Raw genomic sequence first — 202818 nt, forward strand, 5'->3', positions numbered from 1 at the left:
ATCTGTGCACTAATTCCATTGTCTACTGCTGCTGCTGCTAAGTCGCTTCAGTCGTGTTTGACTTTGTGCCACCCCATAGACGGCAGCCCACCAGGCTCCGCCGTCCCTGGGATTCTCCAGGCAAGAATACTGGAGTGGGTTGACATTTCCTTCTCCAATGCATGAAAGTGAAAAGTGAAAGTGAAGTCGCTCAGTCGTGTCCGATTCTTAGCGACCCCACGGACTGCAGCCTACCAGCCTCCTCCGTCCATGGGATTTTCCAGGCAAGAGTACTGGAGTGGGGTGCCATTGCCTTCTCTGCCATTACCTTAAACCAAACATCATTTTAAAAACTTGGATTATTGTAATAGCTCTCCAAATAATCTCTCCACTTCTTTTCTTCCTTCCTTCCTTCCAATCCACTGAATCTCGTCATCTTGCTCGAAAGTTTGATGGATTCCCTTTGCACATAGAGTAAAAACCAAATTTTTAACATGACTTATAAAACCCTGAATGATATGTTCCATGCCTAACATTTTAGCTTTATCCATCAATATTCACTCCCTTACCCCGTTAATGTGGGAACTGTTTTCCCAGTGTGAGTATTTTGCATCAGTAATATGGTACACTTGAGAAGACTTTACCAAGATCTAAAGAATTAATTTGTTGTTCCATCATGCAGTCCTGTCCAACTCTTTGTGACCCCATGGACTATAGCACACCAGGCTTCCCTGTCCTTCACTATCTCCTGCAGTTAGATCAGACTCATATCCATTGAGTTGATGATGCCATCCAACCATCTCATCCTCTGTCACCCACTTCTCTTTTTGCCCTCAATCTTTCCTAGCATCACGGTCTTTTCCACTGAGTTGGCTCTTCAAGTCAGGTGGCCAAAGTATTGGAGCTTCAGCTTCAGCATCAGTCCTTCCAATGATTACTCGGGGTTGATTTCCTTTAGGATTGACTGGTTTGATCTCCTTGCAGTCCAAGGGACTCTCAAGAGTCTTCTCCAGCACCACAGTTAGAAAGCATCAATTCTTTGGCACTCAGCCTTCTTCATGGTCCAACTCTCACTTCCATACATGACTACTGGAAAAACAATAGGTTTGACTATATGGATCTTTGTTGGCAAAGTGATTAACAGATGTTTGAGAAGAGAATGACATAGGACAAAGAAGTTTGGCATATTCTCTGAAAGATGTGTTCTGACAAAAGTTTGCTATAATCCTGAAATGAAGATACAAATAAGAACAGAATAAAATTAACTTGTCCTAGTTATAGATCACTGTGTGTCCTAGAAGGAAGATTAAAAGAAAAAAGAACATGTCCTCATGGTATTACACCCCTTTATGGAAGATAAATTATGCATACATACATTGCTAGGCAGAATACAGTCAACTTCGTCACTACAGTCAGAGTCATCCATAAATCTTGAAAAGATAATAAGATGATGGAGACAACTGGATTTTGAAGGAAGCATGGGAAAGACATTGATAGAAAAGAATCAAGAAGATATATCAGATGTGAAAAAATAGACTGGTAGGAATGAATGTTTCAGGTAGAGGAGCAATAAGGAGTCTGCAGGAGAGAGGCATCCTTAGAAGACTAGCAGGTTTGGCCAAAGTGAGCCAACACCTGTTAAAGTTTAATATGAAAAAACAAAGGTGACTAATGCTAAATGTTAAATGTGTATGAGTTCCAAACTTTAATCTGAAAAGATAAATTGCTGAGCATCAGTCGAGTGGTTCTGAACTGGTGATGGAGTTGTGTTAAATCATCAATATCATGTAACTTAATTCTTTCTAGGAACAAAGGCACTTATATGACAGATGGTTACTGTTGCAAAGAGTTTAATCTACTGGAATCTTTTTAAAATGAGATATAATTGACATAACATTATATTAGTTCTAAGTGTGCTTTATAATGATTTGATATTTGTTTATATTGTAAAATGTAACAAATATATAATTATAAAATATTCTTCCATTCCAAGAAATTGGTATATCTTTCCATCTGTTTGTGTCTTCTTTGATTTATTTCATCAGCATCTTACAGTTTTTGGAGCACAGTTCTTTTGCCTTCTTCAGTTCAGTACAGTTTAGTTGCTCAGTCATGTCCAACTCTTTGCGACCCCATGGACTACAGCACACCAGGCATCCCTGTCCGTCACCAACTCCTGGAATCTACTCAAACTCATGTCCATTGAGTCAGTGATGCCATCCAACCATCTCATCCTCTGTCATCCCCTTCTCCTCCTGTCTTCAATCTTTCCTAGCATCAGGGTCTTTTCAAATGAGTCAGTTCTTCACATCAAGTGGCCAAAGTATTGGAGTTTCAGCTTCAGCATCAGTCCTTCCAATGAACACCCAGGACTGATTTTCTTTAGGATGGACTGGTTGGATGTCCTTGCAGTCCAAGGAACTCTCAAGAGTCTTCTCCAATACCACAGTTCAAAAGCATCAGTTCTTCAGCACTCAGCTTTCTTTATAGTCTAGCTCTCACATCCATACAAGACTACTGGAAAAACCAAAGCTTTGACTAGACAGACCTTTGTTGATAAAGTAATGTCTGTGCTTTTTAACATGCTGTCTAGGTTGATCATGGCTTTTCTTTCAAGGAGCAAGCATCTTTAATTTCATGGCTGCATCTGCAGTAATTTTGGAGCCCAAGAAAATAAATTCTGTCACTGTTTCCCCATCTATTTGCCATGAAGTGATGGGACCAGATTCCATGATCTTAGTTTTTTGAATGTTGAGTTTTAAGCCAACTTTTTCCACTCTCCTCTTTCACTTTTATCAAGAGGTTCATTAGTTCTTCTTCACTTTCTGCCATAAGGGTGGTGTCATCTGCATATCTGAGATTATTGATAGTTCTCCTGGCAATCATGATTCCAGCTTGTGCTTCCTCCAGCCCAGCGTTTCTCATGATGTATTCTGCATAGAAGTTAAATAAGCAGGGTGACAATATACAGCTTTGACGTACTCCTTTTCCTATTTGGAACCAGTCTGTTGTTCCATGTCCAGTTCTAACTGTTGCTTCCTGACCTGCATACAAGTTTCTCAAGAGGCAGGTTAGGTGGTCTGGTATTCCCATCTCTTTCAGAATTTTCCAGTTTCTTGTGATCCACACAGTCAAAGGCTTTGGCATAGTCAATAAAGCAGAAATAGATGTTTTTCTGGAGCTCTCTTGCTTTTTCCATGATCCAGCAGATGTTGGCAATTGATGTCTGCCTTTTCTAAAACCAGCTTGAACATCTGAAAGTTCACAGTTCACGTACTGTTGAAGCCTGGCTTGGAGAATTTTGAGCATTACTTCACTAGCGTGTGAGATGAGTGCAATTGTGCGGTAGTGTGAGCATTCTTTGGCATTGCTTTTATCCACCATCAAAACACAGGCATCTAAGTGACAAAAACCACCATACATTTGAATATTTTAATCAAATAACACTGACTATAGCGATGACAGAAAGTGTTTTTTAAAGGAAAATTAATCATGTAAAATAAGAAAACCAGGTTGGAAGTCTTAGGTTAAAATTATAATGCAAGTATGTGTTGGCTGTTTGATCTTGGGTTTAAGTCACTGAATACCTACTTTGTGCTGGCCACCATGATGGGCACTGGGAGTGCAAAAATGAAAAAGACACAATCTCTTCTCTGGAAAATTTTACTTAATTTTGAATCACCAAAAATATTAGAGAAATAACTTCCTCCACTTACTAGCATTGACGGATTAGGGTATGTGTACTTTCACTTAAGAATTTCACAATATTGAGTCATTTTATGACAAAATCACTCTGGTCTCATATGCTTTTGAAAAACACAGTTTATTTAAGAATATGAACAATGTAATGGATATATTTGGTTACTTAATAGTAATCATTTTAAGTATATTATACAGATACACATCATCAACATTTAGTGTTTTTCAGAGGGAATGATATAGATTCTGTTTTTATTGTTGTCTTTATAGTTAAATTATTGACAAAGTAATGAAACAAAGATATATTGTTCTATAAGTTTTTGCCCTCATATAGTAATTCCCAGCCTCTTTTATGTTGCACCAGCAGTTATAGTCAATATATCTCAACAACTTAAAAAGCCTACACTTTCAGAAAAAGTCTTATTTTGTAAGTATTTTGTCATTATGTTTATCATTTATTGTCAGTATTACACCTATGAAAAATTACAGTAGAAATTGCAAAGGTTTTAAAATAAGCAAAAACTAGTAGTTGAGAAATGTTATTATATGATTGACTATAAACTTTAGTACCTTAGTAACAATAAAACACAAAGATGTTTAATGAAAAATATTGCCACCAATAGGTTTATGTAAAATTCTACAGCATCAGGTAGAAAAAGCAGAGTAAACATATTGGCATGAGAGATCAGGTGATGTAGAAGTGAGGTCAGGGAGTACAAAAGGACACAGTTGGTCAAAAGAAAAGAGGAAGGAACAAGTCACACATTCCATAGTAAGCAGGGTCATTGGAAAATCAGACAATAAAAGGAATTGTGCATGTGAGAAGAAAGGATTAGAAAAAATTTTGTTTAAGGTGATGAATATATCAAAAGTCATGGGTTCCTGAAAGTCAGGGTCAGAAGGACATATGAGGGATAGCCAGTTATTGAAATTGTAATATTAATCCTGTGTCCCATGTAAGCTCTAGTAGGCTGAGGACTCCTGGCCCTTCCATAGCACTTGCAGTCCATGGTACTTGGATGCCTGAACATATGTTGTGGCTCAATGCTTCAAAAAAAAATTCTAGTTTGTTAGATATTCCTAATAATTTCAGTTTTATGTCTGAAATAAAATTTATTTTACTTTCTAATGTAAGAATGCCTTACTTAAAGTTAATGCAATCTATAAAAATTGGAATTTTAAAAATGAGAGATGAAATTATTCACTTTTAAATACTAGATTTAATTTTCTTAATTTTAAAATTATTCTTGCCTTTTCACATATTCATATTACCTGCTTAGCCATTTAGGCATCTGAAATTTTGAGTATTTATAAACAATCTTGATGTTTTACTCTGGTTGTGAAATGGTCAATCTGTAGAGCTTCGAGTTGTCTTTTTATTAGTGCCTCTGTCTCTTTATATCTCATCTTTTTTGCAGTGGTAGCTATTTGGGCTACTCAACCCAAGATCTGCAGCTTTCCATCACATTAAGTTTGAGAGCTTAAATGTGATATTCTGTGAATTTGAATCCTCAGGGTGTTCCCCTCTTTTAATTAGAGCTAGTTGGTTATCCTTTACTCCTAGAAACACTCCAGGATTGCTCTTACATTCAAATGAAACACACTGGGAGGACGTCTCATGAAGGACAAAGAAGGTTTGTTCTGGCAACTGGTTTTCACATTTTTGTAGCTGAGGAAAACAAGAGAGAAAGTAACCAATATGTGAGTGGGAAGTTCAGAGTCAACTTTACATCCCTGTGTTGAAAACTAAAACAGAATAATTATTCATAACTTGATATTTCTAGCAAGCCTGCTTACTGGATAGGGGATAGGAAGTGGGGAGGAAGTGAGCAGAGGGCCCAAGTAGGGGAATTTGATTTGATTCACTGATAGTATATTTTGAGAGACATAATGGCTTAGAATAAGTGGATCTTCATGCAGTAGTTCTGGATTCATACTTCTCTTTTTGCCATGTGGTATCTCTGAGAACTAGACACTTTGCTTTATGTTTCAAGTCTCAAGTTTTTATTGCAGCCAGTTTTCTAGTTCAACCCCTAACTTACCCATAGATATGTGAGTGATATAAATGAGTATTATTTTAAGTTATCAAGTGGTTCGTTACACAGTGTATCTGACCAATACAATGACTTCATAAGAGAGAATTACTGTGAGAATTAAATAAGATAGTACTTAACCTTTAGCACACAACTTGGTATATATAATAAAGCTCATTAGGAGTCAGCTTGTATTGTTGAGTAATTATATATGCCAAACACTGTTATATAAACTTAGAAATGTTTTGTTAAGGGAGATGCATCCAGAGTTTACATTAGTACCTTGCATGGCTATACTGCTCTTGTTGTTCAGTCACCAAGTCGTGTCCAACTCTGTGATTTAATGAACTGCAGCACGCCAGGCTTCCCTGTCCTTCACTATCTCCCTGAGTTTGCTCAGACTCATGTCCATTGAGTCAGTGATGCCATCCATTTTACCCTCTGTTGTCCCCTTCTTCTCCTGCCCTCTATCTTTTCTGGCATCAAGGTCTTTCCCAGGGTATCGGCTCTTCAAATCAGATGACCAAAGTATTAGAGCTTCAGCTTCAGCATCAATTCTTCTAATGAATATTCAGAGTTGATATCCTTTAGGATTGACTGATTTGATCACCTTGTTGTCCAAGGAACTCTCAAGAGTCTTCTCCAGCACCACAGTTCGAAAGCATCAATTCTTTTGTGTTCAGCCTTCTTTATGGTCCAACTCTCCCATCTGTACATGACTAATGGAAAGGCCTTAGCTTTGGCTATATGGACCTTTGTAGGCAAAGTGATGTTTCTTTTTTTTAACAGACTATCTGGGTTTGTCATAGCTTTTCTTCCAAGGTACAAGTGTCATTTAATTTCATAGCTGCAATCACCATCTACAGTGATTTTGGAGCCCAAGAAGATAAGTCTGTCACTGTTTTCATTTTATCCCCATCAATTTGCCATGAAGTCATGGGACCAATACCATGATCTTAGTTTTTTGAATGTTGAGTTTTAAGCCAGCTTTTTCACTCTTCTCTTTAACCTTCCTCAAGAGGCTGTTTAGTTCCTCTTTGCTTTCTGCCATTAGGGTGGTTGTCATCTGCATGTCTGAGGTTATTGATATTTCTCCTGGCAATCTTGATTCCATCCTGTGCTTCATTCAGCCCAGCATTTCACATGATGTACTCTGCATATAAGTTAAATAAGCAGGGTGACAATATAGAGCCTTGATGTACTTCTTTCCTTAGTTTGAACCAGTCCATTGTTCCATGGCTGGTTCTAACTGTTGCTTCTTGACCTGCATACAGGTTTCTCAGGAGGCAGGTCAGGTGGTCTGGTATTCCCATCTCTTTAAGAATACTCCACAGTTTGTTATGATCCACAGAGTCAAAGGCTTTAGCCTAGTCAATGAAGGCAAAAGATGATGTTTTCCTGGCATCCCCTTGCTTTTTATATGATCCAACAGATGTTGGCAATTTGATCTCTGGTTCCTCTGCCTTTTCTAAATCCAGCTTGTACATCTTCAAGTTCTCAGTTCACATATTGTTGAGCATTACCTTGCTGGCATGTGAAACAAGCACAATTGTGCAATAGTTTGAACATTCTTTGGCAGGGCCCTTCTTTGGGATTGGAATGAAAACTGACCTTTTCCAGTCCTATGGCCACTGTTGAGTTTTCCAAATTTGCTGGCATATTGAGTGCAGCACTTTCACAGCATCATCTTTTAGGATTTTAAATAGCTCTGCTGGAATCCTATCACCTCCACTGGCTTTGTTTGTAGTGATGCTTCCTAAGGCCTGCTTGACTTCATACTCCAGGATGTCTGGCTGTAGGTGAGTAATCACGCCATTGTGGTTATCTGGGTCGTTAAGATCTTTTTTTTGTACAATTCTTCTATGTATTCTTGCCACCTCTTCTTAGTATCTTCTGCTTCTGTTAGGCCCATACCTTTTCTGTCTTTTATTGTGTCCATCTTTGCATGAAATGTTCCCTTGGTATCTCTAATTTTCTTGAAGAGATCTCTAGTCTTTTCCATTCTATTGTTTTCCTCTATTTCTTTTCATTGTTCACTTATCATGACCAACATAACAGTTCTATTTACTAACTGAGGAAGACAGGGAAGTGAATCCTGTGATTAGAATGTAGGTTGTTATGCTGTCTCTATATCTTGGCATATGGAAATGTTTATGAACCCACCCCTTTAGCAGTTTCAGACTATAAAATGACTTTTCAGTTGCCCAAGATAATGATATTTTACAAGGAAATACTGCCTGGAAGAAAACAGCAGTTCCTACAGCCAAATAGAAAGGATTTTATATCATTCTATTCAGCAGTGCTTCTCAAACTTTAATGAGTCTATGTACCTATGAGTACCTATGTACCCAGGAGTACCTATGAGTCTCCTGGAGATTTGTTAAAATGCTTATTTTGATTCAGTTGTGAGGGAGTCTGAAAGTCTACATTTCTAACAAGCTCCCAGGTAATGCTGCACTGCTGGCAGAGACCAGACTTTCAGTAGGAAGGCTACACATGCCAATTTTACTCCCTTCCCTATTTCAGAAGCAAGGTATTAATTGTAACTGATTTTGTTTTATTTACAATATTACAAACAAAACTTCTTTGAAGTACCGCCAACCCCCAAATCTGCACAGATGAGTAGAGTCAATCATGACAATTAGGTGCATGTTTCTGTTACCTCCACAGAGTGCTCCTTACTGTTGGCATGCAGCAAGAAGTCTTTGTCTTTTGTGGGGCTCAGGTTTACCATTAACTTCCGATGACTGCCACCACCATCTTGCAATTAAAACACACAAATTATAAAGTTAAGAACTGTAACTCATTTTAATTTAAATGAATTTAACACCCAGGAAAAGAGACCAAGATGTAAAATGACTATTTCATTCACCAACACATCTATTAGAAATATTTGTACCCAGATAAAACTAAAGAGTCATTGGACAGTAAGGTGTAATTCTAAGGCCCTTTAGGAGAGAAGTTAGTTTTCTTATATGCTTTCTAATAGTAGAATTGAGACTCTAATGGGTATTGCTCTCAGTGTCAGCTTCCGTGTCTGCATAGAAAGCCACTGATAGTTGTCTCCCAATATCTAACTCCTCTAGAATATTTCCAAGCCTGCCTTATGTAGCAATATGTCTTAGTTCTGACCAACATGAGGTGAATGGTACAACTTCCAGGTTGTGTTCTTAAAGGAAATAAAACTCATAGTTTGTCTTCCTCTGTCCTTCTGATAAGATATTTCATGGTGGCAAGGAATCTTGAATCATGTAGATGCTACAGAGCCACAAAGATGAAAGGAGCTTGGTCCCTGGGCAACATGTTGAACTGCCATTATGCCCTAGCTAAAACAGAAATAAAATTTGTGTAACTTAAGACACTGTTATTCTGAATCTCTGTTAAATGCAGCCAGTTTGTCCTAATTATTAAACTGCAAAATGGATGAGATGGAATAAGTCCTTTTAAAATCTAAAATCCAATATTTTTTACCATGAACTGGGTAGGAGAGAACCTTCTGAGACACCTTCCTTTCCCATGGAACATGTTTGGATTTGTCTTTACCCCTAAATTTAAGAATTCTAGCCCCAGAGCTACCCAGCTTCCCAAATTACCTGTTTCACTTGAGGGGAATTGGGAATCATAGTAACGGAGTAACACCTTGTCTGAAAGAGAATGCATAAAATCCCTTTAGTGAGATATAATTTTATCAAATGATTTCGGTTTCAACATATATAACATCAGAAAACATCCTCTTATTATGTGTCAATAAAAGCAAAACTTTTGTGGCTTTGAGAAAGGTCTTAAAAATGTATAAATATGCTCTGAGGATTTCTCCAACAATGTTGGTATTAAAATATTTAAAATGTTGTTCATAGCATTGGTATACTCTTTTGCTAAAATTACACTCTATTCTATGCTATGCTATGCTAAGTCACTTCAGTCGTGTCCGACTCTGTGTGACCCCATAGACGGCAGCCCACCAGGCTCCCCCATCCCTGGGATTCTCCAGGCAAGAATACTGGAGTGGGTTGACATTTCCTTCTTCAGTGCATGAAAGTGAAAAGTGAAAGTGAAATCGCTCAGTCGTGTCCGACTCTTCGCGACCCCATGGACTGCAGCCCACCAGGCTCCTCCTTCCATGGGATTTTCCTGGCAAGAGTACTGGAATGGGGTGCCATTGCCTTCTCTGGAATTACACTCTAGTGGTATTGATAAAACTGGAAAGACCTAGTAGATATTAATAATTTAATGACAGTAAATATGTGTGGTACTTCCTTCCATATTTCACAACAGATGCGACTTCTCAATATCATCATTCTTCCTCGATGAACCCTGAATAAGCTTCTGAATCCTCCCCAATACAGTGATATTCAAGCATCTATTGCCAGTGCATTGGAGTAAGCACGTAGCATGAAATCTATTAGCCATATCTGAGTTAATCTATTGTTTACAGTTTGCTAAGTTTATTAACTTTTACTTTACTAGTCATCATTATATTATTATAGACAAAAGGAAATAGTCTACCTTTCTCTTGGTTGTCTATCAAGTCCTCCACATAGATCTCATAGCTTCCATCCTCCAAAACAAAAGTAATGAACTGATCGTTGTATGTACTCAGGGAAGCAGAATGTTCTGTAACAAGTAAAAATCTTGTCATTAAGAATTTAAAAATTTGTTTCCATGAAAAATCTTTTGGAAATTAAGAAACCTTCTAAATGTGTTGTGGTTTTTTTTTGTTTGTTTGTCTTTGCAATTTGAGTTGTACTTTGTCTATCACCGTTGAATAGATGAAAGTCTCAGGCACAAACTTAACATAGCTCAAAGGTTGAGCTACGTTATGGGATCGTAAGATGCTAACCATCTGCATGAAGGAGATCAAAGATGCTAGCCTCCTGTGTGAAGGCCGTGGGAGGCCATATTAGTGTGCTTAAGGGGAGGGTTTGATGGGGAGAAAGAAACCAGAAAAGTGATAGACGTTGCCTGAAGAAAACTCTGCTTCTTAATTTATATGATCTAGGGAACTGTGGACAACAGGGGACTGTATTTTGATAGACATGGATAAGTGAATACCCATCTATAAAGATGGAGTTACTTGGAGACTTTCAACAATCCTGGAGGATGCAAGTGTGAGCCTCATTTTGTCTTCTGGCTAAAAAAACTGCAACACTTAAATCAGTACTCTTAATTTTTTTAATATATCAGCACATGCAAAAAATGATATTTCTGCAGCATGCTGGGGTAAACTGGGTCAGATTTAGAGACTACATATATAGGCCCTAGAGGAAAAAAAATTATATTTTATTTATAGTGTAAAATTATGCTAAAGAAAATAATATATAAAACATTAAGAACTTTAAATATTGAATTTATTCACATGTGTGTGATATAATTTAAAACAATCAACAATTATTTAAAATTTTTGAGTTGAAATTGTATTTGAAAATATAATAGCTCTTCCTTTTCTTTCATTGTCAAAATGTTGAAATTTGGAGAGATAATGTGTTTTTTCCCCCCCCAAAAAGGATAATATATTTTTCTCAGGAATTATGTAGATGAAATTCCAATCCATAGCAAGCATTTCAAAACAATAGTATAGTTCTGACTATAGAGTGCACAAGTACTGTTACAGCAGATACCCTGTACTACTTTGGATACCACTTAAAAAGGACAGAAGTTTCTGATATACATGAAATTGTAGAGTTGGGGCTGCTTCTTGCACCAGCACTTGCGAGGGTCCCATGTCCTGCCTCTCTTCTCACCCTCACACACCCCTGTGACCAATCTTACCTTTGATACTTGGAAGGCCAGTTGCTGTAGTGTATGGGACCATCGTTTTACCCAAGGTGAAGCCCTGCTCCACAGACTGTTGAAGGTGGTTCAGCTGCTCACAGGCAACTAATGCCAGATGCTCTTTGTACTTCTCAGCTGCAGGACGGGGGTGGGGATAGGAGTGGACTGTCAGTCCTCACTCAGTGCAGACCCCTTCCCATCACCCCTTTGAGGACTTCCAGTCAAGGCTGCTTGCTCACAGTGATGACTGACCCCAGGGCTTTGGTCATGCTATGGTCTGAAGGGATCAATACTTTCTACATACTTTTATCCCAATAGGACACACTCATTGGAGTCCAGGCATTAAATAAAAGAAAAAACATTTAAAAATATTATAAAATATATTTATAATTTTGTATCCTCTATTTTTACTTAACATGATATAACCATTTCTTCCACACTATTAAAAACTTTATATGCCCTTCTGAAAATGACTAAAAAATAGTTTCTCATCCTTACTCTTTTCCAGAAGGAATTTGGGTGAGGAAGGAAATTACGTATCTTGATGTGATAAGTGAAGGCAAATCAACGCCCATCATTATGTTGAAAAATTATCAGGAAATGCATAGTTTCTCCTTACCTGTTGATGAATGCCTTTTGGTGGTTTCTTTCCTAAAGTAACAGACCTTTTTTTCTATTTTAAGGCCAGAGCGTAGCTGCATATAGTATATCTGACAAACTTCTTCAGCCTTCTGTTGGGATTCTAAGTAATTGAAAAAATCGTGATACCATTTCATTCCATCCTTCTTTATCCTTTTACAAACCCTGAGTGTAGCAGATCAAGAAAGCAACCACAGTCCACAGTATCTTATCACAAACCTTCGGGCCAGTTGTTTTTCAAAATTCAGAGTTTTTTTAGATTTTAAGATTGTCATGTAGAATACATATTGTCTATAACTAGCACACCCAGCAGGGACTAGGGGAGCACACCCAGCAGGGACTAGGGGAGCACCTCATAATAAAAAATTAATAACTTTATAGTGAGCACAGGAAAATATACATTAAGTGAAATAAATAAAGACATCATGTTGGTTTAGGTCAGGATTTAACTGTTAATGCTGCTGCTGCTGCTAAGTCGCTTCAGTCGTGTCCGACTCTGTGCGACCCCGTGGTCGGCAGCCCACAAGGCTCCCCCATCCCTGGGATTCTCCAGGCAAGAACTGGAAATGAATTCAGGCCATATTTTGCTATCAAATGAGTTATGAAAAGTTTTAGGTCTTTAGAAAAAATTTTGGTTTAAAAACTGACATAAGAGTGTGTGGCTCTACATCCAACATATATCAATCTTTGCCTAGCTGGCAGGGAGCTCTTTGGTTATATGAAATCTATAATCCTTTCTACTTATCTAGAATCTATTTTTAATAATTTTAGAGAGATGACTATAGTCTGTAAAGGTTATTAAGAATAGCTGACCCGTCTAGTCAAGGCTATGGTTTTTCCAGTGGTCATGTATGGATGTGAGAGTTGGACTGTGAAGAAAGCTGAGCACTGACGAATTGATGCTTTTGAACTGTGGTGTTGGAGAAAACTCTCAAGAGTCCTTTGGACTGCAAGGAGATCCAACTAGTCCATTCTAAAGGACATCAGTCCTGGGTGTTCTTTGGAAGGAATGATGCTAAAGCTGAAACTCCAATACTTTGGCCACTTCATGTGAAGAGTTGACTCATTGGAAAAGACTCTGGTGCTGGGAGGGATTGGGGGCAGGAGGAGAAGGGGATGACAGAGGATGAGATGGCTGGATGGCATCACCGACTGGACGGACATGAGTTTGAGTGAACTCCGGGAGTTGGTGATGGACAGGGAGGCCTGGCATGCTGCAATTCATGGGGTCACAAAGAGTCGGACACAACTGAGTGACTGAACTGAACTGAACTGAACTGACCCAGGTCAGGGAGCTTTTTGACTATGTTTTCTTCTAGGAGTTTCATGGTTTCAGGTCTTACATTTAAGTCTTTAATTCACTGTGAGTTAATTTTTGTGAGTGGTGTAGATAGGGATTGTTTCATGCTTTTACATGTTATAATCCAGTTTTCCCAGCACCATTTATTGAAGAGACTGTTTTTATTCCATTGAGTATTCTTGGCTTCCTTGTCAAATATTAGTGTGTCTACAGTGGGCCAAGCACTGTGCATAATTTTCATTTAAACCTTCACAAATAATATTACAAGGTAGGTATTATTCATTTCATTTTACAAATGATGATTTGAAGTTCTTAGCAGTCATGATATTTGCCAAAGTTCTGATGAGAAGTTGTGACTCAAGTGTGTCTAATATCAAAGCTATACCTCCATCTACTCCATCTAAGAAAATGCTATATTGCAATTTTAGAGACTAACAAAACACAAACTGAAATTAAATCAGTTGAAGTAAAAAAAATCAGTTATTCATTAATTCTTATTTAATTTATCCAAATAAAAATCAAAATTTCAAATTGCCACTTGAAAATCATTTTTAAAAAAGCCTTTAAAAGTCAAATAGAAAAGAAAGTGATAACACCTAGGTGATAAGATCTCGATTTTCAAAATTATAGCCAATGGGTGGTTCCGGTTCCACGGCGGAGACACGTGAAGGTCGGTGAGTTGGTGTGGAGTTCGTCTCCGCACGTGTGACCGCGGTGGGATGGATTCCTCCTCGTCTTGCTCCGCGGCGGGTTTGGGCTCGGTAGACCCGCAGCTGCTTTCGACCTTTCATTGAGGTGGAGACACAGAAGCAGCGCTTCCAGCAGCTGGTGCACCAGATGACGGAACTTTGTTGGGAAAAGTGCATGGACAAGCCTGGGCCAAAGTTGGACAGTCGGGCTGAGGCCTGTTTTTGAACTGCGTTGAGCGCTTCATTGACACAAGCCAATTCATCTTGAATCGACTGGAACAGACGCAGAAATCCAAGCCAGTCTTCTCAGAAAGCCTTTCTGACTGACCTCAGCATTACCTCTTTGGAAAAGGAAGGTAGTTCAAGAGATGAAGAGCAGTTGATGGGGTAGTTGAAGAAAAGGCTATGGGGGAGTTGGCCCCCACCTTTGTCACTCTTGGGACATCCTGTCATCTGAGAATGAACAAAGACCAATTTTTGGTGTGGGGGATTTGAGGGTCAGATGTATTTGGAGTTGTGTTTTTTTAATGCTAGTCTTGTGAAACAATTGACAGATGAATGAAAAACTCTACTAGATGCATATTACTGTTTGTGGGATGATGCTTTTCTTGTAGTCCCATTAACTGCTTCCTATAATTTTAATGGTGGAATTGCTCTATAATTTGATACTGGGACCGGATAGGTAATAATCTGTTATTTGTGTGGATTCCTTTCAGATTTTTGGGGAGATCAGTATACATCTTTGTGTCTCTCAGAAATGGCAGCAGTAGGGGAAGAGTAATTTGGTACTCAACTGTAGGCCTCCTTATCCAGTGTTTAATTATCAGTGCTGGAAAAAATATATTTCAACTTTCTAGATTCTCTGTCTCCCTTATACCATGATTCACTTAAATATCTATATGACATATGATCTCGAGCTAGTACAGGTTGCCTGAGAGTCTAGAGGCCTTTAGTTAAAGGAATCTAGCCAGCGAACGTAATTTTCATACTAAACTGCAACAAGGAAGAAGTTAACTTACCCTGTGTATCAGGGTTCAAAAAATTTTAATGATGTGCCTCAATGAAAAAAATTAAGATTTGGGCCAGTCAGAAACTAACAGCAGTATCAGGTCGAGGTGCATGCCTAATGTAAATCAGTGTAGTTTCCATTTACTGCATCTTTTAATGACTGAAATAAATGCTACAAGATTCAAAAAAAAATTATAGCCAGTGAATTATCAAGAAATTTATACAATATAGCCAAACTCAATAATTGACAGTAATTCAGAAAATGAAAATAATTACTTGTGATTTTCAGATATATCCTATGATCTTTTTTTAAATTCTGTAGATTTGCCTTCCTAATATGATTATCAAAATTAAGTGGAATAAACTTTTGTTAGTTACTGGTTTGACTTTTCTATATCTTGCCTCCAATTCGGATGAACATCTACCTTTAGGTGTCTTCAACTGTTTGAACAGGGTAAGGCCATTTAATCGTACTCATTTGCCCTGGAAATTCCTAATATTCCTTTATAACTTTAGATATGTCAACTGTGGTATTTTACATGTATTTAAGGCAAAGATAATTTACAAAGCTGTGCCAGAGTCAACCCTGAACTTGGCCTCCTGACAATAATTTAATACAATATGTTATAAATTGTATGTTTTGTGCTGATCTTAGCCTGTTAATAATAACCAATGTTGGATTTGGACTGGCCCTTAATGTTCTTATTATGATTGCAAAATGCCCTTCAGCAATAACCATCAGGAAATTGAAGAAATAAAGGTTAATTATTTGTTGTTGTTGTTTAGTCACTCAGTTGTGTCCGACTTTGTAACCCCATGGACTGCAGCACACCAGGCTTCCCTGTCCTTCACCATCTCCCAGAGTTTGTTCAAACTCAAGTCCATTGAGTCAGTGATGCCATTCAACCATCTCATCCTCTGTCATCCCCTTTTCTTCCTGCCTACAATCTTCCCCAGCATCAGGGCCTTTTTCAATGAGTCAGTTCTTCACATCAGGTGGCCAAAATCTTGGAGTTTCAGCTTCAGCATCAGTTCTTCCAATGAATATTCAGGGTTGATTTCCTTTAGGATTGACTGGTTTGATCTTCTTGCAGTCCAAGGGACTCTTAAGAGTCTCCTCCAACGTCACAGTTTAAAAGCATCAATTCTTTGGCACTCAGCCTTCCTTATGGTCTAATTCTCACATCCATACATGACTATTGGAAAACCCATAGCTCTGACTATAATTATAGGATTTGGAAATTACACTGCATATCTGGGACCACACAGAGAGGTCACAGGTAGAGAGAGTGCATGGGTCTGAGGTTCTGCTTTTTATTGGGATTGAGTGTGTGATCCTAGGATAGTGAGAGCTCACTGTTTATTGGTGAATTTAAAATATACAAGCAGGAATTTAAAGCATGGGAAGAATAGGAAAAAAAAAAAAAGCAAGTAGTCCAAACTGTCAGTTATGGAAATCAACCAAGATCTTCTGATCTTTATCTAGTTTTGTGACTGGCTGTGTATATTTGGGCTTCTCTGGTAGCTCAGTTGGTAAAGAATCTGCCTGCAATGCAGGAGACCCCGGTTTGATTCCTGGGTCAGAAAGATCCACTGGGGAAGGAATAGGCTACCCACACCAGTATTCTTGGGCTTCCCTTATGGCTCAGCTGATAAAGAATCTGCCTGCAATGTGGGAGACCTGGGTTCGATCACTGGGTTGGGAAGATCCAACAGAGAAGGGAAAGGCTACCCACTCCAGTATTCTGGCCTGGAAAATTCCATGGACTATATGTGTGTTTATTTGAGATGATCATTTTTGAAGTAGGTGCCTCAGCAATCAAAGCTTAAGTCAGGCACTTGCATTACAAAATAGAAAAGCAAAATCCAACTGTCATGGCTTACACTATATTGTATCACATTGTCTTTTCTGAGTTAAAAGGCATAAGATGATACTCTAAACATGTTCATTCCTTATAAGCTTATCTTAATGAGTAGTGTCCCATAGGGCCATGCCAGGTATGTCCAATATTGGAAGTGGACTCTGTGGGGAGTAGGATATGGGTCTTGGGCAGTTAGAAGTGAAGGTCATAGTACTGAGGAAATATTGTGGATGTGAAAGAGGATTAGGGGCTGAAGATAGTAGTGTAGCAAGTAGCATCAAGTGAGACAAAATCTAGATATAATTCCTTGGGAGCTGACTGTGTTTGAAGTAATACTTTCAGTTCAGTTCAGTCACTCAGTCATGTCCGACTCTTTGCAACCCCATGAATCACAGCACGCCAGGCCTCCCTGTCCATCACCAACTCCTGGAGTTCACTCAAACTCATGTCCGTCCAGTCAGTGATGCCATCCAGCCATCTCATCCTCTGTCGTCCCCTTCTCCTCCTGCCCCCAATCCCTCCCAGCATCAAGGTCTTTTCCAATGAGTCAACTCTTCCCATGAGGTGGCCAAAGTATTGGAGTTTCAGCTTCAGCATCATTCCTTCCAATGAACACCCAGGGCTGATCTCCTTTAGGATGGACTGGTTGGATCTCTTTGCAGTCCAAGGGACTCTCAAGAGTCTTCTCCAACACCACAGTTCAAAACCATCAATTCTTCGGCGCTTAGCTTTCTTCACAGTCCAACTTTCACATCCATACATGACCACTGGAAAAACTGTAGCCTTGACTAGACGGACCTTTGTTGGCAAAGTAATATCTCTGCTTTTGAATATGCTCTCTAGGTTGGTCATAACTTTCCTTCCAAGGAATAAGCGTCTTTTAATTTCATGGCTGCAATTGCCATCACCATCAGTGATTTTGGAGCCCAAAACAATAAAGTCTGCCACTGTTTCCCCATCTATTTGCCATGAAGTGATGGGACCAGATGCCATGATCTTTGTTTTCTGAATGTTGAGCTTTAAGTCAACTTTTTCACTCTCCTCTTTCATTTTCATCAAGAGGCTTTTTAGTTCCTCTTCACTTTCTGCCATAAGGGTGGTGTCATCTGCATGTCTGAGGATTTTGATATTTCTCCCGGCAATCTTGATTCCAGCTTGTGCTTCTTCCAGCCCAGCGTTTCTCATGATGTAGTCTGCATAGAAGTTAAATAAGCAGAGTGACAATATACGGCCTCGATGTACTCCTTTTCCTATTTGGAACCAGTCTGTTGTTCCATGTCCAGTTCTAACTGTTGCTTCCTGACCTGCATATAGGTTTCTCAAGAGGCAGGTCAGGTGGTCTGGTATTCCCATCTCTTTCAGAATTTTCCACAGTTTATTGTGATCCACACAGTCAAAGGCTTTGGCATAGTCAATAAAGCAGAAATAGATGTTTTTCTGGAGCTCTCTTGCTTTTTCCATGATCCAGCAGATGTTGGCAGTTTGATCTCTGGTTTCTCTGCCTTTTCTAAAACCAGCTTGAAACTCTGGAAGTTCGCATTTCACGTATTGCTGAAGCCTGGCTTGGAGAATTTTGAGCATTACTTTACTAGCATGTGAGATGAGTGCAATTGTGCAGTAGTTTGAACATTCTTTGACATTGCCTTTCTTTGGGACTGGAATGAAAACTGACCTTTGCCAGTCCTGTGGCCACTGCTGAGTTTTCCAAATTTGCTGGCATATTGAGTGCAGCACTTTCACAGCATCATCTTTCAGGATTTGAAATAGCTCAACTGGAATTCCATCACCTCCACTAGCTTTGTTCGTAGTGATGCTTTCTAAGGCCCACTTGACTTCACATTCCAGGATGGGAGAATTTGGAAGAAGGTATACTTTGATGTTTGGGGTAGCTGAAACTAGTATGAGGGTTGTGTTCTTGAGAGGAAAGCATAAAGCTGGCATGGCTATGAGAACTCTGTTGAAGAGAGTGTTCCATTAGGGTCAAAGCCTTTCAGACTTACTGTTGCCATTTCCTATGTCTCCATCCTGCTTGATATCCGAGGGCACTGTCTTTAAAGGCTTTTAAGTAAATTCTCATAACCTATAATTTTATCATAGCAACAGCATGATGAAATCCCTCAGGCATGTCATGGGAATGGGCCCAGAAATCTTTTTTTAATTCTGCTACAGAAAGAGCCAGACCATGGCTGACAGGAACTGCCGAAGTGAGTGACTTCATCTTTCTTTTTTCCCCCAAGCACTAATTTCACCAAAGGTCTCCCCTCACCGTTTACTATCTTTGACCTGTCTGTGATATTTGATCTGGGGACCACCACATCCTTTCTGAATCCTTCTTCCCTTACTGTTGTATCATCACTCCTCTTGGATTCTTTTTGTTTCCCTCTGATCACTCCATCTCTGTCTCTTTGTTGTTCTGCCTTCTCTGCTTGCTCCTAAAACGTTGGTCTTCCTAAAGGTTTTGTCCTTTGTCTTTCTTCTCAGTTTAGACTTTCAGGGCAATCTTGCTTGCTCCAATGACTTCAATCATCTTTTTATATGTTGATGATTCCCCAAACTGTAAGTAGACCTTTGGTCTCTCTCCCAAGCTTTGTATCTTTTGTTTTTTCTGCACAGAAATTTTGATGCCATGGGGCATTTTGACTTAAGTTCCCAAGAAAGGCAATGCCAAAGAATGCTCAAACTACCACACAATTGCACTCATCTCACACGCTAGTAAAGTAATGCTCAAAATTCTCCAAGCCAGGCTTCTGCAATACATGAACCGTGAACTTCCAGATGTTCAAGCTGGTTTTAGAAAAGGCAGAGGAACCAGAGACCAAATTGCCAACATCTGCTGGATCATGGAAAAAGCAAGAGAGTTCCAGAAAAACATCTATTTCTGCTTTATTGACTATGCCAAAGCCTTTGACTGTGTGGATCACAATAAACTGTGGACAATTCTGAAAGAGATGGGAATACCAGACCACCTGACCTGCCTCTTGAGAAACCTATATGCAGGTCAGGAAGCAACAGTTAGAGCTGAACATGGAACAACAGACTGGTTCCAAATAGGAAAAGGAGTATGTCAAGGCTGTATATTGTCACCCTGCTTATTTAACTTCTATGCAGACTACATCATGAGAAACGCTGGGCTGGAAGAAGCACAAGCTGGAATCAAGATTGCCGGGAGAAATATCAATATCCTCAGATATGCAGATGACACCACCCTTATGGCAGAAAGTAAAGAGGAACTAAAAAGCCTCTTGATGAAAGTGAAAGAGGAGAGTGAAAAAGTTGACTTAAAGCTCAACATTCAGAAAACAAAGATCATGGCATCTGGTCCCATCACTTCATGGCAAATAGATGGGGAAACGGTGGAAACAGTGTCAGACTTTGTTTTTTGGCACACCAAAATCACTGCAGATGGTGACTGCAGCCATGAAATTAAAAGACGCTTACTCCTTGGAAGAAAAGTTATGACCAACCTAGATAGCATATTGAAAAGCAGAGATATTACTTTACCGACAAAGGTCTGTCTAGTCAAGGCTATGGTTTTTCCAGTGGTCACGTATGGATGTGAGAGTTGGACTGTGAAGAAGGCTGAGCACTGAAGAATTGATGGTTTTGAACTGTGATGTTGGAGAAGACTCTTGAGAGTCCCTTGGACTGCAAGGAGATCCAACCAGTCCATTCTGAAGGAGATCAGCCCTGGGATTTCTTTGGAAGGACTGATGCTGAAGCTTAAACTCCAATACTTTGGCCACCTCATGTGAAGAGTTGACTCATTGGAAAAGACTCTGCTGCTGGGAGGGATTGGGGGCAGGAGGAGAAGGGGACGACAGAGGATGAGATGGCTGGATGGCATCACTGACTCAATGGACATGAGTTTGAGTGAACTCCGGGAATTGGTGATGGACAGGGAGGCCTGGTGTGTTGTGATTCATGGGGTCACAAAGAGTTGGACACGACTGAGCAACTGAACTGAAAGCATCCCTATTTCTATCTATGTAGAACCTCCTGAATTCTGGATATCTTGACCCAGATGACCTACACCTACCCCATTGCAAATACATTTACAATTAAAAAAAATAAACTTTATCTTTCTCTACCCCCAATATATTCCTGAAGAATTCCCCATCTTTAAAAATAGTACTGCTCTCTGCCATTATCTGCCCAACTTTAAAATCAGAAAGCTGAGAATTATCCATTTCCCCGCCTATCTCCATTCTTCAATTTATTCAGTTTGTTATTAAGCCTTATTGATTTCATTTTCTGAATGTATCTGAATTTTAGTTTTTCCTTTGCATTCTGTCATGTTAGGTCAGGCCCTCATCATCAGTCCCCTAAGATGAATGCAGTAGACCTCTGACCAGTCTCTGTTTCTTCTCTTTCCTCTTTACTCTATCTTCACTACCACCAACATGATCTATCCAAAGTAAAAATGTCTTATTATTTCCCAATTAAACATTTTCAGTCGTTCCCTGCTATCCACAGGATAAAGTTAAAGCCCCTTCACTGTAACAGAAGATTATCTTATAGACAGCTCCAAACTAAAGGGGGTGGTCCCTACTCTGTTCTGCCTCCAGCTATTGCCATGTAGGGATATGTGGGCCCAGTTGTTGCTAGATCTTCAAATTTCTCCTGAAAAGCCGTAATTCAGATTTTTATGCAAAATCTCCCAATTTTTATATGTTACCTCAATTGAAAAACAACAGTAACACTGTTCAGGCCAACTAAAATACTTCTGTTGGATGGATATGGGCCAAGGCTTGCTTATTGTGACTTCTGAATAGATCCATAACGACACTGGATTGTCAGGGCAGGGAAAGGATTAATGGGTATGAGGGAGAGGAGATAGTAGGGGAGAATGGGCTAACTCTAAGGAGTAGCTTCCTGGAAAGGAGATACATTTGGGGAGAGGCTTTCCTCTAGTTTCCTTCAGAACTCCTGAAGTTCTGTACTGTGTTGGCACTAGAGGTGAAATGCTCTGGTGCTGACCAGAACTCATGTGGGATCTGACTGTATGGATACTGGTAGAGGTTAAGTACTGAGTTTTGTGGCTTTTCCACTGTGTAAGATCCTGCTAGCCCAGGGGAGGAGAAGGTATTAAAATGGACTTTGTTGCTTGGGTACTCAGGGCAGTTTATTTACAAAATAAGGTGTGACATTTCTTGCACCTTCAGTTTTGAGAAGCAGTTCATATCTGTCAGATACCACACATTTATCTGTTGAAATTTTAGCCAAGAGTGTTTAAATAATGACAATTTTAGTATTAAACTGAACCAGTTATTATTGGAAGGGAAAAATCTGCTAAGGAATGATAAAAATAATGTAATGTGACTTGGGGATAATCTTAATCATTGTTTCTCTAAATGGCATGAATAAGCTGTTGGGTCCATTGCACCCTTAAATGATGGGTTACGTTTTCATTTTCCATTAATGCCAGTGACTCTGGTGTATATTCCCAGCCTGCTGCCTCATATCAGCATCTATAGACAGCCCACATCTTCTAGGGTACAAAGAAAATGCATTCTTTATTAAGAGGGAATTTGAGGGCACAGAGTCACTTCTAATGAGTCACTGTTCCTGAAAGGAGCATTTTGACTCAGACATAAATAAAACAACTAACTTAGCTGTGATTTCCTGGCGATTCAGAAACCACAGCAGATTGGTCTTCCTACTTATAAGAGAGGAGCATTAATGGGCCAGAGCCTCAGGGAAGACAGAAATGATATTCTGTCTGACATTGTTTTCTCTTCTAGCCTTACATGTTCAGGGAAATGAAGAGGAGCACAAAAGACAAAGATATGGAGTCCCACTACCATTTTTCATTCTCTTTTTTCTCTCAGTACACCAGAGCTCTGTTAATTCTCTTGTGTTACTGCTCTCAAATGAAAAACATGAGTGTAAATTTGCATAATTCTTTCCTAGGATAGATAATTTTAAGAATCAAAGATGTTAATAATTCTTTCATCTTGAAGATATGGCTACTTTTTGATTTTATCTGCCCTTCGACTTATTTCAGACACTTTGAGTTTGCCACTAGATAAACTTGAGCATCATTTGGTCAGTTCTGCTTTATTTGGTGCCTGGATTATTCAAATACCTTCACTTGTTATTCTCTCCCTTATCTGAAGTCAAGACCAAAAACTTGATATACCAGAGGTCTTAAAAAATGTTTGTTGAATAAAAGTCAGTCAGTTTAAATTTTTGTTAGGTGATCTGGGAAAAGTTTTGGGATTCGGTGGCAGTAGGTTTGGGTAGAGAAGGAATTGATATGACAGGCTGTAATTATATTTATCACTATTAGCAGGTTTAAATCACCTAAGCCACTCCTGTTCTGTGATATATCAAATAAACAAAAGTTGGCCCTTTATAGTCTGATTTTACAACCAAAGCCTTCTCTATTATACACTTATGAGCCATCTTAGTAGTTTTTAATAAGTTTGCATGTATAAACATTGGAATAATAAAGATTTGGTAACAGATAAACAATAGTGTGTAAAACAATCAGAAAGACTTAAGTCCTTACTTCTCAACTTGGGAGATTTTACCAAGGCTTTGCCTGCTGAGCATTTCATCTTTGCTGGAGAAATTTTGGTGGTTGAATACTTCATTTTGGGCTTCATTTTTCAGGCTTCTGTTGAATTAAAATATAATGTTAGTTCAATTGTCTCAACTTGAAAACAAACAGAAACAACTGTGGCTAACTCAATGTAAAATTGATAACAAAGCTACATAGAAAAATAATTCAGTAAAATTTGAATATAGTATTCTGTATATATATATATATATATATATATATATATATATATACACACACACACACACACATACTAGAACTATTGTCAGAGGGTGAAAAGAATTCCAATCTTAAACTTTACTTTGTGGGCTTGTTGTTAGTGGAAATATTGGTTTTGAAATTCTGAGACTTTTTTGCTATACTATGGAATAGAACAATGTATTGGTGTTATAGGATTTTCACTGCAGGGAAAAGGAGATATAAATATAAAATAAAAATAGAAAAGAAAATCCCTCTAGTGTTAAATTTGAATTATCAATATCAATGTGCCTGTATCTTAGTTTCTAACTACTTTTTCCACTGAAGGGAACCAGGATTCTAGATCTGGGTTGGGAAATAATAGAAGTGAATACTGAGTATGTCATTGTGCCAGAAAGCAGTGAATCATTCAAAAACTAGTGAGATTGTGTCAAAAGGACATAGGAGTCCCCTTGAAGGGTCTCCTGCTGCACAAATTTGGCATAGTTTGAGCATCAGAAAAAATGATGGTAATTGACCATAAAGCATTTTATTAAAAAAAAAAAAAGCTGCAAGTCCATAGCATTTCTTAAGAATGAATAAGATTTATTCATTATGGAAGGAATGATAGAATTAGAAAAATCACCATTTTGCAGCCCCCAATTTAATATTTGATTCAGGCAAGGATCATCAATGATGCTGTTCCTTAATTATCAAGCTGGGTCATAGTACCATTTTGAAGGAATATGGAGTTGTCTTGTAAATTGCCTAGGTCAAGAAGATTCCCTGGAGAAGGGAATGGCTACTCACTCCAGTATTCTTTCATAGAGAATTCCGTGGACAAAGAAGCCTAGTGGGCTACAGTCCGTGGGATCACAGAGTCAGACGTGACTGTGTAACTAACGTTTTCACTTTCACTTTCATGTGTTCTTTCAGTAGGGTACTGCAACCAGGCTTCATGGTCAAGGTAAGGCACTGTTGCTGTGGTTTGTGGAGGGAGCAAGATTGCTCCTCCAGTCTTAAACTTTCTCTAATATTACCTGAAGTTCTATAATAGTTAATACTTCTTTTAGTAAGCATTGCTTTCTTTGTGCTAGATTTTAAAGAAATTGAGTCCAAATTACCCCAAGAGTGGTTATTATTTAAATCTCTTATAAACTTCATTAGGACCAGTTCTTCTAGCAGAGTAAAGGAGGAACATTGAGTTCCTGGGTTAGAGGACTCATTGGAAAATAAACTTCCTGCACCTTTACTTTTGTCCCTTGCCAAGTCCCCAGTAGGTTGAAATTCCAAATTTTCTTGTTTAAATGGAACTAGAATCTTACATAAAGCCGTTCTATTTACAGCCTGTCTGATGAGCAAAATCCTTCAATGATAGCATAATTGAGATTCCCTATTCTGTCCCTAGAAATGAATGTATCATCCATGGGAGTAAATATTATCCTCAAAGAGCATGAGGGACTCACATCAATCCTTACCTTCTTCTTCTGATTCTGCCACCTTTATTGATCAAGAACAGTTGAAGATAAGAAGCAGAGAAACTTAGACATCATTTACTGAGCACCCCACCCTCCCAAATCTAGTTGAGTAGGCTAGGACTGAAAGGTTAAGTGCCTCGCCCAGGTTCACAGAAACAGAACCAGGACTAGAATCTAGTCTCGTGATTTCCATCTTTATGCTAGAACTTCCTGACCCTGGCTATTCTCTTCTCCCTCCAAATGTAGAAAGAAAGTAAGCAGAAATGAGAATTCAGCTTCAAATGCTCAAGCAATTGTCCAAATTCTTTTAAATAATAAATTTCAGAATATGATATTTAATTTCTAACCATAATGTGGGATAGTGCATTTTGGTAGCTTTATTGTGTTAAATTTTAAATTGTACAGAAAATAGTTCAAATAGTACCCTGCACACAGTAGGTGTTCAGGTAATATTTTACTGATAACATGAAGATTACATTGCAGGATTTGTTTTTCTCTTTTATCCAAGAATCCTTATGCCTAGAAAAAAGATCTCTTGGATGGACATTTTTAAAAGTTGTATTTTCAAATAAATCTGGGAAATATTTCAGTCTATATTCCACTTCTTGGACAGTCAGAATTCATATTAGCATAGTAAAGGTGCTAACATTCCCTCACTGTAGAATTTGGATACTTTTGTTTAACTAATTATTTTCAGTGATTATTTGATCTCAAATAATCTCCTCAACTCACTCTGTTAACATTCCCATGGTTAGTTTGAGAGAACACACTTGGAGGAACTCTGTTCTAAACCAGTATTAGCCTGCGGATTCAGGTAAGATAGATAAGAAAATGAAATATAACATTTAAAATGGAGTCATGGACACAGAAAAGGTCAACTGCTTTTTAAGGAGCATGCAATAAGTCAAAAACAGGAAATATTTTCTAATCTTTGTCTGAAAGACAAAACATTTTCTTTAAACAACCTACAAATCTTTTACCTTAAAAAATACAATCACTTAAAAAAATTTTACACTTAAAAATTTACTGTTTATTCTCTTATTTTAAAATCAGAAATATTAGAGTATGGCATTGTAAATGCTACTGGTTCTTTTGAGCTGCTCTTTCCAATAATATATGGCACATATTCTCGCATACTGGTTATGATACCCACCTAAGTTATAAATGTGAAGGGCTGGTCTCAAATGATGAGGCTTCCTGTTGTCCACACTTGGTAGTAGTTGATGCAGTTATATTCCAGCTCCAGTTATATATACACACTCTTGGATTAGGCAACGTTGGGTGACAGCATTAGATGAATGAGGCAATCCTAACAGAGCCAGTTGAATGGGTTAGAATGGGTGGGAATGCATTCTCATTCCCACAACTAAATCCTAAACAAAGCTTTTTTTAGATTATTTTAGCCATAGCACTTTCAATGAGTTATACTCAGTTAGTCATTAACTTTGATAAAACCTCTATCATTTGGACTCTACATACTGTTTGTTACTCACTGTAGAGCATATAAGGACCCAGATTATTTAATTGCCTTTCTCTTTCCTACAGAAAGTTGAGAACTTTTCAAGTAATCTTTTTCTGGTTATAAAAATGATATATGTACACTTAGAAAATGTGTAAATGACAGGAAAGCATGTATACTGTAGATCCTAACATTCTTTTTTTCAGTGAATAAGTACTATATATATATATTTTAATAAAAAGTAGAATCATACTGCTAATGTTATTTTGTAAGCTTTTTCATTATACAGTTAACACGCATCATAAGCATAAACATGACATTTCTACATGTCAGAATAATTCTTTTTACAGGAAGCATTACAAATTGTCATTTAACAGACCGATTCCTGCATGCTGTTTTCTATTTCTCAAGGATTTTCTGTTCCTTATTGGTTCCTATTTGGAGAACGAGTAGAGCTGCACACAGTTCTCAGGACTGAAGTCATAGGATGAGACATGCAGTGACTCTTTGCAGCGTCAGCGACCTTGTATGTATTAGACTATCCATATTGTGGCTATTGATAAAATTTCATCCTGTGTAATAGCTGAGTAATCATCTTCAGTTCAGTTCAGTTCAGTCGCTCAGTTGTGTCCAACTCTCTGCGACCCCATGAATCGCAGCACGCCAGGCCTCCTTGTCCATCACCAACTCCCGGAGTTCACTGAGACTCACGTCCATCGAGTCAGTGATGCCATCCAGCCATCTCATCCTTTGTTGTCCCCTTTTCCTCCTGTCCCCAATCCCTCCCAGCATCAGAGTCTTATCCAGTGAGTCAACTCTTCGCATGAGGTGGCCAAAGTACTAGAGTTTCAGCTTTAGCATCATTCCTTCCAAAGAACACCCAGGACTGATCTCCTTTAGAATGGACTGGTTGGATCTCCTTGCAGTCCAAGGGACTCTCAAGAGTCTTCTCCAACACCATACTTCAAAACCATCAATTCTTCGGCGCTCAGCTTTCTTCACAGTCCAACTCTCACATCCATACTAGAAAAACCATAGCCTTGACTAGATGGACCTTTGTTGGCAAAGTAATGTCTCTGCTTTTGAATATGCTCTCTAGGTTGGTCATAACTTTCCTTCCAAGGAGTAAGCATCTTTTAATTTCATGGCTGCAGTCACCATCTGCAGTGATTTTGGAGCCTCCCAAAATAAAGCCTGATACTGTTTCCACTGTTTCCCCATCTATTTGCCATGAAGTGATGGGACCAGATGCCATGATCTTCGTTTTCTGAATGTTGAGCTTTAAGTCAACTTTTTCACTCTCCTCTTTCACTTTCATCAAGAGGCTTTTTAGTTCCTCTTTACTTTCTGCCATAAGGGTGGTGTCATCTGCATATCTGAGGTTATTGATATTTCTCCCAGCAATCTTGATTCCAGCTTGTGCTTCTTCCAGCCCAGCATTTCTCATGATGTAGTCTGCATATAAGTTAAATAAGCAGGGTGACAATATAAAGCCTTGATGTACTCCTTTTCCTATTTGGAACCAGTCTGTTGTAAAGATATATAAGCCTGCATTTCTGCTAATAAAGCACCCTTGCTCCATCAGAGCTTGGGTCCCCGTGTCTGTCTTTCTTTCTCTCTCTCTCTCTCTCTCTCTCTCTCTTTCACTTTCTTATCGTCGACTCCGGACCACCAGGTTCCGGTCCATTAAAGGACCACAAGAACAAATATACATAATCATATAAATATACTATAAGCAATCTTGTATTGATTAATTCTTTGGCTGTTTCCAGTTTTTCCCTTTTCTTCTTTTCTGCTATAACCAGTGTTGTAACTGACAGGTCTATGTGTGTGTGTGTTTTTGTGTTGTGATTCTGGTAAGCCTTTGTAAGTTCATTGGTAGCATACATTCCTTGTAGCAAGATTTCTGGATCAAACTGTATAAGCATCTTATATTTTGATAGATATTATCCAACTGACTTCAAAAAGTTTGTACTGATTTATAATTTCAGCAATTCAAGTGTGTGCCCTTTCTCCATTGCCTTAGCATGAGGGGTCCAGTGGGGGTAGGGGAAGTCATCACCTTTAAAATGTTTGCTTTCTAAAGAGTGGGAAATAGCTCATGTTTTGAATTTTGTTTCTTTAATTATTTAGTGAGATTTAACATTTTTTTTTAAAAACATATTTGTTGTCAGTGTCTGTAAATTAATGACTTACGTGGACTCTTTGTAAATTAAGAGGTGAAATTGTTGTCTGTGAAAAAATTTCCCCAGTACCAATTATTACTTTATTAATTGCATTTAAATTTTTTTGACAAAAATTTTCAAGTATTATGTGGTAAATTTTTTAAAGATATTTAAAAACTTTATTTTTAATTGAAGGATAATTGCTTTACAGTGTTGCACTGGTTTCTAGCAAACATCAAGATAATCAACCATAGGTTTACTCATGTTTGATTGATTTTTTGCCAATTTATTTATTTTTTAATTGAAGGATAGTTGCTTTACAGAATTTTGTGGTTTTCTGTTAAACATCAACAAGAATCAGGCATAGGTACACCCATGTTACATGGTAAATTTTAATCAACTTTTCCTCCTATAACTTCTGGATTTTGTGTCCTGCTTTGAAGATGCCCCCTCCTCAAAGATTATAAATTAATTTATCATGCCACTTTCTAAAAGTTTTATTCTTTACTATTTAATATTTCAATCTTTAATCACTTATTACGTCTAGTATAAAGAGTAATTTAGGGATTTTTTTTTCCCCAAATGTTTATCCCAAACACCTTTGTAATCCAATTTAGATAAAGTGAGGCTTCATACGTTATGTGGGGAGTAGAATGCAGGGAGCTGCGAATATAATGGTAAGGAGTTTGAGTTTTACTCTGTAGCTAACAAGAATCTTTTTTAAGTTTTTTAAGCAAGTGAGAAATATCAAAGATGTGTTTTATGAATGTAATTTTATGGCTGTATGAAGGACTAGAAGAAAGGAAAGAACAGCAGTTAGGAAGCCAATTAAATAACCCAGGCAAAAAGCAGTGAGAATAGAGCTAGGGCAGTGTCAGTGAGACTAGTCAGGCAGGGATGAAGGTGATTAGTGCTTCAGGCATATTTCATAAGTCCTTGAATGTTGAATGAGAAAGGGCTCCAGAGATCCCTGGTCCTACTTCCATTGTCACATAGCTCTTTAGTGGCTGAGTCAGGATTAGAACCAAAGTTCATTCGCAGTTCAGTGTTGTATCTGCCACAGAGCCTCCATAGCTCTTTTTGGATGTGGGTATATCAGCTCTGGACAGGGGAAGGGAAGGCAAAGGGAAGTGAAATTGGTGCCAGTGGTCTGGTTAGGAAACTCATGTGAAGAGTTTCATTGACAGGAACAAGTAATGAGTAATATAGGGCAAATGGTATCTCAAATTTAAGGAACAATTATATGGAAATTTCAGCAGGGAGCTGGAGCTGGGTTGTGGGTTGAGAAGGCCAGACTTAGCCATGTGGATTTGTTCATTTGTGAAAGCATAACTGTTAATTATGTGGGAGCAAAGTGAGATTGGCTCAGCTGAGTGTGGAGCAGGAAGAGAAAGCTGTGTCTAGATGGAACTGTGGAGACTCTTACATTTAAGGGGTAAGAGAAGAAAAGGAGTTAGCAAAGAACATCAGAAAGAGAAGGAGAAAAAAAAAAAACAGGTCATATTATGAAGGCTAAGAAAGCAGATCCTCTCAAAAAGGAACATTTGATGAGCAGTGCAGAGAACTAGCAGATTAGAGGCCTTGGAGAGAGTCCTTTAAACATGGTAGGAAACTGTAGTTTACTGCACAGTGTGAAGAAGAAAGGAGAAAGACTTTTAAAAAAGTATAGTAATGAAAGGGAAATGCAGAGAGAATGGTATCTTGACAGCAGCATGGAGAAGGGAGGATGCTGCTAACTAGTCAGGTGAAAAGTCTAGGGCAAGTTACGTGATGTCTCTAAAGCCTCAGTTTCCTCATAATAACACTTTTTCTTATAATATTTTGAACTCATGGGATTTTTATGAGAATTATATAAGGAGGTACATTTTAAGCACTTAGCATAATAGCTAGAACATAGTAAAACTTAACACATTATTATTATTTTTTATTAGAATATTAAACTCCTAGGTGTATTTCAATGTAGAGAGAAAGTAGTGAATGAGAAAGAGAAAACTGATATAGTTTTCTATATCAAAACTATATAAATAGTTTTCTATATCAAAGTCCCAGAGGAGACAGAAGAGAGAGGGGGAAAGAATACTAGTGGAAGGTCAGCTTTGAAAAGGAGGAGGCATATTTCTTTGTGTAGGAGAGAAGGAAAAGTGAGAGAATGGGGGAGATGTGAAATGTCAGGTCTAGGAACATGAACTTGAGGATCTTGTAAAATGGCTTGATTCTTGTTCATAAAGTAGGTTGTGAGAAGCTTTACAGCGATTAAGGGGAATATAAATATGCTTAAAAGACTTAACTAGGGAATGAGATAATGCTGTTCATGGATATCAAGCTTCATTTTTGGAAGATGAAAAAAATTTTGGAGCTGGATTATGATGGTTGCTCACTAATGTCAGTGTATTTCATGTACACTTAAAATGATTAAAATGAAGATCAGATGTATTATATTTATTGTTACATTTTAGCACAATTTCTAAAGGTTTTAAAAATGGGAGTGGGAGAAGTAAAAATACAGACGCTTGTTTTATATTATAAACAGGTGAATTCCAGTGTTCTTATCTTGGAGGTGGATATGTTCTGATGATAATGGTGGTCAGGATGAGGCTTTGTGAGTGATCTGTGCATTGCAGGCGGGTTCTTTACCACTTGAGCCACCAGCAAAGCCCTGTAGAGGACTGCTGCTGCTAAGTCGCTTCAGTCATGTCCGACTCTGTGCGACCCCATAGACGGCAGCCCACTGGAAGGTTTGCCATTTCCTTCTCCAATGCATGAAAGTGAAAAGTGAAAGTGAAGTCACTCAGTCGTGCCCGACTCTTAGCGACCCCATGGACTGGAGCCTACCAGGCTCCTCCGTCCATGGGATTTTCTAGGCAAGAATACTGGAGTGGGGTGCCATTGCCTTCTCCGTGTAGAGGACTAAAGAATCATTAAAACAGGCAATGAAGTCAACTGAGGGTGATGATAGAGGAGGCAGCTCAAACAGAAAAGGATGTTGGGATCCCTGGTAAAAAGAATGGAAAGACATTAACATAAGTAGTTGGGCCCAGGGTTGAGGTTACCAAGGGCAGTGGAAAGTGAGAAATGTGCCGCTTCCTGTATTGGTGCTGGGAAATGGGCACACAATGAAAGAGAGTGGGTTTAAGAATAGTGGTGTCACCAGGGGAAAGCCATGTTTTAGACAACACAAGGAAAGAGAAGGAACTTTTTAAGAAAGAAGGAGAAAGAAGAGGGTAAGAGTGTACGTGTAGTGGAGAGGAACATTCCAGAGGAAATGACATACATTTAAATCACTAAACCCTGGAGAAGGAAATCGCCACCCATTCCAGTATTCTTGCCTGGAGAATTCCATGGACAGAGGAGCCTGGCTGGCCTCAGTCAATAGGGTCACTGAGAGTCGGATACGACTGAGTGACTAACACTAAATCACAAAAAAGTAAAATAAAAACCTGAAATGAGATTTTAATCAAGGAATAGTATCTTAAATAGAAATTCATTAGTTGGTAATTCATTTCTGAGCAACAACAACAACAAAAATGTATGCAATGTCATTTCCAAAGTTGCCATGTGTATGATTGCTTCTTTGGCTGGCTGAAGGCTCCAGATTGGATTGAAATCCAATCCAGAGTTGGATTTCATTCAAAGTGCAATGGGAAGCCAAAGAAGGGTTTTAAGTAATGTGGAATATGACTTAGTTTTTTAAAGAGTGCTCTGGCTGCCATGTGAGGAACAGATGGGGGGCAGGAAGAGAGAAGGAATGAAACCAGCAGGGAGTCTGCTTTAGTCTACATTCCACAAATACTGAGTGCCCATTAGTTGCCAGGGACTATGTATTCCATCAGCATTAACCCGTGGGACACTGCACAACAGTTTTCATTTTACTTTGTCATATAATCTACATTTGATCATATGGAAAATTGTTTATTGAATCAGTAAATGTCTCTTATATGTCAGGCGATGCTCTTTGATTAGCAATTTCTCTCTTCCAAAATATTGATACCCTTAAGAGTGTTAAGTTGGCTGCTGGTCTTTCTTTCCTCTTTGTGAATTTTACTTTTAAAATAAATGAATTTAATCAAATTGGAGTGAGGAGTCTTGTTAAAATGCAGAGTTTAAGAGAAATTTTTATTAAAAATATATGTTCATTATGGAAAATTTGGATGATACAGAAAATAGAAAGTTTAATCTTTGATGTCCTAGAAAGTAGTTAAATGCTTTGAAAAGAAATATAGCTAGTAATCATTATAGAGAAATCCCAACCTCTCTGAGGTCCCGAGTTCACAAGTAGTATGGATTTGTATCTGCACAGAGTGCTAGGAATAACGATAATAAATCAAACACTTTTTTAGTGCCCAGCTAGGTGCTAGGGATACAGTAGTGAATAAAGCAAACTTCTTCCTGTCCTCCTGGAGTTTATTCTTTTGGGGGGAGATATATTTTGAGAAAATAACCATACAAATAAATCATTTATGAATATGATAAATAAGAATTAGATTGATGAGGAAGTTTAAGGACTAGAATGGTACTAAGATAGTGTGGTCAGAGAAGGTGGCATTTAAGCTGTGCCCAAAGGGTGTGAAGAACATATGGCCCAGAGGGGACAGAGGATGACTTCTGGATAGAGAAAACTCCAGGGGCAAAGGCCCTGACAGAACTTGCAGTTTTTAGGGAACTAAGAGCGCCAGTGTGGCTGGAGCAGGTTGGGCAATTGGGAGAGTATAATGTAATGGGGTTGGAGAAGGAAGGAGGAAGAAACCAAGTAGGGCTGGGCCCTGGAGGCCAGGGGAAGGAGTTATATTTCATTCAAACTGCAATGGGAAGCCAAAGAAGGGTTTTAAGTAATGTGGAATATGACTTAGTTTTTTAAAGAGTACTCTGGCTGCCATGTGAGGAACAGATGGAGGGAAGGAAGAGAGAAGGAATGAGACCAGCAGGGAGTCTGCATTAGTTCAGACTCTTAATAATGATGGTGGTGGCAATGACACTAATGGTGATAACAGTTACAGTATCTTGGGCATCTTCTGTGGATCACATGTTTTACATACATTGTTTATAATAGTCACCATATCACCAGTATTTGATATTATTTCCTCCATTTTAGAAGTGAGGAAATAGAGACTCAGAGTGATTAACTGTCTTGCAAAAGGCCACATAGTCAGTAAGTAGCAAAGGCAGAATTTGAAATCAAGTCCATTTGGTTCTTTCTCTTATTCCATGGGAGCCATTGGTAGAATAAGGTGAAACTGAATTCCCTGGCCTTCGATTCTATTCACTGTGTTGTCAGGCTTGCATGTACTTGTTTGTGCAGAGGAACTCTGAGGGTATGGTGGAATTATACTAACCCATTGTTGGGTACCAGAAAATTATTGAAAGAAGTCAGCACCCCAAAATTGATCTTGGCTGGTAGGAGAGAGGGGAAATGGAAAATATGACTAAGCTTGGCAACACTGAATGCCTTAATTCTGAGAGATTTTACAGGGAAGCAGAAGGGAAAAGATAAGAGGGAAGTGTGCTCACACTGACCCTCTCCTCCATTGGTTGTGGTGGCTTTAATTTTTTCTTGGGGGAGAACTGATACAGAAGAAGGGGGCAACAATGAGATAGCACTCAAACTGAATCACTTCCTGTTCTCCTTTCCCCACCACTCTGAAAATTTCTACGTGCCGCCTAGGGAGAGGAAACACTCTATTAAGAAATCTGGCAAATCAGTCTATGACTCAAGCCAAATCTTTTATGAGTTTTCAGGGAAGGGATGATGTGAGTTTTCAGGGAAACTTTCTTTTATGTATTCAAGGTAAATAACAGCATTTGTAAAACACTCTATGCTTTCTTACAGTTCCTCTAGATGCATCTTATCCAATCATTTTTATACCCTGGTGTGACCCACCCTTTCAAACTTTCTGGTCTCACACACCCTCTTCCTCATTACCCTGTACATTTTAGACCCACTGGATGATTTACTGTTCCTCAAGTTACCATGCGCTTTCACACCTGCATGCCTTGTTCAAGTTATTCCTCTTGCTAAATTTGTCTCTTCCCCTTTACATGGGAAACTTCTACTTAACCTTTAGAGCTCAATTGAAATGATTCTGTCTACCAATCCAATGGAATTTATTGCTTCCTTCCTTACTTGCTTATCATATCCAACGTTGTTTCTCTTTGTTTCCTCCATTGGCTGTTAGCTCCTTGGGAACGAACATTATACCTTAGTCATCTTTTGTTTTCCAAGCAACTACTCATGAGCAGACACTCAATAAAATGTTGTATAATTTGTATAGGTCCTTGCAGAAACCCTACAAACTAGGCAAGGCAGGCATCACCAGCTGGACAGATGTGGAAGCCCTATCCAAATCCCAAAGATCACCACAGAGTGGTGTAGCAGGAACTGTGGGTTGAGCATTATGAAACTGGCACTACTGAATTTTGACCTATAAAAATAACACTTTTATATGACTCAACCTGATAGAACCCAGGTCTTCTTGTTCTTGGGTCAGTGCTTGTTCTAAAGCATTTAAAGAAGCTGACTTTGTTTAGTCTCTGGCTCTGTGGTTTTAGTGTGATCAACATTTTGAATTATTCAGTTCAATGTATTGTTTTATTCCCTTTGGTTTCCCCACCTCATGTCTCACATATGTGACAAATAGATTCAAGGAATTAGATCTGGTAGACAGAATGTCTGAAGAACTATGGACAGAGGTTCCTAACATCGTACAGGAGGTGGTGACTGAAACCATCCCAAAGAAAAAGAAATGGAAGAAGGGAAAGTGGTTGTCTGAGGAGGCCTTACATATAGCTGAGAAAAGAAGTGAAAAGCAAAGGAGAAAAGGAAAGATATACCCAATTGAATGCAGAGATCCATAGAATAGCAAGAAGAGATAAGAAAGCCTTCTTAAGTGAACAATGCAAATAAATAGAGGAAAACAATAGAATGAAAGAGACTAGAGATCTCTTTAATTAGAGATACTAAAGGAACATTTCATGCAAAGATGGGCACAATAAAGGACAGAAATGGTGAGGACCTAACAGAAGCAGAAGAGATTAAGAAGAGGTGCCAAGAATACACAGAAAAACTATACAGAAAAAATCTTAATGACCAGATAACCACAGTGGTTTGGTCACTCACCTAGAGCCAGACATCCTGGAGTATGAGGTCAAGTGGGCCACAGGAAGTTTTACTGTGAAAAAAAAAAAACTCGTGGAAGTGATGGGATTCCAGCTGAGCTGTTTAAAATCCTAAAAGATGATTCTTTTAAAGTGCTGCACTTGGGGGGCAGTCCTAAGATGGCAGAGGAATAGGACGAGGAGACCACTTTCTCCCCCACAAATTCATCAAAAGAACATTTGAACGCTGAGTAAATTCCACAAAACAACTTCTGAATGCCAGCAGAGGACATCAGGGACCTAGAAAAGCAGCCCATTGTCTTCGAAAGGAGGTAGGAAAAAATATAAAAGATAAAAAGAGAGACAAAAGAGGTAGGGATGGAGCTCTGTCCCGGGAAGAGAGTCTTAAAAAAAAGAGAAGTTTCCAAACACCAGGAAACACTCTCACTACTGAGTCTGTGGCGAGCCTTGGAACCACAGAGGGCAACATAAACAGGAGGAAAAATAAATAAATACTTAAAATCCACAGATTACATGCCCAATGGTAACTCCCCCAGTGGAGAAGCAGTGCAGACGCCTGCACCTGCCACTAGCAAGCAGGGGCTGGGCAGGGAGAAGCGGGCTACATTGCTTAGAGTAAGGGCCAGGCCTGAATGCCCCGAGGGCAATCTGAGGAAACTAACTTGGGAAAGCAAACCAGACTGTGGGATAGCTATCGTGCGAAAAGCCCTAACCTAAGACACCACCAGGCCCGCTCACAGAACAAAGGACTGATTAGAGCTATGTGAAAAGCCCTAACCTAAGACACTGTCAGGCCTGCTCACAGAACAAAGGACAGGCAGGCGAGGGCAGCCAGAGCCGGAAGGGGGCAATCATGGCCCCAGAGAGGCATTATCTACCAAACTGCAAACAGGCTTTGTTGCTAACCAAGACTTCTTGCACGGTCAACATCCGCCTGAGAAGGTGTGCCTGTTGTACACCCAGAAAGCCAAGCGGCAGGGATGAGGGAGGCAATAAGTCACAGCGACCGCGCTCGCCAAACACCTGGTCACCTGAGCTGCTCAGACCTGGGAAGGGCACAAAATGCAGGCCCAACCGAGTCTGCACCTCTGAGGACTACCCAAGTACCTGAACCTGAGTGGCTTAGACCTGGGAAGTACATACAACCCAGGGCTGGCCTCAGACGGTTCCCGGCAGAACAACCTAGAGCCTAAGCAGTGTAGACTGGAAAACCACACATGCTGTGAGTGGGGATAAACCCAGTGTGGCTGAGACACTGTGAGCACACACCAGTGTTATTTGTTTGCAGCGTCCCTCCCTCCCCACAGCATGACTGAACAAGCGAACCTAAAAAAGTGTCTACCACCACCCCCTTGTGTCAGGGAGGAAATTAGACACTGAAGAGACCAGCAAACAGAAGAAGCTAAAACAGAGGGAACCTCCTTGAAAGTGACAGGTGCAATGATTAAAACCCTAGTTAGTACTGACTACATAGGAAGGGGCCTATAGATCTTGAAAATTTATGCTGGGTTAAGGAATTATCGGAAAATGAATTGACCCCACACTGCCCATAACAACACCAGAGAAAGTCCTAGATATATTTTTACTATTTTTACTATCATTCTTTAATCTTTAAAAAAGTTTTTTTAATTTTTAAGTCCTCTATTACTCCTTTAATTTTCATTTTTGTAATCTACTATTACTTTGCAAAAAAACAAAAGAGAGAGACCCTATTTTTTAAAACAAACTTCATATATATATATATATTTTATAATTTTTGTGACTTTTTTTCTTTAATATTGTATTTTTGAAAATCTAAACTCTACTCTAGATTTTTAATCTTTGACTTTTGGTATTTGTTATCAATTTTGTACCTTTAAAAACCCAATCTTCAGTACCCATTTTCACTTGGGAGTGAGATTACTGGCTTGACTGCTCTCTCCCCCTTTGGACTCTCCTTTTTCTCCACCAGGTCACCTCTATCTCCTCCCTCCCCTTCTCTTCTCTACCCAACTCTGTGAATCTCTTTGTGTGTTCCAGATGGTGGAGAACACTTAGGGAACTGATTACTGGCTGGATCTGTCTCTCTCCTTTTGATCCCCACCCCCTTTATCCTCCTGGCCACCTCTGTCTCCTTCCTCCCTCTTCTCTTCTCTATATAACTCCATGAACATCTCTAAGCGGTCCAGACTGTGGAGCGCACATAAGGAAGTGATTACTGGCTAGCTTCCTCTCTCCTCTTTTGATTCCACCTCAAATGGCAACCCACTCCAGTGTTCTTGCCTGGAGAATCCCAGGGATGGGGGAGCCCAGTGGGCTGCCATCTATGGGGTCGCACAGAGTCAGACACGACAAGCAACTTAGCAGCATCTCATCCTGGTCACCTCTATCTCCCTCCTCCCTTTTCTCTTCTCCATGTAACTCTGTGAACCTCTCTGGGTATTCCTCACTGTGGAGAAACTTTTCATCTTTAACCTACATGTTTTATCAGCAGTGCTGTATACATGGAGAAGTCTTGAGGCTACTGTAAAAATAAGACTGAAAACCAGAAGCAGGAGGCTTAAGTCCAAATCCTGAGAACACCAGAGAACTCCTGACTCCAGGGAACATTAATTGACAGAAGCTCATCAAATACCTCCATACCTACACTGAAACCAAGCATCACCCAAGGGCCAACAAGTTCCAGAGCAAGACATGCCACACAAATTCTCCAGCAACACAGGAACATAGCCCTGAGCTTCAATATACAGGCTGCCCAAACATTTCATAACTCATTACTGGACAATTCACTGCACTCCAGAGAAAAGAAATCCAGCTCCACCCACCAGAACACTGACACAAGCTTCCCTAACCAGGAAACCTTGACAAACAACCCATACAATCCCACCCACAGCAAGGAAACTCCACAATAAAGAGAACTCCACAAACTGACAGAATACAGAAAGGCCACCCCAAACACAGCAATATAAACAAGATGAAGAGACAGAGGAATACCCAGCAGGTAAAGGAACAGGATAAATGCCCACCAAACCAAACAAAAGAGGAAGAGATAGGGAATCTACCTGATAAAGAATTCCAAGTAATGATAGTGAAAATGATCCAAAATCTTGAAAACAAAATGGAATCACAGATAAATAGCCTGGAGACAAGGATTGAGAAGATGCAAGAAAGGTTTAACAAGGACCTAGAAGAAATAAAAAAGAGTCAATATATAATGAATAATGCAGTAAATGATATAAAAAACACTCTTGAGAGAACAAATAGTAGAATAATGGAGGCAGAAGATAGGATTAGTGAGGTAGAAGATAGAATGGTAGAAATAAATGAATCAGAGAGGATAAAAGAAAAACGAATTATAAGAAATGAGGACAATCTCAGAGACCTCTGGGACAATGTTAAACTCCCCAACATTCGAATCATAGGAGTCCCAGAAGAAGAAGACAAAAAGAAAGACCATGAGAAAATACTTGAAGAGATAATAGTTGAAAACTTCCCTAAAATGGGGAAGGAAATAATCACCCAAGTCCAAGAAACCCAGAGAGTCCCAAACAGATAAACCCAAGGCAAAACACCCCAAGACACATATTAATCAAATTAACAAAGATCAAACACAAAGAACAAATATTAAAAGCAGCAAGGGAAAAACAACAAATAATACACAAGGGGATTCCCATAAGGATAACAGCTGATCTTTCAATAGAAACTCTTCAGGCCAGGAGGGAATGGCTGGACATACTTAAAGTGATGAAAGAAAAACAACCTACAGCCCAAATTATTGTACCCAGCAAGGATCTCATTCAAATATGAAGGAGAAATCAAAAGCTTTACAAACAAGCAAGCAAAAGCTGAGAGAATTCAGTACCACCAAACCAGCTCTCCAGCAAATGCTAAAGGATCTTCTCTAGACAGGAAACACAAAAAAGGGTGTATAAACTCGAACCCAAAACAATAAAGTCAATGGCAACCTTTTTCTCAAGCACACACGGAACCTTCTCCAGGATAGATCACATCCTGGGCCATAAATCTAGCCTTGGTAAATTCAAAAAAACTGAAATCATTCCAAGCATCTTTTCTGACCACGATGCAGTAAGATTAGATCTCAATTATAGGAGAAAAACTATTTAAAATTCCAACATATGGAGGCTGAACAACACGCTGCTGAATAACCAACAAATCACAGAAGAAATAAAAAAAAAATCAAAATATGCATGGAAACGAATGAAAATGAAAACACAACAACCCAAAACCTGTGGGACACTGTAAAACCAGTGCTAAGGGGAAGGTTCATAGCAATACAGGCATATCTCAAGAAACAAGAAAAAAGTCAAATAAATAACCTAACTCTATACCTAAAGCAACTAGAAAAGGAAGAAATGAAGAACCCCAGGGTTAGTAGAAGGAAAGAAATCTTAAAAATTAGGGCAGAAATAAATGCAAAAGAAACAAAAAGAGACCATAGCAAAAATCAACAAAGCCAAAAGCTGGTTCTTTGAGAGGATAAATAAAAGTGACAAACCATTAGCCAGACTCATCAAGAAACAAAGGAAAAAATCAAATCAATAAAATTAGAACTGGAAATGGAGAGATCACAACAGACAACACAGAAATACAAAGGATCATAAGAGACTACTATCAGCAATTATATGCCAATAAAATGGACAACGTGGAAGAAATGGACAAATTCTTAGAAAAGTACAACTTTCCAAAACTGAACCAGGAAGAAATAAAAAATCTTAACAGACCCATCACAGGCATGAAAATTGAAACTGTAATCAGAAATCTTCCAGCAAACAAAAGCCCAGGTCCAGATGGCCTCACAGCTGAATTCTACCAAAAATTTAGAGAAGAGCTAACACCTATCCTACTCAAACTCTTCCAGAAAATTGCAGAGGAAGGTAAACTTTCAAACTCATTCTATGAGGCCACCATCACCCTAATACCAAAACGTGACAAAGACGCCACAAAAAAAGAAAACTACAGGCCAATATCACTGATGAACATAGATGCAAAAATCCTTAACAAGATTCTAGCAATCAGAATCCAACAAAACATTAAAAAGATAATACATCCTGACCAAGTGGGCTTTATCCCACAAATCAATCATTCTTCAATACCCACAAATCAATCAATGTAATACACCACATTAACAAATTGAAAAATAAAAGCCATATGATTATCTCAATAGATGCAGAGAAAGCCTTTGACAAAATTCAACATCCATTTATGATAAAAACTCTCCAGAAAGCAGGAATAGAAGGAACATACCTCAACATAATAAAAGCTATATATGACAAACCCACAGCAAACATTATCCTCAATGGTGAAAAATTGAAAGCATTTCCCCTGAAGTCAGGAACAAGACAAGGGTGCCCACTTTCACCACTACTATTCAACATAGTTTTGGAAGTTTTGGCCACAGCAATCAGAGCAGAAAAAGAAATAAAAGGAATCCAAATTGGAAAAGAAGAAGTAAAACTCTCACTGTTTGCAGATGACATGATCCTGTACATAGAAAACCCTAAAGACTCCACCAGAAAATTACTAGAGCTAATCAATGAATATAGTAAAGTTGCAGGATATAAAATCAACACACAGAAATCCCTTGCATTCCTATACACTAATAATGAGAAAATAGAAAGAGAAGTTAAGGAAACAATTCCATTCACCATTGCAAAGAAAAGAATAAAGTACTTAGGAGTATATCTACCTAAAGAAACAAAAGACATATATATATATATAAAACTATAAAATGTTGGTGAAAGAAATCAAAGAGGACACTAATAGATGGAGAAATATACCGTGATCATGGATCAGAAGAATCAATATAGTGAAAATGAATATACTACTCAAAGCAATCTATAGATTCAATGCAATCCCTATCAACCTACCAACAGTATTTTTCACAGAGCTAGAACAAATGATTTCACAATTTGTATGGAAATACAAAAAACCACGAATAGCCAAAGCTATCTTGAGAAAGAAGAATGGAACTGGAGGAATCAACCTACCTGAATTCAGGCTCTCCTACAAAGCCACAGTCATCAAGACAGTATGGTACTGGCACAAAGACAGAAATATAGATCAATGGAACAAAATAGAAAGCCCAGAGTAAACCCATGCACCTATGGACACCTTATCTTTGACAAAGGAGACAAGAATATACAATGGAGAAAAGAAAATCTCTTTAACAAGTGGTGCTGGGAAAACTGGTCAACCACTTATAAAAGAATGGAACTAGAACACTTTCTAACACCATACACAAAAATAAACTCAAAATGGATTAAAGATCTAAACATAAGACCAAAAACTATAAAACTCCTAGAGGAGAACATAGGCAAAACACTCTCCGACATAAATCACAGCAGGATCCTCTATGACCCACCTCCCAGAATATTGGAAATAAAAGCAAAGGTTCTGCACAACAAAAGAAACTATAAGAAGGGTGAAAAGATAGCCTTCAGAATGGGAGAAAATAATAGCAAATGAAGCAACCGACAAAGAATTAATCTCAAAAATATACAAGCAATTCCTGCAGCTCAATTCCAGAAAAATAAACGACCCAATCAAAAAATGGGCCAAAGAACTAAACGGACATTTCTCCAAAGAAGACATACAGATGGCTAACAAACACATGAAAAGATGCTCAACATCACTCATTATCAGAGAAATGCAAATCAAAACCACAGTGAGGTACTATTTCACGCCTAGATATCCATCAGCAGATGAATGGATAAGAAAGCTGTGGTACATATACACAATGGAGTATTACTCAGCCATTAAAAAGAATACATTTTAATCAGTTCTAATGAGGTGGATGAAACTGGAGCCTATTATACAGAGTGAAGTAAGCCAGAAAGAAAAACACTAATACAGTATCAGATCAGATCAGATCAGATCAGTCACTGTATGATTCTGTATGATTAAGCCATTTTGGAAGAGGTTGCTGTATCATTTCAGTTCAGTTCAGTCGCTCAGTCGTGTCTGACTCTTTGCGACCCCATGAATCGCAGCACGCCAGGCCTCCCTGTCCATCACCAACTCCCGGAGTTCACTCAGACTCACGTCCATCGAGTCAGTGATGCCATCCAGCCATCTCATCCTCTGTCATCCCCTTCTCCTCCTGCCCCCAATACTAATGCATATATATGGAATTTAGAAATATGGTAACGATAACCCTGTATGCAAGACAGCAAAAGAGACACAGATGTATAGAACAGTCTTTTGGTCTCTATAGGAGAGGGCGAGGGTGAGATGATTTGGGAGAATGGCATTGAAACATGTATAATATAATATGTGAAACTAATCGTCAGTCCAGGTTCAATGCATGATACAGGATGCTTGGGGCTGGTGCACTGGGATGACCCAAAGGGATGGTATGGGGATGGAGGTGGGAGGGGGTTTCAGGATGGGGAACACGTGTACACCCATGGTGGATTCATTTTGATATATGGCAAAACCAATACAATATTGTAAAGTAATTTGCCTCCAATTAAATAAATTTATATTAAAAAAAAAAGTGCTGGATTCAATATATGCCAACAATTTGGAAAACTCAGCAGTGGCCACAGGACTAGAAAAGGTCAGTTTTCATTCCAGTCCCAAAGAAAGTCAATGAGAAAGAATATTCAAACTACCATATTCATTTCACATGCTAACAAGGTAATACTCATTTCACATTCTAGCAAGGTAATACTCAAAATCTTTCAAGCTAAGTTTCAACTGTACCTGAACTGAGAGCTTTCAGATGTACAAGCTGGATTTAGAGAAGGCAGAGGAACCAGAGATCAAATTGCCAATTGCCAATCTGTTGAATCATAGAAAAAACAAGGGAATTCTAGAAAAACATCTCCTCTGCTTCATTGACTGTGCTAATGACTTTGTCTGTGTAGATCACAACAAACTGTGGAAAATTCTTAAAGAGATGGGAATACTAGATCTTACCTACTTCCTGAAAAACCTGTATGCAGGTCAAGAAGCAACAGCTAGAACTGTACATAGAACAACAGACTGGTTCAAAATTGGGAAAGGAGTAGTACATCAAGGCAGTATATTGTCACCCTGCTTATTTAACTTATATGCAGAGTACTTCATGCGAAATAAATGCCAGGCTGGGTGACTCACAAGCTGGAATCAAGATTGCCAGGAGAAATATCAACAACCTTAGATTTGCAAATGTTACCACTCTAATGGCAGGAAGCAAAGAGGAACTAAAGAGCCTCCTAATGAGGGTGAAAGAAGAGAGTGGAAAAGCTGGCTTAAAGCTCAACATTCAAGAAACTAAGATCCTGGCATCTGGTCCCATCACTTCATGACAAATGGGGAAACAATGGAAACAGTGACAGACTTTATTTTTGGGGGCTCCAAACTCACTGTGGTTGGTACTGCAGGTATGAAGTTTAAGAGACACTTATTTCTGGGAAGGAAAGCTATGATAAACCTAGACAGTGTATTAAAAAGCAGAGACATTACTTTACTGACAAAGGTTCTTACAGTCAGACCTTATGTTTTTCCAGTAGTCATGAACAGATGTGAGATTTGGACCATAAACAAGGCTGAGTGCTTAAGGATTGATGCTTTTGAATTATGGTGCTGGAGAAGACTCTTGAGAGTCCCTTGGACAGCAGGGAGATCAAAGTATTCAATCCTAAAGAAAATCAACCCTGAATATTCTTTGGAAGGACTGATGCTGAAGCTGAAGCTCCACTACTTGGCCATCTGATGCGAAGAGCCAACTCATTGGAAAAGACCCTGATGCTGGGAAAGATTGAGGGCAGGAAGAGAAGCAGGTGACAGAGGATGAGCTGGCTAGATAGCATTACTGACTCAGTGGACAATGAGTTTGAGCAAACTCAGGGAGATTGTGAAGGACAGGAAAGCCTGGCATGCTACAGACTATAGAGTTGCAAAGAGTTGGACATGACCCACCAGCTGAACAACAACAACATGAAAAATCAGCCCCCACAAATCTTTGCAGCTTGAAATCATACTCAGTACCTGTGTGCTTCCAAAAGCCTGAAATATAGAATTAAATATAAAATGGTTGTAGGTTGCTAGTATCCCAAGTCATATTGGAAAGACAAACTCAAATCTTATCTTGATGAATCTTATGAACTGCATCCCAAGCTGCAAAACATTTAAACAAAAAAAATTTCCCAGATGAATTAGTTATTTGCAGCCAAGATTTGTTAAGCAAACAAGAATAGTAGGCACCATGTTGAGAGAGACAAAAGGGAACAGACAGCAGAAACCACCTTGCAAAGACTTTATGTATTAGGACAATCACAAATGACATATACAACAGCTGATTTTAATATGTTTAGGTAGTGTTCTAAAAAGATTGAAGACATGAACAAAGAACAAATGGATATGAAAAAGATCCAAATAGAATATCTAGCAATGAAAAACATATTGTTGAAATTATAGCTCCATGTATTGATTAAACAGATTAGACACAAATGAAGAGTCAATAAACTAGAAAATATACCTGAAAATATTCCTTGGAATATAGTCAAGGAATACTTAAAAGGGGCTAAGAAACTGAAAGAACAGGATGAAACAGTCTAATGTGTATCTAGTTGGAATTTTAAAAGGTGGTAGAATAAGAAAGAAGTGATATTTAAAGAAATAAAGGCTGAGAACTTTCCAGAATTATTGAGAGACTCAAATCCTGAGATCTAAAAATCCCAATGTGGGTTTAAAAAACAAAAGAAATAAATATACATCTTGACATATTAATTATGAAACTGCAGGACATTTTTAAAAAGAGAGAAGATTGTAATGTCAGCCACTAAAAACAATGAAACAATTTGGATTAGAAGAAAGGAATTTTTTATTGGATTTATGGATGAGTATGTAGTCTTAGAACTATGTAGTCCAGAATCCATGAAATTAGCATCAGATATTTCTAGAACCACTAAAACACATTTTTTAGTCCACTGAGTACCATTAAAAACTGCAGGACTGGTCTAAAACTCCTTGTTTTACAGATGAAGGAAGTGACACTCAAAGCCAGTCTTCTTCAAGGTCACACAGCTAGGAAGTGAGTACATGGTGGAGCCAGGACCAGAACTTAAGTCCCCAACTCACAGAGCCATAGCTATGACTGCTCTTTCCTCTATAACCTGATGCTGTTTCTTTAAAAAGTTAAGCAACAGCAGCAAAGAAAAACAAAATGAAGAAAGTACAGGGAAGACTTCCATTTTATCAGGTAACTTTTTGATGCTGTTGTTTTGTCTCACATAATTTAATAAATATTTGAATAACTTCTTCCACAGTACAATGTCCCATCTCTAGGAACCAAGGAAACTGCTCACTTTTTTGGATGGGGATAAAGGCATGCAGCCTTGCTTTGTTTTCTTCTAGCTTGTAGGACAATGTGAGGGAAGAGTGAGAAAAGTTTTAGAAGATGTGATTAAAACTGAGTCACAGAAAATGTTACTGGCATAACATTACATTAGTGACAGGGGAACAAGGAGTGGGAGCAAAATTCCAGCCTGGACAAAGGTTTTGCTGAAAAATACACAAGGTAAAAGCAGGTGTTAAACCACAGTGTGTGAATATACCTGAGTCACTAGGTCATAAAATCAGCTTTCAAAACTGAAGATAAAATCCTATCTGTTTTGCTTCAGTTCACTGTTTAGACTTGCCTTGCTTTGCTTTCTAAAAAGTTTATATCTAAGAACTATGAAGTAGCTTGTATATGATTCCTGCTGGTTATTGCCACATCGAAATAACTGTCCAGTGTTGTTGAATCTCCTTATTTCTTGAGGAAAGCCGGAAATCCAGATTTATGAGAAGTTTACTTAATTTAAATCCTGACAACAAATTCAGTATTTTACAGAAGCCTGGTAGACCATCAGTTTAGAGATATCTAAATATTTTCTGCTTCCACTCTCCTAATTCATTTATTTCAGCCACTGAAGTCTGGTTGCTGCCTACCCTCCCTTTTTAAGAGTTCTCCTTACCTCTTAAAGGGAGAATCCCCAAGATTCTATCAACCTGACTTACTCTTTTCTGTCATTTGTGGCTGACCTTACCCACTCCATGATTTCAGTACTACTCACCCCTGCATTCATCATGCCCAAATCTAGACCTTTATTAAACTTCCAGCATCCACATACCTAACCACCTATTGCACATCACCCCCAGGACTGTGGCTGTGCAAACTCAACTTGTCTACACCTGCACCTTTCCTGTATTCCCGCCACCATCCAGCCAGCTGCCCAGATTAGAAATCTCTGCTCTTCCCTCTCCTTCACCACCAGAGTCTAAAATCTTCCACCTTAGAAAAATCCCCACAATCCAGCCAAGCCTGTCTCTCCACTTCTCATGCCACAGCTTAGTGTTGTTTCACATCTCTCACCTTGACTATGAGGGTAGCCTGAACCATTTCTGGGGGATTTCAGAGCTAAGCAGTAAAAAGAGCAGATTTAGATATGTTGTGGGGAGGGGTGAAAAAATGAGAAGAAAAACTAGGATGGGAAGTAGCCACATAGCCACAGGTCAAGCTAGTTGAGATCATGAGGTATGACACTCTTCCTGGTAATGCATGCCAGAACTTCCACTCCCCTTAACATAAGTTCATTTTACCAAAGTAATGTTTTTTATAAGAAATTTAGGAAATAATGAATAAAATTTATAATTCTATTACTCAAGTGGAATTACTTTACATTCTGTTATCTATCTTAGAGTTTTTATATACGTATATTTTTAAATAGCCACCGTCTGTTACTATTTTATAATTGTTTTCATTTAGCAATATACTATGATAAGCTTTTTCTGATTATAAAATTAATCTATGTATCAGAAAACTTGTGAACATAAATATTACCAGAAATTGCACTGCCAAAAAAAAGTTTATACCTAGATCCACAAAGGAAGACAACTTGCAAGGTTAGACAATGAAGATATATCAAACTCTATTATTCCTGTTTATTTATAAAACGATAGTAATGTTATCTGTTCATATGTATGCTTGGAAGTGTTATTTCTGGATCTTGCCTAGTCTCTGCAAATACATGCTAACAAGTGTGAATGCCAACATGGATGGCAACAATTCAACCAAAACAATTGCTTAATCAAAGATAAGAATTTGCCCATTAATATCACCATTGACTCTGGGAATAGTGCCCAGATTCCAGAGCCTAACACGACTTATTATTTGTGAATTATTATAATTCCAAATCCTAACAAGGATAGGGTTCTTTGGGCAGCATCTGAAATTCTATCAGATGACTTGATGTTTGTTTTTTTTTTAAGAGAGACATCAGATTTTAGACAAGAAAAGCATTAGATTTTGAAGTCTAACCTCAAAGAATGCAATAGTTATCTTTCAGTTCCTAAAGTAGTAGCCATTGGGTGTGGTGCATTTATTAACTACATAAAACATTGATAAGAAGAGTTTCCTCCAGATACCACAAATATATATATATTTAAAGCCAGTGAAAGTGTACCTAACTTCCATTCCCAGTGCAAAGGGATGCCACTAGATACTTCTGGAATCGATCCTGGAGGTAGTAGACTTCATTTGAAGGCAGATTTGGAAAACTGAGGAATAACAAGAGGAGCTTCTGAAAGGGTGAGCCAGATATTTATAGTAGTGGGGAAATAAGGAATCTAATCTCTAAAATTTAAGACCAAAGGGGACTTCCACAGCAACAGTGTAGGCAAAAAAATAAAATTAAGGGCCAAGAAAAGGCAACCCAAAGCAGTAGTTGATATAGCAAATCTTTGCATTGGTGGAAGATAAATGTACCAGACCTGCTTTAAAAATAAAAACAGTTAAGGAAAAAGCTTCTTTAAGAATGGAAGTCAACTGCTATTTAGTATGTTCTAGCAATATTATGAAGATTAAATGTAAGTTCTAAAAATATGTTTTCCTTTGTCTGAACTTTCTACTTTCAAGCTTCTGACACTCAGCAAAAAATATGAATTGCTGCTCAGCATCCAGGAAGACAGTGAACTCTGAGAGATGGTGTTTTCAGTGTCATTTCAAGCTGGTTTTAGAAAAGGCAGAGGAACCAGAGATCAAATTGCCAACATCTGCTGGATCATCGAAAAAGCAAGCGAGTTGCAGAAAAACATCTATTTCTGCTTTATTGACTATGCCAAAGCCTTTGACTGTGTGGATCACAATAAACTGTGGAAAATTCTGAAAGAGATGGGAATACCAGACCACCTGACCTATAGAGAACCTATACACAGGTCAGGAAGCAACAGTTAGAACTGGACATGGAACAACATGGACTGGTTCCAAATAGGAAAAGGAGTACATCAAAGCTGTATATTGTCACCCTGCTTATTTAACTTATATACAGAGTACATCATGAGAAACACTGGGCTGGAAGAATCACAAGCTGGAATCAAGATTGCTAGGAGAAATATCAATACCTCAGATATGCAGATAACAGCACCCTTATGGCAGAAAGTGAAGAGGAACTCAAAAGCCTCTTGATGAAGGTGAAAATGGAGAGTGAAAAAGTTGACTTAAAGCTCAACATTCAGAAAACGAAGATCATGGCATCTGGTCCCATCACTTTATGGCAAATAGATGGGGAAACAGTGGAAACAGTGTCAGACTTTATTTTTTTGGGCTCCAAAATCACTGCAGATGGTGATTGTAGCCATGAAATTAAAAGACGCTTACTCCTTGAAAGGAAATTTATGACCAACCTAGACAGCATATTAAAAAGCAGAGACATTACTTTGCCAACAAAGGTCCGTCTAGTCAAGGCTATGGTTTTTCCAGTGGTCATGTATGGATGTGAAATTTGGACTGTGAAGAAAGCTGAGTGCCGAAGAATTGATGCTTTTTTTTTTTTTTTAGGTTGCCTGTTAAATTTTTTTTTAATTTTATTTTATTTTTAAACTTTACAAATTGTATTAGTTTTGCCAAATATCAAAATGAATCCGCCACAGGTATACATGTGTTCGCCATCCTGAACCCTCCTCCCTCCTCCCTCCCCATACCATCCCTCTGGGTCGTCCCAGTGCACTAGCCCCAAGCATCCAGTATCGTGCATCGAACCTGGACTGGCAACTCGTTTCATACATGATATTTTACATGTTTCAATGCCGTTCTTCCAAATCTTCCCACCCTCTCCCTCTGCAACAGAGTCCATAAGACTGTTCTATACATCAGTGTCTCTTTTGCTGTCTCATACAAGTTCATAGCAAAACAGGCATACCTCAAGAAACAAGAAAAAAGTCAAATAAATAACCTAACTCTACACCTAAAGCAACTAGAAAAGGAAGAAATGAAGAACTCCAGGATTAGTAGAAGGAAAGAAATCTTAAAAATTAGGGCAGAAATAAATGCAACAGAAACAAAAGAGACCATAGCAAAAATCAACAAAGCCAAAAGCTGGTTCTTTGAAAGGATAAATAAAATTGACAAACCATTAGCCAGACTCATCAAGAAACAAAGGGAGAAAAATCAAATCAATAAAATTAGAAATGAAAATGGAGAGATCACAACAGACAACACAGAAATACAAAGGATCATAAGAAACTACTATCAACAATTATATGCCAATAAAATGGACAACGTGGAAGAAATGGACAAATTCTTAGAAAAGTACAACTTTCCAAAACTGGACCAGGAAGAAATAGAAAATTTTAACAGACCCATCACAAGCACGGAAATTGAAACTGTAATCAAAAATCTTCCAGCAAACAAAAGCCCAGGTCCAGACGGCTTCACAGCTGAATTCTACCAAAAATTTAGAGAAGAGCTAACACCTATCCTGCTCAAACTCTTCCAGAAAATTGCAGAGGAAGGTAAACTCCCAAACTCATTCTATGAGGCCACCATCACCCTAATACCAAAACGTGACAAAGATCCCACAAAAAAAGAAAACTACAGGCCAATATCACTGATGAACATAGATGCAAAAATCCTTAACAAAATTCTAGCAATCAGAATCCAACAACACATTAAAAAGATCATACACCATGACCAAGAATTGATGCTTTTGAACTGTGGTGTTGGAAAAGACTCTTAGGCATCCCTTGGACTGCAAGGAGATCCAACCAGTCCATTCTAAAGGAGATCAGTCCTGGATGTTCATTGGAAGGACTGATGCTGAAGCTGAAACTCCAGTACTTTGGCCACCTCATGTGAAAGTTGACTCATTGGAAAAGACCCTGATGCTGGGAGGGATTGAGGGCAGGAGGAGAAGGGGACGACAGAGGATGAGATGGCTGGATGGCATCACCGACTCGATGGACATGAGTTTGAGTGAACTCCAGGAGTTGGTGACGGACAGGGAGGCCTGGTGTGCTGTGATTCATGAGGTCTCGAAGAGTTGGACACGACTGAGTGACTAAACTGAACTGAACTGAACCTAAGAAAATTTTGCCTTCCCCAGTGCCAATGAAGAGGTCTGGAAGAAAACTAAACCCCTAAGAGATGTGATTGCTGTCCCACTTCACAGCACAAGATACATCAGGAATACACATTCACACACAGAAGTGCATGCAGAACACCAGCTGAGAGCGAACAGGAGTAACTGACCAGCAGAAAAGAATATATAGATGCATTCAAAACTAGAGATCAAGCCCTGAGCCTTTGGAGTGGGAGCACTGAAGCCAAGACCCTAGACTACCAGAGAACTAACTCTGCTGCTGCTGTTAAGTCACTTCAGTCGTGTCCGACTCTGTGTGACCCCATAGACGGCAGCCCACCAGGCTCCCTTGTCCCTGGGATTCGCCAGGCAAAAACACTGGAGTGGGTTGCCATTTCCTTCTCCAATGCATGAAAGTGAAAAATGAAGTGAAGTCGCTCAGTCATGTCCGACTCTTAGCGACCCCATGGACTGCAGCCTACCAGACTCCTCTGTCCATGGGGTTTTCTAGGCAAGAGTACTGGAGTGGGGTGCCATTGCCTTCTCAAAGAACTAACTCTAGGGGGTATCAAATAATGAGAACTCACACAAAGGAAACCACTTGAATACAAGACCCGGCATCATCCAACCACCAATAGCACCCTGTGTAGGACACCTCATCTAAACAGCAGTTCAGTTCGGTTCAGTCGTTCAGTCATGTCTGACTCTTTGTGACCCCATGAATCGCAGCATGCCTGTCACAGCTCCCTGTCCATCACCAACTCCCGGAGTTCACTCAGACTCATGTCCATCGAGTCAGTGATGCCATCCAGCCATCTCATCCTCTGTCTTCCCCTTCTCCTCCTGCCCCCAATCCCTCCCAGCAGCAGAGTCTTTTCCAATGAGTCAACTCTTCGCATGAGGTGGCCAAAGTACTGGAGTTTCAGCTTTAGCATCATTCCTTCCAAAGAACACCCAGGACTGATCTCCTTTAGGATGGACTGGTTGGATCTCCTTGCAGTCCAAGGGACTCTCAAGAGTCTTCTTCAACACCACAGTTCAAAAGCATCAATTCGTCAGTGCTCAGCTTTCTTCACAGTCCAACTCTCACATCCATACATGACCACTGGAAAAACTATAGCCTTGACTAGATGGACCTTTGTTGGCAAAATAATGTCTCTACTTTTCAATATGCTATCTAGGTTGGTCATAACTTTCCTTCCAAGGAGTAAGCGTCTTTTAATCATTGCAGTCACCATCTGCAGTGATTTTGGAGCCCCCAAAAATAAAGTCTGACACATATTTCCCATGGAATGATGGGACCAGATGAGATGAGCAACCACATGTCCAAGGAGTGGTGGCTGCAGGAGGGCCTAGAGGAGTTATTCCACGTTCAAGGTCAGGAGGGGTGGCAGTGAGGAGATACCCCTCATCCAAGGTAAGGAGCAGCGGCTGCACTTTGCTGGAGCAGCCGTGAAGAGATACCCCACGTCCAAGGTAAGAGAAACCAAAGTAAGATGGTAGGTGTTGCAAGAGGGCATCAGAGGGCAGACACACTGAAACCATAATCACAGAAAACTAGTCAATCTAATCACACTAGGACCACAGCCTTGTCTAATGCAATGAAACTAAGCCATGCCTGTGGGGCCACCCAACACAGGTGGGTCATGGTGGAGAGGTCTGACAGAATGTGGTCCACTGGAGAAGGGAATGGCAAACCACTTCAGTATTCTTGCCTTGAGAACCCCATGAACAGTATGAAAAGGCAAAATGATAGGATACTGAAAGAGGAACTCCCCGGGTCAGTAGGGGCCCAATATGCTACTGGAGATCAGTGGAGAAATAACTCCAGAAAGAATGAAGGGACGGAGCCAAAGCAAAGACAATACCCAGTTGTGGATGTGACTAGTGATAGAAGCAAGGTCCGATGCTGTAAAGAGCAATATTGCGTAGGAACCTGGAATGTCAGGTCCATGAATCAAGGCAAATTGGAAGTGGTCAAACAGGAGATGGCAAGAGTGAATGTCGACATTCTAGGAATCAGTGAACTAAAATGGACTGGAATGGGTGAATTTAACTCAGATGACCATTATGTCTACTACTGAGGGCAGGAATCCCTCAGAAGAAATGGAGTAGCCATCATGGTCAACAAAAGAGTCTGAAATGCAGTACTTGGATGCAGTCTCAAAAAAGACAGAATGATCTCTGTTCATTTTCAAGGAAAACCATTCAATATCACAGTAATCCAAGTCTTTGCCCCAACCAGTAATGATGAAGAAGCTGAAGTTGAATGGTTCTATGAAGACTTACAAGACCTTTTAGAACTAACACCCCAAAAAGATGTCCTTTTCATTATAAGGGACTGGAATGCAAAAGTAGGAAGTCAAGAAACACCTGTTGTAACAGGCAGATTTGGCCTTGCAATATGGAATGAAGCAGGGCAAAGACTAATAGAGTTTTACCAAGAAAATGCACTGGTCATAGCAAACACCCTCTTCCAAAAACACAAGAGAAGACTCTACACATGGACATCACCAGATGGTCAACACCAAAATCAGATTGATCTAAACAGCAAACAAAACAAAAATACAAAGAAAATCATCAGCAGACAGGATTACCACCTCACTCAGCCTTGCCCATCAGAGGAAAAACAAACAAACAAACAAAAACTCAGCACAAATCTCACCCTATAAGAAGCTTACAGAAATCACTGGACCAAAGTTATAAGGCAGAAACCAAAAGGAAGAAGAATTCAACCTTGAAGCCTGGGAAAAGGAGACTTCAAACACAAGAAGTTAAAATAATAATAATAATGAAAAGGCAGAGAAATACTACACGAATGAAGCAACAAACTAGAAACACAGAAGTCCAAATAAATGAAGAGGAAATAGGCAAACTACCTGAAAAAGAATTCAGAATAATGATAGTAATGATAAAAAAACTTTGAAAGCAAAATGGAGAAAATACAAGAATCAATTAACAAAGACCTAGAAGAGTTAAAGAATATACATAGAGAGACAAACAACATGATTACTGAAATCAAAAATACTCTAGAAGGGATCAATACCAGAATATCTGAAGCAGAATGAATCAGTGAGCTGGAAGATAAAATGGTGGAAATAACTTCTGAAGAGCAGAAAAAGTAAAAAGAATGAAAAGAACTGAGGATAGTCTCGGGGACCTCTGGAACAATATCAAAAACACCAACATTCAAATAATAGGGGTCCCAGAAGAAGAAGAGAAAAAGAAAGGGAATGAGAAAATTTTTGAAGAGATTATAGTTGAAAATTTCACCAACATGGGAAAGGAAATAGCCAATCAAGTCCAAGAGGCACAAAGGGTCCCATACAGGATAAAACTATGGAGAAACACATCAACACATATGCTAATTAAGCTAACAAAGACTAAACACAAAGAAAGAATACTGAAAGCAGCAAGGGTTAAAAGCAATAAGTAATGTACAAGGGAAACCCCCTATGCTTAACAGCTGATCTTTCAGCAGAAACCCTGCAGGCCAGAAGGGAATGGCAGGATATATTTAAAGTACTGAAATGGAAAAATTTACAACCAAGATTACTGTACCTGGAAAGGGTCTCATTCAAAATTGATGGAGAAATCAAAAGTTTTTCAGACAAGCAAAAGTTAAGAGAATTCAGTACCACCAAACCAGCTTTACAACAAATGTTAAACAGACTTATATACTCAAGAAATACAAAAGAAGAAAAAAGATTTACAAAATCAACCCCAAACAATTAAGAAAATGGCAATAGGAACACATATATCAATAATTACTTTAAATGTAAATGGATTAAATGCTCCAACCAAAAGACACAGACTGGCTGAATGGATACAAAAACAAGACCCATACATATGCTGTCTACAAGAAACCCACTTCAGACCTAAAGACACATATAGACTGAAAGTGAGAGGATGGGAAAATAGATTCCATGCAAATGAGAAGTAAAAGAAAGCTGGAGTAGCAACCCTCATTTCAGACAAAATAAACCTTTAAATAAAGAATATTACAAGAGATAAGGAAGGACACTATGTAATGATCAAGAGATCGATCCAAGAGGAAGACATAACAATTGTAAATATCTATGCACCGTACGTAGGAGCACCTCAATACATAAGACAAACACTAACAGACATAAAAGGAGAAATTGACAATAACACAGTAATACTAGGAGATTTTAACACCCCACTCACACCAATGGACAGATCATCAAAACAGAAAATTAATAAGGAAACACAAGTCTAATGATACATTATGATTCATTAGATAAGATGGATCTCATTGATCTTCAGGACATTCCATCCGAATGCAGAAGAATACACTTTCTTCTCAAGTGCACATAGAACATTCTACAAGATAGACCACATCTTGGGTCACAAATCAAACCTCAGTAAATTTGAGAAAATTGAAATCATATCAAGCATCTTCTCTGACCACAATGCTATGAGACTAGATATCAATTACAAGAAAAAAAAAATGCAAGAAACACAAACACATGGAGATTAAACAATATGCCATAAATAACCAACAGGTTACTGAAGAAATCAAAAGGTAAATCAAACAATTTCTAGAAACAAATGACAATGAAAACATGACAACTTAAAACTTATGGGATGCAGCAAAAGCAGTTCTAAGAGGAAGTGTATAACAATACAATTCTACCTCAAGAAATAAGAAAAACATTGAACAGACAACCTAACTTTACACCCAAAACAACTGGAAAAAGAACCAAAAAAGCCCCAAAATTAGTAGAAGGAAAGAAATCATAAAGATCTGAGCAGAAATAAATGAAAAAGAAATAAAAAAATAATAGTAAAGAATAATAAAACTAAAAGCTGGTTCTTTGAGAAGATAAACAAAATTGACAAATCTTTAGCCAGATCATCAAGGAAAAAAGAGAGAAGAATCAAATCAACAAAATTAGAAATGAAACAGGAGAGATTACAACAGACAATGTAGAAATACAAAGGATTGTAAGAGACTATTATGAACAACTATACAGCGATAAAATGGATAACCTGGAAGAAATGGACAGATTCTTAGAAAAGTTCAATCTTTGAAGACTGAACCAAGGAGAAATAGAAATTGTGAACAACCCAATTACAAGCACTGAAATTGAATCTGTGCTCAAAAATCGCCCCGAAACCAAAAGCCCAGGAACAGATGGCCTCACAGAGGAATTCTGTCCGACATTTAGAGAGGAGCTAATGCCTGTCCTTCTAAAACTTTCAAAAAATTGCAGAGGAAGGAACACTTCCAAACTCATTCTACGAGGCCACCATCACCCTTATACTAAAACCAGACAAAGACAACACACAAAAAAGAAAACTACAGGCCAATATCACTGATGAACATGGGTGCAAAAATCCTCAACAAAATTTTAGCAAACAGAATTCAGCAACACATCAAAAAGCTCATACACCACGTTCAAGTTGGGTTTATTCCAGGGACGCAAGGATTTGTCAATATATGCAAATCAATCAATGTGATACACCATATCAACAAATTGAAAGATAAAACCATATGGTAATCTCAATAGATGCAGAAAAAGCCTTTGACAAAGCTCAGCACCCATTTATGATTAAAACTCTTCAAAAAATGGGCATAGAAGGAATCTACCTCAACATAGTAAAGGCCATATATGATAAGCCTACAGCAAACATTACTCTCAATGGTGAGAAACTGAAAGCATTCCCCCTAAGAACAGGAACAAGACAAGTGTGTCCACTCTCACCACTACTATTCAACATAGTTCTGGAAGTCCTAGCTATAGCAATCAGAGAAGAAAAAGAAAGAAAAGGAATCCAGATCAGAAGAGAAGTAAAGCTCTCACTCTTTGCAGATGACATGATACCGTATGTAGAAAACCCTAAAGATAGTATCAGAAAATTACTAGAGCTAAGCAGTGAATTTAGCAAAGTTGCAAGATACAAAATCAATACACAGAAATCACTTGCATTTCTGTATACTAACAATGGAAAATCAGAAAGAGAAATTAAGGAATCAATCCCATTCACCATTGCAACAAAAGGAATTAAATATCTAGGAATAAACTTACCTAAGGAGACAAAAGAACTGTATACAGAAAATTATAAGACACTGATGAAAGAAGTCAAAGATGATATAAACAGATGGAGAGATATTCCATGTTCCTGGGTAGGAAGAATCAATATTGTGAAAATGACTCTACTACCAAATGCAATCTACAGATTCAGTGTGACCCCTATCAAATTACCAATGGAATTTTTCACAGAACTAGAACAAAACATTTCACAATTCATATGGAAACACAGAAGACCCTGACTAGCCAAAGCAGTCTTGAGAAAGAAGAATGGAGCTGGAGGAATCAACCTTCCTGACTTCAGATTATACTACAAAGCTTCAGTCATGGAGACAGTATGGTACTGGCACAAAAACAGAAATATAGACCAATGCAACAAGATAGAAAGCCCAGAAATAAACCCATGCCCCTACGGGTACCTTATTTTTGACAAAGGAAGGGCGAATTTACAATGGGGCAAAGATAGCCTCTTCAAAAAATGGTGCTGGGAAAACTGGACAGCTACATGTCCAGAATGTAACTAAGAATGAAATTAGAACACTTCCTAACAACACTCACAAAGATAAACTCAAAATGGATTAAAGACCTAAATGTGAGACCAGGAACTATAAAACTCTTAGAGGAAAACATAGGCAGAGCACTTGATGACATAAATCAAAGCAAGGTCCTCTATGACCCACCTCCTAGAGTAATGGAAATAAAAGCAAAAGTAAACAAGTGGGACCTAATTAAACCTAAAAGCTTTTGCACAGCAAAGGAAACTATAAGCAAGGTAAAAAGACAACACTCAGAATGGGAGAAAATAATAGCAAATGAAGCAATTGACAAAGGATTAATTGCCAAAATAAGCAAGCAACTCATACAACTCAATACCAGAAAAACAAACAACCTAATCAAAAAGTGGGAAAAAGACCTAAACAGACATTTCTCCAAAGAAGACATACAGATGGCTAACAAACACATGAAAAGATGCTCAACATTGCTCATTATTAGAGAAATGCAAATCAAAACCACAATGAGATATCACCTCACACCAGTCAGAATGGCCATCATCAAAAAATCTACAAACAATAAATGCTGGAGAGTGTGTGGAGAAAAGGGAACTCTCTTACACTGTTTTTGGGAATGTAAATTGATACAGCCACTATGGAAGACAGTATGGAGATTCCTTAAAAAACTAGGAATAAATCTACCATATGACCCAGCAATCTCTGAGGAATATACCCTGAGGAATATACCTTGAGGAAACCAAAATTGAAAAAGACACATGTATCCCATTGTTCATTGCAGTACTATTTACAGTAGCTAGATCATGGATGCAACCTAGATGTCCATCGGCAGATGAATGAATAAAGAGGTTGTGGTACATATACACAATGGAATATTACTCAGCCATAAAAAGGAATACATTTGAGTCAGTTCTGATGAAGTGGATGAACCTAGAACCTATTATACAGAGTAAGTTGAGTCAGAAAGAGAAAGATAAATATATTCTAACGCACATATACGGAGTCTAGAAAAATGGTACTGAATAATTTATTTACTGCTGCTGCTGCTGCTAAGTTGCTTCAGTCGTGTCTGACTCTGTGTGACCGCAGAGATGGCAGCCCACCAGGCTCCCCTGTCCCTGGGATTCTCCAGGCAAGAACACTGGAGTGGGTTGCCATTTCCTTCTCCAATGCATGAAAGTGAAAAGTGAAAGTGAAGTCGCTCAGTCCTGTCTGACTCTTAGCGACCCCATGGACTGCGGCCCACCAGGCTCCTCCATCCATGGGATTTTCCAGGCAAGAGTGCTGGAGTGGGGTGCCATTGCCTTCTCCGGAAGAATTTATTTACAGGGCAGCAATGGAGAAACAGACATAGAGAATAGACTTATGGACATGGGGAGAGGGAAGGAGAGGGTGAGATGTATGAAAAGTGTAACATGGAAACTTACATTACCATATGTAAAATACATAGCCAACAGGAATTTACTGTGTGGCTCAGGAAACTCAAACAGGGGCTCTATATCAACCTAGATGGGTGGGATGGGGAGGGAGATGGGAGGGAGGTCCAAGAGGGAGGGGATATATGTATACCTATGGCAGATTCATGTTGAGGTTTGACAGAAAACAACAAAGTTCTGTAAAGCAATTATCCTTCAGTAAAAAAATAAATTAAAAATAAATAAATAAAAAGAAAAAAATAGTAAAATAAATAGACAACCAAAAAATTAAAAAACAAAGATTAAGAATTGTCCTTGTGCTCAATAAAGAGCCCAAACCAGCCAGTTTGTCAGCCTTTAAAGCTTTGATGTCACAAGTAGAGCCTCTATTTATTGGTTTATTAGTTTGCTTGTTATAGCTTAAATTCTATGTCATTTGAACTATGTTTTAATTAAGAAAACATTGAGGTGGATTATTAGCTCATAATAATTCAACAATACTTGACTAAATTTTCTTAAAGTATGTTGTGTTCAAGGTCTATAGAAACTCCATTTGTGATCGTGGGGATAAGAGAAATTATCCATTTTTTCCCACTATAGTGTAACTTTTTATTTTATTTTTAATTGGAGGATAATCACTTTACAATATTGTATTGGTTGCTGCCATATATCAACATGAATCAGTCATAAGTATATGTATATCCCCTCTTAACCTCCTTAAACTCCTTCTTGCCTCTCACCCCATCTGACCCCTCTAGGTTGCCACAGAGCACTGGATTTGAGCTCCCTGCATCATACAGCTATCTAATTTTACAAATAATAATTATATGTTCACGGTTCACATATTGCTGAAGCCTGACTTGGAGAATTTTGAGCATTACTTTACTAGCATGTGAGATGAGTGCAATTGTGCGGTAATTTGAGCATTCTTTGGCATTGTCTTTCTTTGGGATTGGAATGAAAACTGACCTTTTCCAGTCCTGTGGCCACTGCTGAGTTTTCCAAATTTGCTGGCATATTGAGTGCAGCACTTTCACAGCATCATCTTTCAGGATTTGAAATAGCTCAACTGGAATTCCATCACCTCCACTAGCTTTGTTTGTAGTGATGCTTTCTAAGGCCCACTTGACTTCACATTCCAGGATATCTGGCTCTAGGTGAGTAATCACACCATCGTCATTATCTGGGTCATGAAGATCTTTTTTGTACAGTTCTTCTGTGTATTTTTGCCACCTCTTCTTAATATCTTCTGCTTCTGTTAGGTCCATCCCATTTCTGTCCTTTATCAAGCCCATCTTTGCATGAAATGTTCCCTTGGTATCTCTAATTTTCTTGAAGAGATCTCTGCTGCTACCGCTAAGTCGCTTCAGTTGTGTCCGACTCTGTGCGACCCCATAGACGGCAGCCCACCAGGCTCCCCTGTCCCTGGGATTCTCCAGGCAAGAATACTGGAGTGGGTTGCCATTTCCTTCTCTAGTCTTTCCCATTCTGTTGTTTTCCTCTATTTCTTTGCATTGATTGCTGAGGAAGGCTTTCTTATCTCTTCTTGCTATTCTTTGGAACTCTGCATTCAGATGCTTATATCTTTCCTTTTCTCCTTTGCTTTTCACTTCTCTTCTTTTCACAGCTATTTGTAAGGCCTCCCCAGACAGCCATTTTGCTTTTTTGCATTTCTTTTCCATGGGGATGGTTTTGATCCCTGTCTCCAGTACAATGTCTCCAGTACAATGTCACGAACCTCAGTCCATAGTTCATCAGACACTCTATCAGATCTAGTGTCTTAAATCTATTTCTCACTTCCACTGTATAATCATAAGGGATTTGATTTAGGTCATACCTGAATGGTCTAGTGGTTTTCCCTACTTTCTTCAATTTAAGTCTGAATTTGGCAATAAGGAGTTCATGATCTGAGCCACACTCAGCTCTTGGTCTTGTTTTTGTTGACTGTATAGAGCTTCTCCATCTTTGGCTGCAAAGAATATAATCAATCCAATTTCGGTGTTGACCATCTGGTGATGTCCATGTGTAGAGTCTTCTCTTGTGTTGTTGGAAGAGGGTGTTTGCTATGACCAGTGCATTTTCAAGCTGGTTTTAGAAAAGGCAGAGGAACCAGAGACCAAATTGCCAACATCCACTGGATCATCAAAAAAGCAAGAGAGTTCCAGAAAAACATCTATTTCTGCTTTATTGACTATGCCAAAGCCTTTGACTGTGTGGATCACAATAAACTGTGGACAATTCTGAAAGACATGGGAATACCAGACCACCTGACCTGCCTCTTGAGAAACCTATATGCAGGTCAGGAAGCAACAGTTAGAGCTGATCATAGAACAACAGACTGGTTCCTAATAGGAAAAGGAGTATGTCAAGGCTGTATATTGTCACCCTGCTTATTTAACTTCTACGCAGAGTACATCATGAGAAATGCTGGGCTGGAAGAAGCACAAGCTGGAATCAAGATTGCTAGGAGAAATATCAATAACCTCAGATATGCAGATGACACCACCCTTATGGCAGGAAGTGAAGAGGAACTAAAAAGACTCTTGATGAAGGTGAAACAGGAGAGTGAAAAAGTTGGCTTAAAACTCAACATTCAGAAAACGAAGATCATGGCATCTGGTCCCATCACTTCATGGCAAATAGATGGGGAAACAGTGGAAACAGTGTCAGACTTTATTTTGGGGGGGCTCCAGAATCACTGCAGATGGTGACTGCAGCCATGAAATTAAAAGACGCTTACTCCTTGGAAGAAAAGTTATGACCAATCTAGATATCATATTGAAAAGCAGAGACATTACTTTGCCAACAATGGTCCATCTAGTCAAGGCTATGGTTTTTCCAGTGGTCATGTATGGATGTGAGAGTTGGACTGTGAAGAAAGCTGAGCGCCGAAGAATTGATGCTTTTAAACTGTGGTGTTGGAGAAGACTCTTGAGAGTCCCTTGGACTGCAAGGACATCCAACCAGTCCAGTCTAGAGATCAGCCCTGGGATTTCTTTGGAAGGAATGATGCTAAAGCTGAAACTCCAGTACTTTGGCCACCTCATGCGAAGAGTTGACTCATTGGAAAATACTCTGCTGCTGGGAGGGATTGGGGGCAGGAGGAGAAGGGGACAACAGAGGATGAGATGGCTGGATGGCATCACTGACTTGATGGACATGAGTCTGGGTGAACTCCGGGAGTTGGTGATGGACAGGGAGGCCTGGCGTGCTGCGATTCATGGGGTCAGAAAGAGTCGGACGACTGAGCCACTGAACTGAACTGAATGTATATCTCTCAGTGCTACTCTCTCAATTTGTCCCACTCTTTCCCTCCCTCCTGTGTCCACAAGTCTGTTCTCTATGTCTGCATCTCCACTGCTGCCCTGGAGATAGGTTCATCAGTACCATCATTCTAGGTTCCATATATATGTGCTAATAAACAGTATTTGTCTTTCCCTTTCTACTTAGTGCCCTCTGTATAATAGGCTCATTCACCTTGTTAGAACTGAGTCAAATGCATTCCATTTTATGGCTGAGCTTTTTTTTTTATTCCATTGTGTATATGTACCACAACTTATTTATCCATTCATCTGTCCATGGACATCTAGGTTGCTTCCGTGTCCTAGCTATTGTAAATAGTGCTTCAGTGAACATCTGGGTACATGTGTCTTCCTGACTATATTTTTCTGAAACCCAAATATAGTATAATGGTTTGTTTTAATGTTTTCCTAACTAATGTTTTCTTGCTATTGGTGTACAACAAAGGAATACTTAAACTCCAAAATATAGTCATAGGGAAGATATCTTTTTCTAAAGTGTGTTTGTCAACTAACTTAAGCATAGTTGCATTAATTACAAATAACATGTAATTATTACATATTAATATATAATATGACTCACATATTAAGTCAACTAACTTAATATGTAGTTAACTGTACATATTAACTTAAGTGTAATGTATAAATAAAAAGTTACATATTTCTAGAAAAAGTAAAAAAAAAAATGCATGCATTAAAGGACAACCACAATGCCTATAAGAATGAATACAGTGAAGAAGACAGAAAATACCAGTTATTTGCAAGGGTTTGGGAACTGTAATTCTTATACACGGGTGCTGAAAGTGTAAATTGCTACAACCACTTTGGAAAAAATATATATATCCGGTCCCACCACTTCATGGGAAATAGATGGGGAAACAGTGGAAACAGTGTCAGACTTTATTTTTCTGGGCTCCAAAATCACTGCAGATGGTGACTGCAGCCATGAAATTAAAACATGCTTGCTCCTTGGAAACAAAGCTATGATTGATCTAGACAGCATATTAAAAAGCAGAAACATTACCTTGCTGACAAAGGTCTGTCTAGACAAAGCTATAGTTTTTCCAGTAGTCATGTATGGATGTGAGAGTTTGATATAAAGAAAGCTGAGCTTCAAAGAATTGATGCTTCTGAACTGTGGTATTGGAGAAGACTCTTGAGAGTCCCTTGGACTGCAAGGGGATCCAACCAGTCCATTCTGAAGGAGATCAGCCCTGGGATTTCTTTGGAAGGAATGATGCTGAAGCTGAAACTCCAGTACTTTGGCCACCTCATGCGAAGACTTGACTCATTGGAAAAGACTCTGATGCTGGGAGGGATTGGGGACAGGAGGGGAAGGGGACGACAGAGGATGAGATGGCTGGATGGCATCACTGACTCGATGGACGTGAGTTTGAGTGAACTCCGGGAGTTGGTGATGGACAGGGAGACCTGGCGTGCTGCGATTCATGCGATCGCAGAGAGTCGGACACGACTGAGGGACTGATCTGATCTCATCTGATGTATATATATATACATATATATATACATGTATATATACATCAGATGAGATCAGATCATATATATATACATATATATATATATATGTATATATATACACATAAAACATATATATACCTTTGACCTGACTGCTGCTGCTGCTGCTAAGTCGCTTCAGTCGTGTCTGACTCTGTGCGACCCCAGAGATGGCAGCCCACCAGGCTCTCCCGTCCTTGGGACTCTCCAGGCAAGAACACTGGAGTGGGTTGCCATTTCCTTCTCCAATGCATGAAAGTGAAAAGTGAAAGAGAAGTCTCTCAGTCGTGTCTGACTCTGAGCGACCCCATAGACTGCAGCCTACCAGGCTCCTCCATCCATGAGATTTTCCAGGCAAGAGTACTGGAGTGGGTTGCCATTGCCTTCTCCATTGACCTGACAAGTTTGCTTAAAGGTAATATATCTAACAGAAAGACATAAAAGTATTTGCCAAAATATATGTAAGGGAATGTTCCTAGCAGTCCTAGTCATGTAACTCCAAGCTGGAAACAATGCAAATGTCCATCTACATCATAATGGATAAATTATGGCATGTTCATTTAGAAGAACTCTAACTAGTAATGAGAGTAAACAAGCTACTTCTATATGCAACACAGAGGCATCTCACAAGCATAATCTTGAGTGAATGAGGCCAGACAAAAAAAGGTAAATAATGTGTGAATTTATTTATAAATAGGTCAAAACCCCCACAGGCAAATTGAATGTATGTTAGAAAACCTAATAATGGCTTTTCTTGAGGTAGAGAGAAATGACTAGAAAAGGGAAAGAGGAGGCTTCTGGAATCCTTTACTCTTCTGTTTTTATGGTTGCATACGTTTGTGCAAGCTGGAATCAAGATTGCCAGGGGAAATATCAATAATCTCAGATATGCCGATGACACCACCCTTATGGCAGAAAGCAACTGAACTGAAGAGCCTCTTGATGAAAGTGAAAGAGCAGAGTGAAATAGTTGGCCTAAAACTCAACATTCAGAAAACTAAGATCATGGCATCCAGTCCCATCACTTCATGGGAAATAGATGGGGAAACAGTAATAGACTTTATTTTCTTGGGCTCCAAAATCACTGCAGATGGTGACTGCAGCCATGAAATTAAAACATGCTTGCTCCTTGGAAACAAAGCTATGATTGATCTAGACAGCATATTGAAAAGCAGAAACATTACCTTGCTGACAAAGGTCTGTCTAGACAAAGCTATAGTTTTTCCAGTAGTCATGTATGGATGTGAGAGTTTGATATAAAGAAAGCTGAGCTTCAAAGAATTGATGCTTCTGAACTGTGGTGTTGGAGAAGACTCTTGAGAGTCCCTTGCATTGCAAGGAGATCAAACCAATCAGTCCTAAAGGAAATCAGTCCTGAATATTCACTGAAAAGACTGATGCTGAAGCTGAAACTCCAAAACCTTGGCCACCTGACGTGAAGAACTGAGTCACTGGAAAAGACCCAGATGCTGGGAAATATTGAAGGCAGGAGGATAAGGGGACAACAGAGGGTGTGATGGTTGGATGGCATCACTGATTCAATGGACATAAATTTGAGCAAGCTCCAGGAGTTGGTTATGGACAGGGAAGCCTGGCATGCTGCAGTCCATGAGGTTGCAAAGAGTCAGACATGACTGAGCGACTGAACTGGACTGAAGTTTTTTCACTTTGTGATAACTCATTAAGCTGTATAGCCATGACTTGTACAATTTTCTGTGTGTATGTTATATGTTAATGAACTTTTTAAGTTAAAGGAAACAGAGACTGTCAGTGAATTCTAAAATATATGGATTCAAGTGTGGTGGTCAAAGAGATTGATAGAACTAAGTAAGCAATCTGTTTCATGGCTAAAAAAGAATTAAATGAACACCATTGTCTGTATTTAAGAATGAATTGAGCTGACTAGAAAATGGTTAGATGGGAAATGAACACATTCCTCTCTTTCCTTAATATGGTAGAAGTGCTTCTGATATACCTGATTAAAGACTTAGTTTTTGTTCTGAAAGAATTGAAAAATCACATTAAAGATGACTTTTGAGATATTTTTCAGACTGAGGCAGAATCCTCGGGATGACTTTGAAAAAATTTGGCTGCCATTCTCAGCAATGGGCAAGAAGTTCTTAAAAACCAAAAATGCTTGGAATTCTGCAAAAATGAAATGATGCTGAGACTTGCCTAGTATAAATGTTGTTTCTTATCTGACAAGTATCTTTTCTTCCACCAAAGAAGAAATTTAGATATGCAGAAACCTAAGCCATTCGTGGCAATACTGTTTCCATCTGCCAATAACAGGTCTAAGTATGGGCATGTGACACAGATCTTGCTAATGAGACAAAGGTGAGGCATGTCTGAGACTTCTGAGAAAACTTTTCTCCTTAGAAGTAAATGCTGTTTAACTTTCACTCACTTGGCTTCTGTGAGGATGTGATGCTCAGAGCTAGGCCAGCCATCCTCTCCCTTGAAGGGAGAGATCATGGACAGTCTAAGAATGGCAGAGCAGAAGGATAAGATGAGCTTGGGTCTTTCGGTGATGTCCTTGATTCTTTGTACTGACTCTGGGGCTGCCAACTTTGGAACCTCTTGTTAAGTGAGCACTAAGTGTCCTTATATAGTAAATTTATCTTTTATTCTAGTTAAAGCTTATCAAATGATACAAATGATCTTTATATATTTTTGGCCTAAATGTGATCTGCATTGGCTTTTTCTAAATCCTAAAAAGAAGTAGCTAACAACTAATGTATTCTGGACACTGAATTAATAATATCTCTAAATAAAGTTGGGTTGTTTAAACATTCTTCCTTATCCCCTGCTCAAAGCTCTTCTTAAAAATATTTTTTAATTGTAAAAATGGATAATGTAAAATTTACCATCTTGCCCATTTTAAGTATATTTCACTAGTGTTAACTGCATTCAAATTTTGTGCAGCAGACCTCTAGAACTTTTTCATCTTGCAAAACTAAAACTATAGTTTAGTTTTAAACTTAAAAAACTCATTTCACCTTCCCAAAGGCCATGGCAACATCGTTTTACCCTCTGTTTCTTGTGTTTGACTACTTTAGTACCTCATATAAGTGGGATCATATAGTACACAGTATTTGTGTTTGGCTTATTTCACTTAACATAATGTTCTCAAGATTCATCCCTGTTAAGAATGTGACAGGATTTCTTTCTTTTTTAAAGCTGAATGATATTTCATTGTATGTGTATACTATATTTTCTTTATCCATTCATTAGTGGACATTTGGATTGATTCCACCTCTTGGCTATTTTGAATAATATTATAATGAACATAGGTGTGCAGCTCTCTCTTCAACATCCCATTTTTGATTTTTCTGGATATGTACCCAAAAGTGGGAATGCTAGATCATATGGTGATTCTATTTTTAATTTTTTTGAGGAATCTTCATACCGTGTCCTATTGCAGCTAGTTTAAAATTTTAATATTCAAGTAATGTTATATTTTAAGCAAAATTTTAATAAAATAATATGAATATATAAAATGATATTTTAAAATCAATAAAAATATTATTTATCAGAAAACAGCATGATACACCAGAAACAGAATGGGTAAACTGAATTTTTTGTGTGTATCAGGAAAAAATTTTGAAATTTATAAGTAACCATTTCATGTCTGTTCTTTTTCTTCTTTCAAATTCAGATTGCCAATAATGGTACTGTTATTACTATTTTTACTACTAATTTTACAGATTGCCAATATAGTACTTTTATTGATATTTTACTCTTGTAAAACACCAGTTGAGCTTGTTTGCCATAATTTTTATGTATATTAATTTGTGTATGAAATTGATTATGAAAATCATATCTTATAATGATGCATTATCTCATTATGAGTGGACAAATAATGACAAAATGAAATGACTTATAAACACACTGAAGATCAAACTTCAGTTAGCATCCTACTTATACAGTGAACTGTTTAGCAGGTAGAACCATGCAGAGACTAGTAACCTCGAGGACTGTGGTTCACTGGTAGATCCAGATAACTTCTGTACCTATCATATGCAATACCTCTATTTGGTAAAGTAATGGACACCAGTTACACCATATCCTCCAATAATGTGTTCACTTCTTTGCAACCCCATGGACTGTAGCCTGCCAGGCTCCTCTGTCCATGGAATTTCCCAGGCAAGAATACTGGAGTGGGTTGCCATTTCCTACTCCAAACTAATATAGGAACCAAACAAAAGCTGTCAATTAATAAGAAATCAATATTTTCAAAGTTAAAAGAATTTAAACAATTGGACCACAGTGTAAATCAAACAAATGATTATATACTCATAACAAAATAAGATATTAAAAATAATTGTAAGAAGTATTTTGACATATATCATAGAATTCCAATGACAATACAAATATGAACTAATGATTTCATTTAATATATAATTTTCTTCCCTATATCTGATAACTGAACTGCTTTAATTTCAGTATTAAGATGAAATAATCCAATGTGTATCCCAGGGCCCAGATTTTCGGTAGCCTGATAATGTTCTCCACTAAAGAAATTGAGATTCTTTGGAGAATGGCTGATTTATTATTTCAAGTAAAAGAAATGCAGGATAAGCCTGAATAACTTTTGCCTGAAAGCAGTGATGCATATTTTAAAATTCCGAGAAAATTTTAAAAAGAGCCACCATGAAGGGGCTTCTGTGTGATAAATTGTGACCATGTGGCTCAGCACAACAAAAAATTGTAGCTAATCAAACCAAGTCTGAAAATGAGTTAATTATAATATCACCAAAATCATGAGTCCATAATGATGGACTAAAAGGCTGTTTTTAGATCAAATATTATCTCACATTACCTCCATTCAGAAGTTAATTATAAATATAGTCTCATAGTATGTGAAAGTGTTTCCTTGTACAAAGACTAAAGTTATTGCTAGCATAACTTTTATAGAAGTTTTCTCTTCTGTTTGGGATTTGAATATTGAACGGTAACAGAAACACTGGCCAACTTATTAAAAGCTCTGTAAACCTTTAGCTTTTCCACTGCTCTGTCATTCCCGTTATCCTAGATTGGCTGATACAGGTCAAAGCCACAGTGAAGTTCCCTCCCAGTGCTGGCATTCAGCTGGCATGCTCCAAATGGCTAGTACCTTTCTCACTATTATATCTGCTTATGTCATGCCAGCTGTTAAATGCTTTGTACCTCACCCTGTACAGATTATGAGATTTTCTTTCTCAAGCCAGTGGCCACCCAGTGACATACTGCATTGTGTATTAGATATTAAATTTTATTGTTAGAAGACATTTAAAAATCAAGAGTATAAACTCTTTCTACTCACAGATGTTAGAGTCCCTGCACATTGACCTGAACAGGCTAAGTTGCAATCCACATCCTGTATATTTAATTCCCATTAGAGTTTCAATAGAGTTACCTTGTTCAATGATCAGAAAATACAATTCAGAGGTCTGGAAACTTGTCCACCATGGGATGATAAACCTTGTCTCCCACCCTGCCTAATTCGTGTGTTGCAACCATTTCCCAAATTACTGACTTCATCATCCTTACATGGGAATCTAAGTAGGCTTACCTGGTAGCTGGGCTTAAAGTGAAAAGATTGTGCTAGATACTTCTCTTATTCTTCAAGATAGACCTAATCATTTTCCTTCTTTGGACAGAGTTGACCTCTTTCTGAGTATATCTAATGATGCAGGGCAGAAGAATGTAACTGGGCTCTCTTACTTTGCCAAGAAGGGGTGTTACATGGGATAGGTAAAGAAGTTATACAGATCTAACAGTGAACCACAATCCTTGAGGCTACTAGTCCCTGCATGGGTCTACCTAGATAGTAGGGAGAACCAACAAGTCTAAAAACAGATGCTCTTTTAGGAGCATTTGTCACAAATAACCAGAAAAAAAAATGGATGCTCTGAAAATTGGATTTGTACCCAATTTTTATACTTTTATGAATTAAAAAAATACAAGGATTTACAGATAGTATTTTTTTTTCCAACTGACATATCACAATGCAAATGACTTTAATGCTTCTAAATGCTGAGTCTACTCTCATGGACCTTTAGTACTGAGTAGAAATCTTTCCACGTGACATTTGAAAGGTAATGGTAATTAGACAGCCAGATGTCACATCCTAGGCATGGCACTCTCCAAACTTGTTTATTAAAACAGCTTATACTGTTTTATACCACATAGTGACAATTATGATTATGATTATGATTTCACAAGCCATATGGCACTTGAGTAAGTAAGTGAAGAAAAAACTGTGCCTGCTCTTTGATAAGTAATGCTACGTATACATTGATATAATATGAATCTTATAAAAGTCACATTGAAGAAAAAAAAAGAAGCTAAAAATAGCCACCAAATTATATTAAAATGAATGTTGGCACCTAGGTCTGTGGCTCAAACTTTTAAAAAAGACTAGAAGAAAAGAAATATTTACTCAAGAAAACAATCCTACTAATATTCATTGATTAGTATGAAGTAGCCATGCTGACTACTGATAAGCTATTTAAACACCTTTGCTAAAGAATGTAGACAATTGCTATATGATATATGTATAAATGGAGAAGGAAATGGCAACCCACTCTAGTGTTCTTGCCTGGAGAATCCCAGGGACGGGGGAGCCTGGTGGGCTGCCGTCTATGGGGTCGCACAGAGTTGGACACAACTGAAGCGACTTAGCAGCAGCATATGTATAAAAGATAATGGATAAGTAAAACCTCAGAAAGGAAAAATTTTGGACCTAGTAAATTCAGGTTAGAGGAAAGTTCGTGATTGGGTTTAATAAGCTCCCAAATGAAAGAACATGGGAGAAAGGCATATGATTTTCTTTTTAAAAAGAAAATATAAACTACTTAAAGTCTTCCCAGGTGGTGCCAGTGGTAAAGAATCCTCCTGACAATGAAAGAGACTCAAGAGACACAGGATCAATTCTTAGGTCAGGAAGATCTCCTGGAGGAGGACATGGCAACCCATTCCAGTATTCTTGCCTGGAGAATTACATGGACAGAGGAGCCTGGTGGGCTACAGTCCATGGGGCCACAAAGAGTCAGACACAACTGAGTGACTGAACACACAACACACACATAAACTACTTACATAGCATTTCTTAAACAGCAGCCAATGACAGAGCCAGCAGGCTAAGGAGTTAGAGTGGCTGGGATTTGAACACAGCAGATATGCAAAACTATGAAGTTCTTCAAGAAAATATCTAATCTTTGCTAGGAAATCCAAGAGAAGTAATGAGCAAAACATTCTTACACTTGCAAAAGGTCTCAGGTGTATTAGCACTTCTGGGGAAAATTGTAATGATGACCCAATTCATGATCTGTGCAAAGTGAGAGGGAACTAGATGTAGACTGCTATGCTGGTTAAAAGTGAAGCCAAGTTTATGGGTGGATGCTGTACTGGCTTTACTAATGGCAGTGACAATAGAAAATTACTTAAGAGAATAGTGGCTGACAGGAACCTTTTCCTTTAGATGGAAAATAAATGTAGTCCTAAAGAAAATAGCTGAAAGATTTTAATGTTATTTCATTAAAATTTTTGTTTGAAAATGACTGAAACCTTAAATAGAAGAAAATGGCTTCACAAAGATGATTAGAGATGCATTAAATGAAGTCATTTGGAATCTGTCTTCCCTGTTGGTTCTTTCTCCTTCCTGGAACTTGACTCTGGGTTTTAATTGCTGGTTTGAAATTTTCTGGTTGTGTCATCTTGGGTTAGTACAATCTTTCTAAATCTCACCTGTTTAATTTTATAAATGGAGAAGATAATATTTATTTCATAGAGATTCTATGAAGATTCAATGAGAGAATGTGGAATTAATGTCTCACATTTAATGAAATTTCAGTGATTATTAACAGTTACCTTTCATGACTGCTTCTTAATTGCTTTACCTTCAAAAGCATCTCAACACCTCTCTAAGGTAGAGTATCTTATTATTCTTTTGTTTTTGTTTTACATTTTACACAAGAGAAAATAATTCAGGCTTAGGAATGTTAAGATACAAAATCACACAGCTAGTCAATGACAGATGATGGAGTTGAGGCCTATCTTCTTCTAAAATTTTGTGGTTTTTTACTATTATGCTACACTGTAGTCTACACTTAAAGCAAAAAATGAACAGAAACAAAAATCTTCACAGTTATAGGATGATTTACCAATAATAGAAAGGACAGCATGTGAGCATGTCATGCCAGGAGTCTGCTACAGTGAGGAAGTGCCCCAAACTCCTTATACCACCTTTAACACCCCCAACAATGAACTTTGCCTGTCCTCTAAGACTGTGTACCCTTAAAGATTCCTTCTGTGTACAGATATCAACACCAGGGAAACCAGACAGAAAATGAAAAGAGATTAGAGGCTCTACTATGTCCCAAAGTCCTTGAACCAAATATTATTATATTTGGTTTGTTTGTTTGTTTTTAATGGAATTAAAATTATTTTCTGCTGTTCAAGATTATTTTTGGCCTTAATGTTTCTAAATGTCCCTGCTGCAAATTGAGATATAAAAGAAGAATTCTATCACTTGATTACCACCGTGTTTTCCAAAATTTCACGTTGTCGAATGAAAGATACAATGATTTTGGCACAGTCACACACTCATCTCAAAAACAGACCTCCTGCTGTCAGATTTAGTGGCATAAATTTCTCTGATGTAATATTTTTCTTCCCCAGTGCTATCCCCTCTGCAGTACTTCCATGTAATGATTTAACTTTGCACTCATATTCTCCAAAAAAGACCTCATGTTATCAGATTTATTGGTGTGAACAATTCTTGGTGCTTTTTTTTTTTTTTTCTTCCCTCATTGCTGCACTGCTATCCTCCTTCTCACCTCCCACAGTATTTGCTGAAATGATTTAATTCCTTCATGGAGCAGAAGCTTTTACAGTGACTCAGTACATTCCCTGAAGTTGGTTGAAAGCTGTTTCTTTAATCCTTTACAGACTGTGTCCAGGAGAGGTGGCTCCCATTTCTCAGTCTCTTCCTTTACTTTTTAGCACTGTTTCAATGTTTCAGTGAAAATTCCCCTCAGAATTCTTCCCTCTCTATAAATGGGAAAGGAAAAGAGGTATCTTTTGGCTTTAGATATTGTAAGTTAAACAGTGATGGGAAAGAGTAAAACATCTAGGTCAATACATTGCTGAGAAAATGAATTAGGCAGCCACCAGTTAAAGATTAGTAGGAAATCTAGGATCCTTTCAGAGAAGCATGTAGAAGAACATGTGAAATTTGAGTTGCAGAAAGTGATGCCTGTGAGAGTTCTTTACAATTTAAGGATACTACCCAGTAGTGTGATTCAGCTCAAGCACCCCAAACTCTAAGAAATAGAGAATTCTGAAGTTTTCTGAACACAGAGCTGTGCCTTTTCAGGGTCAAAATTAAAAGAAGAGCATTAAGTATTCAAAAGAGAAATATGAGAAGCAGTAGATAGGAATATAGAGAATAGCATAGGATGACATATAGCAATGACTCAAACAGAATAAATGAGGTGCTGAGGAGGGAGTGAGAGTCAAGTCCAGCCACACCTAGCCCTAGTTACTTCACTCTCAAGTCTCCAAAAACCCTCTAGAATCAACTTGTGTGCAGCCACAGTACTTAGGACTTTGTGCCATTTTTTATTTTAATTAAAATAGCCAGGAGGCACGTATTTATGCAAGGAAATATAAGGCAGAGAAGAGTGCAAGACAGCAAGAATTAAAGAGAAAAAAAAGCGATTTTCACTCTAAATGAATAGTATCAAAACTAATAAGCTTTTGAATTTACTCATTTAGAATGTCAATTCCTTATTTTTTCCACAAATTGTTTTTGAGAGGATGGCATCTTTAGTTCTTATATTTGTCCTTCTTTCTTAAAAACCAGTTGTAAACAATTGTGAGTAGGTTTGCCTTGGATAAGCATTTCAGGAGTAAGAAGTAGAATATCAACTTGCTTTATGAAGTTTTGTGGTGAGAAAGGGGAACATGTACTATAAAGACAACTTATTTTAGCAATTTATTAATAATTTTATAAATCACTCAAAAGAGAACAAAGTGGAATTCTAAGTTAGCAACAACTGTTATCAACTTTTAATTCTATTGGCAATAATAATAAATCAACCTAATTCTTTATTTTATAGAAATACAAAGCATTTCTCTGTGGTTCTCAAGATTTTACTTTGTAAGACCTTATTTAAATGTACCAGAATATTGGTTTCATTCTTACCTTGTGATCTTGTTTTGATTTCTCCTCTGAAAAGCTGCAGCTCTGTGTTCAGAGTGCTTGCAGGCTCTATTTGTTATGGAAAATTTGGCAGAGAACCAAATTGCTGTGGAAGGAAGAGCTGATTGGGTGACATTTTAACATTAAAAATAGCATGTAAACAACCAATAGTTAACAATCCTGTCAGCTAAAATTCATTGTCTTCTCCCCATTTCCATCTTAAGTTAATCCTGCAATTATGAATTTGATGTTCTGTGTTTTTATGCTTCCAATTTCCATCAAAATCAACTCATATGCAACCCTTTCATCATCCCCAAACTTGAGCAATGATCTTGAGCAACCCAAGTGTTGCATTTCTGAGGAATGAAAGAAGACTATATCCACTCTTGAGATAAAGCAGTGAAGGAAGAACACAAACAGACAGGAAGCTAGACAATCTGTGCTGATTAGGAATTGAGCTGTGTACAGTAAATGGGAGGGAGAGATGACAGGTATTAATAGCAACCAAGGGACTGTCATTATGTTCTGCCTTGGAAATTCTTACAAATACTAAGAATACAAAGAATGAACAGTGCGATTCTTTGACTTTGTTCCTACAAAATGCCCCTCTTTATCTATTGAAAGTGAAACTCGCTCAGTCATGTCCAACTCTTTGCGACTCCAGGGACTATACAGTTTATGGAATTCTCCAGGCCAGAATACTGGAGTGGATAGCTGTTCCCTTCTCTAGGAGATCTTCCCAACCCAGGGATCAAACAGAGGTCTCCTGCATTGCAGGTTGATTCTTTACCAGCTGAGCCACAAGGGAAGTCCCTCTTTATCTATTATCTATTGACGTTTATTTAAGAAGTGTCTCATAAGCAGGGTATAGTTGACTTTTGTTTTGTTCTGGTTTTAACCAGTTTGTCTTTGTACTAGACTGTAATTGCTGGTATGCTGCTGCTGCTGCTGCAGCAAAGTTGCTTCAGTGATGTCTGACTCCGTGTGACCCCATAGACGGCAGCCCACCAGGCTCCTCCATCCCTGGGATTCTCCAGGCAAGAACACTGGAGTGGGTTGCCATTTCCTTCTCCAATGCATGAAAGTGAAAAGTGAAAGTGAAGTCGCTCAGCTGTGTCCGACTCTTAGCGACCTCATGGACTGCAGCCCACCAGGCTCCTCCGTCCATGGGATTTTCCAGGCAAGAGTACTGGAGTGGGTTGCCATTGACTTCTCCAAGTTGCTGGTATATTTGCATTTATTTCTGAAATTTTGCTTTATTCTTTCTATATTTTGTCAATCTTTTTTATGCCTCATTTTCTTTCTATGTTTGCTTCTTTCGGATTAACAAAATTTTTAAATAATGAAAATTTCCCCTAGCATTCATGCTCTATAACTCTTGTCTCCTCAGTGGAGTAAGATTGCAAAATAAAAACCGCCAAAACTTCAGCTCTGCTTTTAAGTGGCTTTCTTTCTTTCTTTCTTTCTTTTTAAGCCTCTACCTAATGCAGCTGTGTAATTTGGCAAATGTTTTGAGGTGAAAATTCCTTGAATGTCAGGCTCAGTTCTTGCCAGCCCTTTTTTTCTCTGAATTCTTGACCCTTCAAACCTCCAATTTTGTCACTTCATCCCCACAAGACAACCAAAGACTTTGTTGATTTTCCTATTTCCCAGCAGTGGCCTTCTGCCCAGAAATCCAGATTGCCTGCTTCCTGGTACACAATGGAATTGTCAAATGTCCCTGGAAAAAAAGCAGCTGTAGCTTCAATTTCTGTCTTCCTGGAATCTTGATTCCTCATCCTCAATGCTTCTTTTCTTTCTCTTATGTTTATATGGATTTTTAATTTGTTTTTTGTTTGTGGGGCTTTTTCAGCCCTTCTGGTTAATCTTAATGACTATACTGGACTGCCACAAGGTACGCCTTCCATTCAAATTGAAATTTGAGTTCAGTGTAGATGAAAGCATGTCTTCAGAAGCCAGGAGGACTGCAGGTCTTTTGGGCTTTATTCAAGTGACAGTAGAATAATTTATTATCAAAACTAAAACTTTTGAGAGTGAAAAGTGTTATTAATAATTAGTCCAGAGTAACAGGTGAACATTGAGATATGGTCACCCCAGTTTTATGATTTATATAGTTGTTTCTCCTCTCCTGCTGCTGCTGCTGCTAAGTCGCTTCAGTCATGTCCCACTCTGCGCAACCCCATAGAAGGCAGCCCACCAGGCTCGCCCGTCCCTGGGATTCTCCAGGCAAGAACACTGGAGTGGGATGCCATTTCCTTCTCCAATGCATGAAAGTGAAAAGTGAAAGTGAAGTCGCTCAGCCGTGTCCGACTCTCTACGACCCCATGGATTGCAGCCTACCAGGCTCCTCCATCCATGGGATTTTCCAGGCAAGAGTACTGGAGTGGGGTGCCATTGCCTTCTCCTCTCCTATTCCTTCTCAAATACTAGCTGCCTTCTTTCAGGGTAGATGCAAGGTGACTGTCTGAAATTTTGCTGACCCACAGACACATGTAGATATGATGATGATGATGTTGTTCAGTTGCTAAATCGTGTCCAACTCTTTGCGACCCCATGAACAGCAACACATCAGGCTTTCCTATCCTTCATATCTCCCTGAGTTTTCTCAAACTCATGTCCGTTGAATCAGTGATGCCATTCAACCATGTCATCCTCTGTCACCCTCTTCTCCTCTGCCCTCAATCTTTCATAGCATCAGGGTCTTTTCCAACAAGCCAGATCTTCACATCAGGTGGCCAACGTATTGGAGCTTCAGCACTAGTCCTTCCAATGAATATTTAGAATTGATTTCCCTTAGGATTGGCTGGTTTGATCTCTTGCTGTCCAAGGGACTCTCAAGAATCTTCTCCAGCACCACAGTTCGAAAGCATCAATTCTTTGGCACTCAGCCTTCTTTATGGCCCAACTCTCACACCCATACATGACTACTGGAAAAATCATGTAGATGACATAATACTATACATTAAAAAATAAATAAATAAAGATGACACAAGAAAACTACTAGAGCTAATCAATGAAATGGTAAAATTGCAGTATACAAAATTAATGTGCAGAAATTTCATGCATTTCTGTACACTAACAACAAAAGATCAGAAAGAGAAATTAAAAAAACAATTTAATTTACCACTGTAAGAAAAAAATAAAATACTTAGGAGCAAAGTTACATAAGGAGACAAAAGACCTGTACTCAGAAAACTATTTCTTCTCAGGGAGAGAAATCAAAGATGACACAAACAGGTGGAGAGATATACCATGTTCTTAGATTGGAAGAATCAGTATTTTGAAAATGACTATGCTACCCAACGGAGAAGGCAATGGCACCCCATTCCAGTACTCTTGCTTGGAAAATCCCATGGACAGAGGAGCCTGGTGGGCTGCAGTCCATGGGATGGCTAACAGTCAGACATGACTGAACGACTTCACTTTCATTTTTCACTTTCATGCATTGGAGAAGGAAATGGCAACCCACTCCAGTGTTCTTGCCTGGAGAATCCCAGGGACAGTGGAGCCTGGTGGGCTGCCATCTATGGAGTCGCACAGAGTCGGACACGACTGAAGTGACTTAGCAGCAGCAGCAGCAGCAATGCTACCCAAAGCAATCTACAGATTCAGTGCAATCCCTATCAAATTACAATGGTATTTTCCACAGAATTAGAACAAAAAATTTTTTAATTTGTGCCGGGAGCCAGAACGGGAGTCCCCACCCATGACAAGTTCATGTGGGACAGTTCTGGTGGGCAAGGCGAGCCAGAACTTGAGGGGTGCCCCTCTGGGCCTGCCTGAGCATCTACCCCAAAATGACTTTCACCAACTCCTCTGACAGTCACGGGGGACTATCCCCGACCACCTTTTCTCTGAAGGAAATCAATTTAGAGCTCTAGTTAATTAGCCTCCTGGGCATAATAGGAGTGTTTCAATCCAAACCCCTCAGATGGCTCTCTAACTTGCCTGACAGGTTTACCCCGACTCCTACAGCTATGCATACGGTTGTTTACAGTCTCCCAACCGTGAGAGGCACGGGAAGCTTAAAATATTCAAATAGTATAGAGCCTCTCGGAGAGTTAGAAATTGTTAGACTAGTAGAAGATTTCATTGTTGAGCCAATGCTTGCTGCCAAGTTTCCACATCCCCTGTATTGTATCCTTGTAAGTGTATTAATTAATATAGTTGGTATGTAGAAAAAAATAAGTAGTGGCCTTGGTGTTAACAGCTTTAGACCCTCAAAGTAATAAATTCTTTCCTTTGTTGTAAACCCACTGCACTTTTGCCCTATAGGAATGCAACTTTATCTAACACCTTCGGAGGATGGCGCCAAACTTTAAAATAATTATTCTTAGAGAAAATAAGTCTTATGGTTGACAAACCTTTATCAGAGTCATAAAATGTTAACAGGCCTTCTGGCCAGAAGATGATGTAAATCACCTAAACCATTTGTATACGATAAGTTTGCAGAAAAGAAAGCCTGGTCTCAATAAGGATCAAAGACTACTGACTTTGCATGATTTCACACCCCCTATTATCCCAGCTCGGTGGCACAATTAATTATAAAAGGAGGAAAAAAGAAGTGTGGAACTTTTTAGAAAAGAAGTAACAAATATAATAATTTCACTCAATAAGGATCAACTGCAAGTCTTTTACAAAATAGTGATAATTGGCAAGTTGTCCTGATAGATTTCAGGGGTCAAATTTTGTTTCATTTGCCCTCAAGCCCCCACAGTAGTTAAAAGTTCAAAAATGTTAGATTGGCAGTTTGAGGATACCTGTGGAACTTTCCAACCCTATGTAGTTCCTACGCTCCCCTTTACCCTATGGGGGAGGGACGTGCTGTCTCAAATAGGAGATACTCAGAGAAGGGTTTTCTCAAGTTCTTAGTTATCAACAGGTGGTACAATTAACAATACTTTATATATTGTTATAAATACATAATATATTTGCCTAATTACAGTTTGCCTAATTAGGTATGGGTATAAATGAAATATAATAAAGGTATACCTAATTCTATTTATGGATCTATACTTAATTAATTTGTATATAAGTTAATATGTATACCATATATGCATATTATATATATACTGTATAATTAAATATATATTGCAGTAATATAATGTGTGTGTGGCTGATATTAATTGGTATAGATTGATGTGCTGTGATGATATATGTTCTATATACTGTATAATTATATATGTGTGACATGTATTATTGCAGTACCTTGGTTTGTGTTGGTTGGTATTAGCTGTGTGCGTGTTGTATTGCTGTAATATATATTAATATATTAATTATAAAGATTAATTCAAGTATATTGATTTATATATATTATATGTCAATAAGTTTATACTTGTTGCCAAATATAAATACATATATAAATACATTTTGCATTTAGATATATCTGTATACCAAAATGAAATAAGGAGGTTATACATTTATTATTTAAATTTATAGAGACCTAAACTAAACATTAGACCTAAATTAACATATCCCTAAATTTATGTTGCTAAAATGTAAATTTTAAAAATTAAATTGAAAACTGTTTGACAATTCCTTTGCCATAAAACCCCCATAGGTGTAATTGGGGTAACCAGACAAAAAATTGGTTTTATAGCAAAACGGCCCCCTAGAGTGGGTCCATCTTCCCGCTCAAACTAAAAATGTAGTGGCTTCTTATCCAGGATTGATAGCTACTTTGATATTAAAGGAAAAAAGCGGAACATTGAATTATTTGGTAAAGAGCCATCAGAAATTGTAATTCCATGTAATAAAGAACAACTTGATGCGCTTCTAATGTTTGATGAAAATTGGCAGATTGCTATAGGAAACTATTTTGGTCAAAATTTTTGCATCATTTACCTTCACATGTTTTGCTGAATTCTATATCCAGACATCCAGTTATTTTTCCTGTCAGATGTAAACAATCTCCTATTCCAAAGGCTCAGATAGTTTTTACTGATGGGTCAGCAAACGGTAAAGCCTCCATAGTTACTAAAAATCACCAAAAGGTTTTAGAAACACAGGAAACTTCAGCTCAAAGAACTGAAATAACAGCAGTCATAAAGGCTTTTGCTATGTTTGCAGATGAGGAATTTAACCTTTATTCTGATTCTCAGTATATTGTCAGGTTGTTTCCACACATTGAAACTGTGGTTTTTGTCTGAAAATAAACCTACCATATTTCATTTGTTAACTAAATTACAGCAACAAATTTGGAAAAGAAATAAAATGTTTTTCACTGGGCACATTCAGGCTCATTCCGGATTGCCCGGCCCTTTAAATGCCTTTAATGATTTGGCTAACTTGTTAACAGTACAAGAGCATTCCCTTTTTTCCACAATCTCTTCAGCATTAATTGTGTGTAGACTTTTTGATAATGGCCATTCTGACCAGTGTGAGGTGATATCTCATTGTGGTTTTGATTTGCATTTCTCTAATAATGAGCGATGTTGAGCATCTTTTCATGTGTTTGTTAGCCATCTGTATGTCTTCTTTGGAGAAATGTCTGTTTAGGTCTTTTCCCCACTTTTTGATTAGGTTGTTTGTTTTTCTGGTATTGAGTTGTATGAGTTGCTTGCTTATTTTGGCAATTAATCCTTTGTCAATTGCTTCATTTGCTATTATTTTCTTCCATTCTGAGAGTTGTCTTTTCACCTTGCTTATAGTTTCCTTTGCTGTGCAAAAGCTTTTAAGTTTAATTAGGTCCCACTTGTTTACTTTTGCTTTTATTTCCATTACTCTAGGAGGTGGGTCATAGAGGACCTTGCTTTGATTTATGTCATCAAGTGCTCTGCCTATGTTTTCCTCTAAGAGTTTTATAGTTTCTGGTCTCACATTTAGGTCTTTAATCCATTTTAAGTTTTGTTAGAAAGTGTTCTAATTTCATTCTTAGCTACATTCTGGACATGTAGCTGTCCAGTTTTCCCAGCACCATTTTTTGAAGAGGCTATCTTTGCCCCATTGTAAATTCGCCCTTCCTTTGTCAAAAATAAGGTACCCGTAGGGGCATGGGTTTATTTCTGGGCTTTCTATCTTGTTGCATTGGTCTATATTTCTGTTTTTGTGCCAGTACCATACGGTCTCCATGACTGAAGCTTTGTAGTATAATCTGAAGTCAGGAAGGTTGATTCCTCCAGCTCCATTCTTCTTTCTCAAGACTGCTTTGGCTAGTCAGGGTCTTCTGTGTTTCCATATGAATTGTGAAATGTTTTGTTCTAGTTCTGTGAAAAATTCCATTGGTAATTTGATAGGGGTCACACTGAATCTGTAGATTGCATTTGGTAGTAGAGTCATTTTCACAATATTGATTCTTCCTACCCAGGAACATGGAATATCTCTCCATCTGTTTATATCATCTTTGACTTCTTTCATCAGTGTCTTATAATTTTCTGTATACAGTTCTTTTGTCTCCTTAGGTAAGTTTATTCCTAGATATTTAATTCCTTTTGTTGCAATGGTGAATGGGATTGATTCCTTAATTTCTCTTTCTGATTTTCCATTGTTAGTATACAGAAATGCAAGTGATTTCTGTGTATTGATTTTGTATCTTGCAACTTTGCTAAATTCACTGCTTAGCTCTAGTACTTTTCTGATACTATCTTTAGGGTTTTCTACGTACAGTATCATGTCATCTGCAAAGAGTGAGAGCTTTACTTCTTTTCTGATCTGGATTCCTTTTCTTTCTTTTTCTTCTCTGATTGCTATAGCTAGGACTTCCAGAACTATGTTGAATAGTAGTGGTGAGAGTGGACACACTAGTCTTGTTCCTGTTCTTAGGGGGAATGCTTTCAGTTTCTCACCATTGAGAGTAATGTTTGCTGTAGGCTTATCATATATGGCCTTTACTATGTTGAGGTAGATTCCTTCTATGCCCATTTTTTGAAGAGTTTTAATCATAAATGGGTGCTGAGCTTTGTCAAAGGCTTTTTCTGCATCTATTGAGATTATCATATGGTTTTATCTTTCAATTTGTTGATATGGTGTATCACATTGATTGATTTGCATATATTGACAAATCCTTGCATCCCTGGAATAAACCCAACTTGATCGTGGTGTATGAGCTTTTTGATGAGTTGCTGAATTCTGTTTGCTAAAATTTTGTTGAGGATTTTTGCACCTATGTTCATCAGTGATATTGGCCTGTAGTTTTCTTTTTTGTGTGTTGTCTTTGTCTGGTTTTAGTATAAGGGTGATGGTGGCCTCGTAGAATGAGTTTGGAAGTGTTCCTTCCTCTGCAATTTTTTGAAAGAGTTTTAGAAGGACAGGCATTAGCTCCTCTCTAAATGTCAGACAGAATTCCTCTGTGAGGCCATCTGTTCCTGGGCTTTTGGTTTTGGGGCGATTTTTGAGCACAGATTCAATTTCAGTGCTTGTAATTGGGTTGTTCACAATTTCTATTTCTCCTTGGTTCAGTCTTCAAAGATTGAACTTTTCTAAGAATCTGTCCATTTCTTCCAGGTTATCCATTTTATCGCTGTATAGTTGTTCATAATAGTCTCTTACAATCCTTTGTATTTCTACATTGTCTGTTGTAACCTCCTCTTTCATTTCTAATTTTGTTGATTTTGATTTTTCTCTCTTTTTTCCTTGATGAGTCTGGCTAAAGGTTTGTCAATTTTGTTTATCTTCTCACAGAACCAGCTTTTAGTTTGATTACATCATGAGAAATGCTGGACTGGATGAAGCACAATTTGGAATCAAGATTGCTGGGAGAAATACCAATAAACTCAGATATGCAGATGACACCACCCTTGTGGCAGAAAGTGAAGAAGAACTAAAGAGCCTCTTGATGAAAGTGAAAGAGTAGAAGTGAAAAAGTTGGCTTAAAACTCAACATTCAGAAAACTAAGATCATGGCATCTGGTCTCATCACTTTATGTCAAATAGATGTGGAAATGGTGGAAACAGTGACAGACTTTATTTTTGGGGGGTTGGGGGGCAGGGCTCCAAAATCACTGCAGATAGTAACTGCAGCCATGAAATTAAAAGACGTTTGCCCCTTGGAAGAAATGTTATGACCAACTTAGACAGCAAATTAAAAAACAGAGATGTTACTTTGCCAACAAAGGTCCATCTAGTCAAAGCTATGGTTTTTCCAATAGTCTTGTATGCATGTGAGAGTTGGAGTATAAAGAAAGCCGAACACAGAAGAATCGATGCTTTTGAACTGTAGTGTTAGGGAAGACTCTTGAGAGTCCCTTGAACAGCAAGGAGATCCAACCAGTCCATCCTAAAGGAAATCAGTCCTGAATATTCATTGGCAGGACTGAAGCTGAAGCTGAAACTCCAATACTTTTGCTACATGGTGCGAAGAACTGACTCATTTGAAAAGACTCTGATGCTGGGAAAGACTGAAGGCAGGAGGAGAAGGGGACGACAGAGGATGAGATGGTTAGATGGCATCACCAACTCAATGGACATGACTTTGAGTAAACTCTGGGAGTTGGTTACTCAGAGAGGCCTGGCATGCTACAGTCCATGGGTTTGCAAAAAGTCGAACACAACTGAGTGACTGAACTGAACTGATTGTTTCTTTCATTTCTTTTTCATTTATTTCTGCTCGGATCTTTATGATTTCTTTCTTCCACTAATTTTGGGGCCTTTTTGTTCCTTTTATAGTTGTTTTAGGTGTAAAATTAGATTGTCTATTCAATGTTTTCCTTATTTCTTGAGGTAGGATTGTATTGCTATAAACTTCCCCCTTGGAACTGCTTTTGCTGCATCCCATAGGTTTTGAGTTGTCATGTTTTCATTGTCATGTGTTTCTAGAAATTGTTTGATTTCCCTTTTGATTTCTTCAGTAACTTGTTGGTGATTTAGAAGCATATTGTTTAATCTCCATGTGTTTGTGTTTCTTGCAGTTTTTTTCTTGTAATTGATATCTAGTTTCATAGTGTTGTGGTTGGAGAAGATGCTTGATATGATTTTAATTTTCTTAAATTTACTGAGGTTTGATTTGTGACCGATGATGTGGTGTACCCTGGAGAATATTTCATGTGCGCTTGAGAAGAAGGTGTATTTTTCTGCATTTGGATGGAATGTCCTGAAGATATCAATGAGATCCATCTCATGTAATGTATCATTTAAGACTTGTATTTCCTTATAATTTTCTGTTTAATGTAAAATCTCCTACTATTATTGTATTATTGTCAATTTCTCCTTTTATGTCTGTTAATGTTTGTCTTATGCATTGAGGTGCTTCTATGTTGGGTGCATAGATATTTACAATTGTTATGTCTTCCTCTTGGATTTATCCCTTGATCATTGTGTAGTGTCCTTCCTTATCTCTTGTAATCTTCTTTATTTTAAGGTTTATTTTGTCTGATAGGAGGATTGCTATTCCAGCTTTCTTTTGCTTCCCATTTGCATGGAATCTACTTTTTCATCCTCTCACTTTCAGTCTATATGTGTCTTTACATCTGAAGTGGTTTTCTTGTAGACAGCGTATATATGGGTCTTCTTTTTGTATCTGTTCAACCAGTTTGTATCTTCTGGTTGGAGCATTTAATCCATTTACATTTAAAGTAATTATTGATATGTATGTTCCTATTGCCATTTTCTTAATTGTTTGGGGTTGATTTTGTAAATTTTTTTCTTCTTTTGTATTTCTTGAGTATATAAGTCCGTTTAAGATTTGTTGTAAAGCTGGTTTGGTGGTACTGAATTCTGTTAACTCTTGCTTGTCTGAAAAGCTTTTGATTTTTCCATCAATTTTGAATGAGATCCTTGCTGAGTACAGTAATCTTGGTTGTAGATTTTTCCCTCTCAGTATGTTAAATATATCCTGCCCTTCCCTTCTGGCCTGCAGAGTTTCTGCTGAAAGATCACCTGTTAAACCTATGGGGTTTCCCTTGTATATTACTTGTTGCTTTTCCCTTTGAGAGAGTAACAGGCAGGAAGACCAGGAGTCTCCAAATGGAGGAAATAGGCTGCAAGTGTCAGACATTTTTAAATCTCTCTCTCTTAAGCAGCAGGAGGAAACAAACTACATGTCAGATTTTTTTCCCTTCTCTATACAATTTTTAAAAGAGGTTTCCTTTAATATTCTGTGTTGCCATAATGACACCTGATTCCACCTAAACTTAACTTTTCTCAAACCTTGAGCTAACCAATGCATGTTTCTTATGGAAATGTTTTTCTTAAGCTATGTTAATAAACTATGTATTTACCCCAAACTCTGTCTTCAAGTGGGTTTGACTAAGACTCAGAAACAACTTGACAAACCAATATGTTTTACTTATGCAAATGTTCTCTTAAGCTATGTTAATGAGGCTGTGTCTTTGTTTGGAAACTTGCCTTACTTCAAGATTCATGTCAATCATTTTATGGTCTGGGACAACTCACCTTGTGCCAATGTTATCTCAAAATGCATGTTGTGGGTGAGGGGCCTGATGCCAGTCTCTGAGTTTTGAGACATCTCCTTACTCTAATTAGCAGCCTGCTAGTAGCTATATAAAATCAAACTAAAGACTAGCAGGGGGCACTCTTTCTGCCCACTGCTGATGTCTATGTCAGAAGCTTTCTCCATCTCTTTTATACTTTAATAAAACTTTATTACACAAAAGCTCTGAGTGATCAAGCCTCATCACTGGCCCCAGATTGAATTCCTCTCCTCCAGAGGCCAAGAATCCTGGTGTCTTTCACTGCTCAGCCACAACTTTTCCCTTGGTGCTTTTAATATTCTTTCCTTGTGTTTAGTCTTTGTTAGTTTGATTAATATGTGTCTTGGTGTGTTTCTCCTTGGTTTTATCCTGTATGGGACTCTTTGTGCCTCTTGGACTTGACTGACTATTTCCTTTTCCATGTTGGTGAAATTTTCAACTATAATCTCTTCAAAAATCTTCTCATACTCTTTCTTTTTCTTTTCTTCTTCTGAGACCCCTAATGTTTGAATGTTGGTGTGTTTGATATTGTCCCAGAGGTCTCCAAGACTATCCTCAGTTCTTTTCATTCTTTTTACTTTATTCTGCTCTTCAGAAGTTATTTCCACCATTTTATTTTCCAGCTCACTGATTCGTTCTTCTGCTTCAGATATTCTGCTATTGATTCCTTCCAGAGTATTTTTATTTTCAGTAATTGTGTTGTTTGTCTCTTTATGTTTATTCTTTCATTCTTCTAGGTCTTTGTTAATTGATTCTTGCATTTTATCCATTTTGTTTTCAAGGTGTTTGATGATATTTACTATCATTATTCTGAATTTTTTTTCAGGTAGTTTTCCTATTTTCTCTTCATTTATTTGTACTTCTGTGTTTCTAGTTTGTTGCTTCATTTGTGTAGTATTTCTCTGCCTTTTCATTATTTTTTTTTTACTTATTGTGTTTGAGGTCTTCTTTTCCCAGGCTTCAAGGTTGAATTCTTTCTTCCTTTTGGTTTCTGCCCTCCTAAAGTTGGCCCAGTGGTTTGTGTAAGGTTCGTATAGGGTAAGATTTGTGCTGAGTTTATTTGTTTGTTTGTTTGATTTTCCTCTGATGGGCAAGACTTAGGGGTGGTAATCCTGTCTGCTGATGATTTTGTTTGTATTTTTGTTTTGTTTGTTGTTTAGATGAGGTGTCCTGCACAGGGTGCTATTGGTGGTTGGGTGATGCCAGGTCTTGTATTCAGGTGGTTTCCTTTGTGTGAGGTCTCACTATTTGATACTCCCTAGGGTTACTTCTCTGGTAGTCCAGGTTCTTGGAGTCAGTGCTCCCACTCCAAAGACTCAGGGCATGATCTCTGGGGCTGGGTGATCAACTTCCAAAATGTCACACTCACAGGACTAGTGACAGAAGGTCTCAGCTCCTTGCTGACTGTTGGCAGGATGCTCAGTTTCTCTCAGCACATGGATTTCTCCTCAAGGCTCCCTAAAGCCAGTGCTGTGGTTTCTTCTTAACCATGTTCAATAGTTGAGGAAGCAGCATAAACTGGCCAGCAATCCAGATGGAAGGGACTGGCAGCCTGACTCCTTCACTCAGTCAGAATCCCAAAGCAACTCTTAGAACCACACAGATTATGCAACACCTAAAAGGGAAAAGAAATTAACTGGAGATCTTCTGGATTCTGAGAGTGAGCCACGTGAGCTTTCTGTCGAGTTTGTGTTTGCTGTCCCATTTTCCAGGGTGCTTGCTGTCCCAGTTTCCAGAGTGCTTGGTTTCTTGTCACTTCCACTGTGCTGGGTTTTCTTTGCACTCAGCTTCCACCATGGCAGCTTTCACCAAGTTGGGCTACTGCTGTGTTTGGCCTCTGCCTTGAAGGGGCCAAACCAAGGTTGTTTCAACCAGGTTACATCCAGGAAACGGCACCAGATATGTCAGGGGAGTTTGTAATTTCCTTGGTTCTGTCTCTCCACAGCAAAGATTTGAAATGGCATATCAGGCAAATTGGAAGTGGTCAAACAAGAGATGGCAAGAGTGAATGTCGACATTCTAGGAATCAGCGAACTGAAATAGACTGGAATGGGTGAATTTAACTCAGATGACCATTATATCTACTACTGCAGGCAGAAATCCCTCAGAAGAAATGGAGTGGCCATCATGGTCAACAAAAGAGTCCGAAATGCAGTACTTGGATGCAATCTCAAAAACAACAGAATGATCTCTGTTCATTTCCAAGGCAAACCATTCAATATCACAGTAATCCAAGTCTATGCCCCAACCAGTAATGCTAAAGAAGCTGAAGTTGAATGGTTCTATGAAGACCTACAAGACCTTTTAGAACTAACACCCAAAAAAGATGTCCTTTTCATTATAGGGGACTGGAATGCAAAAGTAGGAAGTCAAGAAACACCTGGAGTAGCAGGCAAATTTGGCCTTGGAATACGGAATGAAGCAGGGCAAAGACTAATAGAGTTTTGCCAAGAAAATGCACTGGTCATAACAAACACCCTCTTCCAACAACACAAGAGAAGACTCTACATGGACATCACCAGATGGTCAACACTGAAATCAGATTGATTATATTCTTTGCAGCCAAAGATGGAGAAGCTCTATACAGTCAGCAAAAACAAGACCAGGAGCTGACTGTGGCTCAGATCATGAACTCCGTATTGCCAAATTCAGACTTAAATTGAAGAAAGTAGGGAAAACCACTAGACCATTCAGGTATGACCTAAATCAAATCCCTTATGATTATACAGTGGAAGTGAGAAATAGATTTAAGGGCCTAGATCTGATAGATAGAGTACCTGATGAACTATGGACTGAGGTTCATGACATTGTACAGGAGACAGGGATCAAGACCATTCCCATAGAAAAGAAATGCAAAAAAGCAAAATGGCTGTCTGGGGAGGCCTTACAAATAGCTGTGAAAAGAAGAGAAGCCAAAAGCAAAGGAGAAAAGGAAAGATATAAGCATCTGAATGCAGAGTTCCAAAGAATAGCAAGAAGAGATAAGAAAGCCTTCTTCAGCGATCAATGCAAAGAAATCAAGGAAAACAACAGAATGGGAAAGACTAGGAATCTCTTCAAGAAAATCAGAGATACCAAAGGAATATTTCATGCAAAGATGAGCTCGATAAAGGACAGAAATGGTATGGACCTAACAGAAGCAGAAGATATTAAGAAGAGATGGCAAGAATACACAGAAGAACTGTACAAAAAAGATCTTCATGACCCAGATAATCACGAGGGTGTGATCACTGACCTAGAGCCAGACATCCTGGAATGTGAAGTCAAGTGGGCCTTAGAAAGCATCACTACGAACAAAGCTAGTGGGGGTGATGGAATTCCAGTTGAGCTATTCCAAATCCTGAAAGATGATGCTGTGAAAGTGCTGCACTCAATATGCCAGCAAATTTGGTAAACTCAGCAGTGGCCACAGGACTGGAAAAGGTCAGTTTTCATTCCAGTCCCAAAGAAAGGCAATGCCAAAGAATGCTCAAACTACTGCACATTTGCACTCATCTCACACGCTAGTAAAGTAACGCTCAAAATTCTCCAAGCCAGGCTTCAGCAATATGTGAACCGTGAACTTCCTGATGTTCAAGCTGGTTTTAGAAAAGGCAGAGGAACCAGAGATCAAATTGCCAACATCTGCTGGATCATGGAAAAAGCAAGAGAGTTCCAGAAAAACATCTATTTCTGCTTTATTGACTATGCCAAAGCCTTTGACTGTGTGGATCACAATAAACTGTGGAAAATTCTGAAAGAGATGGGAATACCAGACCACCTGATCTGCCTCTTGAGAAATTTGTATGCAGTTCTTGAAGCAACAGTTAGAACTGGACATGGAACAACAGACTGGTTCCAAATAGGAAAAGGAGTTCATCAAGGCTGTATATTGTCACCCTGTTTATTTAACTTATATGCAGAGTACATCATGAGAAACGCTGGACTGGAAGAAACACAAACTGGAATCAAGATTGCCGGGAGAAATATCAATAACCTCAGATATGCAGATGACACCACCCTTATGGCAGAAAATGAAGAGGAACTCAAAAGCCTCTTGGTGAAAGTGAAAGTGGAGAGTGAAAAAGTGAAGAGGAACTCAAAAGCCTCTTAATAAAAGTGAAAGTGGAGAATGAAAAGTTGGCTTAAAGCTCAACATTCAGAAAACTAAGATCATGGCATCCGGTTCCACCACTTTATGGGAAATAGATGGGGAAACAGTGGAAACAGTGTCAGACTTTATTTTTCCAAATATCACTCCAGATGGTGACTGCAGCCATGAAATTAAAAGACGCTTACTCCTTGGAAGGAAAGTTATGACCAACCTAGATAGCATATTCAAAAGCAGAGACATTACTTTGCCAACAAAGGTTCATCTAGTCAAGGCTATGGTTTTTCCTGTGGTCATGTATGGATGTGAGAGTTGGACTGTGAAGAAGGCTGAGCGCCGAAGAATTGATGCTTTTGAACTGTGGTGTTGGAGAAGACTCTTGAGAATCCCTTGGACTGCAAGGAGATTCAACCAGTCAATTCTGAAGGAGATCAGCCCTGGGATTCCTTTGGAAGGAATGATGCTAAAGCTGAAACTCCAGTACTTTGGCCACCTCATGCGAAGAGTTGACTCATTGGAAAAGACTCTGATGCTGCGAGGGATTGGGGGCAAGAGGAGAAGGGGACGACAGAGGATGAGATGGCTGGATGGCATCACTGACTCGATGGACGTGAGTCTGAGCGAACTCCGGGAGTTGGTGATGGACAGGGAGGCCTGGCATGCTGCGATACACGGGGTTGCAAAGAGTCGGACACGACTGAGCGACTGATCTGATCTGATCTGATCTGATCAGTGTTACAGCTCAGTTACAGCAGAGTTTTATTCAGCAAGCAAAGGAAAGTACACCCTTGAGGCATGATGGTGGGCCGATCCCAAAGGAGAGTAAATATCTCTCTTTTAAAAAGCTTTGCTGAAAAGAAGATGACATCTGGAGGGTGGTGATCTGGACATAAAGAGGCATATTGTGGGAGATAATTACAACAATTTGTATGCTGATGTGAATTAGAGAGTAGAGATGGGGGGAACGTAATGATGTAAGTGAAAGAAGGGACAATCACAGTGTCGTAGTCTCTGAGCTGGCTCAAGGATATGGGATTTAATGCCCATATGGAGGAGTTAGACTTATATCCCTTACTTTTAAAGGTATTCAGAATATATGGCACAGGTGAAAGTAGGCTGGCATATTAAGGTCTATCAGGTAGGTATGTGTTTTTCCTGGGCTATGTGCAGATGCATTGCAAGTGCTGAGTAGGTGGAAAACTGGATTTAACCCGTGTTGGAATATATTTGGTAAGAATGAGGGAAGGAGATAGGATCTAAGGAGCTGAGGATGTATACAAAGAGGTCATGACAGTGACTGTTCATGGAGTGTCAACTGAGATCTCCCAGGGGCTCACAGGTATATGGAGGGTCCTCTTCTGTTTTCTTCCATGACTTGACTCATGAGTTGTGAATCCAGGAGTCATGTCCTGGTACTTTGACTGCTCTGGGAATAGAAAGTATTACAGGGTAGGAGCCCTTCCATGTGGGCTGGAGTTGAGCCTTTGGGGACCTGTCTTTCCAGACTTTAATTAGGACTTGAGTCCCTGGAGCATATAGTGGTGAACCCAGTATGGTGGTGAACCCAGCATATACCCCACAAGTGTATATCCTGTTGGAATTGCCCAATGGCCATGGTATAAGACCAGAAGGTCCTAGCCTCTGGATCTAGGAAGAGGTCATTGACACAAACAAAAGGTCTCCCATATAACATTTCAAGAGGACTAAGACCAACCTATTCCTTAAGGGCAATACGGGTGTGGAGGAGAGCCATTGGTAAAGACTCATTCCATCCCAGGGAGGTCTCCTAAGTTATCTTTTTTATCACTGATTTTAAGTATTGGTTGGCTCTTTCTACTTTTCCTGAAGACTGAGGCCTCCAGGCACAATGGAAATAATAAGTAATGCCCAATGCTTTAGAGACCCCTTGGGTGACCTTAGAAGTAAACGATGTCCCATTGTCACTTTGTAATGACCTGGGCAGACCAAAGCTTGGAATGATTTCATGGAGCAATTTTTTTTACCACCTCCTCAGCCTTCTCAGCCTGGTGGGAAAGCCTTCAATCCATCCTGTGAATATATCTATCATGACTAATAGGTACTTATATCCTTGAGAAACTGGCATCTGAGTGAAATCCATCTGCCAGTCCTGTCCTGGGTAGGTCCCAAGTCATTTGGACAGGCTGGGCCAGCTGTGCTCTTTGAGCTTCTTGGGAGTTGTTTAATTGGCAAGTGGGACAAGAGGAGACCACTTGCCTTATAGTCGTTTGGAGGCCTGTTTCTCTGAAGGAAGATCTTTCAAGTAATCCTTGGAGGGCCTTTTCCCCTAAATGAGTGGTAGCATGTACAGAGTTAAACAACTTCCATTGGAGGTTCCCAGGCAGAAAAAGGAGTCCCTCCTTTTGGAACCATCCCATATGATCTTCTTGAAAGCCCTTACTCTTAACTTTAAGAATCTCACCTTCAGTATATGAAGGAATTTCTGGCAAATTAGTCTGTGGAACTAGGGTGGCAACCCCTATTAGGTCATTGTTCTGTAATGCTGCTCTCTTAGCTACCTGATCGGCTGCTTGGTTCCCTTGTGCCACTTCCATGCTCCCTTTTAGGTGTCCTTTACAGTAGGAGACTGAAACCTCAGCAGGCAGATGAACTGCTTCCAAGAGTCTAAGGATTTAATCACCATCCTTGATTGGCAACCCTCGGGTGGTCAAGTGGCTTCTTTGTTTCCAAATAGCAGCATGTGCATGTAGAACCAGAAAAGGCATACTTGGAGTCAATGTAAATGACTACTCTTTTTCCTTTTCCCAGCTCTAAAGCTCTAGTCAGGGCCTTGAGCTCAGATAACTGGGCTGAAGTACCTGGTGGCAAAGGTTTAGCCTCTATGGTCTCAAAATTAGAGACTACTGCATATCTGGCTTTTCTTTTCCTGTCCAAAACAAAGCTGCTTCCATCAGTGTACCAGATTTCTGCAGGATTGGTCAGAGGATCTTCCAACAATCTCTCTCTGGGTTTTGTCCAGTGGTCCAAGGTTTCTAGGCAAGAATGAAAGGGAAGAGAGCCCTTGGGGGTAGGCAGGAGGTTGGCTGGGTTAAAAACCTCACAAGGGGATGTAGTGAAGCCTGGATTTTCCATCAGCACTACTTTATATCTGAGGATCCTTTGATCAGACATTCATAAATGGCCTCTCCCATTCAGGAGTTGTTTCACTTGGTGGCTGATAAAAATGGTTTGCCCCCAAAAGAGTTTTAAAGCGTCTTCTATCAGGACTGCAATAGCTGTAAGATTTAAAAAGCAGGAAAGATCTCTTCCCAGTAAGGGAGTAGGACACTCAGGGACCACCAGAAACTGGTGGGAAAATATTTGTCCATCCCAGCAATGATGAAGTACTCGGGTGAATCTTTTGTAATTGTTTTTCCAGTAGCACCAAAAATAGTACAAGTTTGGGAGGAGAAGGCTCTGGAGTAGGAGGTCAGGACAGAGTAAGTAGCCCCTGTGTCAACAAAGAGATTTTTGAACCTACCTGCCACATCCAACTGTACCCTTGGCTCCAGCCCCATGATGGTTATCTGTGACAGGAAGGCTGGCTGGAGTCGGCCACTTTAGTCCTATTGAACCAACGTGAGGGAAAGCTTGGCGCTTGACCTTGAGGCTCTTGGGTCCCGAAGGCAGGGTGCCGCCCAGTGTCCCAATTGATGGCATTTGTAGCAAGCCATTTTGGGAGACTTGTCACTGTTTGGACACTCTTTGGCCCAATACCCCGCCTGTCTTCAGATTAGGCATTTGCCTGGTGCCTTGTCCTTCAAGGACCCAGGGTTTGCCATAGGGCTTCCCTGGAGGGCGGCCACCTTCTGAGCATGCCTTGTCTCTTTCCTTTTCTCTCTTTCCTGGGCCTTGGCCTCCCTCTCCTGTTCTCTGTTATAAAAGGTATGGGTGGCTGTCTGGAGCATCTCATCTAAAGAGACAGCAGGGTCCTACTGCTGTAGCTCTTGTAACTTTATCCTGATGTCTGCTGCACATTAGGACAGGAATTTGTCCCTTAAAATCACCTGTCCCTCATAAGAATCTAAGTCCAAATTGGTAAACTTTTGGAGGGCCTCTTTTAGCCTTTCCAGAAAGGCAATGGGGTTCTTGTTGGGCTCCCGAGTTATTGCTGAAACTGGGCATAGTCCCACAAGTAATAGGCTTCCTTCTGTTTCCATGGGTTGACTTCCTTAGGGGTGAGTCTTTCTGAAGCTTATCCTACCCAATACTGTTGCAACCTGAAAGCCAGATGGCCCTGGGTCAGTGTACAGATCCCCAGGCAAGCTGAGGTGTGACAGCCACCTGGAGATTGAATCCCCAGGCAGGTCGATTCATGTCGGCCTCCTGAGAATTGGGTCCCTGGCCAAGTCGAGGTGTGTCGACCTCCTGGGACCCCTGAACTGGCAGATCCCCAGGCAGGTTGAGGTGTGACAACCTTTCAAGGACCAGATCCCTAGGCAGGTCAAGGCAGGTTGACCTCCTAGGACCCCTGAACTGGAGTTGGGCATCCCCAAGGTCTCCAGCATGACCAGTGCTGGATTGAGAGGTTGTAATCTTTAACTCATTGCCAGTTTGTTCACCACATATAGGAATAGATATCATGATGTAAAGCAATCCAAGCCTGTGCCCTGAGACTGGAAACCTGGTGGAACAGCCATAAGCCTTATCCTCTTACTGCTTTAAGGGAATGTAAGTCAATGATTTCCTCCCCTAATCCTTCATAAGAGCAGGTTAGGGTGTCTCCAATGGTAAATATTTCATTATCATAGACCCACTTTAGGTAATAACAGAAATAATGACAAAGGAGTGGGTTATGTGGCCCTGTTAGGGGCATTAAGAATATTTTAATAATAAGCGGGGTGGAGCAATGCTGCCTACAAGGGGGCAGGGTTCTGGTCATAAGAGTTAGTAATTGGCTTAAGAACAAATTGATAAGAGGCAACAGACCAGATGTTCCATAAAAGTGGAGTGGAGATTGATCTGGGGGTATGTTTGTAACTTTAGGAGAAGGGTGGTAAGGGTTTGGGCCTAACGGCCTGCAGGGCTAACTCCCAAAGTGGCCAACATTATCCCTGGAAGCCCAATTGCCTTTGAAGGGATGCCAACAGATAGACTTCTAGCAGGCATTGTGTGCCTGTCTCCCACCCTAGTGGGTTCACTGAGAGATGCTGATGTTGCACATGTTGTAGGAAACAGGGACGATGAAGGCCTGAATATCTAGAGAGATTGGATATTATACAGTATTTCCCTCCCAAGGGCCAGCTCGTCTCTGGTTGTCCCTCTAGAAGATTGTAGAGGCAACATTGTGGGCCTGGACAGGGCTCAGAAAAAGAGCATGAAACAGGAGGGAAGGGAGCAGGGCACAATTTTTGAAAGAATTACATAGCCCAAAGGCATAACATAAACCAATTAAAATCAAGTGGATCCAAGATGACAAGCCAAATTCAACTAAATCCTGATCCCCAATCTGCAAGCTAAATGACACATCCAGAGGTGGCAGGACAGTTCCAAGGCACTGTCAAAAGATGGAAGGGTGAGTGGTTCCCCAATGGTTGGGATGATCCTCCCGCTCATTAGCATATGAATTCATCCAGCTCACAAAAACTAGCCACACCATATTTCATGGCCTCAGCACTTGCCCTCTGCAATGACCCACACCCTGCAGAGTGTGCTTCTCTCTGAATCCCAACAAATCCACCTCTTAACTATTGCTGTGTCTCTAGCTGAATTTTTGCAATGAGACCTCAGAGCCTGAGCTTCATTAGGTCCTGAACCCAGGCATCATGGGTTTTGGCCGGGCTCAAGTCCTGGGAGAGAAGAGCTGAAAGATAGGAGGAAAAAACAGTGTGGGAAAATGTGCTGAGGAATCCCCTTCATAACCTGCTGGAAAATCTGCTAAATACCTGACCTGTGCTCAAAATTTTCATTGGCCTGATCCATGGCACAAAGAAGATTAAGGACAGAAGAACCCCCACCAGCTTGGGTAATAGTTACTAGAATGCAGAGGATAAGGGAGGAGCTAAGATGGCGGAGGAGTAGGACGGGAAGAACACTTTCTCCCCCACAAATTCATCAAAAGAACATTTAAACGCCGAGTAAATTCCACATAACAACTTCTGAATGCCAGCAGAGGACATCAGGCACCCAGAAAAGCAATCCAAGTCTTCGAAAGGAGAGAGAAGAAATATAGCTCCACTCACCAAAACACCGACACAAGCTTCCCTAACCAAGAAACCTTGACAAGCCACCTGTACAAACCCATACAGAGAGAGGAAATGCCACGATAAAGAGAACTCCACAAACTGCCAGAATACAGAAAGGACACCCCAAACTCAGCAATTTAAACAAGATGAAGAGACAGAGGAATACCCAGCAGATAAAGGAACAGGATAAAAGCCCACCAAACCAAACCAAAGAGGAAGAGATAGGGAATCTACCTGATAAATAATTCCGAATAATGATAGTGAAATTGATCCAAAATCTTGAAATCAAAATGGAAGCACAGATAAATAGCTTGGAGACAAAGATTGAGAAGATGCAAGAAAGGTTTAACAAGGACCTAGAAGAAATAAAAGAGAGTCAATATAAAATGAATAATGCAATAAATGAAATTAAAAACACTCTGGAGGCAACAAATAGTAGAATAACAGAGGCAGAAGATAGGATTAGTGAATTAGAAGATAGAATGGTAGAAATAAATGAATCAGAGAGGATAAAAGAAAAACGAATTAAAAGAAATGAGGACAATCTCAGAGACCTCCAGGACAATATTAAACGCTACAACATTCGAATCATAGGGGTCCCAGAAGAAGAAGACAAAAAGAAAGACCATGAGAAAATACTTGAGGAGATAATAGTTGAAAACTTCCCTAAAATGGGGAAGGAAATAATCACCCAAGTCCAAGAAACCCAGAGAGTCCCAAACAGGATAAACCCAAGGCGAAACACCCCAAGACACATATTAATCAAATTAACAAAGATCAAACACAAAGAACAAATATTAAAAGCAGCAAGGGAAAAACAACAAATAACACACAAGGGAATTCCCATTAGGATAACAGCTGATCTTTCAATAGAAACTCTTCAAGCTAGGAGGGAATGGCAAGATATACTTAAAGTGATGAAAGAAAATAACCTACAGCCCAGATTATTGTACCCAGCAAGGATCTCATTCAAATATGAAGGAGAAATCAAAAGCTTCTCAGACAAGCAAAAGCTGAGAGAATTCAGCACCACCAAACCAGCTCTCCAACAAATACTAAAGGATATTCTCTAGACAGGAAACACAAAAACAGTGTATAAACTCTAACCCAAAACAATAAAGTAAATGGCAACGGGATCATACTTATCAGTAATTACCTTAAATGTAAATGGGTTGAATGCCCCAACCAATAGACAAAGACTGGCTGAATGGATACAAAAACAAGACCCCTACATATGTTGTCTACAAGACACCCACCTCAAAACAGGGGACACATATAGACTGAAAGTGAAGGGCTGGAAAAAGATTTTCCATGCAAATAGGGACCAAAAGAAAGCAGGAGTAGCAATACTTATATCAGATAAAATAGACTTTAAAACAAAGGCTGTGAAAAGAGACAAAGATGGTCACTACCTAATGATCAAAGGGTCAATCCAAGAAGAAGATATAACAATTATAAATATATATGCACCCAACACAGGAGCGCCGCAATATGTAGAATGCAGAGGATAGTCTTCAGGACACACTGAGGAGTAACCTCTCCAGAGTACCTCAGTTGCACCTACTGCTGCTCACCTGTTCACAGGGGGTTCAAGAAAACAAGAAACAAGAGACTGTAAAGGAATTAAGATTTTGTTAGGCATATGTCCTTCCAGCCATAGGACCAAGGACCTCCTACCTTAACTGGAGGTCTTCTGGAATCTGAGTCTGAGCTACATGAGCTTTCTGCTGATTTCTTTTTTTGCTGTCCCATTTCTAGCATGCTGGGCTTATTGTCACTTCCCCTGTGCTGGGTTTTCTTTGTGTTCAGCTTCCACCATGGGAGCTTTCGCCAAGTTGGGCTTCTGCTGTGCTTGGCCTCCTCCTTGCAAAGGCCATGCCAAGGTTGTTTCAGCCAGGTTAAATCCGAGTTATGGCACCATATATATCGGGGGAGTGTGTAATTTCCTCGGTTCTGTCTTGTCACAACAAAAATTTGAAGCAACATACCTGTGTTACAGCCCTCGCATGGACCAGTGTTACAGCTCCATGTTACAGCTCAGTTTTATTTAGAAAGTAAAGGAAAATACATCCTTGAGGCATGAGGGCATATAAAGATACAAAGGAAAGAGAGAGACCCCTGGCCCTTTGGCTCCTGTTTTTATACGTCTTTTCTCCTCCCCCGGGCCTGCCCTATGTAAATTGGTCTAGCAAGGAGTGCTGGTTGTTTTACCTGAGGTCCTCACTCCAGTCCTTGGACCTTCCTTTGTTCTATTTTTGTGGGCTTTTCCCGTCCTTATCTTTTGGCCACCACCATTTCGGACTCCTTGTTCCTATTCTAACTATCTAACACAAAGAAACAGGAAGGTGTGATATATAGGAAAAATAGCAGGCAATAGAGACTTCCTGTGAGAATACCCAAATGGACTCAGCAGAAAAAGACTGCAAGAAAGCTATTAAATATATGTTCAGAGAACTAAAAGGAATCATGCTTTAAAGCCTAAAAAGGCAAGATTATGGTGTCTTACCAAATACAGAGTATCAATAAAGAGATAGAAATTACAAACTCATGGAAGTTCTGGAGGTGAAAAATACAGTAACTGAAAGAAAAATTGACTAGAAGAACTCAGTAGTAGATTTCAACAAACATTAAACAACAACAACAACAAAAAAAAACAGTGAACTTAAAGATAAACTGAACAGATTATGCCATCTGAAGAACAAAAAGAAAAATAAATGGAAATGAACAGTCTTAGAGAAATGTGGCACACCATTAAGTATGTGTATATCTGTTTAATGGAAGTACCTTAAAGAGAGAAGAGAAAGGAGCAGAAAAAAATAATCAAAGAATTAATGATTGAGAGCTTCCCTGGTGGCCCAGTGGTAAAGAAGCCACCTTGAAATGCAAGGGACACCAGGAAGATCCCACATGCCACAGAGCAACCAAGCCAGTGAGCCATAACTACTGAGCCAATGCTCTAAGCCTGCAAGCCGCAACTACTGAAGCCCGTGTGCCTAAAGCCCTGGCTCCACAACAAGAGAAGCCACCTCAGTGAGAAGACTGTGCACGGCAACTAGAGAGTTGCCCCTGCTCACTGCAACTACAGAAAAACACATGCAGCAACAAAGACCCAGCACAGCCAAAAAATAAATATAAATTAAAAATTAAAGAAGATTTAATGTTTGAAAACTTCCCAAATTCATGAAAAGTTTGAATTTACACATCCAAAAAGCTCAATAAATTCTAAGTGGGGTAAATATAGAGATACACAATGTATCATAAATGTAAAAATCCAAAAATAGAAATTCTGAAAGCATAAGAGAAAAATGAGTGATTATATGAAGTGGAATTCCAATTAGTTTGATCACTGAATTCGCATAAGAAACAAAATACCAGAAGGCAGTGGGATCACATTTTGAGAATACTGAAAGAAAGTGACTATCAGGATGTATGTACAGCAAAACTTTCTTCTAAAAAATAGCTTTTTAAAGAAAATAAACAAGTGGCTAAAAAAATACATGAAAAGGCTCAACATTATTATCTATTAGGAAGTGCAAATCAAAACCATCAGGTACAACACCTTATAAACTAGAATGGCTAAAATAAAAAAAGAGACAAAATAACAGATTTTTGAAGGGATGTAGAAAGTTGGAACCCTCTGATACTGCTGGTAGGAATATAAAATGGTGCAACCACTTTGGAAAACAGTCTGGAAATTTCTCAAAAGGTTAATCATAGAGTTACCATATGACCTAGGAAATCCACGCCCAGGTGGATAGTCAAGAGATGTGAAAGCATTATGTCCATGCAAAAACCTGTACCTGAATATTCATACTGAATTTTGTAATAGCAAAAAAGAGAAATAACCTAAATGTCCATCAACTAGTGAATGAAGTTTAAAAATGTAGTATATTTATATAATGGAATATTATTTAGCAATATAAAGGAATGCTGGTACATACTATAACATGGACAAACTTTGAAAACATTCTGTTAAGTAAAAGAAATGACACAAAAGGCCATGTATGAGTGACATAGATATTTCATCTATATGAAAGCTCCAGCATAGGCAACTCCATTGAGACAAAAAGCAGATTAGTGGTGGCCAGGGTCTGAGATGGGATGAAGGATGAAATGGGGAGTGACTGCTGATGGTACAGGGTTTCATTTAGAAAGTCTTCTAAAACTGAGTGTAGTGATAGTACCACAACCCTATGAATATATTAAAACCATTGATTTGTATACTTTCAGTGAGTGAATTGTATATATGTGAATTGTATTTCAATAAAACTGTTTTTTAGAACATAGTGGTTAAAAATAACAACAGCAACACTCAAAATGTCTGGTTTCTTAACTGCCAATACCGTTTCTCTTTCTTTCCCCTTTGACTGGATCCTGTGGGGATGACTCCTCAGCATCATCACTTGTCAACACATTTAAAGAACAGTGTGAACTAAAACTAACTTCTGGCTATCTTTTCATCCCTCACATTGTCAAACATGTTCTTCAAGCTTTCTAGAAATAGTAGTAATACTATGATGATCCTTAGTAACCATTAGTGTAATATTAAAATATTTACTTTAAATTCTTTGATTGTGCCTCCTAGAAATTTAGACCAGCTATTACAAGTCTCTTTTTTAAGGGAAAATAAAGTCTTCTTATAAAACACATGCAGGGCACTGTATTTTAATACTTTTGTAAGCTATTGTTAGGTATTTTGGAGAAACTAGAAAAACATAAGACTGAATATCAAAAGGCATGCTCTCCAAGCCAGTTTCTGTTCCTTGCTAGAACAGAGTGGAGCAGTCACTCTTCATTTTACATGCATTTGTCAAAATTGAGGCCTTTTTGATCATTTGTAATTATAAAAGTTGCAAAGCTTATGATGAAAGTATATGGAAGGATATATGTGAAAGCAAATGTCTGTCTATTCAATACTAGATCGAAACATATGTGGTAGAGAGTGGCATATTTTTACGTGTGACCTTACTAACCAAGAATGGGAGATCACTGTTGGAGCTCCCCAAAGTCAAAGATCTGGACAGAGTTTGCCCAGAGGGCACTGTATGGTGCTGCCCTTCCCCCGGAACCAATGTACCTGGTATGGTTGCACTGCAAGGAGTGAACAGCTGGTGCTCCCCCTGAGAGAGAGGCTGAGCTTTCCTGATAGATGGTTTTTTTAAAATGTCTAATGCTTGTTAGCCCTAAGAAGGTGAATAGCAATGATTATCCTCCAGCCCCACCATCAGAAGCTAAAGACTGTGGCCAAAGCCATTCCAGAAAACATCAAAAGATAGCACATTTGGGGACCTTCCTCCCAATATAGGAAACCTCATTACATTTCTGCCTTCAAATATATGTGTGACTTAGGAGTGGGTCCCTTCTCCTCTGACCTTAGATTTCTTCATACAAAAATAAGAATGAAGGTAAGGATCTCCTCATCCAATACTAGTATCCTATAATTTTATTTAGGCTTAAACATCCTTAATCCCTAATATTTCCTCATGAAGTCCTTGTAATAATCCTTTAGTCATTTAGTCATTTTTATTTATCTCTTTTGGATTTAATTCAAATAATTCGTTCTAAAGAGCCAGTGCTCCACAGGGCTAAAGGGGCCCTGTATGAAAAGGCATTTTTGTCTCTGTTAACATCCGTGATGACTCATACTAAATGACACAAAATATGACCTATACAGATAGGTCAAAAATAACTCATTCCATCTTCCAAGTAAGATTACGAAAATTAGCCACAGTAGGATTAGTAGTAAATTTTTTGCCAAATTAATATGTAATTCCTACACTTACTAAGAACATAATTTTTCTGAGTACAGCCCTATATTTATGCTTTGAGCTAGGTTGTTATGAAGTGAGGATTTAAATTTTGTGTGTGTATGTCATATTTATCTTCTGGAAGGCACTCTTTCTGCAAACTCAGCTTAAATTTCCTATCACCAACTGACAGGAAATGTTTCCTCTCCGTTTCTGACTTCTTATAGTCCGATTCTGTTGTACCTTAGTTCTTGAGATAAGCTTGTCTGAAGTAAAAATTTCTGAACTGTGTCTGTACTGACGTACCCAAACCATGTGTTGTTTAGTTGCTAAGTCATATCTGACTCTTTCGTGACCCTATGGACTGTAGCCATCCAGGCTTCTCTGTTCTTGGATTTCCCAGGCAAGAATACTGGAGTGGGTTGCCATTTCCTCCTCCAAGGGATCTTCCTCACCCAAGGATCAAATTCACGTCTCCTGCATTGGCAGGCAGATTCTTTACTACTGAGCCACCAGGGAAGCCCCAAACCATGTGTAGGCAAGTGCTGAAAAAGAGATATACAGGAAACTAAAATTTGTTAAGTGCCTACTAAGTGTTAAGTACATAAATATTATCATTTAATCTATATAATATCTCTTTGAGGAATCTTGTCATCTCTATTTTACAGATAAGGAAACTGAGGCGTGTTTAAGTTAGGTTACTTGCCCAAGACACTGGCTCGGTGAAAGAGCCAGGTTTAAACACAGGTCTGTCTGACTGCAGTACACCTTGCTGATTCTAAGTCCAACTCTTTGCAACCCCATGAACTGTGCCATGCCAGGCTTCCCTATCCTTTGCTATCTCCCTGAGTTTGCTCAAGCTCATGTCCATTGAGTGAATGATGCCATCCAACCATCTCATCCTCTGTAGACCCCTTCTCCTCTTGCCCTCAATCTTTCCCAGCATCAAGGTCTTTTCTAATGAGTTAGCTTTTCGCATCAGGTGGCCAAAGTATTGGAGCTTCGGCTTCAGCATCAGTCCTGCCAATGAATACTCAGGGTTGATTTTCTTTAGGATTGATTGGTTTGATCTCCTTGCAGTCTAAAGGACTCTCAAGAGTCTTCTCCAACACCACAGTTCAAAAACATCAGTTTTTTGGCCCTCAGCCTTCTTTATGGTCCCACTCTCACATCCATACATGACTACTGGAAAATCCATAGCTTTGACTAGATGGACCTTTGTCAGCAAAGTGATGTCTCTGCTTTTTAATACACTGCCTGGGTTTGTCATAGCTGTTCTTCCAAGGAGCAAGCATCTTTTAATTTCATGGCTGAAGTTACCATCTGCAGTGATTTTGGAGACCAAGAAATGAAATTTGTCACTGTTTCCACTTTCCCCCCCATCTATCTGCCATGAATAATGGGACCAGATGTCATGATCTTAGTTTTCTGAATGTTGAGTTTTAAGCTAGCTTTTTCATATACTATTGTCTTTCACCCTCATCAAGAGGCTCTTTAGTTCCTCCTCACTTTCTGCCATTAGTGTGGTATCAATTGCATATCTGAGGTTGTTGATATTTCTCCCAGCAACCTTGATTCCAGCTTGTGCTTCATTCAGCCCAGCATTTCGCATGATGTACTCTGCATATAGGGGCTTCCCTGGTAACTTGGTTGGTAAAGAATCCACTTGCAATGCAGAAGACCCTGGTTAGACTCCTGGGTTGGGAAGATCTGCTGGAGAAGGAATAGGCTGCTGCTGCTGCTAAGCCACTTCAGTCGTGTACCACTCCAGTATTCTTAGGCTTCCCTTGTGGCTCAGCTGGTAAAGAATCCACTTGCAATGTGGAAGACCTGGGTTCGATCCCTGGGTTGTGAGGATCCCCTGGAGAAGGGAAAGGCTACCCACTCCAGCCCAGCATTTTGAATGATGTACTCTGCATTTAAGTTAAATAAACAAGGTGACAATATACAGCCTTGACAACTCCTTTCTCAATTTGGAACCAGTCCATTGTTCCATGTCTGCTTCTAACTGTTGCTTCTTGACCTGTATACAGATTTTTCAGGAGGCAAGTAAGGTGGTCTGGTATTCTCATCTCTTTTAGAATTTTCCACAGTTTGTTGCAATTCACACAGTCAAAGGCTTTAGCATAGTCAATATAAGAGATGTTTGGAATTCCCTTGCTTTTTCTGTAATCCAGTGGGTGTTGGAAGTTTGATCTCTGGTTCCTCTGCCTTTTCTAAATCCAGCTTCTACACTTAGAAGTTCTCAGTTCATGTATCATTGAAACCTAGCTTGAAGGATTTTGAGCATTACCTTGCTAGTATATGAAATGAGGGCAGTTGTGTGGTAGTTGGAACCTTCTTCAGCATTGCCCTTCTTTGGGATTGGAATGAAAACTGACCTTTTCCAGTCCTGTGGCCAACTGCTGAGTTTTCCAGATTTGCTGGCATATTGAGTGCAGCACTTTCACAGAATCATCTTTTAGGATTTGAAATAGTTCAGCTGGAATTCCATTACCTGCACTAGCTTTGTTCATAGTAATACTTCCTAAGGCCCATTTGACTTCACATTCCAGGATATACGACTCTAGGTGAGTGACCACACCATCATGGTTATCTGGGTCGTTAAGAACTATATTGTATAGTTCTGTGTGTTTTTGCCACCTCTTCTTAATCTATTCTGCTCGCCATTTCTGTCCTTTATCATGCCCATCTTTGCATGAAAAGTTCCCTTGTATCTCTAATTTTCTTAAAGAGATTTCTAGTCTTTCCCATTCTACTGTTTTCCTCTATTTCTTTGCATTGTTCACTTAAGAAGGCTTTCTTATCTCTCCTTGCTATTCTCTTGAACTCTGCATTCAGTTGAGTATATATTTTCCTTTGTCCTTTGCCTTTCACTTCTCTTCTTTTCTCAGCTATTTGTAAGACCTCCTTAGACAATCACTTTGCCTTCTTCCATTTCTTTTTCTTGGGGATGGTTTTAGTCACCACTTCCTGTACAATTTTACAAATCTACGTCCATAGTTCTTCAGGCATTCTGCCTACCAGACTTAGTTCCTTGAATCTATCTGTCACCTCTACTGTATGACATAAGGGATTTTTAGGTCATACCTTAGTGGCCTCATGGTTTTCCCTACTTTCTTCAATGTAAGTCTGAATTTTGCAGTAAGGAGCTCATGATCTGAGCCACAGTCAGCTCCTGGTCTTGTTTTTGCTGACCGTATACAGCTTCTCCATCGTTAGCTACAAAGAATAGAATCAATCTGATTTTGGTATTGACCATCTGGTGGTGTCCATGTGTAGGGTCATCTCTTCTGTTGTTGGAAGAGTGTGTTTGCTATAACCAGTGTGTTCTCTTGGCAAAACTCTATTAGCTTTTGACCTGCTTCATTTTGTACTCCAAGGCCAAACTTGCCTATTACTCCAGGTATCTCTTGACTTCCTAATTTTGCATTCCAGTCCCCTGTGATGAAAAGGACATATTTCTTTGGTATTAGTTCTAGGAGGTCTTGTGATTCTTTGTAGAATCGTTCTACTTCAGCTTCGACATTAGTGGTTGGGATATAGATTTGGATTTGGCAGATGTCAACGGCCATGGGATCCAGGAGTGGCTCTGGGAGCTTGTCCAGTGTGTCTGGCGGCGGCTGGATGGCTCACAGGATTGACACCGGCTGCCTTCTCACCCCTGCTCCTGGCTGAGTCGTGCGTTCTGGGCCTCCGTGTATTTGGCTCCAGTGTCAGCATCCCTAGATGCTCCAGGCGCCGGCAGTGCTGTGCATGGGTGTGGCTGCTTGGTGCGGGTAGGCTCAGGGGGCTGCAGGCCAGCTGGATGACGGCAAGTTTCTGGAAGACAAACAGTAGCTCAGCAAGGTGTCCCAGTACAACCAAGAGGCCGGAGAGTGGAACGGCTTCAGAGACTATGATTATTTCTGCACTGGGAGTCCAGGAAAGACTTCTGTCAGGCTAAAGGATGAAATGTAGTCTCCACAAAGTGTGCATTGTTCAAGGTTCTCAGACTGCGGTCTGCAGTTGATCATCAGAGGCTCATGCACAGTATGAAAGATTTGGGACTTGGGCATAAGCCCTGGAAGGGGCCCCCTCCATCCACCCGCAGGCAGTGCCATGGGCCATCTGTGGTTCAGATGGACAAACATACCCTTCTTAGTGCAAACTAGAATACCAAGCATGTGTCTTAGGAAAACATATCTCAGTTAGTGTGAATGAATGTCGTTGCCCATGTCCCTCAGATACACCCATGAGCTCAAGCAGGAATATGCAGAGAGAGTCCACTTATAAGGGCAGCCAGTGTAGAGGAGAGGCCTGTGTGCCCTCCGCTCCTGGGTGCCATCAAACATCTCCTCCAGCCTTTCTCAGATCCCCTTCCGGGGGGACTCCAGCAGGGCCTCTGCCTTGGCTCCCTGGCAGCACGTTGACCAAAATTCAATGGCCAGTGAAGGTTTATACACTCAAGGAGGACCAGCAGTGGGACAACCAGGGCACCAGGCATGTCATCCAGCTATGTGGGGCTACTGAAGGGCCTGTCCTCCTATGCAGGGTTTGACAAAATGTGGTCTACTAGAGAAGGGAATGGCAAACCACTCCAGTATTCTTGCCTGGAGAACACCAGAAATAGTATGAAAAGGCAAAAAAAATTTGATACCAGAAGATGAGCCACCCAGGGAGGAAGGTGTCCAATATGCTACTGGAGAAGAGCTGAGAAATAGCTCCAGAAGGAACGTAGAAGCTGAGCCAAAGCGGAAATGACGTGAAGTTATGGTTGTGTCTGGTGGTGAAAGTAAAGTCTGATGCTGTAAAGAACAATATTACATAGAAACCTGTAATGTTAGGTCCAAGAATCAGGGTAAACTGGATGTGGTCAAACAGGAGACAGCAAGAGTGAACATCGACATTTTAGGAATCAGTGAACTAAAATGGACAGGAATGGGTGAATTTAATTCAGATGACCATTATATCTACTACTGTGGACAAGAATCTCTTAGAAGGAATGGAGTCAACAAAAGAGTCCAAAATGCAGTACTTGGGTGCTTGATTCTACTTGTGTGTTAACAGTCCCATAAAAACTGTACTATTAAATCACCCAGTTATTAGTCAGTGCCTAGTCAGAAAAGCAGAAGTGCTCTAGGCAATTCAGATAAAGGGAATAAAATCCAAAGAGGCCAAAATGGGCATATGATGGTACCCAGAGCTCACAAGAGTTGTAGTACTAAGGCTATGCTATTGAGACCCTTCTGTATTTGTTACTTCTGGGAGCTGAGAATTTGCACTCTTACTGAAGCTGAAAGAACATGGAAGCCCACGGTTCCACTGGTGTTACTGGAATAACCAGGACTTCTGGGGCTTATGGTTGCCTGTTGCCACTGATCCAGATGCAAAAAATGGTAAAGACACCTTCTCTCTTCTCTTGCCTAGTCTTTCTCTAGGCCTGCATTTGGTGGAATCTCACTGGAAACTACCTGGCAAGGGAACCTAGAAAATCTAGTTTGCAGATTTCCAGCACCCTGTAATATAAAGAATGTTAAAAGGCATGAATGAAAACTAAAAATCAGCTTTCCCAAGGAGTGATATCATATTATTGACTTGATCATCTTCTTACTTTTAGAGGCGTATTTTCTTGTAAATTGTGTTGTAATTCAATGCCATCACTGAGCAACTGGATTTCTATCTCTCATGTACTTAAGAAGAAAAGAGATTCATTGGAAAGATAATTGGGTGCTAACAGAAGTGGAGGGAAAGCTGGAACTGGAAAACAGAAACTGATGGGGTAGGGTAAGGGTAGGAACTCTGCTAAGCACTCCCGTTTAGAGGAATTCATTGTATCCATTTTTCATTTTTAAATCTCTACTGAAGATTCAAAGTTCAAGAAAAGATAATTAAGTTGATCAGTCTTCGAAAGGATGGCAACTTCATTGTCATTGTTGTTCAGTCACCCAGTCACGTCTGCCTCTTTGTGACCCCATGGACTGTAGCACACCAGGCCTCCCTGTCCCTCACCATCTCCCAAAGTTTGCCCAAGTTCATGTCCATTGCATCGGTGATGCTATCCAGCCATCTTATCCTCTGACGCCCTCTTCTCCTGCCCTCAATCTTTCTAAGCATCAGGGACTTTTCCAATGAGTCAGCTCTTTGCATCAGATGACCAAAATACTGGAGTTTAAGCTTCAACATCAGTCCTTCCAACAAGTATTCAGGGTTGATTTTCCTTAAGATTGATTGGTTTGATCTTGCTCTTCAAGGGAATTTCAGGAATCTTCTCCAGCACCACAACTCAAAAAAGTCAATTCTTTGGCGCTCTGTCTTCTTTATGGTCCAGCTCTCACAACTGTACCTCACCACTGGGAAGACCACAGCCTTCACTATACAGACCTTTGTCGGCAGAGTAATGTCTCTGCTTTTCAGCGTACTGTCTGGGTTTGTCATAGCTTTCCTGCCAAGAAGCAGTCATCTTCTGGTTTCATGGCTGCAGTTACCATTTGCAGTGATTTCAGAGCCCAAGAAGAGGAAATCTGTCACTACTTCCACCTTTTCCGCTTCTATTTGCCATGAAGTAATGGGGTCACTTTCACTCTTCTCTTTCACCCTCATCAAGAGGCTCTTTAGTTCGTCTTTGCTTTAGTTCCTCCTTTGCAACTTCATTAGGAAAGGTAATCTTCCCAAAGTAAAATAGGGAGCTCTCACTCAGATACAGAAATGGCTCTTGGACAGAAAATATAAACCAGACAAACATGGAGACAAATAATACCAGCTATGCTTGCAGGTCCCATTCCCAGGTATTTTCTCTAGTGTTTTCCCTACAGCCTGATTCTATTGTTGAGTCCTCTGGGATGATGATTCCATTTCACCTCCCTGAAAATCACAACCCCATCTCTAATTGGAATTTTTTTCTTAGAAATTTTTGTTTGAACACAAAAAGAAGTATTAATGAACTTTTGCTTCTCTTTTTTGACCTGGTGAACCTTTATTCATATGCTTTTCACCCAGGACAGCTTCCCAAGTGACCCTCCCACCCTTATATTGTCTCTTCCAGTTTCCCTGAGAAGTGAATAAAAGGCCATGAGATTCTCTTCCTTTTCTGTCTACTCCTTTCCTTTCTTTCTTCCTCTCAAGAAATGTTTTCTGGGCCCGCTCCATTCTTCTGTCTGGTTTAACCCTCCATAGTAAATATCATCATGACTTCCATTTGTTGGGTACCTACTGTGTTCCTGAAGCTTTATACATATTATTTCATTTAATTAACACAGGACCCCAGTGAAATTATCATTACACAGATAGAAAAATTAAGGCTCATAGAGTTTAAGTGGCTGATCCAAGGTCACAAATCTGCTTAGTAGTGAAGCTCAAAGTTGAGCCCAAGATTGCCTAATTCCAAAACTTATGTTTTTTTTCATAGAACTGTGGGGCCTGTGCTGCCTATTAGAAGAGAGGTAAGAAAGAGATTAGATACTCAGGCATCTTGCCAAGTATTTGTTTTGAAAGAATGCTTTAAAACATAACAAAAGAATAGTTCATTATAAACAGAATGAAAATCAGGAAATCCCCGTCATTATCAGATTGATTTAATTTCAACCTTTCAAGATGAAATATACACAGTGACCCTTATATTTCCTGATATTTAGGAATTTAGCCTTAGGCTTGCCAATAGGAAATGGAAAAAAAAAAAAAGAAAGGTTTCAAGAAATTATTCTGCAGTTTTATTCAGAGGCATGGTGCCTGTTCCCTGAGAAAAGCATTTAGTCAGGTTTGGTTTAGAGATAGTACTCTATACTGATTAGGAGAAATTATTTGTGAACCAAATAGTGTAAATAATCATTTACACTATTGATGTAAAGGTACAGAACACATTATTCCAAGAACTATATTACCTGCAGTTGTGAAGGCAGCTGCTTTCATTTGGGAACAGCTTGCCATTAACCATGTGTTTTAATCAGCTCTTTGGATTTCTATCAACTCTGAGGGACATGGAGTTCAGAGAAAGGGCTCACATTTACTGAATATCTACTGTGTTCCAAGCTCAGTCATAAATGCTTTAATTTATCTCATATCATTTGATATAGAATGTTATGAAGTAAGTGCTATTATTATCCCTGCCTTCAAAGAAAGAAAAATTCAAGAGTTGAACTCTAAATTCTGGCTATTCCTTTGCTCTTTGGAGAGACTCAAAATATAGGGAGGTCAGGATTGTGTGATTTCACGGAAAGATAACAAAAGATAGCTTGACTGGGTCCATCATCCTCCAGCTCCCCAAGAAGAGTGAGCCAGGGCATAGTTTAGAGTTATGGGGGCAGGGAGGGCAATGTGGAGGCCAGAGGAGAGTAGGAATGATGGGACTGACTCTAAATTTTGGTGCTCCGTTGTAATCTGCTATATCTACTTTATTCAGTAAGTTTAAGAAGGGTATTGCTAGATTCATAGACAAATATATTGTTAGGGAAATTCTCTAAAGAATCCCAAAAGGTCAGCTTTAAGAAAGGACCATTGTAGGCTTTAGTCTCAGACCATCTCTTCTTCCTGTATTCTCCCAGGACCATTTTATCCATGTCCATAGCTACAAATACTTTTTATAAACCAGTGACTCTCAAATCTATACAGCAATCCAGACCTCTCCCCTAAATTTCTTTTCACATATCCAACTCCCTTGTGCAGATCTAACTTGGATGACCCACAGACCTCAAATGGAAATATCTCCCTGCTGCTCTTCTCTTGCTCCTTGTTTCACATTCACATAGTGAATGACAGCACTATCCACTCAGTTGTCCAAATGAGAAAACTAAGCAACTTCCTTGGCTTTATGTTTTCCCTTAATGCTCTTCATCCACTTCACTCTGAATCTAGTCAATAACTGAAATTGTCAACTCTGTCTTCCAATTATTTCTGGAATCCACATGCTTCTGTCTGTTGGGAGCTCAAGTGAGCCAGAGAACGTTTAGCTGTCAGGTGTTGGAGTAGCTGATTAACAATGAGCTAAAAGTAACAGTCAAGTCTTTAATCACTTAACTACAATAGTACAAGGAAGAGGATAAAAGCAAACTAAGTGTTGACACCCTCCATTTCATTTTCTGCTGTGGAATTATGAACAGATTAAGCTGACCCACTGTTGAGTGAACTCCAAACAATTTTACGAACCGTGGAGCCAAAGGAGAGGAAGATGGAGAAGGGCTAGAAGTGGAAAAATACTGAGTACTGTGTTGGAATGGGAAAAGCATTTTCCAGGGTCCCTGATAAGGAGACCTCCTAGTGGAGATATCTGGACAAGGAATAGAGTATGTAAGAGTATGGCTGCAACTCTCTTTAGAGACTGCAGTGCATTGGCTAGTGTGGGAGAGAGGCTTTTCCCTATGCTGCCTGCCTGGTAAAGCCTTTGTAATTGCCTATTGTAGGACCTGAAAAGTCACAAATAGGATTTTGGCAAGAAGCTGGATTCCTCATTCCCTATCTCTTGTTCTGCAACCTTAGCCCAAGCCACTGTCCTCTCTTACCTCTGAAACAGCCTCCTTACTCATCTCCTTGAAGACAGGCTTTCCATCCTCTGGGTTGTTTTCCATAAAGCTGCCTAAAGGATCTTTGTAAAATAGAAATATGATCTAATCATTTCTTTATCAGTCAGATTCTCTAAAGGAAATAGACTTTAACTGAGATGGTTCAGATGAAAACTTTCCATAGAAAAGTTTCTTACAGAGATGTGAGCAAAATTAAGAAGACTAGGAACAGGGAAGTCATATCCATCTTTAAGGCCTGTAGGGTCAAGAAATAGTTACTCCGTGAGAGCTGGAGACCCAGGAGAGATAAATAGTCACTGACAGAGATACAGCACTGAAGCAAGAGGGCATGAAGCATAGACAACTCATTGGCCAAACCGAACCAAAAGCCAGCAGGCAAAAGAAACTGGGTGGTGGACCCTGTGGGGATCAGCTTTCCATGGCAAGATCAAGGCAAAGAGTGGGTTTTCATGTAAGGGAAACAGAGAAGAACCAACACAATACCCCTGCTTAAACCTTACCAATGTCTTCACTGTGCTTATAGGATAAAGCCCAAGATCCTTGATATGGTTCTAGCTGTTTACTGACCTAGACTGGGTCTTCTTCGTCAATTTTATCACATATTTCCCTCTCTTCCTGCTCTATACTTCACTCACATAAACTTTGGGTCTTTCATATCCAGGCCTTTGTAAGGACTATTCTCTCTTTCAGAAATGTTTTCTCCAAACACTACCTTTTTCTTCAGTTTTATTGAAATATAATTGACATAAAACACTGTGTAAGTTAAAGTTGTACGGCATAATGATTTGACTTACATGCATTATGAAATGATTATCACAGTAAGTTTAGAACCTATATCATTTCATAGAGATGCCAAACTTAAAGAAAAAATTCCTTATAATTAGAATTCTTAGCATTTACTCCCTTAGCAACTTTCGTATATAAAATGCAATTACATTTATCATGTTGTATACTACAATCAGTCACTCTCACTTTAATCTAGATGCAGTGAACTCACTTTTTCAATTTCATTAAATGTCACTTCCTGCAATAATTCTATTCTTACGCAACCCTGATTGGGTTTAGTGCTTTCTCATGGGTTCCCATATCCTACTTTCACATCAAAACCTTAAGTGAACTTCCTGTCACTCCCACTATACTGTAAGCTTTAGGGAGCACGGATTGTATCTATCATGTTCACTATTGTATCCTTGGTGTGCCTGGTACTGGTAAGTACTTACTGAATGAATAAGCATTTAATAGATTTCATGTACTTGTCATTCACTACCTTTTCCATTGATTTCTTTTTGTATCTATTTTACGTAGAGAGTTTATTAGGAGAGGCTGCTAGATTTTATCAGTGTCTTTTCAGCAAGTGTTCATATGGTCATAAGGTTTTTCTCTTTAATTTTCTGTTGTAATAAATAATTGATTTTAGACCATACACTTGGATTCCTAAAATTTTTACCATCTAGTAATAATACATGTAATTCATTTTATTAGATGTTAAATTTTGTTTGCTGATAACTTACTTAGAATTTTTATATCTAGATTCATTAGTGAAAGTGGCCTGAAAGTTTTGCTTTTTCATGCTCTATTTGGTTTCAGCAAAAGGATTATCCTGACTTATAAAATAAATAGAGGAGCTTAAATGCATCAGAATTACCTGTTATTTAAGAGTTAGAGCACAGTTATGAAGCATCGATCCTTGTTTTAGTGGCTTTAATAATCACCTGCATTAGTTTCCTATTGCTACTGTAACAAAGTAGCACAAAATTAATAAAACAACACAAATTGATTCTCTCAGAGTTCTGGAGGTCAAATAAGCAAAATCAGCTTACTGGCTAAAGTCATCAGGGCTGCACCTCCTCTGAGGGCTCTAGAGGAGAATCTAGTTCCTTGTCTTTTCCAGCCTCTGGAGGCCACCTACATTTTTTGGCTCCTGGTCTTTTCCTGCATCTTCAAGCTAGTAGTGTAGCATCTTCAAATTTCTGCTTCCCAGTCACACTGTCTTCATTTATGGTCAGATCACCCTCTACCTCCATCTTATAAAGATACTTGTTATTACATCTGGGGCAACCCAGATAAAAAAATAAAATGCTGAAGTTACACCTGCAAAAATCTCTTTGCTACAAAGGGTAATGTTCACAAATTCCGGGTAATAGAACCTGAGTATACTTGAGGGTCATTACTTATCCTACTACTCTTCTTATTATATACAAACCCTTGAGATTGCAGGAGGAGAAGGGGATGACAGAGCATGAAATGGTTGGATGACATCACCGACTCAATGGACATGAGTTTGAGTAAACTCCAGGAGTTGGCAATGGACAGAGAGGCCTGGCATGCTGCAATACAGGGGGTCACAAAGAGTTGGACACGACTGAGTGACTGAACTGAACTGAGATTGCATCATTTGGACCAACCAGATAATGCAGGATAATTTCTTTATCTTCCAAACATAATCCTTTGACCATATAAAACAACTCATTCACAGATTCAGGGACTAGCACACAGACCTCTTTGGGGGATCATTATTCAGTCTACCATATTACCTTTCAAATCTTTCCTATGGAAATTTGTCTTTTTATGTTTTATACTTCTTTAGGTCAGGTCTAGCCATTTCCATTGTGGAAGGAAATAATCAATTTCTCTCTACTCCTAAAATGTGTTCCTGTAGATTTGTATAAAATATTATTATATATTTATTTATTTTTAATTAATTAATTTATTTTAATTTAGGAATGATTACTTTATAATATTGTGATGGCCACAGGTAAATCCCTTTTCATTGTTTTTTTTACAATATTTTGCTAGAATTAGGTTTGTGAAGGATGTTTTTACTGATCTTTTCAAAGGAGTAGCTTTTAAATCAACATTTTCTTTCTGCATTTTTTTTTTCTGTTTAATCCATCAATTTTAGGTTATATTTTATTTTCCTAGTTTGAGTACTCATTTGTTCTAAATTTTTGTCAAGTTTTTAATTTTTCTTCACAATTTGGAAATGCTGCTAAAATGTTTATACATTTCCTGTCTTACTATACAAATAAGCCTAACAACCATTCTCATAGTTAAAATTCATTATTAAAAGCAGCAGTTCTAATTCAGCAATGAAAAAATACCCTTGAGGTAGGCAAAATCATTACTCCTAAACTAAGTGGGTCAAGATTGACTTCTGTTCTTCCTAATTTTTAAGATCCTCTCTATATTATATATTTCTGATTTTATTGGATTATAATGTGTCTGGTTTTAAAAGCCTTTGTTGTTTTATTTTTAAATTTTTTCCACCAAATATTAATTTTTATAAATGAATAATACTCAGGTAAAATACATGTTATCAATTCTAAATATATAGGTTCTATATGTATCTATTAAGTCAAGTTTTATTGATATGTTAAATTTTCTGTATTATTAGTTATTCATTGTTTAGAAAATTAATTCTGGAAGAAGTATATTAATATACATGATAGTTATATTGCTATTAGTGTTTTCTTTGTTTATAACAGTTTTTGCTGCATGCAGATTTATTTATTTATTTTTGAATCCGCCACGGGTGTACACGTGTTCCCCATCCTGAATCCCCCTCCCAGTTCCCTCCCAATCCCACCCTAGTGCACCAGCCCCTAGAACCCTGTCTCATGCATCGAACCTGGTGATTCATTCCACGTATGATAATTTACATGTTTCAATGCCATTCTCCCAAATCATCCCACTCTTGCCCTCTCCCACAGAGTCCAAAAGGCTGTTCTATACATCTGTGTCTCTTTTGCTATCTTGCATACAGGGTTATCGTTACATCTTTCTAAATTCCATATATATGCGTTAGCATACTGTGTTGGTGTTTTTCTTTCTGGCTTACTTCACTCTGTATAATAGGCTCCAGTTTCATCCACCTCATTAGAACTGATTCAAATGTATTCTTTTTAATGGCTGAGTAATATTCCATCGTGTATATGTACCACAGCTTTCTTATCCATTCATCTGCTGATGGACATCTAGGTTGCTTCCATGTCCTGGCTATTATAAACGGTGCTGTGATGAACATTGGGGTACATGTGTCTCTTTCAATTCTGGTTTCCTTGGTGTGCATGCCCACCAGTGGGATTGCTGGGTCATATGGCAGTTCTATTTCCAATTTTTTAAGGAATCTCCACGCTGTTCTCCATAGTGCCTGTACTAGTTTGCATTCCCACCAACAGTGTAAGAGGGTTCCCTTTTCTCCACACCCTCTCCAGCATTTATTGCTTGTACACTTTTGGATCGCAGCCATTCTGACTGGCGTGAAATGGTACCTCATTGTGGTTTTGATTTGCATTTCTCTGATAATGAGTGATGTTGAGCATCTTTTCATGTGTTTGTTAGCCATCTGTGTGTCTTCTTTGGAGAAATGTCTATTTAGTTCTTTGGCCCATTGTTTGATTGGGTTGCTTAATTTTCTGGAATTGAGCTGCAAGAGTTGCTTGTGTATTTTTGAGATTAATTCTTTGTCAGTTGCTTTGTTTGTTATTTTCTCCCATTCTGAAAGCTGTCTTTTCATCTTGTTTATAGTTTCCTTTGTTGTGCAAAAGCTTTTAAGTTTAATTAGGTTCCATTTGTTTATTTTTGCTTTTATTTCCAATACTCTGGGAGGTGCATGCAGATTTATGAGAGTTGTATTTACTTTGTAAATTATACCTTTTAAAATAACTTAATGCTCTTTTTCATGTGCAATTCTTTTCATCTTAAGTTCAATTTTAACTAATATTAATATTGATATTCCCGCTTTCTTTTTTGCTTAAAATTACCTATTGTCTTGCTGTTTATTCATTTTCAAGCTTGATCATTTTGTTTTAAATGTTAATTGTAAGCACAGTATATCTTTAAACAGATCTTTTATTTTTGATGTACAATATTATATCAGTTTCAGGTATGTAAGGTATTCAGTATTTTTATACATTACAAAATGATAATCATGAAAAATCTAGTTACCATCTATCACCATATGAAGTTATCAACAATATTATTGACTATGTTTCCAATTCTGTACATTATATCTTCATGATTTTCAATTTTATAACTAGAAGTATGCACCTCTTAATCTCCCTCAACTATTTCACTCATCCCACTACCTCTCTCCCCTCAGGAAATCACCAGTTTGTTTTCTGTATTTTTGAGTATATTTTATTTTGTTATGTTTGTTCATTTGTTTTGTTTTTTTAGCTTCCCCTATACGTAAGTAAGTAAGTTACACAGCCTTGTCTAACTCAGTGAAACTATAAGCCAAGGTGTGTAGGGCCACCCAAGACAGATGGGTCATGGTGGAGAGTTCTGACAAAACGTGATCCACTAGAGAAGGGAATGGCAAACCACTTCAGTATTCTTGCCTTGAGAACCGCATGAACAGCATGAAAAGACAAAAAGATAGGACACTGAAAGATGGACACCCCAGGTTGGTAGGTGCCCAATATGCTATGGGAGATCAGTGGAGAAATAACTGCATAAAGAATGAAGAGATAGAGCGAAAGCAAAAACACCCAGTTATGGATGTGACAAGTGGTGGAAGTAAAGCTTGATGACATAAAGAGCAATATTGCATAAGAATCTGAAATGTTAGGTCCACAAATCAAGGCAAATTGGAAGTGGTCAAACAGGAGATGGCGAGTGAACATTGACATTTTAGGAATCAGCGAACTAAAATGAACTGAAATGGGTGAATTTAACTCAGATGACCATTATATCTACTACTGTGGGCAAGAATCCCTTAGAAGAAATGAAGTAGCCATCGGAGTCAACAAAAGAGTCCAAAATGCGGTACTTGGAGGCAATCCCAAAAATGACAGAATGATCTCTGTTTGTTTCCAAGGCAAATCATTCAATATCACAGTAATTTCGGTCTATTTTCCAAGAGAAACTGAAGTTGAATGGTTCTATGAAGACCTACAAGACCTTCTAGAACTAACACCCCAAAAAGATGTCCTTTTCATTATAGGGGACGGGAGTGCAAAAGTAGGAAGCCAAGAAATACCTGGAGTAACAGGCATACTTGGCCTTGGAGTACAAATGCTTCATCCAGGTCAAAGACTATCAGAGTTTTTCCAAGAGAACACACTGATCATAGCAAACAACTTCTTCCAACAACACGAGTAGACTCTACCCATGGACATCACCGGGTGGTCAGTACTGAAATCAGATTGATTATATGCTTTGCAGCCAAAGATGGAGAAGCTCTATACAGCCAGCAAAAGGACTGGGAGCTGACTGTGGCTCAGATCATGACCACCTTATGTCAAATTCAGACTTAAATTGAAGAAAGTAGGGAAAACCACTAGACCATTCAGGTATGACCTAAATCAAATCCCTTACAATTATACAGTGGAAGTGACAAATAGATTCAAGGGATTAGATCCGATAGACAGAGTGCCTGAAGAACTATGGACAGAGGTTTGTGATATTGTACAAGAGGCAGTGATCAAGGCCATCCACAAGAAAAAGAAATGCAAAAGGCAAAACTTTTGTCTGAGGAGGCCTTATGAATAGCTGAGAAAAGAAGAGAAGCTAAAGGCTAAGGAGAAAAGGAAAGATATACCCATTTGAATGCAGAGTCCAAAGAATAGCAAGGAGAGATAAAAAAGCCTTCCTTGGTGACCAATGCAAAGAAATAGAAGAAAACAATAGAATGGGAAAGACTAGAGATCTCTTCAAGAAAACTAGAGATACCAAGGGAACATTTCATGCAATGATGGGCACTATAAAGGACAGAAATGGTATGGACCTAACAGAAGCACACGCTATTAAGAGGAAGTGGCAAGAATACACAGAAGAACTATATACAAAAAGGATCTTCATGAGCAAGATAACCACAATGGTGTGATTACTCAACTAGAGCCAGATATCCTGGAATGAGATGTCAAGTGGACCTTAGGAAGCATCACTATGAACAAAGCTAGTGGAGGTGATAGTATTCCAGTTGAGCTATTTCAAATCCTAAAAGAGGGTACTGTGAAAATGCTGCTCTCAATATACCAGCAAATTTGGAAAACTCAGGAGTGGCCACAGGACTGGAAAAGGTCAGTTTTCATTCCAATCCCAAAGAAAGGCAATGCCAAAGAATGTTCAAACTACCTCACAATTGCACTCATCTCACACACTAGCAAAGTAATGTTCAAAATTCTCCAAGCCAGGCTTCAACAGTACATGAAATGTGAACTTCCAGATGTCCAAGCTGGATTTAGAGAAGGCAGAGGAACCAGAGATCAAATTGCCAACATCCGTTGGATCATCAAAAAAGCAAGAGAGTTCCAGAAAAACACCTACCTCTGCTTTATTGACTATGCCAAAGTCTTTGACTGTGTGGCTCACAACAAACTGTGGAAAATTCTTTAAGAGATGGGAATACCAGACCACCTGACCTGCCTTTTGAGAAATTTATATGCAGGTCAAGAGGCAACAGTTAGAACTGGACATGGAACAACAGACTGGTTCCAAATTGGGAAAGGAGTACATCAAGGCTGTATTTAACTTATATGCAGAGTACATCATGTGAAATGCTGGGCTGGATGAAACACAAGGTGGAATAAGATTGCTGGGAGAAATATCAATAACCTCAGATATGCAGATGACACCACCTTAATGGCAGAAAGCAAAGAAGATCTAAAGAGCTTCTTGATGAAAGTGAAAAAGGAGAGTGAAAAAGTTGGCTTAAAACTCAACATTCAGAAAACTAAGATCATGACATCCAGTCCCATCATTTGATGGCAAATAGATGGGGAAACAATAGAAACAGTGACAAACTTTATTTTGGGAGGCTCCAAAGTCACTGCAGATGGTGACCGCAATCATGAAATTAAAAGACGTTTGCTCCTTGGAAGAAAAGCTATGACCAACCTAGACAGCATATTAGAAAGCAGAGACATTACTTTACCAGCAAAGGCCCATATAGTCAAAGCTATGGTTTTTCCAGTAGTCATGTATGGATGTGAGAGTTGGACTGTGAAGAAAGCTGAGCAATGGAGAATTGATGCTTTTGAACTGTGGTGTTGGAGAAGACTCTTGAGAGTCCCTTGGACTGCAAGGAGATACAACCAGCCCATTGTAAAGGAAATATGTCCTGAAAATTCATTGGAAGGACTGGTGATGTAGCTGAAACGCCAATACTTTGGCCACCTGATGCGAAGAACTGACTCACTGGAAAAGACCCTGATGCTGGGAAAGATTGAAGGCGGGAGGATAAGGGGACGACAGAGAATGAGATGATTGGATGGCATCACTGAATCACTGGACATTTGTTTGAATAAGCTCCAGGAGACGGTGATGGACAAGGAAGCCTGGCGTGCAGTGGTCCATAGGGTTGCAAAGAGTTGGACATGAATGAGCAACTGAACTGAACTATGAACACTTTTATGGAATATGAGATTTAAACCTTAACAAGGACTCTTGAGTATAGGACAAACTGGGTGACTCTAAGTCACCTTCTAAGGTGACTCTTGAAAGGTTGGAAAGAATCATGACCAATGCCAAGTTTCCCAGAAGATAACAGAGTAGGGAATAAAGAGGCTGAAGGAAATAGCCATGCTGAAACGAATATGTTACATGAAACCAAAGACTCTCAGATGATGATGTGCCAAATAAGGGCTCAGAGTACATGTCGTTTCTCCAGATATTAGGAATGCACTGGTTAAAAGGATATCAGGATCATTAAGAAGGTCAGTGGCAGGTCTTTTCTGCTTACTCAGGCTGTTGGTAGGAGATGCAGTCACTGAGCCAGGTTCATTAATGTCATGTGGATAATGGAGCCCTTGAAGTAGTAGAAGCCAGGTGGTAGTACTTGACTACTTAAAGCGAAAATGTCACAGTTTTCACAATGACCAGAAAAATCAGAGAGGCAGCCAAGAAAGCTTGATCTTCAGGAGGTTATTGAGATATTAATGGAGTTTGAGACCCCTAAAGGCAAAATACACAGGCAGCTATTTTGGCAGGCACTCAAGAGTATTGTGCAACCAAAAAAAGAAAGGGAGGTGGCAATCATGGAAGACATAGAAGTTGAGCACAGAAGTCTCAATAGAGTTATGGTACCTTGCTCAGTTCTTAGATCTAAACCAATTTTTATACAGAGAACCCATTGACTGAAAACGAAGCTAGGTCATGAGTAGGAGGGACCCTGAAACATGATATACTATATCATGCATATACTATAATGATTTTTTCAGTTCCTCCTTATGACCATTTACTCAAATGACTGTATACTGGAGAAAAAGCAGTGCCCAGTTCCTTTGACCTAAGGGAAAGAGATATAGTAGTAGGAAAAGCCAAGTAGAAACTTTGGAACCTGACTTCCCTTAGCTGGCCAACATATGAAGTGAAACACAGTATCACATCCTTGTGGCAGAAGGGAGGGCAGTGCTGGTGGAAATTAGTGCCATTTTTAAAGACTTAACAGTCATAGCAGTGATGGTCCTTATAGTATCTCCATTTTAAGTCTGTTCCCTGCATAAACTGACTAGATTCGGAAGGATGACTGTAGCTACTGCAAGCTCAACCAAGTAATAGCCTAATAGCACCTTCTGTGCCAGACATGGTATACTTACTAGAATAGATGGATAAGGCCTTCAGTAAATAGTATGCAAAAAACAATTTGGTAAATGTATTCTTTTCTATCTGATCAGGAACAGTATGATCTGGCAGAAAAAACAGACTCATAGAATAATGGAACAGAATAGACAGCATGGAAATAAACCTAAACATATATTGTCAACTAATTTTCAACAGGGCCACCAAGAACACACACTGGAAAAAAGGATAATCTCCTCAGTAAATGGTATTGGAAAACTGGACAGGCACATGCAAAATAATGAAATTGGAACTATACCTTACACCATGTACAAAAGTCAACTCAAAATGTATTAAAGACTTAAGCATAAGACCTAAAATCACTATCCTCCCAGAAGAAAAAACAAGTAACCCAACAATCAGCACCCACTTGTAAAAATGGGTAAATGACACAAATAGACATTTTTCTGAAGGAGGTGTACAAGTGATCAACAGATATATGAAAAAGGTGCCAGAAAACATACATGAAAATACAAATCAAAACTATAGTAAGATATCACCTCACACCTGTTAGGATGACTATTATTTAAAAGTTAAAAAGTAACAAATGTTGATAAGGATGTGGACAAAAGGAAATCCTTTGTACAATGTTGGTGGGGTTGTGAATTAGTTCAGCCATTATGGGAAACAGTACAGCAACTTCTCAAAAAAATAAAAATAGAACTACCATATGATTCAGCAGTCCCACTATTGGGTATATATTCAAAGAAAATGAAATCATTGTCTTGAAAAGGCATTTGTACTCTCATGTTTGTTGCAACATTATTCACAGTAGAAAAGACACAGAACAACCTAATTGGCAGTGGATGAATGGGTGTAGAAAATATGGATGTGTACTCACATGTAAATACAAACATACACAAACACAGAGAGTTTGAGGCTGGGGGGGTGGGCACAGCCACCCATCCTCCTTTCATGGCCTTGCAATAAGCTTTTCTCTGCTCCAAACTGACATTTCATTTTGTTTAACCTCACAGTGCAGCAGGCACAAGATCTTGGACTAACACAGAGAGAAACATTATTCAGCCATTAAAAAGAAGAGATCCTATCATTTATGGCAACATAGATGAACCTAGAGGACGTTATGCTAAGTGTAATAAACCAGACACAGAAATAAAAACATTGCATGATCTTGCTTACATGTGAAATGTGAAAAAAAATAATTGAGCTTGCAGAAACAGAGAGTCAATTGGTAGTTATCAGGAGGGAGGATGGGGGAAATGGAAAGGTGTTGCTCAAGGGTATGAACTTTCAGTTATAAAATGAATAAGTCCTGGAATTCTAATGTGGCATGGTTACTGTCGTTAAAGTAAGGAAAACTTGAAATTTGTTTTTCAAAGATTCTTTCAAAGAAAGAGTTTGATGGTTGTTATTTTTGTAACAGTATCACATTGTTTTAATTATTATAGCTTTATTTTTTTCAATGTATGTAATTGAATATTCATTCTATATCATATCTAAGAATATCTATCTATGATTTTAAAAACATCTTTTTCATTTGTAAGTTCTCTCTTGTGTATTTGTCTTGCTTAATAGTAAGAAACCTGAGAAGTTAAATTATCTGCATGATTGCTTAAAGCAGGGTTTGTCAAACTTTTTGACCTAGGACACATAGAAAACAATTGCATTTGCACAACCACCTGGAGTAAGCAAAAAAGGCATCTCAAATTCAGACTGATCTGGAGAATATGGGCTCTCAAAGAAAGGAATGCAAAGGGATAAAGCAGATGGGTTTCAATTTAACATAGGAAGGTGAGGGAGGGTAGGCTTCATTGAGAAGGTGTCATTTAAGCAAATTCATCAAGAATATTAAGAAGTAGTCAAACAGGTATCTGGTGGAAGACTGTTCTAGTGTGAGGAAACAGCAGAGACAAAGGCCACAAGGCTAGGGTAGCACATTTGGCCCTGAGAAATAGTAAGAATTCCTTTGAGGAAGGAAGAGAGTAAAGGGAGATGCTGTGGGTTTGTTTAAAGAGGTAACTGTGGCATGTTAGATAGGACCTTAAGGCTCAAAGAAAGGACTTGACTTTTTATTCAGAGACAAATGGGGAGCCACTACAGGCATTTAGCAGAAGAGTGGCTTAATCTGAATAGACTGTAGGGTGACTAGGGTCAAAACAGGGAGACTTGAAAAGAGGCTATAACCATAATCCCATTAAGAGGTGATGGTGATGTAGACCAGGTAAGAGCAATAGAAGTGGTAACAAATGATTGAATTCTGGATCTTATGAAGGTTGACTTGGGTCAGTCACTTAACATCTCTGAACGTTAGTCGTAAATCAGTAACATGAGGATAAATAGTGTTGGAGTCCTTTAATGGACCGGGACCTGGCAGTTGAGAGTTGACGATAAGAAAGTGAAAGAGAGAGCCGGAGAGAGAGAGAGAGAGAGAGAAAGAAAGACACGGGGACCCAAGCTCTGATGGAGCAAAGGTGCTTTAATGATTTTTCTGTGTGTATATATAGGCTGCAGTACAAGAAATTTCTTTTGACAATGATAAAGATCAGAAAACCAAACATACAGTAACTGTTACCAAGGGAACAAGAGATAATAATGGTCACAAGGTCAGGAGACAATCCATATCTCAAGAAAAAGGGGTTAGAGAATATGCAGTCTTGTCGTAAAGACAATGTTTACTAAAGGAGACCCAAGCCTGTCTCACACAATGACCTCAGTCCTGAGAGCTGCGTGCAGTTCTACTCGCCTCCGGCAGAGGCTGATAAGGAACAGAGGATTTATGAGAAACAGCATGTAGGAATCCTCCCGTTAAACATTCCCTGAAAATTCCCCCTTATTTATTTATAATATTTGTAAAAAGAGTTCTGATCATTAGAACTCTTAATCATTAGAACATTGTTTAGTTTTAATAACCTTGGCATGAAGGCAACGGTAGATGACAAATATAATTGTTAAGACCATCACTAAAATTACAGTTCCAGACCTGATGCTGTGAGTAATGATTTGAAACCATCCTCGTGGGTCTAGCCCAGATAATTGATGAGCTAGTTGTTCAGCTAAAGTTTCCAAATTAGTGGAAGAGTGCAGATTATTAGAAAAGGTTTCAAATATTTCTTTTTATAATAATTGTACATTCAGAGAGACATTATTATGTATGTTTTGTAAATGAAATTTGATTTGTTCCTAGTTGTAGGCACTATTATTGAAATGAACAGAAGTAACACAAAATTGAGTAGAATTCCAATCACATTTTAACATTATCTGTTTTTGTACATCTGTTAATTGATCTCTAACCCATTTGATGGCTGTTTTTAGTTCCTGTATTTCCTCTTGAATATCCTCATCTATCTGAGCCTGAATGGCTCACGTAGTGTGGGCATCTTTAGTCCAATTTTGAATAAAATTATGTGTTTGAATTGAGGTTTGTAAAGCAACACCAGTGACAGCAGCAGTGGTGCAAATAGCTATTAATCTCAAAATGCCAAAAATCAGCCATCCAATGAATCATTTAGATTGCTGGAGCAATTTAGTAAGTAACTGGGAAGCAAGTCCAGACATGGGGCCTTCTTCCTAGGGCCGCTGGAGATTTATTGGTAACCACAGATTATGTTGAGATCTAAGAATCAAAAGGGAGTCATTTCTCAAGGAAATAGAGGAGTTAAGACAAGTATATAATTTACAATTTATGCAAATTACAGAACATAAAGTCTTATTGAATTGTAAATTTCCTATAGTTAACAACAAAAGGAAGTGGAACATAGGCTTGTATAAAATATGATTGATTATAGCGAAAGAAATAATTGCTATGGCTATGATTGGTCCCTGTGAAATGTCTAGTCCAAAAAAAAAAAAGAAATGTCTAGTCCAAGTCCCAAGTTCCTCGGTGCTTGCAGCAAGTTTCCAGATGTCTCATTGTTTAAGCCCAATCTATTTATCAAGGACGATTTGAGGACGAGGGGGTGCCATTCCACAGCCAAGTCACCCAAGAAGTCTTCTGTCATGGTAATGTTCCATTGTAGTATTAGTAACCTTGTATGTTATTTGAGTAACATAATCATACACAGTGTTCTTAATATCATTTGAGCAGTTAGATAACCATATACCATGAGGTCCCCAATCGACAATTGTATGATTAGCCATAAAGATTAATTTTCCTGATTTGGCCTGACAACATGAACAGGAATATATTTAAAGTTCTTATTAGTAAACCCTTTGCATAGTGTTGATGATTTAAGACATGTCTTAATTAGATTAGCAAACAATTATATTTAAATTATATATCCTTTATTTTTATTTATTTTATTTTTTTAGTTCCACCAATTCGTTTATGGCTGGAGTCCTAGATAGAGTGGGCTGTGTATCCCAAGGACATGATAAGAGTTAACTTTAGGTTTTTTCTTAGGTCTGTTTTTATTTCCCAGGCAGAATTGGAGCTCCAAAGAAGTATTTAAACAAGTTAACCTTTTCCTAACTGCATGTGTAGGAAGAATTGGTTTTGCAATTTCAAAAAATATTTTACTTTAATCAGTTTTCTCTGGAGTCTAAAGAATATCATGGCCATTCAGTGTCAAAAACATTTCTCCTTTTTGTAGTTGCAGTATATTATTAAAGATATATGCATGAGGGAATTGCTGTCACATTGGATGTAAAGTCTTGGCTACAAAATTTTGACAAATAGTAGGACTGTTAAGCATACCTTGAGGTAACACAGTCTATTGAAATCTTTTATGAGGCCTGATATGATTAGGATAAGGGAGAGAGAAAGTGAATCTCTCCCGATCTAAATGGTGTAAAGGTATATTAAAAAAAATAATCTTGTAAATCAGTAATAATAACATGCCAATTTTGAGGAATAGTAGTAGGTGATGGGATCCCTGGTTGTAATGTATCCATAGGTTTCATAAATGCATTAACTTTTCTGAGGTCTGTTAAGAGATGCCATTTATTAGATTTCTTTTATAAGAAAAATAGGAGAGTTCTAAACTGTGAACTTCCTGATGTTCAAGCTGGTTTTAGATAAGGCAGAGGAACCAGAGATCAAATTGCCAACATCTGCTGGATCATGGAAAAAGCAAGAGAGTTCCAGAAAAACATCTATTTCTGCTTTATTGACTATGCCAAAGCCTTTGACTGTGTGACTGTGTGGATCACAATAAACTGTGGGAAAATCTGAAAGAAATGGGAATACCAGGCCACCTGATCTGCCTCTTGAGAAACCTGTATGCAGGTCAGGAAGCAACAGTTAGAACTGGACATGGAACAACAGACTGGTTCCAAATAGGAAAAGGAGTACATCAAGGCTGTATATTGTCATCCTGCTTATTTAACTTCTATGCAGAGTACATCATGAGAAACACTGGGCTGGAAGAAACACAAGGGAGGAGCCAAGATGGCGGAGGAGTAGGACTGGGAGAACACTTTCTCCCCCACAAATTCATCAAAAGAGCATTTAAACGTCGAGTAAATTCCACAAAACAACTTCTGAATGCTGGCAGAGGACATCAGGCACCCAGAAAAGCAACCCAAGTCTTCGAAAGGAAGTAGGAAAAAATATAAAAGACAAAAAAAGAGACAAAAGAAGGAGGAACAGAGTTCCGTCCCGGGAAGGGAGTCTTAAAAAGAGAGAAGTTTCCAATCATCAGGAAACCTTCTCACTGCCGAATCTGTGCCGAGCTTTGGAAGCACAGAGGGCAACATAACAGGGAGAAAAAATAAATAAACAATTAAAACTCGCAGATTGTGAGCCCTACGGTAACTCCCCCAGCAGAGAAGCAGCACAGTCACCTGCACACGCCATTAGCAAGCGGGGGCTGGGCAGGGAGGCGCGGAGCGGGCTGCATCATTGGTATCTAAATATGCCCAACCAAATATAAATATCAAAATTAATGGTAAAAGATTGTCCCTTTATGATGTCCATAAAGATTGTTTTTGATTTGTACTGCTGAACCCATTTGTCTGTACATTATTAGAGGAGTTAATAGAAATGTAAGGCAAAAGAAGTAATTGAGCAATTTTGTCCCCCTTTTTGAATTGCCATAGAATCTGAGATGACATCATAATTTGAATCTCTCCTTTATAATTTAAATCAATTATTCCAGGGTGAACAGTAATTCCTTTAGAAACCAAACTAGATTGGCCAAATAAAAGACTGAAGGTTTGTAGGGGTAGGGGTCCAAAAAGTCTGGTAGGTACTCTAGAAGGGACTGCTTGAGGGCTAAGGAAAATATCATTTAGGGCTGGTATATTGATGGCAGCATTGCCAGATGTTGAGGGTTTGAGGGAAAAGATAGAATTTGCCCTGGTTTTTGTTGTAGGGGACCTGGAGGGTCCCCTGTTTGGAGTTTCTTGGAATAGGTTTTCCTTCAATATCAAATTTAGATTTACAGTCTTTGGCCCAATACATTCTTCTATGGCAGCGAGGGCAAATTCTTGGAGATTTTTTATTAGCCTTCTTAAGGTAGTCCCTTTTTAAATGGTTTTTATCTCTATAGGCTTCAGCAATACATGAACCATGAACTTCCAGATGTTCAAGCTGGTTTTAGATAAGGCAGAGGAACCAGAGATCAAATTGCCAACATCCACTGGATCATTGAAAAAACAAGAGAGTTCCAGAAAAACATCTATTTCTGCTTTATTGACTATGACAAAGCATTTGACTGTGTAGATCACGATAAACTGGAAAATTCTGAAATAGATGGGAATACCAGATCACCTGACCTGCCTCTTGAGAAACCTGTATTCAGGTCAGGAAGCAACAGTTAGAACTGGACATGGAACAACAGACTGGTTCCAAATAGGAAAAGGAGTACATCAAGGCTGTATTTTGTCACCCTGCTTATTTAACTTCTATGCAGAGTACATCATGAGAAACACTGGGCGGAAGAAGCACAAGCTGGAATCAAGATTGCCAGGAGAAATATCAATAACCTCAGATATACAGATGACACCACCTTTATGGCAGAAAATGAACAGGAACTAAAAAGCCTCTTGATGAAACTGAGAGAGGAGAGTGAAAAGGTTGGCTTAAAGCTCAACATTCAGAAAACTAAGATCATGGCATCTAGTCCCATCACTTCATGGGAAATAGATGGGGAAACAGTGGAAACAGTGTCAGACTTTATTTTTGGGGGGCTCCAGAATCACTGCAGATAGTGACTGCAGCCATGAAATTAAAAGACTCTTATTCCTTGGAAGGAAAGTTATGACCAACCTAGATAGCATATTCAAAAGCAGAGACATTATTTTGCCAACAAAGGTCCATCTAGTCAAGGCTATGGTTTTTCCAGTAGTCATGTATGGATGTGAGAGTTGGACTGTGAAGAAAGCTGAGGGCCAAAGAATTGATGCTTTTGAACTGTGGTGTTGGAGAAGACTCTTGAGAGTCCCTTGGACTACAAGGACATCCAACCAGTCCATTCTGAAGGAGATCAGCCCTGGGATTTCTTTGGAAGGAATGATGCTAAAGCTGAAACTCCAGTACTTTGGCCACCTCATGTGAAGAGTTGACTCATTGGAAAAGACTCTGCTGCTGGGAGGGATTGGGGGCAGGAGGAGAAGGGGACGAGAGAGGATGAGATGGCTGGATGGCATCACTGACTCGATGGACATGAGTTTGAATGAACTCTAGGAGTTGGTGATAGACAGGGAGGCCTGGCGTGCTGCAATTCATGGGGTCGCGAAGAGTCGTACACGACTGAGCGACTGAACTGAACTGAACTACATGTAAAGCATCATTCATTTCCCTTTCTAAAGATAGTAGCCATTGTCTTAGTTAGCATTTGCATCTTTTGAGTTTTTGATCCTAGATTGTGATAAGCCTTCAAATAATCAATAATAGTCCCAGTCTCACGAATTGCAGCGATAGCTCTTTGACATTCCTGAGTTGCATTCTCATAAGCAAGTAATTTCTCTAGCTGTTTCTTGATTTCTTCTCCGATTACAGTATGGGAAATAGCGGTTTCCAATCTAGCCCAAAAAATTAGCATAATTTTCATTAGGTTCCAACAAAGGACAGACTTTTGGAGTTGTCCCTGTTGGCAGGGGAGGAGCATATGGAGCAGCCGGGACAGGGCTAGTAAGAAAAGTTTGAAATATTTTATGTTGTTCTAATTGGGCCTTTTGTAAAGTTTCATCATCTAATTCATATTCATGCAATAAGTATTCTGTCTGTTGTCGAATATTAGGAGGGCTAGCATTTACCTTGAAATGGCCAGAAATCAATTGGAATATTTTTTCCTTGCTTGGCAGCTCATTCAACATTTTCTTTGACCTGGTGCCAAATTTCTAAATCAAAACTGCCTTTATCAGGGAACCAAAGATTACATTTAACCACGTTTGAAAGCAAGCCTCTATTCATTGGCATGAAACCATAAGTCCTTGAGCTTTAAACAAATGGTGAAGTAAAGCAGAGAAATGATGGGGCTTTCCAGCTGTATAACCCATGTCTTAGTACTTACCGACCTCAATAGGTCCCGAGTCCCTCCATCTGAAATGCCACGTATACCAGAGTCCCTGTTCTGGGGAGCCACTTTTTGGGGTCCTTTAATGGACTGGGACCCGGCGGTCCAGAGTCGATGATAAGAAAATGAAAGAGAGAGCCGGAGAGAGAGAGAGAGAAAGAAAGAAAGACACGCGGGCCCAAGCTCTGATGGAGCAAAGGTGCTTTAATGATTTTTCTGTGTGTATATATAGACTGCAGTACAAGAAATTTCTTTTGACAGTGATAAAGATCAGAAAACCAAACTGTTACAGTAACTGTTACCAAGGGAACAAGAGATAATAATGGTCACAAGGTCAGGAGACAATCCATATCTCAAGAAAAAGGGGGGAGAGACTAAGCAGTCTTGTTGTAAAGAGAATGTTTACTAAAGGAGACCCAAGCCTGTCTCACACAATGACCTCAGTCCTGAGAGCTGTGTGCAGTTCTACTCGCCTCCGGCAGAGGCTGATAAGGAACAGAGGATTTATGAGAAACATCACGTAGGAATCCTCCCATTAAACATTCCCTGACAAAATAGTATCTACCTTGTATAGGTATTATGGGACTAAACGAGATAGTACACGTAAAGTGTTTAATATGGTGCATGGCTCAAAGTAAGCAACAGGGCATGGAAGCAAAAAGTCTTATTAAAAGAATTCAGAAAATCATCTACTCATACACTTATGCCCTCCAAAAGTACTAATTGAAATAAATATTTGTATTTTGAATACAAGTTCAGATTTGAAGGGGTTATGGTTAAAATTCCTTAGGGAAGCCACTCAGATAAAACTGAGACTATAGAAACATTTTTGAAGTATAAAGTACTTTGATTTTGGCCTGAAATGCCCAATCACAATGACTGTAGGCGACTCCAACCATAAATCTTATTTACTAATGTTAGGTAGGTAGAATAGGGAAAAGGAGTCCAAAGTGGAGGTAGCTAAAAGACAAGGAAGGTCAAAGGAAGGTCCGAGGACCAGAGTGAAGACTTCAGGCAGAACAAACAGCACTCCTGGCTAAGCCCAATTTGCATAGGGCAGGCCCAGGTGGAGGAAAAAACATATAAAAGGAGGAGCCAAAGCGCTTTCTCACAGACTCTCTCTCTCGCATGCATGCGCGCGCGCTCTCTCTCTCTCTCACTCTCTCTCACTCCGTCTCCTGCTATCTTCTAAATAAAATAGAACTGTAACACTGATTTGTCTAAGAGCTATAACATGGTCCATTTGAGACCTGAGAGCTATAACACGGTCTATCCAAGGCCTGAGAGCTGTAACACACCGAGGGGGCTTTAATGTCCATCACTCCAAATCTTTGTTGAGACAAAGAACCGAGGAACATACACTCGCATGACGCTAAAATGTCTCTGCAGGAGGACACACTTGTGAGTCTCTTTATTTTGCCACTCTCACAAATTCATCTTCCTGCATCGGTGAAGAATCAGATTACCCAATAAGAGCTTTTAAGTCAAGAGAAAACTGGAGGGGAGAATTAGTTATAGCTGAGTCAGCATTTCAGGGTTAAACTTTCAGCCTTTCAAAATATCCTGACCTCAATATTTTGGATTCTATTGTTTAACTTCAGTAGACCAACCTTTCAATAATCCTGGTTTGTATGTAATTGAAGAAGAATAGGAACTAAGAGCAACAGACTTATAATGAAGCATTTACTACTTGAGCAAGCACATTGTTTTACTCACACCGTATTCTGCTCAACAGACATTAAGACAATGGGGGAGAAAACCATTCAGATTAATTATTAAGAGACTATCCAGTTGGTCTTGAGTAATATGATTCTCTGAAATTCGTGTGGCAGAAATAAATGGCTTTATGTGCACTCAGCACCTATGTGTTTATTATGTCTCTATTATGTCTCCATGAACAGGTATTGGGCACAGAGGATACAAAGAAGAATGAGACATTAGGAACTGCATCTAGGAGGGGCTGTCAATCTGAGAAGATACCCAGGGACCATACTGCCAGTTCTGCCCCAGACTAGACCCCTGGTCCTCTGACAGAAATGTCTGCCCCAGGAAGATGCCTAGAGATGGGGATCTCAGGCCTTTGAGCTGGATGCCTTTGGTGGGCCTCTCGAGCTCCAGTCTCCACTCCCCACAACCTTTCTGGTGATTATAGAGGCTGACATTATGGGCTGCTCCCCTCGGTAACTTTGCCCAGATTAGTACCAAACAAACACCTGTTTCTGTCTCATGTGACACAAGGATTGAGAGTTAATAGTACTCTGTGGCTCTACTGTGGATATGGGGCACTACAAGTCTGTTCCACATGTCTGTCTTCAAATCCAGGGCCTCTAGCTAAAGGATCAGTTGCTCTTGGGACATACAGGAAGAGAGTGACATCAGGGATTTTTGATCCTGGGCTCCCTCCTTAACCAAGTTTCTTTGTGTGTGTGTGGATTCCTTGTACTGAACCTTCAGCTGCCACCTGACAATCCCTTCCTAGAGCTACACTTCCTGGGCCCAGCCCTTCTCCTCCTCCATGACCCTTCCAGCACAAAAAGCAGCACCATGCTTGGTTCCCCATCACACTGCCCAGCCTTTTGAAACTGATTCTTTTGTTAACCCTCTTGGGTTCCCTGTTTTTAGTGCCATGGTTTTCCTGCTAGGACCTATCTGACAGAGCCTTGTTACAGAGTTAGAGACTGCACTGATGCAGTTATTCTCAGCAGGTAGATTAGGGCACAGGAGAGATCTGGGTGCCCTGAGACAGAAGAAATTATATTCCAAGCCAGGAAAGAGTCCATCTAGCCAGCAGCTTTACTGAAGCCTCTGGGGTCTATTTTTCCCTTCTCTCTGGTTCCACTTGGGGAATGTAAAAAAGAAAGAAAGAAAGCTTGGTATTTGAGAGAAGTAGTTCACAACGCATTGGTGTCTGGACAATGGTAAAGTTCAGAAGCACCTAGATGGGTCCAATGTTCAGCTAGGTGTTCTAGATAATGACCCTGGCAGGTAATTTTTTGGGAGATGTTGGGATGAAAGGGGTGTAGGCACATTGTCCAAGGTAGTCTCTCTGTGGAACATCAGAACCCTCAACCACTTCAGAGCCCTCAAACCATGTGTGAAGGGTTTGTGGTGATTGGGACCTGGCATCTCTGAAGCACATGAGGCTGGAGTCTCACGCCAGTGCTCTTTGCTCCACGGCGGCCCTTTCCTGCAGTTCTCTTTCTTTCTGCTATTCTGCGATAGGTTAGTCTGACAACCTAGGCTACTGGCTTTGCATTCACTCCCTTATACTATACCACACAGTATACAACTGGCTATATTCCTTGTGTTCTGTGCTCAGTCACTCAGTCCTGTCTGACTCTTTGCAGCCCCATGGACTGTAAACCCACCAGGCTCTTCTGTCCATGGAATTTTCCAGGCAAGAATATGTTGTAGCTAATTTATTTTGTACATAATAGTTTGTATCTCTTAATCCCCTACCTATACCTTGCCCCCGCCCACTTTCCTCTCTCCAATGGTAATTATTAGTTTGTTCTCTGCACCTGTGAGTCTGTTTCTCTTTTTTTTTTTTTTTTTCAGTATAATTAATTTACTATGTTGTTCATTTCTGCTATTCAACAAAGTTATTGGATTGTATATGTGTGTGTATATATACTATTTTTCATATTATTTTCCATTAGCTTATCACAGGATATTGACTATACTTCCTGGTGCTGTACAGTAGTAGTTGGTTGTTTATCCATTCTATATCTAAGTTTGTATCTACTAATCCAAACTCCCAGTACTTCTTGCCCTGTCACTCTCGCCCTTGGCAACCACAACTCTGTTCTCTATTATCTATGAGTCTGTTTCTGTTTCATAGATATGTTCATTTGTGTCATATTTTAGACTCCATTACAAGTAATATTATATGATATCTATCTTTCTCTTTCTGACTTATTTCACTTAAGTAATCTTACTTACTTACTTCACTTAATGATAATCTCTGGGTCCATCCATGTTGCTGCAAATGACATTATTTTGTTCTTTTTTATAGCTAATATTCCATTATATATATAGACACACACACACAAATATATACATTATTTACAATTGTATATATAGATACACTACATCTTCTTTATCCCTGCATCTGTTGATAGACGTTTGGGTTGTTTCCATGTCTTGGTTATTGTAAATAGTGCTGCTATGAACATAGGGGTGCATGCATCTTTTTGAATTATAGTTTTGTCTGAGTGTATGTTCAGGAGTGGGAATCCTGGATCATATGACAGCTGTATTTTAGTTTTTTGAGGAACCTCCATACTATTTTCCATAGTGGCTGCACCCGTTTACATTCCTACCAACAGTGTAAGAGGTTTCCCATTTTATGGTGTCTTGTCTTATATTTAAGGCTTTAAGTCATTTTGAGTTTATTTTTGTGTATGGTGTGAGGGTGTGTTCCAACTTCATTGATTTGCCTGTGGCTGTCCAACTTTTCCAAAACCACTTTTTGAAGAGACTGGGATTAGGGTGTTAAAGTCTCTTACCATTATTGTATTCCTGTCAGTTTCTCCCTTTTTGGCTGTTAGTATTTGTTTATGTATTTGGATACTCCTATGTGGGGTGTATATATGTTAACAATATCCTCTTCTTGTGTTGATCCTTTTATTTTTTTTTTTTCACGTTTACAGATATTTTATTTATTTTTTTTCCTTTTTTTTTTGTTATTTTATTTTATTTTTAAACTTTACATAATTGTATTAGTTTTGCCAAATATCAAAATCAATCTGCCACAGGTATACATGTGTTCCCCATCCTGAACCCTCCTCCCTCCTCCCTCCCCATACCATCCCTCTGGGTCGTCCCAGTGCACTAGCCCCAAGCATCCAGTATCGTGTATCGAACCTGGACTGGCAACTCGTTTCTTACATGATATTTTACATGTTTCAATATCATTCTCCCAAATCTTCCCACCCTCTCCATCTCCCACAGAGTCCATAAGACTGTTCTATACATCAGTGTCTCTTTTGTTGTCTCATACATTGGGTTATTGTTACCATCTTTCTAAATTCCATATATATGCGTTAGTATACTGTATTTATGTTTTTCCTTCTGGCTTACTTCACTCTGTATAATAGGCTCCAGTTTCATCCACCTCATTAGAACTGATTCAAATGTATTCTTTTTAATGGCTGAGTAATACTCCATTGTGTATATGTACCATAGCTTTCTTATCCATTCATCTGCTGAGGGACATCTAGGTTGCTTCCATGTCCTGGCTATTATAAACAGTGCTGTGATGAACATTGGGGTACACGTGTCTCTTTCCCTTCTGGTTTCCTCAGTGTGTATGCCCAGCAGTGGGATTGCTGGATCATAAGGCAGTTCTATTTCCAGTTTTTTAAGGAATCTCCACACTGTTCTCCATAGTGGCTGTACTAGTTTGCATTCCCACCAACAGTGTAAGAGGGTTCCCTTTTCTCCACACCCTCTCCAGCATTTATTATTTGTAGACTTTTGGATGGCAGCCATTCTGACTGATGGAAAAGATAACAAACCAGGGGTCACAATACTCACCTCAGACAAAACGGACTTTAAAACAAAGGCTATAAAGAAAGATACAGAAGTACACTATATATATGATGATAAAAGGATCAACACCCTGCGTTTGATCCTTTTATCATCATATATATAGTGTACTTCTGTATCTTTCTTTATAGCCTTTGTTTTAAAGTCCGTTTTGTCTGAGGTGAGTATTGTGACCCCTGGTTTGTTATCTTTTCCATTTGCATGAAATGTATGTTTTCTATTTCCTCACTTTCAATCTATGTGTGTCCTTTGCCCTTAAGTGGGTGTCTTGTAAGCAGCATATTATAGGCTCTTGTTCTTTTATCCAATCTGCCACTCTATGTCATTTGATTAGAGCAATTAGATCTCTGGCATTTAAGGTAGTTACTGAGAGATATGTATTTATTGCCATTTTAAACCTTGTTTGCCCATTAATTTTGTATTTCTTTTTTCTCTTGTGGTTTTACAATTTTATTTTGTATTATGCTTCTGTTCTCTTCTTTTAGTTTTTGTGAACCTATTGTGTATTTTTGATTCATGGTTACCCCATTTTTCATGTATGTTAGCCTCCTCCTATATCTATTTGCTTTTAACTGGTAGTTACATAGGCTCAAACACATTCAGGACAGGGTGTGGGGCAGTGTGGAATCTTCATTTTCTTACTCTCTTCCCCTGCATTTTATGATGTTCTCTTTTAGACATTCATATTTACCCTTTTGCTGTTTATTGTGGTTATCATTGCTTTCATAGAATTTTTTTTACTTAAAAAAATTGTATACTGGTTTATACAAGTGATTTACTTTGGGGATTTTCTCTTTCCTAGATTCTTGCTGCTTTTTAATTTACAGAAGGTTTTTCAATATTTTTTAAGGATAGGTTTAGTATTATTGTATTCTTTTAGTTTTTAATTTCTGAGAAATTCTTGTCTCTTCTTTTATTCTAAATGGTAATCTTGCTGGATAGATTATCCTAGGTTGCATATTTTTCCCTTTCCGAACTTTGAATATATCTTATCGCACCCTTCTGGCCTGCAATCTTTCTGTAGAGAAATCAGCAAATAGCCTTATGGAGGTTCCATTGTAACTAACTCTGTTTTTCTCTTGTTGCCTTTAGAATTCTCTTTTTATCTTTAAATTTTGCCATTTTAATTATTATATGTCTTGGTGTAGTTCTGTTTCAGTTTAACTTACTTGGGACCCCTCTGCTTCTTGTAACTGGATATCTGTTTTCTTCTTTAAGTATGGGAATTTTTCAGCATAAATACATTTTTAATCTCCTCTACATCTGGAATTTGAAGTCAACTGGGCCTTAGAAAGCATCACTATGAACAAAGCTAGTGGAGGTGATGGAATTCCTGTTGAGCTATTTCAAATCCTGAAAGATGATGCTGTGAAAGTGCTACACTCAATATGCCAGCAAATTTGGAAAACAGCAGTGGCCACAGGACTGGAAAAGGTCAGTTTTCATTCCAATCGCAAAGAAAGGCAACGCCAAAGAATGGTCAAGTACAGTTCAGTTCAGTCGCTCAGTCCTGTCTGACTCTTTGCAACCCCATGAATCCCAGCACGTCAGGCCTCCCTGTCCATCACCAACTCCCAGAGTTCACCCAGACTCACGTCCATTGACTCAGTGATGCCATCCAGCCATCTCATCCTCTGTCGTGCCCTTCTCCTCCTGCCCCCAATCCCTCCCAGCAGCAGAGTCTTTTCCAATGAGTCAACTCTTCGCATGAGGTGGCCAAAGTGCTGGAGTTTCAGCTTTAGCATCATTTCTTCCAAAGAAATCCCAGGGCTGATCTCCTTCAGAATGGACTGGTTGGATGTCCTTGCAGTCCAAGGGACTCTCAAGAGTCTTCTCCAACACCACAGTTCAAAAGCATCAATTTTTTGGTGCTCAGCCTTCTTCACAGTCCAACTCTCACATCCATACATGACCACAGGAAAAACCATAGCCTTGACTAGACGAACCTTTGTTGGCAAAGTAATGTCTCTGCTTTTGAATATGCTATCTAGGTTGGTCATAACTTTCCTTCCAAGGAGTAAGTGTCTTTTAATTTCATGGCTGCAGTCACCATCTGCAGTGATTTTGGAGCCCCAAAAATAAAGTCTGACACTGTTTCCACTGTTTCCCCATCTATTTGCCATGAAGTGATGGGACCAGATGCCATGATCTTCATTTTCTGAATGTTGAGTTTTAATCCAACTTTTTCACTCTCCACTTTCACTTTTCTCAAGAGGCTTTTTAGTTCCTCTTCACTTTCTGCCATCGGAGAAGGCAATGGCACCCTACTCCAGTACTTTTGCCTAGAAAATCCCATGGACAGAGGAGCCTGATAGGCTGCAGTCCATGGGGTCGCTAGAGTCGGACACGACTGAGCGACTTCACTTTCACTTTTCAATTTCATGCACTGGAGAAGGAAATGGCCACCCATTCCAGTGTTCTTGCCTGGAGAATCCCAAGGATGGGAATCCTGGTAGGCTGCCGTCTATGGGGTTGCACAGAGTCGGGCACAACTAAAGCGACACAGCAGCAGCAGCAGCACTTTCTGCCATAAGGGTGGTGTCATTTGCATATCTGAGGTTATTGATATTTCTCCCGGCAATCTTGATTCCAGCTGTGCTTCTTCCAGCCCAGCATTTCTCATGATGTACTCTGCATAGAAGTTAAATAAGCAGGGTGACAATATACAGCCTTGATGTACTCCTTTTCCTATTTGGAACCAGTCTGTTGTTCTATGTCCAGTTCTAACTGTTACTTCCTGACCTGAATACAGGTTTCTCAAGAGGCAGGTCAGGTGGTCTGGTATTCCCATCTCTTTCAGAATTTTACACAGTTTATTGTGATCCACACAAGAATGCTCAAACTACCGCACAATTTCACTCATCTCACAGGCTAGTAAAGTGATGCTCAAAATTCTCCAAGCCAGGCTTCAGCAATATGTGAACCGTGAACTTCCAGATGTTCAAGCTGGTTTTAGAAAAGGCAGAGGAACCAGAGACCAAATTGCCAACATCCGCTGGATCATGGAAAAAGCAAGAGAGTTCCAGAAAAACATCTATTTCTGCTTTATTGACTATGCCAAAGCCTTTGACTGTGTGGATCACAATAAACTGTGGAAAATTCTGAAAGAGATGGGAATACCAGACCACCTGACCTGCCTCTTGAGAAACCTGTATTCAAGTCAGGAAGCAACAGTTAGAACTGGACATGGAACAACAGACTGGTTCCAAATAGGAAAAGGAGTACGTCAAGGCTCTATTTTGTCACCCTGCTTATTTAACTTCTATGCAGAGTACATCATGAGAAACACTGGGCGGAAGAAGCACAAGCTGGAATCAAGATTGCCGGGAGAAATATCAATAACCTCAGATATGCAGATGACACCACCCTTATGGCAGAAAGTGAAGAGGAACTAAAAAGCCTCTTGATGAAACTGAAAGAGGAGAGTGAAAAAGTTGGCTTAAAGCTCAACATTCAGAAAACGAAGATCATGGCATCTGGTCCCAACACTTTATGGGAAATAGATGGGGAAACAGTGGAAACAATGTCAGACTTTATTTTGGGGGGCTCCAAAACCACTGCAGATGGTGATTGCAGCCATGAAATTAAAAGGTGCTTACTCCTTGGAAGGAAAGTTATGACCAACCTAGATAGCATATTGAAAAGCAGAGACATTACTTTGCCAACAAAGGTCCGTCTAGTCAAGGCTATTGTTTTTCCAGTGGTCATGTATGGATGTAAGAGTTTGACTGTGAAGAAAGCTAAGTGCTGAAGAATTGATGCTTTTGAACTAGGTCTTGGAGAAGACTCTTGAGAGTCCCTTGGGCTGCAAGGAGGTCCAACCAGTCCATCCTAAAGGAGACCAGTCCTGGGTGTTCATTGGAAGGACTGATGCTAAAGCTGAAACTCCAAAACTTTGGCTACCTCATGTGAAGAGTTGACTCATCGGAAAAGACCCTGATGGTGGAAGGGATTGGGGGCAGGAGGAGAAGGGGATGACAGAGGATGAGACGGCTGGATGGCATCACTGACTCAATGGACATGAGTTTGAGTGAACTCCGGGAGTTGGTGATGGACAGGGAGGCCTGGCATGCTGCGATTCTTGGGGTCACAAAGAGTCAGACACAACTGAGCGACTGAACTGAATTGAACTCTTTCTTCTCCTTCTGAGATACCTGTTATGCGTAGATGGGCAAACTTTATATTATTCCATTGGTCTTGTGTATTGCTTTTATTTTTTTTTAATTTGACTTTCTATCTGCTGTTCTTAACAGCATCATCTTTTAGGATTTGAAATAGCTCATCTGGAATGCCAACACTTCCACTAGCTTTGTTCGTAGTAATGCTTCCTAAGGCCCTCTTGACTTCACACTTCAGGATTTCTGGCTCTAGGTGAGTGATCACACCATCTGGTTATCCAGGTCATTAAGAGTTTTTTTGTACAGTTCTTCTGTGTATTTTGCCACTTCTTAATATCTTCTGCTTCTGTTAGGTCCATAAAATTTCTGTTCTTTATTGTGCCTGTTGTTATTCCATTGAAAAGGGGGCATGCACACACCCGCAAAGTCCACAGCTTGCTAAGGCTGGACCCATCCTAGCCACAGAAGCCCCAAGGTACCACTTCAGAACTCATAGAGGCAGAGCTAAGAAAGAGGCTGCGGCAGCAGGCCCTACCCCTCCCTTTGCACATTGCTCAACAATGATACTTTGTTTCAAAGGCAGGCCTGAGCTTCTTTTGTGTATACCTCCTCTTCCCTAATTTTTGGCCGGTACTACACCCACTTCTGGCTGTCTTCCAGCCACCAATCTCAGTCATCTCCCTGGGTCTATCTTCTGAAACTGCCAATTCAGCATCCTTCCCACATACAGGCACACATCTTGGGCTGGGGATTGCAGCAAGGTGGCATGGATTCTCTGTGCCAGTCTCTCTCTGTACTGCCTGCTGACAGCTGGCTGTTGCACTCTCTTCTGAGCCTCTGAAGCTCCCTTTCTGTCCTGGCTGATCTTCCCACTGGTGAAAGGTCTTCCCAGAGTGTGGGAATCTTTCCTGTTTCACAGCTCCCTTCCCAGGGTGCAGGTCCAGTCCTAATTCCCTTCTTTTTTTCTCTCACCCTACCATTACATGAAGATCTTTCTTGCACTTCTGGGCGTCTGGTATCTTTTGCCAGCATTCAGTAAGATATTCTGTGGAAATTTTTCCACATGTAGATGAATTTTTTATATATTTGTGGGGGGAGGTGAGTTCCACATCCTTCTATTACATCTTGATTCCTCCTTGTTTCTTTTTTGTTATGTTCATTAGTTTGTTTTATTTCTTAGATTCCACATTTAAGTGATATCAAACAGTGTTTGTCTTTTTCTGTCTTATTTCACTTAGCATAATATCCTCCAAGTCCACTCCACTCATGTTGTTGCAAATGGCAAAATGTCGTTCTTTTTTCTGGGTAAGTAATATTCTGTTGTGTGTGTGTATACTGCATCTTTATCCATTCTTCATCGATGGAAGTTTAGGTTGCTTCCATATCTTGGCAATTGTAGATAATGTGCTATGAACATTGGGGTGCATGTATCTTTTCAGATTAATGTTTTCTTTTCTTTTTTTGTATATATACCCAGGAGTACAATTGCTGGCTCATGTGGTAGTTCTATTTTTAGCTTTTTGAGAAACCTCTATAGCATTTTTCACAGTGGTTGCACTGATTTATGTTTCCACCAACAATATATGAGGATTCCCTTTTCTTCACATTCTCACCAACATTTATTACTTGTGTTCTTTTTGATGATAATCATTCTGACAGATGTGATGTGATTATCTCTTTGTAGTTTTAATTTGCATTCCTCTGAAGATTAACAGTGGTTAGCATCTTTTCACTTGCCTGTTGACCATCGATATGTCTTCTTTGGAAAAATGTCTATTCAGGTCTTCTGCCCATTTTAAAAATCAAATTGTTTGCTTTTTGTTTTTGGTATTGAGTTGTATGAGCTGTTTATATATTTTGTATTTAACCTTTATTGGTCACCTCACTTGTGTATATTTTCTTCCATTCTATAGATTGTCTTTTTATTTTGTCAATGGTTTCCTTTGCTGTATAAAAACTTTTAAACTTAATTAGGTCCCATGTGTTATTTTTGCTTTTATGTCCTTTGCTTTACTAGACAGACCCAAAAGAGTATTTTTACAATTTATGTTATACAGTATTCTGCCTATGTTTTTCTTCTAGGAATTTTGTGATTTCTAGTTTTACGCATCTTTTTGTTACACAGTAACTGGCCCCTTTGGCTGGCCTCAAAAACTGACTGTTACTGATGGTCAGGTTATATCCAATGAGTCATGTCTAGTATCTTGGCTTCCCTCCACTCCCTCCTCCCTAAGTCTGGTTTTGGGGTACTGGACCCCTGCTTGAAAGTGAAAGTGAAGTAGCTCAGTCGTGTCCGACTCTTTGCTACCCCATGACTGTAGCCTATCAGGCTCCTTCATCCATGGGATTTTCCAGGCAAGAGTGCTAGAGTGGATTTCCATTTCCTTCTCCAGGGGACCTTCCCAACCCAGGAATCGAACCTGGGTCTCCCGCATTGCCTGCAGGCAAACACTTAACCGTCTGAGCCAACTTAGTGCAATTTTCTAGTCAAAAAATCCAAACTGATTTGGCCAGTGTTATTCTGAAAGAGATGGGAATACCAGACCACCTGACCTGCCTCTTGAGAAATTTGTATGCAGGTCAGGAAGCAACAGTTAGAACTGGACATGGAACAACAGACTGGTTCCAAATAGGAAAAGGAGTACGTCAAGGCTGTATATTGTCACCCTGCTTATTTAACTTCTATGCAGAGTACATCATGAGAAACGCTGGGCTGGAAGAAGCACAAGCTGGAATCAAGATTGCTGGGAGAAATATCAATAACCTCAGATATGCAGATGACACCACCCTTATGGCAGAAAGTGAAGAGGAACTAAAAAGCCTCTTGATGAAGGTGAAAGAGGAGAGTGAAAAAGTTGGCTTAAAACTCAACATTCAGAAAATGAAGATCATGGCATCTGGTCCCATCACTTCATGGCAAATAGATGGGGAAACAGTGGAAACAGTGTCAGACTTTATTTTTTGGGCTCCAAAATCACTGCAGATGGTGACTGCAGCCATGAAATTAAAAGAAGCTTACTCCTTGGAAGGAAAGTTATGACTGACCTAGATAGCATATTCAAAAGCAGAGACATTACTTTGCCAACAAAGGTTCGTCTAGTCAAGGCTATGGTTTTTCCTGTGGTCATGTATGGATGTGAGAGTTGGACTGTGAAGAAGGCTGAGCACCAAAGAATTGATGCTTTTGAACTGTGGTGTTGGAGAAGACTCTTGAGAGTCCCTTGGACTGCAAGGAGATCCAACCAGTCCATTCTGAAGGAGATCAGCCCTGGGATTTCTTTGGAAGAAATGATGCTAAAGCTGAAACTCCAGCACTTTGGCCACCTCATGCGAAGAGTTGACTCATTGGAAAAGACTCTGCTTCTGGGAGGGATTGGGGGCAGGAGGAGAGGGGGACAACAGAGGATGAGATGGCTGGATGGCATCACTGACTCGATGGATGTGAGTCTGAGTGAACTCCAGGATTTGGTGATGGACAGGGAGGCCTGACGTGCTGTGATTCATGGGGTTGCAAAGAGTCAGACACAACTGAGCGACTGAACTGAACTGATAGGTTAGGAAATGGTGAAAGGGTCAGGACTGAGTGGTTGATTCTAAGAGGATAACCAGGGTCCCCTGTACCCTTAACACAAGGATTCTATGTAGCTAACCTACATAAAATAGCAGTAACATTTTTCTGTAAATCTAAAACTTTTAAAAATAAAGTTAAAAAAAAAAAAACAGCAACAACACAACTGATAGTAATGAGTCCTCACTTTGTTGACCTCATCAGGTGCTTACTACAGCCAAGTTTGCAGCTGATGAGTATATGTTAAAATTAAAATTGAGAAAAGTTACAGGTATGTATTAACATAAAGCACTAATAAATATTAAGAAAGTTAAGCCTTTGAGATTCATATCTATAGAATTCCTCTCCAGCCATTTTTTAGCAAAGAATCTTGAGCCCTGAGTGGCACATTCCAGGGATACGTCTAAAAGAAAGAAACCATAGATTCTACCAGGTAGCTTAGCACTTACTAAAATAGAAATTCCCCAAAAAAGGACTCTTGCATACATGATAAGCTGTTCTAAACCTGGTCAAGAAAAAACTAACTATCCAGTTCTTGGAAATAAGGAAATTTGCAGACCTTTTGTAAGATATGACCTACTTTGGTGTGAGACTCATTAGTGAATCAGGTTTTAATCACCAGTGAATAAAGCTTTCTGTACCAGAAAAATTGGAATGTGGTCATGAATGGGGACAGCCTCCGTGAGAAATGCTCTGTGTGGGTGCATAGTATGAGCAAACAATCATAATGGGCAAGAGCCTGTGAAGTGGTAACTAGTCCATTTTGTGGTCTTTTGACACACTGTTTTTATAATTCGCATCATTGGCTAATTAGGTGATATTTAAAATTCTTTGATGATTTCTCTGTGGTTTCATGCTTGATTTCTTTCCGAATATTTGTAATAGAACAGTTCTGTATGTTTTCCTTGCTGTTGGAGTTCTCTGACGGTGTGTCTGCTTTCATCATTGGTTTTGATTTCCTATCTCATCCTGTTGTCTGCTTAGTCATCGTCAATCCAGTCCCCCTGCCCCAGCCCCCGAGGCTGTAGTTTACCCATCCATCTCCCCTCCCCCGTCCCCCCACTTGCTCTGGTCATAGCAGTGCTGTGGTCCACAGCGTGTGTCCCCTTAGTCGGGTTTGTGCTTTGTCTTCATGTCTCATTAAATGGTGTTTTCCCCCCATAGCAGTAAGTTGAACTGGTGTATCACTATGCAGTTACAGGAGAAGGCAATGGCAACCCACTCCAGTACTCTTGCCTGGAAAATCCCATGGACAGAGGAGCCTGGTAGGCTGCAGTCCACGGGGTCGAAAAGAGTCGGACACGACTGAAGCGACTTAGCAACTTAGCAGCAGAGTGGATTCCACAGAGTGGATTCCACAGATGAAGTTGTGCAAAGTAATGTCACCAACAATAGGAGATCTGAAACAAAAGGACCACTGGCTATCACAGAAGCTGTATCCAAAGCCTGACTCTAGATTCTTGATTTTATCTTCTCTCCTCTCATTTCTCACTACGCTCAGTCCAGCAACATTTTTAGGATGAGCCCTATATAATAGTGTGTAAGTTTAAAATGTACAATATGATTATTTGATACATATATATTATGAAAAGATTACCAAAATAAAGTTAGTTAACACATCCATCACCTCACATAATTACCTTTTTTTTTTTTTTTGAAGGTGGTGGTGGTGAGAGCCATTAAGGTCTACTCTCCTGGCAATTTTAAGTATATAATAAAGCATTGTTAACTATAGTCACTACGCTATACCTTGGATCCCCAGAACTTACTCATCTTGTAACTGGAAGTTTATACCCTTTGTCCAATATCTCCGCATTCCCCTCACTCCCACTCCTCAGCCCCTGGCAACCACCATTCTCCTCTGTTTCTACAAGTTCAAATTTTTTAGGGTCCACATATAAGTGATCTCATTCTGTATTTGTCTTTCTCTGACTCTTTTTTAAAACATGAAAACACAATGCACATCTAAAAAACAACATTAATTCTTTAATATTATTAAGTTATAATATTAATGTTATAGTTTATAGTGCAGATGCCCTTGTCTGTCTCAGACTTTTTTAACCTTTTGTTTATTTACATGAAGATCCAAACATTTCTCATATGTCTCTTAAGTCCCTCTGGTTTTCTGCAGTTCACCTTCTCCTACTTTTTCCCCTTGTTATCTATTTGTTAAAGAAACAAGATTAGAATTTTTTTTTAATTTTCAAGTTTTGAACACAGCAAAAGAGCATTCTGCCTGCTTGACTCATTGTCTTCTGTGAGAAATAACTAAAAATTTGCTAGTGGTTGTGGACCTCATGTTAAAACTATATCAGTTCGATTAAACTCTTCTTGTATGCCAAGCACAAGCAATCTGAAGTAAATCATGTTTGATCAGAATTATTTTAATTGAAACAATATACACAGAAGTGTCTAGTAATAAATATGTTCAGATATAGCTCCAGTTTTCCACATTCTGCACACAGAATCTTTTTAAAATGTTTTTTAACATTATTGAAGTATAGTTGATTTACAGATTTGCATTAATTTCTGCTGTACAACAAATTTATAGTTATACACATATATGTATATATTCTTTTTCACATTATTTTCAATTAGTTTATCACAGAATATTAAGTATAGTTCCCGGCAATGTATGGTAGGATCTTGTTTATCCACCCTATATATAATAATTTGTGTCTGCTAATCTCAAACTCTTAATCCTTCCCTCCCCCAACCTGCCTCCCCCTTGACAACCACAAGTCTGTTCTCTGTTTGAGTCTGTTTCTGTTTCATAGATATGTTCATTTGTGTTGTATTTTATACTCCAGATATAAGTGATATCATATGGTATTTCTCTTTCCCTTTCTGACTTCCTTCACTTAGTATGATAAGCTCATGTTGCTGTAAATGGCATTATTTCATTCTTTTTATGGCTGAGTAATATATATATATATATATATATATATATATATATATACACACACACACACAGCGTATCTTTTTTATCCATTCATCTGTTAATGAATATTTAGGCTGTTTCCATATCTTCGCTGTTGTAAATAGTGCAGCTATGAACATAGGAGTGCATATATCTTTTCAAATTATAGTTTTGTCTGGACATATGCCCAAAAGTGGGATTGCTGAGTCATATGGCAACTCTGTTCTTAGTTTTTTTGAGGAAACTCCATGCTGTTTTCCATCATGGATACACCAACTTACATTCCTACCAACAGCATAAGAGTGTTCCCTTTTCTCCACATTCCCCTCAAGCATTTATTAGACTTTTTTAATGATGGCCATTCTGACTGATGTGAAATGGTACTTCATTGTAGTTTTTATTTGTATTTCTCTAATAATTAGCAATGATGAGCATCTTTTCACGTGCCTATTGGCCATCTGCATATAGAAAAATCTTTGATAACTCTGACTCCACTTATTCAGTAATTCCTTCAACTACTTGACAATATTTAGACATGGATTCGATTCTCTATTTATTGCAGTGTTCATATGTGCATAAGAAAATATTTGATCAGGAAAGGACAGTGTCAAGTGGACATCCAGGTGTGCAATTTGGGTAACAAGGTGGATGGTGGGGCCTGCCTGAAATTGGGGAATCCAGGAGGAAGTTTGAAGTCAGGCAGAGTTGGAAAAGAGATGATACATTGGCTGAAGAAGATAACAAGAAGATAACTGTCACTGGTTCTGTTCCTGCCCCATTTCTACCAGTGCTATTAAATCGAAGTTTTCTGAGAACCATGGTGCTTCTTCCCTAAAGAAAGAGTTTGCAGATGAACCAGTTATTCTACCCCTTAGAAAGAATGACCTCTAAATGGTTTAACCCTCAAGCAGCCACCCAGTCACTCCAAGTTAAAGGCTACTTCTTGGAAGGAATCACCAGGAAGAAAGTGGGTAGCAGAAGAGAGATGATCTTATCTAGCGCTTTCCTCTGATGCAGCCCCAGGATCTGATAAGGGACTCAAACATTTCAACTGCGACATTAGATAGATGTCTTGACCTTCCCCTGTATCTCCTGCCCTACTACATCTAGGTCCTAAACCCAGGGTAGTCTTAGTTCCCCTTTTTTGGTGGAGAATCTCAAACTCAGTGTACAGGGCCTGACCATGGTCAAAGACTGCTTCATTTCTTCTACTAGGTAGTTTCAACATGGCCATTACTCATATCATACTTTTGAAAAATTTGAAACAACTATATTAGCCCAAAATTGAAAAATTTGTGTGTAAAATATAGAAAAATCTGTTATTAAGCTTTGAAAGTAATAGTGTTATACATGGGATAAGTTAAAATAACTGGATAAAGTGGAAAAATAAAGACACAAAAAGTTATGCAACCTAAGTTATAAGTATGAGAAAGTATATCTGTAAAAAAGGAAAAAGGGAGCATGTTCTCCTGTTGGCATTCTTTCTTATCCTCTTGTTTGTACTTTCTGATAAAGCCAGGTGATATGCTGTGAGATGCTTTATAGAAAGGCCCATGTGTAAATTTTGTTATAGTAATCCTGTGAAATAGAATTTATTCGTGTCAGGGAATGTTTAACAGGAGGATTCCTACGTGCTGCTTCTCATAAATCCTCTGTTCCTTATCAGTTTCTCTTGTCAGAAACTAGTGGAACAGCACACCGCTCCCAGGACTGAGGTCATAGGATGAGACAGGCTTGAATCTCCTTCAGTAAACATTCTCCTTACGACAAAACTGCTTAGTCTCGATCCTCTTTCTTGAGATATGGATTGTCTCCTGACCTTATGACCATTATTAATCCCTTGTTCCCTTGGTAACGGTTGCTGTATGTTTGGTTTTCTGATCTTTATCACTGTTGAAAGAAATTTCTTGTACAACAGCCTATATATAGTCACAGAAAGATCGTTAAAGCACCTTTGCTCCATCAGAGCTTGGGTCCCCGTGTCTTTCTTTCTCTCTCTCTCTCTCTCGCCCTCCCTCCAGCTCTCTCTTTCACTTTCTTATCATCAACTCTGGACCACCAGGTTCCAGTCCATTGAAGGACCCCAACATATTAGATTCCTGAATTTGTAGGTATAAACCTACAAAAGACCTAAAAGGAACCTGAAAGAAACTTGATGGGGGTTTCTTAAAATTGTCCTACAAAAATATAGGGGGAAATGTATTATGGAGTTATTTCAGGCAATTAGTAAAAAATATATATATGTTTTCTGGAAAAAGAGTTAAAAAATGAATAGAAAAAAATAGCAATATTTTTAATAGATGTGTGGAGGATTATGGATGGCTATTTCCCCTTTAAAAGTTGCTTTAATACCATCAAAGTTGAAAAATAGAAACAAAATAAAAACTAGTATGTTGGATTAAAAAAGAGAAAGCATGATCCTTAAATAATACTTGATGCAGGGGAAGAAGAGGATAATACAAAAAGTAGGAAATAAAAGAATCATCCTTATTTCTGAAGGAGGGAATGGTTAATTACAAAGCAACTGGATAGATGATTTGCAACTTATTTTCATATTTGCTTTATTTACTCTTTAACTTCATCAGTTGTCTGACATTTTTTAATAAGCTATGTGAAGTATTTTAATCATTTGGCAAAGCAAAGATATGTGTATTACTGTTATACCAATCAAACTATAAACATTGTTTGGAAAACATCTCCAAGCTAATGAAATCTCAAAGAGCTTTCATTGGCAATTTAAATTCCAAATACATTTTTACATATCTATTGCATTTCTTGAAAAACCACAGGGAGTAGCAGATTAACTCATTCCCATGGAGTTTCTGCACATACCTAGGAGGGCATGACATCCGAGATTTTTCTCTGTAGTGTCAGATAGGTAGAGTTGGGCCCCAGCTGGACACAGCCAGAAGAATGGCCAGTAGGTAGGGGCTAGGAAGACTTGAAGTTGACAGGAATTATTTAAGCACATGTCATAGAAGTTTACACATAAATGGAGAGCACACAGGGTCCAGGGTCAAGGCAGAAACATCTTGTAAAACTGCCCAGCAGATAGATCAATGCCAGAGAGAAATGGTTCCTTGAAAGCATCACACTAGGTTAGAGAAACCCAGTCCAAAGGCTGCATGTTATATGATTCCATGTATATAAAATGTCCAGAATATGCAAATTCAGAGATACAGAAAATATGTTCATAGTTGCCAGGCTCTGCAGGCATGGGGTCGGGTGAGAATGGGGAATCAAATGAGTATGAAGTTTCTTTTTAAGATGATTAAAATGTTTTGAAATAAGAAAGTGAAGGTTGTATAATTTTGTGAATATTTTAAAAAAAAAAGCTCTGCATTGTATAGTTTAAAAGGGTAGGTCAGTTTTAGGATATATGTACTATACCTCAATAAAGCTGTTATTTAGAGCAAGAGAGAGAAATGATTATTTGGATGCCAAGTTTGGATAAAACATCCCTTTTAAATTGAGGCAGCATCCTCAAAAGGACTCTATTGATTTTAAAAAGTTATACACAGTATCATCCACCCAATGCCCAAACTTTTACTCTACAAGACATCCCCACCACCACCCCCCATATCACAGTTAATGCGTAATCCATGACTTCTAAGCTAATTTGTATCTCCCAATAGAGAACCAGCTTGTGTCAGTTAGGTGAGCACAGCACTACATTTCTCTGGAGCGGAGATGATGAGATACCAAGAAATTAGTTCAAATTTAAGAAGGGATATTAACATACAAACACAATTATAATTCATACCACACACTGCTGGGAGCCAGCATGGGAGTTCCCACCCACGAAAAAAGTCATGCGGAGAGGCCTGATATGCAAAGGCGAGTCAGGACTCGAGGGCCCCCCTGGATCTGCCTGAGAGTCTACCCCAAAACCAGAATCTGTCTGTTTTACTACTCTACGACTTTCACCAACTCCTCTGACATTAACGGGGGGCTATCCCCGACCACCTTTCTCTGAAGAAAATCAACTTAAAGCTCTAGTTAATTAGCCTCCTGGGCATAATAGGAGTGTTTCAATCCAAACCCCTCAGATGGCTCTCTAATTTGCCTGACAGGTTTATTCAAACTCCTACAGCTACGCATACGATTGTTTACAGCCTCCCAACCTCGAGAGGCAAGGGAAGCTTAAGATATTCAAATAGTATAGAGCCTCTCGGGGAGTTAGAAATTGTTAGAAAAGAACTAGTAGAAGATTTTGTTGTTGAGCTAATGCTTGCTGCCAAGTTTCCACATCCCCTGTATTGTATCCTTGGGAGTATATTAATTAATATAGTTGGTATATAGAAAAAACAAGTAGTGGCCTTGGTGTTAACAACTTTAGACCCTTAAGGTAATAAATTCTTTCCCTGTTGTGAGCCCACTGCACCTTTGCCCTATAGGAATGCAACTTTATCTAACACTTTCGAAGGATGGCGCCAAACTTTAAAATAATTACTCTTAGAAAAAACAAGTTTTCTGGTTAACTAACCTTTATTGGAATAAAGAGTCATAAAATGTTAATAGGCCTTCTGCCCAGAAGATGATGTAAATCACCTAAAGCATTTGTATATAAGTTTGCAGAAAAGAAAGCCTGGTCTCATAAGGATCAAAGACTGCTGACTTTGCATGACTTTACACCCGCTATTATCCTCTATGTACAACTTAGGGTCTAAAAGCTCCTTTTGAAAATGAAGCTATGGGCCTTGCTCATCTGGCTTGGTCTCCCCGTGTCATTCTTGCTTCCTTTTCTCTCCTTTTCTTCTCTATTCTTCCTTCAAGATGACTGATTTGGAGCATGGGGGCTCTCTGAGACCACTTACCTGCCTGGGCTTCTAAGACCCACTCAAGAAAGTGCTTAAGGTAGAGCACCTTCAGCTATTCGAGAGGGCGCCTGTAGCCTTCGTGGTCAGAGCAAGTTCGGTGTCACGAACTTTATTGGTTTCCCACGTAAACCAGTCAGATCAAACCTCTGTCTCTTTCTCCTTTTAACTATCCTTTCGCCAACGCTGTCCTCCTGAGGATATCCCTGGATCCAACTGGGGCTGGACCTCAGTAACACACCAAGTTAAATATTTCTTGGCTCTAATAAATACATCAATTTATCTAGATTTTATGCTTGATAATGTGTTTCAGCAGCTCTTTGGAGTTTTGTGGTCACATGGAGTTGCCATTTAGTCATCTTTGTGTTGGAGGAGGCATGGCCTATTTGGATACATTTTGGATGCACTTCTGTCTTTCAGTGATACATGCAGGTTTCAGTGTTACTAGATTAATTTTCAGATTATTTTGATAATCACAGTCAACTATGACCACTGATGTTTCCTTATCTCCAGGAAAGTTTCCTTACTCACTGCCTTCCTCTAATTAAAGAGAAGGCTGCTGACTACACTATTAGGAAGCTAGTGACTATTTCTTAGGAGATAATAGTTTTTAGTGCTTAATTTTTTTAAGACATTGTTTGAATAAAGTTTCAGTCATTTTTAGTAGTTCTGACTCATGCTCCCAGTGGTCACAGTGATTGACTTCTTATGCATGTGTGCTCAGTCGCTTCAGTCATGTCCAACTCTTGGCTCCTTAGCCCCTGGAATTCTATAGGCAAGAGTACTGGAGTGGATTGCCATGCCCTCCTCCAGGGGATGTTCCCTACTTAGGGATCAAACCTGCCTCTCTTATGTCCCCTGCATTGGCAGGCAGATTCTTTACCACTAGTGTCACCTGGGAAGCCCAGAGAGACAGTATAACCAGAGAGAAAAAGATGAGATATACTTACCTTAAGGAGACTTACGTGAACAATGCAAAGAAATAGAAGAAAACAATAGAATGGGAAAGACTAGAGATCTCTTCAAGAAAATTGGAGATACCAAAGGAACATTTCATACAAAGATGGGCATGATAAAGGACCGAAACAGTGGGCCTTAGGAAGCATTACTACAAACAAAGCTAATGGAAGTGATGGAGTTCCAGCTGAGCTATTTCAAATCCTAAAAGATGATGCTGTTAAAGTGCTGCACTCAATATGCCAGCAAATTTGGAAAACTCAGCAGTAGTCACAGGACTAGAAAAAGTCAGTTTTCATTTCAATCCTAAATAAAGTCAATGCCAAAGAATGTTCAAACTACCATACAATTGTTCTCATTTCACATGCTAGCAAGGTAACACTCAAAATCCTTCAAGCTATGCTTCAGCAGTACGTGAAATGAGAACTTCCAGATGAAGAAGCTGGAATTAGAAAAGGCAGAGGAACCGGAGATCAAAGTGCCAACATCCTCTGGATCATAGAAAAAACAAGGGAATTCCAGAAAAACGTCTACTTCTGCTTCATTGACTATGCTAAAGCCTTTGACTGTGTAGATCACAATAAACTGTGAAAACTTCTTAAAGAGATGGAAATACAAGACCACCTTACGTGTATCCTGAGAAACCTGTGTACAGATCAAAAAGCGACAGTTAGAACCAGCCATGGAACAATGGACTGGTTCAAAATTGGGAAAGGAATACATCAAGGCTGTACATTGTCACTCTGCTTATTTAATTCACATGCAGAGTATATCATGAGACATGCCAGGCTGGATGAATCACACACTGGAATCAAGATTGCCAAGAGAAATATCAACAAACTCAGATGTGCAAGGGATACCACTCTAATGGCAGAAAACAAAGAGGAACTAAAGAGCCTCTTGATAAAGGTGAAAGAGGAGAGTGAAAAAGTTGACTTGAAACTCAACATTCAAAAAACCAAGATCATGGCATCCAGTCCCATCATGTCATGGCAAATAGAGTGGAAATAATGGAAACAGTGACAGACTTTATTTTCTTGGGCTCCAAAATCACTGCAGGTGGTGACTGCAGCCATGAAATTAAAAGATGTTTGCTCCTTGGAAGAAAAGCTATGACAAACCTAGACAGAGTATTAAAATGCAGACATTTTGCCAAGAAAGGTAGGTCCTTATAGTCAAAGCTATGGTTTTTCCTGTAGCCATATATGGATATGAGAGTTGGACCATAAAGAAGGTTGAGTACTGAAGAGTTGATGCTTTTGAACTGTGGTGCTGGAGAAGACTCCTGAGAGTTCCTTGGACAGAAAAGAAATCAAACCAGTAAATCCTAAAGGAAATCAATCCTGAATGTTCACTGGAAGCCCTGATTCTGAAACTGAAGCTGCAATACTTTGGCCACTTGATGGAAAGAGTTGACTCATTGGGAAAGTCCCTGATGCTGGGAAAAATTTAAGGCAAAAATAAAAGGGGGAGGCAGAGGATAAATTGATTAGATAGCATCACTGACTTGATGGATATGAATTTGAGCAAACTCCAGGAGATAGATGGAGGACTGAGGAGCCTGGTGTGCTATAGTCCATGGGTCACAAATAGTCAGACACGACTTAGTGACTAAACAACAACAACAATGCTTATCTGAGGCAGAAACTGCTGGAATCAGAAAATGGTAAAAACAAATAACTGGTCATTTTGATGAATTTCTAGAGGCTATGTGGACTAATGGACTGGTGTGTAACAAGAAACTGGAGAAGAGAATGACTACACACTCCAGTATTCTTGTCTGGAGAATCCCATGGATGGAGGAGCTTGACAGGCTACAGTCTATGGGGTCACAAATAGCTGGACACGACTGAGTCACTGAGCACACACATTTGTAATGAGAAACTACTGAAAGCCAGTACACTTTTGTGGCTTTTGCTTTCAGGAACACCATCAGATTCTCAAAAGATTCTTTGTGGCTCTGACAAGGTAAGGTAAAGAGTGATCATTGTAAAATATGCCTGGTGTCTTCTCCATGGCAAAGACCCACTCTCCAGGTGAAAGTATATTGTCAGAGCCTTATAACAGCTGGGAAAGGCATTCCTTCTATAATACTTCAGTCTCCTTTAGCTTTCCTGTCTCACTTAATTTGAGGAAAAAAGCATAATCAACAGGCATGAGGTCTTCAATAAAATAGACTCGGAAAGCAGAAACCAAGAAAAGAAGTGGAAAATAGGATGGGAAAGCCATATCACTGAAGAAACACTTGTACAGCCTTCAGAATGGGAGAAAATAATAACAAATGAAGCAACTGACAAACAACTAATCTCAAAAATATACAAGCAACTCCTGCAGCTCAATTCCAGAAAAATAAATGACCCAATCAAAAAATGGGCCAAAGAACTAAATAGACATTTCTCCAAAGAAGACATACAGATGGCTAACAAACACATGAAAAGATGCTCAACATCACTCATTATCAGAGAAATGCAAATCAAAACCACAATGAGGTACCATTTCACGCCAGTCAGAATGGCTGCGATCCAAAAGTGTACAAGCAATAAATGCTGGAGAGGATGTGGAGAAAAGGGAACTCTCTTACACTGTTGGTGGGAATGCAAACTAGTACAGCCACTATGGAGAACAGTGTGGAGATTCCTTAAAAAACTGAAAGTAGAACTGCCATATGACCCAGCAATCCCACTGCTGGGCATGCACACCAAGGAAACCAGAATTGAAAGAGACACGTGTACCCCAGTGTTCATCGCAGCACTGTTTATAATAGCCAGGACATGGAAGCAACCTAGATGTCCATCAGCAGATGAATGGATAAGAAAGCTGTGGTATATATACACAATGGAGTATTACTCAGCCATTAAAAAGAATACATTTGAATCAGTTCTAATGAGGTGGATGAAACTGGAGCCTATTATACAGAGTGAAGTAAGCCAGAAAGAAAAACACCAATACAGTATGCTAACGCATATATATGGAATTTAGAAAGATGGTAACGACAACCCTGTATGTGAGACAGCAAAAGAGACACAGATATATAGAACAGTTTTTTGGACTCTGTGGTGGGGGGGGATGATTTGGGAGAATGGCATTAAAACATGTATAATATCATATAAGAAACGAATCGCCAGTCCAGGTTCAATGTAGGATACAGGAAGCTTGGGGGCTGGTGCACTGGGATGACCCAGAGGGATGGTATGGGGAGGGAGGTGGGAGGGGGGTTCAGGATGGGGAACACGTGTACACCCATGGCGGATGCATGTTAATGCAAAACCAATACAATATTGTAAAGCAAAAAAAATAATTAAAAGAAAAATTTTTTAAGGAAAAAAAAATGAAGAAACACTTGTAAAGATCACAGCCTGAGGACATAGACCTACCGAAAGACTGAGATGCAATCAGATGATGGTAACATGCTCCCCCTCCCCTAGGCCACACTGATGGGACTGGACTGCACTGTAACAACTATGGGACCACAGCTGAAAGAGAGGAAAGATACAAATTTTCTGAAGAGAACTACTGAGGGAAGCCCAAAGTCAACAGGTGAGACAAAATAGACACTGCAGGCAAAGTCTCTGGCACCAGTGTCTACAGGAAATGTTTAAAACATCTGACTTTCTAACCAGTTTAAAATTAATCCTCTAAAGGCAAGAAAAGACAGAGTCTAAAGAGACAAATCAGCAGAATTGGATTCAGCTGTGAAATACATATTGGAATTATCAGACAGGGAATTTAAATAACTATGATTATTATTCAGTGCTATAATGGAAAAGGTAGACTACACGCAAAAACAGGTGGAAGATACCACAAAGTGATAGAAATTCTAATAAAGAATCAAAAGGAAGTTGTAAAAATTAAAAGAAAAAAAAAACAGTAACAGAAATGAAGAATACCTTTGATGGACTCATCAGTAGACTCAGCATGACTGAAAAAAAAGAATCAGTGATCTTGAATATATGTCAGTAGAAAATTCTCAACCTGAAATGCAAACAGAAAAAAAGGAAGACAAGCAAATCGGAATATAACATTTAAGAGCTGTAGAACAATCCCCAAAGGGGTAATAGGCATATAATTAGAATGTCAGAGGGAGAAGAAAGTGAGAACAAACAGAAGAATATGTACAGCAGTAATGATTAAGACTTTTCAAAATTAATGCCAGACAAACTACAGATCCAGGAAGCTCAGAGAACATCAAGAAGGAGAAATAATAAAACTAAACAACAACCCCAAATTCCCAAATATATAACTGTGAATCATTTTAAAACTTCAGAAACCAAAACCAAAAAGGATAATCTTAAAATAATCTTTGGAAAAAAATAATACATTATCTAATAGGACAACAGGGATAAGAATTAGAATAGACTTCTTGTCAGAAACCATGCAAAGAAGAAGAAAGTGGAGTGAAATATTTAAAGTGTTGGGGGAAAAAAAAATAAAAAACACCAACCCAGAATTCTATATCCACTGAACTTACTCTCCAAAACTAAGGGATAAATAAAGACTTTCTCAGACAAAATCAAAACAAAACACAAAACCCATAACAACAAGAGAATTCATCACCAGAAGAAATGTTTTAAAAATTCTGTAACTATCCCTTCCCTCCACCCTTCCTTCCTGGTAACAAGAAATTTGTTCTTTAAGTCTCTGAGTCTGTTTCTGTTTTATAAATAAGTTCATTTGTATAATTTTTCTACATTTCTGCATATAAGCACTATCATGCAATATTTCTCTTTCTCTATCTGACATTACTCAGTATGACAATTTCTAGGTTCATCCAGTGAATAATGCCAAATGGTATTATTTCATTCTTTTGAATGGCTGAGTCATATTCCATTGTTTATATGTACCACAACTTTTTCCATTCTTCGGTTGGTGGATAGTTAGGAAATTTGGGATTTATATGTGCACACTGCTATATTTAAAATAAATAACCAATAAAGACCTACTGTATTCTGAAAAAAGGGGAGGGGACAATAGCATGCTGTAGATGTGATGAGGTTGGTCATGTGTTGATAATTCTTGAAGCTGATAGATTCCTGAGGATTTATTACACTAATCTTTCCACTTTTGCATGTGTTTGAAATTTTTAATAGTAAAAAAGCTTTTAAATAAAATAGACTGTAGGCATGTCAAACTCAAAGGAGCCCATACCACAAGCAATCAGTACTATATATTCTTACTAATGGTGATTTTAGTGAAATAAAATCTAGCATATTGAATTAATATTGCTAATTTTTAAATTCTATTTTATACTGTGTTTTGATTTCAAAATTGGTTTGGATTTTATAATGGTAACAATATCATGAGATTAAGAAATTTTTATATAGTGTTAATTTTGTATTGGTAAGCAATATTATAAGAAAATTATTTTAACCAAAAAGAATGTTCTGTAGGCAGAAGAAAAATAAGGCAGCTCAGAAACCTGCTTTGTTTAAAAAAAAAAAAAAAGGAATAGAATTAGGGAATAAATAAAAGTAAAATAAAAATTTGTTAATCTTAGTTGATTTACAGTATAACTTTTTAAAGCAATAATAGTAACAAGGTAATAGATCATTCCGAGGAGGCAATGGCAACCCACTCCAGTACTCTTGCCTGGAGAATCCCATGGACGGGGAGCCTCGTAGGCTGCAGTCCATGGGATTATAAAGAGTCGGACACGACTGAAGCGACTTAGCAGCAGCAGCAGCAGCAGCAGGTCATTATAGCATGTGGATAAATGAATGACAGCAGTGTCACAAAGGATGAGAGGGAGGGATTAGAAGTACTCTGTTTTATAGCATCTGCCCATGTGAAGTGGCATAGTGTTATCTGAAAGGGGCTTAGACTAGTTAAAAATGTATATTGTAAATTTCATTACAGTTTTTACATAGAATAATTGTTAACAGAGGAGATGTTAAATGGATCCATATAAAATGTTCTTTCAATTAAAACAAGAGAGGGCAAAAAAGAAAGGAGCAAAGAAAAAACAAAAAATAAATGCAATGAATAGAAAACAGTTAAAAACATGGTAGATATTAATATAACTATATCAATAATTACTTGAAATGTGAATCCTCTAAACATGCCAATTAAAAGAAAGACTATCAGAGTGAAAAAAGACCTAACTGTTGTTGTTTACAAGAAATGTTGTTTACAAGAAACCAACTTGGAAAATTCCAGAAAGCATCATTCTAACACTAGACATGCTCACTATGAAGACAGATGAACCTAAAGGCTATCTCCCTGAAGACATCTTTAGTCTGGCAATCATGCGCATCCTGGTCACTGTTGAAGAAGATTGTACCGTCTTGGAGGAATCAGTGGTGAATCATGGCAAAAAAAAAATCATCTTAAAATATCATTCCCTGAAAAAAGTGAATCCCACTTTAAAGATGAAGCCTTTATTAAGTTAATAGTAAAGGAACAGAGCAGCTCAAAATAAAGCTAAAGTATCTGTACTAATACCTGATAAAACAGACTTTGAAACAAGAAAGGTTATCAGGGTTAAAGAGGAGCATTGCATAATAATAAAGGCAGTACACAATGATAAATTTTCAGATAAAACATAACAATATTAAATGTGTATACAACTAACAAGAAGATGTCAAAATATGTGACAAAACCTGATAGACAAATTCACTTTATTTAAACATGGCCTTCAATAACCTTCTGTTAGTAATAAAAGCAGAAAAACAATAAGGATATAGAGCAACACTATCAATTACATCTAATTGATATTTATAGTACATTCCTCCAAATGACAGCAGAATACACATTCTTCTCAACTTCACGTGTACACTCATCATGATAGACCACATTCTGGCCTACAAAAAAAACTTTAAGAGATGTTTTGAAAGATAGAAATCATACAAAGGATGTTCTTGTACCACAATGAAATAGAACTAGAAATAAGTAATAGAAAGATAGCTGGGAAATTCACAAATATCTGGAAATTAAACAATGCATTTCTAAATAATCCATTGTTCAAATAACAGGACTCAAGAGAAAATAAAAAATACTTTGAACTAAGTGAAAATGAAAATATAACTTTCAAAATTTGTGAGAAGCATCAACAGCAGAGACAGAGATGACCAACAGACACATGAAAAAAATGATCAGTGTCACTAATTATTAGGAAACTGCAAATCAAAACCACAATGAGGTATCACTTCACTACTGCCAGAATGGCTGTTATCAAAAGTGCAATGAATCATAGGTGTTGGCAAGGATTTGGAGGAAAAGGAACCCTTGTGCACTGTTGGTAGAAATGTAAATTGGTGCATACTTTATGGAAAACAATATAGAGGTTTCTCAAAAAAATTAAAAATAGAAGTACCATATGATACATCAATTCCACTTCTGGGTAAATATCAAAGAAAATGAAAACACTAATTCAAAAACTATATGAACCCCTACTATGTTCACTGCATTATTTACACAAGTCAAGATTTGAAAGCAACCTACATGTCTGTCAATAGATGACTGGTTTATATATACACAATGGAATCTTACTCTGCCATTAAAAAAGAATAAAATCTTGCCATTTGCAACAACATGAATGGACCTACAGGGTATTATGCTTAGTGAAATAAGTCAAACAGAGGAAGACAAGTATTATATGACTTCATTTACACTTGGAATTCCCAAAATCCCAAATGAATAAACATAACAAAGCAGAACATACTCATGGAGAATAAACATGTGATTGCAAGAAAGGAGTTTCGTTCAGTTCAGTCTCTCAGTTGTGTCCGACTCTTTGCAACCCCATGGACTGCAGCACCCCAGGCTTCCTGTCCATCACCAACTCCCAGAGTCCACCCAAACTCATGTCCATTGAGTTGGTGATGCCATCCTACCATCTCATCCTCTGTCATCCCCTTCTCCTCCTGCTCTCAATCTTTCCCAGCATCAGGGGCTTTTCAAATGAGTTAGCTCTTCTCATCAGGTGGCCAAAGTATTGGAGTTTCAGCTTCAGCATCAGTCCTTCCAATGAACACCCAGGACTGATCTTCATTAGGATGGACTGGTTTGATCTCCTTGCAGTCCAAGGGACTCTCAAGAGTCTTCTCCAACACCACAGTTCAAAAACATCAATTTTTCTGTGCTCAGTTTTCTTTACATTCCAACTCTCACATCCATACATGACTACTGGAAAAACCATAGCCTTGACTAGATGGGGCTTTGTTGGCAAAGACCTTACTTTGCTGTCTAGATTGGTCATAACTTACCTTCCAAGGAGTAAGCATCTTTTAATTTCATGGCTTCAGTCACCATCTGCAGTGATTTTGGAGCCCAAAAAATAAAGTCTGACACTGTTTCCCCATCTATTTGTCATGAAGTGATGGGACCGGATGCCATGATCTTAGTTTTCTGAATGTTGAGCTTTAAGCCAACTTTTTCACTCTCCTCTTTCACTTTCATCAATAGGCTTTTTAGTTGTTCTTCACTTTCTGCCCTAAGGGTGGTGTCATCTGCATATCTGAGGTTACTGATATTTCTCCCAGCAATCCTGATTCCAGCTTGTGCTTCATCCAGCCCAGCATTTCTCATGATGTGCTCTGCTTATAAATTAAATAAGCAGGGTGACAATATACAGCCTTGACGTATTTGAAACCAGTCTGTTGTTCCATGTCCAGTTCTACTGTTGCTTCCTGACCTGCATACACATTTCTCAAGAGGTAGGTCAGGTGGTCTGGTATTCTTATCTCTTTCAGAATTTTCTACAGTTTCTGGTGATCCACACAGTCAAAGGTTTGGGCATAGTCAATAAGCAGAAAAGGAGAGGGTGGGGGCAAAGACTGAAATAGGTAAGAGTTTAGGAAATACAAGCTTTCAGTTACAAAAGAAATGGGTCACAGGGATGAAATGCACAGCATGAGAAATACAGTGATATCATAATATCTTTGTATGGTGACAGTAACTGGACTTATTGTGATGATCATTTTACAGTGTATAAAAATGTTGAATCACTATGGTGTACATCTGAAGCTAATGTAATATTGTAAGTTAATTATAAAAAGTAAAATATGGTTTAACACTAAAACTTGAAAATGAAAAACATAGTTGGAGGACCACAAATTCCAATCTTAAAGCTTACTACAAAGTTTCACTAATCAAGACAGTGTGGTACTTACAGAAGGATATACATATAGATAAATGAAATAGATTACAGAGCCCAGAAATAAACCCATGTATCTATAGTCAACTGATTTTCTACAAGAATGCCAAGCACCTGTTGGTTATTTGTAAGTCTTCTTTGGAAAAATGTCTGTCCATTATTAATTGGATTGTTCGGATTTTTCCTATTGAATTATATGAATTCTTTATATGTTTTGGACATTAACCCCTTATCAGACCTATTATTTGCCAATGTATTTAATCCATCTCAAGTTAATTTTTGTGAGTGGTGAAAGATAGCAGTCCAAATTAAGATCTTTCTTTTTTCTTAATATAAGCATTGGTTTCTATAACTTACTTCTTAGTGCTGCGATAAAGGACAGAAATGGTATGGACCTAACAGAAGCAGAAGATATTAAGAAGAGATGGCAAGAATATACAGAAGAACTGTACAAAAAAGATCTTCACGACCCAGATAATCACAATGGTATGATCATTGACCTAGAGCCAGACATTCTGGAATGTGAAGTCAAGTGGGCCTTAGAAAGCATCATTACGAACAAAGTTAGTGGAGGTGATGGAATTCCAGTTGAACTATTCCAAATCCTAAAAGATGATGCTGTGAAAGTGCTGCACTCAACATGCCAGCAAATTTGGAAAACTCAGCAGTGGCCACAGGACTGGAAAAGGTCAGTTTTCATTCCAATCCCAAAGAAAGGCAATGCCAAAGAATGCTCAAACTACCGCACAATTGCACTCATCTCACACGCTAGTAAAGTAATGCTCAAAATTCTCCAAGCCAGGCTTCAGCAATATGTGAACCGTGAACTTCCAGATGTTCAAGCTGGTTTTAGAAAAGGCAGAGGAACCAGAGATCAAATTGCCAACATCCGCTGGATCATAGAAAAAGCAAGAGAGTTCCAGAAAAACATTTATTTCTGCTTTACTGACTATGCCAAAGCCTTTGACTGTGTGGATCACAATAAACTGTGGAAAATTCTGAAAGAGATGGGAATACCAGACCACCTGATCTGCCTCTTGAGAAATTTGTATGCAGGTCAGGAAGCAACAGTTAGAACTGGACATGGAACAACAGACTGGTTCCAAATAGGAAAAAGAGTTCATCAAGGCTGTATATTGTCACCCTGTTTATTTAACTTATATGCAGAGTACATCATGAGAAACACTGGACTGGAAGAAACACAAACTGGAATCAAGATTGCCAGGAGAAATATCAATAACCTCAGATATGCAGATGACACCACCCTTATGGCAGAAAGTGAAGAGGAACTCAAAAGCCTCTTGATCAAAGTGAAAGAGGAGAGTGAAAAGTTGGCTTAAAGCTCAACATTCAGAAAACGAAGATCATGGCATCCGGTCCCACCATTTCATGGGAAATAGATGGGGAAACAGTGGAAACAGTGTCAGACTTTATTTTTCTGGGCTCGAAAATCACTGCATGTGGTGACTGCAGCCATGAAATTAAAAGACGCTTACTCCTTGGAAGGAAAGTTATGACCAACCTAGATAGCATATTCAAAAGCAGAGACATTACTTTGCCAACAAAGGTCCTTCTAGTCAAGGCTATGGTTTTTGCAGTGGTCATGTATGGATGTGAGAGTTGGACTGTGAAGAAGGCTGAGCACCGAAGAATTGATGCTTTTGAACTGTGGTGTTGGAGAAGACTCTTGAGAGTCCCTTGGACTGCAAGGACATCCAACCAGTCCATTCTGAAGGAGATCAGCCCTGGGATTTCTTTGGAAGAAATGATGCTAAAGCTGAAATTCCAGTACTTTGGCCACCTCATGCAAAGACTGACTCATTGGAAAAGACTCTGCTGCTGGGAGGGATTGGGGGTAGAAGGAGAAGGGGACAACAGAGGATGAGATGGCTGGATGGCATCACTGACTCGATGGACGTGAGTCTGAGTGAACTCCAGGAGTTGGTGATGGACAGGGAGGCCTGGAGTGCTGTGATTCATGGGGTTGCAAAGAGTCGGACACAACTGAGCGACTGATCTGATCTGATCTGATATATTCTAGTATGTTGTATTTGCATTTCATCTGGTTCAAGGTATTTTTTATTTCCCTTTTGATATTTCCTTAACTCTTGGCTGTTCAGGAGTGTATCATTTATTTAATTTCCACATTTTTTGAATTTTCCAGTCTTCTTAAATTTGCTTAGACATGTTTTATGACCTAACATTTGATCTATCCTAGAAAATATTCTGTGTGTACCTTAGAAGAATGTATATTCTGTTCTGTTGAATGTAATGCTTTCTATATGTCTGTTAGACATTTGGGCTAAAGTATAATTTAAATCCAAAGTTTCATTTTTGATTTTTGGTGTGGAATATTTATCCGTTCTTGAAAGTGGTATATTGGAATTTCCCACCATTACTGTGGTTTTGTCTATATTGCCCTTCAGATCTGTTATTATTTGCGCTATATATTTAGATACTCTAGTAATGGTTGCATAATACATATATTTATTATTGTCACATCTTTTTTATAATTTTTAAATTTATTCATTTTTGGCTGTGCTGAGTCTTTGTTGCTGTAGGCTGGCTTTCTCTAGTTATGGCAAGTGGGGGGTACTCTCGAATTGCAGGGCTGGTTTCTCATGGCAGTGGCATCTCTTATTGCAGAGCACAGGCTCTAGGGCATACTAGCTTCAGTAGACGCAACACACAGGCTCAGTAGTTGCATTCTGCAACTTCATGCTGAAGGCTCTAGAGCAAGAGCTCAACAGTTGTGGCGCACAGGTTTAGGTGCCCTGCAGCACATGGGATCTTCGCAGACCAGGGATTTAACGCACGTCTTCTGCATTCGCAGGTAGATTCTTAACCACTGGACCACCATGGAAGTCCTGGTACATCTTCTTACTGAATTAATCCTTTTATCATTATATATGACCTCCTTGGTCTCTTGTTACTGTTTTTGGTCTAAAATCTATTTTGTCTGATATAAATAAAGCTATTCCTGCTCACGTTTGGTTTTGCTTTCTAAGAATATCTCTTGCCTTGCCTTCATTTTAAGCTTTGATGTGTCCTTAAAGCTGGAATGAGTCCGTTGTAGGCAGCATATGACTAACTCTAAGTCCATCACCCACTTTATACATTTTGATTGGAGAACTCAATCCACTTACTTTTAGAGTAATTGTTGATAGGTTAGAACTTACTAATGTCATCTTATTAATTTTTTGGGGATGTGTTATAGTTTCCTTGTTCTTTTCTTCATATATTGCTACCTTCCTTTGTAAATTACTGATTTCTCGTAGTGTTTGCCTATGCCTTGAATACCTTCTTTTTATCTGTTTGTGAATTCACTATAGGTTTGTTTTATTGTTTATGGTTACCATGAAACTTACATAAAACATAACATTCATAATGCTCTATTTTAAGATGTTAACAACTTAACTTAGATCACATACGTTTTTGATGTCACAACTTATCTCTTTTTATATTGTGTTCATTATCAGATTATTGTGGTTTTAGTTATTTTTAATACTCTTTTAAGCTTTATATTAAGTGGTTAGCGCTCCACCGTATTATAGAATTCAGTTCAATTCAGTCACTCAGTCGTGTCCCACTCTTTGCGACCCCATGAATCGCAGCACGCCAGGCATCCCTGTACATCACCAACTCCCAGAGTCTACCCAAACTCATGTCCATCGAGTTGGTGATGCCATCCAGCCACCTCATCCTCTGTCATCCCCTTCTCCTCCTGCCCCCAATCCTTCCCAACATCAGGGTCTTTTCAAATGAGTCAGCTCTTCACATCAGATGGCCAAAGTATTGGAGCTTCAGCTTCAGCATCAGTCCTTCCAGTGAATACCCAGGACTGATCTCCTTCAGGATGGACTGGTTGGATCTCCTTGCAGTCCAAGGGACTCTCAAGAGTCTTCTCCAACACCACAGTTCAAAAGCATCAATTCTTCGGCACTCAGTTAGGGTATTCTAAATTTGTCTCTACTTACCTTTACTATTGTGCTTTATATTTTCATAGCATTTATGTTACTAACTGGTGACCTGTCACTTCTGCTTGAAGATCTCCTTTCAGCATTTCTTGTAAGATAGATCTAGTAGTAATGAATTCCCTTAACTTTTGTTTGTCTGAGAAAGTCTTTATTGCTCTTTCATTTCTGATGGGCAGCTTTATAGGTAAAGCATTTTTGGTTGGCAGCCTTTTTACTTTCAGCATTTTGAATATATGATTCCACTTCCTCTGATTGCAAGATCCGTGCTGAAAAATCTGCTGATAGCTTAGGGAGTTCCCTTGTAAGTCTCAAGCTCTTTTTCTTTTGCTGCTTTTAAGTTTCTCTCTTTGTTTTTGATATTTGAAAGTTTTATTATGCTGCATCTTGGAAGGGATCTCTTTAAGTTAATTTTGTTTGATGACCTGTGAGGTTCATGAATTTAGATATCCAAATCTCTTCCCAGTTTGGGATGTTCTCAACCATTATTTCCTTACAAAATCTTTCTGCCATCTTCCCCCTCTCTGTTTCTTCTGGAACTCCAATAATCCACAAATTAGTTCTTTAAATGGTATCCCATAAATCTTCACTCTTTTTTATTCTTTTTTCTTTATTCTCTTCTGTCTTCTGTCTCACATATTCTTTTTTTTTTTTTTTGCTTGATCTCTGCTGCTACTGATGCTTTCTATTGAATTTCATTCATTGTATTCTTCAGCTCCAGAATTTATGCTTGATTGTTGTTAATTATTTTTATCTCTGTTGAACTCCAGAATTTATGCTTGATTGTTGTTAATTATTTTTATCTCTGTTGAACTCATTTTTATCTCTGTATAAACAATTGTTTATACATTGTTTTCCTAATTTTTCGTTGAATTTTCTTTCGGTGTTTTCTTGTAACCCATTGAGTTTCCTCAAAACAGCTATTTTAAATTATTTAAATTATAAATCTCCATGTCTTTTGGGTCAGTGACTAGACGATTATTGTGATTCTTGATGGGATCATGTTTCCTTGTTTTTTCATGTTCCTTAAAGTTGTGCATAGCTATCTTTGCATATGAACTAGTAGCCTCTTCCTCCAGTCTTTACCCTCTGCCTTCAGCAAGATACTTTTTTTAACCCTGGTAAGGATTCCGAGGCTTTCTCAGGACTTCTATGGATACACCTGCTCCAATCTTCTTGCTTCCTCTTGTAGCAGAATTCTTAAGCTTATATGCTTTCTCTCAATCCTATAACATACTAGGCCAAGTGCCGACATCCTCCTTTTTGTTTTTCCAAAGATGAAACTAAGTCTTAAATTTGTTATCTCCTGCTGACCCTCAGATCCAAACTGGCTTTCTGTGCATGCTCATCAGCTGTCTGCCAAAGGTCACTTTCACTACTGCCCTTAGGAGTATACAGAGGGTTGAGGTAGAAGTGGGTATGGTTGACGTTCATGGAATTCTGGGAATGCCTGTGGGCCAGTTAAAGGTATCCATGGGTGTGACATTCCCAGTGGCTCATGCGTGTGCTTTTTGATGGAGTTCACACTGCAATTAGTAGGATCTTTGCCCCTTAAGCTCTCCAGTAGTCCTATATGCTATCCTCCCAGACTCTTCCCATCTCCCCGGCTTGCAGCTCATGATTAAGTACTCTGGATGAGGTGAGAGAGAAATGAGCCCCTTTGGCAATGTCCCACACAACTGGGGAAGGTGAGTGCTCACTCACAGACTCTCCCTTTCACCTACAGGATAAACCCAGGCTAAGGAAGATCATTCCTGGCCCTGAGCTGTGCAACCTTGAGGGAGGGTTGATGTGCATAAAGTCAAGTTGTTCCTTTTACCCAGTCCAATGTTTCAAACTCACATTTTTTTTTTTTCTCCAACAATTTCCTAAGACTTCTCTGGAACCTGGGCTTCCACAAAATCTTTTGTATCTGTGGGTAATTGTCTAAGACAGTCTTCCAAGGGTTCCCAGACTGAGGCAGAGAAGGACTGCAGCTGGTTTGTGAACACTGCAAGGTCTAAAGCCAAGACTTAGGTTTGTATGCCTATTACCTGGTATGACTCCTCCTGGGTCTCCTGGTATATAGTACTGGATCCATAGCTCTCACAAAGAACTTGTGTCTGTGGATAAATGCCAGATTACTGTTGGCAGTAGAAGGAGGGGACAAAAATAAGGGATGTCTTATTCCACTGTGATGCTGACATTGCTCACCTTGTGCCATCTTTTATTTTGGTTTTCTTAATACTTTTGTGATGCTGCTTAGCATACAGCAAAGCCCTCTCTAAAGACAGCTCTGCTGAGGAAAAAAAATAAAAATTTGGACACAGATATGGATATAATAAAAAAATTCTAAAAACAACTTTTTCTCTGACAACATTTGGAGAACAGGAGAAAAAAAAAAAAAGGTTAATGAAAAGTTTCCATGCTGGAAACCTTGTGAATGAAGATGAAGGAGATATGGAGACACCTGGGCTAAGTGAATAAGCATTTGTCAGTTCCTCATTCCCAGAACTGCTTAAGAAAAACTGGTCTTGCCTAAAGGAAGAAAAGGAATTGCAAAAGAAATGTAATTTCTTAATCTATAATTTATTTCACATGTTGAGTTTGCCTAGGTCAGTGATTCTCGGTAAACCTGATCTGATGACTGATTCTGCACTAATATAGAGGGGATGAAGTAGATGTAATAGCATATTCAAAAGCAGAGACATTACTTTGCCAACAAAGGGACGTCTAGTCAAGGCTATGGTTTTTCCAGTCGTCATGTATGGATGTGAGAGTTGGACTGTGAAGAAAGCTGAGCGCCGAAGAATTGATGGTTTTGAAGTATGGTGTTGGAGAAGACTCTTGAGAGTCCCTTGGACTGCAAGGAGATCCAACCAGTCCATTCTAAAGGAGATCAGTCCTGGGTGTTCTTTGGAAGGAATGATGCTAAAGCTGAAACTCCAGTACTTGGGCCATCTCACGCAAAGAGTTGACTCATTGGAAAAGACTCTGCTGCTGGGAGGGATTGGGGGCAGGAGGAGAAGGGGATGACAGAGGATGAGATGGCTGGATGACATCACTGACTCGATGGACGTGAGTCTGAGTGAACTCCGGGAGTTAGTGATGGACAGGGAGGCCTGGGGTGCTGCGATTCATGGGGTCGAAAAGAGTCAGACACAACTGAGCAACTGAACTGAACTGAACTGAACTGAAGTAGATGTAGAGGGGAATCTATACCCTAATGCAAGAAATAATCTCTTACCAGGTTCCCAGGAAAGAGAGTTTGTTGCCAATTCAATTTTATCTCAAGCAGGATCTTTACCTCAGGAGGCCAGCCTAAGATGAGACTTCTGAAATAAGCAACACTCTTTCTTGCTATTTCTCTGCCCCTCTCTTTTCAGGTAGCCATTGTTCTCAGGTTGCCTTCTGACTATGAGACCACCACACTCAAACATTGCCTCTTGTCCCACAGTAAGTCTTCCCTACCTCAACTGTCATGTGCGCTTGACACATACTCATTGAAAGCATAATGTGCACGTCAGTAAGAAGTTCCTGGGGATATAGGAGAACATTCAGGAAAGGGGCTCATATGCTACTTATGGATGCTTACAATGTCCCATGTTCCAATATAACTTACTAACCTATAAATGATACCATGTTGTACCCTCCAAGGAGTATCTGCAGAGATCTGCAGAGATGAGTTTTAAGAGGATCTTAAACTCATACTAAAAAGGATGATTTTCATAATACTGGGAATTTTAGTAGGCAACAGGCTCCTATGGGAGATATTCTGGGGCCATAAAGTATATTTCAAACCACACCAGGAAGAGAATTCTGTACACCAAGTCAGACTGTCAAGTGATCTCCACAAAATACGTAAAATTCTTGATAAAAATGTACTGACTAGCTAAACAGAAAGATAATAAGATAAACAGAGAGAGATAATAAATAAATGCACAGTCTGGGAAGTTTGCTGAAGATAACCTAGATGACATCTTGTCACACATTGATATAGAGAATTATATTGTTAACAGATATTAGAGAACTGGCAAGGTAAACAGGGAACACTGAAGGTATGATAGAAATGGATATTGAAGAAAGCGGCTATCACAGCTGGGACTGGGGGAATTAAGAAAAAAGTTAGGAAAGTAAATCTTAGAAGCCTGAAGGAGGAGCCTTTTGGGGCTAGGACTCAGACTTCTGAGGAGGGATGCTGCTGTGCAGTGATTGGGGCTCCAGGTGTTTGAATGAGGGACTGCAGAGCTGGACTGAGACCTCTGAGGAAGGAACATGAGCTAGTTGGGGCTGGTGTCTCTGGAGAGGTGCAATGGAGCTGGTTCTAGAAGTGCTGGGAAAATTGCAAACTAGAATCAGCTCTGGCTAACAGAGGCATGACACTCAAGGTGAAGTGAAGAGTCTTTGCTGGGGTGATGGGAGAGGGATGAGAAGCAGACAGGAAGGAGTCGGATTCTTCCATTCACTCCAGCCTCCCTCCAGCATCTGTATTAAGGGAGCCTAACAGGGTCCAAATGGCAAAGGAGGACGTAATGGGGTTTGCAGAATTCTGTCCCCACCTTTATAGAGGCAAACAGAGGATGGATTTGAAGCTGAGGGACAGTAGCTTAATAACAAACACATATCTTATCTTAATTTTAGTGTTTTTCACAAAGCTTTAGTTTTTCAGAAATCTTCTTTGTAAGAAGTTGCTTCTGACTGATATAACATTCAGTCTATCAGTCATTATCTTTCCATATGAAAATTAAACCTTCATGTATTGAAAAATATATCCAGTTATTAGAAGATGTTATTCCCTCTTAAGCAAAGTAAATATCATGTCCAGGGAGTTGTAACTCCATCATAAGGTTTGAAAGAGAACTTTTTTCCCATAGGGACATGATCAAGGATTTGAATTGCATAATAATAATATGGAGATTTCTCAAAAATAGACAAATCAAAGCACTAGACTATATCAAAGTAAAATTTGCAAAGAAAATGACTGTGCCAAAGACTTTTGAGGGCTCCTGTATACATCCTTAATGATCTTCTGATTTATGTGACAGTGGGCAAAACACTGCTTCAACAATGTAAATAACAGCATCAGTATAAACTTACTGAGAGGTTACCACTTGCCAAGTATTATTCTAAATACTTAGCACAACTTAACATATTCAATTCTTACAATGACTTAGAAAACATCTCTATTTTATAGACTAATTGACTTGCCCAGGATCGCACAGCTAGTTAGTGGCACAGCCAAGATGCAAACCCTGCAATCTGGTTCTAGGAATCATATGTTTAACTTCTATTCCATCACTCCTCCTATGAAGGAGCAACACTAAATTAACTAATTTAGTGAAAGAAACATATTCAACGTCTCTTTCAGTCATACATCACCTAATTAATGGACACAGAGACATGGGCTTGGACTCAGAATTCTGTAGTGGGTTCTGTGCAGTAGTCTGGTGCCACCATCTGGTTCCTATAGTAACACCAAGCACAGAAACATCCAGCACAAGCCTAAAGTGTGGGTAGAGATACTCACAAGTCACAACATTACATAGAGATAACAAAACTTGCACAAAAAAAGAAACTACAAGTCATTATTTCTAAAACAATGTGCAGAGTAAAAGAAGTCAAATTCAAGACAGTACCTGTTGTGTAATCCCTATATGAAACATTAGGAGAGGCTGATCTAATCTATACAGACAGCACATCAGTGATTGCCCAGGCTTGGAATTATTGATTGAGAAAGGATACAAGAGAATATTTTGAGGTGACGGAATTGTTCTATATCTTGATCATCATGGTGGTTACATGAGTACAATCATTTGTCAAAACTCATGGAATTATATAATTAAATAGATATAATTTACTGTATGTAAATTATACATCAGTAAACTTGATAAGAAAACATTATTGCACATTATTTCCAGAGAAGGGATTTTTCCATCCAAAAAATATTTATTGAGTGCCTACTGTGTTCCAGCTCTCTTCTGTAAGTTTTATATCATCAGTGAACAAAACAGATAAAGATCCTTGCCCCCATGGAGCTTATATTCTAGCAAGTGGAAAGAAAGATAAACAACAAATAGGGAAAAATAAGAACATTATAAGACTAAATGGTTCAAAGTAGCATTTGACAATATGCTAATATGCTAAGTCACTTCATAGTCTTGTGGGGCACTGCTGCTCCTGCTGATAAGTCGCTTCAGTCATGTCCGACTCTGTGCGACCCCAGAGATGGCAGCCCACCAGGCTCCCTCGTCCCTGGGATTCTCCAAGCAAGAACACTGGAGTGGGTTGCCATTTCCTTCTCCAATGCATGAAAGTGAAAAGTGAAAGGGAAGTCGCTCAGTCATGTCCGACTTATAGCGACCGCATGGACTGCAGCCTACCAGGTTCCTCCATCCATGGGATTTTCCAGGTAAGAGTACTGGAGTAGGTTGCCATTGCCTTCTCTGATTTGACAATACTAGCTCCAAAGAAAATTGTTGATTTTTGACCTTGAGTAAAATACCTAATTCATTGATTCAATAAATATTTAATAAAAGATCTATCATGTGTTAGGCATTTCTAATAGCAACCACAGTTACAAAAATATGTTTGACATAATCCTTACTCAAAAAGAGTCTCCACAGAATTAAATATGGAAAGGCAGTTTTGAACCTCAGTGTAGTAAAGACTGTGATAGCTGTAAGCACAGGGTTCTTTAAGACCTGTAACCGAGTCTTAGGTGAGAGAAGACTTCATAGAGGAAATAACTCTTAATCTAGAGCTACAGTGAATAGAAGTTATGGGCAAAACAGAAGGAAGAAACATCAAGGAGTGGAACAGTGTATGCAGAGAGTCACTAGAGAAGAAGATCATGGCTTATTATGGAAACTGAAAGGGAATCGGTATGATTGCAGTGAGAGGGTTGGAAAAGAGGAAGGCAGAAAGAGGTAAGAGAGGCACCAAAACCTTCTTGAAAACCTTCCAAGAATCTTGGAAGACCTGGAGAATAGGTTCAATGTTTTCCCAGAAGCTGAGAGAAAAACTGAAGCATTTTAAGCAGAGAAAGGATATAAAAAGATTTATACTTTTTTAAAAAGTAAGCTTTTTTTTAATGCACACAAGTATTGGCATATAGTCCCACCACCTCAGACAAGCCCTAATGATATACTGATACTAATCCTTAAAAGTGATACAGCCATGGTTTAAGGCCTTTTTAAACACTCAAACTATATAGGTTGATATACAGTGAAAAATCATAGATCATCAACAGAGTTCAGTTCAGTCCAGTCACTCAGTCGTGTCCGATTCTTTGAGACCCCATGGACTGCAGCACGCCAGTCTTTCCTGTCCATTACCAACTCCTGGAACTTACTCAACTTCACGTCCATGGAGTCAGTGATGCCATCCAACCATCTCATCCTCTGTCATCGCCTTATCCTCCCACCTTCAATCTTTCCCAGCATCAGGGTCTTTTCCAATGAGTCAGTTCTTCGCATCAAGTGGCCAAAGGATTTGAATTTCAGCTTCAGCATTAGTCCTTCCAATGAATATTCAGGACTGATTTCCTTTAGGATTGACTGGTTCAATATTCTTGCAGTTCAATATCCTTGCATTTCAAGGGGCTCTCAAGAATCCTCTACAATACCACAGTTAAAAAGCATCAATTCTTCAGCACTCAGCTTTCTTTATAGTCCAACTCTCACATCCATAGAAGACTACTGGAAAACCATAGCTTTGACTAGACGGACCTTTGTCGGCAAAGTAATGTCTCTGCTTTTTAATATGCTGTCGAGGTTGGTCATAGCTTGTCTTCCAAGGAGCAAGCATCTTTTAATTTCATGGCTGCATCTGTAGTGATTTTAGAGCCGAAGAAAATAAAGTCTGTCACTGTTTCCATTGTTTCCCTATCTATTTGCCACCAAATGATGGGACCAGATACCATGATCTTAATTTTCTGAATGTTGCTTTAAGCCAACTTTTTCACTCTCCTCTTTCACTTTCATCAAAAGTCTCTTAGTTCTTCTTCACTTTCTGCCATAAGGGTGGGGTCATCTGCATATCTGAGGTTATTGACATTTCTCCCAGCAATCTTGTTTCTAGCCTGTGCTTCCTCCAGCCCAGTATTTCGTGTGATGTACTCTGCATATAAGTTAAATAAGCAGGGTGACAATATACAGCCTTGACATACGCCTTTCCAGATTTGGAACCAGTCTGTTGTTCTATGTCCAGTTCTAATTGTTGCTTCCTGACCTATATACAGATTTCTCAGCAGGCAGGTCAGGTGGTCTGGTATTCCCATCTCTTTCAGAATCTTCAACAGTTTATTGGGATCCACACAAAGACTTTAGTGTCGTCAATAAAGCAGAAGTAGATGTTTTTCTGGAACTCTCTTGCTTTTTTGATGATCAAATGGATGTTGGCAATTTGATCTCTGGTTCCTCTGCCTTTTCTAAATCCATCTTGAACGTCTGGAAGTTCTCAGTTCATGTAATGTTGAAGTCTGGCTTGGAGAATTTTGAGCATTACTTTGTTAGCTTGTGAGATGAGTGCGATTGTGTGGTAGTTTGAACATTCTACGGCATTGCCTTTCTTTGGAATTGGAAGGAAAACTGACCTTTTCCAGTCCTGTGGCCACTGCTGAGTTTTTCAAATCTGCTGGCATATTGAGTGCAGCACTTTACAGAATCATCTTTTTGGATTTGAAATAGCTCAGCTGGAATTCCATCACCTCCACTAGCTTTGTTTGTAGGGATGCTTCTTAAGGCCCACTTGACTTTGCATTCCAGGATGTCTGGTTCCAGGTTAGTGCTCACACCATCGTGGTTATCTGGGTCATGAAAATATTTTTTGTATAGTTCTTCTGTGTATTCTTGCCACCTCTTCTTAATATCTTCTGCTTCTGTTAGGTCCATATCATTTCTGTCTCTTATTGTACTCATTTTTGCATGAAATATTCCCTGGTATCTCTAATTTTCTTGAAGAGATCTCTAGTTTTCCCCATTCTGTTGTTTTCCTCTATTTCTTTGCACTGATCACTGAGAAAGGCTTTCTTATCTCTCCTTGCTATTCTTTGGAACTCTGCATTCAGATAGATATATGTTTTCTTTTCTCCTTTGCCTTTAGCTTCTCTTCTTTTCTCAGCTATTCATAAGGCATCCTCAGACAACCATATTGCCTTTTTGCATTTCTTTTTCTTGGGGATGGTCTTGATCCCTGCCTTTTGTACAATGTCATGAACCTCCATCCATAGTTCTTCAGGCAGTCTGTCTATCAGATCTAATCCCTTGAATCTATTTGCATCTCCACTGTATAATCATAAGGGATTTGATATAGATCATACCTGAATGGTTTAGTGGTTTTCCCTACTTTCTTCAATTTAGATTAAGAGAACTTGAGATATACCAACCCAGCTATAAAGTGTTTGGGTTTAGATTCAAACAAATTAACTGTAAAAGAACAATTATAATGTATCTGGGGAAATTTGAGCCCTGGCATTTCAAATTTGATGATGTTACTGCTACTGCTAAGTCACTTCAGTCGTGTCTGACTCTATGCGACCCCACAGATGGCAGCCCACCAGGCTCCCCCGTCCCTGGGATTCTCCAGGCAAGAACACTGGAGTGGATTGCCATTTCCTTCTCCAATGCATGAAAGTGAAAAGTGAAAGTGAAGTCGCTCAGTTGTGTCCGACCCTCAGCGACCCAATGGACTGCAGCCTTCCAGGCTCCTCTATCTATGGGATTTTCTAGTCAGGAGTACTGGAGTGGGGTGCCATTGCCTTCTCCCTTGATGATGTTAAAGAAGTAGTAATTTTTAATGTGATATATAGCAATTATGTTTTTTTTAAAAAGAGCTTTTATATCTAAGAGCTGTACTATTCAAGATGGTACCACCAGCTACATGTAGCTATTTATTTATTTAATTTTAATTTTATTTTATTTTTAAACTTTACAAATTGTATTAGTTTTGCCAAATATCAACATGAATCCACCACAGGTATACATGTGTTCCCCATCCTGAACCCTCCTCCCTCCTGCCTCCCCATACCATCCCTCTGGGTCGTCCCAGTGCACTAGCCCCAAGCATCCAGTATCGTGCATCAAACCTGGACTGGCAACTCGTTTCATACATGATATTATACATGTTTCAATGCCATTCTCCCAAATCTTCCCACTCTCTCCCTCTGCAACAGAGTCCATAAGACTGTTCTATACATCAGTGTCTCTTTCGCTGTCTCATACACAGGGTTATTGTTAGCATCTTTCTAAATTCCATATATATGCGTTAGTATACTGTATTGGTGTTTTTCTTTCTGGCTTACTTCACTCTGTATAATAGGCTCCAGTTTCATCCACCTCATTAGAACTGATTCAGATGTATTCTTTTTAATGGCTGAGTAATACTCCATTGTGTATATGTACCACTGCTTTCTTATCCATTCATCTGCTGATGGACATCTAGGTTGCTTCCATGTCCTGGCTATCATAAACAGTGCTGCGATGAACATTGGGGTACATGTGTCTCTTTCCCTTCTGGTTTCCTCAGTGTGTATGCCAAGCAGTGGGATTGCTGGATCATAAGGCAGTTGTATTTCCAGTTTTTTAAGGAATCTCCACACTCTTCTCCATAGTGCCTGTACTAGTTTGCATTCCCACCAACAGTGTAAGAGGGTTCCCTTTTATCCACACCCTCTCCAGCATTTATTGCTTGTACACTTTTGGATCGCAGCCATTCTGACTGGCGTGAAATGGTACCTCATTGTGGTTTTGATTTGCATTTCTCTGATAATGAGTGATGTTGAGCATCTTTTCATGTGTTTGTTAGCCATCTGTATGTCTTCTTTGGAGAAATGTCTGTTTAGTTCTTTGGCCCATTTTTTGATTGGGTCATTTATTTCTCTGGAGTTGAGCTGTAGGAGTTGCTTGTATATTTTTGAGATTAGTTGTTTGTCATTTGCTTCATTTGCTATTATTTTCTCCCATTCTGAAGGCTGCCTTTTCACCTTGCTAATAGTTTCCTTTGATGTGCAGAAGCTTTTAAGTTTAATTAGGTCCCATTTGTTTATTTTTGCTTTTATTTCCAATATTCTGGGAGGTGGGTCATAGAGGATCCTGCTGTGATGTATGTCAGAGAGTGTTTTTCCTATGTTCTTCTCTAGGAGTTTTATAGTTTCTGGTCTTACGTTTAGATCTTTAATCCATTTTGAGTTTATTTTGGTGTATGGTGTTAGAAAGTGTTCTAGTTTCATTCTTTTACGTGTGGTTGACCAGATTTCCCAGCACCACTTGTTAAAGAGATTGTCTTTAATCCATTGTATATTCTTCCCTCCTTTGTCAAAGATAAGGTGTCCATAGGTGCGTGGATTTATCTCTGGGCTTTCTATTTTGTTCCATTGATCTATATTTCTGTCTTTGTGCCAGTACCATACTGTCTTGATGACTGTGGCTTTGTAGTAGAGCCTGAAGTCAGGTAGGTTGATTCCTCCAGTTCCATTCTTCTTTCTCAAGATAGCTTTGGCTATTCGAGGTTTTTTGTATTTCCATACAAATTGTGAAATTATTTGTTCTAGCTCTGTGAAGAATACCATTGGTAGCTTGATAGGGATTGCATTGAATCTATAAATTGCTTTGGGTAGTATACTCATTTTCACTATATTGATTCTTCCAATCCATGAACATGGTATATTTCTCCATCTATTAGTGTCCTCTTTAATTTCTTTCACCAGTGTTTTATAGTTTTCTATGTATAGGTCTTTAGTTTCTCTAGGTAGATATATTCCTAAGTATTTTATTCTTTCCATTGCAATGGTGAATGGAATTGTTTCCTTAATTTCTCTTTCAGTTTTCTCATTATTAGTGTATAGGAATGCAAGGGATTTCTGTGTGTTGATTTTATATCCTGCAACTTTACTATAATCATTGATTAGTTCTAGTAACTTTCTGGTGGAGTCTTTAGGGTTTTCTATGTAGAGGATCGTGTCATCTGCAAATAGTGAGAGTTTTACTTCTTCTTTTCCAATTTGGATTCCTTTTATTTCTTTTTCTGCTCTGATTGCTGTGGCCAAAACTTCCAAAACTATGTTGAATAGTAATGGTGAAAGTGGGCACCCTTGTCTTGTTCCTGACTTTAGAGGGAATGCTTTCAATTTTTCACCATTGAGGATAATGTTTGCCATGAGTTTGTCATATATAGCTTTTATTATGTTGAGGTATGTTCCTTCTATTCCTGCTTTCTGGAGAGTTTTTATCATAAATGGATGTTGAATTTTGTCAAAGGCTTTCTCTGCATCTATTGAGATAATCATATGGTTTTTATTTTTCAATTTGTTAATGTGGTGTATTACATTGATTGATTTGCGGATACTGAAGAATCCTTGCATCCTTGGGATAAAGCCCACTTGGTCATGGTGTATGATCTTTTTAATGTGTTGTTGAATTCTGATTGCTAGAATTTTGTTAAGGATTTTTGCATCTATGTTCATCAGTGATATTGGCCTGTAGTTTTCTTTTTTTGTGGCGTCTTTGTCACGTTTTGGTATTAGGGTGATGGTGGCCTCATAGAATGAGTTTGGGAGTTTACCTTCCTCTGCAATTTTCTGGAAGAGTTTGAGCAGGATAGGTGTTAGCTCTTCTCTAAATTTTTGGTAGAATTCAGCCGTGAAGCCGTCTGGACCTGGGCTTTTGTTTGCTGGAAGATTTTTGATTACAGTTTCAATTTCCGTGCTTGTGATGGGTCTGTTAAGATTTTCTATTTCTTCCTGGTCCAGTTTTGGAAAGTTGTACTTTTCTAAGAATTTGTCCATTTCTTCCACGTTGTCCATTTTATTGGCATATAATTGTTGATAGTAGTCTCTTATGATCCTTTGTATTTCTGTGTTGTCTGTTGTGATCTCTCCAGTTTCATTTCCAATTTTATTGATTTGATTTTTCTCCCTTTGTTTCTTGATGAGTCTGGCTAATGGTTTGTCAATTTTATTTATCCTTTCAAAGAACCAGCTTTTGGCTTCGTTGATTTTTGCTATGGTCTCTTTTGTTTCTTTTGCATTTATTTCTGCCCTAATTTTAAAGATTTCTTTCCTTCTACTAACCCTGGGGTTCTTCATTTCTTCCTTTTGTAGTTGCTTTAGGTGTAGGGTTAGGTTATTTATTTGACTTTTTTCTTGTTTCTTGAGGTATGCCTGTATTGCTATGAACTTTCCCCTTAGGACTGCTTTTACAGTGTCCCACAGGTTTTGGGTTGTTGTGTTTTCATTTTCATTCGTTTCTATGCAAATTTTGATTTCTTTTTTGATTTCTTCTGTGATTTGTTGGTTATTCAGCAGCGTGTTGTTCAGCCTCCATATGTTGGACTTTTTAATAGTTTTTCTCCTATAATTGAGATCTAATCTTACTGCATTGTGGTCAGAAAAGATGCTTGGAATGATTTCTATTTTTTTTAATTTACCAAGGCTAGATTTATGGCCCAGGATGTGATCTATCCTGGAGAAGGTTCCATGTGCGCCTGAGAAAAAATGTGAAATTCATTGTTTTGGGATGAAATGTCCTATAGATATCAATTAGGTCTAACTGGTCTATTGTATCGTTTAAAGTTTGTGTTTCCTTGTTAATTTTCTGTTTAGTTGATCTATCCATAGGTGTGAGTGGGGTATTAAAGTCTCCCACTATTATTGTGTTATTGTTAATTTCTCCTTTCATACTTGTTAACATTTGCCTTACATACTGTGGTGCTCCCGTGTTGGGTGCATATATAATTGTTATATCTTCTTCTTGGATTGATCCTTTGATCCTTATGTAGTGACCATCTTTGTCTCTTTTCACAGCCTTTGTTTTAAAGTCTATTTTATCTGATACAAGTATTGCTACTCCTGCTTTCTTTTGGTTCCTATTTGCATGGAAAATCTTTTTCCAGCCCTTCACTTTCAGTCTGTATGTGTCCCCTGTTTTGAGGTGGGTCTCTTGCAGACAACTTATGTAGGGGTCTTGTTTTTGTATCCATTCAGCCAGTCTTTGTCTTTTGGTTGGGGCATTCAACCCATTTATGTTTAAGGTAATTACTGATAAGTATGATCCCGTTGCCATTTACTTTATTGTTTTGGGTTCGAATTTATACACTGTTTTTGTGTTTCCTGTCTAGAGAATATCCTTTAGTATTTGTTGGAGAGCTGGTTTGGTGGTGCTGAATACTCTCAGCTTTTGCTTGTCTGAAAAGCTTTTGATTTCTCCTTCATACTTGAATGAGATCCTTGCTGCATACAGTAATCTGGGCTGTAGGTTGTTTTCTTTCATCATTTTAAGTATGTTTGCCATTCCCTCCTGGCTTGAAGAGTTTCTATTGAAAGATCAGCTGTTATCCTTATGGGAATTCCCTTGTGTGTTATTTGTTGTTTTTCCCTTGCTGCTTTTAATATTTGTTCTTTGTGTTTGATCTTTGTTAATTTGATTAATATGTGTCTCGGGGTGTTTTGCCTTGGGTTTATCCTGTTTGGGACTCTCTGGGTTTCTTGGACTTGGGTGATTATTTCCTTCCCCATTTTAGGGAAGTTTTCAACTATTATCTCCTCAAGTATTTTCTCATGGTCTTTCTTTTTGTCTTCTTCTTCTGGGACCCCTATGATTCGAATGTTGTAGCGTTTAATATTGTCCTGGAGGTCTCTGAGATTGTCCTCATTTCTTTTAATTCACTTTTCTTTTATCCTCTCTGATTCATTTATTTCTACCATTGTATCTTCTAATTCACTAATCCTATCTTCTGCCTCTGTTATTCTACTATTTGTTGCCTCCAGAGTGTTTCTAATTGCATTTATTGCATTATTCATTATATATTGACTTTTTTGTTTCTTCTAGGTCCTTGTTAAACCTTTCTTGCATCTTCTCAATCCTTGTCTCCAGGCTATTTATCTGTGATTCCATTTTGATTTCAAGATTTTGGATCAATTTCACTATCATTATTCGGAATTCTTTATCAGGTAGATTCCCTATCTCTTCCTCTTTTGTTTGGTTTGGTGGGCATTTATCCTGTTCCTTTATCTGCTGGGTATTCCTCTGTCTCTTCATCTTGTTTAAATTGCTGATTTGGGGGTGTCCTTTCTGTATTCTGGCAGTTTTTGGAGTTCTCTTTATTGTGGCGTTTCCTCGCTGTGTGTGGGTTTGTACAGGTGGCTTGTCAAGGTTTCCTGGTTAGGGAAGCTTGTGTTGGTGTTCTGGTGGGTGGAGCTGTATTTCTTCTCTCTGGAGTGCAATGAAGTGTCCAGTAATGAGTTATGAGATGTCTATGGTTTTGGGGTGACTTTGGGCAGCCTGTATCTTGAAGCTCAGGGCTGTGTTCCTTTGTTGCTGGAGAATTTGCTTGGTATGTCTTGCCCTGGAACTTGTTGGCCCTTGTGTGGTGCTTGGTTTCAGTGTCAGTATGGAGGCGTTTGATGAGCTCCTGTCAATTAATGTTCCTTGGAGTCAGGAGTTCCCTGGAGTCAGGGTTTGGATTTAAGCCTCCTGCTTCCAGTTATTGGTCTTATTTTTACAGTAGTTTCAAAACTTCTCCTTCTATACAGCACATTGATAAAACATCTACATTAAAGATGAAAAGTTTCTCTACCGTGAGGGTCACCCAGAGAGGTTCACAGCGTTACATGGAGAAGAGAAGAGGGAGGAGGGAGTTAGAGATGACCCGAATGAGATGAGGTGAAATCAATAGTGGAGAGAGTGGGCTAGCCAATAATCACTTCCTTATGTGCACTCCACAGTTGGACCGCTCAGAAATGTTCACGGAGTTATACAGAGAAGAGAAGACAGAGGAAGGAGACAGAGGTGGCCAGAAGGATAAAAGGGGGGAATGAAAAGGAGGTAATAATAAGTAATCAGTAACCAGCCAGTAATCAGTTCCCTAAGTGTTCTCCACCGTCTGGAACACAGAAATTCACAGAGTTGGGTAGAGTAGAGAGGGGCTAGGGAGGAGACACAGGCGACCTGGTGGAGAAAAAGGAGAGTCCAAAGGGAGAGAGAGCAGTTAAGCCAGTAATCTCGCTCCCTAGTGAAAAATGGGTCCTGAAGATTGGGTTCTTAAAGGTACAAAATTGGTAACAAATACATAAAAGCAAAAATTAAAAATCTAGAGTTTGGAATTTTAAAAATACGATGTTAAAGAAAAGAAGAAGGAAAAGAAAGAGAGAAAAAACGAACAAACAAAAACAAACAAGGTCGTGAAAATTATAAAGAAAATACAGGTACAAAATTGATATCAAATACCAAAAAGCATAAATTAAAAATCTAGAGCAGAGTTTGGAATTTCAGATATACAATGTTATATAAAAGAACAAGAGAAAGAAACAGAGAAAAAGAAAAAAAAAGTCACAGAAATTATAAAAAAAAGTATAGGTACAAAATTGATAACAAATACCAAAAAGCTAGAATTAAAAATCTAGAGTAGAGTTTGGAATTTCAAAAATATAATGTTAAAGAAAAGAAGAAGAAGAAAAAAAAAAAAGGTCAGAAAATTATAAAATATATATATATATGAAGTTTGCTCAAGAAAAAAAAATAGGGTCTTTTTTTTTTTGCAAAGTAATAGGTTATAAAAGTGAAAATTAAAGGAATAATAGAGGACTTAAAAATTTTTTTTTAATTAAAAAAAAGAAAGAAAGAATGATCGTAAAAATAGTAAAAATATATCAAGGACTTTCTCTGGTTTTGTTGTGAGTATTATGGGTTCAGCTCATTTTTGGCTAGTTCCTTGGTCCGACTTTAATTTCTCAAGATCTATAGGCCCCTTCCTATGTAGTCGGTAGTAACCACAGGGTTTTAATCTATTGCCTGTAGCTTCCAAGGTGGTTCCCTCTGTTATAGCTTTTTCTGTTTGCTGGACTCTTCGGTGTCTGGTTTCCGCCCTGACACAAAGGGGACGGTGGAGGACACTTTTTTTTTTCTTTTTAGGCTCACTTGTTCAGTCGCGCTGTGGGGAGGGAGGGAGGGATGCTGCAAACAAGTAACACTGGCGTGTGCTCTCAGTGCCTCAGCCACACTGGGTCTGCCCCCGCTCACGGCACGTGAAGCCTTCCTGCCCACACTGCTCAGACTCTAGGTTGTTCCACTGGGAACCATCCGTGGTCGGCCCTGGGCTGCCTGCACCTCCCAGGTCCAAGCCGCTCAGGTTCCGGCACTCGGGTCGTCCTCAGAGGCGCGGACTCGGTTGGGCCTGGGTTTTGTGCCCTTCCCAGGTCCCAGCAGCTCAGGTGATGAGGTGTTTAGCGAGTGCAATCGCTGCGACTTATCACCTCCCCGCTGCTCGGTTATCTAGGTGTACAACTGGCACACCTTCTCAGGGAGATGTTGACCATCCAGACCCCCAAGAAGTTTTAGTTAGCAAAGAAGCCTGCTTACAGTTGTATAGATAATGTCTCTCTGGGGCTGCGATTGCCCCCTTCTGGCTCTGGCTGCATGTCACCGGAGGGGGAAGGTCTGCAGCCGGCTATCTCTGTTCAGTCCTTTGTTCCGTGCGCGGGCTTGGCAGTGTCTTAGGTTAGGGCTGGCTTTTCGAGTGATAGATATCCCACAGTCTGGTTTGCTAGCCCAGATTATCTCGCTCAGATAGCGCTCAGGGTATTCAGGCCAGGTCCTTACTCTAAGCAATGCAGCCCGCTCTGCGCCTCCCTGCCCAGCCCCCGCTTGCTAATGGCGTGTGCAGGCATCTGCGCTGCTTCTCCGCTGGGGGAGTTACCGTAGGGCTCGCAATCTGCGAGTTTTAATTGTTTATTTATTTTTTTCTCCCTGTTATGTTGCCCTCTGTGCTTCCAAAGCTCGGCACAGATTTGGCAGTGAGAAGGTTTCCTGATGTTTGGAAACTTCTCTCTTTTTAAGACTCCCTTCCCAGGACAGAACTCTGTCCCTCCCTCTTTTGTCTCTTTTTTTGTCTTTTATATTTTTTCCTACCTCCTTTCGAAGACTTGGGTTGCTTTTCTGGGTGCCTGATGTCCTCTGCCAGCATTCAGAAGTTGTTTTGTGGAATTTACTCGGCTTTTAAATGCTCTTTTGATGAATTTGTGGGGGAGAAAGTGTTCTCCCCATCCTACTCCTCTGCCATCTTGGCTCCTCCCCTTCCACATGTAGCTATTTAAATTTAGATTTAGGTCAATTAAAAATTTAAAGTTAAAATGTTTAGTTTCTCAGGCACATCAGCCACATTTCAATGCTTGGTAGCCATGTATGATTAGCTATGTATTGGACAGTACATGTGTAGAATATTTCTATCATTGCAGACAGTTCTATTGGACAGCTCTGTCTTAGCCATAAATACTGAATTATTTACTAATTAAATAATATAATGTCTTGAACTTGCTTTAAAATAATCCATTGTAGATAAAAGTAGCTGCTGCTGCTAAGTCGCTTCAGTCATGTCCGACTCTGTGAGACCCCATAGACAGCAGCCCACCAGGCTCCCCCGTCCCTGGGATTCTCCAGGCAAGGACAATGGGGTGGGTTGCCATTTCCTTCTCCAGTGAGTGGGTAGGAATATAAACAAATTGAACTGATCATTATTGAAGCTGGATCATGGGAAAGGAAGAAACGATCTATTCTCCCTACATATATGTGTGTTTGAAAATTTCCATAGTAGAAAATTAATAAAGTCTTCATACTTCTGCTTTTACCACTCCAGGCCCTTAGTACGTAAGTAGCCATTTTATTTGGAATAGTTATAAAAATAATAAAAATAATCTGTACACACATATGACAACATTTTTTATACTTTATAATTAGTTTGCCTAAAAGGATGATATGATAGATACTGTTCAGTAGTTTGCATTTTTATTAAGCAAAATATTCTAGAAAACTTTCTATTTAGCACATGCAAATCTGCTTTATTCTTTCTAAAGTCTATTCAATAATACACTGTATACATATATCATAATCTATTACAATTTATTTAAGTAGTCATCCATGGACAAATGGGCTTCCCAGGTGGTGCTATTAGGAAAGAACTCATCTGCCAATGCAGGAGACATAAGAGACATGGGTTTGATCCCTTGGTTGGGAAGAGCCCCTGGAGGATGGCATGGCAACTCACTCCAGTATTCTTGATTGGAGAATTCCATGGACAGAGGAGCCTAGCAGGCTACAGTCCATAGGGTTTCAATGAGTCAGACACAGCTGAAGTGACTTAGCACACATGCACACAGTCCATGGACAAATACAGACTACAGAATGGATTTGCTTGGTGGAGGTGAGGGTTGGAGCGCTAGAGTAGGTGAAGAGGACTTGTAAGTGACTTACCTGAGAGAAATGGATAAGAATAAGGTAATTCGGTGGGATAGGAAGAAGAGTTTAGATTAAAAAATATTTAAGAAGCAGAATTAAGAGAACTTGGTGATTTCTTAAATATGAATGAGGAAGTGGGAGAGGTCAGGGAGGAACCCAAGCTTTTTGACCTGGACAAGTGGTAATAACAGTCTTTAAAGAAAGAAATTAAATCACTCTCATAGGAAGGAAAAGCTAATGAGCTTTGCTTTAGACATGTTCAGATTCAGCTGTCTGTAAGTCTTCACAGTTGCCTATATGCATCCTAAGGTCAGGAGAAGGTGGAGTGAAGCAGAGGTCTTCAGCATATACTTGGTGATGCAAGTCCAAAGAGTGAATTAAATCACCCAGCCTTTCTGAGATACAGTTCCCTTCTTAAAGGGTATGATAATGCTCCTCTCTCAACCTCCAGCACATGTACACAGAGAGAGTAGAACCATTCTGGAGCCAACACTATGATTTACTGTTGTATGATGTGCATTATTTATGAACAGAGTGATAAGATTTGTGTTTTAAAAAGGTTACATGAAAAAAAAATAAAAATAAAAAGGTTACATGAAGGATGACTGAAACCTTGGAAGGTATAAATTATTATTCTAGTCATCTATGTGAGTAAGAATGAAAGCTTGATCTAAGCGTGGCAGTAGACTTAGAAATGCTGCTGCTGCTGCTGCTAAGTTGCGTCAGTCATGTCTGACTCTGTGCAACCCCATAGACAGCAGCCCACCAGGCTCCGCCGTCCCTGGGATTCTCCAGGCAAGAACACTGGCATGGGTTGCCATTTCCTTCTCCAATGCATGAAAGTAAGAAGTGAAAGTGAAGAAGTGAGGAAACAGATTTGGGAAATAGTTATGCTAATTTCTCTTCCAAGTTGCAAGGCACATCGGCTCACTCAGATGATCTCAGATAATAGATTGGAAAGATGGATAAGGAAATAAGAAATATGAAGCTAAGTATTCTCAGCAGGTTTTATAGAGAAATAAATCATTATCAGGACATGATACAACTCATGCAATTTGATATTATTTCAATTGACTCATAATTTCTATTCACTTATGATTCCCTACCTCCTGGTTTTGGCTTTTACAGTTTTCTCCATGTTACTGTTTCTGTGTTTCTCAACCACTTGTGTCCTTCTGTATGCGTCTTACTTGAAAAACTAAGACTATCGTGATTTTCTGTGACCATGTCACACCTTTGTTTCTCAAGTTTCTCTGAAGGAAGTTGTAAGCCTGTTCAAGGAGCTTGCCTTAGGCTCCCTGTTCTTAAAGCAATAGCACCACCCTGTGGTAAGAGTAAAATGTTCAGTTACTAGGTCCCATCCAACTCTTTGTGACCCCCATGAACTGCAGCACTCCAGGCTCCTCTGTCCTTCACTATCTCCCGGTGTTTGCTCAAATTCATGTCAACTGACTTGGTAATGCTATCTAACCATCTCAACCTCTGCCGCCCCCTTCTCCTTTTGCTTTCAATCTTTCCCAGCATGAGGATCTTTTCCAATGACCTCACATAAGGTGGCCAGTGTATTGGAATTTCAGCTTCAGCATTAGTCCTTCCAGTGAATATTCAGGATTGATTTCCTTTAGGGTTGAGTGGTTTGATCTTGCCATCAAAGGAACTCTCAAGAGTCTTCTCCAGCACGATTCAAAAGCATCAATTCTTTGGTGCTCAACCTTCTTTATGGTCCAACTCTCACATCCATACATGGCTACTGGAAAAACCAGTTTTGATTAGACGGATCTTTGTTGGCAAAGTGATGTATCTGCTTGGTAAAACACTGTCTAGGTTTGTCATAATTTTCCTCCCAAGGAGCAAGTATCTTTTAATTTCATGGTTGCAGTCACTGTCCACAGTGATTTTGGAGTCCAAGAAAACAAAATCTATCACTACTTCCACTTTTTCCCCTTCCATTTGCCATGAAGTGATGGGACCAGATGCCATGATCTTCGTTTTTTGAATGTTGAGTTTCATTGCCAGCTTTTTCACTCTCCTCTTTCACCCTCATCAAGGAGCTCTTTAGTTCCTTGTCACTTTCTGCCATTAGAGTGGTTTTGTTTGCATATCTGAGATTGTTGAAACTTCTCCTGGCAATCTCGATTCCAGCTTGTGGTTCATCCAGCTTGGCATTTCGAGTGATGTACTCTGCATGTAAGTTAAATAAGCAGATTATTCTATTATACTAAACAATAAGATTATTCTGTCATTTTTGAGATTGCACCAAGTACTGCATCTTGGACTCTTTTGTTGACCATTTCTTCTAGGGAATACTTATTCACGGTAGTAGATATAATGGTCATCTGAATTAAATTCTCCCATTCTCATCCATTTTAGTTCACTTATTCCTAAGATGTCGATGTTCACTCTTGGCATCTCCTGCTTGACCACATCCAATTTACCCTGATTCATGGACCTAACATACCAGGTTGCTATGCAGTATTGTTCTTTATAGCATTGGACTTTACTTTCACCACCAGACACATTCACTGAGCAGTTGTTCCCACTTTGACCCAACTGCTTCATCCTTACTGAAGCTATTAGTAATTGCTCTCTGCTCTTCTGCAGTAGCATATTGAACACTTTCCAAACTGGAGAGCTCATCTTCTGATGTCATATCTTTTTTGGCTTTCATGCCGTCCATGGGGTTCTCCAGGCAAGAATACTGTAGTAGGTTGCCATTTCCTTCACCAGTAGACTATGTTTTGTCAGAACTGTTTACTATGACCTGACTGTCTTGAGTTACCATGGACGGCATGGCTCATAGCTTTATTGAGTCTTGCAAGCCTTCCTCACAGAAGCACATACAACTTTTTACAGCTGTTCTTTGTGTGTGTGTGTTTGTCAATTTATTTTTTAAATTTATTTATTTGTGTGTGTGTGAAGTGTGAAAGTCTCTCAGTCGTGTCTGACTCTTTGTGACCCCATGGACTGTAGCCTTCTCGGTTCCTCTGTCCATGGAACTCTCCAGGCAAGAATACTGGAGTGGATTACCTTTTCCTTCTCCAGGGGAACTTCCCAACCTAGGGATCGAACCCGGGTCTCCTGCATTACTGGCAGATTCTTTACCATCGGAGCCACCAGGGAGTTGTTTTACAATGTAGGGTCGGATTCTGCAATACATCAACATGAATCAGTATAGGTATACTTATGTCCCCTCCTTATTGAACCGCCTTCCCACCTCCAACCCCATTTCACTCTAGATTGTCACAGAGCACCAGTTTGAACTCCCTGCCTCATACAGCAAATTCCCACTGGCTATCTATTTTACATATGGTAATGTATATGTTTCAATGCTACTCTCTCAATTCGTCTTACACTCTCCTTCCACCTCTATGTCCACAAGTCTCTTCTCTATGTCTGTGCCTCTATTGGTGCCCTGCAGATAGGTTCATCAGACCATTTTTCTAGATTCTATGTATGTGCATTAATATTTGTTAATGATATTTGTTTTTCTCTTTCTGACCTGCTTCATTCTGTACAACAGGCTCTAAGTTCATCCACTTCACTAAAACTGACTTAAATTCATTCCTTTGTATGGCTGAGTAATATTCAATTGAACGTATGCACCACAACTTCTTTAGCCATTCATCTGTTGGTGGACATCTACCTTGCTTCCATGTGCTAGCTATTGTAAATAGTGCTGCAATGACCACTGCAATACATGTGTCTTTTAGAATTGTGGTTTTCTCAGGTGGGATTGCTGGGTCATATGGTAGTTTTATTCCTGGTTTGTTTGTTTGTTTTTTAGGAATCTCTGTATTGTTCTCCACAGTGGCGAACATTTACATTCCCACCAACAGTACAAGAGGGCTCCCTTTTCTCCACATTCTCTCCAGCATTTATTGTTTGTAGATTTTTTGATGATGGCCTTTCTGACTAGAGTGAGGTGAGACCTCATTGTACTTTTGATTTGCATTTCTCTAATAATTAGTGATGTTGAGCATCTTTTCATGTACCTATTGGTCATCTGTATGTCTTCTTTGAAGAAATGTCTGTTTAGGTCTTCTGCTCAGTTTTTGATTAGGTGGCTTGTTTTTCTGATGTTAACTGTATAAGCTGCTTGTATATTTTGGAGATTAATCCTTTGTCAGTTGTTTCATTTGCAATTATTTTCTCCTATTCTGACTGTTGTCTTTTCATCCTGTTTGTCGTTTGCTTTGCTGTGCAAAAGCATTTATGTTTAATTACTTCCCATTTGTTTACTTTTGCTTTTATTTCCATTACTGTAGGCGATGGGTCATAGAAGATCTTGCTATGATTTATGTTGAAGGGTGTGCTGCTCATGTTTTCTTCTAAGAGTTTTATAGTTTCTGGTCTTACATTTAGGTCTTTAATCCATTTTGAGTTTATCTTTGTGAATGGTGTTTAGAAGTATTCTAATTTCATTTTTTACACGTATTTACAGCTGTTCTTAACATGCCAAATAACTCTTTAGCACTCTGATGAAGCTTTGGATGCCTTCTCAGATTAATATTTGTAAATACACAAAATACAGTACCTAGAATTACGAACAGAACTACTCATGTAAAAATACTGTATTTTTATACAAGAAGCCAGAATAGGGGACTAGGAAAATGTAATTATGTTTCCTTCAGAAGTATCTCTTCTTTATTATTCTTGTAATTGTGGATTGTAATTTTAGTTGTGTTTTTGCAGGTAGGTCTTTAGGAATCATATAATGGTTTTTCCTTAATCTTTATGAATATTTATATGCTTTATAAGAATGAGCAGGATTGTAGTCTGAACAGTGAAAAAATGTTGGGTTTTATATCCAGGTCCTATAAATAATTGAAATTTAGTTACACTTGCCAAGAAGAAAGGATGGATTTCACAGGGTGCTTCTGAAGGGGTGGCCTTGGAGAATAAGGGCTCACCCTGTGTGCCTTCATGAGACCCATGAAGTGAGGCAGACTGAGCAGTTGATGCTCTGATACAGCTCTGCTGGGTGATTCTGCTCAGAATTAACTTGTTGCTCACAGGGCTATTGAAGTTACTCTAGGTACCATTAGAGAGCATTGTGAGGACTCTGATGCCAGTCAGAGGGGAGGCCATTGGTCAGTTTCTTGGAGGTTCAGAGCCAGATGCTAATGTCACACAGGTGCAACCTCATAATGGAATCACAGCACTTATTAATATCTTTTCCTCTTATTTTAGAAAAAGCTGTGTATATATATGTTGTATGTGTGTGCCTATGTATATTCATGTGTGATTAGACTATGGTAATTAATCTTTTTTTGTTTGTGTCATTGAGTGTATTTTTTTTTAACTTTACAATATTGTATTGGTTTGGCCATATATCAAAACGAATCCACCACAGGTACACATGTGTTCCCCATCCTGAACCCTCCTCCCTCCTCCCTCCCCATACCATCCTCCTGGGTCGTCCCAGTGTGCCAGCCCCAAGCATCCAGTATCATGCATCGAACCTGGACTGGCGACTCGTTTCATATATGATATTATACATGTTTCAATGCAATTCTCCCAAATCATCCCACCCTCTCCTTCTCCCACAGAGACCAAAAGACTCATGCCTGTTTTGTTAGGCATTGTGCTACTATGGCAGGTTTAAATTTTAGACCCCGACTAAGGATATATCAGAAAGATGATAATTGTATTTAATCTAATTAAGTTAGAGTCTACTCCAAAAATACACATTACTTTTTAATCAAGAGGAAAATAAATTTTAAAAATCTCTATGCCCATATTGCTCAGTCACTATTGAGCCTCTCTCTATATCAGACATCTGGAGCCCCACTTCACATTCTGAAACCTTCAGCTCCAATGGCTGTGATAAACAGGTTCCTGCAGGCTTCCTCACTCTTAGCATGAAAGCACCTCCCCTCAAGCTGTGCCTACTTTTTCTCACTTCCTGCCCCAGGGCTTCTCTGATTCCTTGTTGTAAGTGCCCATAGGTGCCTATTCAGCTCTTTTATATACATGAAAACAAGAGAGTTTTATGTCCCAACTGATTACAGGCAGGAGTAGAAGAATAAATGCTTCTTCCTCTTTCTCCTAGTCCTCACTGGGCCAACAATTCTGATTTGAACCCATGCCAGTAACCAACTCAATAATACAACCTGATATTGATTTCCCCTCACTCTCTGTGCTGAACTCCTGCTCCATGGGATTACGTCTCAGATTACCTATGCCCCAGCTTTTGTCTCAAGCTGTCATCTCAAGGAAATACAGGCAAAGACCCACTCCCATTCAACTGAGTTATACAGAAGGTTCAATGGGTCTTATAAAGAACAAAGTAAATGGAGAAACCACTCTAGGCTTTGGTCCACACTTTGCGCCACCAACTGAGATGTTAATTGCTGCTGCTGCTGCTGCTAAGTCACTTCAGTTGTGTCCGACTCTGTGCGACCCCATAGATGGCAGCCCACCAGGCTCCCCCATCCCTGGGATTCTCCAGGCAAGAACACTGGAGTGGGTTGCCATTCCCTTCTCCAATGCATGAAAGTGAAAAGTGAAGGTGAAGTCACTCAGTCATGTCTGACTCTTAGCAACCCCATGGACTGCAGCCTACCAGGCTCCTCCGTCCATGGGATTTTCCAGGCAAGAGTACTGGAATGAGGTTCATTACTTGAGCTCAAATAGTCCTTTGGAAGTTTGCAAGTATGGAAGCATACCCCTTTTGGGCACAGTATATTTACAGATCTGGGAATCAGGTACTAGCATGTAGTCTCACCTGTTCACTACACACCTGTGGCAATCCAACCTCCAGAAGAACAGTAGTTCTCCTATCCTAATGGAATATCCTCCATCCTTTCCTTGAGCAGAAATGTCCACTTCCTCTTCTATTTCATTCTGCTCCTATTTCATTCCCTATAAGAATACCCACCCCCCTCCCATACCACTCATACCTAAAACAATCTCCTTGATGAGTTTAAGCTTTCACAAAACACAAGAAAAGCAACTTTGTTTTCAAACAACAGCTTTCTTCCTTATAATAAATCCCAAGGAAGGGATGACCAAATGACCTTCTTGGAAAATGAAGAAGGCAAAAAAATGGGGGGAAAAAACCCACATGAATTAATATTGCAAAACAAATTTCTACATTTATATTTTGTCTCATTTGGATGTTAGAATTACCCAGTGAACTACATCTTATTATTCCCCATTGAAGATGAGCAGATAGTTTGAAGTTCAGTAATTCTCCCCAGAGTCTCAAAGCGGTGAAGCACAAATTTGAATCTAGCTCTATCTACCTTCCAAGTCTTTTCCAGTATTAGCGCTGTGTTATCGGGATGAACAATTTTGTTTTGATTTTTGGCCTTCAATCCTTAATTTCTGTTTTCTTTATCACAAAAAGACACTTGCTTAATTGAATGTTCTTCTATTTGTCACTGCTATCTCTCATTTGTCTTATTTTATAGAATTAATCTTCACAGGAAGACTGCATTGACTAGACATATTTCAAAAATTAACTTGTGTTGCTCTAGATGTATCTTGACATACAAATATAAATAGAAAAGTGCTTACAATCTGGACCAGCCATGGAATTTCTGCAGTTGTCACTCATCACAAGTGCCAAAACAGAATGTGGAAACCTCTCCCACAAGCTGGAGGGAGATTCCCTATAAGCATAGATTTCAGCAGCTGGAAAATATAATTTTATGAACCTTTCCAGATCTTCCCTGAGTCTGAATGCTTTTAATGGACAGATGCAAGCTGTTTGGGAAGCTGGAGTCTTCTACCACAGCAGTAGTGGGACTGGATACCACTAATCCTAGAGTACTGGCTCTGGTTTAAGCATTGTGGTTTATGCAGCAGCGGTGAACTGTGCTACGAGGTTTCAGGTAGGACTTTTCCTGGCTCTGAAGCTTCAATCACTATACAATTGGCTCTAGGTGATCTCTGTGGAGAAGCAGACATGCTCAGGAGCCTAAAGCCTTTACCAGGCCATCACCTTCCCCATTTTTTATACAAGTAATACAGAAATATATTGCTATAAAAATTCAAACCACACTGAAATGTATGAGTAAAAAGTAACCACTGTAACAAATTGGTATATATACTAAACATTTTCCTACACATGTTTTATACACACATGCAGGTGTTTTACAAAGTAGAATTGAACCAATGACATTGAACTCTGCCTTTTTTACTTTAGAGTATAATTAATGGATTGTTGCCACTGTGGGTTCCTGGTTTCTGATGTCAACTGAAGAAAAGTTTGCAATTCTTTTTTTTCCCCATTTCAATTCCTAAAATTATTTTTGTTCAACGAGAGATACCTCACTCCTCACTCCCATGGCTTCTCCAAAACCTTTGACTTTTTCCTCAAACCCTCACTGCCGTACTTAAGACCAATGGTCTCACCAAAAAATAGAGACCATGATGATCTTTATTCATCTTTATTCATCATTCATTCATCTTTAGGAAAAAAAAAGTCCTTCAACCACTGCCTACCTACCATCACAACTGCAAGCTTACCTCAGGTGCATTCTCTTTCAGGCTCTCCTTCTTTGCAATAGAAGCATCATTCTTTTCCTTGAAATCTATCCCTCTACTTGTACATTCCCACACCAGGGATGGATGGTGTAAGAGCTAAAAAGTCTAAGTTCCAGTCTTGTTCTGCACTTCCTAGCTGTATGACATCAGACAAGTTACCTAAGTTCTCTGATACTAGGAAAAGGTCTGTGCTCATTGTCAGTGAATGATTTATAATGACACTAATCTAAAAGGTTTTTCTCTATCGTCCTCTAAGAACACTCAGTTGGTGATGGACAGGGAAGCCTGGCATGCTGCAGTCCATGGGGGTTGCAAAGAGTCAGACACGACTGAGCAACTGAACTGAAAAACTGAAAGAACATTCACTGGTCCAGTCATTATTCTGTCTCTTCATATAACATTTTCATCAATTTTGTTAATATATCATTTTCTTCATTTTAAAAAAATGCCTCAGTTCAGTTCAGTCGCTCAGTCGTGTCCGACTCTTTGCAACCCCATAAATCGCAGCACGCCAGGCCTCTCTGTCCATCATCAACTCCCGGAGTTCACCCAGACTCACGTCCATTGAGTCAGTGATGCCATCCAGCCATCTCATCCTCTGTCCTCCCCTTCTCCTCCTGCCCCCAATCCCTCCCAGCAGCAGAGTCTTTTCCAATGAGTCAACTCTTCGCATGAGGTGGCCAAAGTGCTGGAGTTTCAGCTTTAGCATCATTCCTTCCAAAGAAATCCCAGGGCTGATCTCCTTCAGAATGGACTGGTTGGATCTCCTTGGAGAGTCTCCAAGGGACTCTCAAGAGTCTTCTCCAACACCACAGTTCAAAAGCATCAATTCTTTGGTGCTCAGCCTTCTTCACAGTCCAACTCTCACATCCACACATGACCACAGGAAAAACCATGGCCTTGTCTAAACGGACCTTTGTTGGCAAAGTAATGTCTCTGCTTTTCAATATGCTATCTAGGTTGGACATAATTTTCCTTCCAAGGAGTAAGCATCTTTTAATTTCATGGCTGCAGTCACCATCTGCAGTGATTTTGGAACCCCCCAAAATAAAGTCTGACACTGTTTCCACTGTTTCCCCATCTATTTCCCATGAAGTAATGGGACCGGATGCCATGGTCTTCGTTTTCTGAATGTTGAGCTTTAAGCCAACTTTTTCACTCTCCTCTTTCACTTTCCTCAAGAGGCTTTTTAGTTCCTCTTCACTTTCTGCCATAAGGGTGGTGTCATCTGCATATCTGAGGTTATTGATATTTCTCCTGGCAATCAAAAAATGCCTAGGTAAAAGACCAAGTAAATGCCACAAACATAGAATGTTGTACTAAATTGCTATGTAAGTCAACATCTTTAAAATAAATTAAATAAATTAGAAATCTTAGAAACTTTACAGGAAAACAGAAAAGAACCCAAAGAACCTAGACCTATATTTTCTTATCAGCCTGTCACTTTATTGTTATTAAAACAATAACCAGGATGGAGGAATAATAGGAAATCTACTGTCAGGCAGTTGACTACTATTTCTGTAAAAATTTTCCATTAAATGAATCTCAAAACTATAGCCTGGGAATTTGAAAAGGACTCTTAGGAAGGTTCACCTAGTCAAAGCACAGAGTAGCTCTTTCTAATATTGTTGCCATAGTTATGATGGTAGGGAGAAAACTCCACATGCAATTCTATCTAGATGATTCTTTTCTTAAAATAAGATTTAAATTCCCTGAGGAAATCTGTTGCCTTGGGTGCTTCATTTTCAAAGAAAGAAACTTATGCTTGAGAAGTCTCCAGGAGAATAAACTTTAAAAAAAAAAGAAAAAATTTTATCTTAATATTTCAGTTTGTTGTGTTGGCTAATCTCGTGGTAGGTTTCTGCTGTCCATAACTTGTGATAGCTTAATCAGCACTCTAAGAAGTCTCATCAGCACTCTAAGAAGTCTCATCTAAGGTGCTGCTGCTGCTGCTAAGTCTCTTCAGTCATGTCCGACTCTGTGCGACCCCATAGACAGCAGCCCACCAGGCTCCCCCGTCCCTGGGATTCTCCAGGCAAAAACACTGGAGTGGGTTGCCATTTCCTTCTCCAATGCATGAAAGTGAAAAGTGAAAGTGAAGTCGCTCAGTTGTGCCCAACTCTTTGCGACCCCATGGACTGCAGCCTACCAGGCTCCTCCATCCATGGGATTTTCCAGGCAAGAGTACTGGAGTGGGTTGCCATTGCCTTCTCCATCTGCTGCTGCTGCTGCTGCTAAGTCACTTCAGTTGTGTCCGACTCTGTGCGACCCCATGGACTGCAGCCCACCAGGCTCCCCCGTCCTTGGGATTCTCCAGGCAAGAACACTGGAGTGGGTTGCCATTTCCTTCTCCAGTGCATGAAAGTGAAAAGTGAAAGTGAAGTCGCTCAGTTGTGCCCAACTCTTTGCGACCCCATGGACTGCAGCCTACCAGGCTCCTCGGTCCATGGGATTTTCCAGGCAAGAGTACTGGAGTGGGGTGCCATTGCCTTCTCTGGCCTTCTCCATCTAAGGTGTTAGAATCATTCATAGTAGAGTTTACTGTTTAATGATTGGGTTATCCAGAGGTTCACCTGCTATGGGATCTCATGCAAAACTTGCCACATGCGTTTATGCATAACATTCCTCTCACCATGATGTTTCACCACTTTTCTGAGAACTGAGATTATTGCTATGTGCCTTTAAGCTTAAGGTGCTTTCTTTCATGTCACATCTCCCCATAGATTCTGGTAGGAAGTTGTGGTGCGTGAGTCTGGATGTCCTTAATGGAAGTAAAGTCTGGGAGCAGTTCCCTCACTCCGGTCCAGGATATGTGCTGTTGCTGTCTAACCCCACCTGTGTCACCCTGCGCCAAGATACAGACTTCAGACGCCTTGTTTTCATAGCCACAGCCTAAGGGGAAAGCCTGCAATTAAACACACATCTAAAGGCTGACTGTTATCCTCTCCAGAGACCCCAGAGGACAGATACTATCTTCCTGCTGATACTGTTTTCCTGCTTTTCTCTGTCATGCTCCAGAGCACAAGATCCCAGATTTTACAGTACTCTAAGGTATATCTACGGGCCTCCCAGGTAGCTCAGTGGTAAAGAATCCACCTGCCAATGCAGGATACGTAGATTAGATCCCTGGGACAGGAATATCCCCTCGAGGAGGAAATGGAAACGCACTCCAGTATTCTTGTCAGGAGAATCCCACGAGGAGCCTGGCGGGCCACAGTTCATGGGGTCACAAAGAGGCAGACACAACTAAGCGACTGAGCACGCACGCGCACCTAGGGGACACTTCTAGATTGTTTGGTTAATGGTCAGAAGAGCTTGCACTCATGAGTCCCCAGGGCATATCACAAAAAGATGGACAGAAGTACACCACTGCCCCAGTGAGAAAGAGATCTATCTGCTTGTCCTGGAGCATGACCTAAGGGGAAGACCCCAGGCCTGGCACACAACTTGGGGCCCAGTAAGATGCCCTCTTTGGAGGAAGTCTCTCCCCCTGCCTCACTCCAGGCCCACAGAGCCATATTTTTATACAAAGTATATGTGGTGTGCACATATTATGTATCTTCTTTTCCCACAAAACCATTTCAACACATCTTACAATATCATGGCTTATGCAACAACTATTATTTCCGTTGTTGGGTTATTTTCAATTTTTTAATACTTTAATAGCATACATCTATTGTGGAAAACGAACCTCTGTCCATAGTTCTTCAGGTACTCTATCTATCAGATCTAATACCTTAAATCTATCTGTCACTTCCACTATATAATTGTAAGGGATTTGATTTAGGTCATATCTGAACAGTCTAGTGGATTTCCCTACTTTCTTCAATTTAAGTCTAAATTTTGCAATAAGGAGTTCATGATCTGAGCCACAGTCAGCTAAAACCATCCCCCAAAAAAAGAAATGCAAAAAAGCAAAACAGCTGCCTGAGGAGGCCTTATGAATAGCTGAGAAAAGAAGAGAAGCTAAAGGCAAAGGAGAAAAGGAAACGTATATCCATCTGAATGCAGAGTTTCACAGGATAGCATGGAGAGATAAGAAAGCCTTCCTCAGTGATCAATGCAAAGAAATAGAGGAAAGCAATAGAATAGAATCTAGGAAAGACTAGAGATCTCTTCAAGAAAATTAGATACCAAGGGAACATTTCATGCAAAGATGGGCACATAAAGGACAGAAATGGTATGGACCTAACAGAAGCAGAAGGTACTAAGAAGAGGTGGCAAGAATACAAAGAACTATACAAAAAAAAGATTTTCATGACCCAGATAACCAAGATGGTGTGAGCACTAACCTAGAACCAGACATCCTGGAATGCAAAGTCAAGTGGGCCTTAGGAAGCATCACTACAAACAAAGCTAGTGGAGGTGATGGAATTCCAGCTGAGCTATTTCAAATCCTAAAAGATGACACTGTGAAAGCACTGCACTCAATATGCCAGCAAATTTGGGAAACTCAGCAGTGGCCACAGGACTGGAAAAGGTCAGTTTTCATTCCAATCCCAAAGAAAGGCAATGCCAAAGAACGTCTAACTATAGCACAATTACACTCATCCTCACACACTAGCAAAGTAATGCTCAATATTCTCCAAGCGAGACTTCGATAGTACTTGAACTGAGAACTTTCAGATGTTCAAGCTGGATTTCAAAAAGGCAGAGGAACCAGAGATCAAATTGCCCACATCCATTGGATCATAGAAAAAGCGAGAGAATTCCAGAAGAACATCTACTTCTGCTTTATTAACTATGCCAAAGCCTTTGACTGTGTGGATCACAACAAACTGTGGAAAATTCTTGAAGAGATGGGAATACCAGACCATCTTACCTGCCTCCTGAGAAACCCGTATGCAGGTCAAGAAGCAACAGTTAGAACCGGACATGGAACAAAAGACTGGTTCCAAATCGGGAAAGGAGTATGTCAAGGCTGTATATTGTCACCCTGCTTATTTAACTTATATGCAGAGTACATCATGTGAAATGCCGGACTGGATGAATCACAACCTGGAATCAAGATTGCCAGGAGAAATATCAATAACCTCAGATATACAGATGACACCACCTTTATGGGAGAGAGTGAAAAGGAACTAAAGAGCCTCTTGATGAAAGTGAAAGAGGAGAGTGAAAAAACTGGCTTAAAACTCAACATTCAAGAAACTAAGATCATGGCATGCAGTCCCATCACTTCATGGCAAATAGATGGGGAAACAATGGAAACAGTGACAGATTTTATTTTCCTGGGCTCCAAAATCACTGCAGATGGTGACTGCAGCCATGAAATTAAAAGACACTTGCTCCTTGGAAGAAAAGCTATGACCAACCTAGACAGCATATTAAAAAGCAGAGATATTTATTTACCAGCAAAGGTTCATATAGTCAAAACTATGGTTTTTCCAGTAGTCATGGGCAGATGTGAGAGTTGGACCATAAAGAAGGCTGAGCGCCGAAGAATTGATGCTTTCAAACTGTTGTCCTGGAGAAGACTCTTGAGAGTCCGTTGGACAGCAAGATTAAACTAGTCAATCCTAAAGGAAATTAATCCAATGAATATTCATTGGAAGGACTGATGCCGAAGTTCCAATATTTTTGCCACCTGATGCAAAGAACCAACTCATTGGAAAAGGCTCTGACACTGGGAAAGATTGAGAGCATGAGGAAAAAGGGGTGACAGAGATGGCATCATTGACCCAATGGACATAAGTCTGAGCAAAGTCTAGGAGTTGGTGAAGGACGGGGAAGCCTGGTGTGCTGCAGTCCATGGGGTCGCAGAGAGTTGCACATGACTTAGCAACTAAACAACAACAACAATTGCATGTAAATTATACCTTAATAAACCTGATTTTAAATAAAAATACTTTATAGTAGTGCTCCCTATTGCATCACTTGAATGCCTGATATATGAATGAGCCAAGGTCCAGGTGGAATAATGGAAACCACACTAAATACTTGAAGAGAAGATTTAAGAGATTGGTTACATAGGTGTGAGAGACCTGAAGGAGTGAATAAACAGCACTGATGTAATAAAAAATGGTAACTGAAGGACCTGCTACCATCCCTAAAGCTGAAGGAACAAAATGGAACTGGCATCTTTGAGCTCAGAGCTCCAGGTGAAACCTCAGAGGAATGAGTGCCCCCAGGCTACTGTGGGTATCTCTGCAGAGACAGGAAGTGATTGGATTAAGAGGAAAGTACTGTCACCAGGAGGACGGGCCACTGCTGGGGCAATCCAGACAAGAAAAGGAAAAACAAGAAGGAGCAATCTCTTTTCTCTCTTTTCTAGCCTCCAGTCTCTAGCGGCTCCTATTGGTGGAAACTCTCAGGGACCAAGCTAAGAAAGGTGAAATTTTGCTTCCAGAGCCCAACCTCAGCATCAGAGAACAAATTAGAGAAAATTTGAATGTGAAACCAAAAGATAACACATAAATGACACTTCTGGTTTATCCCACTTTTAATAATACTAAGATTAATCAGGAACTTCAGGTAGTTTCAGCCTAATCCTTCTGTTATCAAATCCCAACCCATGTTTCATTTAATGGTTTTACCATCCACTGGTTATTGCTGCCTACATTCATTATTTCATTTGGGTTACAACACAGTAATTTTCTGATTTTAGCATTTTTGTGCACTTTTTATATGGAATTCTATAAAGAAGAATGTGAATAGCTGTTAGGTTATCCTGAAATGCAGTTTATATGGGAAGGCAGGAAAAATATTGATTATTTTTAATTTTCAGTTGCTGACCTACCATCCAAGGATGATCAATGAATTGTGACTTTTGTTAGTATTAGACACTTGGAACTTTTGCTGATTATATTTAGAGTCTTTTTAATTCATCAGAAGCATTATTCTTTCTGATATTCTGACTGTTTTAATTTAGGTTGGTGGGAGCCTTCAAGTATTTTTTGTTTTCTATATTTTTATTTATTATGGATTATTCTTGCAAAAATGTCAAGAATGTCCAATTTAATTCTATCTCCTCCCACTTGATTCTAAATCTCTCAGATCTTGGAAGAAATTTGCAATTTACTTTTCACTTTTCTTCACTTAGCAAGGTGCTAATAAATACTTGAATTGTCCACTTCTGAGCCACCTTACACCTTACGGAAATATTTTTAAATGCCCTCTCAACAGTGCAAACAAATTTAAAATCCAATTTTAATTACAAAGTTTAATAAAGTTGTTTAATCAAATCTTCAAGTCCATTCTTGAAATCTTGAATATTATGTGTGCTCCTTAGGGGGTGGGGGTGGGTAGGAAATAACAGCGCAAAAGGTAAATAGAATTGAATTATGCAATCTAGAGAGGAAGTATTTTAAGATTTTAAATCTGTGTATGTTCTTCTAACCTAAGAACATAAATATTTTTCCTAAAATGGATTCCGTTTAGCTCTTACTTTTGTAACAATGACCATCACTATGGAGTGTGGGAGAAACCAGAGAACAAAATATGGATTTGGGGACTCATCTTCTTAAGGAAGACCCACTCCAGTATTCTTGGGCTTCCCTTGTTGCTTAACTGGTAAATAATCTGTCTGCAATGCGGGAGACCTGGGCTCGATCCCTGGCTTGGGAAGATCCCCTGGAGAATGGAAAGGCTACCCTATCCAGTATTCTGGCCTAGAAAATTCCATAGACTATAGTTCATGGGGTTGCAAAGAGTCGGACACGACTTTCACTTTGCTTTCACTGGATACTGGAGAGTTTGGATAAGACTGGGAGTAACTCCATCTTTGTTCATAAAATGTCACTGAGTACCACCTGGTGCATAGCCAAGACTTCCCTGGTGGCTCAGACAGCAAAGAATTTGCGTGAAATCCAAAGACCCGGGTTCGACACCTGGGTTGGGAAGGTCCCCTGGAGAAGGGAATGACAACCTACTCCTGTATTCTTGCTTGGGAAATTCCATGGACAGAGGAGCTGTCAGTCCATGGGGTTACAAAGAGTTGTAACCCCATGTCAGTCCATTGGGCTACAGTCCATGGGGTCACAAAGAGTTGGACATCACTGAGGAATTAACACTTTCATTTGTTAGGGAATTCTTCTAGAAAGAGTTAGCAGTCTTTTGGTCTGCATTAATACTGTTCTTTCCTCATGTGTGGGTAAAGAAATAGGTAAATTACAGCATCTCCAACCAGATGCCCAGGTCAAAACTTGGGAAGATTTCCTAGGCTTTTTCTTTCCATGTAAGGTGTTATTGATATGACTTCTTTTGATCTATCTAGTCCTTGCCCTCTTTTCTTTCCTTCCACCACTGCAATGACTTAGACTTTCAGTTTAACTGAACTAAGGTTGTGTGTGTGCTCAGTCCTGTCCAGCTCTTTGTGACCCTAGGGACTGTAGACTGCCAGGAACCTCTGTCCATGAAAATTTCCAGGCATGAATACTGGAGCAGGTTGCCATTTTCTACTCCAGGGGATCTTACCGATCCAGGGATCAAACTCATGTCCCTTATGTCTCCTGCATTGGCAGGTGGATTCTTTGCCACCCTGCCACCTGGAAAGCCCTAAATGCCTCCAATCTTCACACTTCAGTTTTTGCATTGCTATCAAAGTAATATTTCTAAATGTGGATCATTTCACAGCCCTTGATTAAAATCTTTAAACTGCTCCTCTTTACCTTTGGGGGAAAAAAGCCAAATTTCTTAACATGGAATATAAGACCCTTCATGATCTGGCTATAGAACTTTTGTCTTCCTCCTTCCTGCCTCCTATGTCATCCCCAAGCCCCCTCAAGTCACATATCCAATGCTCCAGCAAGAAATACTGGCAGAACTCACCACACTAGGCTCTAAGACCTTTCCACATTTGAACACAGCTGTTCCCTTTACTTAGAAACTTCTTCTCTTTATTCAAATAGTGAATAAAGATTCATCCTTCAAAAGTCAGCCCTGGTATCACCACCTTTGGGAAGCCTTGCCTGATTTCCCTTAGCTGCCTCCACAACCTCACATGGTTGCATCACCACAGTGATCACTACACTATATGGTATTTACTGTCTCTCATGGGCATCCTCATGTATTTAATCTTTATCCCCAGCACATAGCATCATACTTGAGTATACCCTCAATGAACGTGTGCTGAGAAAATAAATGAATAACTGTGTAATCTTAACCCAGCATTTTTCAAACATTTTTTACAGAGTGGTTCTACCAACTCACTTAAACTACCACCAAAAGTGTCATTGAGTTTTTTATTATTCCATATTCTCAGTATCACTTGATATTCTTAGACTTAAATTTAAAACATTGTATTGGGCCTGTGGTGGTATCTCATCCTAGTTTTTGTGTCTTTAATATGCTAACAGATATGGTTTTAAGACAAGCTTTCCCCCCCCCAACATGTAATAGTTATTAAGATTTTCTGAAAGAGTGAATGCAAAGGCCCTATAATTAGACTTTTTCAAAGAATGGTGGGAAAGCCATTGACTCTGGAGCAAGATGCAGAACTGTAGTCAAGATCTTGGAATCAGAACCAACACTGATCTCAGTAGTGGTTCTCAAATTTTTGTATTCATGTGAAAACCCAGTGTCCTTGTTAAAATTGAACATTCTTGGGTTGTATCACCCAGAAATTCTGATTCAGTAGTTCAGAGATTGGGCCCTAATATCTACATTTTAAAATAAGTTTCTCAAGTGATTCTGATGCAGTTGACTTTCAGTCCACAGAATAAAAAGCACTGTTTGGAGAATAAGGTTTCTTCTTAAACGAGCATTTGTTGTTGTTTAGTCACTAAGTCGTGTCTGACTCTTTGTGACTCTGCTGGCTGTAGCCCACCAGGCTCCTTTGTCCATGGGATTTCCCAGGCAAGAATACTGGAGTGAGTTGCCATTTCCTTTTCAAAGGGATCTTCCTGACCCAGGGGTCAAACCTGCATCTCCTGCATTGGCAGGCAGATTCTTTACTGATGAACTAACAGGAACAAAATTAAAATTCAGCCAACTTAGAGAAGTTTAAAATATACCCTGCAATAAGCGAAAACCTCTGATTGTATTGCAAAATCAAGAGTAATTATGGGGAAGTGAAAGAGCATCGGTGTTGCTTTCAGAAGAGGTCGATTTGAGACTCAGAGTGTGTCATCTTAGGCAAATCCCTTAACCTTCCTGAGTTTCCATTTCTCATCTAAAATTAGTATTATACCTATTCTACCAATCTTGCAAACCTGTGTAATGGTTAAAATGATAGAGTGGTAAGGCCCATACAAAAGTAAGATCTAATCATTGTTAAAGTAATGATGATTGTTTTTTTATATATAATTTTAAAAATGTATTTTACTATTTATTTTTGGCTGTGCTGGGTCTTCCTTGCTGTTCAGGCTTTTCTCTCATTGCAGCAAGCAGGGTCTACTCTTTGTTGCGGTGGGCAGGCTTCTCATTGAACTGGCTTATCTTGTTGCAGAGCACTAGGCTCTAGGACACACAGGCTTCAGTAGTTGTGATTTGTGGGCTCGGTGGTTGCAGTTCCTATTTACCCAGCTCTAGAGCACAGCCCAATAGTTGTGGCACAAGGGCTTAGTTGCTCCACAGCATGTGGCATCTTCTAGGACCAGGGATCAAAACTGTGCCTCCTGCACTGGCAGGTGGATTATTTACCCCTGAGCCTGTGTAATTAATGAGCCTGGTAATTCCAGGGAAGCAACCCTTCCTGAATTAAAGAAACAATATTTAGCCTCAGGGGCACTTATTTCTTAGAATAACCTCAGCTGCTCTCTACGAAAAGCAAAACTGTAAAAACAGTTTTAAGTTTGCAAAGAAAATCTTGAGTGACAAGACCAGGGATTCAAATCAATTTTGAGACAAGACCAGGATTCTAATGTTACTAACCCACGTTACTTTTCATCATACATCACTCAAATACATTTCTCATTCTTTATTATAATCCACAAAGCAAGTGATTCCGACACACACCAGAATCTGAGCACCTCTGCTCTACTGCATTAGATGTAATAGTGGGGTGGTAATCGTTGTCTTTATCTTTTATCGTACTTATTTGATAAAAAGCTTTATTGACGTATTATCCA

The 202818-nt window shown here is 39.2% G+C and overlaps 1 protein-coding gene and 1 pseudogene across 5 annotated transcripts; one reads left to right on the forward strand and one right to left on the reverse strand.

Moving 5' to 3' along the window:
* Nucleotides 1-3783: 3783 nt before the first annotated feature.
* IL33 (interleukin 33) lies at nucleotides 3784-129356 on the reverse strand. Of its 5 annotated transcripts, XM_061425325.1 has the most exons (11): nucleotides 129117-129355; nucleotides 74242-74344; nucleotides 35934-35985; nucleotides 26352-26507; nucleotides 23493-23600; nucleotides 12103-12225; nucleotides 11481-11618; nucleotides 10218-10325; nucleotides 9305-9355; nucleotides 8374-8471; nucleotides 3784-5347 (listed from the first exon to the last, which is right to left on the reverse strand). In XM_061425325.1, the coding sequence occupies exons 5-11, from the start codon at nucleotides 23587-23589 to the stop codon at nucleotides 5141-5143; spliced, it is 822 nt and encodes a 273-aa protein (XP_061281309.1). In that variant the 5' UTR covers nucleotides 23590-23600; nucleotides 26352-26507; nucleotides 35934-35985; nucleotides 74242-74344; nucleotides 129117-129355; the 3' UTR covers nucleotides 3784-5140. The 5 variants fall into 5 exon arrangements, with proteins under 5 accessions (XP_061281309.1, XP_061281313.1, XP_061281311.1 ...); XM_061425329.1 differs by lacking the exon at nucleotides 12103-12225 and having other exon boundaries at nucleotides 129117-129356; XM_061425327.1 differs by lacking the exon at nucleotides 74242-74344.
* LOC133252607 (mitochondrial import inner membrane translocase subunit Tim8 A-like) lies at nucleotides 14093-15311 on the forward strand (annotated as a pseudogene).
* Nucleotides 129357-202818: the final 73462 nt, after the last annotated feature.

This window comes from Bos javanicus, chromosome 8 (assembly GCF_032452875.1).
Source record: "Bos javanicus breed banteng chromosome 8, ARS-OSU_banteng_1.0, whole genome shotgun sequence".
NCBI classification, from domain to species: Eukaryota; Metazoa; Chordata; class Mammalia; order Artiodactyla; family Bovidae; genus Bos; species Bos javanicus.

Coding starts and splice junctions, on each gene's coding strand:
- IL33 (XM_061425328.1), bottom strand. CDS start 23,589: ATGAAGCCCAAAATGAAGTATTCAACCACCAAAATTTCTCCAGCAAAG. Junction 10,326..11,480: donor TGGCCTTCCAAGTATCAAAG/GTAAGATTGGTC, acceptor TACTTGTTACAG/AACATTCTGCTTCCCTGAGT. Junction 9,356..10,217: donor GATAGACAACCAAGAGAAAG/GTAGACTATTTC, acceptor ATTCTCTTTCAG/ACAAGGTGTTACTCCGTTAC.